The sequence below is a fragment of the Labeo rohita genome, chromosome 5 (assembly GCF_022985175.1).
Source record: "Labeo rohita strain BAU-BD-2019 chromosome 5, IGBB_LRoh.1.0, whole genome shotgun sequence".
Classification (NCBI taxonomy): Eukaryota; Metazoa; Chordata; class Actinopteri; order Cypriniformes; family Cyprinidae; genus Labeo; species Labeo rohita.
The window spans coordinates 11808348-12096705 of NC_066873.1; the positions used below are offsets into that span (position 1 = coordinate 11808348).

Below are 288358 nucleotides of genomic sequence, written 5' to 3' on the forward strand. Positions count from 1 at the left end.
TCAGTTGCTCTGTCAGTTGATTTATCTGAAGCGTTCTCAATGCCTTTTTAATTTTTAGCATTTATTTCTATAATTATGTGTAGCCTAACATGCATGCAGTTTAAGCGTTTGTTCTATTATTCACACCACAACAGTAAATATGTGCTATATTTATTATATAAGACCAGGCAGATAGATAAAAACAACATTAATAATTAATATTTAATAAAGCTTCATTTTAAATTTTTACAATTTCTTTATAACACTACTAAGGTTCTATAGCACTTCCAAACATTCTAAAATGGTTCTATTTAGCACCAAAAATAGTTCTGCTATTGTTATAAGCTGAAGAACCATAATTTGGTACCATTTAGAGCTATTTTTCTTAAGAGGGTTTTTTTAACATCTGTTTTTTCAGTGAAAACAAAATTGAATGCTAAATATTAGGGTTGTGGAACAATCAAAGTTTTAAATGAATAATTTACCTATTTTGGTCACATATATTGTATTTGCAATGGAGAAAACCTCACCCACAGACATGACCGGATCTCTTTTTCCAACTTGCTGTCATGACCTTTTGAATTTTTGAATTGTTTTTACATATTGTTTTTAATTTTAACATATGATTCACACATTTTTCAATTTGTTTCCCCATGGTGAGGATGAGTAAAATATAAACTGTGATTTGGCAATTCGGAAAGTGTCCTCTGAGGAAATGAGATAATGGACATTCTGCTTGGAATTTTGTCATTAAAGCACAACAGTCCTCCTAGAGGTTATTAGTCATTCTTTACAGTAATCAACATTGTTTTTTTTGTAGATCATTAAACTGTTGTGCTGCCTCAGAAGCATGTCCGAAATCAGTTTCATGTGGTGCCTTCGCTGCCTGCAAAGTCATTGCCTGCAGTGTTGCCAACTAATTTTCAGAAGAAGTTGCTAAAGGAAGGTCGATTTGTTGCTAAAAGTTGCTAAATGATGTTGTGACATCACAACGCAAAGTTGTCACAACATCAAATCTCAACAACAACAAGAACAAAAAAAGTAAAATAATATGCGTAATATAATGTCAACATATAAATAACTGTATTTTTAAATACACTGAATTATTGAACACACATTTTTGAATGATTACAATTTAAGTTTTTTCTTCTAATAGTAAACTAATAATACTACAAGTTCTCAATAATTCTGCTTTAAGCAGTGTATTAGTAGTTAGTTAGTTTGCTACACTCTAAGAAAAATCTGTAAAATAGGGCACAATCTACTATGTTAATATGAAATAATTTTTTTGTATTGTTTTTTTTTTTTTTTTAATTATGCATGGTGGTTATAGGGTTCCAATGGATAATGGATAATGTCCTGGAAAATTACCAGTATATTTTCCATTTTTCTTACAGTGTATTAACTGATCAACAATCGCAGGTACAAGAATACTAACAAAGTGTATCATAAATGAACAATTATTATTATTATTATTAAATTGAACAATTGCAAAGAGCAGCAAAGTCGCGTGATGTGTGTACTGCTAGGCATCTTTAGTTTCCTCTTTCTGTGTAATTTTAATGGAAAATATGTGCCTTTTTATTGTCTAAGTCACTTACCAAAAGTTGCTAAAAGTTGCCAAATAAATTTAAAAAATTGCTAAATTTATTGCTAGGTGCTGTTGGAAGGAAAAGTTGCTAGGGTAGTCTGAAAAGTTGCTAAATTTAGCAACAAAATTGCTAGGTTGGCAACACTGATTGCCTGATAAGGCAGCGAGGCAGCAAGTCAGCTGTCGAGCCTTTAGGGTGCAGCCAATGCCACTGAACCGAAAGGAACTCACAGACTTTGCTGATTATTGTTGCTGAAATTGTCAAATTATTGTCATGTTTTAGGGTTGTACTAATTGGTCAGACCAGGAAAACATTTGGAGTACTATAGACTGCCAAATGTTATAACAAATCAAGGAGAAGAGTGCAAAAAAACTGTCTATGAAATCTTTACCACCTATTAGCTTTAGTCTGTCAAAATATTGCCCCTTTCCTGCTTGCTAAGTCCTTCTCTATATAATTTAGCAGCTTCCACACTTTCCCCCTTTGATTTAAACAGCATAAATTAGCAGAACAACGTATTCAGTGGTACATTAACCATGCAATCAGTGCTGTTGTTCTTCAATATAGCTTCGCATCCGGGTAACTGACCAAACCGTGACATAAGTGCAAACCCTCCATAAAGAACCCTAAACTGGAACACAAAGAACAATTTCAGCATTTTCAGTTGTTACATCGTGTAAAGAACCTTTAAAAAAAAAACATATTTTTAAAACTGTAGAACGTACAAAGAAATGTAAAATATATACATAATTAGAGCTTTTAAAACATTACTATGCTAATTCAGCATCTTATAATAACATTGTAATTTGGTGAGAAATAAGTCAAAATTAGGTTTATTTTTCTACCATTTCGACTTAATAATTAAGAAAAGTAGATGTACACGTGCGACACCTTTGTGTCAGTGTGTTGAAAACTATAAAATGTAGAATATATTTAGCATAAGCATTTTTCACAAGTAATTCATCTACAGCCCATCGCTGTCCTCTACCGATCTTCACACAACACTGCACTTTAAAAATGACAATTTCACGTCGTGTAGTGCGCATGCGTAGTACAGTGTGCGTCCATTAGCATCAGCGCTGCTGGGTTTCAAACAGGATGAACGCGCCACCGGCATTTGAGTCGTTTTTACTATTCGAGGGAGAAAAGAAGTAAGTGCAGTACAACACAGATTTAACTATTAAGTGATAATAACTGAACTAACTAAAACCTGTAATGAAACAAAGTCAGTCAGCTGGAATACAGCAGTTAGCTTGCAAAGTGTTTAGCTTGTTGGCTAACAACAGTAGTAAGTCCATCTGTAAAATAGAATGTGTTTAATTATAAATCTGACTAGTTTTTGTACTCATTACATGACCAAATGGATAACTCACTGTTTTTTTTTTCTTTTCATGTTTGAAAGGTTATACACTAGACACAAATGTATATCATATTTTTCTTATGTTCTCTCTCCCTCTGTGTCTATCTCTCTACATACACACCAACACACAAACGTTTTTGATACCGTGAGATTTTTAGTATACCATGTAAATAACTATAGTGTATATCTTAAAGGCACCATATTATTAATATGATTGTACTATGGTGTTCTCACAGTACTGTTTGTAAAGGGAAGCAATCACCTAATATTCCTGTTCAACTTCTTTTTACAGGATCACAATAGTAAAAGACACTAAGGTGCCAAATGCATGTCTGTTTACGCTGAATAAAGAGGATCACACACTGGGGAACATCATCCGGTCGTAAGTGCACAAGCATCTGATGAACAAACATTTCTGAGTCATTGTTATCACTTTTTGGGTGTATGTGTATTTAGCCTATGATGTTTCCACAAGGCAACTGCTGAAGGACCCACAGGTGCTGTTTGCTGGATATAAGGTTCCTCATCCTTTGGAGCACAAGATCGTGATCCGTGTGCAGACGACACCAGACTACAGTCCCCAGGAAGCCTTCACTAATGCCATTACTGATCTGATCAGTGAACTGTCCCTGCTGGAGGAGCGATTCAGGGTATGTGACATGTACATAGCAATCTGCTTCAGTTTCGTGAGGGATGATGTGATTTGATTAGTTAGTGGTGTTTGCTAAAGCAAGTATCACTGTTACTAATGCTCAAACAAATATAGTTGAAGTCAAAAATTTACATACACTTTGCAGAATCTGCAAGATGTTAATTATTGAGTCCCTTGTTTGTCCTGAACAGTTAAACTGCCTGCTGTTCTTTAGAAAAATCCTTCAGGTCCCACAAATTCTTTGGGCTTTCAGCATTTTTGTGTATTTGAACCCTTTCTAACAGTGACTGTATGCTTTTAAGATCCATCTTTTCACACTGAGGACAACTGAGGGACTCATATGCAACTATTACAGAAGGTTCAAACACTCACTGATGCTCCAGAAGGAAATATGATGCCTTACTTGGGGGTGTAAACTTTTGAATGGAATGAGGATGTGTACATTTTTCTTATTTTGTCTAAAAAAATCATTCTGCCCTTCAGAAGCTACAGAAGATACTTGCATGTTTCACAGAAGACAAAATAAGTTAAATTTACCCTGATCTTCAAATTCAGAAAGTCCCCCCCGGCTCTTAATGCATAGTTTTTACTTCTGGAGCGTCAGTGAGCGTTTGAACCTTCTGTAGTAGTTGCATATGAGTCCCTCAGTTGTCCTCAGTGTAAAAAGATGAATCTCAAAATTATACAGTCATTTGTTGGAAAGGGTTTGAATACATGCAAATGCTGGAAAACCAAACAATTTGTGGGACCAGAAGGATTTTTCTAAAGAACAGCAGGCAGTTTAACTGTTCAGGACAAACAAGGGACTCATGAGCAACTACCACTAAACAAAAAAACAGCTGTGGCTCATTCAGGTAACAACACAGTATTAAGAATCAAGCTTATGCAAACTTTTGAACAGGGTCAGTTATTATTTTCTCTTGTGGACTATATGTAAACATCTTTTTTTGTGAAATATCTCATTCAGTTCAGTACTGAATAAAAATAACTTTCATTTTGTTTGATCCCTCTAATTTTGGTAAAATAATTAACATTTTGGAGATTCTGCAAGGTGTATTAAAGCAATAAACCCCAAGAAGCCATGGTTTACAGTGAATTTATAACAGCTAAGGGGCATTGTTAGGCACAACATTATAAATTCACTGTAAACCATGACTTCACAGGGCTTATTGCTTTTATAAAATGGTTATTCCAAGTAAGGTTTCACCTTAAAATTCACCTTAAAAAAACAGAGCAAACAAAGTGTAAAGATATTAATAAAAACATTATTCTTCTGCCAAACAATATAGTTCCTCAGAAACGGTTGTGGTTGCAACAAACTGGTTGCCAAGTAACACACAGTTGTAAGCAAAGGTGTATGTTTGTAGCATAATTTACAACAGCTTTGAGTGCGGCTCAACCAATCAGAATCAAGGCTTGGAACTATCCGTTTTATAAGTAAACTTTTGACTTCAACTGTAGTAAGGGATTTGAACAACCTATAACTACAAGTATAAAACTTTGTTTTAATTGTATTTTTCTTTTATTGTAGGTTGCCATCAAAGACAAGCAAGAGGGAATAGAATGAAGACTATCACACTCCACTGGAAAACAACAGCTAATTCACAATGGACTGATTTGTCACTCTTAAACTGGGTTTCTAAAATGGGCTACAGTACTCCCATTTATTTATTTTCATGAAATATTATGAGATCAGTTGACAAGCTCTCATAATAAAAAATAATAGATCTTTAACAGCCTCTAAAAACAATGAGGTCAAGATCTTTGGAGTTTCTCCTATAATACTGATTTCCCAACAAAGCATGTTGATATACTAAAATGCTCAAATCTTGAACGTTCTTTGAAAATATTTCATCATGCATCAAATGTATGTACAAGGAAATCATTTCCTCTTCAGTGTCCCACTCATTTGTGATGTAGATTATTTTTTGTTATTAATAAATGGACTTTTGTAATGAAATGCATTAACTTGTGTTTATTTGAATCTTAACATTGTGGCTTTAGTGTTTCATGGATTTGTCAAACTCGTGGCTTTCAATATGGGAACTGGTTGGGACCTTCAGTTGTTTCGAAGGGGACGCATTAAAATGATGCACAAATGTGACTTGATGGCTGCTGGAGAGATGCAAAGTGTTAACTGTGGTTGTAAAGGAATAAGGACATGTCTGAGATGCGAGGCTGAGAAGTCTAAACGACATTTACTACAGAAGAATGAGCTGGTGAGTCGTAAACATTACGTTGAAAAGCGTCTTAACGCCATTTTTGCGCTTAAATGAGCCGACGTTGCATTATTGTTATCAGCAATAGAATAGAGAGTTCAACACGGTTCTCCATTCAATTAAATTCTCTCAAAATTGTGCTATAAGCTTAAACACTACCTTTTAAGAATTTGCTGAGTCATATTGTTTTTGAAATAATAATTTAATGCTCACCAAGGCTGCGTATTTGATCAGAAATACAGTAAATATTACAATTACTTTTCTATTTTAATTTAATATTTATTAAAATGTAATTTATTCCTGTGATGCAAAGCCAAATTTTCAGCATCATTACTCCAGTCTTCAGTGTCACATGATCCTTCAGAAATCATTCTAATGTGCTGATTTGCTGCTCAAGAAACACATTTCTTATGTTGAAAACATTTCTGCTGCTTAATGTTTGTGACTAGACTATACTTAGTATTTTCTGTATTCTGTTGCAGATACATTATGATTTCACTTATGATCCATTGTCGAAGTCTGCGGTCCAGGAGGACAAATGTGGCACTAAACAGTCTTTTGCATTTCCTGGAATATTTTTGTGGGAGAATTTTGTGTCAGAAGATGAAGAGAGGGAACTGATTGCCAGAATGGATCAAGATGTCTGGAGAGAATCTCAATCAGGCCGTCGAAAACAGGTGAATGAGGGAAAAAAAACTGTGAGCGAATGAACTACTGAATACATTTCTTTAACCTTTTATTCTTCAGCAGCAGTTATGGAAGCTTGTTTCCACCACGGGATAAAAGTAAATGATTAAAAAGGTGACTTTTTATTGCACTTCTGAGTTTATACATTACTATTCTGACTTTTTGTATCACAATTCTGAGTTCATAACTCACAGTTTTTTATTATTATTTTAAATGAATTCTGCATTACTCTCTTTCACAATTTAGACTTTTTTTTTTTTTTCAAAATTGTGAGTCGATATAATTCTATGGAAGCTTGTTTCCGCCACTGAATTTAAAAAAAAAAATGCAACTTTATATCTCACAATTCTGACTTTTTTTCTCAAAATAAACTCACAATTCTGAAAAATGAAGTCATTTAAACTTGTAATTGCAAGTTAGAAATTCAGAATTGTGAGACATAAAGTTGCATTTTTGAGAAATAAAGTCAGAATTGCAACAAACTTACATCTTTATATGAAGTTATATCTCGCAATTCTGACTTTATAACATGCAACTGTAAATTAAGTCAGAATTGTGACATACTGTGAGTTTATATCCCCTTTCTGACTTTATTTCTCGCAATTGTGAGTTTATATCATGCAATTCTGAATATAACTCACAATTGTAAGTTTATATTATGAACTTCTGAGCAAACATTTTATATCTCACAATTCTGAATTTATAACATGCAATTGCAAATTATTAAGTCAGAATCATGCGAGATAAACAAATTCTGAGAACATATCTTGTCGACATGTCTCCTTCCCCCTTAAATTTTATAACTTGCGCTTGTGAGTTTTTATCATGCAATTCTGAATATAACAGTATGAATTACAAGTTTTTATCTCACAATTCTGACTTTATAACTCATATATCATGCAATTCTGAATATAACTCACAATTGTGAGTTTATATCTCACGATTTTGACTTTATTTCTCGCAATTGTGAGTTTATATCACAAAAATCTGAGTAAAAAGTTTATATTTCGCAATTTTGAATTTCTAACATGCAGTTGCAAATTAAGTCAGAATCGTGTAAGATAAACAATTCTGAGAACATATCTTGTCGACATGTCTCCTTCCCCCTTAAAATTGGGTTTTATAATTTGCAATTGCGAGTTTTTATAATGCAATTCTGGAAAAAAAAGTATGAATTACAAGTTTTTATCTCACAATTCTGACTTTATAACTCATATATCATGCAATTCTGAATATAACTCACAATTGTGAGTTTATATCTCACAATTCTGACTTTATTTCTCACAATTGTGAGTTTATATCACAAAAATCAGAGTAAAAAGTTTATATCTCGCAATTTTGAATTTCTAACATGCAATTGCAAATTAAGTCAGAATCGTGCGAGATAAACAATTCTGAGAACATATCTTGTCGACATGTCTCTTTCCCCCTTTAAAATTGGGTTTTATAACTTGCAATTGCGCATTTATATCACGCAATTCTGAAAAAAGTACGAATTGCAAGTTTTTATCTCACAATTCTGACTTTATAACTCACAAACGTGCGTTTATGTCATGCAATTCTAAATATAACTCACAACTGCGAGTTTATATCACACAATTCTGACTTTATTTCTCGCAAATGCAAGTTAATGTCACACAGTTCTGACTTTATAACTCATAGTTGCGAGTTTATATCTCGCAATTCTGAGGAAAAAGTCAAAATTGTGACAAAAGGTTGCAATTACCTTTGTAATTGTTTTATCTAGTGGCAGAAATAAGCTATCATAGGTAGAAGACATTTTGGGAAAGGTTTTAGTTGTTGTTGTTTTTTATTACTTTTAAATCACATTTTAGGATGTTAAATAATACAAAAATTAATTTAGTTTAAACTAGTACTATTGCAGTAACATCCAAATAACAATATATATATCCACAGGACTTTGGGCCAAAGGTGAACTTCAAGAAGCGCCGTGTCCGTGTGGGAAACTTCACTGGCCTGCCTGCTATCAGTCGTCACCTGGTGGACAGGATGTCAGAGGCACCTCAGTTAGCCTCCTTCAAACCAGTAGAACAGTGCAACCTAGACTATGATCCCCTCAGAGGCTCTGCGATTGACCCTCACTTAGATGATAGTTGGCTGTGGGGAGAGCACCTGGTCACTATTAACCTGCTCTCAGACACAGTTCTTACGATGAGTTTGGATCAAGGCTGGGGAGACATGGATGATGGGGAGGTGCGAGTAGCTGTGCATGTACCACGCAGATCACTGATTGTAGTTTATGGAGAGGCACGTCACAGGTGGAAACATGCCATCCACAGGAAAGACATTCACAGGCGCAGAGTGTGCAGCACCTTCAGGGAGCTGTCTGAGGAGTTTCTACAGGGAGGAGAGCAGGAGAAACTGGGCTCAGAGTTGCTAGATATAGCACTGAGCTTTAACGGTGTACCTTTATAAGTCTCCTTTATTTAGATATGTGAATATTTGTACTGATTTCTGTACACACAAATGTAAAGTGATTATTTTTAACTCTTAATTTAAATAAATGCATATTCTTTTTATTCTGTGTTGTTATTTTGTGAATGAAAAATGAATTTGATAGGCCTATGACAACAACATTAAAATAGTGTAGATTAGTGTACAATGTTTTATATTTATTTTATAGTTATATTAAAATTAGATTTTTTACTTTGCCTGGTAATTAGTTACTTTTATAATGATGTAACTCAGTTACTATTTGTGAGAAGTAACTAGTAACAATAACTAATTACTTTTTTAAAGGTACGTGCCCAACACTGCCTATGAACTGCAATGATGTCAGAACTACACTACCAGTCAAAAGTTTTTGAACATAAGATTTTCTTTTTGCTTTTTAAAGAAGTCTCTTTTGCTCACCAAACCTGCATTTATTTGATACAAAGTACAGCAAAAACAGTAAAATTTTGTAACATTTTTACTATTTAAAATAACTGCTTTCTATTTAAATATATTTTAAAATGTAATTTATTCCTGTGTGATTTCAAAGCTGAATTTTTAGCATCATTACTCCAGTCTTCAGTGTCACATGATCCTTCAGAAATCATTCTAATATGCTGATTTGCTGTTCAAGAAACATTTTTATTATTATTATCAATATTTAAAACAGTTGAGTACATTTTTTAGGATTCTTTGATGAATAGAAAGATCCAAAGATCAGCATTTATCTGAAATAAAAAAGCTTTTGTAACATTATACACTACGTCATTCAAAAACTTGGAGTCAGTATAATTTATTTAATTAAAAATAATAATAATTAGTATTTTTATTTAGCAAGGATGCTTTTTAAATTGATCAAAAGTGATGGAAAAGACATTTATAATGTTAAAAAAGATTTCTATTTCAGATAAATGCCGTTCTTCTGAACTTTCTATTCATTAAAGAAACCTGAAAAAATTCTACTCAGCTGTTTTCAACATTATCGTAATAATAATAATAATAAATGTTTTTTGAGCAGCAAATCAGAATATTAGAATGATTTTTTGAAGGATCATGTGACTGGAATAATAATATTAAAAATTCAGCTTTGAAATCACTGGAATAAATAAGATTTTAAAATATATTCAAATAGAAAACAGGTATTTTAAATAGTAAAACTATTTCAAAATAGTACTGTTTTTGCTGTATTTTGGATCAAATAAATGCAGGCTTGGTGAACAGAAGAGACTGCATTAAAAATCTTACTGTTCAAAAACGTTTGACTGGTAGTGTATCTTTTATCATTAAATATATATCCATGATTTAATGATTGCCTAATATATTTAGAGCAAACTGCAATTGTTTTATGCTTTATTATTGTAGGGAGTTGGTAAAAACATGATTATGAAACCATGTCCTTCATAATGTAATCCAAGAGGTCTTATGACTATAATTGATTTAAAACTTACGATTTGATTTGGTATCAGTGCTTCTCAACCTTTTTGACTCCAGTATTTGAAGGCCTGTCCTGTCAAAGCTGATATGTACCTCTGCTTTTTCTATAGTAACAAAAACAAAACCTCAAAATATGCCATGTGGTGCATCTTACTTTTGTCAGCATTTTTATTTTAGATTAGATTTTTTTAATAAAACTACATTGAAATAACTTAAGATTTATCCGGGCCCCTCGGAAATGTGCCCACTGGTTGAAAATCACTGGTTAATGCTTGAAATATATCCTTTTTTTCCCAGTCATAACTGCACCCTCAGATTTTCTGACTACAGTGCCACACTCAAGATGGCGGGATGGTGACGCCAAAACCAAACTACACGTCAAAACTGGTCAAAGTTCATTTGTATTTTCCCGGGAAAACGATCTGCCGTGCTAACCCACGTGATTCTGAGTATTGTATATTTAAACAGATCTGGTCCCGCGTTGCATTAAAGGTAAGCTGTGTAATACAATTGTCTGTAAAACCTACATTGATAATAAAAAAAAGCAACCGCACAATGAACATGCTATAAAACATGCAGTCACAAATGTAGCCGTGGATTGTCTTAAGCATTTAATAAACACGTTATTAAGAAAATATACACAGCGTGTAAACACCTTCCTCATTGTACTAAGTTTTTATTAATTTATAATTTGTAAAAAATGATTTCGAAACTATAACGCCACATTTTCTTTGTTTAAGTTACTTAGTCTTTTCAGTATTTAAGTACAGGATGCAAATGATGTTTCTTTCTAGTCTCTTAAGTTTCACGGCAATCTCCTGTGTTCAGAGCCCCCATAGGGCGTGAATAGGCCACTTGTCTTGTATCATTACATAACAATACCAGATGTATTGTGGTTCTGACACCTAAACATCCAATAGCAAGAGTTTTACTTCGTCTCTGAAACCTGTTATCATTACAGCCCACCTTTATAAGGTTTGATTAGACACAATACTCACAGTTTCACTGTGCAGCCATGGAGAAGATAACAGAGAAGATACTGCTGGAGAAAAGCTCTCCAAAAACAAACAAACTGGAACAGATCAAGAGCCTCAAGTAAGAAAGTTATTGTTGTGTTTCCTAGGCAAACTGTGATGTGTTATGGTTTATTAAAGAATAAAAAGTCTACTTAAATTCGTGTTAAAAACTGAATTGTTTACAATATTTGATCTTCTCCCTTCTGTACAGTTTCTCACGCATGGGTCTGAAGAGCAAGGATCTGTCTGTGCCTCTGCTATCTAAACTGTGTAGTCTGGAGCAGTTGGATTTGTCTGGGAACATGCTGCAGGAGATTCCTAAAGGCCTCTGTCTGCCCTGCCTGAAGATCCTTAACTGCTCAAACAATGAAATGGAGGACGTAGAGTCGCTGGAAGCCCTGGGAAACATAGAGGAACTTAGACTGGAGGACAACTTTTACCTCACAGTAAGAATCATGCTTTGAAATTCAACCCTCACATTTAAACACGTCAAAAGTCTTTTTTTTATCCACAGCATAATTAGTGCTGTATTAGACACTATAGATCTTGTTCTGACTATGAATTGTTTAATGTGTTTTTTTAGGTCAATGATGAACACAAAGTGATCTTTCTGTTACCAAAGCTGAGGATGTTTAATGGGAAGGATATCAGCTCTACGGCCCATCATATTCGCCATGGCAGCAGTGAGATTCTCAGGAAAAGGGTGAGAACTGACTCCATATATCACTTTCAACCTTTTTAAATGATCATAATGAAAACAGTTTATCTATGCGATATTTCCTAAATATGCTTTTTTGTAACCTTTAGGTGATTGGCGTATGGGAACGAAGCTTCGGTCTTCCTGATCCCATTACAGCACAAAGTCTGGCTGCTGTGGAGAAGCGCTTTGTTAATGCTGCCTGCACCCAAATCAAATATGGCCCGAATTCCCTGAGCGAATACACAAAGTGGAGGGTGGGTACTCTAGCACGAATATTGTATTTACTGGTCCTAACACAGATTTTGAATTCATAAATCATCAAAATTGTGACCATATATCTTGGTTTTTCCCCAGACATATCCTGGCCCAGATTTATAAACTGCCCAAAATGTCAGGGTTTTGGCTTTTTTTCCCTATTTACATGTTCTCTACAGCCATTTTCTTTAGATCATTCTCTGTTTTGGATGCCACGATTGCTTGCTTATGTACAATGCCTGCGCACTTTTGGTTAAACTGTTTCTAGACCTACAGCAAAATTGTAAACACAGCCAAAACCTGAATTTTCTTAGGCAATTTTGAAATCCTGTCCAGGATATGTGGTCATTCTAATTCACTGTGGTTGCATTTCACCTCATCCCATTTATGCTTGTTTTAGGTTGAAATGATTGCAAAGGAATATTTGAAGTCACTGACGTGCAGTGAAGAAGAAGGCAAAGTCACAGACACAACTCCAACAAAAGAGAATGAGGTAAACCATCAGCATCATTTTGTTGAGTGTCATATTTATTACATCAGGCTTGTATGGCTCATGTAGTATGATATAAGACTTAATAACTTGGAGGTCATACTCTATAGGGGAAAAATACTATAATTTTGTTCAGTGGACCAAACTGAGCAAAAATTTGTAATTTGGTGCAGTCTCTTCAGCACAAACAAGGGTCTCATGAATAACTATCTCACAAAAAAAAAACACAACTGTTTATCATTCAGGAAACAAAACAGTATTAAGAATCAAGCCTATATATAAATTAAACTATTATTTTCTCTTATGGACTATATGCAAACGCCTTTTATGTAAAATATCTTATTCAGGTCAGTACTAAATAAAAAATACCATGCATTTTGTTTGATCCCTCTTATTTTGGTCAAATATTTAACATTTTGCAGATTCTGCAAGGTGTATGTAAACTTTTGACTTCAACTGTGTATGTCTGAAAAGCATGATAAAGTAATGAAAAACAATGTGACCTTTATAAGAACACAGCAGATAACTTGCATAAAATGCATATAAATATTAGTTGTCACTCTAAATTTCCCAGAGATGTCCTAGTAAGAATATTTAAATGCTTAGTTTTATGATCTAAGCTTATTGTGGGGGCAAAATATAAAATGCACTGTAATACAGTATTGATTGAGAGATGCATGATTAAACATTCTTCAAAACATTCTTGATTTATCATATTGAATGCTCACATTTTAACTTGGTTGTTCAAAAATATTGTGTTAAACCTAAATTGCTTCAGTCCAGTAAGTGTTCATCTTAAAATATTACTCATAGCTTACTTTATAACAATCAGTAACGATTTTACAGCAAATAGACACATGAATAACAACTTGAAGGAAGATTTTTTTAGAATTAAAGTAAAAGCTCTAAAAAAGTATAAAATTTTAATCAGAAGGCATGTAGAAGATTGTGTTTTAGTGTAGAATTTTGCGTGAGTTATGATACATACGATTCATACGATTAAAATGCGTTCTCCCATCCAAGCTTAATGCTGTGTCGAGAGAACCTTTTGAAAACATTTGTGACTCTAATTGCTCTAATAAGTCATTATTAAATTTTTTTTATACAACACAGACTCCTGCAGAGAGAAGATCTTGTGATCTTGGTGGTAACAGTATCACAAGTCCTCAGAAAAGAACCAGAAACAATTCTGAGGCGGCCGCAGAGGCCAGTCCACGAAAGTCGAGTCGCTTAGCGAGTGCAGTTCCGGTTGAGGCTAGCCCGCGAAAATCCACACGAGTGACGAGCACTCCACAGAAAACTGACCCTACACTGTCCAGCCCCAGAAAGCACACCCGAATGACCAATGTAGACACCTCAGAGGGTAGTCCGAGGAAATCAAGCCGCCTGGAAAATATTTCTCAGAAAGATGCTAGCAAAACTGAAAGCCCCAGAAAGGCAGCAAAGCCAATCATCTCTACGCCAACATCAAGACCAGCTAAATGTGATACCCCAAAGAAAACAGCTAAGGATCAGACTACAGCTCAACAGAGCAAACAGAAGACCGCCAAAACAGAAAACAACACACCTCGGAAAACTGCCGGTGTCAAACGCAAAATTCCTCAGGTGAGTCAAAGACATGAGGATTTGTTGAATCAGAAATGTATTGACAATACACACAGTGACTTGAATATACATCTGTGCTAAGGAACTAAAAACGCAAGTTCATGTTCATTTTGATATTTTTTTTGGAGGCATAAAATTAAGAAAGTCATAATGCAGAAAAAAAGTCGTAAAAGGATAGTTGTGTGTCTAAACAGTTTCCTTATTTTGCCTGATCATTGTATTTGCATGTGAATTGTCACAGACTCACTATTAAATTGTGTATTCCTGCATTTGTATTCAGATTAGAGTTGATTGCTCGTTACACAGTCAATAGCACATTGTTAATGGGCGTCTCTCTCCCCTGCTGTTACAGGAGCCGGTGAGTCTGCAGCCGTTCCATGTCTTGCAGTGTCACAGTCGACAGGACAGTCCCGACGACTTCAGCACTCAGCTTTGGGCCTGTGCCTTTGAGCCCCCACAGGAAGGCAGCAATGCTGGTGAGCACTATCAAGTGATTCAGTTAAATTAAATCATTTGTATGCTTGAACATGTTTTTGATCTTATATGTCTGGCATTGTTGTTAATCTGTTAGGTGTCAGTGGTGGGTCTCGGACGGTCGCCACATGTGGAGGGGAAACTTTGTGTGTGATTGACTGTGAGACAGGACACGTGCTGAAGAAATACAAGGTTCCTGGTGAGGTGAGTGCAAAAAAGTTCTGTCCAATACCATCTCTGGCCACTAGGTGGCTTAGTTATATAGGCCAATCAGTTTTTTGTCTCACCTAAATGATACATGGAATACACTGTTTATTCAGAAAATCATACTTCTATAGTTCTACTATTCATAGTTATACTACTTTCATAGTTCTACTATTTCTGCAGGTCCTCCAAAAGTTTGGAAAAAGTGGGGTTTTGGACAATATTGGCATAAATCCTTTTTAATTTGTGATAATTTTGCACTGCTAAGGGACAACACAAAATATGAAAACATATTTTATTACATAGACAGTTTATACATAGAAAAAACTTATTTTCTATTCATCAAAATATCCACCATTAGCAGCTATTACAGCTCTGCATAATCTGGGCCTAAATTCATTGTATTCTAAACTTAATTGGGAATCAGTTGTTGAAGCTAATAAGGTGTGCTGACCCAAAAATCTTTTAAAAACCTGGGCCAAGTTTAGACCAGTAACCAGGCATCACAGCTGGCAAAGGGGCATGTCTGACTTTGACATGTATATATTGCCATTATTATGTAATCAAAATGAAAATTATTAATGCTGGTCTTCAATGATAATGTCAAGTTACTTTTATGTATTTGCACCAAAAAATGATAAGGATTTATGCTGATATTGTCCAAAACCACACTTTGCCAGGGGTGTTTCCAAACTTTTGGAGGGCAGTGTATGTAGCTATGCATAGTATGCAAATATTCATATGGATTGAATACCCAAATTACCCAACATTTGCCAAAAAGTGCAGAAAAATAAAATTAACAACAATAAAATTAACAGCACGCAGAGAGACAAATAACAAGTCTATCAACTTTGCATAAACGTAATCATTCATTTTAAAGTACAGTTTAAAATAAAGGTTAAAGTGTTGTTTATTAGGCAACAGAGGCAACAGGTTCACTGGAATAGTTATAAATTGTCAGAAAAATAACAAACAAAACAGTAAATACATTGCTTTAGAGTCTATTAAGAATGGCATATTAGCAGAATTATTAATATTATGATGGTGGGAAGCTCCACAAGTGACATGTGGGTAAAAATGATATATTTTGGCCACATTTTAAGAATTTGTTCCCTTGTCTAGTAAATTATGGCCATGTTTTACTAAAAAAAAATGAAAAGAAACGGTTTGTCATGGAAGCAAATTTATCATTTGTGGTCTCAATTTAATTAAAATGAGGGGGGAAATTCTCAATTTGTGCAATTTCTGAAACAGTGGTTTTGACATACTGTAAAAACATACACGGTGTATTCTGAACAACTACTGATGCCACAGAATCCAACATAGCCTGTTTTGCAAAAGTTAGTAGTTCACTTCCAGAACAAAAAATTACAGATAATTTATTCACCCCTGTGCCATCCAAGATGTTCATGTCTTTCTTTCTTCAGTCGTAAAGAAATCGTTTTTTGAGGAAAAATTTTCACGAATGTTCTCTACACTCTTAAAAATAAAGGTGCTTCACAATGCCATAGAAGAACCTTTTTTGTCTAAATGGTTCAAAAAAAGAACCTTTAACATCTGAAGAACCGTTCTGTTTCACAAAAGGTTCTTTGTGGCAAAAGAAGGTTCTTCAAATTATAAAAAGGTAAGAAAGAGATGATTCTTCAAAGAACGTTTGAGTGAAAGGTTCTAGAAATGGTTCTTCTGTGGCATCACTGTGAAGAACCTTTTAAACCGTCTTTATTTTTAAGAGTGTGTGTAGTGGACTTCTGTGGTGTCTGCGAGTTTGAACCTCCAAAATGCAGTTTAAATGCAGCTTCAATGGGCTCCCAAACGACCCCAGCCGAGGAAGAAGGGTCTTAACCAGCAAAACAATCTGTTAATTTCTAAAAAACAAATGTTCAATTTATACACTTTTTAACCTCAAATGCTCGTCTTGTCTAGCTCTGTGTGAACTCTTTGTATTCAGTTTATGACAGTTAGGGTATGTTGAAAAACTCCTCCAACTTCAAAATCATCTTACATCGCTGTTTTTTTGTAAAGGGTGTTTGACCCTCCTTGCGCGTTCACTTTGTAAACACTGAGTCTGTGCTTCTGCAGTGATGTAGGATGGTTTTGAAGTTGGAGGAGAAAATGAGATGGGAGTTTTTCGACATACATGAGCCGGATTACACAGAGTTCGCATGCAAATGGCAGAGCTATACAAGATGAGCATTGGAGGTTAAAAAGTATATAAATTGTATTTATTTATTTATTCCTGAAATCTATTATTCTTGAAATGTTTGCCTCAAAAATTTAAATTTCTTTATGACTGAAGAAAGAAAGACATAAATATCTTGGATGACAAGGGGGTGAGTAAATTATCTGTAAATTTTTGTTCTGGAAGTGGACTTCTCCTTTAAAACCAAACAGGCTGCGTTTTACAGTGCTTGTAAATTTAATGTTGCCTCCACTGTTGTCTTGTAGGAGTTCTTCTCACTAGCATGGTCCACGGTGCTGATGTCCAGGACAGGTGGCTCCACCCGTCCCTGCAGTATCCTGGCTGCTGGGGGTAAGAGGGGTCTGGTGAAGCTTATCCATCCCCGAGTCAACCTGGCATTTGGGGAGTTTCGTGTCAGTCGACGTGCCATTTCCATTATGCGCTTCAGTCCACGGAACGCTACCTTTCTCTTCAGTGAGTTAAACAAAGACTAAATGACTAAATAATAACTTCAGCTATATAGCTGTAACTAAAAAACACTTTATTTCTATTTACAGCTGGGACGTATGAAAATAAGATCTTTTTGTGGGATATTGGAGGACTGGATCGTGATTACAACTTCAAAATAAGGTTATTTATTATTTATTGCGCAGTCATTTTTTATCACTTAATTTAGAAATGTTGTTGTAAACATTTACATTTATACAAACTTTTCCATAACTGTTTTATTTCTTATTTTTCTCACAGTAAGCTGCTAGTCCTGGAAACGGGCTCCACTCCTCTGCATCTCTCTCTGCTCCCCACATCTCCAGACACGCACCTCCTCTCGGGCTGTGATGATGGGCTGCGTATCTTTGACATCCAGCTCAGTAAAAACATACAGAAAAGGTTTGAATTCTACATCAGTTCAGAAATGATCATCATCCCTATGCTGATTAATCTATGTGTGTGTTGTTAAAGAAAATGTTTCTTTATTGTACTTTACATGGTTTTTCAGAAATGAAGAGATGGAGATTGTGTTTCCAGTTTACAAGAAAAAGGACAAGAAGAACACCTACCGGACTATTGACGGACTGAGCTTCCTCACAGATGATATAGTGGGTGAGTAAGCAGTAAGAAAAATTTAGGTCTAGTTGACCAAATAACATATTTAATATATGTTTTCTGTATTGGCCAAGGATCAGCAATCTCCATGCAAAACTGATTGTGCAGACCAAACTGTAAGTCGTAGCATCTTGAAACTTTGAGGGATGGTAGAACTCGCACCGACTACAACCTCACTTGCAAGACTTGCAATCAGAGCTACGAAATTACTCATAACTCCTAAGTCGTCAGTCGCAGGCTCAAGTGGCTTATGTCGTTGGAATCCTTGGCTCACGATGGACAAAACACACGCCTCTGATGCAATCATGAGCCTGGCAAAATGTTTGGTATTTTTGCAAACTAATCCTTTCGCGAACTAAAATAGGTTTTTCGCCCAATTAAAACCAAACCAATGCAGATTCTCTGGAGAGCGAATATCAATAATTATCAAAAAAAATGTTTGACTCACTGTCGCAAAGGGACGCCAAAACGTTCAAAAGGGGTAGGGCCACTTCTAGTAGGGCCCCAAAGGTCTGTGAGAAATTTGAAAGAAATCGTTACTGGAGGGGGATGGGATGATGTCGCATTTTTCAAGGGTGTAAATGATACAAAAAAATCATAAATAGTATGTCGTGCAATATTCATATCACATGATAGAACTCCTCATTCCGACAACTTTGCCTTTAGAACCACTGCTGTCAATCAAATTGTTTGTTAAGTTATTGAGAAGATGTGAAAAACCTACTTTTGCAAACTAGTCCTAGGTTTTTTGCTCAATCTGGAAAAAAACACTGCAGTGCAATTCTCTGGACTCTTTAGGTCAATAATTATCAAAAAATGTTGAAATGTACCCTTTGGAAAGCTATAACGGGGTAGGGCTGGTTATCAAGTTTGATACTTTTTAGGCACAGACCAAAATGCCTCAATACCATCGAGGATCAAAAAAACCTCTTGTCATTCGGTACCAAACTTCGATACCTAAGGGGTTAATCTCGTGAACGTCAGTGTGCCAGTAAGCCTGCAGCACTAGGTGTGTTAAACTAGAAGCGGTGCCACGCAGATCAGCAGCTTTCACACTAAATGCAAAATGCGCAGCCTTTCAGAGCAAGTTTGAGCGAGGCTTGTGCGCCAGTGGCAACAAACCGTCCTCGCACGTCGCATCCGTAACAGCAATCCGAAAGCATACGAAGCAGTCTGCTCTCTATAGCTCTCTTGATCCTGTGCAGAGCCGCGACAAAGTCGAACACACCTGCTAGTTTACACCAGTTACACTGTGGCACACACGGGAGGCTGTAGCGTTAAAGCATTAACGTACAACCCCCTTAGATATAAGGCTACGTTTACACTGGTGCGTTTTTGTTTAAAAAATCCATACTGGCATACTCATCCATACTGGCATTTCAGAAAATATATCTCTCCATACTACACGACACGAAAGTGAGCGTTACGTGATCATTCACGGACACTGTAGCATGATGCTACAAGGTATAGGTATCAGCATCGATATCGAAGATATTTGAACGATACCCAGCCCTATAACAGGGTCATCTAGAAAAGGGGCCTGTCCAAATTTACCCAAAATCCTATAAAGCCTAAATGAAAACTCAAAACTTCATGAAACCTGCTGAGCACATGCGACAGGTGATTCTAAACAAGCATGCAAAGTTTTAAGGGGATCGGACCACAGCTGGCGCTATAACAGTCATAACTGTTTAAAACATCATTAAATTACCTGGATTTGCCAAAAATGCTTTTTAAATCATTAGGTCATTAATGGCTTGCTAAATAATTTATTTTTTTCATATGTGCTTGCATGCCTTTAAGCACTTGAACCCTGGTAATAGCTGCTTGCAGCTATGTATATTATTATATTTACTTGTAAAAAAAGTTTGTACTAATCATTTCTTCACTGTTGTCTTGTTTTGTTTGTTTTTTTGCTAGTTTTGCACCTTAATTTTCCATTTAAACTCGTTCCTAGCATAAATTTAAGCTTACTCTCTATTAAATTTATTTTTAGCACACAGTATGGCCAGTTCTGTCTGATATTGAAGGCAATAATGATGATTGCAATTTTTCCTCCCAGCATCCAAGAGCCACATGCAGGGCTCTATCTACCTGTGGAGCTGGAGTGCCACACGGGCATCTTGGAATGGCAGAAAGAACGAGGTCCCAGCTGTTGTGTTGGCAGAGCTGCAATGGTCCAGTACTGACATCCCATACCTGTCTCTAGGCACCTGTCCAGGTATTCATGATATGTGTATGAAATGTCATATATGGTAGGGGTGCACACTAAATGTTATTTTTTTATTTTTGGCTTTTTTATGCCTTTATTTAGATAGGATAGTATAGGTAAGACAGGAAGCAAAGCGGGAGAGAGAGAAGGGGGTGGGATCAGGAAAGATCCACGAGCCTGGATTCGAACTCGGGACGCCCACAGCGCCACAAGACTATTTGCACAGACAATAAATGTTATTTTAATTGTGATCATAACTTCTGCTTTTCCCAGTTAATTAAGCATTGTCATCTGCAATATGTGCCTGCTGAAAATGTTCATACAACATATGCTGGATGTGTGAGTAAACCTGATCTGAAAAGTCTAAATGCACAATGGATGTGTGATTGTCTTTCTTGTAGGCTATGGTTATGTGGTGTGTGGGGATGAGCAAGGCAGGCTATGGATGTACCATATCACAGACACCATGATGGAAAACTTCAAGAGTGGAAAACCAATCTCAGCCACTGAGGTAAGTTAATCATTGCTGGGTGAGAGATGCGGTTAGGGTTAATGTAAGATCTCGGATTGGGAATTAATGATCTTACATGTGCCAAATAAAAGATGGCATGTTTCACAGTTTTGTTTTGTTTATTTAGAAATGCAGAACAGATGATAATCCACTCCAAATAATCCGGCATTATCTTATACTACAACAATCCTATTAGCTACAGTATAGACGCATTAAATCCTTTAAGAAGGTATCCTATTGTTTCAACATGATTAACTCTTGAGGAGTGGTTGCTGTTGATGTTTAAATACAGAGCTCCTGGATCTCATTTTCTTTTTTTGCCCATATTATTTCAGGTGCTGGAGTGGCCTTCACCGGTTAGAGCTGGAAAGGGTGCATTAGAGGGGCCGTCTATTAACAGCATTGCCATGGATCCTGATCTACATTACTTGGTTGCCCTTACTGACAAGAACATGGCTGTGGTTTGGAAGAGAGAGAGTCGATGAGCACAAAGAAATGTTCAGTTGCTGGCAGTATTTTTCCTTATTGTTTTGCATTTCTGGACTCGATTTGAATTGAGTTCATGATTCTGTGAGAAAAGAGGTTAAAAAGGAATTCAAACACCTTACTTCATCTATGTTAAAGACTTATTGTCTCAAAGAGACAGAGAAAACCAATGTACCCATCATGTCAATTTGTTCCGATTTGACTGTGACTACTTTTAGTAGGTGTAAGGCAATTGTTATTTTAACCTCTTTCATAATTTTAAGTTTTTTTCTTGTTTGTTTTAGTTTTTTAAACATTGTTTTTAAAATATATTTCAGAGATTGTCAAAAAAAGAATTGTTCAAAACATGACTTCTTATGTTTTTGTTTTAATAAAATGGTGTCATACACCATTTTCTTATTTAAATGATTCTCATAAACGCCTCACTTTTGGTTGTAAATGTAAAGTGTCAAAAAAACAAAACAAAAAAAACAAACAAATATTGTATATCCTGTGTGCCTGTGCCTCATTTCATTTGTTATCCCGTTTTTGTAAATGTACTGCAGTTTTTAGTAGTTAGTAGTACATTAAAACTTGTTTGCTACAAATGTGTGTTTAACATATAGATAAGACTGCAACCCGCTGTTGTTGATTACTTGGTAACGCTTTATTTTACTGTGTCCTTTTTAGACGTTACATGTACTTACTATTATAATAACAATAAATTATGCATAATTACATGCAAGTAAATCTAAGCCATATCCTAACCCTAACTATATAGTAAGTACATGCAGTTAATTAATATTGCTCAGTACTTAAATGTATAATTACACTGTAACAAGGACACTTAAAATAAAGTGTAACCAATTACTTCTTTAGGGTTACATTTTCCTGGATTTAAAGGGGTCATTGGATGCCCATTTTCCACAAGTTGATATGATTCTTTAGGGTCTTAATGAAAAGTCTATAATATACTTTGGTTAAAAATTTGTCAATGGTAGTGTAAAACAACACGCTTTTTACCTTGCAAAAATCATCCTGTTCTGGTCAAGGTTGCTTTAAATGTTAATGAGCTCTGCTCGTCCCGCCCCTCTCTTCTCTCTTTGGAGTGACAAGCCTGTTTACTTTAGCCACTAAACTTGCTAACTAGCAGGTTATTAGGAAAGGCGATCACAAAGATTCATTAAAAAACTCTTATACTCACTTCTACTGTAAGTGAAGCTGGATCACGAATGATTCAAGTGAACATAGATGGATATATGTAGATCGGGAGGTGCATTCTATTCACAAACAAACGCAATCCACTGCATCTTCAGCAGCTCAGATGTCGGGAGTAAATGATGACCATTATGTTCATTATTACATCCAGCAACACAACACCTCAATCACTCAATCAGAGATGTTGTCTAACTTACATCCCTGCTCCGGCATCGAAACAATGGAGGTCGGACTGTTACAGCTGATTTAAGGTGGGTCTGAGGTAAGACGCTCATGTCAATCAACTATCATGGGAGCGGTGTCACACCGACAGGCATCTGAGAATCCCTCTTACATTTGAGCCATCAGTGCATTATACTTGAGTGTTCGCATCATCTCCTCATGGTTAGTGGGTCCAGATGCAGCCAAAAGCCCAGAAGTCCATGTTGTATCTAAGGGGATGACAGACCAAGGTGGAGCTGTAGAGACGGGGGACCCCAGCAGAGCCTGAGGTCCATGTTGGAACCAGGGGGGCGACAGACCAAGGCGAAGCCAAATGACAAGCCATCTTTTGTTTTTGAGTCATCTGCGCTTCATACTTGCGTGTACGCTACATCTCCTTCCATTTCTTGTGTTCGTCTCATGTGCATTTTCTTATGTTGAATTTTCCTGCATCATCTTATGCTCACATCGCTCCAAGATTTTTCTCGCTCTCATGCTTGAGTCATCAGTGCTTTATACTTGCACATTCATGAATGAGCCTTCATGTGGAGTTCATGTGGAGTGGAGCCAAAGGAATCAACGAGCATTTTGTTATTTTGCATCATCTTTGGCTCAATGTGCTTGGCTTACATCAGCGCAACAGAGTTCTCCCTCTCGTGTTTGAGTTACTAGTGCTTTTAACTTTTGCGTCAGTTCCTCATGTTATGGAGGGACTCCAGTGGAGCCAAAAGGTTGGAGGGTCCAGATGTAGCCAAAAGACCAGAAGTCCATGATGGAACCAGGAGGACGACAGACCAAGGCAAAGCCGTAGAGACAAAGGACCCCAGCAAAGCCAGAGGAATCGACAAGCCATCTTTTGTCTCTCATCTTTGAGTCATGTGAGCTTCATACTTGCGTTTTCGCTTCGTCTTCCATTTCTTGTCTTCGACTAGTTCACGTTTTCCTTTTTTGAGTGTTCTGGCTGTGAGGTTGTTCTCCTTTTCACGTTTGAGTCATCATTGCTTTATACTTGCATGTTCGCATCATCTCCTCATGGTTAGTGGGTCCAGATGCAGCCAAAAACCCAGAAGTCCATGTTGGATCCAAAAGGAAGACAGAGCAAGGCAAAACTGTAGAGACGAGGGACCCAGGGATCGACGAGCGATCTGCGTTTGTATTTGGCTCACATAGGAGCAAGATGTTAAGTTAGCAGTGCCTTATACTTGCGCATTGGCTTATTTGCAATTTTATTTTACATTTTTAAATGTGCCGGCCAGAGGAGGATGGGAACCCCCTGCTGAGTCTTGGTTCCTCTCAAGGTTTCTTCCTATGTATACTACTCGTTGTACCAAAGGGAGTTTTTCCTTGCCACTGTCGCCTTTAGCTTGCTCGCAGGGGGTGCGAAGGCACTGTAAAGCTGTTCTGTAATATTTTGATACAAATGCGAACCTTTGGCTTGGTTGAAAAGATAATCAAGCATAAACAAGCGTCATCTTTGGCTCACATCAGGGCGTGATAGTTCTTCCTCTCATGTTTGAGTATTCTCTGTTTTTTTTTACTGGCGTGTTCATGTTGTCATCTCATATTATGAAGGACCCCAGTAGGACCAAAATGTTGGAGGGTCCATGTGTGGCCAAAGGCCCAGAAGTCCATGTTGGAGCCAGAGGGGTGACAGACCAAAGCAGAGCCAGAGAAATCGACAAGCCATTTTTTTTAAATCTTTGAGTCATTCTTCATACTTGCATTGTCTTGTTGTCATGTTACAGTTATTGATCAGTACTTTATACTTGCGCGTTTGCACTCATCTCCTCATATTATGGAGGACCCCAGTGGAGCCAAAGGGTTGAAGGATCCAGATGCAGCCAAAGGCCCAGTGGGGAGCTACAGACCAAGGTGGTGGAGCCATAGAGACAATGGACCCCAACAGAAATTACAGAAATTCTTATAACTGCTGTCTTTCTGGATTCTTGGTATTTACAAAAATCTCATGAGTCTATTGTGAGCAGTTATGGTCATATTTCATTAAAACTCACTCATCTTATTCTGCCTCATCTGAAAATACAACATAATCACAGGAGAGCCAAGTTCCACACACATGAATATTTTGTAGTTTAAGAGCAAATGGAAAGGATGGCAACTGCAGTTATGATCAGTACAGCAGTAAAGTTTGAATCCATTGTTCTGCTGTGCTTGCTGCTATGATACATCCTATAACATTTATGTGGTGTGTGGGCAACGATAATTTAAAAATAAAAGAATTAAATGAATTATTTTGACAAAATAAAAATGATTAATTATTAATTACATTATACCATATCCAGTATTTTTTTTTTTTTTTTTTTTTTTTTTCAGAAGAGCTCCTAAAAGCATAAAATGATAAAAATACATATGCAACTTGAGAGATACTTGGACCACATCAAATAATGGCACACAGAACTTTTAAAATTCAAAACACAAGCACTTTGAATTTTGACTGAGAATTTTACGAGCTGTGGAGGAATTCAGGACAAGAATAATTCCATGACAATTCCAAGAATTCCCTGTCACATAAAACAAAACCTTAATCTAGCTTAATTTTTGTCATGTGACCATCAGAAAACAAAAACTCATTATATGCAGCTGTCTAATTGAAAGATGTTAAAATATATATATATATATATATATATATATATATATATATATGAAAAATGTTGATTTTTCTTTACTCTCTTTAAATATTCTGGGCATTATATCTTTCCTTAAAGGGATACTCCACACAAAAATAAAAATTCTCTTATTTACTCACCCCCTGACCCAGATCTGACTTTCTTAAGATGAACACAAATTAAGATTTTTTAGGAAAATTATGTCTGTGAGTCCATAATGTAAATGAATGGAAATGTAAACAATGTACACCAAAAATAGACTTAATCCCTAATGATTCAACTTTAGCCCTTTATGTGAGGGAAATGTCACTGGACTACATTTTGGACTACAGAAGTGCTAAGTGTCCTATGATATAAATGCTTCTTTTAATTTTAATTAGGAGTGTTGGTTTTACTTGTGAACAATTTGTAAAATTGTGTTACACTTACACTTAACACGTAATGACAATGACTGACAGCCTCAGTCACCATTCACTTTCATTGCATATTTTTCATACAATGGAAGTAAATGGTGACTGTTATGTTTCATTGGCATTCGACGAAAGAAAGTAAAAGAAGAAATTAATTAAATTTTTGAATGAACTATTGCTTTAAGCAAAGCGTGGCACTGTTTAACCCACTCTCCACTGCTTGCTAATGGGTGTTGATCATTTGAACAGAAACTTGAATTTATAACAACATACAAAGCACAATATATAAGACAGTCTTGCTTTTTAATGTTGGTTTATTTTTAACACGGCACATTTTATAACGTAATCTTTGAATGTATGTGGTGTTATTCAAAGAAAGTACACGCTGTTCCCAATGCCGGCCGCACTGTCTGTCTGTCTCTCATTGTCCTTGCTGCGCCGTGACTCATTGGCTTTCCGTTGCTGCTGAGGTCGTGATGACCGAAAAGCCCCGCCTCCTCTGATCGCTGATTGGCTGACCGCTAGACTCTTCAGATAAACACCAGAAGAAACGGCAGTTTTCACATCTAGCGATGTGATGGTGCTAGAGACGTGCCTTTGTGCACGAATGAACTCGCTCTGTTGGATGGCGAGGTAGACGGATTTTAAATCTAAAGAAGAAGGATTGATTTTTTCGTTGTTTGCGTAGTTAAAGTGTAAAAATGCGCGGACGTGTGACAGGCCAGGCCATGGAGCTGCTGGGCAGCGGCGCCTCCAGGATCAGCGTGGCCAGGCTCTTTCTATCCACATCAGCCAAAGCGACCGCTCCGCAATCGACCGACAAAAGATTTCGGTCTACATCGTCCGTGTCCAGTTACACTGAGCTGGCTCGGGAACGGTCCAAAACCGTTACGTCTTTTTACAATCAGTCTGCCATCGACGCATCTGCCGAGAAGGTCAGTCATCATTTCCCGACAAGTTTTCACTAATGTTAACCGTTGTCTCTTTACCCCCACGATGGAGGTCGATACTCTTGGTCTCCATCCATTTGGATGGCCTAATTAGCCCACTTTTGTGGGATACTCGTGTTGTCATGACACTGACCACGAGCCTCAACTAACTTAGGCTTCAAGTTTTTTTTTTTTTTTTTACGTTAATCAGTCTCGGATGTTTCATTTTAGTGGTCCAAAGGGTAAGTTAATATTCACAGTCACATGTAAGATGCTGTATTTAGCTCTTTAGCTGCTAATAATCTCTGACAAAAACCCCTGTAACAAAACCTAAAAGCCAGTAACCATAAAAACAGAATACAGTGGCCTCAAAAATAATTTAACTTTTAGATTTTCATTGCGTTTAATAAAGTATCAAACTTCACTTTCTGAGTCATTTTTCCAATTACCAGCTAGATGACTTAAGTGCTCACTAAATAGAAAATGAGTTACTTTTTTGTCTTTTTTAGCAAAATGACACTTAATACTAAGATTATTTGTAATTTATTTATTATATTATTTTTGGTTATTTTGTAGTGAATGCTTAAGCTGTGTGTTGATTGCTGTATCTTACATAAAGGCAGATAAACATCTACTATTAGGTGTCAGTAGTTAAAGAGCCAAGAGTCACGGGTCACACCAAGGGCAGCAGGCTTCATAAATGTACCATTCATTTAACAAATGCATTTCATTATTTCAAACTGTTGGTGTTATATTAAACATGCATCATGGTGTCATAAGTCATGCTGGTGTGCACTGTATCCTTATGTAACCTGGCCTACTTTGAGCATCTCACTTGGGACTGTTTGTGACTCAACAAAACCCAATGTGATTACCACTCTGCCACTGCTCCTTTTGTACTAATAGGTCATTACGAACGTTTCTATAATTTAATCAATACATGAAACATTAACTCTGTAAAAGCTTTAATGGCCTATATAGTGAGAATATGAGGTTCATAGTAAGATTATATTTAAATGCTTTGTTTTATGATCAAAGCTCTGTAGTTTTAGAATTATACTGAATGCTTTTTCTTTGTTAAAAACTATGAACTACAACGTCAAGCAGAGGTTAAAAAGCATGTAGCAGATTGTGTACAACAGGTCCATAAGCCTTCTGAAGCCCTATCATAGTTTAATGTGAGGAAAAGAATGTAATCTAAATGGTTATTCATTTAAATCTACTTCATTTTTCCATGTGATTAAAAAGCACACAAGAACCAATGGTGTTATGCATGGTTAACCTTGTGAATTGAAAATATTAAATTTAGATTTGTCCTTTGCTGCCGAACTTTCATGCACTCTGTTCACTTACACAGAGGCCTATTAATAAGTGTAACTGTACCCATGAATCACTCCACGAATAATCACGTTTATGAGACACAGACATAGACATATCCTATACAACTAAATGGAAAAGTTAACATTTCTTTAACTTTTTCAAAACGGGCTGAAACTTTGATTCATAGGCTATTCAAGTGAGTGAACACTGTTATTTTTATATGCTATTTTTAACAGCAATGTTCTCTTCACAGCCTTCTGTCAGACTGACACCAGCCACTATGCTGTATGCAGGGAAGTCTCCTGATGGACAACATATCTTGGTAATTACACACTCCTGTCTGGTGCCCTACATTTATCCCAACCCACAATGGTGCCTGTCTTTTAAATAGTAGTCGTTTCAAGCCATTTGTCAGCGCACACACTGTGCTTTGTGTCTGTTTAGCATAATTATGCAAATTCATTGGATTCATCTTATTTATATTACAAGTAGTGGTGGTACCATGATACAGTTATGGTGTAATACTTTGATATGTGCAGCACTGCACATAATTAACATTTTCATCTACCATGCATGGGATAAACATGGCACCCATCCCGCTCCATAAAGTCCTTTAAACTTGCGGCTGGAGAAATGTTTAATCTGTTTCATTATGAGAATTAATATTGAGTTCTAATGAAGCTGTGTGTGATTTGATTCAATGCAGAGCAGTGCCAAGTATCTACACAAAGAGCTGCCTGTCCGTATCGCCCATCGCATAAAGGGCTTCCGTAGCCTGCCCTTCATTATTGGCTGCAACCCAACCATTCTCCAAGTGGTGAGTTCCCTTACGTCTCGGCAGGATTTCTCTGTTATCATACATTGTTGTGACGGATAGTGTTACCGTCTCCCTTACAAGTTGTTTTGTTGGAAAAGCTCCCCCCTGATACTCTCACAGGGGATATTAGGTGATGAGGAGCTGGGGCTGGTTTAGTTCTGGCACAGTGTTCAGACAGAGAACTGAATTGACCATGTTCGATCAAACCACTAGTGTTCTGCAGTGACGTCTTGCTGAATGTGACTTAGCTTAGATCTCTCAAGCAGAGCCTGGTATTGATTTTGATGGACAGAAAAAGTGCTTTATCAATATGGGTTTTATTTGGTGCAGAAAAATCAGCTTTACTTCTCTATTTTTATTTCATAAAAGCACACTACCATTCAGGTTTGGTGTTTTTTTTTGGTAAGAAATCAAAACTTTTATATTTTTATTCAGCAAGGACACATTAAATTAATCAAAAATGACAGTGAATACATGTTACATAATATTTATATTTCACATAAATCCTGTTGTTTTGAACTCTCTATTGATAAAAATATTAAGCAGCAACATAGAGTAGAATGTACTTTTTTGTCCCATTTCTGAAAAAATTCATCTTGGACAACCATGACATGACCAGTACATAACATTAACTCACATATCACATTACAACACAATAAATTACACATACCAAATATATTACAAGGCTACAAAATGCCAAACAAACCTCTCGTTTTAAATAGTTTTAACAGCAGTTGGCACAAAATAATTGTTGTAGGGATTTGATTTGAACATCAAGTCCTCAATTGTTTCCCTGAGGGTAACATTAAAATTCTCATGTAAAACGTGTGTATCATCAGCAACAGTTTTCTTAGCTTGTATTAATACAGCTACCTCATACATCTCTTGAATAGGTCATTTCACTTCCCAACCTACAATTTTTAAAGCAGTCTGTACAAGTCGAGCAAGTTTCGATTTTGACTGGACAGTCAGATTTCCATACCATGCTGTAATGCAATATCTGATTAAACTCTCGAAAACACACTTCGCAAAAAAATAGCCTCTGCTGTAGTCTAAATATTTAGAAATCACTATAATAGTATGATTTCTGAAGGATTATGTAACACTGAAATTTGAGTACTTGCTTTGTCATTACAGGAATAAATTACATTAAAAAAATGTATGAAATAGCAGTTATTTAAAATTGTAATGCATTTGTTCAGCTGTGTTCAGCTGGAGCGGCAATGAGTAAACAGAGCCGTAAATCATTGACAAGCTATGCAAAATTGCGCTCATAATCGAATGCGATTCATCTGCGATTATGAACGCGATATTGCGTAGCTTGTCAGTGATTTATTGCTCTGTGCATTAATTGCTGCTCCAGCTGAACGCACGTGATGGAGATTTACTACTAATCACAGAACTGGCTTCACTGAGGAGATGCGCATGACAGTCGCATGCGATTTATCGTGCAGCCCCTACTTGTACGGTAGTTTTAACTGTATTATTGATCTAATAAATGCAGCCTATGTAATTCAGTAAAATAAAATAAAAAATCTTACAGATGCTAATTTTTGAATGGTAGTGTATTGCAGTCTGGTCCATGACATGTTCTGAAACAATATCATTTTTAATTCATGTTGCCATGCTTAACCGTATTGTTACTACTTTGGTGCTGTTCTTCAAGTTGACTGTAAACTTGCTTTGCTGAACAAGCAGTTGGAGTCCTTCTGTGTAGTCTTGTTTATAGTACAAACAGCAAATAAAGTCTTGTTTTATTTGTACTATTCCAAAGTTGGGGTCCAAAAATCAGATAGCACTAGTTAAAAGGCTTCTATTATTCGCATATTAAATAAGTTTATGTTTGCCTAATATATGTATGTGTGCTGTGTGTAATTTTTTGTATATACATACACACAAATTAATCTATACATTTAAGAGAAATATGTCATTTGTGTACAAAATATTTTTATATATATCTAATATAAATTATATAAAAATTATAATAAATACATATACTTGTAAATATTTCTTAAATGTATACATGAATGTTTATATTTATATATGAAGAGTTCAGATGCAAAAACAGCTAAAAGACATTTTGGTCAAAAATGAGATAATGATACTGAGTGAATGCTCCTGACACATAGTATGCGTCCATCAAATACTCACTAAATACCAGCCTCAGCCCAATCAGAAGTACCAGTACTTACATAGAAACCTATACAAAGTAGACAGAAAGAAATGCTCGTTTTAAAGAAACACGTCAGATGGATTTAGAGGCTTTTGCATCTGTGCTCTTTATATACATAATAATTACACACAGTACACACACACATATTAGGCAAACTCAAACTTGCACTGTGTGTGATTAATTGTTTGACAGCCCTTAATTGTATTATTTTTGTTTTGAAAATTTTTGTTCTCCAGCATCCATGATGTCCTAGCCTTCTTGAACTGTTCAAAAACACGGCACGCTAACCGACAAAACAAACAGACAATTGCTAAGTAATATGCAGAAAGCGAAAACAGGTCCCCTCCCTGTGCTCCTCCTTGTTTACTTCCTTTAGCAAGTCCTCCTCCTCCTGTGAACTTTTACCCACATCTGCCACAGAAAAGTGTGTCGTCTATAGCTTGTTTTGTTTTCTTTGAGGAAGATGAACTGGACAGTTGAGCTCAGAGGTGTTTAGAACAATTCAGTCTGCAGTCTTAAACGAAATACTGCACTGCAAAAATCAGTTTCTTAATTTAGTTTTGTTTGTTGGTTTTTTTCCTCAACACCTTTAGGTCATATGTCTTCTTAACCTACACTACCATTCAAATGTTTGGGGTCAGCAATACCCTTATTCAGCATGGATGCATAAAAATGACCAAAAGTAACAGTAAAGATATTTAGAATGTTACAAAAGATTTTAAACAAGTGATATAGTTTTTGTAGAAAACATAAAAAACATATTGAAAAAGAAATTGTTTTGCAGTGTTTATCATCAAAACCTTTGAACTGTTGAAAGTGAAAATTGGCTACAAGTCAGCTGCCCTCTCTAACATCATCCAAAACATTCAGCATATCTGTGTGTTTCCCAATCACTGCTTCTTCCTAATTTCTCCTTGAATCCATAAAAGAATGTAAGCCATGTGCTTTTGGAGTGTTGGTGAGAGGCCAGGAATGGGTTTCGTGGAAGGCTGGGAACACCAGCTCCGGGAACTGCACTAGCACATTTGTTACCCATATATTGTACTCATTCATTCTCTCTCCCTCTCTTTCTCTCTTTCTCTCTTTTTCTCTCTCCACAGCACGAGCTTTATATCAGGGCCTACCACATGCTGAGCGACTTCCCGGCTGTAAGTGCAAGTTGACCAAACCTGACCATATGAATTCATACACAGCCTAGACCAGCTTACAAATTTCCATGATTAATTCTGTAACCTAAGAGGCCTGTGAGCTTAGTGTACTGATTCAGCCGCTGTGGATGATCGTGTGGAGGTATCACCTCTCACCAGTGAAACATAAGTCTTTGTTGACTGACTGACTGACTGACTATGTAAAATGCTGGCTCATAAATATGGTAAATGTGAGTTCATATGAAAAATCCCTATGTTGCACAATATCCGTAAAACCAGAAATATGACACAACTGAAGGGATTGCTTTAGTTATTGTAGTGGCTTACACATTGTGAGTCAAAATGTTGGCCCACAACTTCTCATTCTTTGTTACCTTTGCCTTTTCCCACATTTTAGAGTAAAAGTAAAGTCATCCAACACAAATGTACACTACAAAAGTGGGGTCTATAAGATTTTTTTTTTTTTTTAATGTTTTTGAAAGATGACTTCTTACTCACTAAGAGTACATTTTTTTTGATCGAAAAACATTGTAATATTGTAAAATTGTAATTGTATGATGGTACAATTTAAAGTAACTCTTTTCCATTTAATGTGTTTTAATGCAATTTATTCATTTTATTCATACTGAATTTTTGAGTATTATATTATATAAATATATATTGAAGGAGGTTCATCTCCACTGTCCAAATGGTATTATCCTGACCATCCATTTCTGAAACTTTTTTTGTGAAGAAATTCATAGTCGAGCTTTTAAGTGCAACATTTAGATCAAAAGATTGTAAAAAAAAAAAAAAAAAAAAAAAACACACACAAAAAACATTTAAGTGTATTCAACCAATTGTTTGGTAATCCTAGAGAAAAATAAACTCACTAAAATCTATTTGAAATACATTTATTTTATGCTAAGTATACTACAAATACATTGATATATTTATGTGCTTAATAAAAAATACACTGCAATTGTACTTTTAGTATACTACACTGGTATACTTAAAGTCTGCTAAATTGGACTAATTTTGTACTTAATGCACTTTAATTGCACAGAAGTAGTGCTGAAATCCAACTGAATATATACTTAAGTATATGTGACCCTTATCCACAAAACCAGTCATAAGTGTCAATTTTTTAAAATGTATGCATCATAAATAAGCTTTCCATTGATGTATGGTTTGATAGGATATGACAATATTTGGCTGAGGTACAGCTCTTTGAAAATCTGGAATCTGAGGGTGCAAAAAATCAAAGTACTGAGAAAATCACCTTTGAAGTTGTCCAAATGAAGTTCTAAGCAATGCACATTTCTAATCAAAAATTAAGTTTTGATATATTTATGGTAGGAAATTTACAAAATATCTTCATGAAACATGATCTTTACTTAATATCCTAATGATTTTTGGCATAAAAGAAAAATCAATCATTTTGACCCATAAAATGTATTGTTGGCTATTGTTACAAATATACCTGTGCTACTTAAGGCTGGTTTTGTTGTCCAAGGTCACATATTTGATTGTGCTAAAGTGGAATTATTATATATTTTAGGTACACTTTAACTAACTTGTATTTCAAGGCTGATATTATTCAAAGATCATAAAATCCCTATCAATAGTGACATTAAAACACATTTTAGGCTTAATATTAAGAAATGTGTATTGTGCACAAGTAGTATTTAAAAAAAAAAAAGTTTAATAATAGTTTTTATATCAGTAAGTCTCGAGCCATATATCAGTAAACTTGTTAATAGATTTGAACTTTACTTAGTATAAAATAAACGTATTTTAAATATATTACTTTTTACTAGGGAAGAAGCCACATAATGAGAGAAAACAACAGTTAAGACATGATTACCCCACCTGGGTTTATTCATTATTTTAACCATGAAAGAACATTGTCTAGCACATATGAAAGATTAACATTTGATATTATTTTGCTAACTTTCCATTATTGTTTTTATCTTCAGATTAAAGACCAGGAGACTGAAGCTCGCTATAGTAAGCTTGTAAAACAACTTCTTGATGACCACAAAGATGTTGTCACCATGTTAGCTGAAGGTTTCAGGGAATGTCGTAAGCACATACTGGTAAGATTTCAAAAACTCTAGTGTTTCGTTCACCATCAGCAGAATAATCTTACTGTAGTGTCCATATTGTACTTGTTAATAATCAGTGAATCTGACCTATTTGGTTATTTAATTATTTTACATTATTTTTGTTCAGGATGAGACTCTGGTTCGCAATTTCTTGGACACAACACTGACATCTCGTCTGGGCATCCGCATGCTGGCCACACACCACATTGCCCTGCATGAGGATAATGTACGTCTCTAAAATTTTTGCACCACCACTATTTCTTACTCTATTAGGGATATTTCCAATAATTAGCGATGGATTTTAAACTTATTTGAATTAGACCAATTCAGATGTGCTGTGAACAGTATATGCGTCAATTAGTGCTGTCAAAATTAGCGCGTTAATGCAGGCGATTAATTTTTCCAGTTTAACAGCGTTAAAAATATTTAAAATTGATTGAAACTGTTGGCGGTGGAAATGCAAGCTGGATCAAATCAATGTGTTAGGTCCCAAATCGTACCATACTGTACTGTACTGACCCATACCGCTCGGTGGAAATTAGCCATAATTTAGTGTTTAGTGTGTGATAACTTTATTCAGTTTCTGTGTATTTCTAATTTGGACGCAGGTAAATATGACATTTATTGTAATGGGTCACTTAAATTAGAAGTTGTTCATTTTTAAAGTCTAATAAATGTTGAAATTTATAGCTCTCAAATATACTGTATTGTTGAATAGCTACAGTCAATGCTTAAATATGAAGAAAAAAACAATTTCCTAGAGACATGAGTAGTATTGGTATCAGTGATGCTCGCCTTCAGTCATAAAAAAAAAGCTGCCATTAAACAAATATTAAAAATATACTGTCTGTATGTTGTTTTTACATTAGATTGAAGATTGAATGTGAAATGATTTTCATATAAAAGTATATTTAAAACGTTACTGGTAGGTTTGATTAATCGTGATTAATCAAGATTAATTTCAGAAAAATGTGCTATTTATTTATTTTTAATCGATTGACAGCACTAGAATCAATATTGGAGAACTTTCCAGTTCCTCTTTAAAATACTCACGAGCAGTACGAACAATGTAGTCCGTCATTTGCCCAGTGACGTAAGTGTCTCATACAGGCAGCCAAGTGGACCACCAATATTTTCGCATGACTCGCATGCATTGACTAAATATACAAGTGGAGACCCTCACCCACATCTGCTGTCAAATTACAAAAAGACCTGCTGCATGAGAGCCGTTATGGTTTTGGACAGGAAGGTTGCTATAACTTAATGCCTGCTGTTTTACAGATATACGCAGGTTGAAGACTAAATTACTGAAATAAATAGAGTACAAATTGTCTTGTTAAATCTTACCAAATTGTATATTCGCTTTGTGGTAGTATTGATGTTTATTATTTATTATTATATAATAAATAAAATTATAAAGTGGTTTATCAGGAATCAAGCTAGTGCAAACTGACTGGGTTTTGAAGATCTGAATGATGCAGTCTTCTGTAGATTAATTTTCAACTCAAACTTAACAGTTCATGTGAAAATTTCTGAGCTGAACTATTAAAGACTAAAAACAGTTTTAGGTTATAAGTGATATATAAAAGTATACACAATATCTCTTCTAGTTGGCATGTTTGTGCTGCACTGGAATTACAGTCACATTACCCAGTATTAGTACAGATGCTTACTGTGTGATTTTTGTTTCTTGACAGCCTGACTTCGTAGGCATTATATGTCGCCGCCTGTCCCCCAAAAAGATAATCGAGAAGTGGGTTGATTTTGCTCGGTGAGTATGCTGTCCTTTTAACTTCCTTCTGTTTGCCATCTGCCTTGCATCCTGTTGTCTTTTTGCATATGTGAGTGGTAAGACTCGAGGACTATTTTAAGAGGTTATTGAAAAGCCTTTTGTTCTGTTATCAGCAGAGTCAGCTCCATTTACAGCAGCTTGTGTGTGCGTCCACTGTTTGCCCAAGAAAAGGGTCAAAGCCCAGCTTTCATTTGTGATTTACCAAGATGAGTGTTAAAGGTCACTGTTGAACTACTGTCGAACATTTGCTGGCGCAGCAAAACATGTATTTACTACTTCTACATGAGTTTAATGTGTCAACAGTCCAGGAATGATTTGCAGTGAATGAAGTACATGTAAACATTTTTTTAATTGTTTGCTACTCTTATGAATTTTTAGCGCCATAAAATAGAAATTTTCAGAAAATCTTTTAGAAATTGTCTTATTGTAAAGAAAACGTAAGGTTTATTACATTATTAATATATCTTCTAGTAGATAAGCCAACAGAAAAAGAAAAAAATCATTATTTTGACATTGACATTCATCAGGGATTAAAGTTTTTTGCATTTTGATAACACCACCCATGCGCACTTCCTAAAGATGATCATATGCAGCAACTCAAACACTCTATCAGGTTGTCTTCCTTGTTGTAAACTCTCCCTCATAAATCATCTTATATAAAATGATCTGAATGACCTTAGAAAACAGAGGAACAAGAGGAAGTCACCACGCCTTTCCTTAGTTTTGCTTCTGTTGTAAGAGTAACAGTGATCTGAAAATATTAAGCAACTGCATAGCAACTGCATTATCCAATCAGAACACAGTGTTTTAAATTCTTGTTTTCCACCGTTGTCTTAGTTCTTTACTTTCAGTTTGTTGTTTCAGTTTATAGGCTTTTGCTGTAATGCCAGAGACATTCGTCCTGTTTTTATTACTATTTATTTTTTTTTTCTCGGTTGAAAAGAATCAGGTCACAATGGAAGTTGTGTTCGGTATGTAGTTATGGGTTTTAAACTCGGGCCCTTGAGGAATGTGCAGCCTCATCCGCCTGTGCCACCACTCATATTTTACTTTTTTCAATCAATCACTCATTCTTCCATCCTACAAATGGACAGAGTATCTCTGTACTTTCAGATCTAAGATCTGTACCTCCTGATCTATACTAAGCTGACTTTCTACTTAAAGTCTGGTCCAGTTTGCAGCATATTCTGCCCAGTAATAGTATGTTTATTTTGGTTTTATGTAGGGCTGTCACGATTCCTCAGTTCAATTCGAGTACTCGATTTTAAAAAATATCCTCAATTGCATTTAGCTTGTCTTCACACAGAGACACACAGAACATGCAGGATTCATCTATTAAATATGTCCCTGGACCACAAAACCAGTCATAAGGGTCAATTTTTTGAAATTCTGAAAGTCGATTTTTCTTTTATGTATTTTTGGCTATTGCTACAAATTTATCTGTGCTGCTTACGACTGGTTTTCTGGTCCAGGGTCACAAATAATATTTTTGCGGCTTAATATTCACAGACACTAGTCCATATCATGTTTAAGTGTACTGAACTATTTTTGATGTATTCATTCAAAATTTTGTCAATTTCACAAATTATGACTGGATTCCACAATTCCGTCTGCGTTTTCTGCATTGCAGAAATCAGGGCCCTATATTTGATTAATCGATTACCTAATTAGTCATTAGTGACAGCCTTAGTTTTATGTGGCTTTTATATGGATTGATCAGAAATAATTATCTAGTTTAATTATTAATTAGTTGTTACAGTCCTAAAAAACATTCTCTGTGGCTTTATGTAACAGTGGAGGTCAGGCTGCTCTGCTCGTGCTCGTGTCATGAGAGTCTGACAATTAATATGCTGCATCAGCAGAGCTGCCCTGTTCCTCTTCACAGGGGCATGATCAAAGCATTCCCTCAAAGAACAGACAGAGGCCACATTTTTCTGTCTATGAATGAGACGCTCTCATTAATTAGTGTCAAATTAATTAAAACTGTCTTTGAATTAAATGAAATGCTTAAGGCAGCATTTCATTTACCAGTACTTGCATAACCTGGTGAGGCAGAACCAGTGGCATGTGACTTATTTTCTCTGTATGAAATTGTGGTTTAGCCATTGTTTGAATACAAAGGCTCGACTAAAGAGGAATTTTTCTGGTCGAATATTAGTCGCATGTTTATTAATAAACTATATAAATCATAATAAGCCTTTAATTGCCTACATACCTAGGCAAGTGCTCAAGTGCATGCAAAAAAAAAAAAATTGCCACCTTGCATGGGCAAATATAATAATTATGAATGTGTCAGAGAAAAACAGCAAGGAGACTGCATTAACATTTTAATAATTTATTGGTTTCTTTGTTTTCAGTTTAATAGATAAAGTCGGCGACACTGACTCTTCATCTTCACAGTAGTGATGCGCCTGTATGCATGTTTCATACAGATGACATAATCTGAGAATATTTGTTTTCCATTTAAATTGGTTCATTTGAAAGTAGACATTTCACTCTCTATAGATATATTTTTCATGTCTGTACGGCAAGTATACACAAAGTTTTGAAGTTTCCTGCTCAAGTTCACAGAAACCGAGACGGCAGAAAGCACGTCCTATTTGCTTTATTTTACTAAAGCGCAACCTTTGTTTTTTATTGTTAGTGCACATAAATAAAAAAAATAAAGAGTCTTTACAGATTTGAAAGATGTATTACTTTTATCAGTATGACCAAAAATGACAGCATATTTTAAGAGCAAGTGACAGCACCAGCGCCTCTATTTGTCATGCATTAAGCGTGCTACTATTCAGTGTCCAGACACTTGAGTAGTGCACATTTTTCTAGGTTAACTTTAGATTGAGTGGCCTACTTTACATACATCTTTCAGATGAAAAGCCATATTTGAGGTCGATGAATGATAAGTGAGCGTATGGATGTCTTGTCCGATGTACTGTATTAACACATAGACCAGCTGTTAACAATCTGTCCGTCACGGACTGTATGCATTTGTCACTTCCTGTGGACTTCTGTGCAACTAAGTGACTAAAGATTAAATAGGCAGTCCCATTGAATACAATTAATTTTATTTTGGCATGATTCTAAAAACATTTTAACCTAAAGGCTTATGCTTAAATATGTAACATTTGTAAATAAATTGTGCCGGATTTAGTTAAAAGACTGATATTTTTCTTTTTTTTATTTGTTTGAATGATAGTAAATAATTAAAAGGGGTAGTTCGCCCAAAAATGAAAGTTCTGTCATTAATTACTCATCTACATGTCGTTCCAAACCCATAAGACCTTCGTTCATCTTTAGAACACAAATTAATATGTTTGATGAAATCCGAGAGCTCTTTGACCCCAACGTAACTGAAACGTTCAAGGCCCAGAAAGGGAAGTAAGGACATTGTTAAAATAGTCCATGTGACATCATTGGTTCAACTTTAATTTTACGAAGCTACGAGAATACTTTTTGTGTGCAAAGAAAACAAAAATAATGACTTTATTTAACAATTACTGACATGAAAGAGAAGAAATTCTTGAATAAAGTTGTTTTTTTTCTTTGCATGCAAAGAGTATTTTCGTAGCTTCGTAAAACTACGGTTAAACCACTGATGTCACATGGACTATGTTAATAATGTCCTTCTCAATGTGTCAGTTGCACTGTTGACTATGCAGGGTCATAAAACTCAGATTTCATCAAAAATCTCTTAATTTGTGTTCCAAAAATGAACAAAGGTCTTACAGGTTTGGAACAACACGAGAGTAAGTAATTAACGACAGAATTTTCATTTTTGGGTCAACTGTCCCTTTAATAAGTCTGCCCAAACTTGAATGGTAGTGTAAATGTCGATCGATCCTCTCTGTTCCTTTCAGACGGCTTTGTGAGCATCAGTACGGGAACTCTCCACGGGTTCGCATTAACGGCCATGTGGCGGCCCGCTTTCCCTTTATTCCACTGCCGCTGGACTACATCCTGCCTGAGCTGCTGAAGAACGCCATGAGGTAACATTCCTGTCACATATAGTTCAATGAGATACACATGGCACACCTCCTTGTGCTACTATGACATCTTAACCATCTAATTTTGCTGTGACAGTCAAATTCGCTGTTGAAGCAGTTGCTTTATTTGCTCTGTAGTGAGTGTTGTCTTAGCAGCCGCTCATGTGCACAATATTGAACCATTACTATAATACAGCAAGTATAATTCTGTTGCTGCGTGAAGTGTGACCCAAATATATGTGCAAGCAATTTAGCCTGTCGGTCATTGTATGAGGGGGTAATTGTAGTGTGACCTTTTGTTAACACTCATATAGCCTTTGGTGAAATGCCAGGAAAAATAAGTCATTTACATTTCGGACACGTTATGCAAGAAGCCTGGAATGGAATTTGAGTTTGGAATGTTTCCTGGTTGTACAGGATGATTGGCCATTCAATCTGGGGCAGTTATGACAGGCCTGGGTCATTGTGACCCAACCGTCAGATGCACCAAAGTTATAAAATGCCATAAGCGTTTCAGCTAAAAATTTATTATAGTGAGATGAACAGCAATAAGGAGTGCAGCTCTGTCTCTGTTTAGAGGCTTTTGTTGAAATCCTTGTTGTAAAGGTCAAAATGCTCATAAAGAAGGTTAAGGCTATTTGAAAGGTTTTGCATAACACTTATCTTGATTTTTATCATGATTTATGGTCTCCTACTCATTTTGAGGCAAAGAATTTTAAAGTGGCTTGCTTGACTAATTTTTAATTTAGCTGGATATTTTTCTGTTACTGTGTTAACAGACCTCTTGAACATCTTTTAGCTTGCTTAGACGTGCATAACAATCGCCGTTGCTGATATATTTTTACCTGCTGCATGATAAAATCAGTGCAAGTATCTCATGGACTTGAAACTGGGCCCCTTTTGACCAATAAGCAACTAACAGTGCCTTAACAACCACTCCGAATTTGTTAGAATCCATAAATCAGCAAACTTACCCATATAACAACATTTTATCTTTGTATCATTGATCTTTGCATGTGCAGGAAACCTTCAGGCTTTTTTCGAAAACCTACACACCTAATACGTCTTTATAATTATATCCATAAGAAAGCAGAAATTCTTGTTATGGGACCTGACCTAGTATAGCTCTTCCCCTCTCTCTCTCTCTCTCTCTCTCTCTCTCTCTCTCTCTCTCTCTCTCTCTCTCTCTGATATTTGCAGTCTTAGCAATGTTCATATAAGGTCACCCACAATGGCTGCCTGCCAAGTTCAGTTGAAGTTCAGTGGCACGTTAGGTTTTCTATACCGGTCTCAAACTATTCAAAACAATCTACAGATAAGCTTCTCAGAATAATGCATTGCACTGAAAACCAAACCATGTGGAGGAGTCTGAAGGTCTACAGGTATTCCACCAATGATGTTGAAACCTAAAATTAGAAACCACCATGGTTGTTTGTTCTTATTTCTTCTTTTTCAATACGTGCAAGGGTGAAATAGTTATGTTTACATGAGATTATTTACAGTTAGACACTCTCTGCTTTTCATAGTACGACCACCATGAACATCAGGATTTTTTTTTATGTATGGAAGAGTAAAGTTCTTTTATAATAAAAATGAGTAACTTAGGCCTTGTATTAAGCTGATTGTGCTTGTCTTGCAAATTGAGAGACATGTGTTTGATCTCGTTCTCGTAGTTTTTTTACATTTGGATTGGACTCATTTACAACCAGTCACTAGAGAACAGCGTGTTCTTGGCAGAAGAGCAAGTCACAGTTGGTTTACCACACCGTAGTTCCCGCTGCTGAGAGTGACCCGTGACACAGACAGTGATACTCATCACATCCCTCATTCTTTTGGTTTCTGGGCATGGGTATGATTTTTGTATTAAAATGGGTAGGGAAAGAGTAACTTGGTGGAAGTTTATGACTTCACAACGTTTTTGTTATGAATATTATTTTGGTTAGGTTCAGATATATTAAAGGGATAGTGGGAAACTTAAATGTAGTTGAGAAAAAAAATCTTGCAGTATAATCTTGGTTAAAACAACCAGATTTAGGTTATAAGTAATTTAATTTATTTTATTTGAATTTCTACCCTGTACATTGCTCAATCACATGCACACAGCACACTGCTTACTGCAGGGCTAATGAGGCCACACCCTACATGCGCTGTGCATTCCTCCATAACATGCACGTATCATTTCTTTAATCCTGCACACAAAATATCAAAATGTCCATCATGAGTATTCATGTAAATTAAATACATTTTTCAAAAATGTATGTTTAAAACTTCCTTGTGCTGTGTGTAAGCTACTGTGCAACTTATACCATTGTAAAAACAAATACACTGAGCAAACATTTAGGTGAAAAATAATAATAATAATAATAATAATAATAATAATAATAATAGAATAAAAAAATGACCCTTCCCACACACAAATGAATACTTTTATTCAACAGTAGTTTTAACCTAACTATTAAAGTAATAGTTAAGACTTATATTGTTAGAAAATATGTTCTTTTCTGAACAAATGCTGTTCTATTTAAGTTTTTATTCATCAGTGAATCCTGAGAAGATTACAATTCCATCACAGATTCCAAAAAAATCCAAAAATGTCATTTTTAAAATTTGTATTAGTTTGCATGCATGTCAGCGTATGATCAAAGAAAATGTTTATATTTATGTTTGTATATGATACAGTTTCTATTAAGTTCCCAAAATTTACAATTTTCAACTTGGAATATTTCCAAAATTCCCAAGATGAAGTTTCCATGCAAAGTTTATGAAAAATTTCAGAAAATTTGACCCCTTTGCAATCCTAGTTGCTGTCTATGCAGGGTTGGAAAACTTTCGGATTTCATCAAAAATATCTTAATTTGTGTTAAGATCATCAACAAAGGTCTTACGGGTTTGAAAAGACATGAGGGTGACTAATTAATTACAGAATTTTTATTTTTGGGTAAACTAACCCTTTAAATACTCTCCTCCCCCATAAGTCCTCCCCCTAACAGTAGGTTTTTTAACACACCAAAAGAGAGCATACGCTGGCGCAAGCTGTTTATAAAACTGTCCCTAAATGTTAAAATAAGAATATTTGCCCTATCTAAGTGGCAGTAGATGTATATCAGCACTAGATATATGTGACCCTGGACCACAAAACCAGTCATAACGGTATTTTTTTTTTTTTTTTTTTTTTTTTTGGATTTATACATCATCATATTTGGTCGAGAGACAACTGTTTAAAAATCTGGAATCTAAAGGTTGGAAAAAATCTAAATATTGAGAAAATCACCTTTCAAGTTGTCCAAATAATTCTTAGCAATGCATATTACTAATCAAAAATTAAGTTTTTATATTTTTACAGTAGGAACTTTACAAGATCTCTTCATGGATCGTTACTTAATGTCCTAATGATTTATGGCATAAAAAAAAAATATTTTTACCCATACAATGTATTGTTGGCTATTGCTACAAGTATGCCCGTGCTACTTACAACTGGTTTTCTGGTCCAGGGTCACATATATCATAATACCCACTAAGGAAATGAAATGCTCAAGAACTGAAGATGCCTCCAGTGTCTTAGGTAAATCCCTGTCACGTGTGGTTTCATGCCCACAAAACTTTTTTGTGTTTTATGTTTCTCAGTCAGAGAAGAAAGAAGAGCTTTCACAGTTATTTCAGGCCTCTGCTGCGTTTTCTTGTCATGAGCTCATGTTATGATCAGATGTTTATAGATAGATTATAGATAAATAGATTATTCATGAAAGGTTTCTTTTTGTTCTTCAGGGCCACAATGGAGAGCCACTTGGACACCCCTTACAATGTGCCTGATGTTGTGGTCACAATTGCCAACAATGACACAGACTTTGTCATAAGGTAAGTCTGTAAGCCAATGCTAAAATTGAACCATGTCACACTTACATAATACATTAATATGATAATACATACACATGAGTTCAAAATAAAACATCCAAGCTGCCAACTGACCACAACATATTATAAATCAGATTTGAATTGGATTTCAAACCATACACAAATGCAGTACAGTACAAAAAAGTGCAAAGAGTCCGATCTCTTGTTGAAACTGTTTGATTATTGCCTGTCTGAACAAATACATGGACGGTTTTTAGGGTTTTTAGGTGTGGTTGGTCTGCTGTAAACTCAGCAGAGTGGAATTAATGCTTTTTCCTAGAAGTAGTGAAGCATTTAGTTAGCAGATATGTGAGCTTTTCTTTGCACAGAGACCTCATCATCCGGAGTGCTGTCTTTATAACCAGGTCCATTAGCCCACTGTGCACACTCAGCAGTACAGTTAAAACCTCTTTCCACACTTAGCATATTTACTCATGGACAATGTTTATTTTACCATAAGCTTATGGAAAGCATGAACCTCCATGTCTGTAGTGACTGTCTTTCAGTGGTGTTTAGCGGATGTTTGAAATGGGGATGTAAAGTCCTCTCTGTATCTGGGTTTTTGGTCCAATGTAAATTTATGCACCACTGGATGTTTACCCAGGTTTTATGAGGTTAAAGGCTTATGCAACATGATCATTTACCTAACAATTTCAACAGGAAAAAAAAATGTTGTGTGTGTGTGTGTGTGTGTGTGTATGTATGCTACCATTCAAGCTTCAAGGAAGATTTTATTTTTATTTAACAAGGACACATTAAATTGATCAAGCATGACTTTATATTTTATAAACGTCTTTACTGTTTCAAATAAATGCTGTTCTTTTGACATTTGTAGAAAATACTGCAAAAATGGATCATGTTTCTTGAGTATAAATGAGTATTAACTGAGTATTAATATTATTGACTAAATAATATTACTTGTATCATTTTGCAGGATCTCAGACCGTGGCGGTGGCATTCCTCACAGCATTCTGGATCAGGTGATGGATTACCACTTCAGCACGGCTGAACAGAGTACACAGGATCCCCGCATGAGCAACCTTTTCAACACCATTACCAACAGCGGCCCCCAGTCCGGACCCATGCATGGGTAAGAGGAGCTATGCCTATAGAAAAAAAAAGCACAAGCTTAAATTAAAATCTGCTTTAAAAGTTTTGTGGTAAGGTTGGGTTTTTATGTAATTTATTGTTGGAATGTTTGGGATCATGTCTTCCTTTTTCAATGGTAACATGCTTTTTATCTTTTTATATGTAAATATTTCTGTCTTGTTCACATGCAACAGCTGACTTTGCAAGATTCTATACATTCTTGCTAGATCAGTATAGTAGCTGGAGTGGTCTGCTCTACATCATCCAGATTCAGCCAGTTCAATCTGGATCTGTGAGTCTAAAGTGTCATGCTGCACTCCTCGCTATGAGCAGTCGCCAGTCACAATTACAGAAGACCAGATGGCAACTGGCAGTCCTTTTTTAATTAAAAGCATTTGTTTTCCTGCTTAGAGTTGTTTATTAAGTTACTTTGCACATTTTAAGATAGAGTTGTTGATTAATCTTGATTAATTGCGTCCAGAATAAAAGTGTGTTTGCATTTTTTTTTTTTTTTTTTTTTTTTTTTTTTTTTTTTTTTGGTAAGTGTGTATATGTGTAGACACCCATGTATTTTGTGAAAACAAACTTTATTTTGGATAAAAATAATCAAGATTAAACTATTTGAATCGTGTTTAATTAATGTGAATAAATATGTGTAAACACACATATACCATTTTAAATGCAATTAGTCACAATTAAACGATTTGACAGCCCTAACTTTGCCAAATAACAAATTAAATTTTTAAATTGATTGATTAATCACAATTTATTGCATCCCAGAATATAAGTTTATGTTTACATAATGTGTGTGTGAATGTGTACTTGTTTATGCTACATTGTGGGGACCAAATTTCCCCACAAGGATAGTAAAACCTGAAATTTATGACATTGTGGGGACCGGCCCACAAGGATAGTAAATGGTGTTTATCTGAAAATGTAATGATGCAAACATGTTTCCTGTAAGGGGTAGGGGTAGGGTTAGGGTTAGGGTTGGGTTAGGGGATAGACAATATCGTTTGGTCAGTATGAAAACTATAGAAGTCTATGGAAAGTCCCCACAATTCACAAAAACAAACGTGTGTGTGTGTGTGTGTGTGTGTAAACACACATATAGCATGTAAACACAAACTTTTATTTTGGATGCAATTACTCACGATTCGATTTGACAAACTGTGCCAAATAACTTAACAAACACCTCAATTATTAACAACTCGTTCGATTAATTGCAAATAATTGCATCCAAAATAGAAGTTTGTGTTTGCATAATATGTGTGTACAAACACGTAAATATATTGTGTAAACAAACTTTTGTTTTGGACGCAGTTAATTGTGATTAATCGATTTGACATCCCTAACTGTGCCAAATAACTTAAACAACTCAATTAAGTGTTAACAATTCAATTGTGTAATCACGATTAATTGCATCCAAAATAAAAGTTTGTGTTTACATAATGTGTGTGTGTGTACATGTAAACACACACATACCATGTAAAGACAAACTTTTATTTTGGATGCATTTACTTCTGATTAATTGATTTGACAGCCCTACCTTAAACTGTGGCAAATAACTTAACAAACAACTCAATTATTAACAACTTGATCAATTAATTGCAATTAATTGCATCCAAAATAAGTTTGTGCTTGCATAATATGCATGAGTGTATATATGTGTACAAACACACACACACACACACAAACACACACACATATATATATTTGTGTAAACAAACTTGTTTTGAACGCAGTTCATCGTGATTAATCGATTTTTACATCCCTAGCTGTGACAAATAACTCAGTTCAATAAATTATTAACAACTCGATCGATTAATCGTGATTAATTGCATCCAAAATAAACGTTTGTGTTTACATAGTGTGTGTGTGTGTGTGTGTGTGTGTGTGTATGTGTGTATGTGTGTGCGTGCTTGTTTTTGCTACATTGTGGGGACCAAATGTCCCCACAAGGATAGTAAAACCTGAAATTTATGACATTGTGGGGACCGGCCCAGAAGGATAGTAAATGGTGTTTATCTGAAAATGTAATGATGCAAACATGTTTCCTGTAAGGGGTAGGGTTAGGGTTAGGGTTGGGTTAGGGAATAGACAATATCGTTTGGTCAGTATAAAAACTATAGAAGTCTATGGAAAGTCCCCACAATTCACAAAAACAAACATGTGTGTACATGTAAACACACATATACCATGTAAAGACAAACTTTTATTTTGGATGCAATTACTCACGATTAATCGATTTGACAGCCCTACCTTAAACTGTGCCAAATAACTAAAACAACTAATCGTGATTATTTGCATCCAAATAAGTTTACACACATACATACAGTGTGTATATATATACTATGTAAACAGACTTTTATTTTGGATGTGATTAATTACGATTAATCATGATTAATTGATTTAACAGCCCGAGTTTAATGTTTGGACTGAGGACTTTAATAAATTAGGACGCACTGTGGTGATGTGTAATGGGACTGAAGAATATCTCAGTCAATGGCAGTTGTTTTTTCCTCCAGGTTTGGCTTTGGTCTGCCTACATCCCGGGCGTACGCTGAATACTTAGGAGGTTCCTTGGCCATCCAGTCGATGCAGGGCATCGGCACAGACGTCTACCTGCGTCTTCGGCACATTGATGGCAAAGGAGAGAGCTTCAGGGTTTGATGTCATGGTCTATTCATAGAGCTTGTGGTCAGTCACCATGTAAGGCTCAAAGCTGAACTAAAACCAGGATGTTCAACAGTTGTCTTTTCACTTACGTTACCTGTCACTGCATCAGTATCATATTTTGAATCATGTTTTCTGCAGATTGTGGGTGTCATGCTTCCGCACTGCGTTGTGTTTGTGTAGCGCACTGTGATTTCTGTAAAACATTCAGCCTTAAGATTGCAAGTGATTTCATGATTAAAATCCAGCATGTTACTGTCCAGAAATCACCAGTGGGACGAGTCCTTACACTCCAGACGCCTGCAGAAGATACTCTCCAGACAGCCATATCCTGCTTTTCTTCAAAAATAGGAGTGAATTGTTTGAACTCTTTGGAGCTGTAGGGTTCACTCCAATGGTGAATGCAGAAATCTTCTATGAACTCTGAATAGAGGTTGACTGCCTTACAAGAAAAGACTCATTGAAACAATGTTGTTAGTCTTGCTTCACACCTGTCTGAATTGACATTTCACATTAACCATATGAGCTGGAGAGTTTATTGTAGATTTCATGCTTGAAATGGTTTGCTAAAAAAGGCTTTTGGGGTTCTAGCACAACGCAAAATGTAACTTATTGTTTTTTTTTTCCCTCCAGCAAACAGTGTATTATAAAGATGTTCATATTTGAAGTATGTTTTTACACTTTACTCACCTGCACATGTGGTCTCTTTATCGGTTTTCAGTTCAGTTCATTTAAGACCGTGAGAAACCTTGAGATTCGTTTTCCTGAATTAATTAGAAATTTTCCCCAGATGACAAAAGCTCACTAATTAAACTGCCGAAGAAGTTCCCAATACACACAGTACAAATAATCCATAGCATTTTGTCTTGTAATGTTGTGCCTGTGGTTTCTTTTCTCTCCTTTTGAAATAATTGTCAGAAAAAGGAGCATTAGTGTGTTTTCTGCTCATTATCTGTGCTCAAGAGCTGCATATTTGTGGCCCCAGTTTGCCCTCTACTGGTGAAATATGAGTATTAACTTTGACTTTAAAGAATATGGACATACTGATTTAGTGTAATGAATGATGTACAGTAGGTTCTGGATGATTTAGAATGACTAACATGCACATATTAACATATTCCTATGTTTATATAAAAGGCCAAATTGTGGCATGAAGCACCCAGAATGATATCATGGATGGGATCATTTTATTGTATTTTTTTTTCTTTTTGATGTTGAGTTTGCATTATATAGATGCCAAACGCGAATAGTTCTTCGGGCATTATAAAATTCTGGATGAGAACATTTGTGTCTTTTTCTTGGTTTCCTTCTTTTCTCTGTTGTTTGTTGGTTTAAAATTAATATACTGTTCATATTGTGACAATTTCTGGTAAATGTTGGTGGACTGTCTTTAAAGTTACTACTACACATCAGTGGCGGCTACTGGTCTGTCAAATAGGGGAAGCTCATTTTCGGCTATTACGCTAGGAAATTCTGTAAAAGTGAAACAAGGAATGTGGTGTATAATTGTGTGAAATGTATGATGAAAATCAAGCAATTTCGCCAAGCAAATATAAAGAAATAGGTTGCAGCAGTTTTTATTTCGACTGAACTTGAGAAATCCGCGATGGGACTGAGCGCGAATAGCTCCAGCGATTCCTTATAGTACAAAATCGCTGTCAGTCAAAAGGAGATGCAATCTTTCGACAGACCCTCCAATCATCACGCAGAAGCTCGGAGTCCAGGCCAGCCCACTCCTCATTTGCTCCTCATTCACCCCCAGAGACGCTGAGCGTCCGTGGGCGGGACATAATCGCAGCGTTTATCCAATGACCGTCTAGTTTCAAAGCACTGAAAAAAAAACGTTCAAAGCAGCCGCATTGAAGTCAATGGACGCTGGGCTTCAACGGGGAAATGCGCTGTGACGCTACGGGAATGTATGAGAAGAAAATCAAGTCAGCCGACCTGCTATATCTAACTGATTCTGAACGAACTCGTCTTTGAGATGAACGTTTTCTAACGCATTTTTAGTCAATAAAATGTTAATACAATAGTACATAATTTGACCATTAATTTTGTGACATTATAGGGGAAGCTGAGCTTCCCTTGCAGTCTTAAAGAAATCGCCACTGCTACACATGTATGAGCAGGACAGAAACTGATTTTTTAACTTATAATGGTGGCTTAATAATACTTTTTAAGCCACTGAAGCCTGTTTTTAAAATTACTTTTAATAACTAACGTTAAAACACACGTACCTAGCGCTTGACTCTGTAAATGCCAACAGGAGAAGTAAGGGGACTGGCCCACGGTTTAAATTGGCTAATCGGAGGACGCTTTTTGCCTGTCACTCATTTTGTGCGTTTTGGACGTCAGGTTTGTTGACAAGTCTTTGGGGGAAAGAATCCCGCCTTTATAAAATCAGGGTTGGAATAGAGGGCATAAAATTGCAGGGGAAAAAGTCAGCAAAAAGTGCTTAAGTTAAAAAAAAAAAACGTGAATTTAATATCATATATTGCGACACAGACACACCCTCATCACGTGATGCATACAGAGAACGTAGGGGAGAGATCACGTGACAGGTACAAACGTCTGACGATTTTACGCGAATCGGTTCTTTCGAATGATTCTATTCAAAGAACCGGTTCAAACAACTGATTCAGTGATTGTTTCACTTTATCCCGTAATTACGTCATCAAGTGGTCACTGACGTCCTCGTGTGAAATATTTAAAACATTTCTACTATTTAAAAAATAATTAAATAACTGTTTTCTATTTGAATATAATTTAAAATGTAATTTAAAAAAGGGATTTCAAAGCTAAATTTTTAAACATTATTACTCCAGTCACATGGTCCTTCGGAAATCATTCTAATATTCTCATTTGCTGCTCAAAAAACGTTTATTATTATTACGCTGAAAACAGCTGAGTAGAATTTTTTCAGGTTTCTTTGAAGAATAGAAAGTTCAGAAGAACAGCATTCATCTGAAATAGAAATCTTTGTAACATTATAAATGTCTTTATCGTCACCTTTGATCAATAAAGCATCCGTGCAAAATAAAAGTATTAATTTCTATAATTTATTTCCAAATATATATATATATATATATATATATATATATATATATATGTATATTATACTGACTCCAAGCTTGATACAGAATGTATAATGTGTAAAAATATGTTAAAAAAAAAAAAAAAATGTATAATGTTACAAAAGCTTTTTATTTCAGATAAATGCTGATCTTTCGATCTTTCTATTCATCAAAGAATTTTGGGGGGAAAAATGCAATTAACTCTTTTAAATATTGATAATAATAATTATAACAGAAATATTTCTTAAACAGCAAATCAGCATATTACAATGATTTCTAAAGGATCATGTGACACTAAAGAGTAATGATGCTGAAAATGTAGCTTTGATCACAGGAATAAATTACATTTTAAAATATATTAAAATAGAAAGCAGTTACTTTAAATAGTAAAACTATTTCACAGTATTACTGCTTTTGCTGTATTTTGGATCAAATAAAAGCAGGCTTGGTGAGTATAAGAGAATTCTTAAAAAAAAAAACATGAAAAATCTGACTGGCAGTGTATTGCTGTGTATTATGTTTGTTGTTGTTGTCGTTGTTTTAAGTTAAAAAATAATGGCATTCATTGGTCCCTTTTAGTTCTTCCAACCAAGCTTCAACTCATCCAGGCCTTACATGTAATTTGTATTTACATTAAGTAAAATTCATTTATACATTAATTTGTTATCTTTATTAAAACTGTTTTCTATGGGTTTTCTTTGTAACATTTAGCTAGGTATGAGTTATAAATAAACAGGTGACTCGAGATCCGCACAGACTGATTCAGTCTAAATCGTGAACGAACGATTCAGGGGATTAAATTCGTGAACCGAACATTGTGAAGATCCGACTCAAACGAACGATTCGCTGAGGATTCGGACATCTCGAGAGCGGAAAAGCGAGTCCGGCCAGAGCTGTCAACGTCCATTTCTCTCCCACATCCACTTTCTATCGGCTCTCATGTGGAAGTGAAAGCAGAAAGTGACTGGCAGCGAAGGTGAGTCGGGTGCGAGCGCAAAGACGACCTGTGTACAGCTGTGCATGTGTGGTCGGTGATGCTTTCTTATTGTGTGCTTCAGTAGCTGCTGCTGGTTAGGAAGGGAAGTTGTGTGTGCTGAGAAACACATCTGTGGCCTGGCGTTCATTGTGCTCCCATTTGCAAGTTAATTAGTCGAGCTCACAGAAACACACACTGCGTAGACGCATATGTATAAACAGCGGCTGTTCACTAACAAGCCTTTAACATGCAGTTTTATTTTGATCCAATATGTGTTTCGCGTCTGACGTGGCGCTCATTTGCTGCCTATTTAAATAACCAACACACCGCAGCTACATTCATCTTTAAAAATAACCACACGCTGTTGTGGGAATCTGGAAAGCATACTAGAAGCAGGTACTATCTAAAATGTTATGGGAACACGATTGGTACAGTGATGTTGTGAGATGTTCTTTGATATACTGTGGTGCTGAATCATTACCATAGTTATGTACCATGATATTTACATGCTCTGTAAAAGACTGTAGTTGTATCTAAAATGTCAGTAGCTTAATTTTGTTATTCAAGGATGGTACTTTTATACGTGCTGTTTTATTTTTGATAATACAACTCATTGTGTGTGTCACTTAGGTAGTTAGAAAGGTTAGATTAGCATTCATTCCGCCTCATAAAGGAATCAGGAACCAGTAGGTAACAAATAACCAAAGTAAATGAACCATGTTCCTCTGTGTTTATATTGTGTTAACACATTTACAGCAGAGGATGAATTTTCTGTGTAGACTCTGGGCCATAGATGGAAATACTGGGCCCAGCCCCTTGCTTTGTGCCTGTTGTCATTTTTTTTTAAATAACATGTTAAATATGTTATGGGCCCATTGAATTGTTTCCACTTTAAACACTATTAGTTACAGCCACAGATTTGCATGGGTGGATCAAGAAGGATATTTTTATTTTACAAGGCTGTAGTAGAAAACAATGCGATACAGATTAACTACGTTAGCTTTCAGTGCAATTTCAGTCTGGTACAGATGTCTGTGAGGATTATGGGGTTAAGGTAATACTAGAGTTATTGCGTGAGCAGTCAGGGTGGAAATAGATATAATATCTATGATATGTGCATTCTGGTAGTACGGGTTACAGATAAAATTGTTTTAAGGTGCATATGAATTGAAATACTAAATAAAAGTGAATAGGGTTTTTCCCCACCAGAGATAATACCTGTTGGCTTTTAGTGTAGGTATTTGATAAGTTTGTGTAATATATGTATATGTATATGTGTAATATATGTATATATATGTGTGTGTGTGTGTGTGTGTGTATTCTTGTTTATAAAATGATTTTGAAGAGTGACCGTGTATTGTGAATGCTTACAGCACCATAGAGCAGAAAAACAAGCAGAATACAATTATTTTAATTTCAGTTATGCTATTTTAACATATTATTTATCTTTGTTAATTCTTTGCATTTATTAATTCTTAATGTTGATTGCAATTTGCAATTATTTAACATTCATTTTCTATTTAACCAGAGATGTTTGATTGAAAACCGGTCCTAAAGCAGGGCAAGGCCAATCAGGTGTGTTTCAAATTTATAAAGTAATTTCTGCCATTTTTATCACATATAGATCTTCTGTAATAGTGGTAACAGATAATAATATCATGCCGCTGAATTATTAACATATTCATCTATCATGGTATGTACAAGGTTCTTCCAAAAATACAACCAGATTAATACAGTTGAGGTCAACGGTTTATATACACCTTGCAGAATCTGTGAAATGTTAATTGGATCATGCAAAATAAATGTTATTTTTTATTTAGTACTGACACAATGCATTAAGAGCCGGGGGTGAAAAAGTTTTTGAATTTGAAGATTAGGGTAAATTTAACTTACTTTGTCTTGGGGAAACATGTTAAGTATCTTCTGTAGCTTCTGAAGGGCAGTACTAAATGAAAAAAAAAAGTGATATTTAGGCAAAATAAGAAAAATGTACACATCTTCATTCTGTTCAAAAGTTTTCACCCCCTGCTTTTCAAACAAATTCAACAAACAAATTCTGCTTTTCAAACAAATTCAAACCCTGCTTTTAATGCATCTGAAGCATCAGTGAGCGTTTGAACCTTCTGTAGTAGTTGCATATGAGTCCCTCAGTTGTCCTCAGTGTGAAAAGATGGATCTCAAAATCATACAGTCATTGTTAGAAAGGGTTCAAATACACAAAAATGCTGAAAAAACAAAGAATTTGTGGGACCTGAAGGAGTTTCTGAGGAACAGCAGGCAGTTTAACTGTTCAGGACAAAAAGGGACTCATAAACAAATACACTAAACGTATCTGGTCCCTATTTTTGGTACTTATTGTGAATGTAAGATTACTTTTATTTTTTTTATGTCCTAATTTTTACATCCTTATATTTCAAAGTAGACATAAACTATTTTCTGTCAATATGCAAGACTTACAATTCATTAGCCGCTCTAGGCAAATAACAAAGTACTGTAAACTGTAAAACTATTTGGAGTACAATGCATTGTGTTTATGATTATGATTAGGATAACAAATACCATTTTGCCATATCAAGCAGCATAACTCTGTTCTTGTACAGCTAAAAAACTAGTGAAGAATCCTCGCACATGTCGCAAATGGCTGCACCACTTTCAAAAGAGTGAATATTATGTTGTATGACGTTATGTTTGCAAAATATCATTCACAGTTACTATGAGCAGTGAGCTCAATGTGCCAATGGGCTCCCCCGCACCTGGTGGCTCAGAAAGGCTCCAGGATGGCGGTGGGATGGACTACAGGGACTGGGTTCGTCGCAGCTATCTGGAGCTGGTCACCTCCAACCACCACTCGGTCCAGGCTCTTTCATGGAGGAAACTCTACCTCAGCAGGGCCAAGCTCAAAGCCTCCAGCCGAACCTCAGCCCTGCTGTCTGGTTTTGCCATGGTGAGTATTACACTCTATGATAAGTGTGAGCTGTCAGATGTACAGTATGCAGACTCCTGGCCACACTCTTTTGTACATTTGTATTTGAGTGAATGTATCAGGAAATCATTGCCAAATGTCAAACACAGGGTGTGGGTTGCTGAAATTTTAGAAACATCATGGTTTGGAGATAAGATTGTTTTGAATCATTGTCCGGTGGAAGTTTATGTTACTAACCTCCTTTATCCAAAATGGAGCATAACAGTGACCTCCCACTTGACCGGAAGTATTTTCGCATTCATTTTCTCCATAGGGACTTCAAACATTCTTCAGTAGAGACTTATGAAAGCAACCAGCAACATTAAACACTTTGATTTGAAGCAAACAAAATACTGTAACAAGTCAAATTCTAATAATTCTATCACTTTTATTATAGGACACAACAGAAAAAGTGATTCATTTTTTTTTTTTTTTTTTTTAAATATTCAGACATAAACAAGAGCATGTAGGCTGAATGCATCATTTGAAGTGATTCATGGGAGTGGGTAGTAGTTGTTAAACTCAGTTTCCATAGTAACAGCAAAATTTCTAATTGGTGGATTTTTATTCAGGATTATGGGTAGTGTAGTATTTTTTTATTGGGGAATTCTGCAAATAAACACTTTACTTATAAAAGTTGATTTAAAAATGTTTTTAAAGTCTCTTATGCTCAACAAAGCTGCATTTACTTGATATATTTGATTAAAAAATAGTGTAAGTATTATTGTAAAATATTACAATTCAAAATATTTTTTTTATTTTAATACATTTTAAAATGTAATTTATTCCTGTGATGCAAAGCTGAATTTTCAACAGCCATTACTCCAGTCTTTAGTGCCATATGATGATTCTAATATGCTGATTTGCTGCTCAGAAACATTTCTTATTTTTATCAATGTTAAAAACAGTTGTGCTTTTATTTATTTACTTATTTATTTATTTATGGAACCCATGTTATTTTTTTAGGATACTTCAGTGATACTTTAGATACTTCTAGTCTTCATTTTAATGGTTAATTTTATTCATTAAAAAACATGTCTAATTAACTGAAATCATGAAACTTACAATATTAAACAGCAGTTAATTAAAACTTTAACAAAAATTGCATTTTTAAGGTCCTATGAAATGTTTTTATTTTTACCAGTTTTTATTTATTTATATTAGGGCTGTCAAACAATTAATCGTGTTAATCGCATATAAAATAAAAGTTTGTCTAATGTATGTGTGTGTACTGTGTGTAATTATTATGTGTATATATAAATGCATACAAATTAATGTATATATTTAAGAGAAATGTTATTTACATACAAAATATTTGTATTTATATGTAATATAATTATATAAAAAAAAATTATAATAAATACATATACCTGAATGTGAATGTGTTTGTATTTACATATACATAATAATCACACACAGTACACAGACATATATTAGGCAAACTCAATCTTTTATTTTGTATGTGATTAATCGCAATTAATCATTTGACAACCCTAATTTTAACATTATTTTTTTATAGTGTGTTGTGTATTTACATTTTTCTGCTAAATAAATTCTGCTAAATATTTTTTCTCTGGTACATATTCCTTTAAAAATAATGCTTTAATAATAATTCTAGCAGTAGTACTATAATTACATTAAGTAATAGTTCTGTCACCATTTCTTCAAGTTAACCCAAACTTTTATTTTGACAGATTGCTGTGAAGACCTTTAGTTTTCTGTTTGTATATGATATAACGATAGCTGTACTCAAAAGAAACAGTAAAATGCTCATGAAGTGACTCTCAGTGCAGTTCGAGAGATTATGTATTCATATATTGAGGCGGCAGATGCTGAAAACACAGCGAGAATCATGCGCATTTCAGCATGTAGTATACAAAAACCACATGTTTGAGCCATTCATTCACACAGAGACACGTGGAACATGCAAGATTCATATTTAAATGGCATTTTTGCAGCGTAATATTTACAGACACTAGTCCATATCGCATTTTGATGTAAGTGTACTGACCTATTTTTATAGAGTGTTATACAGTACATTATATTTTTAAAAATCATAGGGCTCTTTTACTTCAGGAACCCCACTGTTATTTGACCACATTTGGTTCACATCAGATATTACCCGTTTGATTTGATTGTTTATAATGTGCTTGCATCCAGGTGGCCATGGTGGAGGTGCAGCTGGAGATGCAGTACAACTACCCACGGTTCTTGCTCATTGCCTTCAGCGTGTGTACCACAGTGCTGGTGGCCGTCCACCTGTTCGCCCTCCTCATCAGCACCTGCATCCTTCCCAACGTGGAAGCCGTCAGCAACATCCACAATCTCAACTCCGTCTCCGAGTCTCCCCACGAGAGGATGCACCACTACATTGAGCTGGCCTGGGGCTTCTCCACCGCTCTAGGAATCCTTTTGTTCCTGGCAGAGGTGGTGCTCCTCTGCTGGATAAAGTTCTTGCCGGTTGACTCTGGGGCGCAACCGGCGTCAGTCCTGGCTGCCCTCAAGCAGAACTGCAGCACGCCTGCGGTTCAGCCCGGCCACAGCGGCTGGCAGGCGGCCTTGGCCTCCACCATCATCATGGTGCCGGTCGGATTGATCTTTGTGGTGTTCACCATTCACTTCTACCGCTCGCTAGTGCGACACAAAACTGAGCGGCACCATCAGGAGATCGAGGAACTGCACAAAATCAAAGTGCAGCTGGACGGCCATGAGCGAGGCCTGCAGGCCGTGTGAGATCCAGGGATGCTCTTCGTTTCGCGCAATGTTCCATCGCTTGACTTTTCAAGCTTCCGAGCACATTAAAACTCCTTCTTGAGTCTTTTAGGCTTATTTTCTGAGAGGAAATGCCTTGTTACCTGGTGGAAGGATTACATGGAGGCTTCACAGCAAAAAAGGCGCACGTTTACGAGATTTTAACCGCAAGGGCTATTTATTTGGTATTTCTTTAGGCTGTAGGTCATTTGGATGCATTTATGTGCCATTTTCTGATTCCAGAAGTGGATGCCACAGAGTGGCTTGCTTTAATATCATTTGCCTGTTTCGCTTCCTTTTGCGGTGCCATCCCGGATCGATAGTGTGCCACAGATAATGAGACCAAATGAGTTGGTCTTGGATCCACTCTGGATCAGAGCTGCCAGAGTCACTGCCAGAGTATCTTTAACTGCAATATCCAGCTTTTATAATGTACAGGCCTGTTTGAGCTTCAGTTTAAAGTGATAGTTCACCCAAAAATGAACCATCAGTCTTCATGTTGTTTCAAACCTGTATGACTTTTCTTCAGCACAAATGAAGATATTTTCAACTACTTTTGTCTTATAGGAAAGGTCAGTAGTTTAAAACAACACTGGACTTTGCTGACTTTCACTGTGTGGACAAAAGAAGTGATAACGCTTCATTTCCCTTTAAGAAAACAAAAAAGTGATGTCTGTGTTTAATAGTGGAACTATAATACTGTAATCTTTCAGCCTGCAGAATAGTCGTCCCAAAAGGATTCATTTTAAAGCTGTTACAGAAGTATCGTTCATACTAGGCCTATATGTAGTGCAGTATTTTTAGCTTGGGTGTGAAATCTAGACGCTTTAGACAGGCTCACTGTGCGCTTGTATATCATTGAAGGTTTTGCATGTGTAATATATTGCACCGTCACTTGTCAAGCACAAAGGTGGAGTTTTTATCCATTTTTTTTCACACAAGGCCTATTGAATGTTATTCCTGTGGGCTACTAGAAGTTTACACTGTCGATGTCAATAACAAATTAATGGGCACAGTTAGTTGTAAAAAATACTTGAGAAAGACAAAAAAGCTGAAACCGTTTAATGTGAACCGAGTTGGCAGTCCTATCGCCCCGCTCAAAATAACATCTGATATTTATGTAACGTCAATTTGAGGAAACATTCCAGGGGGAAAGAAGTCGGACCAATTTCTGCCTGCCTTAACTAAACTGACAAAAGTGCACTTGTAGGATAGTCCATGGAAACAGTGTCTCCGGTTTGACTGATTTAGTCTGTTGTAGGTCTTTCAGAATGCAGAGTTAAAGTTTGTTGCTTCATTTCATGCCTTAAGCATTAATTTAATTTAATAGTATGTTCGTGAGTGGATTCTGTAATAAGGCATAGTAAAGCACTACTCTTTTCAAGGAAACTTGACCAAAATTCTGTGTATTTTGCTTGTGGGGGCTTTAAAAAGCACTTTTCTTTTTGTGCGTATGTGTGGTAAAATACGTCTATGATCATTTTTGATACTTCTGTTGCATTGTGCCACAATATCAGTAGATAAACGCATATCTAGTGTGAAATGTTTTTCGTGTCCAGATCATGTAGCCGACTATTATCGCAACGTTTTGTTGAGCATGTCCTTTCACACTGTCTGTACTTGTATGTTAATTTATGTTAAATAAACACAACCTATTTTGTTTACTGCAAAACTGTATTTATCGTTTCTGTGTCCAGTGATAATTCAATATGCCTTTATGGTCTGTTCAAGACAAGACTGCTGTTTTCCTTGTGACATATTATCGTGTTACAGTGATGAATGACTAAATCAGCAGACAACCTTAAAAGGATAGTACACCCAAAAATGAAAATTACTCCATGATTTATACACCATCAAGCCTTTCTAGTTGTATATGACTTTCTTCTTTCAGACGAATACAGTCAGAGCCATATTAAAAAATGTCCTGGCTCTTTTCCACACTTTATAATGGTAGTGAATGGGTGTTGAGATTTTGAAGCCCAAAAAAGTGCATCCACCCATCATAAAAAGTACTCCACATGGCTCTGGCGGGGTTAATAAACTCCTTCTGAAGTGAAGCAATGCATTTGTGTATGAAAAATAGCCATATTTACAATTTTTCTTTCACTAGCTGTCGTACACTTGAGAGAGTGGCGTTCCTGCGGGTGACGTAGGATGTAGAAAAACGCAGTGACGGACGTGGAAGTGCAGAGGCAAGAGGGGAAAAAAAAACACCGGTCATGAACTGGAAGTACAAAACAAAGATTTGAAAAGTACAATGTCAGAGGATTTCGATATCTTTCTTTCTTCAGTTGTAAAGAAATTGTTTTTTGAAGAAGACATTTTTCTCCATATAATGGACTGATGTGGTGCCCCGATTTTGAACTTCCAAAATGTAGTTTAAATGCAGCTTCAAACAATCCCAAATGCGGTTGTAAACGATTATTTTCATAAAAAAAATACAATTTATATACTTTTTAATGTCAAAGGTTCACCTTGTCTCACTTTGTCTGAACAGTTTTTTCTGGTTCGTGGCAGTTAGGGTATGTCGAAAAACTCACATCTCATGTTCTCCCTCAACTTCAAAATTGTCCTATATCGCTGTTTTATCTTTTTTTGTTGAGGGTGTTTGCATGTTCACTTTGCAAAGACTGGGTCGGTACTGGAAATGATTTTTGAAGTTGAGGGAGAAAATACGATTGGAGTTTTTCGACATACCCTAACTGTCTTGAGTCAGAATACACAGAGTTCAGGGAGAGCAAGACAAGACGAGTGTTTGAGATATTTTTAATGAAAATAACCGATTGTTTCACTAGATAAGACCCTTCTTCCTCGGTTGGGATTGTTTACAACCGCATTTGGGATCGTTTGAAGCCGCATTTAAACTGCATTTTGGAAGTTCAAAATCGGGGCACCATAACAATCCATTAAATGGAGAAAAATCCTGAAATGTTTCCCTTTTAGAAAACTATTTCTTTACGGCTGAAGAAAGAAAGGCATGAACATCTTGGATGACATGGGGTGAGTACATTATCTGTAAATTTTTGTTCTGGAAGTGGACTTTTCCTTTAACCCCCTGGAGCCATGTGGAGTACTTTTCATGATGAATGGATGAACTTTATTGTACTTTAAAATCTCAACAGCCATTTACTGCCATTATAAATCTTGGAAGAGGCAGGACATTTTTTAATAAAACTGATTGTATTCATCTGAAAGAAGAAAGTCACAGGATGGCTTGAGGGTGAGTAAATCATGGGGTAATTTTCATTTTTGGGTGAACTATCCCTTTAAGTGGGTGAATCATGAAAATGCCTGAGTCATACTGCTCAAATGTCATTTTCATTATGATATCTTATCAAAACTGCTTGGTATTTATACATCATTGTAGAATTTTGTTGTACTGCCGTTAATGTTTAACTAAGAAAAATGGTCAAAATTAATTGGTTGAAAAATGTGCTTTAATTCCCCTAATACTGTTACAATGCAAAATGGTACAGAAATAATTTTCTTTTCATGCAAAATATAATGCCTCTTTTTTATTTCAGTTTTGTGGTGAAATATGGCTGGACGAGTTTGTGTGAGATTAACATATTAGCACATAAGACTGATCCTAGTGAGTATCTGTTGCTCCGGGGAGCATGTGAATGGTCAGATTTCACAGCTGTGACTGGCAGGCGCACATGAACTGAGGCTGCAGTCAATGACAAGGCGACACGCTGTCTGAAAAAGGCATTGTAAATGAGATTAAAGCAAGTATGCGTCTAGTTATAATGTTTAAAATACTAAATGTCAAATATACCTAAAAAAGAACATCAGCAGCTTTAATGACGAAAGGTGTTATTCTATGAATCTATATTGGAATAGCATATTTCTGTAATACATACACTGTGCACACAGCCAACAGATTAAAGTTCACATTCAGTCCTAGAAGCTACAAAAATTGACATTTGATTAATTTAACATGGGTTGAACATTCTAGTGTTTTTGATGAGTCACAAATGTCTAAACCAAATTAATTAGCAGCCAAAAGTTTGAAAACAATCTGTTATAATCTCTTCTGACCACAGTGACATGAATTAACTCTCTAAATTACTGCTGATCCCTTGGGCTTGATTATTGATTTAGGTGAAGCTGTTACACCACAGGCTAATGATGATGAAGTGTGAACAGGTGTGCAGAACAGGCCTCTAGTGATTAGACAAACTATAAAGGTTGAAAGGCAAACGTGGTTTCCTTGTTACCTAATCAATCAATGACTTGACAAACAGTGGTTTTGCATGAAGCTGCTGTTGAGAAACAGTTTCAGACAGGTTTTCAAGATGTCTGAAGTGTTAGAACAAATGCACACGTGCATTATACATAACCAAGCATTTTGTTCAGTCATTCAGGCTATTTTGTTGTTAAGAAACAAGCTTATGTTTAAGGAAAAAGTTAGGATTTATAAGTTAACCAAGTGAAGGCTACTTCAGCATTTGGAAACTGACCTGACATTGGACACCATCTGGATTTAGTCAAAATTTTGACTTGAGACGTTGAGAAATGATGCCAGATCTTACCATATTCAGGTTTAAAGTGTTTTTCAGTTTTTCAAACTTTGGTAGATGTTTAATGGTAAGTGATTCTGCTTAATTGTCGAAAATGACCATGCGAAGATCTCTGCAGCGATGATGAGTGAAAGAACATGACTGACTTGGTATTGCTGCCTTTTGGCATCATTGACCAAGATCTGATTGACCAAGTTTAATCTTCTCTCTGAGCTGCGAACCTCTCCTATTTGATGAGTTTGAGCAAAGACCCAGTTTGCATTACGGTGCCTTTCCACTACAGCGTCAAATTCGCGCTCCGTGCCCCTGGCAACGCTACAGCGTGGCTGCTTTGGGGCGTGTAAAATTTAAGGGAGAGCATGCTTTCAAAAACAATGTTTACACCATGTTTGCTTTTCATCTCTTTATTTTAATGGTGGTTCGCAATGGCTTTATTGGTGCCATCTAAGGCGCCATAGCATATAATGAAAGCATGCAAAATGCATTTACTTTTTCATGACTTTTTCAATAACATGTTTTCAGTTCAGGCCAGTTCCACAAACACTCGGAAACCCTGGTGAAAAAACCAGCATATGCTGGTAGGTATGTTTTGGTCCTTTGCTGGTTTTTGCTGGTCAAGGGCCAGCATAAACCAGCTAAGGACCAGCTTAAACCAGCATCAAAACCTATCTAACCAGCATTCCAGCATCAAAACATACCTACCAGCATATGCTGGTTTTTTCACCAGGGAACATGCATCAAAACCTACTTCTCACAGCGACTAGTTGTCGCCTGGCGTTTTTTGCTCGTGATTTGCATAAAGTTGAGGAATACCCAACCTTTTTGACGCTAAATCATGGAGTAACGTGCCACCGTTACTGCCGTTTCTGAACATGAATGTCCTGATTTATCTTAATTACTCTCTTAACTTGTGGTACATCTTCTGTAAAAAAAAAAAAAAAAAAAATGTGGGTAATGCAGCAGTATTTCAAGAAGTTTTCAGGGAGTTGTAAACATAGGGTCTCATGGGTCTGGGAAAATTCCTGTGCCCTATATTTAGATGGGGAATATCAATCTACCAGTTTGGTGAACAATCTGCTTTAAACACTCTGGTGCACTCAACATGGACAGCTTAATGTCTTGGACCCCTGAGCACAACAATGTTGCCACCTTACAACTGAAAACACTGTGTATATGATGATTGACTTTAAATTCACAAAATTCTATTGAGACAAAGCTGTAAAGTCTACAGATAAGAAATAGTCAAATACAAAAAGTGCAATAACTCCAAAGCAAAAGAGCCCAAAAGTTCTAGTAGTCTTTTAAAAATCTCCTTGGAGAAAACAAAACTGACCCCTCATGATTTCTAAAGCTAGACTTGATTTTAAGATTTTGCTTGAGAACAACTTATGCGATTTATTGTGGAGCTGACTGGATTTAGTTCAGCACACTGATCACTATTGTGCTCTGAGTATGCTTTTGATTGTTGAATGACCTTCCTGCATGGGATGTTTAAACCGGATTATCTACTTTATTCAAATACACCTAAACCAGCTAATCAAGATTTTGGGGTTAACTTGAAAATTATAAGCAGGTGTATCAAGCACTGGAATGATTTCGTACACCAACCCAGAAGTTAGCATTATTCTGATTTCCTTTGACCTATGGATTATTGTAGACAAGATGCTAACATGTTCATCACAATCTTCACAAATGAACACAACTTCTTTTTTGAAGCCTAAACAATCTCCAGAGGTAAAATGATTAACATATAAACTATACCATGGTCACATGATGTCAACATCACCGTAACTAAGCTTCCAACAACTCTTTCAGTCTTGATATAGATTTTCCTTGGAAGTTTCAGTTAGAATGGTTTGCAAGAGTGTTATTATGAACACAATGAGACTGTGACCTGTTCAGTGTGATGAGTGTAATATTCCCAACAACCTCTGCAGTCCTATTTAACCACTAGTCAGCAACAGCCTTTTTCAAGACAATAAAAGTAAAATTACTACAGGGTATTACTGATGTTTATATCACAGAAGAAAACGTGAAAATATCCTGAGCTTGTGTTAACCTCTGACCTCATTTCAGACAATTAAGCACAAACCTATTCAAAAACCCCATTGACCTCAGGACACAAGGTGTAAAATGCAAACTCATTTCTTGGTTTTGGCCTACAATAATATGTAATCAAAAAAGTGGTACGAATAGTTTTACCACTTGGCTATCCTGTTGGAAACAGATCTAGTCACAGATCGCCTTTTTCAATCTGTTTCTTTCACAATTAATCTGCCAGTTACGACTCAATGTAAAACATCTCTTACAGTTCGAAGCGGTCAGAGGCCCCTTGGCATGCATGTTGGTCAATCTGTGTTTTAGCCAGCTGTAAATTACTGTGTTGGGAGGTGTTACACATTTGCTGTCACTAAGCTGCAACAGATGGCAGACACTGTAAATTTGAGAATAAGCTCTGACTTGTTGCTATATATAAAATGTTCTGCTTAGATGAATGAAAAGGCTCTATTCGAATGGAACTGTAAAACAATACCAGCATATAAACTTAATTAGTTGAATCAGCTGTCATCAGTATCATAGATAGTCCTGTGCTCTTCAACTGTCTGGTTTCAATAAATGGTTTGAATTATGATACTAAAACTTAATATAATCTTATGATTAAAAGAACATTTAAAAATGGGCAAAACACACTTGAATTAGAGTTAACATGACATGAAAATACACTATTTTGTAAATGCATATAATCTAAATGCCATAACTAGACCTTCTGACAGGGTTTTCTGAAGGTAAATGTAAAACTTTATGACTTTTTTAAGACCAAAGAAAATGTAAAGACCAAACTAAAGGGAATATACACAACCAGTCGAATGTTTTGAACATTTAAGATATATATATTTTTTTTTCACCAAGCCTGCATTATTTGGTCTAAATTACAGCAAAAACCGTAACATTTGAAAATATTTTTACTATTTAAAATAAATGTTTACAATTTAAATATATTTCAAAATGTAATTTATTCCTGTGATTTCAAAGCTGATTTTTTTAGCATCATTACTTCAGTCACATGATCCTTCAGAAATCATTCTAATATTCTGATTTGCTGCTTAAAAACATTTATTGTTTTTTTATTATTATTATTATGTTGAAAACAACTGAGTAATTTTTTTTTAGGTTTCTCTGATGACCATAAAGTTCAGAAGAACAGCATTTATCTGAAATAGAAATCTTTTGTAACATTATAAATGTCTTTATCATAACTTTTGATCAATTTAAAGCATCCTTGCTAAATAAAAGTATTATTTTCTATAATTAAATTAAATGAAATTAAGTTAAATTAAATTTAATTAGACTGACTCCAAGCTTGGTACAAAATGGTACAGTGTGTAATGTTACAAACGTTTTTTAAATTTTAGATAAATGCTGATCTTTGGATCTTTCTATTCATCCAAGAATCCTGGAAAATGTACTGAACTGTTTTAAATATTGATTATAATAATAGTAAAAATATTTCTTGCACAGCAAATCAACATATTAGAATGATTTCTAAAGGATCATGTGACACTGAAGACTGGAGTAAAATGTAGCATTGATCACAGGAATAAATTACATTTTAAAATACATTCAAATAGAAAGCAGTTATTTTAAATAGTAAAACTATTTCACAATATTGAATCAAATAAATGCAGGCTTAGTGAGCAAAACAGAATTCTTTAAAAAACATTAAAAATCTTACTGTTCAAAAACTTTTGACTGGTAGTGTAATACATCAGTTAGTTCTCTAAATGTAAGAGAATATGTATTAGCAACACGGTAAAGTTTGAAAATCAACAGATCTCTATTAATATTTTTTATTATTTTTACAAAAAAAGTAGTTACTACTCAGTATTATTGTCTTGTTGTCAAGTGAAACTATCTCCAAATTTTTTAATTAATACAAAATGGCAAAAGTCTTGTTTTCTGAGAAACAGATCAAAATTAAATAAGTATATCATTAAAACAAGAATAATTATATGCCAGTTAGCTCAGAAAAATAAACATTCATTCAAAAGGGGGTATTTTCATATACCATTGACAGATATTTGTTCTTAGTTTAAGCATTAACTCACCTGTAAAATTTAATTTCTTCAATGTATTCTTTTTGCATCTTAAGCAAATGTATCTTGATTTAAGGTTCTTACACTGGAGAACAAGACAAAATTGGAAGATATTCTTTTTTTCCTTTATTTCAGTGCATGTAGCATTTGAAATTATAGATTTAAGACTCTTATGGATTTCCTAAGACTTTAAGGTCCACAGAAATGTGTTCAAGTTCACATTCATCTGCCTCCACTTTCTTTGTTTTTAAAAATCTGTTATATTTGGCTGTACGTCAAAATATGAAAGAAAACATCTGTCACGGCTTCCGTTGCGTTGCAACTTTAAATAAGAGTCGGCAATGATGATATCAGTACAAATTTAATATTTACACATTTCATAAATTAACAGTCTATTATAACCATTTTAAGCATTTTAGCTTTCCTTAGTACAACATTTAATATTAAACCTGTTCTTCACCTGAACAATGTGCAATAATTATGTAAAATCAAATCCACATTAATAAGCATCTTGGAAACAAAACTAACACATTTGGCCAGTCTATCCATCAGGTGTGTATATTTTAATGAGGTGCTGCAGTCCTGACGGGTAGCCGGTGAGAGGACACCTGTGATTGGCTTTGACATACACATATATACACTTATAACAAAACACATAGCCTGAAGTGGCCAGCGCGGTGTCATTGTTGCGCACTTTCCTACAGAGCGGACAGACTTTGATGTGTGTGTGTGACGTCTCCTGGCTGTGAAGATGGAGAGGCGGTGGAGGGGTTGGAAGGGAGGTCAAGGATTTAACCGTGCTCTGGTTCTCAGATGAATACCACCACTCCAGAAACTGGAGGAAAAACACTCCAATCGAGAGGCTGGTTGAAAGAGATACAGCCACACCACCAACCGCTGTAGAGACCAAGCGCTGAAATTTCTCTCCAAAGCTGAAAACACAGATTAACCATGTTTATATTTTGGTAAACCTCAAGAAAATAATGTAGTGTAGACTCTAAATAACTCACCTTTGATTGGGGCTCAGTGCCGGGCCCGATGGTTTGAGATCCAGGCCGTGTATGTCATTAGCCGTGAGATATGAGAGTTTAACCCCTGCCAGCCACAGAAGCGGAGAATGCGTCCGTGTTTTGCCGAAAACATACAAAAGCTGTTGGCAAAAGACCCAGCCATCCCATGCCATGCACACGAAGGGATACGCAGCCAAAAAAGCCCTGTACAACTTCTGCATGAAGGACTGCGGCAAGCGGATGGAGAAATCGTCCTCGTCTCTCTGTCGAGCCAGGACTTTTTCCAGTTTGGTGTGGAGGTAAGGAAGGAGCGCCAGAAGGAACAAAGAGCGCCAGTGCTGTCTGCGCCGAAGTCCCAGATGAGCTGCCCGTGTGCCGTCATCTCCTACACGCTTCAGACCGTAGAAGTTCTCTGAGAAAGAGGCGCTGGTACGGGAAAGGAAATGATGCTGCAATAACACGTCCAGCACAGCATAAATCTCATCAAACCTCCTCCAAAGAATTCCATAGCGAGCGGGGTTAGACGTAGCAAGGATCTGTGGACACAGGCAGGGTTTGCACATCAAATACAGTCCAGGTCAGCCTGGTTCATATTTCACATTGGAGATGAAAGTTCAAGTTACACTCACTGCAGTGTGGGACACAACAGGTTTTAAGCACAGGTTGTATTGTCAAATATAATAACCCAAACATGACCTTACATAGCTGTATTGTATAAAGTGCTAAATAAATAAAGGTGATTCGTAGGAATACGTGCATAAAATACCATCTATGTTTGTCCACCAAACATTTACTTGGGTAACAGAGTTGACTGGTAACTTAGTTGACATTTTTAGTGTTTTGGGCCTATACTCAACATAGAAGCCTAGAGCTACTGAGCATATGGTATGTTTAGAAATATATTTTTTTATAATCAAAACATAAGCTTTAGTTAAATGTTAACAGTCAATCAATCCACTCCTGACACAAGTTTGCTAGTTTAACCAATATTAGGGGAAAGAGAGAGAACATAACGTCTAGTGTTTCATCCATGTGCTTCTAGAGGAAATATCATCATACTGTGCAAATTATGCGAGAATGGGACAAACCATTCCTTTCTGAGAGGGTTTCTAGTGGGTAACTTAATTGACACTGGTTTTAAGACACAAATATTTCACAATAAACACTTATTATTTTTAAAGCGCACACCCAATCTTGATAAAACTATGGAATTAATTTATATTTGAGATCATTTTCACGCTTAAACGCAGAGTACAATGAGCAACTTTACAAAAATTGGACAGCTGAGTACCAGGGTTGTATGTGATATGAACATTTTTTGAACAAAACATACGGTTTTTTTAACATATAGTAGTGTTTTGGGGAAAATATAATTGTGTACTAGAAAATTAAGCATTGGGGATTTATATTTTTGAAAATATATTAAAAATATACTTCATGGACATGAGATGTACCCAGAATTGTTGAATGGCCCACCTGCTTTCAGCGCATAGTGTACAAATACTGTGAGTACTGTATTTCACACGCAGCCCAAGTTGTTGGGGAACACATGAAAATCAGTGAGGTGTATTATTTACAGTGGTGGCTAATGAGGTACAAGATGGTTTAAATACCTTCACAGCATGCAGTAATGCAGGTTTAACAGCGCTCATCAAAGAGTCCTGAGCTAAAACCTCAAATATGGACGGTCTGTCTTCAGCTGGAGCTGCTGTTGTTAAATGTGCACCTCGCTCTGCCATTATACTGGGCTCAATACAGATGTGAGCAAGAACGGCGAACTTCACAGTTCAGACAACAACAAAGCTATCTAAAAAAAAAAATGCATAAATAGTGCTAAAAGTCTTTTAAATATAACATTTTTTATCATTTTACTAAAACCGTCAATTTAGACACCAAAATTACACTTCGCGAATCGATACACGGTTTAACTGTCATATATAACCGTCAATGTTTTTTCCTGTTAGTGGCGTTGTTCCTCTGTGTTTTCACTAGCGGCTTTTGGGACAACAAAATAGGTTCATACTGCCACCTACTGTGCTGGGGTGGTCAGTAAAATATTCTCTTCTGTTCTATCGACCACTGTTTCTAATGACTGAACTCTAAAACTATCAAACTACTTTTCACAATAAAAAATTAATAGCAAAAACGTCAGAGACTAATGCCAAACTTCAAAATAAATCTACACTACCAATCAAAGGTTTTTGGACAGTACGATTTTTAATGTTATTTTAAAGAATTCTATTCTGCTCACCAAGCCTGCATTTATTTGATCCAAAATACAGCAGAAGCATGGTGAAATATTTTTACTATTTACAGTAACTGCTTTGTTTTTCAATATATTTTAAAACGTATTTTATTCCTTTGATCAAAGCTGAAGTCATTACTCCAGTCTTCAGTGTCACACGATCCATCAGAAATCATTCTAATATGTGACCCTGGACCACAAAACCAGTCATAAGTGTAAATTTCACGAAATGGAGATTTATACATCACCTGAAAGCTGAATAAATAAGATTTCCATTGATGTATGGTTTGTTAGGAGAGGACAATATTTGGCCGAGATACAGCAATATAAAAAAATCTGCAATCTGAGGGTGCAAAAAAATAAAAATACTGAGAAAATTACCTTTAAAGTTGTCCAAATGAAGTTCATAGCAATGCATATTACTAATCAAAAATTAAGTTTTGATATATTTACGGTGGAAAATTTACAAAATATCTTTATGGAACATGATTATTCCTTTATATCCTAATGATGTTTGGTATAAAAGGAAAATCTATAAATTTGACCCGTCTGATGTATTTTTGGCTATTGCTACAAATATACCCGTGCAACGTAAGACTGGTTTTGTGGTCCAGGGTCACGTATATGCTGATTTGCAACATTACTATTATTAATATTTAAAACAGTTAAGTAAATTTTTTCAGGATTCTTCAATGAATAGAAAGATCCAAAGATCAGTATTTATCTGAAATAACATTATAAACTATACCATTCAAAAGCTTGGAGTCAGTTTAATTTTTGTAACATTATAACATTTATAATGTTACAAAAGATTTCTATTTCAGATAAATGCTGTTCGTCTGAACTTTAAATTCAAAGAAATATTAATAATACATGTTTTTTGAGCAGCACATCAGAATATTAGAATAATTTCTGAAGGCTCATGTGACTGGAGTAATGATGCTAAAAATGCAGCTTTGAAATCACAGGAATAACTTTTGAAACATATTAAAATAGAAAACAGTTATTTAAAATAGTAAACATCTCAACATTTTACTGTTTTTGCTGTACTTTGGATCAAATAAATTGCATACAGCATATTTTCTCTCAAAATGTACAAAACATTTGTAATAGTGAATGGAATTATCTTGAAAGCATATAAATGAAATGATTAAATCCACATACTATTTTAGAAATGTATAAATATATGTCTATGATGTAAGAAGTCCTTTCTTCAATGTCTGGTTTTGTGTGTGACAAAAATATTCCTTGGATTAAAGTATATAAAGGAAGTTGGTGGGCATCTGCTGCACATTGGATGAAACCGGACGAAACCCAATCCAAATTTGCTCCTGACTAAAATTATGAAATTGGTTGTTTCTTGATGCAAGCAGAATTAGAAAGGCACAAAAATGGACAATAAACATTATATTAAAAAAATTCAAGTTTAATCATTGAGTACAAAATACAAAAATAAAGTAAAAAGATAACCAAACCATCTCAAGAAAAGAAGAGAAGCAGTTACCAGTTGCAAAGTTACTTGATCGCAGCCATATCTTGCATAGAAATATAGTAACTATATCATAAGTGGCAGAATAGCTACATGTTCCAGATACAATGACAAACAAGTTAAGATATATATGTAAGATGTCTCTAAAACCTTCATGAACTACATTTTGTAAACAACTACTTTCTTTCATAAAAGAGAATAAATGAACTAAGCTACATAAGCATGAGAAAATTATGTGTGAAACTTTTTGGGAGGAACTCCTGAAGCTCACACTTGAAACAGGTGGACGTGAAAATGAACTTTGTTCACTGTGACAAAATGCTCATCCTCACACAAACTGTGGTTGGTTAGAACAGATTTATGCACAAGAAAGCTGTGATTTCATAATTTGTTTTGTATGACTGCATAGAGAAGCTTATTTTCTAAAACTCTTCTCCACTGGCAGTGTTTATGGCTTCTCTCCAGTATGGATCCTCTCATGTTTTTTCTTGTTTCCCAACAGAGTGAATGTCTTGTCACAGCGCGAACACTTGTAAGGTTTCTCTTCAGTGTGACTCGTCTGGTGCTGTTTCAGTTCAGTGCTTGTAAAAAAGGACTTCCCACACTCAAAGCACATAAAAGACTTCACAGAGCTGTGTCTCTTCTGGTGGAGTTTAAAAACACTCAACAGAGTAAAACTCATTCCACACACAGAACACGCATAATTTCGGACTTTCGCATGAACTTTAAGGTGGTTCTTCAGGCTTGATTCCGTAATAAAACCCTTGCCGCATTTTTCACAGTAGAAAGGTCTGTTTTTAGAATGGGTATGTAGATGATATTTAAGACTGCATCTATGTGTGAATTTCATACCGCATTCGTCACACTTGTGTGACTTTTCTCCAGTGTGGATTTTCATGTGTACACGAAGGTGTGATCTTTGTGTGAATCTCTTCCCACATTGATCACATTTATGTGGCTTCTCCCCAGTGTGAATTTTCATGTGTTCAGTTAGGCCTCGGTGCTGCGCAAAACCCCTCCCGCACTGCTCACACGTGTACGGCTTTTCTCCAGTGTGGATAGTTATGTGTGCCGTAAGGCTTACTTTGCTTGTAAAACCCTTCCCACACTGATCACACGTGTGGGGCTTTTCTCCAGTGTGAACCAACATGTGGCCCTTAAGTGATTGCTTTAGATTGAAGCTCCTCCCGCACTGATCACACGGGTACGGCTTCTCTCCGGTGTGGATGATCATGTGTCTTCGAAGGTGTTCATTCCGCGTGAAACCCTTCCCGCATTGATCACATTTGTGGGGTCTGTCTCCAATGTGGATTTTTTTAATGTGTTGATTAAGTTCTCGTTTGCCTCTGAAACTTTCGTCACACTGATCGCATGGGTGCAGCATCGCTCCATGGTGGATTTTCATGTGTGACGCAAGGCCTCCTTTGATGTAAAAACTCTTCCCACATTGATCACACGTGTACGCCATCTCTCCAGTGTGGATTACCTTGTGTCTCATAACACCGTCTTTTCGCGGGAATCTCTTCCCACACTGATCACATTTGTACGGCTTCACGCCGGTGTGGATTTTCATGTGCGCCATAAGGTGCGCTTTTTGTGAAAAACTCTTTCCACACTGGTCACACGTGTGCGGCCTCTCTCCAGTGTGGATTACCTTGTGCATCCCAAGCCGTGATTTGAGTTTGAAACCCTTGCCACACAGATCACATGTGTGCAGCTTCTCTCCAGTGTGGGTTTTCATGTGTTTCTCAAGGTCTTCTTTGCAGGTGAAACTCTCATCACACCGATCACATGTATGCGGATTCTCTCTGTTGTGGATTATCATGTGTTCCTTAAGGTGTCTTTTGTTTGCAAAGCTCTTGCCACATTGATCACATGCGTGCAGTTTCTCTTCAGCATGTTTCTGCTTCTTTCTCTTGTTTTTGTTCACTTCCATCGGGTCTAAAATAAACATAAACCATTACAAATTAACATTGACAAATGTCAAATTAAAAGAGAACATTTTAAAAGAAAAGTTCACTTCCAGAACAAAAATTTACAGATAATGTACTCACCCCCTTGTCATCCAAGATGTTCTTGCCTTTCTTTTTCAGTCATAAAGAAAGCCAGGCCTTTCTCAAGAAATTGTGTTTCTTGGGGAAAACATTACAGAATTTTTCTCCATATAGTGGACGTCTATGGTGCCTGCGATTTTGAACTTTCAAAATGTAGTTTCAATGCAGCTTCAAAGGACTCTAAATGATCCCAGCTGAAGAAGAAGAGTCTTATCTAGGAAAACGATTGGCTATTTTATAACAAAATATTGACATTTTATGACAATTTTAACCTCAAACGCTCATCTTGTCTAGCTAGCTCTGTAATGTGCATGCGAACTCTGTGTAATCCGGGTCAATACAGTTAGAATATGTTAAAAAATTCCCATCTCACTTTCTCTACCAACTTCAAAATCGTCCTACATTGCTGCAGATGTACCAACCCAGTGTATACAAAGTGAACGTGCAAAGATGATCAAACACCCTTTACACAAAAAGGTAAAATGGCAATGTAGGACGATTTTGACATTGGAAAAGAAAATGAGATGGGAGTTTTTCGACATACCCTAACTGTATTTTGTCAATTTTTTTTTTTTTTTAGAAAATAACCGACCATTTTGCTAGACAGACCCTTCTTCCTTGGCTGGATTTGTTTAGAGCCCTTTGAAATTGCATTTATACTGCATTTTGGAAGTTCAAAATCGCAGGCACCATAGAAATCCACTATATGGACAAAAATTCTGGAATGTTTTCCTCAAGAAACATAATTTCTTTACGACTGAAGAAAGAAAGACACAAATATCTTGGATGACAAGGGTCTGAGTAAATTATCTGTAAATTTTTGTTTTGGAAGTGAACTTCTCCTTTAACACAAAGATCTTATGTTAAAGGAGTCATGAACTGAGAAGCCAAAATTCCATTGATATTTTGATATATAAGAGGTCACTCTCCTATAAAACATCCTGTACGTTTCTGGGACGGATTACAGCTGCCTTGTAATATCTCTAATTCCTTTTTACATTACTTTTAGCATAAGAATGAGGAAATGTTAAATTAAACAATATTTTGAAGGCACAAAAAAGCATGTTTAAAAAACTGAGAGAAATTGCAGATTTAAAAAAAAAAAAAACACAACAACTAACTTTTTTTTATTAGAAATCAGGAGTATCAATATTTTATAATAATTTTAAAAAATAAGTATAATAATTATAGGAAAATTCGAATATATTTTTCAGACTTTTCAGGTTTTATAGGTTACGGTTTTAAATAAATAATTGTTTTTAACTTACAAATACGACAATTTCTAAAGTTTCTACCTAATGACAGTTGCTGAGAAAACAAAAAAGAAAGAAGAAAGAAAATTAATTTTTATGTCAGTTATTAGTCAGTAAGCCTCTTTAGAAGTCTGCTGAGGCCCCCTAGTGGGCCCCTGGTTGAGAACCACTGCCCTGGAGCAATTCACACACAAGCCAAGGATTGAAAACACATACACACACACACAAAGAGTAACATGGTTCACCAGGAGGGAGACAAGGGCAAATTTTTAATGGATGTTAATGGAAGAAAGACCATTCAGGATACTGAATGGCCTGCTTTTATGAGAAAACTTCTTTTTGCTTAATGAACTGACATCCTGTTCTGTAATTTTCAGTGCCTTTACTAAACATTTATTTTGCATTTATTGGAGTCTACAACAACAACAAATGCTGTTTTAATAGCCACTAAGTAATTAACTTTGAAACAGGTAGTATCAAAGACTGCAAACACCAAGATGGTTCATTAGTATTACCATAAGCTCTGCTTTCTATATAAAAGAGCTATACCAGTTAGTAAAGTCATCACATCGCTGCGGCTTCCATTGGAAGCTCTGGTTTTTATAGAAAAGGTTAGCGCCCTGAAATTCATGCATACACATATTGTCTGAACCGTTCTGAAATATATATATATATTTTTTCCATTATATGACCATAAGAAACACCATTTATGAGACAGATCATGACTTATTTTATTGCTGATTTGGCAAGACATATTTTTAATTGTTTGCTCATTCAAACAGATACAAGTTGGTCTTACGTGACTGAAATACACTCTTCAAAATAAAGGTGCTTCACAATGCCATAGAAGAACCTTTATAGTTTAAATGGTTCTAAAAAGAACCTTTAACATCTGAAGAACCTTTGTTTCACAGAAGGTTCTCTGTGGGAAAGAAGGTTCTTTGAATTAAAAAAGGTAAGAAAGAGATGGTTCTTTAAAGAACCTTTGACTGAATGGTTCTTTGTGGAACCAAAAATCGTTCTATGGCATCGCTGTGATAAAGCGCCTTTGTTTTTAAGAGTGTAGCTTTAGGCAAATGACTCATACTTGATGTACTTCAAAGCATTCATGAAATGCAAATGTTTTATTTAAAGTCGTTTCTGCTCATACGTGTTAAGTACAAAGAAGAAACTTCAACTTCAAGTCCACTTCCTAACACCAACTGTGCTGGACATATGACACAGAAGTGACAAGAACTTACTCACACTTTCTGAATAAAAACAGGGTTGCTTCAAGTAATTACTTATGCCATGAATGGCTTCATAGGAATACACCGGTTCAGTTCATGTTCAGTTCACAAGGGCCTTTAGAATTTACAGTTGCCTAATGAAGAATCAAGAACAGACACCAACCTCTTTGTTCTTCAGTCTCACACTGTTTAATTCTGCAGGGTGCTGGATTTCTTGTGTTCTCACTGTCTTCTCCCTTCAAGTGTGAATTGTGATTGTTCTGTGGTTGCTCTGATAATAACAAACAAAAAAGTTACATTTCCAACAGGAAATAATAGTGTGGTCTTGAGTTAGTTCAGTCTACTAAGAGTTTATGCTTTTCTACGGACACATGTATGTGAACACATCCATTTTCAACAGAACGCAGAATTCCGAGAGTTAAAACACTGTATTGTATTGCTTGTTTAATTCTACGTAAATTAAAAAGAAAGTCTGGTACAACTAAAAAAGGGAGGAAATTAAGACTATTAAGACTTTAACATGCATTACGCAGGATTTCGTTTAACAAAAATTTAAATTAAGCGACTTACATTTTAGACACAATATAGTCCGATTTTGCTCTACAGTCGATGAAAATTGTTTTAAACAAATTCACAGCAGAGCCATTGCACGCCTTCGAGCAACACACGGTAGTGAGTGAGTAACCCCCAAACGAGTCCTTTGATCCCTTCTTAGGTTACTTCTCAAACTGAAAAATGCATCCTGTTTGCTTCCTAGACCAGTCACTTTGAGGCTTCTAGGCTGGCCGACACCCACCTCCCACCCCCCTAAATCCCAAACCACTGAAAATACCTGTACCCCCTGTTAAAATGATTAATAAAACCCCCTGTTTAGGGGACGCGGCAGGAACGCGGCTTGGTTCCAACCGGACCGCGAGACATAAATGACAACGGTAGCGTCATTTTATCAGGGTTGCCAACTCTCACGCATTTGACTCTCACTCTGCCCATGTAAATCTCACGCCAAATTGGCAACCCTGCTTGCGATTTTAAACAAAGTTTTAGCTTTCAAATGGTGTAAGTTTTAATGCTAAATTCAAACGATAAATACCGTTTTGGCGCATGTGGCGTAAATCGTAAAATGTAGCGCTTCTGTTAATGCAAGAGCCATTGAAAAACTGAGCTGCGACAAGCTTTGATCTCGCCGGCGTCGCCGCCACACGGTCACGTGATTCACGAAGTTCTCAAAACAAACCAGCGTGGACCAGGGGCGTTTCTAGGATTTTAAAACATCCGGGGCTTGTGCCAAAACATCAGGGGCTAGTGGTAGTGGGAGGGAGCTCACATAAGATTTTGTTAGACACAAGTGGTTGAACCTGGATCCTTCTAGGTGGGTCCGGGGGCATTGAACTGGGTGTTAAAGACCTTGTCACACTATTAACAATAGTAAATACTAATCACTGCAAATAGCAAACATATCAAAGTATTATAACAAAATTGTAACATTACAAAAATATGTTAGACAAATAAAATAATACATTTGAAAATGTATTTAGAACTGTAACAAATATATAGTCGGATGCAAAAATAGGGCCCTATTTTTTTCCCAAATTCCATTTTATTTTATTTTTTTCAAGTTCTGTTTTCTGTTTTCATTTTTCTGGTCTTCTTTTTAATGGTTAAATTTAATTTTATTAATCAAAATGTATTTAATCATGCGTAATTAATTAAAACCATGAATCTTATACAATTTACTGTCAATTGATCAAATCTCACTTTACGTTTTATTGTTACCAAATATGTTTTAGCATGTCTGTTTATTTGAATGCATAAAAACAACTTTTATTTATTTTTACAATAGCCTTATGGAATTCTGTGTTGTGTATTTTTCTGGTTATCAAATGAAGGTATAAAATATTGATTTAATTGATCTTTTCATGAAAATTATTAAACTATTTCCTATAAAAATATAAAACATGGAAGAAATATTGTGTTAAAAAATATACATTTTTATTAATTAATAGTAGTAGTAGTAGGCACGTACATCCCAGCAAACACAAAACGTTTTTACAACTTTTCACAACGTTGTATTTTGGTTGCAATTAGGTAATGTTGTAGTACAACGTTTTAAAAACGTTTTAAAAACTTTTTTTTTTTAATAAAAAAAAATGTAACCAAAATAAAACGTTTTATAAACGTTGTAAAAATACCAACCTGGAACGTTTTCTTTAAGTAGTCAAAAAACGTAAATATCACGTTCGTCTACTACGAAAATGAAACCAGACCAAACTACAACTTTCGGGGACGTTTTATTCAGGTGTTAAAATAACGTAATATTCACGTTGGAATAAAACGTTTTAAAAACGTCATAAAAGTACCCAAAATACAACCTTGCAAAAACTATACGTTCTTAAAAGTACTTAAAAGTAATAGGTGAATCCTTACTTTCAGCTGTATTCGCTCATCTAATAATATCACGTTCGTCTACTACGAAAATGAAACCAGACCAAACTACAACTTTCGGGGGACGTTTTATTCAGGTGTTAAAATAACGTAATATGCACGTTGAAATAAAACGTTTTAAAAACGTCATGAAAGTACCCAAATATAACCTTGCAAAACTCTTCTGTTTGTGTAAAAATATCAGTAAAATAACAGTGATATTTTAACATTAACGCAATTCAGTGACTGAGTAACAGATAGTCTGAGCAATATAAGGACTTAAAAGTAATAAATTTGTCTTTGCTCATTTAATAATACCGTATATTCATGTATCACGAGCTAACAGCTCAGTGTGTAAACCAGTCTGTGGTATAAACAAAAGAAAGGTGGGAGAGAGGTATTAACACATGACAGTATGCAACGGTGCCAAAACTCCCTTTGTACGTGATGTTTGTTTTTAATGTGTTTTGCTATAGATAGACTACTTTTATTCTACACTGTTTACAATTTCTTGTATGTTTTTCGTTAGGTAGCTAAATAAGTAAATAAATACAATTTCTAAAGCTATTATTATATTATATTATATTATAATCTGTTATAAACTTAATTCAAAAAATTTTATATTCTCTGCTAATATGCTTTTATATTCTCATTTCACTTACAGTTTGATTACTTACATTAGGCCTACACTATCCACTTACACAATACGTTATCAAGTTTCAGGACATTTTATCTGTCATTCTGACATCTGTACATTGTACTTCATGTATGTATTTATGTAAACGCTACATTTTAAACGGGCACGCGCTTTGAACGTTCGAGTTGTATTTAAACTGCAGCGGAGAGAGAGTTACTATGGAAACGGGGAAGCAGCTTAACTGACAAGCGGCGAGTCTCCGTCTGTCACACCGCTTTACGGTAAGTTTTGTCCCTAATAAGACAAAAATAATACATACAACTGTTCCTAACACTTTCTTATATGTAATAGACACGTTTCTGTTGAATATTTACTTTATAGAAATGGTTTAGTGTCTTCGGAAAAAGTCCGTTAGCATCTCAACCGTTAGGCTAACTATAAGATGTAGGCTAACTGTAGAGTTTAGCTCTTAATTCATAAAGTTTTCGCTTTTAGTCACATACTATGTGTAGATGACAGTTTTTTGTATATATATAGTTTTGTAAATATTGCTGGCAATTTGTCAGTGGATGAACGGAAGTAAACCATTTAACCCAAATGTATGGGCTGTACTGTTAATCGGTGACGTCACTTACATGGAGCGTGAAAATTAACTCAAATCTTTTTAAACACGTTTTGATCCCACTAAAAAGATATTGATAAAAATTGTACTGTGATTTCAGCAGCATCAGTAAGTTATTTGACTTCCAAACAAACTGTGATGTGATACTGTATGAGTTTGTTTATTTCTAATAATGCTGACCTTGCATATTACATATTGCTGGCTCTGTGACAAATTGTTTATGTTTCTAACATTAGATTCTTCATGCTGATGGCAGTACTGCAGTAGAGTTGGAGCGGACCTCCTGTTGAAGAGCATCTCCAAGGTGCTATGAACCATCTGACTAGAAAGTAAAACCTCAAACATACATTACCATTTATTACGTTTTTTTAAGTATATATCAATTAAATATACTTTTCTATCTTGTATGTCCTACAAGGCCGTCTCGTTTAACTCATTGAGGACACTTGGTATACAGCAACCTACAGAGGGGCCCAATGTAATGAGAAAACAAGACACAGATAATAATAATAAATAAATAAATAAATAAATAAATAAAAATTAAAAAAAAGTACTGAGCACTGTGAATGTAAGAGACTCATTTTATACTTCTAACAATCATTGTTGATGTTAAAATTGTATTTCAGGGCAGTTTGTGAAGACAGACAAACAAGAGATGCTGTGTCAACCTGGACAGAAGTCCGTTTCAGATCCACCTTCCACACCAGACTTCTCATATGGATTGCTGTCTACTAGCATATTATTTGTTCCCCTCAGAATTTAGTGCATGCAGACATTACTCAGGAACATGAACACGAATATTGCAAGAATAGAGAATGTGCCGTATTTCGGATATGAATGTTAATTGCTCTTAAGCATTAAAAAAAATTATTTTTACATTTTTTTTTCCCCAAAGCACCTATAAGCCAATTCACACTGAATCTCACGAGTCAGAGTTAAAAAAAAAAAAACTCTGGTTTAGATAATTCACTTCTTTACAACCTTGTTTCTTTTTGGGGTTGTACTGAATTCTGTGACCCACCAAATTTTGTGAACCTAGGCACTGCAGTGAGCTAATCTGACCTACTACTAAACCCAACCCTCTAGTCCTACCATTTTTTGCCATACTGATTACCATTTGTATAACCATAATTAAAACTGTTTTTGTAGCAAAACCATTTTTAATTTTTGGTTACCATAAAATATTTTAAATGTTTCTAAACTACCCTCGGCAGTAGAGTCATATAATTTGGTGGGTCACAGAATTCAGCAACTGAATGAATCAGCACTAAAAGAATGGTTTTCTAACTAAGTCATTAAGACGGTCTCTTGCTGCCACCTAGTGGCATAATAATGTAACTTACAATTAAAGCACTGAATAACCCCTACCTAAATACATTTTTCCATTATTCCAGTATTATAAAATATTAATTAAACAACAATAGCCATTATAAACTGTATGTATTATATATTATTTGAACAAGTTCTAAATTGGATGTCATATACCTGTAATTTGTGCTAATAAATCACTAACAATATAATCATTAGTTTTAGTGCAAATGAGTAATAAGATTGCAGTGTGATTATTATTATAACTGCAATAAAATAATTTGTAACTAGCTGAAATTGAATACATTTTACAAATGAAATGTTGCTTTTTTTCTGTTAAAACATGCATTGAAGTTTCTTGGACTTTGTACTCATATTTAACTTTGCCAGTCATTGCATAATTTTCATATGTTGTACTTTATTTGAACCATTATGCTTTATTGGTGTATATTCATGCATTTGTCTTGTTTATTGGCTTATTTATTTATTTTTGTGAACTACCCATATCACATTACTTGTTATATTTTGTGAATAAATACGACGAGTGATGATTTTTGTTTAGTATAAAGTATTAGGCCTATATATGTTAACCTAGCCTTATAAAACCAGCAATGCTACAAGGTAAGGTGAAATGTAAATAAGTGCTTTTAAGATCAATAGTCAGATTTAACACTGTAAAGAAAACATTTTGATGGCAGCATGTAAAGTACCAGTTTGGACGTGGTAAGTACGTTATAAATACGTTTTTTTCACAACGTTGCAAAAACATTTTTACAACGTCTCCTTCCAACGTTTTAAAAACGTTATAAAAACGTTTTTTTCACGTTGTGAAAAAAACGTATTTATAACGTTTAAAAAACCCGACATTTGTCGTATTAAATACGTCGGAAAAAACGTTATTACAACCTTTTTACAACGTGAAAAAAACGTTTTTATAACGTTGTGTTTGCTGGGATTATACTGAATGATTAATAAAGTTAAACCGAACTTTTATTTTGACGGGTTGTCGACTTGCCGTGAATACTTTTAAATTTCTTTATGTGAGCATTTAATGTCTTTATGTCCTCATTTAGTGAAACGGCAGACGTTGAAATCACTGCACGTGTCAGTGTTACATGTGTAGAAAACGAAACCGCGCATCCGCGCCGTTCATTCATAAAAAGACACGCAGAACATGCAGGATTCATATTTAAATAGTCTTTTGCGGCATAATATTTACAGATACTAGTCCATATCGCGACTTGATTTAAGTTTAATGACCAACTTTTGATTAAATCATTCAAATTTTGTCAAATTCCGTGGAAATCATAGGGCCATACAAAAAAACATTCGGGGCTGGAGTAAAAACTTTCGGGGCTCGAGCCCCAAATGATTAGCCCTAGCGACGCCCCTGGCGTGGACAATATATCTGAATGCGTTTCAGTAAGACAGAGACGACAGCTTCACTATACAGGTATTTGCAGCAATTTTTGGCAAACATTACAGCTTATTATGCCTTGATTTTTACGTCGATGACATTTACAGTGTAATTTTATTCTGGAGAGTGATGGAGAGGCAACCCTTTACTACAAATAAAACCAAAAAAACACGGTTACTATAGTTAAACCATGGTAACCACAAATTAACCATGGTCTTACTACACTAGCCATAGTTTAACCATAGTATTTGTAGAAAAACTATGGTTATACAAATGGTAAACAATGCGCCAAAAACATGGTTACTACACTTTTACTATAGTAAAACCATGGTTAATTGACACACGCACAAACAGAAGCACACTCAAACAGAGGCACACTCAGGCTGCTGTGATAACAGAGTTATAGTTTTTAAAGTTTTTTATGTTTTTGCAAACCTCTCAACAACTATCCACCACAAGGAGGAAAATGTAAGGGTAAACATTTTATTTATTTATTTACACAGTAAAAATAGATGGGTTATTTCTTTAACCCAATAGATGGGTTACACATATTGGGTCACTGTGTTGGGTTATTTTCTAAACCGTTGGGTTATTTTTTGAACATCGTTGGGTTGTTTTTAATAATAACCCAGCGTTGGGTTTAATTGGTTCCCGCGGCGACAGTTCAAATTTTAACGGTCGACAGTGACTGACGACAGAAGAAGCTGCTGCTGCATCAGTATGAGGTGAGTAACAGGGTTTTAATAACTCTTATAATATTATACTTATACGAAGAACGTGAAATGCACTTCAAAATTGAACTTTTGTTGTTGTATGTTTGTTTTTTTTAACGAAGTTGTAGTTTCCTTTAGTCAGTGTATTGTAACGTTACTGCGGAGAATGAGCTCCATTGTAAACGAATAACTTCACGTTAACTTAACTGTCCCAGTTAGGTCGCTAGCAGTAATAAATTAAATAAATATTAGCAGAAAGTTGTAAAACTGTTTAGAGATGTATTACAGTAACCTAAAGTTAATAATTTATGGTGGAATGTATATAGGACTACTTATGTTACTGAAATCACCGTCTACCTTTACTACAGTTTTAGTATTATTTTACAGCTGATGAAGGGTTCTAGACATACAGTTTCTGACTACAGTTTGTTTGGTCGCATTAATGGTTATCACATTTAACTTTATATGGGAAATGGCTAATGTTAAATGAGACATTGTTGATTTAAACCGTGCCGCACGAACCTTTCAACTTCGGTCCAGTATGTAAGGTTAGGCTCAGCGGCCGCTCAGAGAGATGCGCTCAAATTCAGTTAATTCTCTGTTTAGAAAAGTCTAAAAATAATCACATTTCCCAAAAGAAAGACGTGATGGGAGAAACGAAGCTTTTCAAAGTTTCGAATCAATTAAACGAATCGCTTAATTCGCAAAATGATTCACTGCTTCCAATCGTTCGTGACACAACGGCGACGCCTGCTGGTCAAAACAGGGCAAGCGTCAGTTGTTTGGAAAGCGAGCACTAATTGGAATAACACTAAATGTGTTTTTATGGTTTATTTATATTGAATATTGTTATGCATATATTAGAATCGCCTCTAATTACAGCCATTTCTCTTATAAAGCTATGACAGATTTGCATGGTTTTTTTAAATGTGTACTAAATGTGTTTATACTTATTTTTAGACATTGGGTTCTTCAGTGAAGGAAAAACTACAACAGTGGAATCTCATACATTAAACATCCACATGCCAATTAACTGAAATATTTCAAGGTAAGTAAACTATTTATATTAGTGATCCATATACATTACCAGTCAAAAGTTTGTGGACAGCAAGATTTTTAATGTTTTTAACGAATTCCCTTCTGTCTAAGCCTGCATTTATTTCATCCAAAATACAGCATTTAAAATAACCGCTTTCTATTTGAATATATTTAAAATGTAAATGTCCAGTCTTTTCAAAGCTTTTAAAATAGAAAGCAGTTATTTAAAATAGTAAAAATATTTCACAATATTACTGCTTTTACTGTATTTTGGATCAAATAAATACAGGCTTAGTGAGTAGAAAAGAATTCTTTAAAAAACTTTAAAAATCTTACTGTTCAAAAACTTCTGATTAGTAATGTAGGTTTTGTTTGTTAGTAATGTAGTAATGTTTGTTTTATTTGTGCACATTTGTGTATGTGTTGATATAAATAAATATGAATTGATACACATTTATGACCCTGGACAACAAAACCGGTCATAAGTATCATGGGTACATTTGTAGAAATAGCCAAAATTGCATTGTATGGGTCAAGATTATCAAATTTTCTTTCATGCCAAAAATCATTAGAATATTAAGTAAAGATCATGTTCCATGGAGATATTTTGTAAATCTCCTACCATAAGTATATTGAAACTGAATTTCTTATTAGTAATATGTATTGCTAATAACTTCATCTGGACAACTTTAAAGGCAATTTTCTCAATATTTAGATTTTTTTTGTACCCTCAAATTCCAGATTTTCAAATAGTTGTTCTATCCTATCAAACCACTTATTAATAGAAAGCTTATTTATTGAGCTTTCAGATGATGTTTATATTTAAATACAAAAAACTTGACCCTTATGACGGGTTTTGTGGACCAGAATCACATTTGTTGGTTTTGAATTCAGTGTACATCTTGAAAATATGTCAGTTGTGTGTGCATATTTGTGTTTTGAATGTATTATATTTTCACATTCTTGTACACTTATTTTGTACACATTTGCAGTATGACTGTTTTACATTTAAAAATATATTTGTAAAAAAAAAAATATTTGCATATTTAAATAAAATATTTATTTGAAAACAAAGTAGTGTTATAGTGTATTTTTATAAAAAATAAATAAATAAATAAAAACTGATATAAATGAATCTAGATAATTAACTCAACTGTTGGGTTACTTTTAACCCAACTGGATTTTAACCCAATTCATTGGGTTAAAATAACCCATAGATGGGAAGGTGCTATACCAACCCATAGTTGGGTTACTAGTTGGGTTATTTTTAACCCAACATTTTTTTAGTGAGTATGTATTCTGTTCATGCAGTCAGTGTGGAGGAGGTGACCCCGTGAGAGCGAGAGCAAGGGGACATAGAGCAGTGTTTCCCAACCCTGTTCCTGGAGGCACACCAACACTACACATTTTCCAACTTTTCCTGATCAAACACACCTGAATCAACTCATCATCTCGTTAGTAGAGACTCGAGGAACAGAAATATATTGGTCAGATAAGGGAGACATCCAAAATGTGCACTGCTGGTGTGCCTCCAGGAACAGGGTTGGGAAACACTGACACAGAGAGTGACAGAGGATTAGAGGTGAGATCATAAGATTGACGAATCACCTGTCGATTGCCTGGGAAAGTGCCAAATGGTCACGTTGTGTGGAAATCCGCAGATTTCTTAAGACAAGCGTATCCTGTAACAGAAGAACGAATTTGGGGACCCACGAAAATGACAAGAGTGGTGGGGGGGCTGTGAGACACACACACTCAAACAGAAGCACACTCAGGCGGTTGTGAAAGCTTTGGGTTAATAGAGATAGTTTTTAAAAGTTTTTAGGTTTTTGCGAACCTCTCAACAACTATCTGGCACAAAGAGGAAAATGTAAAAGATAATTTTATTCATTTTCCATATTGATTGTCTTATTTTTAATTTCAGTTATTATTATTCTTTATTATTATTATATTATTAAAAAGCATTTTATATACATCCATCAAATTATATGTACGGGTACTTTCACATATATTGTTCACTCAGAACTTGTTAAAATTCTTTATTTATTGTTGATGTTCATCTTTCTTCTTTTCCTAGCATTGTCCATACAGATACGCATACACGAAAGTTTAAATCTCTCATTTGAAGTATGGGTCCTTTCTCACTGAAAAAGACAAAAGATGAATTTTATCCATTTTTTATTTCATTATTATTATTATTTATTTAAAGTCTTTATTATTATTTAAAAAACTATTTAATTATTATATGTTTATTAATTTTCAATTTCAATTTTTAAATTTTCAGTTTATTTATATAGGACAATTAATTTCAACTTCAGTCGACCAATGTGCTTTCCAATAAAACAGTAAAAACATAAAAACATAAACAAACAACATACAAGCAAAACAATACAACGATAAATTCTACAAGTATCCCATCAGCCAAATGCTTTCGAAAATAGGAATGTCTTTAACCTTGTTTTAAAAACATTAACAGAAGAAACTTGTCTAATAGAAAGTGGCAAGGCGTTCCAAATCCTGGGGCCAGCCATGCAAAATGCACGATCTCCCCCACACTTAAGCCTCGACTTAGAAATGACCAAGAGATCCTGGTTGGAAGACCAAAGAGATCTAGTGGGTTGATACTCAGTCAGTAATTCACATAAATATGTTGGAGCCAAACCAATTCGAGATTTAAAAACGAGGAGCAAAATTTTAAACTTCACTCTAAAATGAACAGGCAACCAATGAAGTGAGCGTAAGATAGGAGTAATATGCTCCCTCTTTTTAACCCCGGTCAAGAGTCGAGCCGCAGCATTTTGAACAAGCTGTAGATGGGATAAAGCTGTCTGGCTTATCCCAAAATAAAGAGAGTTACAATAGTCCAGCCTGGACAACACAAAAGCATGAATCACTTTTTTAAAATCCTTGACAGAAAGGAAGAGTTTGCTTTAGATAGCAAACGCAGGTGAAAAAAGCAGGTTTTCACAACTGAGTTTATTTGACGGTCAAATTTTAGGCCATCATCAAAAATAAAACCTAGGTTTTTTACCCATGGTTTCAAATACAATGACATCTCAACCAAATCCAATTTTGGGGAGACTGAAAATTCAGAAGGGTTAAGAAAACTGAAATTATTGTTTTTATCATTAAAAATTAAACAATTTGATGAAAGCCAATCTTTCACATCCATCAAACAAGCCTTAAGTGATTCGCAACTCATAGAATTTTCGTGTAACAGGCAGATAAACTTGTGTGTCATCCGCATAACAGTGAAATGACAACCCGTGCTTTCTGAAAATCGAACCGAGAGGGAGCATATACAGAGAAAAAAGCAACAGAGCCAGAATAGATCCTTGAGGAACCCGCAAGTCAGAAAAGCATTACTCAAATTCAATGTTCACCCAACTTGACTGAAAAACCTATTTTCCAAATATGATTTAAACCAATCTAAAGCTACACCTCTTAAGCCAACGCAGTGTTCTAATCGATCAGTAAGAACAGCATGGTCAACTGTATCGAATGCGGCCGTCAGATCTAAGAGCACAAGGACTACAGAATCCCCTGAATCACATGATATTAAAATATCATTAAAAACCTTCAAAAGATCCGTCTCTGTGGAATGGCATTTGCGAAAGCCTGACTGAAATGTTTCAAGCATTGAGTTATCGGCTAAATAACTTTGTAGCTGGGAAAACACAATTTTTCCAGAATCTTGGAAATAAAAGGCAGATTAGAAATAGGCCTAAAGTTTGTTAACACTGAAGAGTCCAGATTCTGTTTTTTTGAGCAATGGGGAAACCACAGCATGCTTTAAACATTCAGGCACAATGCCAGATTCTAGGCTACGATTTATAATAATCAATAGATATGGAGCCACATCAGTAAAAACTCGCTTAAGTAAAGAAGGAGGAATAATATCCAGAGGCGACCCTGATGGTTTAAGTTGCTCAGCTATTTCAAGCAAATCTGAAAGTGAAACCAGTTTAAACTGACTAAAAAAGGTTTGGGGTGAACTTGAGGAGCTTAACGTCTTAAAAAATGATATTATTATATTATTAATATTATTATATGTGCTGGAACTATTGTTAAAATTGTTTATTTATTCTGTCATGGTTCATTTTTAAGATTTGTAAACATACTGGTCCCGATACACTTCCTGTTTTTTTTTTTTTTTTTTTACTCAAAAAAATACAACCAACATAACATTTGACTGGATGAAAATGTTACATTGGCACCTTTAAGATGTATTTGTATATGTGGAAAAAAAAAAAAAAAAAAAAAAAAAACAGGAAGCGCTTCTGGACCAGTGTTGTTTACATCTAGCGAAATGGTCTATAGAGAATGAGATTGACCAAAAATGCAGGATGCGGGGGCCAGACTGTAAAATCTCCTAAACATTCCTCAGAGCTTCATTCGTCTCCTGTCGCCGGACGGTCACGCACATATGCCATATTTCACTGCCTCGGAGGGCCTCCTGTCTCCGGACTACCGGCACATGCAACTAGGGCCAGTGTTGCCAACTAATTTTCAGATAAAGTTGCTAAAGGAAGGTCGATTTGTTGCTAAAAGTTGCTAAATGCAAATCTCAACAACAACAACAACAACAACAAAAGTAAAATAATATGCGTAATATAATGTCAACATATAAATAACTGTATTTTTAACTTGTAGTTATTAAACTAATAATACTACAAGTTCTCAATAATTCTGCTTTAAACAGTGTATTAGTAGTTAGTTAGTTTGCTACACTAAGAAAAATCTGTAAAATAGGGCACAATCTACTATGTTAATATGAAATAATTTTTGTATTGTTTTTTTTTTTTTTTTAATTATGCATGGTGAGGGTTCCAATGGATAATGGATAATGTCCTGGAAAATTACCAGTATATTTTCCATTTTTCTTACAGTGTATTAACTGATCAACAATCGCAGGTACAAGAATACTAACAAAGTGTATCATAAATGAACAATTATTATTATTATTAAATTGAACAATTGCAAAGAGCAGCAAAGTCGCGTGATGTGTGTACTGCCAGGCATCTTTAGTTTCCTCTTTCTGTGTAATTTTAATGGAAAATATGTGCCTTTTTATTGTCTAAGTCACTTACCAAAAGTTGCTAAAAGTTGCCAAATAAATTTTAAAAATTGCTAAATTTATTGCTAGGTGCTGTTGGAAGGAAAAGTTGCTAGGGTAGTCTGAAAAGTTGCTAAATTTAGCAACAAAATTGCTAGGTTGGCAACACTGACTAGGGCTGTGACGGTGGCAGTTTTTTCCACCGCAGTGGTAATGGACCAACTACCGTCGGTGGCGCGGTGTTGATATATAATTTTGAAATATAACAAACGTGCGGTTTATTTCAGCCTACAAAACACTAAAGTAAATATCAAAGAAATTATACAGTTAAATAAGAAAGTAGCCAAAATAAGAACAGTAAATATTAAACAAACATTTGTTGCATAAATTCGTAACAACCTCGCCCAACCCTTGTCCGACGGTTCATTAAAATTTCCCGACTGGAGCCCGAGTCTTCTCTCTCTCTTTCCCATTACACTGTTGCATCCATTAAAATAGCTCAGTTTTGTTTTCAGTAGGAATGTGGTTATATTTCTTTTCGTTTCTTTATAAAGTTAATTTAGAAATATGTTTGGAACATTTTTGTTTGTTGAATTAAAGATTTTTGCACCACGAGGCAGGCAGTGAGTTGATCACAGCCTATGTTGATAAACTTTGCCTTCTCAAATCGTCACAACTTGCCTAGAATAAAATCTTAAAGCATATCACAATGTTATTTTACGCGCATACAATCGTTTGTTGGAGAGGGGAAGCTAAATGCGCTTTGCAGGACATGGAGGCGCCAGCGCAATCACTTGCAAAAAAATTAAAATACGCTGTAATCTTTGCTCGTAAAGGTAAGCGTAATATATCATCCGAAACTATAAAGAGTGCAATTTTATTCGCGTGCAGTCACAATATTAACAAAATGTTCTGCTTTTATAAAAATAAAGAAAACAAACAAGATGCGCTTTCTGATGTCTCGGTGTTGAACAGGAGCGCTGCACAAAAATAAAACGAAACTCAACGAATACCTGCCTTACAGATATATGTATCTAGAAAGCTTTAAATTATTACTTTACTACTTTAAAATTAAAAAAACAATTCAAATTGAAAACAAAAACTCTTTCATTATAAAATCCGTAGAGATGCAAAGGTCAAAAGGCCATAAAGTTGACAGAATCTAATTTAGCTCAACTGATGAAATATTTTATTTAATTTATTATTTAAACAGAATTCTCAGACGCCACAGTTTTTTTTTTTTTTTTTTTTTTTTTTTTTTTTTTTTGGCTCTCTCTCTACGTTGTCACTTTCTTTTTTCATATATTGTCCAGACATCTGCTGGGTGGGGAGACACTTGTGTAGCAAACAACAATGTATTTGAACATTAGTGGTATCTTTTGACATTAATTGTTAAATCAAATTTTGACATCAAGACACTTGGAGCTGTTTTTTCCCAGGTTTCCAAATTTATTCAAGTAATAAAATTCGTTTTTTTTTTTTTTTTGTTTTTTTCCAGAAAACTTACCTGAGGACAAGAATAAGCAATTACTTTTTATGTGCACCACATTTAAAACCATTATTTTTTTCATTTTAAAATAATTTATTTAATAAATAAATAATAAAATATAAATTAATTAAAAAATTACTAACATGACACAAAATCTAATATTAAAACACACACACACACTTTTACAGCCTTCAAAAACTTTTTTTTTTTTTGAGTCCATACATACACAGATATGTAGATGGCCAATCATTCAGACAGCAATCAGTATCCCAAACATTCTTTTGTCTCCATACATACACAAATTGCTGCACTGATGTCCGACCATTTAGACAGCAATTAGCCTACAAAAATCTATACATACATTACTTTGATATGGCTGACCATACAGAGAAAAGAAGCAATTAAATAAAACTATTACAATATATATCATTACAAATAAGCTGATTATACATTTGTAGAGATGACGCATTTAAACATTCTAAAATATTATTAGGGGTCATTCCAGCTGGAATCATCAAATTTTGGAAAAGTTCCCCACCTGACCTCCTCAGATCTGTCTGAAAAAAATCCATGTGATGGGTAATATGCCCAGTAGATCATATACAACATTTCAGATCTCTTCTCTGCGTACTTTTTTTTACAAAAAATCTGTAAAAAAGTTTGTTTTTTACCCCGTTTTGGCATCACTGTCTGAGTGACCATGTTCAGACTGAAATATCTCCAGAACTATTTGTGCCAGGTCCATGAAATTTTCTGGGCTAAGAGTCCTAGTCCAGAACTGCATGAATTACAACTCACAGCATTGTTACTGAATTTACACCTGAATGCTGGCCCTCTACTTTTTTTGAAACTATTACTTTAAGGGTTTTCAGATGTCCATAGAAACCTCAATTTTCAATGTATAAGCATCAAACTTGGTAAATGGTCTGATATGTACCATGTCTTTCACATCCTTTGATATCAGACAATAGAGTCTGATGGATGTTCAGATATTAAGGTCCAAAAATGGAAAAAAAACTCATTTACACCAATGTTCAGAGCAATATTTCCCATGAATGACACTAGGTGTGAACATAAAACTTGTTTTTTTGAAAGAGCATATTGTTATTGATAAAATATAAAAAAATTAGGATGGGGTTTTGCCTCATTTTTCTGTAATGATTTTTTTAAAACTCAGAGTTTCGTCACTGATCCTGTTGTTCACTTTTGCTATTCAACTTGGTATGGGCATTTCAACAGAATTTATTAATGTTCCACTTATACAAAAAATACAAAATACAAATGAAAATGGATGTATTATTCACTGGATTGGGTGGAACATCAAGATTAGGTACTTATGTTGCATTCCATTGAATGTTGGTAGTCAGTGAATCCGAGTTAGTTCTCCCGATGTTCGTCGTAAATGCGTTCCATTGTAACAGTTGGCAAAAATATGGATGTCTATGGATAATTCCAACCGACTCAGTCTGCACTGAACTGGCCCGAGTGTGTGTTTCGGAACCCCAACTTAAGTGGCCGTTCCTTTGCACTTTCCCGAGGTGGAGGTCGGATTTCCCCGAGTCCCGAGCACAATGGAATGCTGCATTATAGCATTAATTTAGGCATATGAGTTCAAAATAGTTGGTACTACAGTAGTTGTGAATGTCACACAACGATTTTTTTTAAAAATCATTACAGAAAAATGAGGCAAAACCTCATCCCAAATTTTTTATATTTTATCAATAAGAACATGCTCTTTCAAAAAAAAAAAAGTTTCATGTTCACACCTGGTGTCATTCATGGGAAATATTAATCTGAACATTGGTGTAAATGAGTTTTTTTCCATTTCTGGACCTTAATATCTCAACATCCATCAGACTCTATTGTCTGATGTCAAAGGATGTGAAAGACATGGTACATATCAGACCATTTACCAAGTTTGATGCTTATACATCGAAAATTGAGGTTTCTGTGGACATCTGAAAACCCTTAAAGTAATAGTTTCAAAGAAAAGTAGAGGGCCAGCATTCAGGTGTAAATTCAGTAACAATGCTGTGAGTTGTAATTCATGCAGTTCTGGACTAGGACTCTTAGCCCAGAAAATTTCATGGACCTGGCACAACTAGTTCTGGAGATATTTCGGTCTGAACATGGTCACTCAGACTGTGATGCCAAAACGGGGTGAAAAACAAACTTTTTTTTACAGATTTTTTGTAAAAAAAAAAAGTATGCACAGTAGAGATCTGAAATTTTGTATATGATCAATTGGGCATATTACCCATCACATAGATTTTTTTCAGACAAATCTGAGGGGGTCAGGTGGGGACCATTTGATGATTCCAGCTGGAATGACCCTTAGATCTATTATATATATATATAATATAGAACTAATTAGAATATCTATGAGTCAAATATGACTTGTCTAGGCTGGCCAGTTTTTTTAGAAATTGTATGCCTTTTATGGTTTACATCATTATTATTTTACATTATTTTACAGTTATGCATAAAGCCATAATATAAAGAAGCAAAATACATCAGTATAAGTTTTTACAAAGCCAGAGTTTTTCCCCACTATATGAGGACATCATTTTTTCTGGAAACCTGTTAACTTAAGGACATGTTAACAGACAAAAATTGTACTGTGAAATTTCACAAATCTGAATATTCAATTAAAGCATAGTATGACCCTTCAGTTTTTACAATTATTAAATGAAACAAACAAAGTGACAATGCGATTGTGTTGTTATTCCACACATCTACAATACAATCAAACATATGTGGTGTTTGCAAAGGATGAAGGTTCTTGGGGAAAATGTAGCCTAGTGACAAATATTTTGTAATCTAGTCTTAATTTATTTCTTAATTTTTGTAGCTCATTAGTTCCCACGCAAATAACATTCTCCGTGACATTTTCTCCTGCAGCATTTTATCTAATACGGCCTTGTGAAACTATGTATCTGAGTTGTATAAAGTCCATTTACTTAAGAATGGTGCATGACTGCAACCACATACCCTATGAAAGGCCTCTGCATCCGGTGTAACATCTGTGTAGCTCCGATCTCCCACGTTCCTCTCGTCTTTTGGTTCCGCGCTTCATCTTGTTTTTCCGGGTGCGCTCCATCTTCCAGCGCCGACCGAGCAGAGGCAGCAACCGCATCTTCCATCTCGCCGGGAAGTGCTCCAGTAACGGAATATTTTTGTACATCGCATCGATTCTCACATCCCTTGTGCGTATCTGTGCTTTCATCAATTGTTTGCATTATAATTTAGATAGGACAGATGTCCGTATTTCAGTCGATAAAGCTCCTGCTTCCAAGGTTTTCACTAGCCTAGCATAGCTGGATCATTTTTGGGTCACGCCCAATTAATAAACTTAACAGTGATTAAATTAGTGAAGTACAGCTACAGATAGTAAATTTGACATATATTTTTAGTGTATGTAATCTTTTGTAGTGTAAGGCCGTGTTATTGCGTTGCTGTGTGTCCATGTAGGAAATGGTCTACATAACTGTCCCTGCTGATTTCCTGTGGAAATTGGGAATTACACACGTTTAAAATTTGTATCTGTATTTTAATGTAATCAGTATTTCCAGATGGCAACCAAGGACATTTTAAGATTCTATTGTTGCTTATGCGTTGTTAAAATGTTGAAATGTAAATAAGCTTCATGTTTTCTTTAAATGACTTCCTCCTTTTCAGAAGCTGTCAGAATGACTGACTCCAAGTATTTTACCACCAACAAAAAAGGCAAGTAAAGAGCTTAAATGTGTTAATTTAGGCTATAGGATGGTAATAGAATTTTAGAAGAAAACCCCTGAACAATTTACTCACAGTTTTATGTGATTTATTTATTTATTGTATGTTGTTTTAAATCACACGTGTTCAGTTTTAGTATTTCGTTCTAATATTAGGAGATAGTTTAGTGGTGTAAATATGGGTCCAGATATAATAAAACAATTTTATAATGAACCAAAAATTACAACAGAATTTAAATGCCAACTCCTATAAAAAATATTATTTACAATAAAACATTACTTAACGTTTAACTGTAATAATTACTACAGTATATTCAGATCCAATTATATCCTTTTGCATTATGAACCAAAGCATGCATCATTATTAATATATTGTCTGTATTCCAGAATATGTTCTGCATTGATTTAATCTTCCACTTATTTTGTAGTTTACAGAAGCTAATGAATTTAAACCGTCAGCTTTGGACAACAAAGGTTGTTTGGCAGCATATTTTGTGATTCAGAGGCTGGTTACTGTAGTCCTTCGGGAAAATGCATCTCACCTGCGAAATGTGCATAATTTTCACAGATTTTAAAAACTTAAAGGACAAGCAAATATTTAAAGAATTAGTGAGATAGTACTAAAATAGTAAACAGATATTTCTTTATAGTAAAAAGGATAATATTTTATTTGACTAAACATTGACTAAACATAAACTTTTATTCTGTTCCATAAAACTCATATCAGCATCAGTCTCTGAAATCAATCCGAGCTCAGATGAACATTAATTATATTACTCTCTGTTTCAGGTGAAATCTTTGAGCTGAAGGCTGAGCTGAACAATGAGAAGAAGGAGAAGAGGAAAGAGGCAGTGAAGAAGGTCATTGCAGCCATGACAGTGGGGAAGGATGTCAGGTGCTTAGACTGATTTGTTTATTAACATTACAGAATCAGACATGCTCTCTTATTTCCCACATTTCATAAAAATTATTATTTTGAATATAAGTGTTAGGCTAATATCTTTTTATCTGCTTCTTTAGTTCCTTGTTTCCAGATGTGGTAAACTGCATGCAGACCGATAACCTGGAGCTGAAGAAACTGGTTTACCTGTACCTTATGAACTATGCCAAGAGTCAACCTGACATGGCCATCATGGCCGTTAACAGCTTTGTCAAGGTAAGAATTGCTGTTAAAGGTTCAGTTCACTTCCAGAATCAATATTTTCTGATAGTTTACTCACCCCCATGTAATCCAAGATGTTCATGTCTTTCTGTATTTAGTCACAAAGAAATTCAAGTTTTTGAGGAAAACATTCCAGGATTTTTCTCCATATAGTGGACTTCAGTGGGGATCAACGGGTTGAAGGTCCAAATTGCAGTTTCAGTGCAGCTTCAAAGGGCTCTTCGTGATCCCACCCGAGGAAGAAGGGTCTTATCTAGCAAAACGATCGCTCATCTTCTTAGAACAATTAAAATGTAAATACTTTTTAACCACAAATGCTCGTCTTGCACCAGTCCGACCTCAAGCATTACGTAATCATGTTAAAAAGGTCATCTGTGATGGAGGTGGAAGTACTGACTCAGTGTTAAAGGAGAAGTTCTCTTCCAGACCAAAAATGTACAGATAATGTACTCACCCCCTTGTCATCCAAGATGTTTATGTCTTTCTTCAGGCGTAAAGAAATTATGTTTTTTGAGGAAAACGTTTCAGGAATTATCTCCACATAGTGGACTTCTATGGTGCCCGCGAATATGAATTTCCAAAATACAGTGCAGCTTCAAAGTTTCAGTGCAGCTTCAAAAAGATCTAAACAATCCCAGCTGAGGAATAAGGGTCTTATCTAGCAAAACAATTGGTCATTTGTTAAAAAAGTATATACTTTTTAACCCCATGTCTAGCTCTGCCGAGTTCTGTCAAAAAACTCCCATCTCATTTTCTCCTCCAACTTCAAAATCATCCTACATCGCTGTTTTACCTTTTTCTATAAAGGGTGTTTGATCGTCTTTGCACGTTCACTTTGTGAACACTTGATTTTGATGATTTTAAAGTTGGAGGAGAAAATGAGTTAGGAGTTTTTCGACATACCCTAACTGAATTGAACTGAAGTTCACGCAGAGCTAGACAAAACGAGCATTTGAGGTAAAAAAGTATATCAGTTTTTATTTTTTGTTTTTTAGAAAATGACCAAATGACCTTTATTCCTTGGCTGGGATCATTTAGAGCCCCTTGAAGCTGCATTTAAACTGCATTTTGGAAGTGCAAACTCGTGGGCACAATTTAAGTCCACTATATATAATTCCTGAAATGATTTCCTTAAAAAACATAATTTCTTTACAACTGAAAAAAGAAAGACATGAACATTTTGGGTGACAATGGGGTGAGTACATTATCTGTAAATTTTTGTTATGGAAGTGAGATTTTTTGCCCTACCCTACCTTTTTGAACCGCAGTACACAGAAATAGAGCTAACTGCGTGTGACCTTTCCACTGTGATATACATAATACATAATGCGTGAAGTTGTGGACATGGAGCTAGTGTAAGATTAACATTAGTGGTTAAAAAGTATATGCATTTTAATTTTATTTGAGAAAATTACCGATCGTTTTGCTAGATAAGACTCTTATTCCTCGACTGGGATCATGTAGAGCTCTTAGAGGCTGCAATGAAACTGCACTTCGGACCTTTAACCTGTTGATCCCCTTTGAAGTCCACTATATAGAGAAAAATCCTGAAATTTTTTTCCTCAAAAACCTTAATTTCTTGTCAACTGAAGATAAAAAGAGATGAACATCTTGGATCACATGGGGGTGATTAATTATTAGGAATTTATTATTCTGGAAGTGAACCTATCATATTCAGGCATCAGTGTCCTTTACTTGGAATTTTCACTTTTGTAAAATTCTGCCAGGAGGTCTGAAGTTGTTCTTTCTTTTTATTTAGGACTGTGAGGATCCCAACCCTTTGATCCGAGCTCTGGCTGTGCGTACAATGGGCTGTATCCGCGTGGACAAGATCACTGAGTACTTGTGCGAGCCTCTGCGAAAGTGTCTGAAGGATGAAGACCCCTATGTGAGGAAGACCGCAGCAGTGTGTGTGGCTAAACTGCATGACATCAACGCCCAGATGGTGGAGGACCAGGGCTTCCTGGATTCTCTCAGGGACCTCATCGCTGACTCCAACCCCATGGTTAGATACTTTTGATCTTATTGTTCTGAAAGCATACTCCTCCGTTCACAACACTTTACTAATATCTGATTTTCACGTAGGTTGTGGCAAATGCAGTTGCTGCTCTGTCTGAGATCAGCGAGTCTCACCCCAACAGCAACCTTCTGGACCTGAACCCTCAGAACATCAATAAGCTCCTGACGGCCCTCAATGAATGCACTGAGTGGGGCCAGATCTTCATCCTGGACTGTCTTTCTAACTACAACCCCAAAGATGAGCGTGAGGCCCAGAGGTGAGAGGATAATAAATAAGTTTTGAATCTTTTAGCCAAGGCTGTTTTATTTATATAGCACAATTTTCATACCTAGTTGAAATTTTACATAGGCACGATATAGATAAAAAAAGTAAATGCAGTTTTTTTTTTTTTTTTTTTTTTTTTTGATAATTTTTTTTCTGGTTTGTAGGGCTTCACAATTTGGCCAAAATTGTGATTATAGCCAATCAGTATGACTATTAAATGATGGTATTTGGTATTATTAATACTGATATAATTATATTATTTATTTATTATTATTTATTATTTTTACTATCAAATAAAACATTAAAATTACTAAATACAAACAGAAATACTAAATGATTCTTGTAAAATTTGACTATAAAATAAAATAGTGTTAAAATATTTAAATCATTTATTTCACAGTACAAATGTAAACCTGCAGTACTAATATTTATTAGTAAAAATGCATGTAAAAAATGCAATGCATAGTGCTTAGTTAGAGGCTGTAAAGGCATATATCTTTAGACCATTTAGATGTAAATGTGGTAATCAGCATCTAAAATCTTATGAAACCTGGTCTTTTTAATAGAAAAATTGCAGGTTTTCCAACCTGAAGTGGATTAGCAACAGTAAGAAGCCAGTGTTGTCTGCTTTGACAGGTTGAGCTCAGACATGTCAGGGCAATTTTCTAGCTGGTAAATGTCAACAAGCTGATTCTTGTAGTTGTGATTTTCAAAGAAGATTATTTCATATACCAGGCATATAATAACATTACTGTTTATTTTTAGATTGAAAATAGAACAGGATTGAAAATAATTAGTGCTACATTAGAGTGAGCTGTATGTTATCATTAATTTAATTGCCTCACAGGCTTATTTCAAGGTGTTTCATTAGAGCAGAGATTTGATTTACATGGTAGTTGCTTCCCTTTTCAGACTGTTAGAGATAAACAGATTTTTTTGGGAGATAAGCTCCTCCGTGAAAATGGAAACTTGCTTTAGCTGTTGCGCTTCTTTGAGTCTATTCATAGAATTCATACAGTTTATATGGCAGCATGAAGAATTGTTCAGTGCAGGACATACGAAGTGCTTATGAATTGCTGCATAGATTATAACAAGAAAATTCATAGAAAGTTCAGACATGAGAAAATCAAATCAAGGATTTGGTTTTTAATGCAGGGATTGATTTAATCAGATGTCTTAATGTTTGCCGATTGTTTCTTGTGATACTCATATGTCAATTTTATTAGTATGGCTGAAATCACATGGTGTAATGTGGTATGTAAATGTGCTCAAAATGTCAAAAGAAAGTAACATAAAGACTAAAAAAAATAGGATCCAGGACAGAACTTTGAGGTACCCCGCATTTCCATTCTGCCCCTATGATTTTCGCAATGTGGAAAACGCACATGGAATTGCAGAAACCAGTCATAATGTAATTTACTGCACTTACATGATAAAGTGATATGGACTAGTGTCTGTGAATATTAAGCCAAAAAATACTAATCAAACTTATGTGTGAATGAATTGCACAGATGTGCGGTTTCGTTTACTACACACATACTGACGCGCACGTGACACTTGTGTTTTCAGCCTCTGCCATGAGCGCATAAACACATTAACATAATACTTTGTGAGCATTTTGCCATTTCTTTTGAGAAAAACTATCATCATATCATATGCGAACAGAAAGTTAAAGGTCTTGACAGCAGCCCCTCAAAATAAAAATCTGGTTTAACTTGAAGAAACTGTGGCAGAAATATATAACTTAATGTAATGATAGTACTACTACTACCAATAAAATTATTTAAAAAAATATTTAAGGAATATTTACTAGAAAATATATTTACCGGATTTTATTTACCAGAAAAAATGTAAATAAGTACATTTAAGTAATTATATATATATATTATTATATATATATATATATTTTTTATAATATCAATTAATTTGAGATGCTTTTGATTATTAAAATGGAATCCAGAAATGAATGGAAAACACAGAATTTGGTAAAAATATTTTTTGAATTTCATAGGGCCTTAAAATGTCATTTTTGTTAAACTTTTAATAAATTGTTGTATTTTGTGTAGGTTTCATGATTTTGGTTAATTGGACATACTTTTTGATTAATAATTTTTTATTTAACCATCAAAACAGAAAAAAACTGAATCAAGACATTTAAATGGAATTTGGAAAAAAAAAGAATTTGTAGACAAAGTAGGGCCCTAATTATGCTCCATTCTATGCCAACTTTAGTGAAATATTTTGAAATCAGCAAAATCCAAAGATGAAAAACTTTAATCTATTTGTAGCAGGGTTAATAGGAGGTTTGTTCTCCATGTTCATTTTAATGATGAACAGTTTTGGCAGGAGGTACTTCAGTATTGTGAAAATATATCAAAATATATTTTTTTCCCCTGAAAGTAAATCTTTCTGAACTCCCTCTTTCTGTCTCTTTCAGTATCTGCGAGCGTGTGACCCCACGTCTCTCTCACGCTAATTCGGCTGTGGTGCTGTCAGCAGTGAAGGTACTGATGAAGTTTCTGGAGCTCCTGCCTAAAGACTCCGATTACTACAACACTCTTCTGAAGAAGCTCTCTCCTCCCCTCGTCACGCTGCTCTCTGGGGAACCCGAGGTCCAATATGTGGCCTTGAGGAACATCAACCTTATTGTGCAGAAACGGTTAGACTGCAGTCCCTATTACCACTAGTTGTGTTAATCACTCAGTGTCAGTACACGTGCACATTCTGTATTGCCACTAGATGGCATTATTGTCCAGTTGTCTGTTCGCTCAGCAATTCTAAATGCTTTGACCGAGTCTCAAACAGTGATCTCTCTCTACCTGCAGGCCTGAGATTTTGAAGCAAGAGATCAAAGTGTTCTTTGTCAAGTACAATGACCCCATCTACGTCAAACTGGAGAAACTGGACATCATGATTCGCCTGGCTTCTCATGCCAACATTGCTCAGGTATTTCAAACGATGTTTGACTGTTAGATTTAAAGAATGTTTACAGGATATTCAACAAGAACACAGTGCATCACATGATTATCGTCATGATCTAAAGTAAACAATGCAAGTTTGGGCATTTAATAATCTGTAGTTTTGTAGTTGCAAAAGAAATCATACACATTATTTATCTTGTTGTTATTGCTTTCCGTTTGTATGCACTAGGCAGAGGCAACTGGCTAATCCAGGGCTTTAAATGTTTTAAATATTAGAGGTATTCTCTAATTATAACTCTAATTAAAGCTGCATTAATAACATCATTATCTTCAATGAATTTTTGCTGTCATTTATGTAAATAGAGAGATCACAGTCTCTCTCTGATAGATCCACGCAGTCCCAAATTCCTGTGATGTTAGCAAAAAATAAATAAATCAACAGTTATTTTAAATAAAAAATTAATTTTACAAATGAACATTACATAACACTGCAAAATTAATGAATGTATGAATAGGCTGTTATTTGATTGTCATTTTTGTATAAGTATGCATACAAAATACTTAAATGTGTGCACTTTCTATACTTTCCAATTGTGCAGTTTGAACTGCAAAGATAAAAAAATTCAGCTTCAGTAGAGCTGCATTGTCGATTTGTCCTTCTAATGACACATTACTCCAAAATGTGCCTAAAAGGAATATGGTCCCCCTTCAGTGACGGTTTGTCATTGTTTTTAGCCCGTCAAGCTCTAAGCTGCCTGTAAAATGACAGCTGTGCTTACACTGCGTCTGACAACAAATAGCTTTATTACATTTTATTCTAATGTGTCTTTTTTCTGTTTTTCATTTACTTATAAATAAGTCATTTAGCTATTTATCCCATACATGTCCATTTGTTAGATGCAAACATCAGACTCTTTCCAAACTTTTCCACCCAAGCTTATAACCTTGTGAGAGACAGTTATCCATTCCCTGTTTTTTCTTTTGTGGAGGTTATTCAGCCTTTCATTTCAGTTTCTTTAGAAATCCATTAAAAATTATGTTGTTTTCTGTAGGTACTGGCTGAACTGAAAGAGTATGCCACTGAAGTGGATGTAGACTTTGTTCGGAAAGCCGTTCGAGCCATCGGCCGATGTGCCATCAAAGTGGAGGTATGTCTTGCCTCATTATTCAGTCCTATATATCTGTTTGTATGTCACCTCGTTCCATAGAGAAATGTCCTTATTGCTTTTTCATGATTCAAGCGCTGTAGTGCTGTGATGAGTTTCATCATTGTGACTTGTGACATGTTTTCTTTTGTATTTGTGTGTACAGCAATCAGCTGAGCGCTGTGTTAGTACCCTGCTGGACCTCATCCAAACTAAAGTCAATTACGTCGTGCAAGAGGCCATTGTGGTCATCAGGGACATCTTCCGCAAATACCCCAACAAGTCAGTTTACAGCACTCATCTCAACTATTTTTATTGAAACTTTTTATTACTGAATGAAATCGCGCTTGTCTCTTCCACCACTTGGGATTTATTTTTTTCATTGAGCTTGTATTCTATGGAAGCCCATTTCCGCCACTAAATAAAAAATAAAAAAAGGTAATTGCGACCTTTTATCTCTCAATTCTGACTTTTTTCTTGCAGCTGCGAGTTTACATCTAGCAATTCTGACTTTTTTTCTCAGAATTGTGAGATGCAACCTCGCAATTGCGAGTTATGAAGTCAGAATTGCGAGATATAAACTCACAAATCAGACTTTTTTTTCTCAGAATTGCGTGATATAAACTTGCAACTGAGACAGACTCAGTTCTGAGAAATATAATCACAGTTCTGTCATATTCTGACTTTTTTTCTCAGAATTGCGGGTTTATATCTTGCTATTCTGACTTTATAACACGCAGTTGCGAGTCAAGTCAGAACTGGGAGATATGAATTGACAATTTTGAACATATCAATATTTTTTTTCCCTCAAAATTGGACTTTATAACAATTGCGTGTTTATATCTCACAAAAAAAGTCATAATTGCGAGATATAAACTTGCAAATCTGACCTTTTTTCTCAGAATTGCGTGATATAAACTTGCAATTGCGAGTTATAAAATCAGAATTGCGAGACAAAACTTTGAGAAAATCATATTCTGACTTTTCTTAGAATTGTGTATATATCAGAATTGTGACTTTTTCAGAGCGTTTTGAGTTTATATCTTGGAATTCTGAATATAAACCCCATTATTCTGAGAACATATCAATCTTTCTTTCCCCTCAAAATTGAATTTTATAACTCGCAATTTTGAGTTTATATCTCACAAAAAAAGTCAGAATTTCGAGATATAAACTTGCAATTGAAAAAAAAATGTCAGAATTGTGAGATACAAATATGCAAATCTGACTTTTTTTCTCAGAATTGTGCAGTATAAATTAGCAATTGTGTAAAAAAAGTCAGAATTGCAAGAAATAAACCTGCAAATCTGACTTTTTTCAGAATTATGTGATATAAACATGCAGTTGTGAGTTATAAAGTCAGAATTGTGAGAGGAAAAAAAAGTTGCAATTCTGAGAAAATCATGTTCTGACTTTTTTTCTCAGAATTGTTTATATCTCGTTATTGTGACTTTTTTCTCAGAATTGCGATTTTATATCTTGCAATTCTGATTTTATGACACACAATTGTGAGTCAAGTCAGAATTGGAAGATATAAACCCACAATTCTGAGAACATATCAGTCTTTTTCCGCCTCACAATTGGACTTTATAACATGCAATTGCGAGTTTATATCTCACAAAAAAAGTCAGAATTGTGAAATATAAACTTGCTATTCTGACTTTTTTCTCAGAATTGTGTGATATAAACTCGTAACTGTGAGAATAAGACAGAATTGCGAGATATAAACTTGCAAATTTGAGAAATTAAGTCGCAATTCTGAGAAATAATTCTGACTTTTTTTCAGAATTGTTTATATCTCGCGATTGTGAGTTTTTTTCTCAGAATTGTGAGTTTATATCTTGCAATTCTGACTTCATAACACGCAATTGCGAATCAAGTCAGAATTGTGAGATATGCACTCAATTTAAGAACATATGAGTCTTTTTTCCCATTCAAAATTGGACTTCATAACTTACAATTGCGAGTTTATATCTAAAATAAAAAATTTGTGAAATATGTGAAATGTGAAATAAAAAGTCTCATTTTTTTTTATGCAGTATTTTTTATTCCGTGACAGTATTTTTTTCATGTTCGGTAACGAATGCATTCTGTGCTCCCTTCGAAATTAGCATTATTAAGCAACCTCCTATTTGGAGCAGCCTTTATTTGTGAAGCCCTCCTGTGATACTTAAAATGCAATGTATGCATCTCAGTAGGTTTTGAAAAGGAGTATATATTAGATTGTTTATCTAAAAAAATATGTCCGTAGGATGAAAGAACACATAACTAAAGGGCAGCTGAAACACCTCTCTGTTTTCTGCGCAGGTATGAGAGCATAATTGCCACTCTGTGTGAAAACCTGGACTCTCTGGATGAACCAGACGCTCGAGCTGCCATGATATGGATTGTGGGCGAGTATGCAGAGCGTATCGACAATGCGGATGAGCTCTTGGAGAGTTTCCTTGAGGGCTTCCATGATGAAAGCACTCAGGTTTGATATTGTTTATTGTTTTTTGTTTTAGCTTGATTTGGTTTGGTGTATTTTGTTTGGTTTAGTGTTCTTTTTTTCCATTGTGGTGTTTATTCTTTTGTATAAAGTACGTAGTTTGTTTAAAAGCAGGGATCTGATTTGGTATCCACTGCATTGTTGCTTTCAGGTCCAGTTGACTCTGCTGACAGCAATAGTGAAGCTGTTCCTGAAGAAGCCCTCAGAGACTCAGGAGTTAGTTCAGCAAGTGCTCAGTCTGGCCACTCAGGTGAGATGATGAAGATGTGTTTTTAATGTGGGCATTAAAAACCATATTGTGACTTGATATTAACAAATGGCACAAAAATACAGTTAGCAAATGCTTGCACGCTGTATCTGCATCTATTTGTAATGAAAGACAATTGCAAACTTATGCTCATTGCATGCAGCGTTGTTTTTCCATCAGCATCAGTACACATTCATATCATAAATATTACATTCACATGCAGATGATGGATAATAGTGTCGCATCTCAGAAGGAGCTCAGTGTCTGGCTGTCAGTGTCAAGTTTTAATTTCCATTCACACGGTTCTTTTTTTCATCTCCTCAGGACTCTGATAACCCTGACCTGCGTGATCGCGGCTACATCTACTGGCGTCTTCTGTCCACTGATCCTGTGACCGCTAAAGAGGTTGTGCTGTCTGAGAAGCCTTTGATTTCAGAGGAAACAGACCTGATCGAGCCCACCCTGTTGGATGAGCTCATCTGCCACATTGGCTCGCTGGCCTCCGTCTACCACAAACCCCCCAATGCCTTTGTGGAAGGAAGCCACGGCATTCACCGCAAACATCTGCCCATCCAGCACGGCAGGTACTAAGGCGGCTAAACCTGAATATTTCATTAGTTAAAAATCTGTTTGTGAGTGTGTTTAAAAAGTCGAATAATCGCAAAGAAATCAAGTCACGTTAAAGATCTGGCATCCCTGTTATTTGTTTGATTACTATGTGTGATTCTATGTTTTTCAAAAAGGATGTCTGAATCAGTCTCAGTCAAATAATACAATGGGGGACTCATCGAAAGTAGTGCCACACAGAACCTACTTTATCCTCTTTCCACTAGAACAATGAAGAATTCTTTGTTCACTTGGTGTTACCCATCAGTGTGTATCATCATTCTTTTGTAGTATCGACACCGGGGAGAGTCCAGTCAGTGCCGGCCCGGCTGCTTCTATCGATCAGCCCCAAGTTATTCCATCTCAGGGTGACCTTCTGGGAGACCTTCTTAATCTGGACCTCGGTCCCCCTGTCAACGTGCCACAGGGGTCTTCCATGCAGATTGGCGCAGTGGATCTTCTCGGAGGTGGTCTTGACAGTTTGGTGCGTGTTCTTATCTTATCTGTTTCTGTTGGTGGTTTTTAGAATTGTGTATATTTTCTAACACCCTTATTTGAACTATTCACGGTGATAACCATACTTTCCACCAAAGTACCAAAGTTACTTCAGTTACTATAGTAAAACAATGAACTCCATTATTTTTTATATATATAAATATATATATATATATATATATATATATATATATATATATTTTTTTTTTTAGTGTTTTTGTCTTGTTTTCACTACTAATATATATATATATATATATATATATATATATATGTATGTATGTACATAATTTTATATATTTTAATGTAATTTATGTGATTTATTTTAAGAATGTTTAGTTTTTGGAAGGGAGCAACAAGACAAAAGTAATTTGTCAAGGTTTTACAGCAATAACATGCACTATAGTAGCTATGGTATTTTGGCAGAAACCATGTTTGCTTAATTTTTCTTAAAACAGTAGAAATTTTAGTCAATTTTCTTTACATTTTTGGTCATGATGTGTGCAGATCTCAGTGTTTATGCTTTCTAAAAGGACAGTAAATTGAGCATGCTGATAAATCTAAACATTCACAAAATATTCCATACAATTTTTTAAATATTTCCATTTAATTTTAACATTTATTAATACTTCATTTTAAGGTGTAGTTACATGTTACAAGTACTTTCTATAGTAATATAAATAGTCAATTATGTATAATTACATGTAAATAAGCCTAAACATAACCCGGTAGCACTTTGTTTTACAGTTCTGTTTTACATGTACATATTATGTACTTATTATATTGATTACAATACCTGGGTAATAACTAGGTACTAACCCTAAACTTAACCCTAACTAAAGTTAACCCTAACAATTGTAGTTACCTTACATTACCTACACTGTAAAAAAAAATCCATAAAATGTACGGTAAAAAGATTTACTGTAAAAATTATGGGAGCAATATTTTAGTTTTTATAGATTTAACTTTAAATTTACATTTAAAAAAACGGACATAATATTAATATTAACCAAGTGAAGTTCTGAAATCTGTTTAGTATCTTTGTAATACTCTGATAACTACCAAAAGCAGGTGGTGATGAGAAAGTCACTTGATGAATCGAAGTTCATCACAAGCCACTTGCTGAAAAAGAAAATGCTAATATATATAGATAATATACATGTCATTTGCACAAATACTAAACATTATCATGGTAACACATTTGATACTGTAATAATGCAATAAACATTCATTTAACAACATACAACCCCAATAAGGGCATACAACCCTGTTACAACATGTAACATACAACTCTAATGGCTACAACTGGTAAGAAAAAAACTACAAGGAAACATTATTTCAATGGAAAAACATCAAATGTGGAATGTAACACATGGAGTTCCGTGAATGTCAATATATGTTTTTTTTCACTGTAAATTATGTTTTTTTTTTCCTTTCTAAAAAACTGTATTTTACCTACTCTTAACCAATTAATAGGTTTTTACTGTAGCATTTTTACTGTCTTTTACCTTTAAAATCACAATCATTTTTTACGGTGGTTACTTTCTTAGTACTCTCTTTGTACTATAGTAACTGTGGTGTTTTGGCAAAAACTGTTTACTTAATTTCAAAATATAAAGGGAGTGCTTTTTTTGACAAAACAGTGGAACTATTTGTGACCCTGGACCACAAAACCAGTCTTAAGTAGCACAGGTATGTTTGTAGCAGTAGCCAAAAATACATTGTATTGATCAAAATGATAAATTTTTCTTTTATGCCAGAAATCATTAGGATATTAAGTAAAAATCATGTCCCATGAAGATATTTTGTAAATTTGCTACCGTAAATATAACAAAACTTAATGATTAGAAATATGCATTGCTAGAAATTTCATTTGGACAGCTTTAAAGAAGATTTTCTCAGGATTTTTTTCTCTGTATTTTTTTTTTGCGCCCTCAGGTTCCAGATTTTCAAATAGTTGCTAATCTCAGCCAATTATTGTCCTATCCTAACAAACCATACATCGATAAAAAGCTTATTTATTCAGCTTTCAGATGGTGTATAAATCTCAATTTCAAAAAACTGACCCTTATAATTGGTTTTGTGGACCAGAGTCACATTTTAACATTTTAGTCAATCATTTTTCAGTGATTTTATTTTTTCAATAATTATACATTTAATAGGTTTTGTAATTATATTGCATTTAGAGTGAGCTGAAATTTGAAATTCAGCAGGATTTACCACAATCATGTCCTCAGATGTACCCATGTAGCTGTTTTTAGAGTGACCAGTGTTTTCTTTCAAGTTCCCTACTTTCTCTGGAGCTTGTGCTCAGCCTGGATGTTCACTGGTGCAGGTGTGGTTTAGAGGTTTTAGGGCACTCCACTCAGCATGAGATGATTGCAGCAGTATATTTCACATTTGAGCGATAACCGCACTTGTTACCATGGCCACCATGTCTTACAAGCTTCTGCCTGATGACAATGAGCAGCAAAGTGAAGACTCGCAGGGTGAGACAGCAGCGAGGTCAGCGCTTCTTAACTGGAATGTGAATGCATAAGCGCTCTGACTTCCAATCAAGTGCTCATCATTTATTGACACAGTGTTGAATGCTGCACAGTACTGCAAATCCAAACTTGAATCATAATGTTGGAAACTGAAGGATGATCGTGACTATTTATAATGCAAAGGATTTCCTTGCTCTTTTGATATTAGAGTTGTACTATGGAGACATACAGTGGGTCCAGAAGTCTCAGTCTAGCATGCCTGTCCTTTTAAAATGACATGCTGCAGAATAATGGAATGTGGCCCCTTTAATATTGTTTGAGCATTGGTTGTGGCGTAGCTGCAGGACCAGCATGTGTTGAAGTGGAGAGGCTGTGGTATATGAAGTGTTCTGACTCTGTTTGAGAGCTCAGAAGTGTTATGTCATACCAGCCACAGGCCCTGCCCTCCTAAACCCAGTGCAACCACAGCACCAGAACCCCAGGGCTGAATGTCTTTCCGCCTTTTGCACAGTCACCAACCCACACAAAATCTTCAGCTCAAAACACACGTACACAGTTCTTGAGGGGAGTAAAGAGAAGATTTACATTTTTGGTCAGGATGTGTGTAAATCTCAACGTTCATTCTCTCTGAAAGGACAGAGTAAATTGAACACGCTGAGAAATATTTATGATAACACTTCAGTTTACGGAGTAGTTACAGTTGAGGTCAAAAGTTTATATACATCTTGCAGAATCTGCAAGAAATGTTTTGTTTTTTTTTTACCAAAATAAGAGGGATTATACAAAATATATGGTATCTTTTATTTAGTACTGATCTGAATAAGATATTTCACATAAAAGGCATTGACATATAGTCCACTAGAGAAAATAATACTTGAATTTATAAAAATGACCCTCTTCAAAAGTTTACATACACTTGATTCTTAATACTGTGTTGTTACTTGAATGATCCACAGCTGTTTTTTTTTTTTGTGTAGTTATAGTTGTTCATAAGTTCCTTGTTTGCCCTGAACAGTTAAACTGCCTGCTGTTCTCAAAAAAATACTTCAGGTCTCACAAATTCTTTGGTTTTTCAGCATTTTTGTGCATTTGAACCTTTTCCAACAATAACTGTGTGATTTTGAGATCCATCTTTTCACACTGAGGTCAACTGAGGGACTATTATTTTCTCTTGTGGACTAAATATATTTTATGTTAAATGTTTTATTTAGGTCAGTACTAAAAAAAAATAACATGCATTGTGTATGATCTCTCTTATTTTGGTAAAATAATTTTTCAGGTTCTGCAAAGTGTATGTAAACTTTTGACCTTAGTTGTACATGTTGCATGTATTTACAATAGTAATAACAGTAAATTATGTATAATTACAAGTACATAACCCTAAACTTCACAAGGTACCACTTTAATTTACAGTCTTGTTCCACATGTACAGTTTATGTAGTGGTTACAATAACTGGTTAATAACTAGGTACTAACCCTGAGCGTACCCCTAAACTTAAACTTTACCCTAACCCATGTAGTTACCTTATGCTACCCAAGTACATTGGAAGTACATGTACTTTAAAATAAAGTGCAACCTTTAACCCCTATAGTAAGTATTATGTACTTATTTGTGTACTAGGTCAACCCAGTATCATAATTTATGTCATGTGGAACAAGTGAAGATATTGTACTGAATGTTTAAGCTGCTCTATATACTGAAACACAATTAATTTGCAGACTAAAAATTGCTAGTAAACTTCACAAAATATGGCAACTAATTTTTAAAAAAATAATGAATTCAATATGAAATTTTAAATTAAAAAGACTAAAATAGTATTTTCTTGTAACACATACTCCAGTAATCTTTGAAAAATCATTTTTACAGTGAATGATGGCTTTTTAGCTTTAAACATTAAATATTAAAAGACCAGCACGCTGTAATTTTTGCTTCCAAAGAATTATATTTTAATGAATTGCAATGTTTCGGCCACAAGCAATCTTCATCAGGCTTTGAATTGAGAGTCTTAAAAATGAACCATTTTACATTTGTTCAGCAAAATACCTTCTTTTGTGCTCCACTAAAGAAAATTGTACTGTCTGGAATGACACGAGGGTGAATAAATGATGACAGAAATTTCATTTTTGGGTAATCTGTCCCTTTAATGAATATTCTGGGAAATATTGTGTGGAAATGCCAGGATCTTCACATCCAGAAACAATTTGTTCATTTCTATTTTTTTCCTGGAGCCACAAAAGGCCTATTTCCTCCTCCATGTGAATAATTGGATTTGTCAAGCAGGCTTCTTGCAGGCATCTCCAGCAGGGCACATGTGAAGCATTTATATCTGGGCAGCGCAGGTGCTGCCCCTCAGTGCAATCTTCTCCCAAATTGGAGGAGTTACTGTGTCACAGCTTTGCACGGGTGCTCTGAACAAACCAGGATAGATTCACATGCCACTTACTGTGTGAAGATGCTGTTCTAGCTCAGGCTGTGCTGAACAGCGTAGTAAGGAAAGCTGTTGTGATCATGTCTCTAGACTAGTGATACTATACTCATAATTGAGTTTCACTGCTCAATGATACTCCTGATAAACCATTCCTCTGTCAAATGACAAAACGCAGGTTGTAAGACTGGAGATGTGCTACAGCCAGCAGTTAAATCAGTATTTGGAGTTGAGAAAAGTTGAGATGCTGGTTCTTGTGGCCCAGGCAAGATATGAAATGGGATAAGAACCTGGATTAAAGGAGACATATCATAAAAAAAGACTTTTTCCGTGTTTAAGTACTATAAACGGGTCCCCGGTGTATCTACCAACTCAGAAAATGTGCCTCAGAGCAAAACAGCCTCAGAGGAGACAAGCCTAATATAAACATGCAATTTCTTTCCCCGCTGTTTACCTTCACAGACGTAACTGACTGTTTTTGTAACTCATTTGTGTTTGTAACATGAACAGTGTTTATTTGACAGATTGAGCGCAATAAGACATGAAAGAGTTCATTTTTTACGCTTTCTGTGTGTGTGCTTCAGATATGTGCGCTCATAAAACCCTATATCAGAAGTTTAAACTAATATGTCTTTAAAACCGATGATACGGACATCAGCCCGTTCAATTACGCTATTGCAGATGGAATGAGAATAGAAGGTGTTATTATTGTAATATTATGCACTTTGTACTGCAATGTTTTCTAATGCTGAAAAGGCGTGGACACACTTATTTTTGTGCCTGACATTATTGAATATGCATTTGTAGGAGTTTATTTTTCAGACGTGAGATTTATGGGAGGAGAGTATTAAAATACATCACACAATGCGCTTTACTAATGTTTGCACTCATCAAATTACTGGCATTTGCGCCATTATTTAACGCCCAAATGCACTTGAAATGGCTGAAATTGTTGCTAGGAGGAGAAACCACAGAGAACAGAGAGCATGTGGTAGAAGGGAGAGGATTTTTCCACATGTATTCATTTATTTGAAATGCCAGAAGGACACATTATCCGAAGATATCATTTACCAAGCCATGTTATATTTAATTTGCTTCAGGAAATAAAAGACCACTTGGGAACCCTCAATTAGGAGTCAAGCAATTACAGGTCTATCAAAACTTCTAGCAAGCCTTCATTTTTTTTAGCCTCCAGTACTTTTCAACGTACTGTAGCTTCTTTATTTCTTTATTCCTTATTTGCGACTATGCTAATTTTTTCAAGAAAAAAATCTTTATATTATTAATGTTGAGTACAGTTCTGCTGCTTAATAATTCTGTGCAAACCATGACGCTTTTTTTTTTTAGGATTCTTTAATGAATAGAAAGTTCAAATGAACTGCATTTATTTGAAGTAGAAATCATCATGGTTGCTTTTGCTGTCACTGTTGATCAGTTTAATTTAAATGTAACTATGTTTCTGTTACATAAAAGCATTAATTTCTTAAAAGCAAATCTCACTGACCCCAAACTTTGAAATGGTAGTGTTTTATAATAATATTATATAAGTTCTGTTTAGCAGTTGTGCTTTAGTTGGCATGCTGTGTTTTAGCTGTTCGGCAGTTTGCACAGTACAGTAAAACTGCTCTATACAGGAGAGGTCTTTAAATTCATCCCCCATAAAGCAATGCCACTACAGCCATTCAGACAGACGTCCTTGGCCATTGCCTTATATTAATGAGTTTCCTGCTACAGTTTGAAGTTGGCAAAACTTGTAAAACCTGTCAATAGATGCATTCTGCTCTTATCCGTTCTATTCCTTCTATCTCTTTTTTAAGCACAAGAATATGTTTTATGCAAACAGTAGGGATGTAACGGTATCATCAATATCATGGTATCGCGATGGCAAAACTTTCTCTATATCATTGTGATTACATGACGATATGAAACGATAGGTCTTCCGGACTAAAAGTATCATTTTTTTTAAATGTATTTCAACTTCTCTAACATAAAAGGTCTTTAGAGTTGTGTTTTGGGCCATTATGCTTTACCACAGCATCTGTCAAACAAACTAAAACTGAAAGCACAATATGACATTATCCCTTCATCAAATCTGTTTTCACTGCATGTTTCAAAGCAAAGCACGCACGTCATTCAGGCAATCAGCTTGTGATCCGGTGTTTTCTGCGCCTCTGAACGGCTCTGTTCACAGTGAATGCAGTGAAATCGTTTAATGCGCATGTTTGGGAAAGCAACCGCCACCAGTTATGCTTGATTTTCATGGCGGATGAAAACAGCATTTCACTAGATTTGTAGGAAGATGCATTTTTGTAAGCCCGTTTTCACTGAAGCTGGAGTTTCCTTCAAAATAAAAGCTCTACTGTTGTTTCTGTCAAAATAAAAGCTTAAAAGTGCAGTATGAATTGCTGACAGTTTGAGGTTTAAATGGGTAACGTTACTACAGTCCAAATTCAAAATGTCTCTTTCAAATGTAGAAATTAGGAAAATAGTATTGTAATTTCCCTACTGTATTGTGAAGCAAAATAATATACCTATTAAATTTTCATTTTCATTTATCTTACAGTGCAATTGTTTTACAATATTACAATATGTTTACAATATTCTGATTTCTTTGGTTTCCTAAAACATCAGTGTGAATATAATTTTGACTGAGGCAGTATATCACAAATAAAAAGAGGGCTGAGTCCCCTTTAAAGTTCAGGTACAACTCAGTTCACTGACTTTATCACTGACTGAAGTTTTCTTTGTTAAGAGTATGGTTTGAAGCTCTTAATTTTAAACTCTCAAAGTGCATTACATGAATTTAACTTTAAAATGCACAAATTTTCATTTTTTTCCAAGTCTTTGTTTGTCTTTTTTTGTTTAAATATTGTATCATGAGATTTTGCTATTGTTACACCCCTGGTAAACAGCCCTTAACAAACATGATAGATAAACTTGAGACCTAATATTCAGAACTGCTTTGAGGCCGATGGCCCAGCTAGTCACTCAGGCAACTCATGATTAATTGATTTAGAAAAAAAATATATAGTTTTGCATATCCTTAGTTGAGACTATTGTGTACTATATCCATGTTTTCACTAGAACACACACACAAAGAAAGTATTTGTCAAAAATGAAATATGGCGTAATTAGAGGTTGACCAATGTATCGGTTTTGCCGATTAATCGGCACCGATAGTTGATTGGCGGAACTATCGATTATCGGCAAAAATCCATGCCGATAGTTTTTTTCCGGGTTGGGTCTGTTGCTGGAGCGGCTGAGAAGGTTGTCACTATACAGCAAAGTCCCTATAGTCTTTGTTATACAGCACAAGAGCGGCCTGTAGTGGCCGAAATCTCTGACAGCACATGCTGTTTGTTTAGACACGTGACACTGCGCGCTGCACAGAGCGGGACACTTCAGACATCGACAGCGAAATGGTGTGTACACTCTTAAAAATAAAGGTGCTTTAAAAGGTTCTTCAAGCAATGCCATAGAAGAACCATTTTTGGTTCCGCAAAGTACCATTCAGTCAAAGGTTCTTTAAAGAACCATCTCTTTCTTACCTTTTTATAATCTGAAGATCATTTTTCGCCACAAAGAACCTTTTGTGAAACGGAAAGGTTCTTCAGATGTTAAAGGTTCTTTATGGAACCATTCAGACAAAAAATGTTCCTCTATGACATGGTGAAGCACCTTTTTTTTTTTTTTTTTTTTTTTTTTTTTTTTTTTTTTTTACAGTACAGTATACTTTAGTGCATGTTTTTTATGTCATTACTAAGCGATGAATTTGTTGACTAGAGAAAGGACAGCAGTATACGTTTGCCAGTGTGTGTGATAGCGGATAGCTGTGAGTTCTTCTAGACGCAGTGCTGCACTTTTGCCCGGTGTGTGACTAACATATTTTTATATTTTGATTAGATAACCACAAATGTTCTAAAATAGAAGCAATTAAATTGTGAAAGTACACAATATCCATATGTATGCAATTTTCAATATTGTGGCCTTTGTGTAGGTATTTAGCTTGATTGTTGATGTAATGGTAGCAGTTTACAATGAGTCCATTTGTAACATTAAGATTGATTAGGATTGAGCTGTAGAATAGAAGTATTGTTCCTTGTTAGAGTGTGTTAATTTCAGCATTTACTGATATATTTAAAAAAAATAGTTGCTTTTGTTAACATTAATGAACAATGAACTAACTGTAATGATCAATATGTAATTAATATTCATATTTTTATTCATTTACAAAGTATGGTTCAATAGGCTTTTTTTTTTTTTTTTACACTATTTATTTTCCGTTCAGTATCCATTTGAAAATCAATCGGTCGATTAATCAGTATCGGCCAGTGTGGTCCAACCTAGTTATCTGTTTCGGTAATATCCAATATCGGTCGACCTCTAGGCGTAATAATTCTTATTGAGTCTGCTAAATGTACGTATTTAAAATGGACTGGAATATACAAGATTTACAAAGAATTGTCAAACAGATTGGCAATCTTTTTTTTTTTTTCCCATTCCACCCAATTATTAAACCTGTTCACAACTTGCAGCTAGCACAAAGCTTTGTATTCAAATGAATACAATCCTGCTGACTAAATGAGTCATTCCAATAAAATACCATCGTGTTCGTCATCCTTGTCAAGGAGACAGTGTTCAGAGCTGAAGAATGTTAAACACTGAACAGTCTGCAGAACCATCTGACTGCTCAAGGTCGTGAGTGTTTCAAAGAGACGAACAGTGCAGACTCAACACCCGAAGGGATGCATTTTGGCACTCACAGTCTCACCGGCCTTTTTAGCTCGTACCAGATTTAAATTGACATTTAGCTGGTCTGGGACACTAAGTGCTGTGTCTAATCTGAATCACATTATGAATCAGAAAACATCAAGTGGTTTTTTTGTCCAGTGAGATTTGGTGCAGAATATTTGCATTTGACACAACTATCCATTTCTCTCAAACCTTAAGTGTTGCCTGTTACACTTTACAGCTCAGCTTGTGATTTGTGTCCTGCTGAGTGTAAAGCTGTAAGGTTGTTTAATCGTGCTCATTTTCTCACTGAGAAATCAAGGTGGCTGTACGGCTGAAGGTCAGTAATAGGAATGTAGTCTGAGAGAAAGAATTTACTTGTTTTAGACATAATAAAATCAAACCCTGTTTGCTTTCTGATTGCACATTTATAGTATTTTGTTCCAAACAAAAAAAATATTTGTCTTTCATCAAAATGTAATGCTTTGGCCCACTGAAACATGTTTTCTTCATTGCCGATGTCACCAAAACTCTCCGCCTGTTATAAAAAACATTTCCACAGTCCAATTAATGTCAATGGATAAAATAGTTTTGACCTGCTTTTATAATTTTTTTGTTAATTTTTTAAAATAGCTCTTGTGGCAATATTTCTTCCAGGTTGTGGACATAGTGACATTTTTCTTTCATATTGTTCAGAAAGTTTTGTGGATTTAGTGAATGTTTTTTTTAACTTAGTAACTTCACTCACAAATCATTTTTTTCTTAAGTCCCACAACTTCTGCTAACACACAAGCTGAAATGTTGCTTTCAGCCTATGAAATGTCACTGCTCAGCTTCAGTTCTATTTACCGTGATGGGGGGTCGGCAGCAATAACCGCCTGTAATGTAGTAGCACCGCTCAACTCTTCCTTCCCGCAGGGACGCCTCTGTCATCAGCTACACTCATCTCAGTCTTGGTCCACAGCTGAATTAATGACAGCGGGTGTCTCGGAGATTACATTTTCAAGTTGATTTTAGCCATGGCAAAAACAAAGTAGAAAATAGCAGGCTTTAAAAGTTGTTTGTGACATCATTTCCTTTGTAAACAGGAAAACTGTGTTATTAATGGATCCTTGACGTGTGTCTCTGTCTCTCTCATGTTGTTTGTTGGCCTGGAAATGGGTCTTCTGTTCTCTGTTGTAGCTCGGGGGAGATCTGGGAGGAGGTGTTGGGGGCAGTCCTGCAGTAAGTGAGCTCCTCTCTCTCCGCTCGTATCCGTCTGTCCGCACTCAGCATGTCGTGTGCTATTTATGATTCTTAATAGCTTGTATAGAGTAGACACCTAGCTGTGTGTTCTGCTTTGTTTCTTTTTTTTTGCATGCACAAATCCATCCTGCTTTGAGGTGATATAATGTTCAACTCTAAGGACTTTTGTTAACATAGCCTGATGTTATTTGTCTTTTAAATAGTGGTGTTTTTTTTTTCCTTGCACTGCTCCTATTTAGACTGCTGGTCAAATGTTTGAAATAAGATTTAAAAAATGTTTTTAATAATTGAGATTTTTAAAAATGTTTTTGAAAGAAGTATCTTATGCTCATCAAGCCTGCATTTATTTGATTTAAAAATAAAATATTATTATTGTGAACTTAAAATGTAATATATTTTAAAATATAAAATGTATTCCTGTGATGGCAGAGCTGAAATTTTAGTAGCATTACTCTAGTCTTCAGCGTACGATGGCATTTTAGTGCCACGTAAAAAAAAAAAAAAACCCTACAATTACAAGATTAAAGTTGTAATATTTTGAGAATAAAGTCAAAATAATACCGCAATCTTTCACGCCACATTACAAATAAATTATTATAGTTTTGACTTTATTCTCGAAATATTTTGACTTTATTCTCTAAACATTTCAACTTTATTCTCGTAATATTTAGACTTTATTCTCATAATATTTCATATTTTCAACTTTATTTTCGAAATATTACGACTTTGATCTCGTAATCTTAGATTTTATTTTTTTTAATGTGGCACTAATACGCCGTTGTATCAGTGGCTCATGATCCTTTAGAATGAAACATTTCTCATCATTATCGATGAAAACCATTTTTGCTGCTTAATATTTTTGTTTTTCAACACTGATTAATAATCATTTATTTCATTTAATAATAACTGAGCACCAATAATAATTGATAATTACTGAGCACCAAATCAGAAAAAAATCTGCTTTGACATCAAAGCAAATTACTTTAAAAAAAAAAAAAAAAAAAAAAAAGACACTGCCGTTTAGAAGTTTGGGATCAGTTATATATATAATATTTTTTAAAGAAGTCTTTTCTGCTCATCAAGGCTACATTTTAATCAAAAATACAAAAAAAAATCTAAAATTGTGAAATATTATTACGATGTAAAATAACATTTTTCTATTTTAATGTACATTTAAAATCGAATTTTATTCCTGTGATCAAAGCTGAATTATCAGCATCATTACTCCAGTCTTCAGTGTCACATGATCCTTCAGAAATCATACTAATATGCTGATTTATTATCGATGTTGGAACCAATGATACTTTTTTCAGGATTCTTTGATGAATAAAAAGTAAAAAAGAACAGCATTTATTTAATCTTTTGTACTATTATACACTACCATTCAAAAGTTTTACTCCTTTTACTTCTGAAGGATCATGTTACACTTAAAACTGGAGTAATGGCTGATGACAATTCAGCTTTGCATCACAGAAATAAATTATATTTTAAAGTATATTAAAATAGAAACCATTATTTTATATTGTAATAACTTTACAATAATATTACATAACTTCATAACTTCATAATATTACAGTTTTTCCTGTATTTTTGATCAAATAAATGCAGCCTTGATTAGCATAAGAGACTTCTTTAAAAAACATTAAATGTCAACTTTTGAATGGAAGTGTATTACGATTATTATTATAGAAAACAGATCCTTTATATTAAAATATTACTTATTATTTCACAATATCATAATATTCTGACTGTTTTTTAATCAAATAAATGCAGCCATGGTGAGCATAAGAGACTTTACATTGCAAAATCTTAATTATTCCGATCTTTTGACCAGTAGTGTGGTTTGCCTCTAATATCACAATACAATTCATTTTCTTCATATCCTGCACAACTGGTATCACCTACATGAAGAACGCCTGTTGCTGCTGTTTAAAAGGCTACGCTAATGCTTGCTGCACGTCCCGATTTTGCTGAGTTAAATGTGTTCCTGGGTCAGCATATTTTGTTGACCCTAGAACAACATTTTAATCCAAAATTTTAATCTTGACCACATCCCTACACCTAAACCTAGCCTTACCCATGAGTAATCCCTAAAATCAGAGGAATTGATAGATGAATGACACTGATGTGCAAGCACCAAACACTGATTGTAAGCCTAAACTTCATAAAAACTATAAACTGTTTTTTCAAATCTGATTGGTTAATCACAGTGTTGTTCCAGGGTCAACAAAGATGTTAATCCAGGAACATGTCGCACTTGGTAAAATCAGGTTCTGCGTCACTCGAGTAGTTTCAGCTCTTTTGACACATAGAAGTCTTATGATCTCTATGTTTGTGTCACGCAGGTGGGCCAAAACTTCATCCCATCATCGGTGCCCAACACCTTTGCGCCGTCTCCTACACCTGCCGCTCTCAGCAGCGGCCTCAATGACCTGTTTGAGTTGTCCTCAGGAATGTCCATTGCTACAGGAGGATATGTGGCACCTAAAACTGTGAGTACTACTCACCACTTAACTTTAAACCAAAACCCCTCATCCGTTCCTGATCTTTTACATCACCCCTCAATCAACCAACCAGTAAAAACCTGTCTAAAATCCACCAGAAGCCTGTGTAGTCAAGATCAAGGTTAAGCCAGAGGAGATGTTGTTTGATTAGTGTTTCACTGATTTTGAACCACAGAAAGCAAGAATTTGAATTTGAAGACTGTATTAAACTGTTGTTAGCTTAAACATTTCAGTTCAGCCACTTATGAGGATCAGTTTCAGTATCTGCTTGCTGTATGTAGACGGTAAACAGCAGGGCAACTCGCATCCCAGAATTCGCTAGGGCATATCTTACCCACAGCCATTTCATTTATAATGAAGAGCCTTTTTAAGAAGGCAAGTCCGGTCTGTTCTCATTCTTCAGCATGAGCATTAACTTCATGTGCTACATAAATACAGGCGTGCAGAATATCTCCCGGGGGAACAAGTCTCGGGCATCATCATTAATAAGAGCTCCATTAGAGCCAGAGTGGGTCAGTAGAGTAGGACACAGCACAATTAGTTCTTATTAGGATACTTCATGATCTACCTTGTGGAGTTATTCAATTCCCCATGTGCTCTAGGTGCCACATGCTACTTGTGTATGTCTTAATTTGTCTCTTTTTTATCTGATTTTGTTCCTTTTTGGATGCCAGCTCAGTTCTTGTAAGCAAGTGTTTGGGTGAGTGTATGAGTGTAGGTGGATGTCAGACTCCTCTATTAAAGTGCCCTTCAGTTTAGTATGACTGTAGTTATCCTCTTAGAGATGATCGTAGTCTTAATTTATGAAGTAGATAAACTGTAAAATAAAATTTCTTTGCTTTGTGAAGGTATGGCTGCCAGCAGTGAAGGCAAAAGGGCTGGAGATATCTGGAACCTTCTCTCGGCGTCAAGGGCACATGTACATGGACATGAGCTTCACCAATAAAGCCCTGCAACACATGACTGACTTTGCCATTCAGTTCAACAAGAACAGGTCTGTGTTTGTGTTTCTGTTTACAGTCATCGTGATAGTAGTTGGTGATAGTCATTGTGCCATATTTTTCTTATCCAGTGTCTAACATGAAGGTTTTTAGATCTGAGTAATTGTTAATTTATATTACATAATACAAACATATTTGGCTATTTAACTGAATTTAATATTATAGTGTATTTTATAAATTATAATATTTATTTTTAAAAAGATTTATTTTTTAATAGATGTTTAAATGAATATTGTTAAATATACACTACCAGTCAAAAGTATTTGAACAGTAATTTTTTTTTTTTGTTTGTTTGTTTTAAAAATAAGGCTTTTCTGCTCTCCAAGCCTGCATTTATTGCAGCAATATTGTGAAATATTTGTACTGTTTAAAATAAATGCTTTCTATTTGAATATATTTTAAAATGTAATTTATTCCTGTGATAAATTTTCAGCATCATTGCTCCAGTCTTCAGTGTCACATGATCCTTCAAAAATCAGTCTAATATACTGATTTGCATTTTTTTATTATCATTATTATTATTATTAGCTATTTTTAAAACAGTTGAGTCCATTTTTTTGATGATTCTTTTGTGAATAGAAAGATCCAAAGATCAGCATTTATCTGAAATAAAAAGCTTTTGTAACATTATACGCTATACCATTTAAAAGCTTGGAGTCAGTATATATATATATTTTTTGGAAAGAAATTAAAGAAATTAATAGTTTTATTTAGCCGGGATGCTGTAAATTGATCAGAAGTGCTGATAAGGACATTTATAATGTTACAAAAGGTTTCTATTTTTTTTTTTTTTTTACTTTATATGAACTTATATAATTTATACTTAAAAAATGAGAATAAAAGTAGAATAAAAGTAGAATAAAAAATTCTACTCAGCTGTTTTCGACATAATAATAATAATAATAATAATAATAATAATAATAATAATGTTTTTTTAAACAGGAAATCACAATATTAGAATGATTTCTGAAGGATCATTTGATTGGAGTAATGATGCTAAAAATTCAGCTTTGAAATCATAAAAATAAATTACATTTTAAAATATATTTACGTAGAAAACAGTTATTTTAAATAGTAAAAATATTTAAGAATTTCACTGTTTTTGCTGAACTTTGGATCAAATAAATGCAGGCTTGGTGAGCAGAAGAGACTTCTCTAAAAAAAAAAAACATTAAAAATCCTACTACATTTTAATGACAGTAATAAACTACAATTAAAAAAAACATTGGGTTCAGTATGATTTAAAAAAATATAAAAATTTTATTAATCAAAAATGGATTAAATTGAACAAGAGTGACATTAATAATATTACAAAAGAAAAAAAATCATTAAAATAATCCTGAATATATCAGTTTTCACAAAAGTGTTAGGCAGCTGTTTTCAAAATTGATAATAAGAAGATATTTCTTGAGCTCCAAATAAGCTTTTTCAGATGTTTTCAGAGGGATCGTTTGCCATATCAAGAATTAAAGTAGAAAACAGTTTTAAATTGTGATATTTAACAATATTACTGTATTTTGTATAGTTTGTGTATTTAATGCTTTAATATATTCTTTTCCATTTATTTATTTAGCCTTTATAACAACAATAAAAATATTTACATTTCCTAACTAAACTTCTGAAGGTAATTTTTTTTCACAAAGATAAAAGTAGATCTGCAGCATTTAGATCTAGATAATCTAGATATCTAATTAGAGTTAGGTGAGTATTTTTACATAGCTGCTTAAACCATTTATTGTTTTTTGAATACTAAAAGTTATAGGCCACATAGCTAGTAAGACTATGTACATCAGGGCTGTGTATCAGCCAACAAAGTCATGATACGATATGTATCCCGATGCAGAGGCCACGATACGATATCATATCACGATACGGGACTGCAATAAATTTCACCTCAGCAGTCTCTCTCTCTCTTATTTGATGAATTACACTTTTCTGAGAAGAGAATATCAAAGTGGAGATAAACCAGCACTTTTATCCACAGTGGAGACAAAGCACTTACACATGGTTGCCAGGCTGACAAAAATAAGTAACACCCTTAGCAGATATTTCTATGTTGCACAAGAGTGAAGCTTTGTTTGGGAGGATTACGTCTCTTTATATATCGGTCAGATAAAACCTTGTTGTAGCCTATATAATGTACTCTATTCATTATTCTTTATAAACCTTGCACTTTTCCACTTATACGTTTTCATATAGACGTATTGAACACAGCCCTAATGTACATATGTTTTGTCTTTTATGTTGTGGTCTTTAGTTTTGGAGTGATCCCCACCACACCTCTCCCCGTTCACACTCCACTGATGCCCAGCCAGAGCATCGACATCTCCCTCCCTCTTAACACCATCGGCCCTGTGATGAAAATGGACCCACTTAACAACCTACAGGTATAGTGCATTATTGCCTTTTGCTGTGTGTTTTAATGCCCTCATACACACCCACACACGCCCATATGTCCGCCTGAGGTCCCTTCTTTGCATTATTAATCCCACAGGAAAAAACACATTACAAATATGCCGTTAATGTTTAAATTACATCTCTGTTTATCAAAACCTCTGAGCTCTCAACAGCACAGCACACGTTTGTCTCTGATTATTTGAATCAGTTGTCCCCACGTGCTTCATTAGTTACTGAGATCATTTGCGTGAACAGCAGCTGCAAAACATTCAATTTTATGCCTTTAAAACACTCTAGATAATGAGTACTTGCCTACAGCATCTAGTCTACTAATGCAGATAATCAATCAGATACAAATGTCATTATGAATCATCATCGTTTCATGTGATTTATATCGACGTGTTTCTGCCTCATTAGTTTTGCACCAGCGTGTCAGTTTATCTTTAGATGGACGTCCAACAGTGTTTGCTTCGACTGTTCCTTTCTTTGGTATTCATTTTCACCACAATGTCCCAACACATTTCCTCCTCCACTTCTATTTTCTGCCTGTGACATCCTGCTGGGTTGCTCTCTTTGCTTCATGCACCCCCTGTTTAAGCATCCCCTTCTGTGACTTTTCTCCTCTTCACTGTTGTCAGCGTCAAGCATCTGGCTATTCAGTATTGAGCAGAGCTGCCTGCAGAGTGTTTATGACTTGTGTTAATGAGTTCAGGTTTCTTATGAGCTCAAGAGTCATCACAGTAAACAGCAACTGAATGCCCTTTGAGTGGCTGGGAGATGCTATGACCTGACCATGTCCAAGTTAATTAAACAGGTTTATTTAATATTGTCCTGTCATCTCAAACCTGTACCAGCTTCTTCTTTCTTTCTGAAACACAAAAACAAATTTTGAAGTGTGTACCAGTTGCCCTTTTCCATAAAATTTAAAGTCAGCATGAAATGAAAATTGGATCTGTCTGTTTTGTATATGCATGTTACAGATCATTTTGAATTGTTCATCCATGTATATAGGGGTGAGTGATAAGACCAAAATCTTATATCACAATATGAGTAATTTTATTTCACAGTAACGATATACAGTTGAAAGTTTACATGCTCTTTGCAGAATCTGCAAAATGTTAATTATTTTATCAAAATAAGAAGGTTCATATGAAATGCATGTTATTTTTAATTTAGTACTGACCTGAATAAGATATTTCACAAAAAAGACATTAACATATAGTCCACAAGAGAAAATAATAGTTGAATTTATAAAAATGACCCCGTTCAAAAGTTTACATACTCTTGATTCTTAATACTGTGTTGTTACAGTTGTGTTGTGAGTGATCCACAGTTGTGTTTTTTGTTTAGTGATAGTTGTTTGTGAGTCCCTTGTTTGTCCTGAACAGTTAAACTGCCTGCTGTTCTTCAGAAAAATCCTTCAGGACCCACAAATTCTTTGGTTTTCAGCATTTTTGTGTATTTGAACCCTTTAAAACAATGGCTGTATGATTTTGAGATCCATCTTTTTACACTGAGGACAACTGAGGGACTCATATGCAACTTTTACAGAAGGTTCAAACGATGCATTAAGAGCCGGGGGTGTAAACTTTTGAACAGAAAGCAGATGTGTACATTTTTCTTATTTTGCCTAAATATATTTTTTTAGTTAGTACTGCCCTTCAGAAGCTACAGATGATACTTGTATGTTTTCCAGAAGACAAAATAAGTAACATTTACCCTAATCTTTAAATTTCCAAAAGTTTTCACCCCCCAGCTCTTAATCCATTGTTTTTCCTTCTGGAGCATCAGTGACAATTTGAACCTTCTGTAACAGTTGCATATGAGTCCCTCAGTTGTCCTCAGTGTGAAAAGATGGATCTCTAAATCATACAGTCATTGTTAAAAAAAGGGTTCAAATACACAGAAATACTGAAAAACCAAAGAATTTGTGGGCCCTGAAGGACTTTTCTGAAGAACAGCAGGCAGTTTAACTGTTCAGGACAAACAAGGGACTCATGAACAACTATCACTAAACAAAAAAACACAGCTGTGGATCATTCAGGTAACAACACAGTATTAAGAATCAAGTGTATGTAAACTTTTAAATAGGGTGATTTTTATAAATTCATCTATTTTTTTCTCTTGTGCACTATATGCAAATATTTTTTATGTGAAATATCTTATTCAGGTCAGTACTAAATAAATTTTTTTTGAATGACCCCTCTTATTTTAGTAAAATTATTAACATTTCGCAGATTCTGCAAGGAGTATGTAAACTTCTGGTTTCAACTATATGTTCTTTTTTAAATCTGCATTTTTCAAAGGAGTAGTTTGGGTAAAAATTAAGTTTTGCTGAAAATTTACTCACCAGTAAGGATTTCATCACTGAAACAGATTTGGAGAAGTTTAGGTTTACATCACTTGCTCACCAATGGATCCTCTGTGAATGGGTGCCGTCAGAACAAGAGTCCAAACAGCTGATAAAAACATTACAACAGTCCACAAGTAGTTTACAAGACTCCAGTAGATGAATTACTGTCTTGTGAAGTGAAACACATCCATCATCAATATGTTTTAACTTTAAAACCATCACTTCAAGACAAAATATAAGTCCATAATCCATAATTGTGTTTTCTGCAGTAAAATAGTTCTTCCCCTGTTGTCCTCTCACATCAAAATCCAGCAAAATATTTATTAAGATTATAGGTTATGGACTTGTTTTTGAAAAACAAGTTAAAATGGTTTAAAAATGGACTTGTTTTTCTTACAAACACGCATATATTTCCTTTGCAAGATGTTAATAGACTGGAGTAAATTACTTGTGTATTATTATGATGTTTTGTGATATTTCTCACTGCACCCATTCACTGCATAGGATCCATTGGTGAGCAAGTGATGTAAAGCTAAATTTCTCCAAATCAGTTCTAATGAAGAAACAAACTCATCTACATCTTGAATGACCTGAGGGTAAGTACATCTTCAGCAACTTTTCATTTTTGGATGAACTATTTTTAAAACCACTCCATATTTTCTCCTAAATTAGTCAGAAGTACAAAAAGTCTGCAAATTGTGCTTCTACATCTAACCAAGAATCAAAATGATCTTTCTTTCCAACAAAAAAACACACTGTGTGTTTAAAAATAGAGGTCAGTTTTGCCATAATTTATTCATTGGATTTCTATGGCTCGGTTTGCAGTCTAATATTATTTACATGGTGTAAAATATAAAAGAACTCATCAGCAGGGTGCGAACATTGATTTCTACAAACCCTCTCTTCTGTTCTTGTGCCTTTCTTCTTGTTTCCCTTTTTTCCCTTTTCTCTTTCTGAGCTGAAAGCTCTTTTTCCATTTGGTGAATAAGGACAGCATCAAAATGCGGTCGGGCTGCAGAGGCGTTTTAGACCCTTATACAGTGAAGTGTATTAAAAAGTCTGACCACTCAACCTTTCTCACCTCAGGTGGCTGTGAAAAACAATATTGATGTCTTCTACTTCAGCACGCTGATCCCTCTCAACGTCTTCTTCGTGGAAGACGGCAAAATGGGTACGAGCACTTTGTGCACACATGCTCGATCTAAAGACAGCACACTGTTTCACACTGAGGTTTTGATTGAGTTTAGGTTTAATAAAACAGTGGGTTGATGGGATGTAGCTAGGACTGAACACTCTTTTAGACACTGATTGGCCAATCCCACTTGTTAATCTCTAAACTTTTCTCCAACAGAGCGTCAGGTGTTCTTGGCCACATGGAAGGACATTCCTAATGAGAACGAGCTGCAGTACCAGATCAAAGACTGCCACTTAAACGCAGGTGAGATCATCTAGTCCTTAACATGGATGACTCATGAGTTAGCGTAGAGGGGTTTTTTGCGACGTATGAATCAGTAGTCGTTGAAACAAAGGCAGATAGCATAAAGGAAAATTGACAAATAGCAGAGGAACTGGAAAGGCCTTTTGATCTATTTGGCAGAGTGCTCTGATCTCTTTGTAGTTTGGGCTCTATCCATATCCAAACTGGCACCTAATGTGGCACCCTGCTACAGTGTGTTTGGTTGAAAGTAAGGCTGGGCGATTAATCAAAGTAATTGAAACCGAAATTCGGAACCTCTAACCAACGTCATTTTCCAATGTCAGTTATTTTAGGTTTTTAATCCTGTTGTTACTTTCCAGTCAGCGCTATAGGGACACGTATGACCGTTTCGCTAGCGTCTTTTGCAGTGTCTCACACGTGAGTGTAGTTAACAGAATTTAAACTCTTACAGCACCGTGCAGCACCGCTCATCAGTGTCAGTTTCAAAACAGTGGACCAATCAGAAGACAATGGAGGCGGGGCAAACGTTGCAAGGTTTTATTAACAGTAGCTGGTTGGCGTGGCAGCTTTTGTATTTGACAGTAACATGGCAGAGTAGGCATTCAGCACTGTGCTTCAAAAAAAAAAAAAAAAAAAAAAAAAAAAAAATACCTTCCCGAGTGCTGCTTCTCTTTTAGACGCAAAGATGTGTTTAGTGTGAATGGCCAGGAATAAATGAATACTTGCGAATATAGAGTGACAGGACAAGATCGCTTAGAGGAAGATTATATAAGCGATCATGACTCCACATCTATGAGGGCAAAATAATAATAATAATAGTAATAATAATAATAAATTAAAAACATAATTCATTAATCACAATTAAGGTAAAATGTTCAGTTAATCGCGACACTAAAAGTTTCTCCTCCATCACTGCAGCCTCCGGACTTTTTAAGCAACGGTAAAACTTTCGTCACCACAACAGAAAGCCCGCCTCTCCATTCATTTGATTGGACAATGGAAAAAAACGCGATGGCGTTGGGCGCTTTTCTGCTCAGAGTTGCTTTCTTTTTTTTCACCTTCCGGCGCTCAGAGCGCTCCAGCAAAAACGGGAGGCGGAGCAGGCGGTTAAAACACGAGGCGCCCGGGGCACATTAACAGCGTGCATAACGCTCACTGCCCATAGAAAACAATTCAAAAAAGGCGCCTCTCACTGCAAAAACGCGTTCTGTCTGATCAGGGCCTTATTCCATAAGTTCTACCTGCTGACAAAGACTGAGTTTGCGTTCTTTCAGTGTGTGCGTTTTTTTCCTAAAGCATCTTTATATTTGTAATAAAATTGTAATAATTACACATTTTTTGAACAAACAAATAATTTTTGACCTTTAGTTAGGCTAGTAGGTTTAGGTGTGGTATCAAAATTGGAACCGTGAATGATACAATTTTATTTGGTATGTAAATTTTTGGTGTCATATAAGCTTATTTATTAAAATAAAAGATAACATGAGTTAAAAACAATGATAACAGAAACTTTTTAATTTTTTTGTGGTAGGGCCAGTGAAAATTTTGTCAGGGCAAGTAAAAATTTAAACCACTGGCCCGACCGGGCCAGTTGAAAAAAATCCTTAGCGTTGAGCCCTGAGATTGAAACAGGGTTGTAAACAAGGAAGTTTGTTTTGTATTTTCAAGAACGCCTTGTAAGACACAGCCAATAAATGCACTGAGCAGCGCTGTCTTTGGAAATCACCCTTAACAGATGAAAGGATAGTGCTACAAAGGTATCGCTTTCCTCAGCGGACATTCAAACTAATGTTTTGTTCATCACTGTGACTGATGCTTTGATATTAAGCGAGCAATTGAATTGTTTGCTTGAAGCTTTAACAAACAACATCCTGCACAGTTTGAGATTTCAAATTTTAAAAAAGCAATAAGAGCAATAAGAGGAAGAAAAAAAGTTCACATCACTCTGTTATTATTCGTAGTTAATTATTTAATCTGGTGGCAATGTAAAAATGTTGTGGAACGTGGCGGGCTGTGTACAGACTCCGACAGAGCTGGTTTATTTCAAGGCTTATCAGCTTGCTATTTGTATTCATCAACCTGGAGCCAATTTGAGCATACAGCAGCAGACGTGGGGGGTGGAGGAGCACCGAACACAGGGACCAGCACAGAGAGCCTGTTTCACTCTCTGGAATTACTGATCAGACGCCCAGAGGTGCCTTAATCACCAGACGTCAGACAATCTCACTTCTCCTGCTTTCATCTGCTCTCGTTTTAGCAAGCACACACACGGCACACAGATGCACGATTTCATCCAGTCATATAAAGCGGTTGTGGTCTGATCGTCACATATCTTTCACACAAAAACAGCAGCAGTTTAACAAATTCAGGCTTTGCTTTTTTTTTCCTCTCTCTCTCATACTCAGATGCCTTATTTTGGGAGGAGAAACCAGTCGTGTTTATTAGCATGTAGAGAATAATCGACTGCTGTTGTGCGATGCCGATTGGCTCTAGCTTGCCATGACTTGAATAACAATGTGAAAGTAATGGAGCGCACAAACGAGGGCAAGCTTTAGCCGAATGCTTTTCCCACACCGTGTCCGTTGCTGTTATTTGTAAATGACTGAATGTTTTCATTGAATGTTTGATTAGAGGAAAGGTGTTTCGTATTTTGTTGTTGTTGAGAACGACTGGTTTGTTTTTTATCAGGATGCAAGAGATGCGCTTGTGTCCGTAGATCAACAGATCCCTAATTATGAATAATTTCAGCACTTAATGCAGCATAAAATAAACATAACCAATTAGTTGGAGAGTGTTAATGTTTTACAACCGTTTACAAACCTCATTGATATGCTGCAGAATTGCTGCCTGTACACAAAGAATTACACCCCTACAAAGATGTGTAGGACTTAGAGGGATAGTTGACCCAAAAATTCTGTCATTAATTACTCATCCTCATGTCATTCCAAACCCGTTTTTGTTTATCTTCGGAACAGAATTTAAGATATTTTTGATGAAATCTGTGAGCTTTCCGACCCTGCATAGACAGCAACACAACTGACATGTTCAAGGGCCAGAAAGGAATTAAGGACATTGTAACATGGGTCATCGGATTCAAAGTTCACTTTTACATGTTGTTTCAACATATATGTGTGTTGGCAGTGTGTGTACACATATACTCTATAATGACAAAAATCCATCATGTGGTTTTTAATTAATCTGTAAAAATAAATTCCCCTTTTTCAAATCAACCCATTTAGCTTCTTGTTTGTGGGATGTCACACCGACAGAGGCCACTCCCAGATAGTTTGATTGACACTGGCGTCTTACCTTAGACCCTGAATGTGCTGTTACAGTCCGATCGCCATTGTTTCGATGCCGGAGCAGGGACGTAGACAATAATGGCTCCTAAGCGATTGAGATGTTGTGTTGTTTGATGTAATAATGAACATAGTGGTCGTCATTTACTCCCGACATCTGAGCCGCTGAAGATGCAGTGGATTACGTTTGTTTGTGAAGGGAATGCACCTCCCGATCTACATATATCTGTCTATGTTTGTGCGAATCATTCATGATCCAGCTTCACTTACAGCAGAAGTGAGTATAAGGGTTTTTTTTAATGAATATTTGCATTTGCCTTTCCTTATAACGTGGTAGTTAGGAAGTTTAGCGGCTAAACGTGGCTAAATGCGGCTAAAGTAAACCGAGCACGGCTGGTCACTCCACAAAAGAGGGGGCGGGGTGAGCAGAGCTCATTTGCATTTAAAGGAACATGCAACTGAATGGGCTGATTTCTGCAGAGCTGATTTTGACAAGGTAAAAAGGGTGTTTTTTACGCTACCATTGAGGAGTTTTAACCACAGTTTGTTATAGACTTTTTATTAAGACCCTAAAGAATCATATCAACTTGTGGAAAATGGGCATCCGATGACCCCTTTAAAACAGTCCATCAGTGGTTCAACCACAATTTTATGAAGCTACGAGAATACTTTTTGTGTGCAAAGATAACAAAAATAGCAGCTTTATTCAACAATTTCTTTTCTTCTATGTAAGTCTTCATGACTTGCATTCACAAAGGTACCATGATGCATCTGTGTGCATTTCCTGCATTTGTACAAGGCGCAGCGCATCCGGACTGTACGTCTGAACACCGGTTCTTGTGAAAGCAACACCACACTTATGCGTCGTGGTACTCTTGTGAACTTTAACCCTTTAAACTGTCCAGACATTTGATGTCAATAAGATTTTTTTGACATTTTGGAAAGAAGCTTCTTATCTTCATCAACACTGCATTTATTTGATCACAAATACAGTAAAAACAGTAATATTGTGAAATATTATTACAATTTAAAATAACTGTTTTTTTTTTTTTTTTAATATGTTTAAAATGTAATTTATTCCTGTGATGACAAAGCTATTTTCAGCAGTCACTACAGTCTGCAGTGTCACATGATGCATGAGAAAATCATTCTAATATGCTGATTTGGTGCTCAATAAACATTAATTATTATTATATTATTATATTATTATTATCAATGTTGAAAACAGTTTTGCTGCTTAATATTATATAATATTTGATGAATAAAAAGCACAACATTTATTGAAATCAATAATAACTGTCTTCTGAAGTGAATTGATGCGTTTATGTAAGAAAAATACCCATATTTAAAACTTGATGAACGATAATGTCTAGCTTCCCTTAACTATTGTACAAACATTCACAAGAGAGTGGCGTTCCAGAGGATGTTGTAGGACGTAGGCATAGCATAAGCTCCAGTACGAATATGCTAGTCTCGTGAGAACCAAGTTCTGCTTACAACAAAGGAAAACCAGTCTGCTTATGGCTTATCAAAATCCTCTGACATTTTTCTTTACAAATCTTCATTTTGCACTTCATTTATGACAGGTATTTTTTTGCTCTTTCCATTGAGCTTCCACTTTTGTCACTTCTGCATTCGTCAGTTAAATATGGATATTTTTCGTACTCAAATGCATCGATTTACTTCAGAAGGCCTTTAAAAATCCCCTTTTTATGATGGATAAATGCACATTATTGGATTTCAAAAACTCAACACCCATTCACTGCCATTATAAAGCTTGGAAGAGCCTAGACATTTTTGAATATAACTCTGATTGTATTTGCCTGGAAGAAGAAAGTCATATACACCAAGGATGACTTGAGGATGAGTAAATCATGGAGTAATTTAAATTTTTGGGTAAACTATCTCTTCCACTTCCCGAACAAAAATTGACAGATAATGTACTCACCCCTTGTCATCCAAGATGTTTATGTCTTTCTTTCTTCAGTCGTAAAGAAATTATGTTTTTTGAGGAAAACATTTCAGCATTTTTCTCCATATGATGGACTGATGTGGTGCCCCGAGTTTGAACTTCCAAAATGCAGTTTAAATGCGGCTTCAGATGATCCCAAATGCGGTTGTAAATGATCCCAGCTGAGGAAGAAGGGTCTTATCTAGCGAAACTATTGGTTATTTTCATGAAAATTATACCATTTCTATACTTTTTAATGTCAAATGCTCAACCTGTCTTACTCTGCCTGGACTGTTTTTTTCCAGTTCATGACAGTTAGTTCTCCCTCAACTTCAAAATCGTCCTATATCTCTGTTAAGGGTTTTGATCTTTTTTGTTCACTTTGCAAAGACTGGGTCGGTCTTAAACCAGAATACAGGGAAAGCAAGACAAGACGAGCGTTTGAGATTAAAAAGTATTTAAATAGTATTTTTTTTATGAAAATAACAGATCGTTTTGCGAGATAAGACCCTTCTTCCTCTATTATATGGAGAAAAATCCTGAAATGTTTTCCTCAAAAAACATAATTTCTTTACGGTTGAAGAAAGACAGACATGAACATCTTGGATGACAAGGGGGTGAATTCATTATCTGTACATTTTTGTTCTGGAAGTGGACTTCTCCTTTAACAGGCCTACATTACATTCACAAATTGTTAGCAAAAACTGAGAGGATTGTTCTTGCTGCAATATGTGACAGCGAATGATCTTTTATGCATAGAGTACACTCATATTTAGTGGTGCTTACTAAGTATCACTATAACTCTTCTTCATATTTTGGTTAAGGATTTGTTGAAATCCCTAACCCAGAGTAATAAACATTAGTGTATAACTCACTACAGACGTGAATGATACCTCAAATCATGCGGGTGTTGAGGAGAAATGTGCCATTACTTTTTATTTCTAAGTGGTTAGATCTGCAATGGTCACCTGGGAGGTGATAAAACAAGTGAAAACATCCTATAATTGACCAAAATGTCATAGAGATTCAGGTGGACTCTTCAGCAGCCGTTTACCAACTGCATAGCAATGCCTTGGCAGCCACCCACAAAACCCTTGCATTGTGGTGGTATGTTTCGCATTTTCTTTAGGAAATTACTATTAATATTGCACTGTGTCCCTCCTCATCTGCCTCTCTCTCCTGTCATGAGCAGCTCAGTGCTGTGTGCTATGTATTGTGAAGGCAGACTCGCAGGATTGACAGCAGTAGTGTGAACTGGAGTGAGTCACAGCACGCTCCACATGTTTCTAACACCAGCTGTCATCACCTGATTCTGTGGCTTATATAACGCAGACTGACTGCCACCGTCCTTGGACCTCCCTCTCTCTGTATATAAATGTTTTCCATCTTCTTTGTCCATCACCCTTATGGCTTTTTATTTCCCCAGTCCCTCTTTCTCTCTCTTCGAACACTTGATTGTGTTTTATTGTGCCCCTTTACTCGTTTGCGCCCGTGCTTGTGTCTTTCAGCGCATGTCTATCTCTTGCCAGGGGTTTCATCATTCCCTCTTTCTCGTTCCATCCTGTCCAGTGCTCCCAGAATGCAATGATACGGCTCAGGAGTGATTTATTCCAGAACAGCATCTCTCAGGAGTTTCATAGTATGATGTATCTTCGGTTGTGCTAATGCTAATACTGTATTTCTTTGCCAACCATCTGAAGAAACTGGCAGAAATGCATCCATTCCACGTGTCTTCAAACAGGTTTTTAACCATGTGTTATAGACCCTTCATGTTACAATAGGAAATACTTACCGTAACAAGTGCTTATTAGATCATTGGGTTTTAAAAAGGATGAACTGTAGATTTTCATCTGATAACTGTAGTCTAGTGAGACTTCTGTGAATATCTTGTTGGGTAACCATGTGTCTGTTGTATTGGCAGATACGGTGTCAGGCAAACTGCAGAACAACAACGTCTACACCATCGCCAAGAGGAACGTCGAAGGCCAGGACATGCTGTATCAGTCGCTCAAACTTACCAATGGGATCTGGATCCTCGCCGAACTCCGCATACAACCTGGCAATCCCAATTACACGGTAATCACTCACAGCGCAAACATTCACCAATTGTGTATTCGAACAAAGTCCTCGTCGAGGAACGCATGCCAATTTGACGCGAAAGAGCAAAACAAATCGTGTCCCTTGACAAGCAAAATGCTTTTGGCATAGAGCGTATTCAAGGACATCCTTCATCCCTGCGGTTGACAGAATACTATATTAACATAAAACCTGGTATATTTTTATCTCTGCTTTTTGGTGCACCAATCCACTCCAAGGTTTCAGCACGTCATTATATAATTCAGTGCTCTGGAGTTCAGGCTTTTAAAACAAGATAAATTTATGACCCTGAAAGCCGTGTTTTCTGCTTGACTTGCTTGCCTAACGTATTAAATGAACAGGAAGGTCAAGAGCAGTGTGAAGCATTCAGAAAAGGCTTGTCGCGCTACAGGTGGAGTATTGATCCCCTGATTTGTAGCTCATGGAGCCCCGGTGCCCTTTGATTCTGTCGTATCAAATAATTATTTGTGTCAGTGCTATTTGACGTTCCTGAATTATTTTTACAAACAGCGATGTGCATGACATGCACATGTGATGTTACATAAGCAAATCTCAATAAGTGGCAGCACTCTCCTCTGTGGTTTTGTATTGAGGTTTAATGAACTACACAACCAGTGTAAGGTTTTTAAGGTTTTTTAACGAATTTTCTTCTGCTCACCAAGACTTTATTTGATCCAAAATACTGAAAAAGCAGTAATATTGTGAAGTATTTTTACTATTTAAAACAACTGCTTTCTTTTTGAATATATTTTAAAATATAATTTATTCATGTGATCAAAGCTACATTTTCAGCATCATTACTCCAGTCTTTAGTGTCACATGGTCCTTCAGAAATCATTCTGCTGATGCTGGTTTGCTGTTCAAGAAACATTTTTTATTGTTATTATTATCAATATTTAAAACAGTTGAGTACATTTTTTTTCAGGATTCTTTGATGAATAGAAAGATCCAAATATCCGCATTTATCGGAAATAAAAAGCTTTTGTAACATTTATACACAAAAGCTTAAAATCAGTTCATAATAAATTATTACTTTTATTTAGCATGGATGTTTTAAACTGATCAAAAGACAATTTTATAATGTTACAAAAGATTTCTATTTCAGATCAATTCTTTCTATTCATCAACGAAACCTGAAAAAAAAATTCTACTCAGCTGTTTTCAACATAATAAATGTTTTTTGAGCAGCAATTCAGAATATTAGAACGATTTCTGAAGGAGCATGTGATGCTAAAAAATCAGCTTTGAAATCAGGAATAATTTTAAAATATATTCAAACAGAAAACATTATTTTAAATAGTAAAAATATTTCAAAATTGTACTGTTTTTGCTGTACTTTGGATCAAATAAATGCAGACTTGGTGAGCAGAAGAGACTTCTTTTAAAAACATTAAAAATCTCACTGGTCAAAAACTTTTGACTGGTAGTGCCCATCAATTCTATTTTTTTTTTTGTTTATTTCAGAGTGTGGCAAAGTGATTCAGCAGTTTATTCACTAACTAGTAATTTGTTTAACTGATTCAAAGACCTTTGAGTGAATCTGTGAAAGAACCACTTGTGATTCAGACAACACTAGTTTTGTGCAGCCAATAAGAACAACCCATTAGAAATCATTTATTGTCTTTATTAATACAGAGATATACTGATAATACTGTGGTATCCCAGTCTTTTCTCTTACATTCAGCTAATAGTGACCACAGACTTGTAGCTTGGATATAATGTAATTTTATTTTTGTGACAAGTACAGGGGATGATGATGATGATATTAAAAATAAGAGGTTTTATTTGTTAACATTAGTTAAAGGGATAGGTCACCCAAAAATGAAAATTACCTCATGATTTACTCACCCTCTAGACATTCTAGATGTATATAACTTTCTTCTTTTGGACGTATACAGCAGGAGTTTATATTAAAATGTCCTTGTTCTTCCAAGCTTTATAATGTCAGTAAATGGCTGTTGAGATTTTGAAGCAAAATAAAGTGCATCCATCCATCATAAAAAGTTCTCCACACCACACGGCTCTGGAAGGTTAATAAAGGCCTTCAGAAGTGAATCGATGCATTTATGTAAGAAAAATATGCATATTTGAAATTTTATAAACCGTAATCTCTAGCTTACGCTAACTGTCGCATGCACGTTCACGAGAGAGTGGCGTTCCAGCAGATGCCATAGGATGTAGGCGTAGCGTAAGCTCCGGTGAAAATACGCTTGTCTCGCAAGAACTAGGTTTTGTTTACAGCAAAGGAAAACCAGTGTTCTCTTGGCTTATATCAAACCCATTCACTGTCATTATAAAGCTTGGAAGAGCCAGGACATTTTAATATAACTCTTGATTGTATTTGTCAGAAAGAAAAAAGTCATATACACCTAGGATGGCTTGGAGTAAATAAAAAAATTACATTATGTTGAAACCGTTTTTTGTTTTTAGTCCCTTTAAGTGCAGGAACATATAAACATGTCATATTATATAATTCACATCAGCCTATGAGCAGCAGCGACTCTCAGTGTGAATAAACCTCTCATCAGGTATCAAATCTGGTTGCATTTTTTAAATTGAGATGCCGAGTATGGAAATAAGTGCTTATCATCCGTTCGAGGTCTGTACTTACGTGTTTTATAATTCATGTGGAGCCAAACAGCAGCGCTCGGCTCAACGCTCTGCCTGCTGAATTGAAATCTCTTTTGCTCGGTGAGGCACAGAACACAGGTTGAACACCTGCAGTGAACCTTTCCTTGGCAACAGCATGACACTGGAGATTGATAAGCTCCAGCTGCACATTTGACAGTGGTTTATAATCATATGAGTGAGGGCGAGACAAATTACAGCATCATATTCAACAGTTTTAATGCTTGTTCATCTAACACAAAGCACTTGGATAAAATTGGCTTTATGACAAGCCAGACAGAAAATCCCTCTTCAGATCTTCGCTGCTAAGCATGTAGTGATGTGTAAATGGGTGTTTGTGTAAGAGAGAGTGTGTACACAGCAGATGGCTAGTGTCTGAATCCTGAAAAATGCTGCCTTTGCAGGTAGTGAAGGCAAGGTTTGTTTCTTCTAGAACTTTTTAAGGAGTAAATATTTTATTATATTATATATATATATATATATATATAAAAATATATGCAGTTTAGTAATTGTTACAGTTAACAGTTATTATATATATAATTACTATTATTGTTATTGTTATTATTATTAAAATATAGAATTACATGTAAAATATATAAGTATATACAAATTTATATATAAAATACTACTGACAAAATGAGTCTACATCAAATTAAATTTACAAGTGTGATTTTGTATTTACATTACTTGCATTTTAGCTTTTTAAGTTTGAAATAACGTCTGTGAAAATAAAATGTCAAAATAATGAAATGTTTAATGAAACATAAAATAGCTTACTTTATTCTGACCTTTTTAAATATATAAAAGTGTTTATTATACTTTAAATGATTAAACAACTTTGGTTTGAAGGATAGTGCAAAGATTGGTAAAGATTAAATATTACAGTGAATTCATTTTTGGGGCTGCACAGTAATCCTTAAATAGAGTCTTTAAATGTCATTTAATAATTCTTGTTCTGAATATGCCTGACAGTTTGATCAGATTTTTTGGTGTGTAAACTGTTGTTACACTAAATGAGATTTATTTCTTCTGAAAGTTGAAGTGTAAGGCCTGGAAAACTGTTAAAAAAGCAATATTCCTGATGAGGTACTTGAAAAGTGCTTGAATTATTGAAAGACAGTGTATCTATCAGAATCAGAATCTATGAAATAAGTGTTTAATTTTCTCAGTAAGCACATTTTTCACGGAAAATTCACACAATTCAAAAAATGTCATACCCTTTTTACTTATTTCAGTTAATTCAGAAAACAATCAAGCTATGCAAGAAGTACTGATGCTGTCATGTAAACATGACTGAAGACGCAAAAAGAGGAACAGATGATCCAAGTCAATTGAGTCATTTACACTAGAATCACTCCGATTGATTCAAACTCATGACTTTGATCATTCATTTCAAGCGATTCACTAACAAAAAACCAGATCATTTTTTGCTTTAGATCAGAACTTCAGAACGTGGATCGCGAATCACTTGATTTAGATCGAAACTTCGGAATGGGTTTGTGAATCTTTTGCTTTAGATCAGAACTTTAAAGTGTGGAACGCGAATCATTTGATTTAGATCTGAACTTCAGAGCGGGTACACAAATCTTTTGCATTAGCAGGTTTGTGAATTTTTTTGCTTTAAATCGTAACTTCAGAGCATGGATTGTGAATCACTTGATTTAGATTGGAACTTTGGAGTGAGTTTGCAAATCTGTTGCTTTAGATCAGAACTTTAACGTGTGGAATGCGAATTGTTTGATTTAGATCAGAACTTTGTAGTGGGTTTGAGAATCATTTGTTTCAGATCATTTTGGAGTGATTTTGAGAATCTTTTTCTTTGTTTTTTCTTAAACAGTAGAAAACATCAAACCATTAAGGCAGTACAGTTATAAAAACAAAACAAAGAAAAAGGTATACATACAAATTCCAATCTCAAAAACCAATCTCAACTGACTGGCCAACAAGGCATCTGCCTTCAGTTTCAGCAGCCATTTCTGTTGGGAAGTTGGTGGTCAAATTAAGAGGCCTCTAAATAGATTAATCTGTTGATTAGCAATAGACCTTTCTTGATTATTCAGAAGGCATCTGTTCAGCCACCTCTGCCGAGCTTGATTGCCTGTGGCCCCCTGAGGCCAGGTCGGCTCAGTGCGATCAGAAACCCTACCTGATCCCAGACAATTGATTTTTAATGAGACTTCGGCTCTCAGTATTCCGACAGCAGCTGGCTCCGATCTGAACAGATGATAACTGGACTCCATCGAGCCAGCGCGGTTTAACCTAACAGCCGGTGATGGAGTGCTGTTGTCTGCCAAGAGCCGAGACCTCTGGAAACACATTCCTCAAGTAGAGGCATCCAATACAGGGCCTGCTGTATGTGGGATTATGTTCTTGGTGATCCGAGCAATCAGTTGGAGAAAAAGTCACTTAGATTTATCTTTGGTCGGTCTCAATATAGTGACATTTAAAGGGAGGCGCTCACTGACAGAAAGAGCCTAACTGACATATATGTATATAGGTAGACCCCCTCTTAGAGGATGTTTTTGTTTCGTTAGCTAAAAACAGAGAAATAAAGAAATACAATTTAGAGTCCAAAAGTCTGTGACTCACTTTCAGAATCTAATTTAAACCTGGAAATAACGTTTTAGGGTTTTGAAAAATTTAAACCAAGAAATGCTGGAAAATAAAATAAATAAGAAATATTCTGCACTGTTTCTGGACCACAAATCAAATAAGTGCATTACTGACATTCATCATGTGACTCTTTGTACAGACAGGCAGAGATTTTGGCTTCCACTGAAGCTCAAGATGTTCTTTGAATCATCTTAAAGAGATAGTTCACCCAAAAATGAATATTCTGTCATGAATTACTCACCCTCATGTCGTTCCAAACCCGTAAGACCTTCGTTCATCTTGAGAACACAAATTAAGACATTTTTGATGAAGTCCAAGAGCTTTCTGACCCTGCATAGACAGCAACACAACTACAACGTTCAAGGTAGTAAAAACATCAGTGTAACATGGTTCAGCCTTGATTTTATAAAGCTACAAGAATTATTTTTGTGCACGAACAAAAAAACAAAAATAACTTTATTTAACAATTACTTCTCTTCTTATTTTCATTTCTTTGCACACAAAAATATTTTAACGATGCGTTTACTACTTTTCTGGGCCATGAACGTGGTAGTTGCATTGCTGTCTATGCAGGGTCAGAAAGCTTTCGGATTTCATCAAAAATATCTTAATTTTCATTTTTAAGTGAACTACTGCTTTAAATAATTTTTAGCTTTGAGACAAACTTGTGGAGTTCATGCTACTGTCATTAAGATAAAAGGAGCAAATTCTGTAATTCAGACTACTCTGGTCCACTTCAGACTCAAATTAAGCTGATAATTAGTGATGAAAAATGACATATAATTTTTTACTATTCTTTTTTACTATTCTTGCCATTATAGATTATACATTCTCATGTTGTTAGTATTTCAGTCCTTGCAGTTCTGAACATCAGTGAATGTTCAGATTAACTCCACTTGACCTTAAAGGAGAAGTCCACTTACAGAACAAAGATTCACATATAATGTACTCACCCCCATTGTCATCCAAGATGTTCATGCATTTCTTTCTTCAGTCGTAACGAAATTGTGTTTTTTGAGGATAACATTTCAGGATTTTTCTCCATATAGTGGACTTCAATGGTGCCCCAAATTTGAACTTCCAAAATGTAGTTTAAATGCAGCTTTCCCAAACAATCCCAATTGCGGTTGTAAATGATCCCAGCCGAGAAAGAAGGTTTTTATCTAGCGATACGATCTGTTATTTTCATTAAAATAATACAATTGATATACTTTTTAATGCCAAACGCTCGTCTTGTCTTACTCTGCCTGAACTCTGTTTTTTTCCGGTTCATGACAGTTAGGGTATGTCGAAAAACTCCCATCTCATGTTCTCACTCAACTTCAAAATTGTCCTATATCACTGTTTTTGTTAAGGGTGTTTGATCTTCTTTGCATGTTCACTTTGCATAGACTGGGTCGGTACTTCTGCAGCGATGTAGGGTGCTTTTGAAATCATTTTTGAAGTTCAGGGAGAAAATACTGAGTTTTTTGACATATTGAGTTTTTTGAGTTTCTGAGTTTCTTCTTCCTCGGCTGGGATTGTTTACAACCACATTTGGGATCGTTTGAAGCCGCATTTAAACTAATTTTGGAAGTTCAAAATCAGGGCACCATATCAGTCCATTATATGGAGAAAAATCCTGAAATGTTTTCCTCAAAAAACATACTTTCTTTACGATTGAAAAAACAGACGTGAGCATCTTGAATGATAAGGGGGTGAATTAAATTATCTATACATTTTTGTTCTAGAAGTGGACTTCTTTAAGAATCACTAGTTTTGTATCACATATTTTTGACTCTGTGCACATTGTCTTTTAGTCTTAAAGGGAACATTGATTCTAACACTTCAGTTTTTAAATGGCTAGCATTTTACTTGTCTGTCTTCACTCAAGGCTGCTTGAAAAGGTAAAATACAGCTAAAACTCCAGTACAAGAAAAACCTCTTACAGCGTTCATAGCACGTATTATTGTGTTATTGCATATATGTAGCCCACCAATAGTGTTCATTTTGTTAGCCATTTTTAATTTACCTTTTAGTTATCATATTTAGTCAACCTGTTTAGTATCATATTGGGTGTTTTTGTTTAATCAAGTTTTAGTCGACTAAATGTCTGAGCATTTTAGTCTAGTTGTAGTCAATGAAAACTTTTCATCACATTTTTGTCATGCTGTATAATGGTTAAGTTGATTAAAAAATAGGTTTGCTCAATTATAATTGTAATAATTGTTGTCATTTGAGAAATTAGTTTTTACATTTCAGGTATTGCACTTTTACCAATAAACACAAATCATGTGGACTCAAACACTTGATCTATTTTACGTCATCTAGTGTATTGATTTATTATAGGCTATTTATTATATGAATTAAAAAATCAAAGACTTAGACATGCACTCTCTCTGTCTACTTTATAAAAAATATATGTATTTTAACAGTGACATCCCTAATATTAATTCTAACTACTCCAAATTGTAATGTTTCTCTATTGAAACAATAGTGGTTAAGTGCATTTATTCAGCAACCACAATCGCAAAACAAAATAGTCGATTGCAAAAATTAAGCAAAACCAGGCAAAAAATGTATCCTTTTAAAATAGATGCTCTGATTTGGGGATTTGAACTCTTGATATCTGGCAACCACACAAACGAAAGCTCGCATGTTAGAGCCATGTACAGCAATCCGCAATATTTTGTCTCTTTTTTGTAGTTTTTATTTTAAAATACATTTTAGTCTCGTCTTTTATCATCAACGATATTGCATGTTGATAATAATCAGTTATCGTTTATTGATCTTATTGTTGTCTCATCATCGTCTCGTTTTCAGTCACTGGGAAAAAAGCTCAACTAACATATTTCGTCATAGTTTTTGTTAGCGAAATCAGCACTACCCACCAGAGTGGTGGGTCATGACCCAAAAAGCTGCTCAGCTCAGTTCTGGTCAGAAACATGGACAACAGGGTAAAAAAAAGTGATAAATGCAAATAATAAAAAGTAAACAACCATACAATCACATATAGTTATGGTAGCAAAAAAGAAAAGAAAATGCTTCCAATATCTGTTGTTGTTGTTGGCATTACAGGCTGTATTTCCAATCAAACTCTACAATATTATGGTGCAGCGTTATGTCATTTGGTACAAAATATGTCCCAGGCATATTTTATTTGTAATATTACTAAATGTCAATGTTTGATTATGAGGACATTTTTATAAAATGAAACTTTCTCATTTGTATGACTTTGCACCCGAACATTTTTATTACAGCACTCCGCGTTTAATTTCAAGTTACTTATTGCTTTTTTCTTTCTGTTTCAGCTCTCTCTGAAATGCAGGGCTCCAGAGGTGTCTCAGTATGTGTACCAGATGTACGACGCCATTCTGAAGAATTGAACGTCTCTATCTCTGTCCTTTCCCCCCCTCCACATATATGTCTCCAGAATCCAGCTCTTCATGTTTTCTGCCATTGTTTTAAATCCATCTATAGGTACCAGTTTACTGTAAGAATCATGTTCTGTTCTGGCCAAATGTCTTGATGTTGTTGTTAAAGTGTTGAAGGGAATTTTGGAACACAGCTGCAGTGTGATTATATATTTTTTTAATTGTTTAAATGCTTTGTCAGTACTTCACCTTCACATGCCCTGTATTTGGCCATATGCAAAGAAGGAAAAAAAGTGTACGAGTTGAATCTATAAACAGCATTGAGGGAATGTAACGAAGCAAGTGTCTGGCATACAGAAACTCTTTTTTTTTTTTTTTTAATGGTAACCACTATAGTTATCTAAAATGAGACCATTTTTGGCATTACTGCGTTTGTTTCATTCTCCAATATGCTGCAATGTTGCTTCATGCAATTGTACAACGTGCCAGCTATCTCATATTAGCCTTGCATGCTTTGACCAACATGAAAACGCCACATTCCTTTTAATGTTTTGTGTAACTTGTTCATCTTAATCGCCGTATGAACGTGCAGACACTCCATCAATGTCTTACATTGTTTGATTTGCTATGAATCAACTTAATGTGATAAGACTCAAACATGTTTTCTATCGATCTTGTATAAGTGGGTCATCTGATATTCATTCCCAGACTGAATCCATCCATATGTGATATATTGTGCTTGTGAAAGTAGGTTTTGTGAGGTCTCTTTGGAGTGTTAGAAATATCTGTTCAGCATTAGTGTACCTCGCTCAGCTTTGGTTTAAAACTAATACACTAACATAGAGATGCAATAAAAAATTCATCAACTTCGACTCAGCGATACAAGGATGGATCACTTTCGGACTTTTGAGTAGAGTATGTTTCTTTCCCTGAAACCTAACTAGTCTTCATGGTGGTGCTGGTGACTAAATGTGAACTTTTTTCGTTGCCATAGTTGCTAATGTGCCTGTGAACCTGCATGTAAGCAGCGTCCAATAAACATCTGCCAGTAGAATGCTTGTGTAAGAAGGTGAAATATTAATAAGTAACCCTTAAATGTGCAAATGTGAGTTTAAATCATTTATATTGCCAGTGTGATCACAGTACATCTCAATACTGAAATGTGACATAAATTCAACAAAATGTCTGACCAAATTTCTCCAGATTTATTTTACGGATTCAAAATAAAGTCAGCATTGTTGACATCCCAAACATTCACTCTCATTATGTTTGTCACTATGTAATTCATGTGGATTTTTCAGGTTATAATAACAATAGTTATATATATAAATAGTTGAATGAGTCTTCTGAGTATACGATGTCATGTTCAGTGAGATCAGCTCTGCGCTGGAGGTGACGCAGGCGTGTCGTAATCACTCGGGTCTGCAAGAGAGCCCGAACTGAATACTGAACAGCTCTTATGGCACATGCACAGTGATGAGACTGAGGAGGGCATTCAAGGTTCATTCTTGAGATGCGCTTGAAACATTTTAAAATGGTTCGTCTACATACTTGCGCGTCATGCAGGCGTCTTTGCACTTTACACATCAAGTCTCTGTATTTTTTTTCCCAGCTACTCAAAAGGGTGAAGTGTGTAAACATGTCTTAAGACTCCTCCATTACGTTACATTTCATTGTGCTTGCTTCTAAGTGATTCTCAAGTGAAGTCCTCAGCAAACTTTCAAGGGTGCTGCAAAATGACTTAAATGGCTATTATTTTTAAAAACTCATACTGTTCATTTTATAAACTGGTTCCTATGGTCAAGGACAACCTGGAATTAAAAAACTGATTTCTGGACCTAAAATATGAAACATCAAAATAAACCTGAAGAAGTAATGAAAATTTCTTTAATATTGACTTCGATACGATACCTGATGAAAATATCACGATACTACTACTGTGAAAAAAACAGAACAACAGGAAAAGTAAAAAAAGCAGGGTATCGCAATACTTTTAAAATACTGGTATATCGTGCAACGCTAATATGTATGAATGTGATTATTGTATGCAAAAACCTTAATGGAGCCTTTGAATATTGTTTTGAACAATTGAGAGCCTCCTTATTATTTTTATGTATTTATTTTAGGGCTGTCACTAACAATTATTTTGTTAATAGTGTCGATTATTCTGACGATTAATTGAGTAATCTGATAATTACTAAAGCAAGTAATCATAGAGTTTTATTGAACAATTGTTAACATACATAATGTATTATAGATCTAATGTACATTACGCATTATATCAAATGACTGCAGAGGGCGCCAATGGCCTAAGGGGCCATTCACACAGAATGCGTTTTTCAATTCCAATGCGCTACTTTTCCATTGCTTTCCTATGTAAACGCGCTTGACGGACGTGCATGATCGTTACGCCTGCCTCTTGCGTCTTTTGCAGCGCCTCTTACATGAACGCTGTGTTAAGACGACGTATCAAGTTAAAAGAATTACACTTTGTACACGCAGCGATGCTCATCAATGTCAGTTCCAAAGCAGTGGACCAATCAGAAAAATTCGGAGGCGGGGCTAGCATTGCGAGCTTTGTTTACAGTAGCAAGTTGGCATGACAACGTTTTATTTGACGCCAACATGGCGGAGGAGGTGCTCATAGTGGCTGTGTTCAGACACCCTGAATTATATATCTTTTCTTCAAACGATTATCACATAATGTTATTGTTCCTTATAAAAATATCCCAGAAATATCTCTGTCACTGAATATTGTTGTTATTGCATCACGTCTCAAAAGCGCATCTCGACACCCTCACGTTTTACGCTGTGCTTTTTTTTTTTTAAAGCCATTACTGAGTGCTGTGTCTTGCATTTTTAGACTGTGAATGGCCCCTAGCGATTGTTTTTACACTTTACTGCTACAATCTAATCCATGTTTAATATTGACTCAACAACATTTAATTCAAATGTCCACTTAATCTTTAATATGTGGCCATTTCTTTATGATAGAAAAGCTACAGCCACTGTAATTTCTAGATTATGTGGACATCAAAACATGTAAACTCAGAGCGAAGGTTTAAACTGTTATTTTGATATCGCGATTAATGCGCCATCAATCGGCCATATTGGCGGCACTGAACATGAACAAAGCCACTGAACCGGAAAGACACTCATATATTTTGCTAGTTATTGCTGCTGAAAATGGTCTATTATTGTCGCGTTTTGGGCTGTACCAATCGGTCGGACTGGAAAAAACATTTGGAGTGCTATAGACTGTCAAAAGTTATAACAAATCAAGAAGTGCAAAAAACTGAGGAACTAAAGGCATTTGTGGTTGGCCAATCTGAACCAGGATTTCCAGGATGGCAAGAATCTTGACAACATTCATGTTTGTTCTTATAATTTTCAGGCAGGTAGGTGAAATATTAGGCTAATATCTTCTAATATACTGTTCATAGAGGTTCTCAGAGACTTTTCTTGAGTAAAAAATCTTAAAAAATGAAATACATGTATTACATGTATGTCTTTTCTTCTCCATCGTTTTTTCTCACCATGCTGACCCAACGAGCATTTCTCTGTCCTATGGTCATGCCTTAACTTTGCAAATTCTAGTATTGCATTAGTATTGCATCCTTCTCTTGGGCATTTAATAATTTTTGACTTTTCAGTCTGGGTTAAATCTCTTTTTTTATTTATAAGTAAAAGGCAATGTGCCTAATAATTATGCACACCTGAATATAAGGAGTTTTTCACCTCCAGCCTTCATGGACAATTATATATCATGTATAAATGATTAAAATTAATAGTAGTTATTAAGATTGATGTGGTTTGGAATTGGTAAAATGTGCTTGGAAAAAAAAAATATGACCGGAATTTCAACGTGCCTAATAATTATGCATGCAGTGTAGTTTGTCAAAATATTGCATTTCCATGGTTTAAACAGCTTAAATTAGCAGAACAGTGTATTCAGTAGTATGTTAACCGTGCTATCCATGCTATTGTTCACATCCGAGTATCACTGATATGGCCGCACATCCGGGTAACTAACCAAATCGTGACACAAGTATATTATTACGCTTGTAGATGGTGGCAAATTTAACCTAATTTGTATTATAGGTGAATCACTGCATTATTCACTCAAATGATTCTTTAAAAAATACTGATTCATAAAGGAGCAAAACAAAGCAACTAGCTGTTTCCAAATGATTGTTCAGTTAGAGTAGGCACTGTCAGGGTTCATATTTAACATAAATGATCCAGAGAGCATTATTTTCAGCTTTATATTTGTTATATAGTAGTCATCTTTAAGTATTTTTATTTTCTCAGGTTTTTTTCATTGAAGTGACAACATACAGAGTCCCTAAAAACAACAACAACAACAAAAAAAAGACTTTCACATGCACACAAGAAACTTTTTGGTGCCCTCGTGAAACTATTCAACATGCGCATGGGAATTTTTTGCATCATTATGCAATTTCTAGTTTTATATAACCTATTTCCATTATGCATTATTATGAATAAAAGAAACATGGACGTACATGAATGAACAGAGATCTACATGCTTAAAATTTGGCTTTTCTTATTGTATGACCTCTAATATCAAGGCATAATGTCCAATTTAACACATCTGTGGCAGCGCAGAAACCATGACAAAAAATGGGCTGATGGCATAAAATTTGCCAAGCTCGAGGGTCTATAAATAGACTGGTACTGTAAAAAGTGTTTAAAATTTGGCTTTCATTAGGGCAGTATGCAATATTTCAAGGCCTTAGGTCTCTTCAACGCATACTTTGTGAAGGCCAAGAAACCACACCACGAAATGGGCTGATGGCACAATAGGTTTGTTCTATATGCTAAATTTAATGGTTTCTCGTGTGCACATAAAAGTCTGTGTATTTTTTATTTTTGCAAAGATCCTTTGTGATGTGGTGCTAAGAATACTGTGAGAACAAACCTAAAATGCTTATAACCTGCATAATCAGAAAGTGCATATTTGACAATCACTAAAGAATCACTAAACAGCTGCTATGAAACCTCACTTCTTGTACAATAAATTTATTTTCATTAAATTCTTACTTTTCTATTATAAAAAACTAAATGGGGCAAAAGTCTGGAAACTCAAATATTTTTCCATACTCTGCTTTCTTTTTTCCATACTTTTCCAGACCTGGAAAATACTTAAATCAAATTCCATACTTTTCCATATTTTTCCAAACCCCGTTGGAACCCTGTGTATTTGACAATGAAGTCAAAATCTTGGTGGAAATAGTAGCTTATCCCAGTATTTTTCACCTACTGAATACTGTGAACTTTGGACATACTTATCATTTTAAAGGAGAAGTTCACTTTCCAAATAAAAAAATCCTGATATTTATTCACCCCCTTTCTTTCTTTCTTCAGTCGAGAAAAAAATATTATTTTTTTAAGGAAAACATTCCAGGATTTTTCTCCATAGTGGACTTCAATGGTGGCCAATAGGTTGAAGATCCAAATTTCAGTTTCAATGCAGCTTCAAAGGGCTCTATACAATCCAAGCTGAGCAGCAGGGTCATTTTCTTATAAAAAAAAAAAGTATATATTTTTTAACCTCAAATGCTCGTCTTGCACCAGCCCAACCTTGTGCGTTACATAATAATGTTGGAAAGGTTACACGTGACGTAGGCTGAAGTACCGACCTAGTGTTTACCAAGCAAATGTGCAAAGAAAGTCAAATGCCATTTACAAAAAAAGGTAAAACAATGTCAGATGATTTTCAAGTTGGAGAAGAAAATGAGATCTAAGTACACAGACGAAGAACAAACCACATGTGACCTTTGCAACGTGATTACGTAATTTGTGAAGTCGTGGACGCGCATCGCAGAGCTATTGTAAGATGAGAATTTGTGGTTTAAATGAATGTAAATGTAACATTTTTTAAAGGAAATTACAAATCATTTTGCTAGATAAGACACTTATTCCTCGGCTGGGATCGTGTAGAGCCTTTTGAAGCTGCATTGAAACTGCAGTTTGGACCTTCAACCCCTTGGCCACCATTAAAATGGAAAATTCCTGGAATGTTTTCCTTAAAAGACCTTAATTTCTTTGCAACTGAAGAAAGAAACACATGAACTTCTCCTTTAAGTACTGCTTTTTGCATATTATGTAGAGAAACAGGGCATATTCAGATACTCCCTGCTAAAAAAAAAACAATAGAAACCATCACAGAATTTGTAATGGTTTTACTAGTTACAATGTGAATTGTACTGATGTTAATGGAAACTGCAATGGCCCCTCTGGGTCTCTGCTGGTAATTTGTCGCTTTATATTGGTAGCTTGTTAAAACCACTAAATCCTAATGGAGTATGTCCCAAAACACACTGCAGGAAATCATTTTTGAATGGTTCTAATGGTTAGCAGATGATGGTTTGTTTGTAGTGGATTAGATTAGATTTTATGTGATGGTTTTTACTGTGTTTTTTTTCACCAGGACATAGAAATCATCACAGAAATTCTAATGGTTCCACTACAGAAAAGCATTACTAACCATCAACTATTAACCATTAACACCATTCAAAAATGAGTAAGTCATAGAAACAATCACACAACCAAGTAATTCAAAACACTGATTCATCTGTGTCTACATAACTTACTCAGTATTAACCTTTTGTTTATTGAGTTGTTGTGGATTCAGTCCACAGAAGTTCTGTTTAAACTTAACTAAATATAATCGCCACCTGTATTTATAGTTTTTTCATGCTTTGTACAAATTCAGGAGCCCCTACAGACCTTTTAACAGTTCATCATTCTTTCCTTTGAGGTATTTAAAAAGTATTTATTCTAAAAAGAAGAAATGACATCAGATAATGGAAGTCATTAACTGAGTAAATGGGATTAATTATTAGCCATAACCCTGCTCTCTTTAGGCTACTGAGCTGGAGTCCTGTCACACCTGAATACATACAGCCACTGACTGTATGAGTGACGTGAAGCGAACAGGTAACAACCACGTGGTTACTTAGCAACAGAAGGAAAGATTAGGTTGCTAAGAGACAGTCGCGGTACTCACAGACGGTTGATTCAGAGTGTATTCATTTTGAGATATTAATGACAATAGGCAATCACGACAGAGTCACTTAGATAAACAGAAGCTGTTGTGAGGGGTGATGATTCTGTGAAACAGGTATCCATAGATTTTAAGGTAATAAGTGGTATGTTCACGTGCAGCACGTCAGTGGTGAGTTTTCTTACACATGCTCTTCATTCGCGTGCTGGTATTTACTCCCCGGTATTTACCGCTCATGACGCGCAGCGTGTTTACGCAAGGAGACAGATCATGCTGTTGACAACTATGGCAAGCCGTTTGAACATTAAATCCTTAAAACTAACTAGTACGGTAAGACGAAAAAGAAAACAGAGAGAGAGAGATATTACATTTCTGGCTTGATCATATATTTCACTACATGTCGTCTTAACAAAATATAAACCGTTTAATCGAACGCAAGCGCCTGGCCTGAAGTTAACTTCCGGTCTGTGTCCGAACCGGATATATTTCCCGGGGAAGTGCTGGCATTGTGGGAAAGACGAGGGGAGACGGCAAGCATGGATCACCGCTGTGCAAAGAGAGGCAAGACATAGGTTTAACTTGCTAACTAATGTAACTTAATTGTTACTTGGTATATATTTTGCTTGTTATTAGAAAGAATCTACTCTAGATGGACTCCGCTATTTGAGTTTGGGCCACATTAGCGCGTATGTGCAGTAAGGTTTGTTTATGTTGTTGCCTATAGGCCTATACTGTATATATTAAACATTTTAATAGTGGATTTGTTTTGCATGTTGATGCTAAAATGTAATTATTGTATTATTTTATAATGCATATATAAATTATTACACTCATTAGATGTATATTTCAAACATGTTCTTTACTCATCATAACCTTGACTTTAACTTATATTCATTCTCTTTATTCATAATTTACACTGTGTCTACACCGGACGCAAGCGGCGCAGCGTGATGCAACAAAATACAACAGAACCTATTATAATCAGTGATGGTGTCTACACTGCTATATGGCGTGGCACGACAATTCTCCAACAGTAAATCTGTCACATCTGGTGTAGGCACGGTTAGTTAAGAGGAGTCATTCAGTCCGAATTTATAGTCTACTACTATCATATCATGCTTTAATACTAGAATCACAGAATCACACTGAGATCATCTATAATTTTTTGCACAAAAACATATGTGGAAAAATTTTTTTCAATCCTAATTCTAACCTTCTGTCTAAAACGACCTGTTTTAAGGGGCGTGTCCTTTAAGGTTTCTCAGTCGTAAGCCACTGTTATGATTGGCTAACGTCATTGAATAGGAAACAGTATGATCGTTTCCTCGCTATTGCATGTGAGTGTTTTAACAACATGATAAAAAAAAAGTATTTTTCAGGCTAAGCATTATGAAATAATTTACTTACCGTTTGTGATGCAGCTGCAGTCAGATCTAGTACCGCTTCATCTTTCAACAAATGTTTCTTTGTGAACTCTCCATGACACTGTGACTGAGGAAGAAAGCAAACACACATCTGTTTACTGTAGACAAGATAGCGGCAGTGATACTAATTTTTATTTGCTTTTGACACGACGCGGCACTTGTATTCAGCGTAAACAAGTTTCAAGCCGTTAAAGGGATAGTTCACCCAAAAATGAAAATGTAATGTTTCTCTGCTTACCCCCAGGGCATCCAAGATGTAGGTGACTTTGTTTCTTTAGTAGAACACAAATGAAGATTTTTAACTCAAAGCGTTGCAGTCTGTCAGTCATATAATGACAGTCAATGGCTACCAAATCTTTGAGAGTAAAAAAAACATACACAAACAAACCCAAATTAAACCCTGTGACTCGTGATGATACACTGATGTCCTAAGACACAAAATGATTGGTTTGTGTGAGAAACTGAACAGTATTTATATCATTTTTTACCTCTGATTCACCGCTATGTCCTACTGTCCTGAGCGTTTGCTCAGTATCTGGCGCGTGACGTGTACACGCTCTGGCATAGTAGTATATGCAAACACCGGAAGCGAATTCAGCGCTTATACGCCATTCATTGTTTACACTTTGCACAGAGATTGCTTCTGCTGTTTGCGTATACTATGCCAAAGCGCGTACATGTCACTCGCCAGATGCAGTAGGACAGTAGGACATAGCGGTGAATCAGAAAATTATATAAATTATATAAAAAAATTATCTAAATACTGTTTAGTTTCTCGCACAAACTGATCGTTTCGTGTCTTAGGACATCAGTGTATCGTCACGAGTCACAGGGTTTAATTTGGTTTTGTTTGTGTATGTTTTTTTTTTCACTCTCAAAAATTTGGTAGCCATTGACTGCCATTATATGACTGACGGACTGCAACGGTTTGAGTTAAAAATCTTCGTTTGTGTTCTACTGAAGAAACAAAGTCACCTACATCTTGGATGCCCTGGGGGTCAGCAGATAAACATCAAATTTTCATTTCTGGGTGAACTATCCCTTTAAGTGACTGAACACCAGTGGGCAGGGTCTGTGGTGAGAAGATCTGGAGGCAGCATTTATGCAAATGTTTGTGCCTGGGTGACTATACCTTGCAGCTCAGATCCAAATAAGCCATTTTTGGAGCTTGATTAAATAAATGCTTTGTTTATAATGAGGAGGACGTCTTAAGCTATGAAAATTGCAGGATGTTTTAATGATACCAAAACCTCTTATATACCAAAAAATCAAGCAAATTTTATTTCTTATGTCATGACCCCTTTAACCAGCAACTAGGCAGTATGTGAGGGTATACATCCTTTATACTGTCAATGACACAGAAGGATTGTATTTAATTCCTTTAATCTATATATGTTTTCTACTCTTTTCTAATTTAGGATCAATAAATAACTGTATCTTATGCCTATAATCTAAACTTTTCTCATAAAAATATTCACAAATAAAAAATAACCAACATAAAAGATACACAGAATCTATTTTAAGGAATAAATATCAACGGGGCTTGCCATAGACAAAGCGGAGCTCTCAGCCTTTTTTTCAAATTCAATTAACCTGTGACGCTGACCCGCCTCTGTGCGAGGGTTCGGCGCGGTCCAGCGCTCTGATTTCACGCGCAAGCGTTGATTTATCTGTCTGTTAACACGGTCGAACATGCGCGCGCCGTGCTGTGCGCGAGGTCTACATGACGTGAAAGAGCAGGATATTCCTCCAGGACACTTTGAGGGTTACTTCTGCACCTGAATGCGACCAGAGAGTGAGAACTCGACGAGAAAGATCGCGCAGGTGTTCAGCAGCCCGAACCTCACGAAGAATGCAACTTCTCACCTGCGCATAAGGTAAGTCACCGGAGCCTTTGCTGGTGTGCCCGCGATTCGCCTGAACCGACAGTAGCGCGCTTCAAATGTAAAAAGCTTTATGGGAATGACAGCTAAACTGTCATGCGTTTTGGATATGTATGTATATAATAAGGGTGGGGCGTTTAGAAAGGTATTCAGCGCTTATATATAGAAGTAAATGAAGAAGTACATGACAAGTGCGTCTTTATTCTATTGGATGCAGAGAGTACGTTACATAAGTACTGTGTCTGTTATTACTGAATCACGCTATAGATTGAAACTGAGAAGATTCATAGTAAACTATAGAATTAGCATCATTCTTCCTGCCCACTGCCTGCAGTAGTTCTATAAGAATAGCTCACACACATAGAGGTGCGATTGCCTATGTGTGGCAATTTCTATTAATACCTTGCTCCATTTAAATCATCCTAACCCACTTTAAGTGCTATATATCATGAGAACATTGTGATATACCATCAAATTAACAGACTATGATATATAAACGCAATAGATGCTCAGATTACTATAAAAATGTAGACATATTGTCAAATATTTGTGCTCAGGTGAAACTGATTTACCAGATCTTGTGAATTTTTATTTTAATGTAGCAATTTTTTTTTAATTATTTGACTTTTTCTTATTTATAATTATTAATATAGTGGCAATTAAATGTTTCTTTTTGTATTTTATCTCTATATTATATTATGTTTCTATTTTATTATTTACTTTCTGATACAGTACTCAGATGAGTTATTTTCTTCTGCTTATATCTAAAATTTAACTTGTTTATAATTATTAAAACTCTATACAGTTATTGAACTGAACTGAACCAACACTGCACTGACTTCAGTTGAATAATGACACTATTGACACTATTGTAGAGCTGCTTTACAGCAGAACTTGGATTTGTCTTGTATTTGATGAATTTCCTACAATTTCCTTTTAATTCACTGCATGTGACCCTGGACCACAAAACCAGTCATTGAAAATGAGATGTATACGTCATCTGAAAGCTGAATAAATAAGCTTTTAGCTGTTAGAAAAGGACAATATTTGGCTGAGATATTGAAAATCTGAAATCTGAGGGCAAAATATTGAGAAAATCACATTTAAAGTTGTCCAGATGCAGTTCTTAGCAATGCATATTACTAATCGAATATTAGGTTTGAATATATTTACAGCAGGAAATGTACAAAATATCTTCATGGAACTTTCATGGCTCTTTACATAATATCCTAATGATTTTTGGCATAAAAGAAAAGTCGATAAATTTGCCCCTTACAGTGTATTTTTGGCTATTGCTGCAAATATTCCTATGCTACTTATGACTGGTTTTGTGGTTCAGGGTCACATAAGTAAAGGTGATTTGACTTAATATGAAGTGACTTTTTAATTTATCCTCATCTCTCTCCTGTTTCACTTTTCTCTTTCTTAGAGGCTGCTGGCCTATGAATGGGACTGTGTTGTGGCCAACACTGCTTTCTGTGCTTCAGTCAGGACTATGTGCTGCCCATGTGCCACTCTGAATGCACTGGCCAGCTGTTTGCGAGAGCAGGGAGGGTGGGGCGGCCCACCGGGGGCGAGGCGGAAACAGGGCGATGCCCTCTCCGTTCCGGATCGCGGTGCTGGGAGCTCAGGGGGTGGGCAAGACGGCCATTGTGCAGCGCTTTCTTCACGATGACTACAGTGAGGTGGCGGTGTCCAGTAAGACCCGGCGGGTGCATCTTTCTGCCGCAGTGCTCAATGGTCATGTGCATGACCTTCAGATCACAGATTATCCAGCCATCAGCAGCTTTCCTGTCAGCTCTTTGCAGGTACAGTAAGCAACATATCACAACACTGGACGGAGTCACATAATATGACTTTGACCTGACCCTGTTTGGGGGCAAGGTTTTTCATATTTAAGGTTTCCAAATGAACCCACCCATAGGGAAAGGAAATCGCTAATGAGATCTCTACGGAGAAAAGACCCTGAACAAATGACCCTGTGTGTCTCTAGACTTGTGGAAATCTGTAAATGGTAACGTAATTGTTACTGGTGGGATCTGTTTCTGATCTGGGCTAATTCATGACTAATTCATTCTTTTGTTTAGTTAATTTAAATCATTGCCATGGATTTTTTCCTCTACATGTCATATGGGGCTCTGTGCATTTTGAGAACAGTGTGTGCAAAGATCTAAATTTCACATGAGATTCTTCGAAAATCAAACCATCTGTCTTATATGTATACACACTGCTGTTCAAAAGTTTGGAATCAGTAAGATATTTAATGTTTTTTAAAGAAGACTTTTCTGCTCATCAAGGCTGCATTCATTTAATTAAAAATACAGTAATATTATGAAATATTAATACAATTTAAAATAGTGTTTTTTTATTGAAAGCTGACTTTTCATTATCATTACTCCAGTCTTCAGTGTCACATGATCCTTCAGAAATCATTCTAATATGCTGATTTATTATCAGTACTGGAGATGTGCTGCTTAATATTTTTTTTGGAACCTGTGATACTTTTTTCAGGATTCTTTCATGAATAAAACATTAAAAAAGAACAGGATTTATTTGAAATGGAAATCTTTTTTAACATAATGCACTACCGTTCAAGGTTTGGGTCAGTACATTTTTTCTTACTTTCATTCTTTGAAAGAAATTAATACTTTTATTCAGCAAGGATGTGTTATATTGATAAAAAGTGACAGTATAGACTTATATTGTTAGAAAAGATTTCTATTTTGAATAAATGTTTTTTTGTAACTTTTTATTCATCAAAGAATCCTGAAAAAAGAATCACAGGTTCCAAAAAAAAAAAAAAAACATGAAGCAGCACAACTGTTTCCAACATTGATAATAAATCAGCATGTTAGAATGATTTCTGAGGGATCGTTTGACAATGAAAACTGGAATAATGATGCTAAAAATTAAACTTTGCATCACAGAAATAAATTATATTTTAAAGTATATTAAAATAGAAAATTAATAAATTGCAATAGTATATAATAGCATAATATTACTTTCTGTATTTTTGATCAAATAAATTGAACTTTGATGAGTAGAAGACATTTCTTTTAAAAGATTAAAAATCTTACTGATTCCAAAAGTTTGAATGGCAGTTTGTATGCCCTCCAAAAAGTTTGGAAACGCCCTAGAAAAGTGGGGTTTTGGACAATATTGGCATGAATCCTTCTTAATTTGTGATAATTTTGCACTGATGAGGGACAACACAAACTACAAAAACATGTTTTATTATATAAACAGTATATACATAGAAAAAACTGAAATGTTCGATTCATCAAAATATCCACCATTAGCAGCTATTACAGCTCTGCATAATCTGGGCCTAAATTCATTGTATTCTATGAATATAATTGGCGATTAATTGTTGAAGCTATTAAGTTGTGCTGACCAGTTTAAACCAGTAACCAGGCATCACAGCTGGCAAAGGGGCATGTCTGACTTTGACATTATTATGTAATCAAAATGAAAATTATTAATGCTGGTCTTCAATGATAATGTCAAGTTACTTTAATGTATTTGCACCAAAAAATGATAAGGATTTATGCTGATATCGTCCAAAACCACACTTTGCCAGGGGTGTTTCCAAACTTTTGGAGGGCAGTGTATAGTGCGAGTGTGTATGTCTCAGTAGTTGTATCATTTATGTCTATTTTTAATGTGAAGAGACAAATTTGATAGATACGTTTGTTTTATTTTTGATTTAAAACAACTCTCCAGTCTCTCTAAATATAAAATGTAAAAATTTCCTCTAAGCATAGAAACTATAGAGGCAGATACAGCATACATTTTTATTTAGATAACAGATACATTTTTATTTTTTGAAATCTCAGTAAGAACAATTTAATTTAAATGTGACATTCTATAGAATTCCGTAATGTTTGTAACTAGTCCTACCTTGGTAACTGTTGCTGACATACTTATTCAGCAAGCTTCGTAATGTGAGTGTGTGAAAGTCGCTTGTGTTTGTATTCATTTACAGTAGGTATTGATTCAGATAACAATAGAGGGAATAACATTCACCGTTCAAAAAAGCATGTTGTAGAAACAGTTCTGCTCACACATTTTTTTATGGATGTGTATCTCTATCAAATAGATGACTGTAATATGCGTGCCTTGATTCTGATATCAAAGCATGCATTTCTTGAACATTTTTATCATGTAAACTCTGTTTGATTTTTTTTTTAAACAGATAAACAAATGTTAATTTTATAAAAATTGCGTAGTTCATGCAAAAAGTCCTATGAGATATTCAGACCTAGCAACAGTGTTAGAGGATGGAAGAGCTTTGTAAGGGCCAATTAAGCAGAATATTTGCAGTGTTTTGATACGGGCTCGTTAAGTTTATGCTTACTGAGAGCTTTAGTATTGTAGAATGGTTTATAATGAACCAGTAGCTTGAGAGCACATGGCTCTGTGCTACAGCTGTGATTTCAGACAGCTTGAAAGAATAAAAGAGCCACTTGAGCAGCGAGGCCTTTTGTCTCACTTCACTTTTCTTTCTCAGTGGTGTCATAATGATTCAGTGCTTTAATTAGTGACAATGGGAAGAGAGGATTCTTTCCTAACTTTACATTTATAATTTTATTCTCAACTGGAGTTTCCTGTCAGAGAGCTAGCGGTTAGCTTGGCCTATCATTATCCAAATGATTTAGACAACTGTTTTTCGTGCTTCAATTCATGTATTTCTCCTCAGATCATGTCCATTATATATCCACAATAGCAGATTTGATCTGAAAACGCTATGTTTCTACTAAAACATATCATTTGTTTGGAAAATTGCTGAATGTGCCATCAGCGTGCCCTCTATCTGTCTCCGCATGGCCGATATACATAAATAGATGGGGAAAATAAGCGTGCTCATCTTTCCTGATTTTGCATGTGTTACTTGTTTTACACTTCTCTCTCTGCGAGTTATAACTTATTCTCCAAAGCAAATCAGTTGTAAACTAGCACATAATAATCGGTTCGGGTTTCAAGGTTCTGAATGAATCATCTGAACATGAGTAATATGAACCTCATAATGTCATGAATGCTTAGTGTTATTAGCTGAACACCTGTATTAACCCTGCAAAAGCGTATTCTATTTTTTTAATGGAGCAGTTTATTTAAGCTCTAGAGACCATGTTTTTAGCAAAATTATATGAATATGTTGTTAATTATCATATCTGATACATCAGGCTTTTTTATTTGATATAGTTTGATATAGGAGCTAGTGATGGGAAGTTCGGATCATTTTACCGACTCTGATCTTTGAGTCTCGTTCAGCAAAATGAATGAATCTTTTTTCGAGTCATTTCGTTCATTTTAGCAAAATATAATAAAAAAAGTTATGTGTTACTTCCCTAACACATCTACTGCTTACACAAACCAAAAGTGTTGATCACACTACAAACAAGACAAAACTATAATGCTGTAAGAAACAGAAAAGATTAATTCATTGTTTACCTGGGTCTTAACCAATGCAGTGTGAGCCGTAAAAAGAATTGATTAGTTCATCTCTCGAGTCTTCTGGTTCGAGTCGTTCGTTCATCACGTGACAGCCCCATAAGATGAACGAACGACTGCAAAAACCCGAAGGCTCGAAACAGGTGAACTAGTTCCAGTACAGAACCTAATAGAATGTTGCGCATACGCGACTGAACGAGTCACTCCTCGAGACGACTTGTTCTTCGCGAGTCACATTAAAGATTTGTTCAAAATGAACGATTCGTTCAAGAACGGAGCATGCAGAGCTCATACTTGAGAAGGAAAAAAGTTTTATTTAGAGGCCCAAACTGAGCAGAAATACACAATTCGGTGCAGATGCTAACATTTACATGAAATTGTAATGTAATTTCATTGTAATGTAAAATAATTAATCATTTAGTAAATTTAGTAAATATCAGAACATCATAGCAAACCACTTACATAAAATGGATCTAAATTTTAGTAAAATGTCTTAGTAAGATTATATTGAGAGATTAAACATTCCTTACACAAGCCAGGTGTATCATATTTGATACTCAAATTTCAACATTAAACTTATTCTTACATTTACTTTATAAAAATCCAATTTCACAGCATAAAGACACGTTAACAACAACCTGTTTTTTTACAGTTATGCCAAATGTTCTCTTACTTGTTAAAAAGTAAAAACTATCGATAAGACGAAGACATAGTAGATTGTGTTTAACAGGGTTTTCAGCAAAGTTTTGATCATGTTGTTTAGGGGTGGGCAATATGACCAAAATCTTATATCACAAGCGATAGAGTAATTTTATTTCAAGGTAACAATATATATCAAAGTATAGTTATTTTGCAATAAATAAGGTCTTAAAATCAAAATTTTTGATACCATAGAAATTTCATAGTTGTTGTCACCAGTGTCAATATCACAAAAAACTAAGACTAGCCTAAATTAAAATAAAAGAAAACTCAAGCTCACTGGAGACAAGTAAATAGTCAGTGATTAAATAAGAAAAACTAATTGCAAACTAATTACAAGCAATAAGACAAAGCAGAACAGCAGAACAAATAAATAAGAAATGCTACATATGTTGTATAAAGTAATCAAATGTATAAAAACACTGCATATTCTTCACTGTGTAAACTAAATATGTAATGTACACCCTAAAAAAATGTGCTTTTCACTGCGCCCAAAGTGTATGATTGCAGAAAAATGTACGTGTTTGTACTAAACAATTATGGAGCAACAGATTTTGTATGAAAATAAATCATACAAGTCGTTCATTTTGTTTAAAAATCTTATAAATGTGTGAGGTGGGAAGGGGGCCTTTTACCCATGGGGTAAAAGGCTCACCGGAGTGGGGTAAAAGGCACACAGTATTGATACAAATACTTTAGTACAGCAATGTCACGTGAGCTTGTAACTGCAATAGAGACAGTAGTCCAAAATCTCTACTGGTTGACAAATTTCTATCGGGTAATCTTCTCTACCGGTATATCGCCCACCCCTAAGATATTTAGAGAACTTAGAAATTTGTGTATGAAATATGATACAGTAGGCTGAGATTAACTGAACTGATCAGGATCTTGTGTTGCTCTGTATCTGTGCAGGAATGGTCAGATGTTTGCTGTCGAGGCATTCGGAGCGCTCATGTCTACATTCTGGTTTATGACATCTGCTGTTTCGACAGCTTTGAGTATGTCAAGACCATGCGGCAGCAGATCTTAGAGACCAGGTACGTGATTGGAATATAAGCCTCTTTTTATTAGCCTACTTCACACCTTTACACCTTTCTCTCTTCCTATTGTGCATTATCTCTCTGTTTGTGTCTATTCCCTGTTTTTTCTGTGCTGCTTTATCATGTTTCCCAAATCTTCTTTTCTTCTTCTACAATGTTTGATGGTTGCTGTAATTACACTTAAAAGACGAGACCCTTCTGTAATCATGGGCTGCCATCACAGTGGGTCATTTCTTTATCATTTGGATCTAAATCAACAGAAATGCCTTCCCTTCTCCTCTGCTGATTGCAAAGGGCATGTAATGTCATCATCAAAAGCCAATTCAAAAGCCTCAGAGATTTTTTGCTTTGTACCCGAGCAGATTTGATGATGATGATGCCTAATTGTGACTGTTTTGGCTGCGTACTAATGCATGTTTGAAATCTCTTTGATATCATTCACTGTTTGACTTGATATCCATATGTCAACACTTTTGGCAAGGTGCCGCTTGAATTCATTATCACATTATTGTGTGAACAAACACCTTTTTTTCTTGCTCTGATTAAATGAGTTGGCGTTTTATAATCAATACCATACATATCTGAGCATCTCTTGCACTTGACATGTGAGACTAATTTTTTTAAAGTGTCTTCTACCATACAAGACCAAATAGTGTGTCTGTAAAACTAATAAATTAGCTTTTAATGCAATAAATCATCTTTATTTAGTTAAAATATATAAAACATCATTAAAACAAGATAAATGTACTTTGAATTATAATAAATTGTTTATATTGGCACTAATTGTAAACTATTATTGCACAGCTCTTTTTGTAAAATGAGATATAGAGTTGAGGTCAAAAGTTTACATACACCTTGCAGAATCTGCAAAATGTTAATTATTGTACCAAAATAAGAGGGATCATACAGAATGCATGTTATTTTTTATTTAGTACTGACCTTAAGAAGATATTTCACATAAAAGACATTTACACATAGTCCACAAGAGAAAATAATAGTTACATTTATAAAAATGACCCTGTTCAAAAGTTTATAAACACTTGATTCTTAAAGGAGAAGTCCACTTCCAGAACAACAATTTACAAATAATTTACTCACCCCCTTGTCATCCAAGATGTTCATGTCTTTCTTTCTTCAGTCGTAAAGAAATTATGTTTTTTTGAGGAAAACATTTCAGCATTTTTCTACATATAGTGGACTGCTGTGATGCCCCGAGTTTGCACTTCCAAAATGCAGTTTAAATGCAGCTTCAAACGATCCCAAATGCAGTTGTAAACTAATCCCAGCCGAGTCTTATTTAGCATAACGATCAGTTATTTTAATAAAAACAATACAATTTATATACTTTTTAATGTCAAACGCTCGTCTTGTCTTACTCTGCCTGGACTGTTTTTGTTCCGGTTCATGACAGGTATGTCAAAAAACTCCCATCTCATGTTCTCCCTCAACATCAAAATCGCCCTGTATCGCTGTTTTACCTTTTTTTTAAGAGTGTTTGATCTTCTTTGCATGTTCACTTTGCAAACACTGTGTCGGTACTTCTGCAGCGATGTAGGGTGATTATGAAATGATTTTTGAAGTTGAAGGAGAAAATACGATTGGAGTTTTTCGACATACCCTAACTGTCTTGAGCCAGAATACACAAAATTCATGGAAAAAAAGGCAAGACAAGCATTTGAGATTAAAAAGTATTTAAATTGTATTTTTTTAAATGAAAATAATTGATCGTTTTGCTAGATAAGACCCTTCTTCCTCTGCTGGGATTGTTTACAAACGCATTTGGGATCGTGTGAAGCCACATTTAAACTGCATTTTGGAAGTTCAAACTCGGGGCACCATACCAGTCCATTATATGGAAAAAATGCTGAAATGTTTTCCTCAAAAAACATCATTTCTTTACAACTGAAAAAAAGAAAGACATGAATATCTTGGATAACAAGGGGATGAGTACATTATGTGTAAATCTTTGTTTTGGAAGTGGACTTCTCCTTTAATACTGTTTTGTTACCTGAATGATCCACAGCTGTGTTTTTTTGTTTAGTGGTAGTTGTTCATGAGTCCCTTGTTTGTCCTGAACAGTTAAACTGCCCACTGTTCTTCAGAAAAATCCTTCAGGTCCCATAAATTCTTTGGTTTTTCAGCATTTTTGTGTATTTGAACCCTGACTGTATGATTTTGAGGGTGAAAACTTTTGGAATTTGAAGATCAGGGCAAATTTCACTTATTTTGTCTTCTGGGAAACATGTAAGTATCTTCTGTAGCTTCTGAAGGGCAGTACTAAATTAAAATATATGATATTTAGGCAAATAAAGAAAAATGTACACATCTTCATTCTGGTCAAAAGTTTAAGAATCAAGCATATGTAAACTTTTAAACGTAGTCATTTTTATAAATGTAACTATTATGTTCTTTACTGGACTATATGTAAATGTCTTTTATGTGAAATACCTTATTCGGGTCAGTACTAAATGAAAAATACCATGCATTTTGTATGATTCCTTTCAATTTGGTAAAATAATTGACATTTTGAGGATTCTGCAAGGTGTATGTAAACTTTTGACTTCAGCTGTATATTATATTGAATTTTATCTGCATTTCAGAGAATATATCTTTAATATGTACACAATTAGGGTTTGTGAGATTTATGCTTAAAATTAGAAATAATTTTTAAATAACAGGCCAGATAACCAAAAATATTTTTGAGATGTGTACATTTGTTTGAATTGCTAAAGAGAAAACAAATCAGTTTGCAGAAAGAGGACAGGATCCAAAATGCTCTATGTATCAGAGTAATACACACAGCGACAGTGATGCTTCATCGTTATTTAAATTCAGCTCAGTCACCGATTGGCTTAAACGGTCAGTGTGGGCGTCCGTGGTGAGCCTGTCATTCAGATGCAGATTTATCGTAATCAATGGCGTCAGCTGTCATGGTTTGCTTGCGTCAAGGCCTGAGCAGTGAGGCAGGCAATTCTGCTGACAAACATTCATGTTTTATTGATCCAGGCAGAACACAATTAAGTCACCTTGGCCCGACATTGCCTCACAGTCTCTGCCATACAATAGAAAGAGGACGGCGGACGGGCTGGTTCGATTCATTGAACCGATCTGCTAATACCCAACAGAAGTGAGAGTGCTGGCTGTCAATCGTTCCTGTGATAAGACAGACCCTGTTAGTGTGAGGAATTAAAAGACAGTTAACTAATCTTTGGTGAAACAACAGCCATTGTCCTTACCTCAGATGGAGTTTCTGTTTGAGGTGTGTTAACTTTCTTAATATGTTTAGTGTACAATAGCTGTCCAAAATGTACTGTAACTGACAGCATTTTAAGGCATCATAGACACAAAAATTTACATACACCTTGCAGAATCTGCAAAATGTAAATTATTTTACCAAAATAAAAGGGATCATACAAAATGCATGTTATTTTTTATTTAATACTGTGTTGTTACCTGAATGATCCACAGCTGTTTTTTTTTTTGTTTGTTTGTTTGTTTGTTTGTTTAGTGATAGTTGTTCTTGAGTTCCTTGTTTGTCCTGAACAGTTAAACTGCCTGCTGTTCTTCAGAAAAATCCTTTAGGTCCCATAAATTCTGTGGTTTCTTAGCCTTTTTGTGTATTTGAACCCTTTCCAACAATGACTGTATGATTTTGAGATTGTCTTTTCACACTGAAGACAACTGAGGGACTCATATGCAACTATTACAGACTGATGCTCCAGAAGGAAAAACAATGCCAGAGCTGGCAAGTAAACTTTCTGAGTTAAGGTTTGAGAGTTTGAAAATAAGTTAAATGTTACTTATTTTGTCTTCTGGGAATCATTTAAGTATCTTCTGTAGCTTCTGAAGGGCAGTACTAAATGAACAAAATATAGGCAAAATAAGAAAAATGTACATATCTTCAAAAGTTTACACCCCCAGCTCTTAATGCATAATTTCTTTCTTCTGAAGCATCAGTGAGTGTTTGAACCTTCTGTAATAGTTGCAAAGGAGTCTTTTAGTTGTCTTCAGTGTAAAAAAGATGGATCTTAAAATCATACAGTCATTGTTGGAAAGGGTTCAAATACACAAAAATGCTGAAAAAAGCAAAGAATTTGCGGGACCTGAATGATTTTTCTGAAGAACACCGGGATGTTTAACTGTTCAGGACAAACAAAGGACTCACAACAACTATTACTAAACAAAAAAACACAGCTGTGGATCATTCAGGTAACAACAAAGTATTAAGAATCAACTGTATGTAAACATTTGAACATTCATCTATTATTTTCTCTTATGGATTATATGTAAACGTCTTTTATGTGAAATATCTTATTCAGGTCAGTACTAAAAAAATAACCTGTATTTTGTATGATCCCTATAATAGTAATTAGAAACAGCCTGTTTTACCCATATTTACCTGAATAGCGCACATATAACAAGTGGTTATTTGAGTTACTGTTCTTTTCATATCAGCTTGAACCAGTCTGGCTAATTTCTTCTGGCCTCTGGCATCAGCAAGGCATTTTCACCCACAGAACTGCCACTTACTGGACATTTTTCCATTTTCTGACCATTTTCTAGGGGTGTGCAATAATGACAAAAATTGTTTCTCAATATTTTCTGGAATTTTGTCAGTAACTTTAATTAGATAACATTCTGCTAAGCGTGTTATTGTGCTGGCATTTTGGCAGGTTTAGGACTGCCAAGGACAGCTGACTCCCAAAGCCTCTGATATTCGTCATATTCAGTGTGGTGATTAGTTTGCAGGTGTAACAGAAATGAACTTTTCCAATAGTTTTTAAATAGATTTTTACCTTTATTGGCATTTTTACATTTATAAGGCCTAACCTAATTAAGTGTATGCGTCATCCTTTGTGTCAGATTCTTAACTTTTATCAATAAATTTAAATAGTAAGACCCTATAGGGCTGTTACAAATCAAATTAAATTAATATCAACAAAATTTTTGTTTGCAATGCAGAGGTGGCACAGAATCTGCATATGAAGTGACATTTAGATGCATTTCCACAGACTGTTTAATGCAGGACACGAATGCATTTAACCTGCAGTTACAAATGCATAAATAATGTTTTAATGTTTTTATTTTTGGAAAATATTTAATAGTGATATCTAAATTGATTTAGGGGAAAAGGGGACAATATACTTTAAATATAAACCTAAAATCACCAGTAGATGGCAGCAAGTCACCGTATAAGTGAGTGAGTCATTGGCTGCGGTCACACTGCAGGCAAATGTAGCCCAAATTTTTTTTTTTTTTTTTTTTTGCTCACATGTGACCTTTTTCTGGTTTTCTCATGACAGTGTGAACAGCACAAACCACGTGGAATCTGATCTTTTCAATTCCGTTTTGTGCCACTTCCATATGTGGTACTAAATCCAATACAGGTTTAGTTAGATGTTTTGCAATGAGACTGCAGTGTGAACAGTCATATTGGAATTCATGTGACTTTTCCATCATTCGTAATCAACATTTATCAAAATTCTGTGCTCATGGGAGTCACTTCAAAGATTTTACATACATTTACATGCAATTTTACAGTTGCGAAAGGTAGTCAGTGGAAGTACAGTGATGTGTCAGAACTCATAAGTATTACACTTTCTATTACCCTTCAAATTGCGCAAATTGAAGTTGTGAATTGAAAATACACCTAATAAAACACGCAAAAAAAAAAAAAAAAGTCCCATATATGACAAAAAAATGTTATGCTTGCATGAGGTGGTTTTTCAGGCAATTGCTCTGCATAATCTGGGCCTAAATTCATTGTATTCTAAACTTAATTGGCAATCAATTGTTGAAGCTATTAAGGTGTGCTGACCCAAAAATCTTTTAAAAACCTGGGCCAAGTTTAAAGCAGTAACCAGGCATCACAGCTGGCAAAAGGGCATGACTTCGACATGTATATTTTGCCATTATTATGTAATCAAAATGAAAATTATTATTGCTGGTCTTCAATGATAATGTCAAGTTACTTTAATGTATTTTCACACTATACACTATAAATAAACGCATAATTGCTTACTTGTCCTCCGTGTTTACTTCCATATGACAGCATGCTGCACAAGTGTTACCAAGTCAACAGTTTTTTGGGTTGTTTTGACCCCACTAACTTGATATTTACCCAGAATGCGATTGGACTAGTTTTGGACTATAGTTTTGAGAAGCAATTGGTCTAATTTTGTTCTGAAAACCTGGCAACCCTGTTCGTATTGTTCTTTTGCACATACGGGTCAGTTCAGAACCATGATCTGTTCACACTAAAAATTTGATATTGGCCACATATAAAACAAAAATCTGAATAGCTATATGAAATCGATCTGAGCACCAAGGCTTGCAGTGTAAACATTGCCATTACGTCATTCATTCAACCGATTTGTTCAAATGGCTGACTGATTTAGTTACGACACACCTTTGTGTGTTGCTCAGAGATGCAAAACAGTTCTGTTGTGGCTTTGTTTGGAACAATTTTCATTGACGAAATAGAGCAAAAACAGGAACTTGTGTCTAAAATGTAAGTCAATTAATATTAAATTCTTGTTTATTGGACTGTTTGTAAAAATCAATATTACATTTGCAGTCGTACTGATATTTGGAGAAAGAACTGTACTCTTTGTGTAATATTAACTATATCAGATGATTTAAATGTAAAAGACATATAAAACTCATACAGGGACATTTTTGCCCCTTTATCTTGAATTTTGTGGGAATTCTAAATGTATTTTAATAGACCAAATCATGCAGTGAAAGCTTGAACTCTAAATGCGCACGCGCAGTAGTCTGACCTACATCTCCGTTATGCGTGCACTCTCTGGGTGTTTTTTTGTTTGGTTTTTGCGATATACTCAATAATGTTATATATTGCACACCCCGATGGTCGTGCGTGAAAATTCCAGCCGATCAGCTGTTTCTGAAATACTCTGAAGCCTTTCTGGCAACAACCAATGCCACAAGTCACTTAAATGACCTTCCTTCTGCATTCTGATGCTCAGTTTAAATTTCAGATTGTCTTGATCATGTCTACATGCCTAAATGCATTTAGCTGCTGCCATGTGATTGGCTGATTAGACATGGCTGATTAATGAACAGTGCATAATAAAGTGGCCGGTACATGTATATAGAGAGAGAGATGGTAAGAAGTTAACAGCAGTTTCTCTAATTGGTGAATTTTTCTTTAGGAGTGTAGTTATTCCCCAGGAATTTGGCAATAATTTATTTCCTGTTTATTATATAGCTGAAAAAAAGTTGACTTGTGGCTTTTACAGAAGCACATGTCATCACTTAATAATCACAATAAATCTTGAAAGGTTTATTGCTACTAAGCTATTGCTATTATGAATGTGATTTTTATGTTGAGAATCATTGTTGTGCTGCTGTGATTAATCAGTTGTGACTGTAGAGCTGGAGAAGTGTTATTCTGCGGTCGGAGTTTCTGCAGAGCATCTCTAATTAGATGCCTATGGGGTTCTGTTAAGATTAGGATGTAGACAGGCGGTTTTTGGAACAGACCCTTTGAGTTTGTAAGTCCCCAATGGCAGCCAATGTTATAGTCCTTGTCAGAGAAGCACAGCACATGTTGGATTTAGAGGATGAATTGATGTACGCTGCACAGCACTACAGACTGTCAGTCAAACCGGAGAGATATTAATGACTAAATGAATCAGAGAATAGATTGAGTCAGTGAATGAATGAAGAATGAATGCAGTAATGAATTCTGCTGCAGAGGGACTCTGCTGTGTTTGAGGATGAAATAAGCATGTCAGAGATCAGAGAGCAGAGCTGTCTGTCACTGACAATGACTGACGGACAATGCTGGTGGTTCCTGTCAATTCAAGACCAAGAGTCGCCCGCTGACTGACAGCATGAGGTCTAGAGAGGTTTGGGGCTAATTGTGTTTACGACACAATCTTCTTATCAGTACACAGACACACATCAGACACGTTTTCTGAGGTCAGCGTTGAATGGCTAAATAGTGCTATGAATTCACCCAGAACTGTAGCTGTTGATTCGCAGTATTTTCCATAAAAGAGGTCTATTTTTAGCCTTCCTGCCCAGTTTATATCAGTCCGGTGCAGCTCTGTGGAAAGCCTCTGTGAAGTGAAACAATTGGAAATCTATTTGTCTTTTTTTCAGAGCTGTCAGAGGCACAGGTCATCTTAAACAGAGATAAGCCAGGAGACATAAGCTGCTCTTCGGGATCTTTGCTCTCTGTTGGAGACAGGACGAGACGCTGATAGAGCAGCCCGGCTCCCTGTACATATGACGGCTTCACTTCCTGACAGCTTGTCACTGAAGCACACAATACGTGTGTGAGGCTGCTTATAGTCACAGACAGGCTAAAGATCCTGTCTCAGACCAATTTCACTGTATTGGCAAGCCGTCTACTGTACTGTATTTCAACACTGACCCAAGTGTTTGAATGGTTTTGATATGAATGCAAAATTGTGGTTATTTTTTAATTAATTTATGTAATTTAAGCAATACCACACAAGCAAGAATGCTGATGTTCAGTTAATAATAAGTTTCAGACAAAATTTATCCAGTAAAATAACCCAATAAAGCCTACTTTTAAAATATTTGATGTGAGCATTTAACATTACTGATCAACATAATCAAAACTTTGCTAAAATCCTGTTGTACGCAATACATTACATGCCTTCTTTTGTCTAATTAATAATTCATACTTTTACATTCTTTTTTTTTTTTTGCTGTGAAATTTTCATAAAGTAAATGTAAGAATAACGTTCATACTGTTTACAGTATTTTAAGATAAACTTTTAGTTGACTGAAGCAACTTTTCTTTAGTTTACTTGATTGTCCAAACATGACGTTTTTTTAGAAGAATTCAGGAATATTTATTTGTACATCTCTCAATAATTGCAAGCTATCAGAATTTTTACATTAAATATCCGCTATCTAATAATATATTTGCTATTGCACCAACTAGCATACTGTTGCTTAGTTTGGTGCTTTAAATGAAATGTAATGATATGTATTTTTTTCCCTATAATATATCACAGTATATCAAGTATGATACCCAACAAAAACCCATATGAAAAAATTGTAAAGATTTTGAAAAATATTTTGTCTAAAGTTTCAAACACTCACTGATGCTGTTTTTGAATTAAAAGATCAGGGTATTATGTTTTGTTCGAAATAAAAATTAAAAACGAAATGAAAACCAAAGTATGTACAACTTATTATATATACAAATAATGCCTGTACATTTAGGACATAATGTAGATGCATTTGGACGTATTTTATTAAGACATAATAAAATCAGTAAAATTCTGTATTTAAAACTTTGTTCATCCATAAATTCTGTCATTGCTTACTTCCTTTCATGTCATTTCAAACTTGTGTGACTTTCTTTTTTCTGTCCATACAATGAAAAATAATGGGGTCCAGTGTTGTTTGGACTCTAGTGTTAGTCAAAATGTCTTCTTTTATGTTTCAAAAAAAAAAGAAGGAAAGAAAGGTTTTGAATGACAGGAGTATTCTGTGCATTCAGTGCATTTCCTTTTTCATTAACACTGAACCCAAGATGAAATTTTTCTATGTATTACACACAGAAAGATGCATAGATGCATACTATACACAGAAAACTGCATAGATATCTGAAATTGAGCCCAAAGGGCTCTGGTTGTGATGAAATGATTTCTGCAGCATCAGTCATCTGAAGATTAATGTAGATTTCCACTGAGAGGTTGTGATTAGGAAATGCTAAAATTATGTCTAATCTAATTCCATCAAAAGGCTTAGTTGTGTCCTTGTCATTTACACCTTTGAAAGACCATTAACGAAGCCTAATGTTTCAGTCCTGTGATCTGCATCTCTGAAGTTTACCTAATTTACCTAATTTCTCTCCAAACAAGCAATTTGTAATATAAAACATTCACAAAATGAAGAAGGAATTAGAAAAATGACATGCATGATCTGAAACAGTCAGTTTAGGCATATTATTAATATTTCCTGCAGAAGATGAAGTGTGATATACAAGCTTTATAGGTTTAGTTTCATCTTCAAGGTAACAGCAATACAATCTGATTTGAAAACGTCTTTCAGTGTGGTAAAGGTACCAAGGCTTTTCCTAGAAAGTTGGAAAAAATTGATTTAGTCTAGGCTATGTAAATGCTGTTGTTCAGTATGTTGCCATGGATTTACACGAATATGTATCTTGATGCATGATACGCCACTTTATTCTGAAAGCATCTAGAACAGATGGATGCAAAGAGAGATTCAGACAACACTGAACCTTTCAGAAAAAATGTTTGAAGAGGTTGTTGGATTTGGCCCAGACTACATTAATTGTATCAGTCTGATGAAATTGCAGGCCAAATTGATCCTTTTGATGAAGACATTTCACTTCATCAAATGCTTTATAGACACATAAGCGATCACAGCAGGAACTTTTTAAAATATGCTGTTAAAATACCCATTTGAGGTTATTAGAAAGACACTTTATGAGCTGGAAAAACAGATATTATAGTAAAATCCTGGGTGAAATGACAAACACTTCAGTGGTTGCCTTTTTCAAGCCGAACTTATGTTTTACTGAATACTGCAAGAGTCATGAGGCACCATGTCATGTTTTTATGTGTGTGTAGTAGTAAATTCAAAAAGAATTTAGATTAATGAATTTGTTATTAATGGCTGATTCATAGCTAGATATAAAATGTAATACTATTTTGTTTAAATAAAATTTTAACTAACAAAAACTAAAGTAAAATCAATGATTTTCAGTGCTACACCTAATTTTAAAAAACACATTATAAAGTACATGAATGTTAATTTTGATATTTGCTAATGATTAAAAGGATAGTTCACCCAAAAATGAAAATTCTGCCATTAATTACTCACCCTTATGTTGTTCCAAACCTGTAAGACCTTCGTTCATCTTCAGAACACAAATTAAGATATTTTGGATGAAATCCAACAGGTTTCTGACCCTGTATAGACAGCAACGCAACTGACACTCAAGGTTCAGAAAGACTGACAGAGAAGAGAAGAAACTGTTGAATAAAAACATTATTTTTGTTTTAAAAAAAACATATTTTTGTTTTCTTCGCACACAAAATATTCTCATAGCTTTATAAAATTAGGACTATCACATGGACTATTTTAACGATGTTCATATTACCTTTCTGGGCCTTCAACATGTCAGTTGTATTGCTGTCTATGCAGGGTCAGAAAGAATATTTCAGTGTTTTCTGTCCATAGAAAGTCAGTGGTCAACGAAACTGTTTGATTGCCATCATTTTTCAAAATATCTTCTTTTATGTTCCACAGGAGAAAGAAATACAGATTTGAAATGACATGACAATGAGGAAACTTCCATTTTTGGGTGAACTATGAAGTCTTTTTTATTGACATTTTCGTTCCATAAATAACCTTTAACATCCATGGAAGTTACTGAAAGTTGTTTTCTTCTGTGGTGTCTGTGGAATATAATTAGATTTGAGCCATCTTTTTATGTAGAGTTGTTTTTGTTTTATGTATTTACAGTCTGTGTGTATCTTTCCACAGAGTCATGGGCTCTGGAGAGACGCCCATTCTGATTGTCGGCAACAAGCGTGATCTGCAGCGAGGTCGCGTCATCCCCAGACACAGCGTATCTGACTTAGTCCGAAAAAACTGGAAGTGTGGATATGTGGAGTGCTCTGCCAAGTTCAACTGGCACATTTTACTATTGTTCGGAGAGGCTCTCCGCAGCGTGGGTTGTGCCCGCTGCAAGCACGTCCATGCCACCATCCGTTTTCAGCGGGCACTCAGGAGAGAGCGATGCGTCCTTATGTGAGGTTGCCGTTTCTCTTCTATAGAGCCCATTCTAAAGCGGTTTATGGCTATGGACACTCCGTTATTGCTCGGGCAGCTGGAAGAGCCGTGATAACCCTCATGCCAAGGAACTTAACATTTGGGATTCTAACTACGGACAGACAGATGTGGTTTTGAAACAGGAGCTCCCTGTTGCTTCATTACTTAAGCCTTCAAACTGATGTCTCCGCTTTTGGCCTGGAAGAACACAACCAACATCTCTGCCTCTTATCTTAGAAATCCAAACTGCCAAAAGGCTGGTGGAAGGCAACAAAAATCAGCTTTAATATTACACTCTGTCATTGCTTATGTTCAGGCCAGGACAGCACATAGACACTCCTCTATGCTTATGAGCTTAAGGATCTTCCAGTACCTGCAAGCAGAAGTGTTTCCCAGCTCAGGTGCCATATGCAGGCACTGATTTTGCAATACGCCACACAACACAAATTATACAAAGAATCTATGTTCTATGGATACGTCTGTGTTTTTAAAGGTATAGTTCATCGAAACATGGCATTATTTACTCACCTCTGTGTTGTTCCAAAGCCGTCTGACTGTGTTTAATTTGTGGAACACAAAAAGAGAAATTTTAATAATGTGCTTGTCACTCTTTTCCATGAAGTTGCATACAATAAGGTGCTTTCAAGCTTCAAAGGGGATGCAAAAACACTTTATCCATGTGGCTCTAACACCATACAATAGCTTGTGAAAAGAATATATGGAATTCACCAATAATCTTTCCCTCCAGTGAGCTGGAGGAGCTGTGATAACTCTCTGCTGCAACTGGGAGTTGAGCTGAGTTGAATTCGAACCAGGAGCCTCATTTATAAAATGCTGCATAGAAACTGTCCTACATTTGATCCTAAGATCATCTCTCAAACATGCATACATGTGATTCAGAGAACAAATATGCGCACAAAAAACTTGCATATGCCTCTCTTTCAGATGTGAAATGTATCCACTTTTTTCTTCAATGCAGAAGTAAGCCTATGGCTGCTATAGGAAAATAACGAGAAGAATAACAATGTGCAGTAAACGGTAAAACTGTATGCATTACAAACCAGTGTGTTTATAATTAAGATAATACATTAAAACAATATGGTAAAATACACTAATATCAAGCAGCAAAACAAGCTGTTTTGTACAGCTAAAAAATAGCTGGATGCAGATGAGACCGGAAGCCAGGCCCATAAAGTTTACAAATGACAGTACCTGCTCTTACGAGAAGAAAAAGGTGGATAAATTGCAAATGATCTTGAAATTGTGCACAGCTGAATGGTTCAGATCTCCACTTGTAAACGCTGTCAAATTAATAACATTAACATATAATAGAGCAGCAGTCAACATCCAGATCCTTTAAAGGGAACCCTGTGTATTAAGACTTGTATGGCTTAATATAACCTAAATTATGTCTCTTACTAAAATATGTAGTAGAAAACCTATGAAAGATTTACGTTATTTAAAATATCCACATCGTTGTGTACATATTTTGGACTATGGGGCGCCATTATTATCTGTTGCTGTTTTTACCTCAACACAATTCGAAATTACCAATTTCGAAACTAAAATACTGATATGATGCCACATTGTGCAGCTTTTGGTTGTAATTTTTAGTCGATGGGCAACAAGAGAAACAATGTAAGTCTTTACTGCTTTCCTAGCGATAAGAAGATAAAAAGAATAAGAATTGAAAGTGAAAAGAATTGGAAAATGCCTGTGAACAAATAAAACTTCCTATACACCTTTGTTCTCTCCACTTCAGCCCTGATGCTTTTGAGGCTTTTAGTAGAACGCAGCTATTGAAAGAGCTTACAAACAGTGTAAACATGCCGACGCTTGTCATGACACCATAGCCACTGAAGGACTTTTTCAAAGTCGATTCACACGATATCCAGGGGCGTTTAGACTCTTTGTAGGGAAAATCGACGGTACAGCATTTGGTTTAAGCCTATGCTTATATCCATTGCCACTTGTAAGCTCTTTCTGTAGCTGTGGTCATCGTATCAGTATTTTATTTTCCAGTTGTGTTGTGGTAAAAATAGCAACAGATAGTGCTAGTAGCTCATCGAGTGAAACCGTTTTACGTAATCAAAATAATGGCGCCCCCCCCTCCATAATCCAAAATATGTATATAACGATGTCAATTTTTTAAAAGGGTCATATGATAAGGTTTCTTGTTTCCCTTTGTCTTTGGGGTGTTACAAGCTGTTTGTGCATATATAAGATCTGTAAAGTTGCAAAGCTTAAAGTCCCAAACCCAGAGAGATATTTATTATAAAAGTTATGACTCAGCCACCCCCCCACATGTTTACATCACGGTGTGGGTAGATTTGCACCGCCCATATGTATATGCAAAGAAAAAGCTGTAACTTTTTATACCAGCTGTAGTATTGTTGCGGCCGCCGCCATGTTGTGGAGACGCTGTGTGTTTCATTGCGAAAGCGAAAGTATTTTGTTTAGCCTTCCAAATGAGTACACAACTAGAAATCAGTGGTTAAGTTATATTTACAACACTGTTCTGAAACAGTACAACACAAATATTCAAGTGGGTGCTGTGCATTTTACAGAGGATTGTTTCCTGAACCTGAGAGAGTAGCCTACAATGCCAGCTGTGCACAAAGGGTTAAGGCTATAAAGTGGGGCAATTCCAACATTGCAAGGACATTCTGGTGCTTCGGACTCACAGCCTGTAATAAATTTTCGTATTTAAAGAATTTGCTACTGACTATTCAAACGCGAATTTTGAGCAGCGTAGAGTAGTGCTTGTTGTTTGTCGTTTCAGTGATCACAAATGCAGACATGGTGTTATGTTTATGCTGCGTGACGCAACACGTAAAAAGACAGTATGAGTCATTATAATCAGTAATTATGTCCCGACTGGATGCAACAAATGCCTCGTTTATAATGGGTTTTATTGTTTTTGTCTCGTTGCGCCGGGAAACAGCATCACAACATGGTAAGGGGCATAACATTTCCATCACACGCTTGAGGTATTTGGAAACGCCAATCGGAAAACACCTCACTTTTCAGAACGATGAGCTTTGTAAAAATTGAAGCGTTTCAGAAAGGCAGGGCAGAGAGGAGCAACAATAATGTACAGTATGTGGAAAATTATGTGTTTTTCTTTTTAGTAACATCATATGACCCCTTCAAAATAACATAAATATTTAATGGGTTTTCTACTACATATTTAGTACTTCAAATTAAATTTTAAATATAGTTTTAGTTAACACTAGTGCACAAGTCATGGATCTTTTGGTTATTGGTTATGGTTGGGTTGGTTATGGTTATTTGCATCACTTTTGATGCATGAAAGCTTCAGTCTTCATTCATTGCAACTGCATGGAATAGTGACTAGAAAATAATAGTACATTCTTCTTTTGCAAGTCATGAGGATGAGTAAATAATGACAGATTTTGAACTATCCATTTAGAGCAGGGATGCTCAAATCTGGCCCACGAGATCCACTTACCTGCAGAGTTTAGCTCTAACCTTAATGAAACACACCTGAGCATGCTAATTAATGCCTTCAGGATCGTTAGAAAATCACAGGTAGGTGGTTAAGGCTAGATGTGCACATCAATATAGAGGGTTTGCACTTATGTCACGGTTTGGTCAATTACCCGGATGCGCGGCCATGTTGGAGATACTTGGATGTAAACAACAGCATGGATTGCATGGTTAATGTACTACTGAATGCGTTGTTCTGCTAATTTATGCTGTCCAAACCACATAAAAAATGTGTGGAAGCTGCTAAATCATATAGAGAAGGACTTAGTAAGCAGGAAATGGTGCAATGTTTTGACAAACTAAAATTAATAGGTGGTAAATATACATACAAGCAATATTAATTAAGATATTAGCCCAAATTTTCACCTACCTACCTGGAAATTATAAGAACAAACATGAATGTTATCAAGATTCTTGCCCTGGAAATTCTGGTTCAGTTTGGCCAACCACAAACGCCTTTTGATTCTCAGACAGTTTTTTGCACTCAGCTTCTCACTCTTTTTGGCAGTCTATAGTACTCCATTAGTACAGCCCAAAACATGACAGTGATTTAGATCTGCAAAATATGAAAGTTTCGTTTAGTTCAGTGGCATTGTTTACGTTCAGTGCCACCAATATGGCCAACTGTTTATGCGTCGTGAAAATACACTATTGTGTTATTTTTTGTCATGCTGAACAACAATAATTATGGGGTATAAGGGGTAGGTTCAGGGTTGGGTTAGGTGTGGACATTAATAAAACACAATCTAATAGGTAGCAAATTTAATTCATTGTTACTTTCCGCCCGCAGCTGTATGCCTTATAGCCACAACTTCACATGGTAGGTGAGTTTGATCAGGGTTGGAGCTAAACTCTGCAGCACATTGGCCCTCCAGGGCAAGATTTGATAAACCCTGCTTTAGGGTATGACTTGATACTGTGTCTTATCCCAGTCTAATTTATGCCAAGGTATGAGAATTTGTCCCACTTTGAAATGGTGTAGACATATTAAATCGTATGAGAAAGAGGGAAATATCATTTGAATGTAAATGTGTTATAAATGTATGCGCTTACATTGTGGATCCCACTTTGTCATGCAGAGATCTGGATGACGTTTGTGTGCGGCAAGGAACAAACTAAAAATATGCCCTTCTTTAATAATTTAACCCACCGCATCTCTGGTGCACAAACAGACCAGCTTCTGCTACACACCCCTAGTCAGATCAAATACATGTTCAATACAAATTACATGTAAAGAGCACATTAGTCTAATAAACAGACACCGGACACAGAAAATGCATCCTCGTCTGTGTGATGTATGAGTACAAAATCAATACCTACATCAGTATCTGCTTCAGAGGTAATGTATCTGCCCTGCTGTTTATACAATGCACTACACGTGCACAGTAATAACAAAGTGTGATTCACACCATGTACTATTTAAATCAGCGAGGCAGCATGCAATATTGTGACTGCGCTGGTGAAGCTTACTAATGTTCATTAATCCTTAACTAATCAAAGGATAATTTCAGGTAACATGACAAATGGAAGCATGTTTTCATATGTTTATTTCACGTTCTAAATAATTGGATGAGATTCGGTGTAAGCCAAATTTAATCCTTTTATCCCGAGTCCACAAAATTGAGGTCCTCACAGTATCATGCTCTCACAGTCCTCTGAGGATATCTTCAAAGTGCTCCTCTCCACTGACAAGAGTCTGGGGATGTTAAGGAAGGGGGAGCGGAGGATGAAAGGGGACTGGGGTTGGAGGGAGGGAACAAGGAGAAGAAAGTTGCAAGGGAGCACAGCTGCTGTAGTGTGACAGACTGCAGTTCTGACGATGCTATTATTAGCTGCCGACTTATGCCAAGAGTTATTTATAAAACTAGCAGCCAAAACACTGAAGCACAAGGTGACTGGAAAACGCCAAGGAAGAAACGCTAGCGGGATGCTTGATGTAGCTGTCCACTCTTGAAACATTTACAGCATGTTACAAAATGTAAAAACCTAAAAATTTAAATCTGCACATAGACATGCATTTTGATGCAGCGAACACTCAAATGGCTCAGATGTCAGTGCAACAGTTTTTATTAAATTAAGCAATTTTCTCTTTCTCATCATCTTCAAGCATGATTACATGGAAGAATAACATCTGATCCATCACGTCTGCAGGCTCTTCTACTGCCAGAGTGTGACAATGAGAAGAAATGCTCATAGCAATAAAAAACGATATCAATTCAGACGACTCTCTTTACAAACCTTAATCTAGAGTCTAAAAAGCTGAAACCAAATTATATGTTAAACAGCTCTGGATATTGCATAGTCTAACCAAAAATGAAAATTATGTCATAATTTATTCACCCTCATGTCGTTCCTAACCTGTAAGACTTTTTTTGTTCTGTAGAACACAAAAGAGCTCATTTGAAGAGTTATTTTATGCATACAATGAAAGCAAGTGAGCTCTAGTGTTGTTTTGGACCCCAATGACTTTCACAGTGGACGAAAACAGTTGAAACATTCCTCCAAACAGCTCATACAGAGTGAAACTTGTAGTAAACATCTTGACACAGAGTTAAAGGTGACTTATCATGAAAATCGGAATTTTTCCATGTTAAAGTGCTATAATCGGGTCCCTACTGCATCTACCAACTGAGAAAATGTTGTGGAAAGCATGTGGAAAAAACGAAACACTACCCAATAGTACACTACTATTGCGCTACCCCGGTCATGTGGTAAGGGGATCTTATTATAATATTACTGCCTCTTTATTCGCACGTTTTTACCCACGCCGCTGTTATTTTGTTTTTTGCAAGCAATAATGGTGTACCAGTTTTAACCCCATGGAAAAAGTTCTGTGTTTGGCTGCACAGATGAGCACAGAACACTATTTAGAGTCCCAGCCTCGGAGGAGGCAAGAGAGCTTATTGATTTATTTACTGTATATTACGCTGCCGCACAGATCTAATAGAAACATGCGATTTATTTCACAGCTGTTTACCTTCACAGACATAACCGTCTGTTTTTGTAACTTTTGTGTGTTTTTAACATAAATTTGACAGTTTAAGCGCAATAAGACATGAAAGACAATGTAGTTTAGTACTTACATGCTGTGTGACAGCCGCTTTCTGTGCGCGTGCTTCGGATGTGTGCGCTCAGAAAACCGTATATCAGAAGTTTAAACTGGCTTTAAAATGCATGATTTCAGCGTGATAGACATGATAATCAAATCCAAACAGATGTTTTTTTAGCAGAGTATCTGAGCTATGAACTGTAAAGGCACAGCTCTATTCTGGAAAAGGGGGCGGGAAGCAGCAGCTCATTTGCATTTAAAGAGACATGCACGAAAACACAGTGTTTCTGCTTGCACTTTAAATAGGCATTTTCAAAATGATATAATAAATGATCTGTGGGGTATTTTGAGCTGAAACCTCACAGACACATTCTGGGGACACCTGAGACTTATACTACATATTGTAAAAGGGGCATAATAGTTCTCCCTTAACAATGACATATTAATCAATTAGACCCTAAAGAGTGATGGAAAACAACAAAAATACCTGGCTACATGGCTATGACATTAAAACAAATGTCAAGGAGGGTTTTATATATTCATGTACTGTACTTTTTCCATGTACAGTATGTATAAACAATATATGTATAAACAATCAACAAAACTCCAACATACATCTAATTTTAGGTAAGACGACTTTAATCTCTAATGAAAGTGCTGTGATTTTTCTAACTGATCTTGAAGGCCTACGGAAAAGTGCATTTTCTATCAACTAAAACAGTATTTGACCAACATATGGCTTGTCTGAACTGGCAGTCAAATTTTCAGTAAACTCTAAAATGACAAAACTGTGAATTGTCAATGAGCTGTTGGTTAAACCCAGGTTTCCAGATGTTGATCTGCAGCATGTGGCTCCTTGTTTGATCTTTGGCACTTTGTTGTACTTGGTATTGGGACCTGGGAGTTTCCTCTAGACTTGTCTGTGCCAAAAGGCCCATGTTGGGAATCGTTTCCTCTCTGGTTGTGAGAGTTTCCTTCTTTACAGCTTGTTCTTTTGTAGAAAACTGGTTTTGGGATCTTTGAAGGCTTTCGGTCTGACCTGTGGTCGCGTCTGGGTCGCACACAGGGTCTTAGTTTTAGCTTGAAGATGGATGGCACTCTCTCTGGCTTCCTTAAGGATCTCCTTTGTGTGATTGAAGAACTCCTCTGCTTTTTTACATGTTCAGTTCCTACACTTGATCCTTTTCCATGAGGAATTTTAGTCTCAACGTTGGAGTTGTCAAATGGCACCTTCACAAGTTCAGCAGTCTCTTTTGAATCCATACTGGATCCCAGTGAGGACCAAGAACTGGTCATACACGGTTTAAGGTGATGAGCGGCAACGTGGTCTTCCTCCACCTTCCCTCTGAGGCCCTGAAGTGTGTTCACCCACTTCTCAACTGACACCTTCTCCAGCTTCCTTTGTTCACCTGAGAGTTCAGCAATGACTGCATCAAAAGCCCTGTTGGGTGTTGCCCGATGAAGACTTGCTGATCTGTTAGAGCTTTTACACCTGTCAGATGGGAGCTTTCTACAATTCTTGGGATTCTCGTGGTTCCTCTCATCAGAGCTTGTACTGGTTTCTGAGTCAACGCTTAGCTGCTGTAGATTGGACAAGATTTCCTCTTCTAGGCTCTTATAGAGGATGGCTTCCTGAGCAGGGCTAAGAGGAGTAGGAGTGAAAAGATAACTTCTCTCAGTTCCTCCCTCTTCACTTCCTAAATCTCCTTGAGACTTCTGAGAATCAACGACGCTTTTGGAAGATTTACTTGAGCTGTTAATGTGAGGAGACTGCATAATGTTCAGCACCGGTAGGGACAAGTGCTGTATCTTCTTGCTGACTGATCTATCTGCTCGTTGTTCACTTACATCCAGAATGTGTTTAATTTTATCTGGTGATTCTTCTTGAGAGATCTTAGCTGGTGTTCTAGGTCTGGAGTGTTGTGCTTCTGAAATTAGGGCCCCCATTAGCCCTTTAAAAGGAGAAGAGGTACGGACGAAATGTGGGGTTTTTTTGGGACCCCCATTGTCCTCTGGCTCACGAATGGTGATGTTCGGAGGTTTGGAACATGAATGTGTATTTCTAGGAGGACTCTGGAAGGTCCTTCCTGGACATTCTTGTGAGTCCAAGACAAGGTGCACTTTGTCCTGGTTCTCTCGTCCTTTAAATCCAAGTGTGGAATTTTGTCTCAATTTGGAAACAAACTGTGATTTCGTCCATGTTTGTCCCAGGTTCTTCTCAGGCACCTGCTGGGGTTGGATCTGATTGGCATTCCTCTGAAGGACTAGAGGAGTTTGAGGACGCTGTATCTCAGGTTGTGGTGTGGTAGGATGATGGGTGGCCCGTGGAAGACTGCTCGTGAGACGAGGTGCCTGTGACGTTCTTGTTACATCTCTGCCTTTCCTTCTGGAGGAGTTTGTTTTCAAGCTGTCTTTACTGTCAGCACAAGTGTACACACAAGATGGAGTACTCGGTCGCTCTTTTAATCTGGAAAAACACCCACACAGAGCCTTGTCAGTGTCAGTGAGTCTGTGCTTCCTCAACAGCTGTTAATAGTATCATGTACTTAGTGACAAAAAAAATTCTTTATTAAGCATATGGTAGTTTCCAAACTCCATTTTATCAAATCAGCAGAGATTAGATGAAATGAACATTTCATGGACATATATTAAAGCAACCTATTCGCAGGTCAACTCCTAGTAGTATTTCCTGGCCTGGCATTAGCATGAGTTTTCTGCTTTTTCACATTTTAAGGTGGCCTGATTTTGACAACATTTAAGGTAAATGCAAATGCATTTTTGTCATTGCCATTTAGATGTTATTAGCTTTAGCTTTATATTCTACTCTCGCTATTCAAAAGAGACCAGACGCTACACGCTACATTCAATTATTTTCCAATTTTACCTATTGAAACCTCTCATATTGCTCATTTCTACAACCAAAGAGAGTACTTTTCTGCTATTTTCTTTACTTATAAATTCTATTAAGACTGTTTGCCTACTGGGTTTATAAAGAAATGACATGCAAGTAATTACAAAAAGCATTTGTGACCCTGGAGCACAAAACCAACTGAGTGAAACTGTACATCAGCTGAATAAATAAGCTTTCCATTGATGTATGGTTTGTTAGGACAATATTTGGCCGAGATACATCTATTTCAAAATCTGGAATCTGAGGGTGCAAAAAAATCAATCACCTTTAAAGTTGTCGAAATTAAGTTCTTAGCAATGCATATTACTAATCAAACATTAAGTTTTGATATATTTACTGTAGGAAATTTACAAAATATCTTCATGGAACATGATCATTACTTAATATCCTAATGATTTTTGGCATAAAAGATCATTTTGACCCATACAGTGTATTGGTGGCTTTTGCTACAAATATACCCATGCTACTTATGACTGGTTTTGTGGTCCAGGGTCACATTTCACATTTCAAGTCTATTAATGTTTTAAAATGCAGTAAATGACAGCAATTAATGCAAACTCTTATATAATATTGTGCGTAGGTAAGTGAAATTGCATATTTATTCAATCACACTGTAAGTTCTTCTGTATAATGTATGATTTCAGTGATAACCATCATTTATGATCATGGTTACAAAATGCCGATTAAAATAGCAGTCTAAAACCCCTTATGTTAAGAGTTACTAAACATTACCACACAAATCAATGCACAACATTAACATGAATGGATCATGAATGTTAATTTCTTCCTTTTGTTAGTCCACTAATTTTAATACAGTTTAATAGCCAACATTAAATGTGGTGGTAATTAAATGTGTGTATGATAGAGACTATGGTAATAATAATATGAATTAATAGTCCCTGTAATTACATGCTCGAAAAGGTCTTTGCTGAAAAGCGTGACATTGCTAATGAGATGTCATGATGAAGTGGAACAAGTTTGCTTCTTGGTGACTGTTTAATTGCTGAAGGGGCACGCTCAGTTGTAAATTAGATTTAAAAAAATCTCAGCCCCTGTCTCTGCCTTTGTCATGCACACAAACTCCGTCTTGCTATGTTAATGCCTTAGACTTTGGGTGTTGTTATTGTCGGGGTTTTCAAACCTCAGATGACAAGTAATATGTCTGTGAGAATCCAAGGGATTCAAGTGGATTTAAGTGGATTTCTCTCATCCTGTTAGCCAGCTCTATGTCTGGGGAAGATTTTTTATAAGACCAATCACAAATAGCTCTTACTGTATATATGGGGCGTTCAACAGAATTGTTTCAAAGTCAGGGTTAGAAACATCTTGAAAAAATGTGTCTTTTTCCACAAATTTTGTATGTATGCAAATGTTTTATAATATTCAAAGTACACATTTCTAGTAAGTGCACAGTTCATTTTCATATAGTTTTGGAAATTGGTCCCTATACCGAAACACAGTAATATATAATTTAATAAGAAAGGTTATACTGACCTAGTAAGATTTTGCTCACAGTACATCTTCCTTGTAAATATCTATTTTTTCTATTTTATTAAAAAGTTTTAAGAGGTAAATCAATAACAATTACAGTTTTAACAATATTTCCAGATTTACGAGATTTGTTGTATTTTGAATTAAATTGTAAAAGGCAAAAGGTTGATCATACTTATTTTGAACTTAATGATTCATTAGTTTGAATATACATTCAACCAAACACTATCAAAACATCTTAGATGACAATTCAGTATACTTTATAGTTGACAAAACATCCCATGTTTCGGTTGTGACAGCACATTTTCGATAGTGATGGTAATGTTTTGAGGTGCCAAAACACATTACAGAATTTTAACTCACATATTAAAACATTACTAAAACATATGTGTTGGATTATGTGTTCTTTTTGTCACTACCGAAACAATGATGACATTGTTTTGTGACATTGTAGTGACAATTTTAGAAACATTTGAACCTAGGTCAAAGATGCTAATCAGCACATGGTTAGCTAGCACAGTTCTGAACAGTTGTACACACATAATAACTAAATGTTATAGAATAACTCTCAAAAAAACTGTTTAATTATAGAAAAATGGTGTTCGGTAGTGACATTCTTTAAAGTTACACACAGATTTTTAATAGTTTTGAACACATTTACATTAAAATGATGGGGCCTACACTGTAAAAAACAAAAAATACAATTTGTTGAGTCAGCTTAAAATAATTTGTTACCCTGCTGCCTTCAAATTTTAAGTTCAGTCAACTCAAATAAGTTTAGTCAACTTGAAATGTTAACTTAGATATTTGTGTTTGTTAAACTTAAAAGCTGGGTAAGTAACCCAGCTGCCTTAAATTTTTAAGTTGAATCAACTCAAATATCTAAGTTGTCACTTAGTCTAACTTAACATTTCAAGTTGAATAAACTGTTCTTGAGTTGACTGAACTTAAAATTTTAAGGCAGCCGGGTAACAAATTATTTTAAGTTGACTCAACAAATTTTTTTTACAGTGTATGTACTCACCACGTAGCTATGAGAGAGAGGGACAATACGTTTCAGTAGTGACATGAAAATGCGGAACACATTTTTTTTTTACTTAAAGTTTCATAATTTACAAAAAAATATATAAAATAAATAATTTTTCAACTTCACTTTAAGAAAAAAACAAAAAATCATTTAAACTGAAAATTAGGGGTTAAGGTTATTGCACACTGAGTCATAAATTTTCGTATGCGTTTTTCCATTTTTTTCGTATTCGTCATCCTTTCCTATCAAAAATTTCTGACAAACATTTTGGACCTTAATGACCTTTAGGGTTCAGGGCAGCCACGTCCCAATTGCAAATACCCACTAAATGATGATTTTATTTATATTAAGCTTGCTGATATTTTAAATATTATTGTGGGTTTCAGTAGTGATAAAAGAATATTAGTAAACATCTATGATTTGAATACTTAAATGCTTTTTAAATGTGTTTTTTTGGTTGTGGGACAGCACTTTGCACCAATTCTGTAGAATGGCCCATATACAAGAAAATGTTCATTTAAAGCCACAATGTAACTGAAGCAGAAACAGAAGTCTAATGGCAGTTTTCACCCGTACTGCGTTCTTATGAGATTAAATGGATTACTGGAAAAAAAATTAGAGCAGGGCCTTGGTTGTATGCATCGTCTGTTGATTGGAGGGTGGCAGATCTAAATGCGAGTTTACAGGATTTAATTGGAATATGTCACGAGAGAAGTCGTTTTCCGGAAGATCCAGTTATGACGTTCTGATTAAAAATTACAAGGTCAAAATTTGCATATGCATGAATGAATCATTCACAGTCAAAAGATGATATTTGTGAATTTTCATTTCATGCCAACTTTAAAATTGTCAACATGAAATCAAAATGGACTATATTTAGTCTCATAATACTAAAAGTTAAACAGCTATTTTGGTAATTCAGGTATGAGTGTGTTGTGGTCTGAAACGCCAACAATTCATGATCCAAACAATAAAACACAGCCTCTGAGTCAAATGACAACCTTTGACCTTACTCCCATTGGGAGCTTACTTGTTAGGAGAGGGGCTGTTTCTCCGGCGGCCAGGCTGATGTTCAGGGTCAGGGGAACAGGAGGAGTGTGGGGGAAAGGGTCTTCCTCTCTGGGCTCTGTAGGTGGCTGAAGGAGTCCAGACAACTGGCTGTAGGGGGGACTGAGTTCGGCTCAGCATAAGAGTGGTTTGAGACACACACTGGCCATCAGGTTGTGTTGTAGTAAACCGCTCTTTGATCTCATGCAGCGGAGTAGCTGGACGTGTGGTCAGCTTATGTACTGATGTACATATGTATATGTGAAATAGGAAAAAAAAGAGAGGAAAAACTCATTCAATTCCTTGAAGAAGCGCTTTTTTATATGCTCCAAGTGTTGTGATGTAATGAAATATTAATGAAGATTATACAAACACTACGCCACTAGGCATCCCACTACAGTGTCTCATAATGTATTTCATAAGCCATCTTAAAAGGATAGTTTACCCAAAAAACCTTTCACTATATCATTTCTGATGCTAATAGTTGTGGTAGGTGTGTGTTTGTGTGCATATCCACGTACTGAGAGAAGTGCAGCGGCAGGGATCATGTTTGTCGAGATAGTGCTCCAGGGTGTCCCATCCTCCGCCCACTCGCACCATAACATGATTCCTCAAAATCTACACACACACACACACACACATCTTTATGAGCAAATGTCATCTGCAGTTGAATGTGCTTTTGTTTAGAAGCCATTTATCTCTTGTTATCACATCCACAAAACAAATACTCTTTCATTTCTTTTCAACAAAGCTGAGACACTAAAATATATTTTTACTGACCATGATGGATCAACACATATTTCTGCTTGTCTATGCTGGAACCATAGTTGCACTGAGAAAGATGATAAATTGACAGAAAGAAGTATTATATACACTACCCGCACAAATATGAGAGTGTTGGAGTCTCCCACTCTGTATTTGCCCTCTGATACCTTCACCATGGGGAACTGGGAAGGGCAAGTGCATCTGCTTATCAGAAGCTGGACCTGCACACACACACACATTCAGAAATGTTATTGGCATGACCCACACACCTCTGACAGAGTATTCTGAGCAGATGCAACCTGCCACTTTGAAAGCCTCCATTAATCAGTCAAGAGAGCCACAAATCAAAATGGCAGTCTAATTCAAAGTTCCTCTCCTTTTTCCTATCCCTGCAAATCATTTTAAATGGTAAAAGGAGACATGAATCTTATAGGTATAGATGGATGTTCAGCTTTGACCCTTTAGGTGTCCTTGTTTCCAAGGCATCCTCTTGCATGCCATATCTGTTGAATAACAGTGGGGTTTGTGTTATAGGCGGTAGTGGTTCAGTCGCTGGAAGGCAAGCGATGAGCTGCCATCATTGTGCCCTTGAGCAAAGCACTTAATTACAGATGGCTTGTGTCTGTAATAAGTGTACTTACCAGGAAGTCGCTTTGGTTTAAAATATCTGCTAAATGACTAATTACTAACAACAAACACTGGCTGTGACAGAGAAACTGTTCATTAGACTTCAGGAGTGAAAAAAATAAATTATACTTTGAATGCCAAACATTATTTTTTCTTTACTTCTTTTTTCGCATAGCACTGAAACCCTATTGTAATTGTTAGAATGACTGAATGTGCAAACCGTAAGTCGTAGAGACTTGAAACTTGGGAGGGATGGTAGTACTCTTACCGCTGACAGCGTAACCAAGGCTCTCCCCAAATGGCCTGACAGGGACGCTACAGCAGGCAAAAGTACGTAATCGCTAATAACTATTATAAACCATCAGTCGCAGGCTTGAGTGTTGGCTCATGTCGTTGGAATCCTTGGCTCACGATGGACAAAACGCATGTGCGATAAAATGCATCAGATTCGATTGTGAGTGAAATTTTTGGGTATTTTGGATTTTTTGAAAAACCTACTTTTGTGAAGTAGTCCTAGGTTTTTCACCTGATTGACCAAACCAGTTCAGGAAGATTCTCTGGAGACTGAATATCAAAAATTACCAAAAAAGTTGAACTTTCGACTTACTGTCGCAAAGGGACAGCATAACGTTTGTTAGGGGCAAGGCCACTTTTAGTAAAATGCCTATAACTCCTGAACAGAATGAGATATCTTCACCAAACTCACAACACCTATGTAAGAGCTCAATCTGACCTTACAGGACAAAAAATTGTGGAGCTCGGCCACTTGGTGGCGCTATAAGAGGGAAAATAAAAATGGCTATACCTACGCAACCATTTGTCCTATCAACATGAAAATTGCTGATGACGGTCTTGGTCGAAAGTACCACAAGTGTCTATAAGGACATTTGGGTATTTCAAAAAACATGGCCGCCATTGGCCGATGAAGTTTGACCATCCATTAGACAAGGTTAACGGAGGCCGATCAGCACAAAACTTGGTGGGCCTGTTTGACTCATGGCCCCAAAGGTCTGAGAGAAATTTGAAAGAAATCACCAACTGGGATGCGATATTACTTTTTTCAATGTTGATTGTACATGGTTTTTTGCACATAAACAGGATATTCATATCATATGATAAAACTCCTTATTCTGGACAACTTTGCCTCTAGAACCACTGCTGTCAACCAAATTGTTTGTTAAATGATTGAGAAGATGTAAAAAACTTATGTTTGCAAACTAGTCCTATTGGGGTTTTTTTGCTCAATCGGGTAAAAAAAACACTGCAGTACAATTCTCTGGACTTTCTGGGTCAGGGGTGCCCAAATTCGGTCCTGGAGGTCCGGTGTCCTCCAGAGTTTAACTCCAACTTGCCTCAACACATCTGCCAGGAAGTTTCTAGTATGCTTAGTAATCGCTTCATTAGCTGGTTCAGGTGCATTTAATTGGGGTTGGAGCTAAACTCTGCAGGATGCCGGTCTTCCAGGATTGAGTTTGGGCACCCCTGCTCTAGGTCAATAATTATCAAAAAAATGTTGAAATTTACCCTTTGGGAAGCTATTACAGGGTAATTTAGAAAAGGGCCTGTCCAGATATACCCCAAATCCTATAAAGCCTAAAAGAAAACTTAAAACTTCACGAAACCTGGTGAGCACATGCGATAGGTGATTCTAAACAAGCATGCAAAGGTTCAAGGTGATCGGACCACAACTGGCGCTATAAGTCATAAATGTTTTAAAAACCTAATATTTCTATGGTAAATTATCTGGATTTGCCAAAAAAAAAAAAGAAAAAAAGAAAAGCTTTTTAAATTTATTTATTTAAGTGGTTACAGGCTTGCTAAGTAATGTCTTTTTTCATATGTGCTTAAATGCCTTAAAGTGCATGAAAATCATCCTGTCTGGTCAAATCATCTGTTTTTTTTTCTTTTAATTTAAGGAAAAGAAATTAAATAAAATGATATATCAAACTACCATGGATAAATTAATAGTTTATAATAAAAACAATTGTGTATTATATATTATTATTATTATATTATATTATATTATAAAATTTAAATATTATATACATTCTAAATTATATTTCTGAAGATATGACGGTGGATGTTCTCAGCTGTTGCCCAGCATGTTACAATGCAAAATCTTTGATACTCAAGTAGGTTTTATGCAGTTTTTGTTCTATTAAATTCGGGCTGGGATGTGAAATGTGTTTTAAAAAGGTTTTGTGAGATTCACCTAAAGTGATCATGTCATCCAAATGTATAAATTTCTTAGACTAGTTTCACAAGCAGGTGTTATATATTTTTTCTATAAGACTGGTCATAACTTTTTAAAAATCATTTATGTAACACAGACTAATTTGAATCTAAAAAAGTTTAACATAGTTGATTGATTACTCCTTGGCTAACATAATTGCTATGTTTGTGCAACTGGCCCCTGCATTGAACCCTGTTTTAATCTATAATTTTAATAGAATCTAATTATTTAATGCAAAAAATGCTTAATTTAGATTAAATTCTTAATTAAAATGCAGTGCCTTCAGCAGATCAGTAAACATTAAGTAAATTTAATCTTTGATGCAGCACCATCTCATCTAGATTCTGGATGTTTATCAAGCTCCTCTGTGGCTTGGACTGAGCAGGGAAGTCCTCCATCTCTTCTCGAATCTCCTCCTCTATCTCCTGCTCCAGCTGAATGAGGACTGGTGAAGCCATGCCGAAACGAGAGGCCCGTCTGGCCACCTCAAGAAGGCACAGCACAAAATTCTTCTCATTCTTACGCAGGACAAGGTCATCTGTCTCAAACATCAGTACATCTGCAATGAGGGCAGAGTTTAAGATGCTTACAGAAAACAGAATAGAAACTATAAGAACAAAACAATGAAATTAAAGGTGCACTCATACATTCTCTATTCAATATTAATTTATTCCACAAGGAAAATGTCTGTTAAGATATAGCATATAATAGAAGAACTATATTCAACTGGTCATGTGATTTCAATATGGAGGTCCCCATGAGGCTCTATGTAAAACTTTTATTAGGCTACTGTGACTGAAGTCTTCTCATGTGAGTGAACATGACATATTTATCACATTTAATATTCACCCTTTGATGTATAAAACTTTTTTAATGAGGAAAACCTCGTTTAAATGTGTACCAACCGCTCAACCACTGAAAAGCTTCTCTGGTATTGTGAGCTCACAGCACTATCTAGTGGTAACTCTGGTGAAAAAACCAGCATATGCTGGTAGGTATGTTTTGATGCTGGAATGCTTGTTAGGTAGGTTTTGATGGTGGTTTAAGCTGGTCCTTTGCTGGTTTATGCTGGCCCTTAGCTGGTTTAAGCTGGTCCTTTGCTGGTTTTTGCTGGTCATGTTTTGATGCTGATTTAAGCTGGTCCTTTGCTGGTTTATGTTGGTCCTTAGCTGGTTTAAGCTGGTCCTTTGCTGGTTTTTGCTGGTCATGTTTTGATGCTGGTTTAAGCTGGTCCTTTGCTGGTTTATGTTGGTCCTTAGCTGGTTTAAGCTGGTCCTTTGCTGGTTTTTGCTGGTCATGTTTTGATGCTGGTTTAAGCTGGTCCTTTGCTGGTTTTTGCTGGTCATGTTTTGATGCTGGTTTAAGCTGGTCCTTTGCTGGTTTTTGCTGGTCATGTTTTGATGCTGGTTTAAGCTGGTCCTTTGCTGGTTTATGCTGGCCCTTAGCTGGTTTAAGATGGTCCTTTGCTGGTTTTTGCTGGTCATGTTTTGATGCTGGTTTAAGCTGGTCCTTTGCTGGTTTATGTTGGTCCTTAGCTGGTTTAAGCTGGTCCTTTGCTGGTTTTTGCTGGTCATGTTTTAATGCTGGTTTATGCTGGCCCTTAGCTGGTTTAAGCTGGTCCTTTGCTGGTTTTTGCTGGTCATGTTTTGATGCTGGTTTAAGCTGGTCCTTTGCTGGTTTATGCTGGCCCTTATCTGGTTTAAGATGGTCCTTTGCTGGTTTTTGCTGGTCATGTTTTGATGATGGTTTAAGATGGTCCTTTGCTGGTTTTTGCTGGTCATGTTTTGATGCTGGTTTATGCTGGTCCTTTGCTGGTTTTTGCTGGTCATGTTTTGATGCTGGTTTAAGCTGGTCCTTTGCTGGTTCATGCTGGTCCTTGACCAGCAAAATGACCAGCAAAAACCAGCAAAGGACCAGCTTAAACCAGCTAAGGACCAGCATAAACTAGCAAAGGACCAGCTTAAACCAGCTAAGGACCAGCATAAACTAGCAAAGGACCAGCTTAAACCAGCTAAGGACCAGCATAAACCAGCAAAAACCAGCTAAGGACCAGCTTAAACCAGCATCAAAACATGACCAGCAAAAACCAGCAAAGGACCAGCTTAAACCAGCATCAAAACATGACCAGCAAAAACCAGCAAAGGACCAGCTTAAACCAGCATCAAAACCTACCTAACCAGCATATGCTGTTTTTTTCACCAGGGAAGTGTCAGAATTGCAAACATAAACTGATTTATGTTCTTTTAAGTAACAATTCAATATTAAACTAATATAAACAGTCTCATTTATATTTAAAATAATAAAATATACCTGGAATGCTCATCTCTTTCCGACACCAGTTGATGAAATTCGTCACATTATCCCGAGCCAGGAATGTTGTTGGATGGGCAGAGGTGAAAAAAGTGACTCCAGAAGCGGGCAGCGGGATCTCCGTGGGTCCGGTTCTCTTCAGAAAGTCGTCCGCCACTCGTGTCACGTTATTCGCATGAGCACACAGCAGCGCACCTGTCTCCAACACCTCCAAAATATTATTTACGTCAATGTCAATGTTGTATAAATCTCCCAGCCATTCTGCCAGGTCTTCTTTCATGGCATAGAGATACTCCTCACTCGATTTAAAAGGCTTGATGCTTTGATTGGATGCATGCTGAATTCCAGACATATCTTGGATTGTATCAAATCAATTTAATCGACTCAAAAAAACACATCTAGGATGATCCAGTATTGCAAGGGGGAAAAAAAACAAACCAGTATCGCTTAGTCAAACATTAAGTTTAAAGTCTCCAAAGAAAAAATATTTGCCGTCCTAAAATTGAGTGTAAATATAATTTCATGAAATGCATCGGTTGTGCAGTGTTGTGTTGCAAAGTTTAATCGCTTTTTAATATGTTGTCAGGGTGTGTGAGCGCGGAATCGTCCTTGGTTACCAGAGAGCGGCTTAATCCAAACACTCCAGTTAACCATTTACTGCCCATAAGTTCAACTCTTTACGGTAAACATAACAATAAATACCAAAATATTGAGGAGTATTATAACAATATTTATCTTTATAAAGATAAATACTTACATAAACTCTACCTAAGTGTTACATCTTATCATTCTCAGTTTAAGTTTAAATTTCATCAAAGCTAGATAAAACCACAAAGGGGTAGTTAATATAGGCATGAACCTTAACATAAACATTAAGACTACAGGTTAACATTTATATGGGCCATTCTACTGAACTGGTGCAAAGTCATCTTTAAAAAAAAAATGTCTTTTTCCACAAATTTTGTATGTATGCAAATTGGATAATAAGGTACATATTTCTAGTAATTGTGCAGTTAATTCTCATATTGTCACTACCTAAACACAGTAATATCTCATTCAGTAAATTAAGATTTTGCTTACATCTTCATTTTAAAAATATATTTTTTTCTATTTTATTTAAAAAAAATTCAGAGGTAAATCAAAAACAATTACAATTTTTATAAATGTCACGTGTGATTTAGGTTTGTTGTATCCAGTTTTCTTTGTAAAAGGCAAAAAGTTGATCATACTGATTTCGAACTAAAGGATTCATTAGTTTAAAAATACACTGAACCAAACACTATCATAACATCTTAGTTGATAATTCAGTATATTTTATTCAGCACATGGTTAGCTAGCACAGTTCTTATAACAGTTGTACACACATAATAACTTAAAATATAAATATTAACTTAAATAATAAAATGGGTGCTGTAAAATAAAATATTAACTAAAAATAAAATATTAACTTAAAGTAAACTAAAAGTGTGCTTAATTATAGAAAAATGGTGTTTGGTAGTGACATTCTTTAAAGTTACACACAGATTTTTCATACTTTCGAACACATTTACTTCAAAATAATATGGCCTATCTACTCGCACCTTGTAGCTATAAGAGAGAGGGACACAAATATTTCCTGATCATAAATGTAGGGGTGTAGATAAAAGCAAGTCTCAACCAATGGACTAAAACATACACTGTTTTGGTAGTGAGGTGAAAATGTGGGAAACATTTTTTTTACATAAAGTCTCATAACTTACAAAGAAAAAATAAATTAAATATATATTTTAAACTTCACTTTATTTAAAAAACACAAAAGGATCATTTTAAAAACAGCAATGGAACAAAATACAAAAAATATTTTAATATCATTTTCATAAGGGACAGCCACCTCCCATTTAAAAGTACCCACTAGCTTACTGATATTTTAAATATTATTGTGGGTTTCAATAGATAATAAAAGGATCTTAGTAAACATCTAAGAGTTAAATAGTTAGTTAGTAGGAAACTTTATCAATTCCTGTAAGGGGAACTCATCTGCCATCGTTATACAATACAAACAACACAAATTATTAAACAACAGTTTGAATACTTAAATGCTTTTTAAATGTGTTTTTTGGTTGTGGGGCAGCAGTTTGCACCAATTCTATAGAATGGCACAAATATAAATATATAAACTGTATGAATGTGTGTGTGTGTTTAAAAACATTCTACAATTTTCTATTCCACAACTCAGAATAACACACTTTTTATTGTAATTTAAAACGCAAATGAGTATTTTCTAAGATCTAGACTCATTTTAAAATAGTTTTAATAAAATATAGCATGTTACGATTAAAGATATTGCTGCCACTGCATGAAATATCATGTCAACTACTTAAAATGAAAGGCATTGTAAAAATGCAAATTATTAAGGGAAATTAAATAAGTGAAGAGAGATAAAAGAGAAAATGTTGTTTCAAAGGAACATAATTGACTTTAATAATATCGTCATAGATCTTGGATGTTTAAAGTAAATACAGCTTTTAGCCATTCATATTTATACATTTCATTGAAATGAATGTATCACAATTTTGTTCATCAAATGAAATAGTGCATTAAGTAATGTAAATAAGAATTCTTTTTTTTTTTTTTACATAGTTCATGATCATTGAGGTCTTATTTTATCATTTTAATGGTATATATTGCCTCCTTTTAACATAAAGCTCTTTCGCTCTGTTGTGTTAGTTACAAAACTAGCACTAAAAAAAAAATCTACTTCTGTTTGTTTTTCTTCTTCTTTCCTGAAAATTCTCGTCTTCTCTTTCTATGATGTTGACTGCCTCCTCCCTCACTGCGACTGGTGAAGCTGGGCATCGGTGGCTCGATCTCTCCAGGACGTCCCCCTCTGTCTGGCACACTGCCCATCAGTACCTGCAGACAGAAACAAATGCTGTGTTTAAACCGTTTTTAAATCTTTTCTTATGCAAAAAAGCATTTAACCCTGGGGGAAAAAACTGAATTGTAGTTACAAAACTTTAGTGAAGGGCACCTTGTGAACAGCTGTTGAAGGCCCTGCTTTAACTGGCCTAATGCGAGACTCGTCTTCTCTGGCCGCCAACAGCATAGCAATGGAGACGGAGGACTCGACAGAAGGTGTGAAGGGTTTCACAGAAGACAGTAAATCACTGCGTTCCTTGAAAAAAAAAAAAAAATAGGGAGAATTTGCTCAGTGAGAGATTACAATACATGCTTTATAATTTGCAAAAGAGACAATCTTAGTACCTTTCCCCTCTCTCCCCAAGTAAAGGATTGTAGAGTGACAAGGAAACGCTTGATCATCATTTGGCGCCGACATTCATAATCCTTACAGAGAGCTTTGTTGATGTCATGAATCTTTTCCTAAGAATGGAAAAAAAATAAATGGAATAGAGCTCTGAAAATGTCAGTGTGACTCTCTAATACACAAAAGGACAGCACTGCCACAATGCTTTCAAACACTATTTAAATATTTATGTTTTGGCACTTTTGGTGTTTGTTAGGCAGTCAGACAAAATTACAACTTGAACATCATCAGAAGAATCCAAAATGTAGGTGAGTTTTCAATAGAAAAGTTTTGGAGAAATTTAGTATTACTTTGCTTGCTCACCAGTTGATTCTCTGCAGTGAATGGGTGCTGTCAGATCGAGAGCCCAAATAGCTGATAAAAACATCACAATAATTTACAACTAATTCTCATGACTCAGTCACACACAACACAGTCCATCAATTAATGTCTTCAGTAGTGAAAGGCTGTGTTTTTGTAATAACCAAATTGTTGCTTATGGCTAAAATCTCACCTGAATCGGAAGAAAAATACGAACAGATCAATCACTATGAGTGAAAACCATTTTAAACATATATATTGGTGTATTTTGATGTAAAACGACAACAGCGGGTGGACTTTTTCACTGGAGGGTGTTATGAACTATGGACTGGAAACAATGGTTGAAAGTCAAAACACCTTAATGAGAGACTTTTTCTTCCAAACATGTAGTTTTTCACTTCACAAGAAGTTAACTGATGGACTGGAATTGTGTGGATTAGTTGTGGATTATTGTGATGTTTTTATCAGCTGTCTGAAATCTCATTCTGACGGCACCCATTCACTGCAGAGGATCCACAAAATTTCTCCAAACCTGTTTTGATGAAAAAAAAAATGCAAACTCATCTACATCTTGAATGGCCTGAGTAAATTTTTAGCAAACTGTCACTTTTGGCTGAACTATTCCTGTACATACATACACCTGAGTAGGCATAAACAACAAACAACACAACTCATTTTAAATAAAAATAATGAATCCGTGTCATTTGGTCATGCTCCTGCTCTAAAGTTTTTTTTTTCTTTTTCCCTGGATGTGCACATACCATTTCACTGTAATACATACCCATTGCTCTGAGTTCAGACTGAACTTTAATAACGCTTCTGGAGCTTCACCATCTGGAAGTGATGACAGCCGTGACTCCACCTGAATAAATGACGCATATGTTAGACATCACCAAAACAATTAAAAACCTCTAGTACTAACATACTACAACTTCACGGCCGATGTTTCTTACCTCTGCGCAGGCATCACTTATTTGAGAGGATGTTTCTAAGCCAAGATTCTGAAACAGTTCTGCAAGATCTTTATTTGCTTCCTTCCAATTAGTTTTATCCTCTTGTGCTGGGCTGATTTCTTCATGCTCATCTTTATTAAGACTTTCCCATTTTCTTTGCTCTTTACCCTTTGACTCACAACTCTGTTCTGTATCTTCCGGATGACTCTCTTTGTACGTCAACATACGTGCTGCCGCCAACTCGGTCACCAAATACTCTGTAAATTGAGTGAAGAAATTTACAGCAGCTCTTATAAAATACTAAAAATGCACTGATTGAGATCATCCATCACCTCCCTACCTTACCGGTCACTCTGAACAGCAGAAGTGGGCTAAGGTGCTCTGATATAAGTGCATTTTGTGGACAGGACATCTCGTTTAGTACTTCCCTCAGCTCCCCAACCAGAACTGCACCACCACGCCGTGCTGAAGCACAGACGTATTATATCCATAATGCGAGCACAAAAATAGATAGTCAAACCAAAGCTGTGCAAAATGTTGTCTTACAGGCAGGAAATTTAAAAGTTTTAATTTTTTGCATCCTAGGCCTAGAATTAAGGCTAAATATAAATGATTATTATTATATTTAAAAGTCTTATCATTTAAGTAATTTATTATTAATATGATACATTGAAAAGTATATAAATAAAAATTTAAAAATAAACATTGAAATCCTTTATTCACTCATCACAAACGACTAAAAATAGATGGTCTCAGCTGGGTTACCTGGAATATCGGGACAACTTGCTCTTAGCTCTGACACCAACCAGGTGAGCAGAGGGCAAGGTAATTCGTCACACTTACATTTCTTCAAGCACTCTTTGCTTTTATACCTATTAAAACATAAATATTAAAACAGCTGTGAGTGTAATTATCTTGACATAAACAAAACAAAGTTTTTAAATCGCTGCTTATTTCAGCATTACTCACCCAAGAGCTTTAATTAACGTGATTGCACCAGTATCTCTCTCCATTGTAAAAATGTACACGACCTATGTCGTCAGTTCTATACTTCCTCGTTCACCATCCATGGCCACCGCTGTTGTAAACAAGCCAGTAGTAGTCAAGCTCTGACGAAAACCGAGTGCAAGACAAGATTAGTCGATCGCAATTGATCGAAACAATCCAGTCGCCGAACCGATTCCTTTGGTTCTAAACCAAACACAAATATTGCACAAACAACATTAAGACAGGCACTGATTTTGATGCATTGATCTATCAGTGTCTTTTTTTAATTATAAATTCTAAAGTAAATAAATTATAAATTCTAAAGTAAATAAAATATACAGTAGATACAAGTAATAAGTAATTAAAAATAAATTAAAACATAAATGTGACAAATATATATATATATATATATATATGGAAAAATTCTTGTGCATTAATACTGGCATTTATATTCCAGTTTATAAATGAGAATACGATTGCATTACCGAGAGTGGATATATGGAGTAATATTAATTATTAATAGTTTTGTTTATATGAGAAGAATGTTGCATAGTAATTTAAACTATTACAAAAACAAAATGTATTTAATTCAACGTTTTATTTTGGTTAAACAAAATTTACAATTTTTTATTTTTTTCTAGTAATGCTTAGCTTCAAAATACATTTTCTTGTAAATGCTTTTACATTTATAAAAGTATTTTTATATATGTACTAACTAACTGTACTAACAATAGTAAATTATGCATAATTACAGGTAATTAACACTAACTCTAATCTTACATTACATATAAAATACATGTCGTTAGTTATTTTTTAAACAAAACAAAATTAAACAAAATTTAAAAAATGATATCAAGAAATTATAGAAATAGAAATTACTACTTTTATTTAGCAAGGATGCTTTAAATTAATCCAAAAGATCAAAAATGATAAAGACATTTGAAATGTTATGAAAGATTTCAGGAGTGGATTTCAGATTTTCAGTTTCAGATAAGTGCTGTTCTTCTGAACTGTCTACTGATGAAAGAGTCCTTTTACTCAGCTGTTTTCAACATAATAATAATAATAATAATAATAATAATAATAATAATAATAATAATAATAATAAATGTTTTTGAGCAGGAAATCAGAATATCAGAATGATTTCTGAAGGATCATGTGACACTGAGGACTGGAATAATTATGTTACAAATTCAGCTTTGAAATCACATGAAAAAAATACATTTTAAAATATATTCAAATAGAATCCAGTTATTTTAAATAGTAAAAATATTTCAAAACTGTACTGTTTTGCTGTGCTTTGGATCAAATAAATGCAGGCTTTGTGAGCAGAAAAGACTTTTTTAAAAAAAAAATAAAAAAAAAAAAAAAAAAAAAAAAATCGTACTGTTCAAAAATTTTTGACTCTGTACCTTTTCCAACCAGAAACACATTCTCTACCCTGGTTTTCTGAATTACAGCAGCACTTTAAACTATAGATTTTTTTTAAATAACGATTTGTTGTTGTGTTCGACACGTTTACACTGTTTTTATATGAACAGTGCGTATGAGGGATAGGATTGGCTACAACATGTTTGACAGACAGCAGCATTAGCCAATCAGCTGCAGGTACCGAGAGCGCTCAGATCGTCGTGAGGCGGAGGAAGTGAGAAACCACGGTCACCCTCCATCTTCGAAATCATCGTAACGACAATTTGGTTGAGGGGGAAACTGACAGATAAAGGTAAATATTTTGCATTCTGTGCGCACTAGGTCGTATGTACGTTCAGTAAGTGACTTAAACTGATATTTGGTTATTTTAGAGTGTGCATGTGAGGCGGTTGGATTTTGCGCGCAATTTACTTGACTCCATAGTTCGCTCGAATGCTAAGTGTGCAGACAGTGGGTACAATGAAACATGCTAATACATTGTTTTGGTACTTTAACGAATGGTTTTTACTCTATGCATGTTGTTGTATTTAATGTGCTAAAGCCCAAAAGCCCTTCCAAATGAAGTCAAGTGGTGTTTTAGCTGCAAAGCCCTCTGCCTCAGTCAGCCAGTTAGCTTGCAGGCTAATATTTTAGCGACTCTGAAGATGATCCGCCGAGCGCGTACAGTAACCAATCAATGACTCGCGTGTGTTTACTTTGACTGTACAGGCGCACAGTTTGGAATAAACTGCTGTAGGGGTGCATGAATCATGAGCGGGCTTAATGTCAAAAAGCTCAAAGTCAATGAGCTGAAAGAAGAGCTCCAGCGGCGAGGCCTGGACACTCGGGGGCTGAAGGCGGATCTGGCGGACAGATTGCAGGCGGCACTGGAGGCCGAGGCGGCTGGGTCTGCGCCATCGGACGAGCAGGAACAAGAATTCGAGGCTGGCGGAGAAACGGGAGAGGGCGATGATTATCAGGAGGAGGGTAATACGTGTTTTAATGTTTATGTTTTGAGTTGGTTATGTTGTGGAGCTGCAACCCAGGCTGTGTTGTTGTGAATAGAGATGTGCTTCAGAGAGATTAGGAGAGATTATTTATTAGGGTCACCTGGCAACGTGTCAGACCACCATAGGGGGGCCCCTTTTGATGCAAGACATCCATAAAACACAAGAAGCACTTTTATTATTATTATTATTTTAAATTTAGGGGCATCTTATAACATTAGTGCGTCTACTGTAATTTTACCTTTGTGTGAATTCTATTAAAATGATTTAATATTTATTACAGTCATTTTTCAGCACTTTCAAATGACTGAAAAAGACAGTAATGTGTGTGTGTAATTTTTTTTCTAGTAATGCTTAGCTTCAAAATACATTTTCTTGTAAATGCTTTTACATTTATAAAAGTATTTTTATATATGTACTAACTGTACTAACAATACTAAATTATGCATAATCACAGGTAATTAACACTAACTCTAATCTTACATTACATATAAAATACATGTCGTTAGTTATTTTTTTAGTGACTAATAGTGTAATTACACTGTAATAAGCTGCTTTGTGAGCAGAAGAGACTTCTTTAGAAAACATGAAAAATCCTACTGTCCAAAAACTTTTGACTGGTAGTGTATCTTTAGGTAAAAAAAAAGAAAGAAAATAAATTGCTTGTGAATAAGAAAATTAATAAAATCTTTAATTAATAAAAGAAAATGCATGTCTTTTCTAGTTATGTTCAGCTTCAAACTCTTTGTTGTTATAAAATATACATTTATATTTGAGTAATCACAAATGAGTCAAGTAAATTTTTTTATAGACAGTAATGCAACAATATATTTTAATTTTGCCTAATTTCTATGCAGAATTTGCAGCCAGAGAGCAAGATTTTGGAGAAGAGGCCAAGGCACAGTTTGATGATGGAAACAGCACAGACCTCTACCAGGGTGGATCTGATGATCAGGGAACCGAGAGTAACGAAGGCAATGAGGACAGCACTGAGACCCCCATACCTGGTTTTGGAACAAGCGATTATTCATCAGACGCACCAGGACAGATGACAGAGCAGTACTCCTTTGACCAGGAAGAATACCAGGAGCCTGAGGCCAAGCAGGCTGAGGTGAAGCAGGAGTATGAGGAGACGCCTTCACATGCAGAGCCACAGCGGGAGCAGAAGTTTGACGAGCCAGCGTCACGGCAGACCCCGGAGGGAGACTCAAGTGAACGCAGCCAGCAGGGAGAATCTGGTAAGAGTGAACAAATGTTTAAACCACAAGGAGTGAATTCTCTAATAGTTCTAAAAAAGTTCTCTAATAGTTCTCTAGTAAAGACCCACAGTCACATGAAGCATTGCATATGACATAATCAAATAAAAAAACAATATAAAACTCTGTTTATTGTGTCTACAGAAACAATATATTTTAATGCTTTAATGTTAGAGTTAATTTTAACATATAAGGAGGCTTTGCTTGATGCAGCTCTGTGATTGGTGGAATTTTCTGTACACTGTCATGGGTAATGTAGTTTTTCTCAGAGAATTTCGCTGTTAAACAAAATTAATGTGAATAGATGGATTTAACAAAAGCATATACAGTATATTAACAACCTCAGTGCTCACAACAGGTTTATCAGTATTTTTTTTTTTTAATTACAGAGAAAATTAAGGTTTACTTACAGAACTTCTGACTGTTGTGCTTTATAAATATATTTGATGTGGCTTAAGATATGTGTCCAAATCTTTTCAGAGAGTTTTGAGGTGAAGACTGAGTATAAGGCCGACGAGGATGTTCCACAGCAGGCTGAGCAGGCCAGTGACTGGGACGCACAGGCCAAATCAGAGGATGATAGATACTCGTCATACAGTCGCAAGAGGTCATATGATGAGAGTCGAGGATACGGTTACTATGAACATCGTGAGGAAAGAAGGTAGGTTCTCCATGGATTTACTTAAACTAATTAAAAGTTTTTGTTTAAATGGATTAGCTTAATTTTTTTTTTTTATTTGTATTGCTGAGTCTCATAGTTCTTATTGATTTTTATAGGGGAAGGTCACCACAGCCTCCAGCTGAAGAAGAAGAGGAAGACATTGATGATAAACTTGTGGTCATTGACACCTGTGAGTATAATCAAGGAGTGATGTTTTTGTGATGAAGCTGTTTAGGGGGTGTAATAGTACACCAAAATGTACCTATGGTTTGGTACATACTTCGGCTTCGAAGTCACGATTAGGTACGGTTTTCGGGACAGCAGTGAAAAAAAAAAACCCCAAATAATTCGCTCTGTCTATCTTGTGCAAATGTGTGTACCTGCACTCGTTCATGAAAGTCTGCAAAGTAAACAGACTTGTTTGCTTTCAGGAAAATTCTTTATGCAAATTAGAAATACTTTAGTGAATTTGTAACATTTCTAAGTAAAAATACAGCCATCAGATGTAAATTGTGCGCTGAGGAAAATGCAACTCTAATGCATTAAATAGCAAATCATGTCAAGACATCTTGGATTGTGCACATATTTGGCATCAGCCCACTCTGTCTACCATTATTTTTTAGATGTGTTCACAACATCAAAGTATATCAATATAAACAACATTTTTCCATCCTAGGCATGAAGCATGAGTTTGATATTGCATTCTTCCACAAGAGCAGAGGTTACGCATATGCCGAACCAAAAGTCCCAAAACTATTTCCATTGCACCCCAATTTGGAGTGCTGTATTTTCATTTCATTGTCACCAATACCGATGCTGTGCTTATGTTCTCATTCATTCTCATGAAATGCTCTGATACCACACAGCATGTTTACAATGTTTGTGTCCACACAAAGAAACATTGAATAGAACAGAGAGAAAAATGAAGATTTATAAGATTAAGGATGTCTGTGATGTAAATGTATGTAATTCTTCACATTACGGAATGGGTTCTTGTTTGTTTGTTTCTAGATAACTGTGACCTGCACTTCAAGGTAGCTCGTGACAGATACAGTGGTTATCCTCTGACCATTGAGGGTTTTGCCTACCTGTGGGCAGGTGCTCGAGCCACTTATGGTGTTAACAAAGGACGTGTGTGCTTTGAAATGAAGGTAACAAAGATGCTGTTTATTGTTTGAAGCCGTACTTGATTGTTTGAGGACACAGTGATCTGATTCTCCTTTTTCTTTTTCAGATAAATGAAGAAATTTCAGTAAAGCACCTTCCTTCCTCTGAGCCTGACCCTCATGTGGTGAGAATCGGATGGTCCCTGGATACTTGCAACACTCAACTTGGTAAATGACCGGACTTAAAATAACCTTGCTTCAAGGCATTTCTGCCACCTTGTGTGTTTTCCTTTAGTAAGATTAATCAAAGAGCTTGGTTTGCTGGGAAGTGTGAGGTTTGTGTTCTCTGCTGCATTAGCATTGTAGTTTAACAGATCCTTCCTTCATATTACAGGTGAAGAACCCTTCTCTTTCGGCTATGGAGGAACTGGCAAGAAATCTTCCAACTGTAAATTTGAGGACTACGGGGAAAAGTTCAGTGAAAACGATATCATCGGCTGCTATATTGTAATTATGTTTTTCTCTTATACTTCTAGATTACACACAATGCATCTTAAAGAAGTAAACTTCCGGAACAAAAATTTACAGATAATTTACTCACCCTCTTGTCATCAAAGATGTTCATGTCTTTCCTTCTTCAGTCGATAAGAAATTATGTTTCTTGAGGAAAACGTTGAAAAACCTGAATTTTTCTCCATATAGTGGAGATTAAATTCAGCTTCAAATGGTTCTAAATAATCCCAGCTGAGGAAGAAGGGTCTTATCTAGGAATTGTCTACTTTTTAACATCAAAGATGATTTTGACGTTGAAGAAGAAAATGAGACAGGAGTTTTTCGACATACCTTAACTGTATTGACCCGGATTACACAGACTGTGCACGTGCATTGCAGAGACGAGCGTGTGAGGTTAAAAAGTGACCGATCATTTCACTAGATAAGACCTTTCTTTCTTGGCTGGGATCGTTTAGAGCCATTTGAAGCTGCATTTAAACTACATTTTGGAAGTTTAAACTTGGGCACCATTGAAGTCCACTATATGGAGAAAAATTCAAGAATGTTTTCCTCAAAAAATATAATTTCTTATCAACTGAAGAAAGAAAGACAAGAACATCTTTGATGACAAGGCGGTGAGGAAATGATCACAATTTTTGTTCTGGAAGTGGACTCCTTCTTTAATATGAGCTCAGAGACTACTATTAACCATATCTCTTTTATTTTTTTTTTCCACTCTGATTGTTTTTTCCATAGGACTTTGAAAGCAGTGAGCAAGTAGAAATGGGATTCTCCAAAAATGGCAAGTCGCTGGGCCCATGTTTCCATGTCTCTCGAGAGGAACTGGCCGGGCGTGCTCTTTTCCCACATGTGTTGGTGAAGAACTGTGCTGTGGAATTCAACTTCGGACAGAGAGAGGAGCCCTTTTTCCCTCAGCCGGAGGGCTTCACCTTCCTTCAGGATATTCACCTAGATGAGAGAGTCAGAGGGACACTGGGACCCGCCAATAAATCTGAATGCGAGGTTTGATGTGGAAATTAACTTTTAAGAATAATAATCATAATGTATTGAAGTCTCATCAACAAGGATTCCATACTGAAAAAGAATTGTGCTTTCAAATTTTCTGCTGTGGCTGAAATGTATGCTTCTATAATGTAATTCAATGGAGATTAATAATTTATAAACACATGTTGAAAAGTGATGCCATTATTTGATGATTTTTAAACTTGTCTACCTATTGTAATGTGCCAAAAGACTTTACGCAGACTGGACAATTAATTCTTGTTAACAAGACCTCATTTATATTAATCAGCCCTGTAATTATAGCATTATAAGGTTTAATACATAACAGCAAACCAGAGGTTTACATTTAAAAGACATGTATGTGATCAGTGGACAGAAGATATCGCTGATACCTACCATTTAAAATGTTGACTCCATGTTTTCTTTTTAGATCCTGATGATGGTTGGTCTGCCTGGTAGTGGAAAAACCACCTGGGCCATAAAACATGCTCAAGAGAACCCTGACAAGAAGTACAACATCCTGGGCACAAATGCTATCATGGATAAGATGAAGGTATGGCTTCCGGGTATAATCCCAATTATTATGGCAGATGTGCATGGTAAAGTCTTCTAGGAAAGTTAGGTTGTTTTTGAAGAACCACCACAGCCATACACATTCAGACTAGGGATGGCGAAAACTAAAAAATTTCTTGACCGACCACCGAGCCTCATTAGCCGGTTGAAACCGGTTAACCGATTAGTTTAAAATATGGTACGCTATTTGAAATAACAGCCATTTCGAGCCGCGCCTGCAATTTCGCAACTCTGTCGCATCTCCCTGCCGCTCTGCCTCCCGCACACACACACACACACTGCCACTCACGTCACTTTTTTAAAATCCCCTACAGCGCGAAACATGAGTCCCGCAAACGCGGCACCGAAGAGCTTGTTGTATGTAATCGTAGGACAAATGGCTCCTTAGTTTCAAATGGTTTGGGTACAAGGTGATCGCTTTGAGAATAAAGGCGTTTGTCTAGGTTAGAAGCTCATTTGAAACATTGCCACGGCTCATTTAAGAAAATGACAGCTCCGAAGAGACGCCGCTCTAACCTCGAGTGTTTTAGCCTGTTGCCTTTACTTTTCGCAAACCTTGTGAGCGCGCGAACCCAAACGCTGTGACCTCGCGCCAAATGTTTTTATTGGTTTATTAAGTACAAACAGGCGAGTTATGAAAAATTGAGTGTGAGGGATAATTTGTTCACTTAACACAAAAAGATGAGGAATGAGATGGCTAACTGTAGTAGCGTATAGTCCACTGTCTATAATAGCCTAATTTAGAGACTTTTTTTTTTTAACCGACTACCGACAACTTTGACCGGTTAACGTTGATACGGTCAACCACCGGTCAAACGGTCATCGGTTAACATCCCTAATTCAGACAGACATTTTTGGCAAGGGATGGGCAACTCTGGCCCTTGATGTCCAGCGTCCTTTAACATTTAACTTCTACTAAACCAAACACACCTGCCTGTAATTTTCTAATAATCCTCAAGGCCTTGATTTTGGTTTGGTTTTTATCATGATTGGAGCTAAACTGCAGTAGGGGTGTGCAATAATGACAATCTCAAAATTGTCTGGAATTTTTAAGCAGTGCTTAGACAATATTTTGCTGAGCGCATTATTGTACTGATATTTTGGCAGGTTTAGGAATGGTGTGGACAGCTGACTCCCAAAGCTTTTGATATTCTTCATATTCTCTTCAGTAATTCGTTTGCAGAAGTAACAGAATATAACTTTTACTTTTTTTACTTAATTTTTACTTTTTATGGGCATTTTTACTTTTATAAGGCCAATATTCTTATAACCTACTTAAATGTGTGCAGCATTTTTTGTGTGAAATTCTTAGATTTAATCAGTAAATTTAAATGGTAAGACACTATAAGGCTGCTACCAATCAAATGAAATAAACACAAATGTGTTTGCAATGCAGAGGTGGCACAGAATCTGCATCTGATGCATTTACACAGATTGTTCAGTGCAGGACATGAATGCATTTACAGTTACAAATGCATAAGTAATGATTTGATGTTTTAAAAACCAAATGTTGAATATTTGAAATGATTTTGGGAGTAGTATAAATAAAAAGTATAAGTAGTGGCGGCAAATCACTGCATGAGTGAGTCATTAAGTCATTCATTCAACTAATTTGTTTAAACGGCTGATTGATTCAGTAATGAAACACCGTTGTGTGTTACTCAGATATGCAAAACAGTTGTGCTGTGGCTTTGTTTGGACCTTTTTTCGCTGGCGAAATAGAGCAAAATAGGAACTTGTGTCAAAAATGTGAGTTAATTAATATTAACTTACTGTTTATTGGACTGTTTTATAAAATTGACATCACATTTACAATCGTACTGATATTTGGAGAAAATCCTGTACTCTTTTGTGTGATTTTTTTTTTTTTTTTTTTTTTTTTTTTTAAGCTATCAGATGATATAAATCTAAAAGTCATATGGGGACATATTTTTTCCCTTATCTCCAGTTTTGGGAGAATTTTACATTTATTTTAATAGACTAAATCAGGCAGTGAACTCCAAATGTAAATGTGCACACACAGTAGTCTAACCTACATCTTATAGTGTATGCGTGCACTCTTTGAGTGTGTTTTTGTTTGGTTTTTGCACATATCGCTTAAAGTGCCCCTATTATGGATTATAAAAGGTTCATATTTTGGTTTTGGGAGTCCCCAACAACAAGGTCACATGCATGCAAGGTCAAAAAACACTTTTATTCTCTTATAATATGCATTTATTTTTACCTTATTTGCTCAACGACTCCCAAATGATTCGTTAAAACAAATCATTTGTCCAAACCACTCCTTTGCGTGACAGTAATCTGCTGTGATTGGTCCAATGACCCAGTCTTTTGTGATTGGTTTAGCGTTACTGCATGCAGCAAATTTCAAACACAGAACGCCCATCACTGTTACACCAGCCCGCAACTCGGTGGTAAACAACAACACCCAAACAGCCACAATATATGCATCAACCCAATACAGAAACGTATTGATAAAGCACTGCAGCTTGTACACCAACGTATTGTTTTATTCTTTGTCAGAACTTCAAATAATAACAACGACAAACATTCACTATTCATCGACACATTTCAGATAAAGCTGTCAGCTGGTTAGCAAGAGACCTACGAGCTGCGTGGAGCGAACACAACACACACAACTAAATACGTATTTTGTATGATGCAGAATAACGTTACGTAAGAGCAACAAGTTTTAAAGGATTACTCCACTTTCAGAATAAAAATGCCCTGATAATTTACTCACCCCCATGTCATCCAAGATGTTACATGACATAATGTTACACAACATAACACACAACTAGGTATTTTGAAGGATCACTAGAAAATACAACCCTCAATTATTAATCACACTTACAAGTAGAGGTTCAGAGGAGCAAGCCGGTTCAAATAAACTGGGCACTGATCCATCTTTTAAGAGCAAGCTTTTGGTGAATCCCGCATTGTACTTAGGATACAGCAGCTTCTCGACATGACGTAAACACATGGAAATTTTACTGTGTTTGTGGGCTTGTTCGCGACGTAGAACGTGGGTGGACATTATGCAAATGTGTTACAGCCGTAACAGAAAAAGATTCAAATTCCTGACGATTCGTTCAGGCGATTGTGAACCAACTCTTTTTTTTTTTTTTTTTTGATAGACAATAACTTTATTTATCGTGCATTGTCGGCTTCACAACTTTGCAGATTTATGTTCACATACAAGGCATAATAGGAGCACTTTAATCAACAATTATGATAATATCATAGACAAAATATATATATATATATATATATATCACACATCCCTTGGGGGACAGATTTGCCCATCCCAGGTTAAGACCAATAACTTAACTAGTTGTTCAGGCCGCCCACCAGTGAGTTGATTTGTAAAAGCACATTTTATTCTAATCAGAGTCTATGTACTGATGTTCATCGTTCTGTTTCGATCAGGTCATGGGACTTCGTCGTCAACGCAACTATGCCGGACGCTGGGACATCCTTATTCAGCAGGCCACGCAGTGTCTCAACAGGCTCATCCAGATTGCTGCCCGCAAGAAGCGCAACTACATCCTGGATCAGGTACTGCCATACTTGCCTTCCTCTGTGCTGTCCTCACAGCTAAAACCCCTTCCCCTTCCTTCTCAACCCTGCCCCCAAAAAAACACATCCACTGCTGCTCACTGATGCACATGTTCATTAATGCACTTCTGCTCTCTCTGTAGCCTAGTCCAAAGCATTGGTTAGCCTATTGTGCTCCTGAAGACTTGTTTTTTTTTCCTTTGTCCTGAACATGTTGCTGAATTATGATTTGTTTTGTTTTGCTTAAACGTTAAAAAAACGAGCAGAGAAAGAATGCAGTATAGTATGTTGCAATGAATATTTTTGACTTCATGCATTGCCTTGTTGTAAAGAGATCTTTGCCACACTGTACAAGTAGTCCATTAGTAAGATGTTGAAAAACAAGTAATCACTGCCTGGTGAGTAAGAAAACGCCTTCTGTTGCTATGGTAACCGTAAAGAAAACAAGAGAACTTTTCATTAGATAAACTTGGAACTTTACTTGAATGTTGTGTTTAAAAATGAATGGCAGGTAAGTGGAAAAACTAACCTGCTTGAAGTTTATAGGTGGACAGTTCCAGAGGTTGTAAGGTAGGTAAGGTCAAAGGACATGCTATTGGGTCACTAAGGAGTTTGTGAGTATGAACGGGTAGGTACTAAATGTTTGTCCGTGTCGGGCACGCTGGCCTTTTGAACAACGGGTAAGTGAAGGTAAGGAAGGGGACCCAGGCAGTGCATGACATTAAAACAGAAGTGAGGGTTATTTACACACTTCAGACGTTGAGTTCCTTCCAGTTAATATGTTAAAATCACAGTCATTGATGTTTGGAAGCGACTGATGTAATTACATTTTAAGCATGACCAACAGTTTGATTAGTTTAAGAGAAAACACTAGAATTTAATTTCACGTAATTTCTTGTAACTCAGATCTTTTATAGTAGTGAGACACTATAACACATCAGTTCTCTGTAACGTACGTCTCACAAGAGAACGACTTCTGTTAAAAACGCTAGTTTGAGGGAAGCAGAAAGGGTCCCCTGTACAATATCAGTCACTCACAAACTCCCACGTGTTGGCCTCGTCCCAATTCACGGTAAGGCAGTTGGGGTTGTGAGAGACAACCGCTAGTCATTCCAGAGCAGTAACTATAGACATGAAAAAAAAACTCTCTCACTTTCATCGTTGCAGGAATCCAATTCCCCTCCTACGGAACGCAAAGCCGTAACAAAAGCAAATAATGAACAGCTTCTACTTCTTTCTTGTCACCATTGCTAGACAAATGTATATGGATCAGCCCAGAGACGAAAAATGCGTCCTTTTGAAGGTTTTCAACGCAAGGCTATTGTAATTTGTCCCACGGATGAGGATTTAAAAGAGCGAACGTTAAAGCGAACTGATGAGGAAGGGAAGGATGTTCCCGATCATGCTGTGTTAGAAATGAAAGGTAGGAATGCCACGGATAACCAAAACAAATGTTCAAAACTACACACCAGATCTGCTTTTGCTGTTTTTTTTTTTTTTGTTTGTTTCTTTATTTTAAGACTTGGAAGAACCCACCCGTCCCTCCTTCTTTTTTTGCCAGATAAAAGAGCTCCTCTCACCTTTTTATTCATCTCTCCCTGCCCTGTTAACCACTTTTTCTTGCATTGTCTCTCATGCCATTCCTCACCACTGCAAACCAGCTCAGATAATCAGGATTGAGGATAAGGATTGCTGCAATTGGCACTGGCTCTCCAATTCACTTCAGCAAGCGAGCAGTTTGTATTGGCTGTATAATTAAATGTTGAACAAATTTTTGGACGGCTGTCCTCAGCTAGGTACTTCTTAATTTGCAGGGACACCTTTTTATCATAACACTCTTTTACTGGCAACTGTTTTTAGTTTAATTTTCATTACCTACGACCCCAGCCCCCCTACATTGTCGTCATATTCCTACTCTGGGACAAGTGTTTTCTTACACCGCTAAGGCAACGTTTGTCCTAGAGCGTGTTAACTATATCACCACATGCTCTAGTTCTCTCTCTTTTACTCTCTCTGTCTTCCCTTGTTCTGTCCCCTCCCCTGTATTTTTGCTGTCACCATTGTATGGTGCTGATGATGATTCTCTTTGTCTTTTCGCCGGCGCGGCTGTTCTGTCCCTCATTGCGTGCCTCTGCTCCCGCAGCAAACTTTGTGCTGCCCGAAGTCGGCGAGTTCCTGGACGGCGTGACGTTTGTAGAGCTTCAGCGGGAAGAAGCCGACGCTCTCATCAAGCAGTACAACGAAGAAGGCCGTAAAGCTGGCCCTCCCCCAGAGAAGCGTTTCGATAACCGCCAGGGAGGTTTCCGTGGCCGTAGTAACTTCCAGCGCTATGACAATCGTGGTGGACCTCAGGGCGGTAGAGGCGGCTACCAGAACCGTGGCGGCTCTGGAGGTGGAGGCTACCGAGGAGGTAAGTGTCATGAATTTGCTAGTTTTGTGCTGGGCAAGTTTGTGGATGGTAAATTATTTATGTGTTCATTCATATATTTGGCTAGAGCACATTAAAAAGTGAGAGTAAAGATATTTATAATCAGGGCTTGACATTAAAGGAGATGTCCACTTCAAGAACAAAAAATTACAGATAATTTACTCACCCCCTTGTCATCCAATATGTTCATGTTTTTTTTTCTTCAGCCTTAAAGAAATTGTTTTATGAGGGGAAACATTTCAGGATTTTTCTCCATATAATGGACTGATATGGTGCCCTGATTTTGAACTTCCAAAATGCAGTTTAAATGTGGTTGTAAAAGATCCCAGCCGAGGAAGAAGGGTCTTATCTAGCGAAACAATTGTTTATTTTCATTAAAAAAAAATACAATTTAATCTCTTAACTTTTTAATCTCAAACGCTCGTTTTGTCTTGCTCTCCTTATTCTGGCTCAAGACAGTTAAACTGGAAAAAAACGTTTAGGCAGAGCGAGACAAGACGATCGTTTGACATTAAAAAATATAGAAATTGTATTATTTTTTTATGAAAATAACCAATCGTTTCACTAGATAAGACCCTTCTTCCTCGACTGGGATTGTTTACAACCACATTTGGGATCGTTTGAAGCCACAATTAAACTGCATTTTGGAAGTTCAAACTCTGGGCACCATATCAGTCCATTAAATGGAGAAAAAATGCTGAAATGTTTTTCTCAAAAAACATAATTTCTTTACGGCTGAAGAAAGAAGACATGAACATCTTGGATGACAAGAGGGTGAGCACATTATCTGTCAATTTTTGTTTTGGAAGTGGACTTCTCCTTTAACACCCGCCAAATCAGCACAAATGAACACTACTGCACACAGAAGATACATACTGCAGTAAAAATGTAGTTTTTAATATTTATAAAATATAGCCTAGTTAAGCAACATGACATGACCAAGAGAGTTTTCCCTGAAAACCACAATTGTAAATTTGACACTGATTTTATACAAAAGTTCATATACATAGGGTTTGTCTAATATACATTTTAGTACAATGTTGTCAGTGTTAACTGTTTTTGCTCGATTTGGTTAACAAAAATAGTTAACCAAAGATTACTGCAGATCAGTCACGCATCTCTGAGCAACACACAGCATGCAGTTTTGCAATGTAAATGCTTTCATGCTACATTTTAGCTTTATTAAACATGTAAATGCATCTTAATGCCTCTTCAGGTGCTTCTGTTTCTTCTTCAGTGGAAGGATCAGTTTTGTTAATACCGATTTCATTTGATTGGTAACAGCCCTATAGTGTGTTTGTTTTTTTGTTTTTTAATGAAGTGAAATTCTTAATAAAATATAAGAATTTGAAATGAAAGATGATGCATGCATTTAATACGGTTAGGGGAAAATGCCCTTTAAATAGACAAAAAAGGCCTGGAAACCAATTTTAAAAATTGTACGCAGTAGTTTTAGTCGTATAAAACGTAATTTCCCAACAACAAAATTGTGGCCAGTGAATTTTGGAAAACCACTAGCCACAGTACCTAGTAAGCAAAAAAGTTAATGTCAAGCCCTGTTTATGTTTTAAAATGTATAGATTTCAAATAAATGCTGTTCTTTTGAACTTTTTAGTAATGAAGAAATCGCAAAAAAAAAAAAAAAACGAATAAAGAACAAAAATGGCACTACTTTCACGTCACATAATCACAGCTGCTGCCCTTTTGCATATCAGTTATGGATCTTACTGATAATGACCTCAAAGGACTTTAGTATTAAAGGGGTAGTTCAACCAAAAATGCATGTTAGGTGTAAGTGACAAATCCAATCAGTGTTACTTTAAAAAATGTCCTGGCTCTTCCAAGCTTTATAATGGCAGTAAATGGGTGTTATTTTTCAGTAGTCCAATGAAACACATCCAACAATCATATAAAGTGTCCCACCCGGCTCTGGGGGGGTGAATAAAGGCCTCATGAAGCGAATTGATGCATTTTTACAAGAAAAATATCCATATTTAAAACTTTATAAACAGAGATCTCTAGCTTGCGCTAACTGTTGTACACATATTCAGAAAACACAGTTCCAGCGTATGATGTAAGTGTAGCATAAGCTCTGGCGAGAACTGACAAAAACGGAAGCACAGAGGAGAGAGCAAAACAAAACACCGGTCACAAATTAGAAGTACAAAACGAGGATTTGTAAAGAAAAATGTCATAAGCTTTTTATACAAGCCAAAAGGAGACAAAGGAATCTTTGCTCCTCTTTTAAATATGGGTATTTGTCTTATAAAAACGCATCGATTCACTTCAAGAGGCCTTTATTAATACCCTGGAGCCTTCTGGAACACATTTTATATGGGATGGATGCACTTTTTTTGGACTACTGAAAAATGACACCCATTCACTGCCATTATAAAGCTTGGAAGAGCTGGGACATTTTGTAATATAACTCCAATTGGATTTGTCCGAAAGAAGAAAGTCATATACACTTAGGATGCCTTAAGTGTGAGGGTTTTTATTTCTGAGTGAACTATCCCTTTAATGTTTGTGTAAGCTGATTTATTATAATAGTTTGTTTTATATACACAGGTAAAATTATAAAGTAATTCCGACTTATCAATATTTCATGTCCACATATTTATGTTTATGGTAAGTAGCCGTGTAATAATCAGAATAATGTGTAGTCCACCAGCATCATCACAAAGAATCCCCTTCAGGGTGTTGAGTTATTCTGATCACCCTGTCTGGGTTATTTAGCAATTAATGATCAGCTTACCATACATTTATTCCTTATTGCTCTATGTTGCTGGTTAGATTCTGCCTACAAGTTATTGATAATCACTCAACTAATTCATTAGGATACAACCGTGGAGGCTACAACCAGAATCGCTGGGGAAATAACTACAGGGATGGAGGCTCAGGAGGTCGTGGTGGATACAACCGCAACCAGCAGTCTGGGGGCAATTACAACCACAGTCGCCAGGGCTCCTACAACAAGAGTGGCTCTGGATCATCTGGAGGCTACAGCCAATCACAGGTATTAATACAGGGCTGGCTTTCGTTATTCATCAGTCAGCTTTTGAATCCAAAAGGACATGTAGTCATTGCCTGCATCTTATTTTCTCATTTTTGTAGCCTCAGTCTTACAATCAAGGCTACAACCAGGGCTACAGCCAGAGCAACTACAACCAAGGGTACAACTATGGCAACTACAGTCAGTACCCAGGATATAGCCAGAGCTACAGTCAAACCCCAGCGCCCACGGGACAGACCTACAACCAGCAGCAGCAGAGCTACAATCAACAATACCAGCAGGTGAGATAGTCTGTGGAAGAAACTGCATAAATGTTTGCACTTTGGCTTGTACTGGAGAGAGATGATGCAGGGGCATTTTTGCCCCCTTTATCTTAAATGCATGTGCATGTATTTTTATACATTGTACCTTATTTTCCCCAGTATGCTCAGCAATGGCAGCAGTACTACCAGAACCAGAGCCAGTGGAACCAGTACTATAACCAATATGGCAATTACGGCAACTACAACCAGCAGGGCACCCAAGGCAGCCAGGGCGCTCAAGGAACACAGTAGCAGCATCGCAGCCGTTTCAGACGGCCTATTCCCTAAGCAGCATTCCTCATGCCTTTTTTGTGCTCCTTCTTTTACCCAGTCTTACCCTTTTTTGCCTGCTCTCTGTAAACGTTTATTCTCTCCCTATTTATGCCAACCTTAAAGGTAACCACGTTTGTGTGGCCCTCCATTGCTCTGTTTGAGTTTAGGTGACAAGTATCCCTTTTTTGCTCTTCTGCTAAATATTTGTTTACATACAGCTTGATCTTTTTCCCTCTGTGTATTTTGTAGATGAGAGGTTCAGCATTTGAATTTAGTAATGTGTGGTTTAGTCTGCTGCAAACAGCTCACATGATGTGCTTGAATGTTTCAAAATAAAGCAGGAGATCAGGAGAAATTTATTGAGGAAGCTTTGCACGCTTAGATTTACAACTGATGTATAGAACGAGAGAGAGAGGCAAGTTGTTTCTGTGTTCCAATAGTTTTACCACTGATTTTATTTTATTTTTTATCTTGTAAGATTAAAGAACCACATTTTGCGGTAGATGGTTATGGGTATTGTTCTGTATATGATCATATGCCTGTATGTACACATCGATGTAAGACCATGTAACACTTTTGTCTAGGTACATCATATTGGAAATTTTAATAACCTAATTCTTGAATAACACTTTTCTGATGTCTCAAGCCTGTGAAGGTTATCATTTTTTCCTTTTTATATAGCATTTTTAAAATGATTCTGATTGGTCTGATGTACATCTATTCCCATGTTGCAGATTAGTAATGATCCAAACTAGTTCCTTGTGTGGATATGTTTTTACCTTGTGTTTTGTCTGTAAAGCAGTATCTGCATTTGGTTTTGTGTCAAATCAAAACATTATTTTGTATTTGAGAATATAATCAGAAGAACCATTCCGTGTTCTGTGTTCTTGTCTAAATGAGGAATATGTGAAAACTGAAAAACCCTCATTCTGCATTACACCTTACTTAAAAATTGTGAAATTAAGTTCTGCAAGAAAGGCTCAATGTTAAACGGCAGTAAACTATTAGCATTAAGCACATGTGGGAACTGTGCAACAGTGATAGCCTACCAGTATTCAGAACAGAATAAGGCAAAAATCAGAAAATATAAGATGCATATAAAATTACTATGCAAAATTATATATATATAACATGAATTTTGCCATTAACTGTAATAATCCATTCCATTGAGATTTTTTTGGTTTGTTTTTTTTTGGTTTGCACAAGGAGTCTGACAACAGTCAGTGCTCAAGAGATCTGATCTCATCATCATCCGACGTGGAGATGCTTCAAGAAACCTACCTGCAAAGCTACCTGAAAGACTATGCTCAAGTGCACCTAGGGCAAAAGGTGCTTTAAACGCAAAGGATGGTTACATCAAATGTTGATTTAATTTAGTTAATAGAAGTACTAGTTAAAAGTTCTTTAGTTAAAAGAAATTCTATGGCATTATTTTTGACAGCATCCTCATTTTACAACGTTTTTACACAAGTGCCTAAAACTTTTAACAATACTGTAGCTTTGCAGGTGAATTTCTTGAAGCATCTTGGAATCATCAAACAAATATCTCACCGGATTATTAAAATGAATGGCAAAAAGAATGTATGGAAATGTAAACTGATATGTCCTACTGACTGTAGCAAAAGAGAAATAACTGATTTAAAACCATTTTTAGCTGGTGAAAATACTAGTGCTAATACTAAATCCGTCTGACGTTGTTCTTTAAAATTAGCATTTTTTTCTAGCTACTTTGTATAGGTTTCTGTGTAAGTACTGGTACTTCTGATTGGGCTGAGACTCAGTATCTCAGTATCATTATCTCATTTTTGACCGAGATGACTTTTAGCTGGTTTTATATCTTAACTCTTCATATATACATATATATATATATATATACATACATATATATATATATATATATATATATATATATATATATATATTCGTGGGTACGGTTGGTTAAACCGAGGAAACAGTTTAAGTATCTGTGAATTCGGCTTATAAACTGAGGGGACAAATTGCAAAACGGTAGCCACGGACTGTTTTTTTTCTCCTGACTTCCCGGGCTCCGTACTATTGTGTAAGTGTGAGTGTGACTTTGTCCGTGTGTCTTCAGCCACGTATTCATTCAGATAAAGACTGTCTTTTCTTTTTAATGAAAATGTAGATGTTCTTAAGAACATATATTTGAGAACTTCTTAAGAATTTCCCAATGGATTGCACTTAAGAACATTCTTACAAACTCCTTTTTTTTCGTGAATTCCTCCGCCCCTCCGCTGGTATTTTCATGATTTGGTGCTTACTGAAGATAGACACAAAATGAGGTGGGTTTGTTTGTTGTTAATGCTGAATTAAATGTTTTAGGAATTATACTTAGCCTATGCACCATGGAAACAAACCCGGACACAAAGCCCATGCGAAAATTGCGTTAAACCTGTTTTTCAGACCTCTTTGACATTTACACACTGAAATTATTGCCCATGGTGTAATTCTGAATGTTTTGATATATATATATATATGTATATTAATCTTGCAAATGATTACTCAAGCTACTACTTGTCTGCAGTCTTTATTTCCGCGCAGGCATTTTACTTTCGAATTTGAATCTCTGTGTGGATTCATTTCAAATTGAATGACAACATTATGTTGTTAAAGCATATAGTATATTGTGATATACATACTGATTTATTTTACTTTATTTACTTTTTTTTTTGTTTGTTTTCGGGTGCTAGAAAACTCAGTAAAAACAGCATTCTAATAAATGCCCTGTGTACACTGACATATTGCAACATTACATGACTACAATACAATAGTATGTCTTTAAATCATTATTTGTCTCAGTTTTTCCTTCTGTTTTCAGTCTTGAAGGTGCCTTAAAAACTAAACTGCTTCTGCAGGAGTGCCATTTTACTTGGTCTTTGAGAGAAGACAAAGACTTTGTTCTCTCTGATGTACTGAATCGTCTTGAGGAACAGATTCAGCTGGAATGTAAAGAGGCGAGAGTAACACGAGCTTACAGCAGCCTTGGATTCATTCAGTATCTCTATGGAAACCAGCAGGACGCACTCGCAAATCTGCAGAAATCAGTGGAAATTGCAAAAGAACGCTACAAAGACAGTGATGAAGTTCTTATTGTTACCTATGGAGACCTTGCCTGGTTGCACTATCATATGAGTGAGTTCTCTAAATGTGAAGACTACTTGAGAGAATTAGAGAGGATAAATAGAAATTTTTCTGAAGGATTCATTTACACCGTCGAGGTGCTCAGAGAAAAGGCTTGGACTTTTCTTAAATTCTCTTCCAAATACTACAATGCTGCAAAGGAGTGCTTTAGACGGGCCCTTGAAATGAACCCAGATGACAGTGATTTAAATGCAGGATATGCTATTGCACTGTACCGAACAACAAATGAGTCCACTGACTCTTCAGACTCACCAACAATAAAACAGCTTGAACGAGCTGTAGAGCTTAATCCAGATGATGCTGTTCTTTTGCTGTTACTGGCCTTGAGAATGCTGCAGAACAAAGATAAGAAGACATGTGAAGCTGCATTGAAGGAGGTGGTTGTGGCAGTGAGGATGTCCCCTGAAAATCCACACGTCATAAGATATGCAGCAAAAATTTGCCGCCAGTTAGGAAACATGGACATTGCCATTAGTCTACTGGAAAAAGCCCTTCAGGATACCCCAAAATCGGCTTTTATGCACCATCAGTTGGCTCTGTGTTACAAAAGAGAGAAAAAAAATATTTATGGAAAAGAAACACAGGACACATGGCAAAGCAAAGTTTAATGTTAAAGAACGTAAAGAAATACAGCAATACCTGCTTAAGTGCATCGATCATCTGGAAAAAGCCATTTCCCTAAAGCCTTCTTTCATTTTTGCCATGGCAGATTTAGCACTGCACTACGGACAACTTGGTAGCTTCAAAGCTGAGGCATTTTTTGATAAAGCATTTAAAATGGCTTATAATGAAAAGCGAGATCTGCAGGCAGTTCATTGTTTATATGGCCAATACCAGCTCTACACCAGAAGATCTGAACAACTGGCCATCTATCATTTCATGCAAGGTCTGAGGTTGAAGCCAGAATCTGAGCAAGGCAAGTTGTGTGAGGACAAACTGAAAATGATGATTGAGCATCGTATTTGGCTGAAAAACCCAAATGACAGCAAGGTGTGTGGTATACAGGGATTCATTCATGAAGTGAAGGGTGAAAAACTCAAGGCTGAAGAGTTTTATGAGAGAGCCCTAACAAACGGACTTGATTTCGGTAAATATAATTTTACATTTTAAATGGACATTTTTTTCTATTTAGATTAGAATGTTTTTGTTTTTATTATTTTATGTTTTATATTCACAAATTGAAATACACTTGTCCCCAAAATTAAATATTTACATGAAAAAAAAATCTACAAAAGTTCTAGAGTGTACCCATACAGGTTAATCTTTTAAAAAAAATTAAAGCATATGACTTTAAATATCTGCTTGTCCATATTTCTAGATTTTAGATTTTGTTTGAGCTAACAGAGTTAGTAAACATTATATTAAATGTCTTGAGCAATCTTATGATCCCCTACCTATGGATTAAGATTGTTATCAGGTGACATTTCTTAAAGGGGTCATCGGATGCAAAGTTCACTTTGACATGTTGTTTGAACATAAATGTGTGTTGGCAGTGTGTGTACACAACCACACCCTATAATGATAAAAATCCAACCAGCGATTTTTATTTATTTATTTTTTATTTGATTTATTTTTCAAAACAAGCCAATCTCAGCATCTTGTCTGTGTGACGACACACCCCAATAGAGGCCGCTCCCACGATAGTTGATTTACTCGGCCGTCTTACATCAGACCCGCCTTGAATGAGCAGTAACAGTCCGTTCATCATTGTTTTGATGCCGGAACAGGGACGTAGACAAGAATGACTTCTAAGCGACTGAGGTGTTCTGTTGCTGGATGTAATAATGAACATAGTAGTCGTCATATACTACCGACATCTGAGCTGCTGAAGACGCAGTGGATTACATTTGCTTGTGAAGGGAATGCGCCTCCTGAATCTATATCCATCTATGTTCGCGCAAATCATTCGTGATCCAGATTCGCTTACAGCAGATGTGAGTATAAGGTTTTTTTTTTAATAAATCTTTGCACTCGCCTTTCCTAATAACTATTTAGCTATTTAGCAAGTTTAGCTAAATGCGGCTAAAGTAAACAGGCTCGTCACTCCACAGAGAGAAGAGAGGGGCGGGGCGACCGCAGCTCATTAACATTTAGAGCAACCTCGACCAGAACAGGATGATTTTTGTAGAGCTGATTTTGGCAAGGTAAAAAATGTTTTTTTTTACACTACCACTGAGAAATTTTAACCAAAGCATGTTATAGACTTTTCATTAAGACCCTAAAGAATCATATCAACTTGTGAAAAATGGGCATCCGATGACCCCTTTAAACAAATGAGCAGATGTTTTACTGATTTTGGTCACCAGTAGATGTATGATCACATAGAGACAGTGGCAGTGTTTGATGGTTAAACCGGTTTTTGATAGTTAATAGGTTTAAACATATTGCATTGTGGTGTTTATGTTAGTTTTTTGACCTGGTGACTCTAAAATGGGAACACATTTTTACATCGATTTTTAATCCATAAGTTGAATAAGATCTTTTCTAACACTGACTGTATTTAACTATTTATGCAGTTCAGCTGTGATCACTGGAGAGTGTTTGGCCACTCAAATATCCTCATGCCTTGTTTTAAGACAAAATATACACACGTCCTGTTCCAATTATTGCCCTAATGGAAGAAATGGTAATTTACAATGACATGATGTAAATATATAAATAGGTAGGCCTATATACTTCAGAGACTATTTATTTTTATTTATTTATATATTTATATTTTAAATGAAAGATCAAATGGATAAACAAATGTAATTCAGGCATTGACAATAACATTGTTAGGTTGTATGACTTCATCTGTAGTCATTTGTCAATGGTCATATCTTCTAGATGAACTATGTGGAATTAGGAGATATGATATTTTATTGAAAAAGGAAAGTTAAACAAGCCTTTGTTTTTTAAATAGGTGAAAGCCTTCTTCTCACAGATATGAGGATTTGGCTCATGAGTTTCAGTGAACCGGAAAAATACCATCTAAACCTTATTTTTGATGGAGGAAGTTATGATCAGGTCGACAGTGGGAGGCTTAAGATTTTCAAAGGTGCAATGAACAAGAAGACTGTGCACTTGGTTAATATTAATATCTGCAATGCCAAGAGGATTCTTAGATGGGAAAAACTGGCTCCTGGGCCTCATGTCATTCTACTTGCATTTACTCTACATGATGGTGAATTCACAGACCAAACCAAAGAGATTCTGGAAAACTTGGAGTTTCTTGGAGAGAAATTCTGGAATCATGTCTTTGTAGTATTTACAGAGGGAAACTGTAGTATAAACGAATATACTGGAGCTCAGAGAAGTGTGTTGGAGTGGCTTCTTGAAAAATGTGGGGACAAATACTACATCTGCGGCTCCAAACCAGAAACTACAAAGAGGAGGGAACTTTCAGACAGAATAGATAAGATGATCTGCACAAATAATTCAATGCATCTGGTCTTACCAGACATTTCAGATGGAGATTCTCAATCCCCATCAGACATTTTAAGGGTAAGTCATTGATGAATTTCTTTTAAGATGATCTCTTTTTTCAAATGCAAATGTGTTTAATTTGACAATACAATTAAAATTAACTTTTTATTTTTTACAGAAGCAAGACATAAAAGAACATTTTGTTACTCCCAAGGTCATCATTCAGGAGGGGAAAAGTAAATACAGGTATTGTGCAAACAGACAAATGAAGTAAGCTTATTAAGTGTATTTGTTTGCGTTCATATTTGATATTTCTTTCAAATCAAATAGGTTACAGTGCAGCCATGCAGGCTGGTTCCATTGTGACTTTACACAGCTTGGTTTTAACATGGAGGGGGAAGGAGAGGTGCTGTACAGCACTGATCTTCAGGACAGCGACTGTCCAGTCCCTGCCAACTATTACCAAGCAGGACCAGTGTATGATATCAAATGTGTTCAGGGTGAACTGTCTCAACTCAGACTACCTCACTGTGAGACCTCCATCGGTGAGTTTGCAATCTTATGAACAATTACTGACCGTTACTGAATTTTGTCTGTGAATAATATGAAGTGCAAACTTTAAAATATAAAAATGCATTATATATTTTCCAAATGTACGGGATATAGCAAAAATGTGTTTGTTTGTTTGTTTTATCTTAGAGGATGCCTGCCACTTCATGTCAGTTATACATTACTCTAATCAGATTGTTGATATTCTGAAACCTCAAGTTATCACAAGCTCACATGTTACAGTGAGCATCACAGGAACATCAAAATTTTTTCTTTCCAAAAAATCAAACTGGTTTAAAGATCGCTGGTCTAAGATACTTGGCCAGGTGATGGTATTCTACATACAGCGGACACACAGGCTGCATGTGTTTCTAGAGGCATGCAATGTGGACCCCAGAGAAGTACATTTGAAATATTTTTTGTGTATATGCAGTTTCACCATATTTTGGCTGACCTTTATAATTAACCTTACCTTTTTTCTTTTCTTCCAGGTGAAAAAAGATAGGGAAGAGTATACATTGATCCAAATCCCTTGTCAATGCGTACTTAAAAATAAATGTCAGTACAGCATGTCCTGTGATTCTGTTGTGAAGCATGAATGTTCAGAGAGGCTACTATCAGAGATAGAACCACCGGTCAGTATGGATAAAAATAAGAAAAAAGACATGGAGAGCATGACCAAGATTTTACTTTTGTTTATCTACCTTTATGCCTTTTTGGTTGCTTTGGATTATTTACTTTTCATAAAGGTCTCCATAGATCATAAATCTCCATAGCTATCTTAAACTTTTTTTCTTTTTTTTTGTACTCATGATTTTAGAACTAATTGGTAAGTGTGTCTGACGTGTTAACAGACGGGGGGTCTGGATCCAAATGCAAACAAAACTTTTTTTTTAAATCAAGTTGTCAAAACAAATAAGACACTAGAAGTACAAGACACAGAGTAAAAACATTAAGCAAACAAGAACACCAACTAAACACTAGGGAAGACAACCAAGACCTAACAAACTACAGTGGGACTCAAGGGCTACAAGGGGTAAATGAGTGAAACAAGGAACACCTAGAGACAATGAAGGAACTAATGAAGAAACTACAGTCTTGTCACACGTATTGACTTACTTTATTGAAAACATAGTTTTGCCAACATGTACTTGTATACATTTGTTACAGTAATGCATTTTAATCAGACTTATTGTCCCTCTCTTTCCTTTGTAAGGACACAACATTACAATTGAGTGATCAGTGGAAATATCCCTTCCCAACATTTGATATAAAGTTGCCAGATGGTGTGATGAAGGTGAATTTACAGCTCAAAAAGAAAAATCCCAAGAAAGGAGCATTTGAAGCTATATGGAGCCGTAAAATAACACTCACAGGTAAGACTTACTGTTTGTGCTACTCGGAAAGGTTTAGGAAGTAAATACGTTAACTGACATGACAACAATTCACATTTTATGTGTTCATTACTGCAACAACTGAGGCCTTTGTGCTGATATACCTGAGCATATGAGCTCTGCACATTGTAAAATATGTATGAATTAAGGATTTTACTTATCATTTAAATCAAGTGATTTATATGGTTAATCTCAAAGGAGTTGAAAATGAAGAAGACATTAATAAACTTTACATCTTACAGACTATACAGCAGAAAACAGAAGACAAAGCCTATCAACCAATGAACAGTGTAAGCACATAACCTTAACCTAATCTTAGCCTAGCCATTTTATTTACACTTGAATCTGTTAGTAGCCTGTAGATGCTGTAGTGCATCAAATTATTAGCTGCTTGCAAACATTTGAATATACTGTACAAATGAATTCAATTGTGTTGATGTCTACATTCTAGGTTTATCCTTTCTGAAAAACAACAGAGCTGAACTTATCCAAAGGGTGAGAAATGTTCATGCCATTTTAGACCACTATAATGGCATCATTGCAAAGGAACTGATCAGCAAAATCACAGAAATGAAAACATCTCAGGAAAAAATGAGGAACATCTTTGATTTAATAGAATCACAAGGTCATTCATCAGAATTGACATTTTTCAAATGTCTTTGCAAGGAAGAAACAGTTCTTATGAGAGATATGGTAAAAGGGGTCATTGAAAATATCGACAGTTTTTTTGTTGATGAATAGTCGTTTGATCTAATATGACCTAATGTAGGGGCCTGCAATGACCAGTGTGGTGCTGTAGCACAAGGCTGCAATTCAGCAACAGAGGAACTGAACAACAAAGAAACAGAGCTATTAACTCCTGCTATTAAATTTTGGCTATACTGCTTTATAGTGAAATTACTGACAATGTTTAGATTGTGATGATTATGAATTCTTGGGTTTGTCCAATTTATAATCACCTCTAAATTACCTGTAAATACATTTTCAAAGGTTAAAAATGAAATTTAACATGTAATATCTTCACAGTATGGACCAATGAAGTGTAAAGTGCTGAGAATTTGTTTTTTTATAGCAATGTGGTTCAGTTGTTATGCGTTAATATATTTTTTGCTGATGTTGATATAAATGATAATTAATAAATCCAAGTGTTTGATGACTCATAACTCTGATTATGCTTTTTAAAAATGGGTTTAACCCTTTAACCTTTTTGCCCTGGTAAGTAATATCTGTATGCCAGGGGTGTTTCCTCTGAGGAGGCAAGGGAGGCAGTTTCTCCTCAGTATTAGATGAGAAAAAAAATTTTGTAGTACAAAAATAAAACAACACCAATGTTACATAATATAACCTTCAAAAGTGTATAAATCACTTGTTTTTCTAAAGAAACTTTGTCCAACAACAACATCAGCAGGTAAAGTTACAGCAAAAATCTGCGTCTCTCTCGCCTCCCCTGAGCCCATTGAGATTTAACAGACACCCTAAAGCATGCGGTGGGTTTGCTAGGGGTAAATGAGAATGAATGGTGTAAAGTCATGTGAGAGGAGGCAGTACTTCTATTGCAGTCTGATTGGATATGACTGGTTATGGTCGACTGTGATTGGTTAATGCGATTAAATTCCGCCTCTTATTGTTTGTGCGCGTTTCCCATTCATGAATGTACAATATAATGGCCTTAATTGGACTAATTTAAAAAAAAGTAAGTAAACAACTCACAAATTTAGATATAACCACTTTATTACAGCAAAATAAAATTTTAAATGACATGAAAACATGATCTGTGGGAGTTTTTAGTAAGTAATCAGCTAGGTGAAATATAAAAGAAATCTCTGTGTCTGTGAACAATATTTACTGAGTTTTGCTATTTAAAAATAGGCCTTAAGATTAACTAAAAAAATAACTGAACAAAAGTTCACTAATAAAATATATTTTTATATAAAATAAATCGTTACTGCCTTGAGTTATTTTAATAAATGTAAAATGCTTAAAAACACAAACTTGATGAGGTTCATACAGGGCTTTAATTAAAAGAATATTAATGCACTGTTAATGTAAAAATATAAAATATATATAAAAAAAATATTTTTCTGATAGTGTAAGTAATGTTTATTTTTTATCTTAAAAAAATGTGACTATGACATGAATTTACATTTGATTAAAAAAATGTTGAGGAATTTGCCTCCTCGTTTCAGAACACCACTGCACATGCCTATGTGCATGTTGCAACAAGCACAACCACAACTCAGTTTCCAGTAAATCATTACCTAACTCAATTATTAACAAAACTCAATTCCTCATAAACCTCACGTTCACGCTCAACCCCGCAAATAGACCGTTCCCCTCTAGCATGGCTCAAATTAATACTGCACTATGAATAATGAATGTAATAATGCTAGAATTGGTGAATTTGTAACTAATTATAGAAACAGAAATTAAATATTTGGGTATTACAATCTCCTAAAATAAAGAAATAAAAGGGAAAAGAAAATATTCTTAGAAACATTGCTAAACGTAAAAAGATAATAAACTTAAGGCTACAAAGGGATGTAACAATATTTGTCAGGGTTTTACAGTCCAGGATGCCTGTTATAAATTTGGAATTTCATAGATTATGATTATGTAATATTTAAACATAATTTTACTCCACATAATACATTGCTGTGGAAAAATAGATGCATTCTTATTGATTGCAACATCACATTTGATGCCTTTTTAGTGCACCGTCTCTTACCCTTTTTTGCCTGCTCTCTGTAAACGTTTATTGGTTTACGCCGACGTTATAGGTAACCACATTTGTCATATTAAAAAACTGCATTAAGACTGTAAGGTGAGGATTCAAAAACAACATAAAGACCTTCATCAAGAATCAATAATTTTATAACAATTGTTTCTCCTTTACAAAATATATTTCTACAGCTATATGTTTGCAATTAATGTAGCTGTTACATACAGTATTTAAATTATTATTTTCCAGGGGAGACTTGCATTTCTCATGCCATATGAGGCCAGTATTGCACACATACTAAGACATGTATTAGTGTCCTCCAAATGAGCAATGTTTTTCCCTCCCTAATACAGAGGACATTGAAATATGCATGTGATGATCAATATAATGCATACTTATTCTACTTTATCACTGTCGTGCTTAAATCCACCTGGTGCCACCAAATTTTTAGAACAAATGCTGCTGTGGCAATGGATCCTAACCATTTGTGGCCCATTTTACACTATGGCACATTTTAGCTGACATTATTGGATATATTTAGGGGTTTGGGAGGGAAAATGGCACTTGTTAAAAAATTGCCCAGCCCCACTATAGATGTTGTCAGCTCCACCCAAGCAGTGGAGGGTAAGTTACCCAATCCCTCCTACTTTTGTAGTGTGTACAGGTTGTGTCTTACCTTGACTGAGCTAAAGACGCTTCAAACTAGATTGATAACACTACTCCAAAACGTCCTGCTACGTATTTTCCAGATAGTGTCTGCCTTTTGAAGATAAGCACAAAATGAGGTGAGTTTGCTTGTTGAATTAAAGGTAGGATAGTGGCTATAGAACTTTTAGTATTAATCATTATAATAGTTAATAATGTAATAATAATGTATATAATTGTATGATAGTAATTAATGATAATTTAATAATTATTGTTTCAATAAATCTGTATTAGAAATATAGACTTTATTACCAATTTTAATGCCTAGTTACTATTATAATTGTATTATTTTATTTTATTACTTTTATTATTTTACTATATATATATATGAAGAGTTCAGATGCAAAACCAGCTAAAAGCCATCTCGGTCAAAAATAAGATGATGATACTGAGTGAATGCTCCTGACACATAGTATACGTCCATCAAATACTTTTACTTCAAAGATGCTAAATTCCAGCCTCAGCCCAATCAGAAGTATCAGTACTTACATAGAAACATATACAAAGTAGCCAGAAAGAAATGATCATTTTAAAGAAATACGTCAGATGGATTTAGAGGCTTTTGCATCTGAACTCTTCATATATATATATTACATTTTAAACAGGAATGTGGATGTGAAGGACAAATGTTAGTGACTAGGCAATGTCGGTCCTGGAGTGCCACTGTCACTGATTTTAGCTCTAACCCTAATCAAACACACCTGAACAAGCTAATAAAGGTCTTCAGGATTAAAGCTGCATTACTAAAGCTGCAGGCAGGTGAGCCTTTTTTTTCAGGGTTGGAGCTAAACTCTGTAGGACATCGCCACTCCAGGACCAACATAGCCCTGTGTTAGTGCTTTCAATGGATTGTTCAGCCAATGAAGTGTATTTAAAACAAAAAAACAAAAAAAAAAAACGAAAGTAGATCTGCAACCTTTCTACAATGCATGCAAAGACTTGTAAAAACTGTATCCACCTTTTTTTTTTTTTTTTGCCACAAGAGTGGGCATGGCCTTATGTAAATTTTATGGGTGTGGCTTCCAGTCTCATCTGCATTCAGCTGCTGTACAAAACAGCTAGTTTTGCTGCTTGATATTGGAAATTGATGTGTCTTACCATATTATTTTAATGTATTATCTTAATTATGAACACACTGGTTTGTAGTGCAAAAATTTTTACCATTTGCTGCATGTTGTTATTATTCTTGTTAGTTATCTATACTGGCTAATGAACCAGAAGTGTCGCCCATAGGCTTACTTCCACATTGAAGAATAAGTTGTTTATCACATTCTCATTTTCATCCATGTTAAAATCAATATGTCATCCAAACTGTCTATACTGGTTGAAAGTCTTTTCAGATCCTGTCTGCAATCAATAATTAAAGTGTTATATGTTCATCCAATCATTGCATGCGGTCCGTATGCATATATAGGGTGGCCTACCTGCTTGCCTATGTATTTACATACTACAAAACAGGCAACAGTGTTGCAGACGTAGCAACATTTTTCCACCAAAAAAAGGCACTGAGAAAAGAAGCTCACCAGTGCATTCACTTAAAACAGATTGCTTCTAACCTGAGTGACCATTTTACATGCAAATATAGGCTAAATCACAGCACAACCACTGTATTTATCTTAGGTGTATTCTATTATGTATAACAGTGTATCAAATATAAAGGATTTTAATGCAGATTAACAGCTTGGAAGCTAGAGCTAGTTATGGGATCCATTTTAGTCACTGTTTTATATTCATCCCATTTTCTGACAACAGAAATAGAAAAATATTTAAGGCTGACCCTAGGCTGAATGCAAATACGACACAATGGCGTCATGAATATGCAAAATAGTGTATAACATTATCCAGTGACATTTAGCAAGTTTTTGAGCCACTTTCCATTGAATATAGTTCAACAGTGTGAAACATCTTACATTCCTCTTTGATTACTGTATTTGCTGTGCTCTTTGTGCTTGCAGTGCCTTCAGCATTTGACCTTGCATTGCACTTACTTCGTTATATATATATTCGTTATATGTCGTATTTGCATTCAGCCTAGTGTCAGCCTTCTACATTTGTTTGTAATGTTCTCTCCTACTCTGTTCTCAATAAAACTGATTTAATTTAAATATTTTTCTATTTCTGTTGTCAGAAAATGGGATGAATATAAAACAGTGAGTAAAATGCATCCCATAACTAGCTCCAGCTTCCAAGTTGTATATATATCCCCACTGAATTACTTAATAATAATGTTTGCTGATTGGCTGCTGTTTGTGATAAGACACCTATTTCAATGTTTAAATTGTATTTGTTTAAAAGTTGTATATAATTTTTGTTCACGTGGCTTCACCCATAATAAAATTCCTCAGGACCTCTGGATGCAGCTGCGATGAAGCATATTTAAAAAATAAAAATAAAAAAATAGTAGACAAAAACACTCTGAAACAAAAGTGAAAGTTGTGAGAGGTACGTGATCTGCAACATTTCTACAGTGCAAGCAAAGACTTGTAACAACTGTATGCGCCATATTTTTTTGCTGTAAGAATGGGTGCGGCCATTTATATATTTTATAGGTGTGGTTTCCGGTCTCATCCACGTCCAGCTATTTTTAGCTGTACAAAACAGCTGGTTTGTAGCCATTTGTAGTGCATCTTACACACAAAATGTTTCAAAAAACACAAACTTTCCTATGGGTGTTTTGATCCTGTGGGGAATGAAAATAGTTTTAAGTATAGATGCAAGCAGCAATTAAGTGGCCAGGCACAACAGAAGTAAAATGAAGAAAATGAAGGGCATTAAAATTCATTCAAGTATTTAACTTTTTTTTTTCTCTCTAACTTTTGTTTTTTGGGTCCATGGCATGCCGTTAATAAGATATTGTTAGATTCATGCTTGCCATTCCAAATCTAACAAAACCAATCTTAGTGGAAATGTCAATATTTTATATCTATTATAATGCATACCAAGTTTGGTTAGAACCCACTAAAGCATTGCAGAGATATAGCCTCAAAGTTTTTGATAACTTTTTGCTTCTAGACCTTACGTTTAACAAATAATTAGCAGAAACATGAGTGCAAATTTGGCCTGTTGGTGGCGCTAGAGAGTTTGAGTTAGAGACTCCAAATTTGCTGTGGTTAATAATTAGGCTGTGCTCTATCCATGTGCCAAATTTCATAACGTTCTTGCAAGCAATTCTATAAGATTTGTAAGATTTCTATAAGATTCATAACAATACGTTAAGACATTTGAAAAATACATTATATTACAACAAAATCCAAAAACGGTCTATGCTTAAAATGGCTGACATAGGAAAATTTGCTATTGTTTGATTCGGTATGCTATGATTTTGGTCAAACTGTTCAGAAAATAAAAACAAAAATATACAATTTTTATATCTGTTGACCAGTAGGTGGCGCTGTGCAGAAACTACGTGCAGAAACTACTCATGTGCCCTCAGGTCATGCTTGGCTTACCAAGTTTGGTCTGAATTCGCTAAAGCGTTGCAAAGATATAGCCTCATGTCCATTTTTGCATAAATTTTGTCAAATTCACACACACTTTACGAAAACGGTTTGGTATATCAAAAGGCTTTTGATAACTTTTGCCAGCATTGTCTAACGATGATCGAAGATAAGCCCATTTTGGTCAAAATGAGACAAACCATTTGGGACGAGTTCGAAAAAGTATTTTTTTCACAAAATTCACGAAAAATTGTGAAAAACTGTAAAAAATTGCGAAAAAATCTTGCCAATAGAAATTTAAATTCAGGTATGCATTTAACTCAACATAAACCAAGGAATCAGAGGGGGAAAAAACTTCACAGTTTAAAAGTTATTCGCAGAAATATAAGTGCAAACTTGGCCTATTGGTGGCGCTAGAGAGTTTGAGTTAGAGACTCCAGATTTGCTATGGTTAATATTGAGACTGTTCTCTATCTGTGTGCCAAATTTTACAACTTTCCTGCAAGCAGTTCTATGGGCTGCCATAGACTCCCAAAGCGGAAGAAGAACCAACTGTGCTTGGCCCCTAAAAATTATCCCCTAAAAATTATCTCAGAAAAACTAAACTGCTTCTGCAGGAGTGCCATTTACTTGGTCTTTGAGAGAAGACAAAGACTTTGTTCTCTCTGATGTACTGAATCGTCTTGAGGAACAGATTCAGCTGGAATGTAAAGAGGCGAGAGTAACACGAGCTTACAGCAGCCTTGGATTCATTCAGTATCTCTATGGAAACCAGCAGGACGCACTCGCAAATCTGCAGAAATCAGTGGAGATTGCAAAAGAACACTACAAAGACAGTGATGAAGTTCTTATTGTTACCTATGGAGACCTTGCCTGGTTGCACTATCATATGAATGAGTTTTCCAAATGTGAAGACTACTTGAAAGAGTTAGAGAAGATACATGAAAAACTTTCTGAAGGATTCAGTTATACTGTTGAGGTGCTCAGAGAAAAGGGTTGGACTTTTCTTAAATTCTCTCACAAATACTCACATGCTGCAAAAGAATGCTTTAGACGGGCCCTTGAAATGAATCCGGATGATGGTGATTTAAATGCAGGCTATGCTATTTCACTGTACCGCACAACGAAATTCACCCCTGACTCTTTAGAATCACCAACAATAAAACAGCTTGAAAAAGCTATAGAACTTAATCCAGATGATGCTGTTTTACTAGTGTTGTTAGCCTTGAGAATGCTGCATAACGAAGATAAGAAGACATTCAAAACTGCATGGAAGAAGATGATTATGGCACTGAAGATGTCCCCTGAAAACCCACACGTCATAAGATACACAGCAAAATTTTGCCGCAAATTAGGAAACACGGACATTGCTATTAGTCTACTGGATGAAGCCCTGCAGGCTACCCCAAACTCTGCCTTTATACACCATCAGTTGGCTGTTTGTTACAAAAGCAAAAAAACAACCCTGGAAAAGAAACATCGGATATATGGCAAAGCAGAGTCTTCTGTTAAAGAGTCTGAAGAAATACAGCAATACCTGGATCAGTGTGTCCATCATCTAGAAATGGCAATTTCCCTGAAGCCATGTTTTGTTTTTGCCACAGCAGATTTAGCACTGCATTATGGACAACTTCGCAGATTCAAAGCCGAGGAACTTTTTGAAGAAGCATTTAAAATGGCTTATAATGAAAAGCAGCATCTGCAAGCAGTTCATTGTTTGTGTGGGAAATACCAGCTCTACTACAAAAAATCTGAACGACAGGCATTCCATCATTTCATGCAAGGTCTGAGGCAGCAACCAGAATCAGAGGACGGCAAGGTGTGTGAAAACAAACTTAAAACCATAATGGAACATCGAACAAAATGGCTGAAAACCCCGGATGACGGTGTGGTGTGTGGCATACGAGGATTCATTCATGAAGTGAAGGGTGAAAAACGCAAGGCTGAGGAGTTTTATGAGAGAGCCCTAAAAAATGGACTGAGTTTTGGTAAGCAATTTGAAGAGTTTAGTTAATTTGTTTTTAAGTTTTTAAAGGTGTATATATATATTGGCAAACGTATTGGGACACCCCTTCTAATGAACAGGTTTGACTACTTCCATAAGTAGTATTTTTTTTTTCTTAATGTCTTAATGTTTAAGCATATAATGATATTTTAGGGAATTGTGTGCTTCTAATTTTACAGCAACAGGGCCCGTTTCTATTCTAACATGACAATGCCTCTGTGTATAAGTCAAGGTTTAAATAGAAATAATTGATTCAGTCAGTGTGGAAGAAATTGACTGGTCTGAATAAAGTCAAGTCCTATTCCCAGCTGAACACCTCTGGTGTGACTTTAAATGCAGACCTTGAGCCAAAAACTCAACACTAAACACCAATGACTTGTTCATATGGTCCAGTCATTTTAGACACTTCCAAAACTGTTGCAACAGAGACTGAAATACAGTTTTTAAATACATTAATTATGCTTCCATCTTTGTTGCCACAGTTTCGGAAGTGCCATTTTCTGTTCTAAAGAAGGGGGTGTCCCAATACTTTTGTCTATATAGTGTGTGTACAGTTTTGTCTGATGTATAATATGATTATATGTTTAAACATATAATATAAGATTTGTGCTCATGAAAATGACTGAAGTAGCATATAATGTAAAGTAGCATATATTACAAAGGGTTTGGATTGCTTGTCCCAAAATAAACTGGTCCCCAACATTTTAAGTTTAATCAAAGGTTATATGGTCTTCCTTAAAAAAAAAAAAAAAAAAAAAAAACGCTGCATATGTTAACATAATACTGTATCTATTTTCTCATTCTTCCATTACAAATGTTACACACAAAACTGTGACTTTTTTTAGGCTATTGAATTCTTTCTCCCCCATGTGCATGATCGCTAAATCCATTTATTCAATATATATTTTACAGTGTCAATACATTCTAATAAATGTTTAATATAAGTAACTTAATATAATATGTATTCATTAATGAAGATTACACTTAGAAGTTAAAAATCAAAAGAAGAAATGTTTTCAGTGTAACAGCTTTGTCAAAGCATGCAACATTGTATGTAAAGTAAATGTAATTTAGGCATTGACATTAACATTGTCCCATTTTATGACACCACCTGTAGTCATTTGTCAATTAGCCATGTTGAATTAAGAGATATTTATTTTTCATATTAAAAAGCTGTCTCTTTATTGGTTTTGTTTTACTTACAGGTGACTTTTTCACAGAGATGAGGATTTGGCTCATGAGTTTTAGCGAAACTGAAAAATCTGTTGTAAACCTGATTTTTGATGGAGGAACTTATGAAGTTGACAGTGGGAGGCTTAACACTTTCAAAGGTGCAATGAACAAGGAGACTGTGCACTTGGTTGATATTAATATCTGCAATGCCAAGAGGATTCTTAGATGGGAAAAACTGGCTCCTGGGCCTCATGTCATTCTACTTGCGTTTACTCTACATGATGGCGAATTCACAGACCAAACCAAAGAGATTCTGGAAAACTTGGAGTTTCTTGGAGAGAAATTCTGGAATCATGTCTTTGTAGTATTTACAGAGGGAAACTGTAGTATAAATGAATATACTGGAGCTCAGAGAAGTGTGTTGGAGTGGCTCCTTGAAAAATGTGGGGACAAATACTACATCTGCGGCTCCAAACCAGAAACTACAAAGAGGAGGGAACTTTCAGAAAGGATAGATAAGATGATCTGCACAAATAATTCAATGCATCTGGTCTTACCAGACATTTCAGATGGAGATTCTCAATCCCCTTCAGACATTTTAAGGGTAAGTCAAAATGATCTCTTTGCAAATGCAAATCTGTCTAATTTGACTGTTCACTTAAGCACTTGTTATTTTTCACAGAGGCTAGATCTGAAAGATTTTTGTTCACTCCTGAGGTCGTCCTTCAAGAGGGGCAAAGAAAATACAGGTTTGTGTCAACAAACAGATGAACTAAGCTAATTGAGTATATCAGTTTGCATTCATATTTGATATTTCTTTAAAAATCAAATAGGTTACAGTGCAGCCAAGCAGGCTGGTTCCACTGTGAGTTTACACAGATTGGATTTAACATGGAGGGGGAAGGAGAGGTGCTGTACAGCACTGATCTTCAGGACAGCGACTGTCTGGTCCCTGCCAACTATTACCAAGCAGGACCAGTGTATGATATTAAATGTGTTCAGGGTGAACTGTCTCAACTCAGACTACCTCACTGTGAGACCTCCATTGGTGAGTTTGCAATCTTGCTCTGAATAATATAAGAGATACTGAAAATACAAAGTGCAAACTTACAAAGTTCATGTCTTTCTTTCTTCAGTTGATAAGAAATAATGAGGAAAAAAATTATAATAAATAAACAGATTAAATGCAGCTTCCATTTTGGAAGTTCAAATTCCAAATGTCCACTAAAATTTCTTTATGACTGAAGAAAGGCCATGGTAACAATTTGAAATGCATGTTTAAGAAAAATCTTTAAAAGTACAAAAATATAGCACTATATTATATATTTTGTATTTACTAACTTTTTTTCCCCCTCAGAGGACGCCTGCCACTTCATGTCAGTTATACATTACTCTGATCAGATGATCGATATTCTGAAACCACAGCATATCACAAGCACAAATGTTACAGTGAACATCTCAGGAACATCAAAATTTTTTATTTCCAAAAAAGAAAACTGGTTTATGGATCATTGGTCCAAAATACTTGGTCAGGTGATGCTGTTCTACCTACAGCAAACACAAAGACTGCATGTGTTTCTACAACCACGTAGTTTGGATCCCAGAGAAGTACATTTAAAATATTTTTTGTTAATGTAGTTTCACTTCATTTTGGCTGACCTTTATAAACAATCTTTTCTTTTTTCTATTTTTCAGGTGGAAAAATGTAATAAAGATTATACATTAATCCAAAAACAGCTTGTGAATGCATGCTCAAATATGAATGTGTGTACAGCATGTCCTGTGATCCTGTTGAGGAACATGGACTTTCAGAGAAGCTAGTATCAAAGATACAACCAACGGTCAGTATTTGCATTCAAAACATTATTTTTTCTTTTTTTCTTTTTTTTTCTATTTTAGAATTTCTCATTGAAATCAGAGGGATGATATCATGTATCAAATAGTTAACATATTTGTCTATAATGTCCCTTATAGCTTTTTTCTTATCATAAAGGTCTTGAAATTCTCCATAGCCATCAAAAAACATTTTTCTTCCAGTTTTAAAAGGGTAGTTCATCCAAAATGTTTAATTCTGTTATCATTTACTCACCCTAAAATTGTTCCAAATATTGCCTCTAAGTGCTTACAAGCTTCTGACTGCCACTGTTTTCTATAAATTCCCCCAAATATTTTTTATTGACATTTTAATCTGACATTTACATCTGGACATTTAACGCAGACCCCTCAAGAACGTTCAGCGACCAATCTCTGAACCAAGCTTTAGTTGATTTGAATCTTTAAAAGTCCAGTGATCATCAGCTTCAGTCTATTCACTGAAAACACTACATTCTTTGCCAAAATCACTTGAAAAAATCCATGACGTCCTTTATACAGTCACTATTTCTTCTTCCTGCAACCGCAAAACACCCCTAAAATAGGACTGGCCCACCTCTCTGTTTGACCATGGAGATGGTGTACTCATAAGCCTTTTTTTGGGACCAGGTTTATTCGAATTAATTTTAGCATATTTAAGTCAGCCTTTTATGTTGTTCTTGGTCAAGTGTGGTGTTTAGCAAGGTGCTCCAACATGAAGGTTATGATTGCTTAGTTATCTTCTCGTAGTCTTCATTGAAATGTTTTTCCACTTTTCATCAGCTCATCTTGCAGCTTATCAGCTCATCTCAGTCTAATTATCAGCTCATCTCAGTCGTAAGTTAAGGGTTTTTTTCAGTTGCTCTGATTAAACATCCTATTATTTTTAATGATATTGTATCTGTTTTTCAACACCTTCAACGAATACGGTTGTCAGCTGTCTCTAGCATCTTTTAGTGCCTTGGGAAACTTCTTGTAGCCGCAGGGGCAGTTGTAGCATAATGGTTAGAGAGTGAGACTTACGTGTTCGCGTTTCAGTACCAGCAGGAATTGTTGGCAGAAGGAATGAACGAACAGTGCTCTCTTAGCACAAGCATAGGCTAAATATATGTCTTAATTAAGTCTTGTTATAGAGACTTCCTACAGTTAAAGGCTTAACTGTATTTTATCCTTGTCATACAAATAAATGGCTTAAAAACCGCAATGCTGAATTAGCATTGAGTAATTATGACATAGCTGTATTACAAAAATAATCATATAACCTTAAAATATTAAATTATATATTGATTGAATATATATTATTAGATATGATACACAGAATTGCAATCGTGATTTCTGACTGACAGTGTATATCCTAGACATGATCACCTTTAAAACCTAATTTTTAATCTGAAAGTTTTTGTTAGAACAGCCATGAAGAGTCACAATTGTATGTCAATCAAAAACTAAAAACAAAAACAAACAAACAAAAAACAAAACAAAACAACCTGACATTTAGTCTTTAAGATATGTTGCAGTGCTGCCTTTGAATCAAATTTATCATTCCTCTCTTTCCTTCGTAAGGACACAAAACTTCGTTGCACAAAGCAGTGGAAACATTACTATCCAACATTTGATATAAAGTTGCCAGATGGTTTGATGAATGTTGGTTTACACCTCAAAAAGGAAAACCCCAAGAACGGAAAGGTTAAAGTTGTATGGAGCCGTGAGATAACACTGACAGGTAAGTAAAATAATTTTCTGTTTGTGATGCTGGAGTTGTAGAAATGTTTAGGAAATAAATAACAGGTATGACAACAATTAACATAAAGTCATCACCATCACAGACATCAGATACATTTGTATGTCCAGTCTACATGTCAGGCTGCAACAACTGGAGCCCTTGTGGTGGATATGAGCATGGCACAATGTTAAATATGCATAAAGAGTTTAAAGATTTTACTGTTTAGTTAATTTAATTAATTTATACAATTACTCTCAAAAGTTTAAAATGACGAGGACATTAACCAAGTTTTTATCTTACAGACTACACGGCAGAAAACAGAAGACCAAGTTTATCAACCAATGAGCAGCGTAAGCATGTGATCTTAACATAATCTTAGCCTAGCCATTTTATTTGCATTTGAATCAGCCGTTACCATTTTAGAAGTGTAGGGGAACAAATTATTAGCTTCTTCAAACATTTCAAATGTACTGTATAAATTAAACGTGTTGACCTCATTTTACAGGTGTACTTTTTCTGAAAACCAAAAAGACTGAACTTATCCAAAGAGTGAGAAATGTGAATGTAATTTTAGATCACCTTGGTGACATTGTTGCAAATGAACAGATAAATGAAATCAGAGAAATGACAACATCTCAGATAAAAATGAGGAGGATCTTTGATATCATTGAATCACAAGGGTTTTCGTCAGAACAGAAAATTTTTTGAAGTGCTTTATGAGGCAGAACCAGCTCTTATGAAAGATATGACAACAGACAACAACTAATGCATTTGAGGTGAATAACAGATAAATGGAACAGAACATGTCAAAGCATGTGATATAATCACTGACCATTAAAATTTTGGGGCTGTACTACTACTGCGTTATATTGGAAATGTGACCATCTTTAGATTGTGATGTTTATGAGTAAATGGGTTTGTACAATTTATGCTCAAATAAGTTACCTGTAAATAATACATTTTGAGAAGCAGAAGTCAAATTTAGAATGCCATATCTTCCATTTTCTATTCCTCTTCAGTGCAAAGAGGTGCTGTTGATTTTCTTCACATGTTGTTTCCAAATATATGTCAAGTTTGTAGTAATGATGTGTAAACTGCTGAGATTTTGTTTAAATAGCAATTTGGTTCAGTTCTGTTGCATTAATATTTGTAAATTAAACAAACGCAACTGTTATTTGTGTTGGGATACTGTGAAATGTGGTTTATTAATGAAAAAATAAAAAAAAAAAAATAAATGCTGATGCTTATAACACAATGGTCATTTCATAAAATGCAGTTTGATTACTGCCCTATTGTAGTAGGTTTCCTCAAACCAATAATATGTTTACTCCTTATGTTTTTTCTATTCAAATTTGTTGTTGTTATACTTGTTATGCCAGTGTGCAAGTCGATTAAATTTGCTCTCAGTCTGTAATATTGTTACATTTGATTTGATTAAAACGACCACAACAACAACAACAACTTATTTCCAGTCAAATTATTACCGGTATGTTCATGAAGAAAAAAAAACAAAACAAAAAAAACTCGATATCCCATGAACCTCGCGTTTACGCTTAACACCGGAAGTAGATTGTGCTCCTCTTAGCATGGCGCAAATGAGTACTTTGCAAAAGTAACTGCTAGTACTGGTGAATTTGTATCAAAATGAATTATATGGATATTTAATTCCCACGTGAGAAGTTATCACCAGAAAGGCTGAGTAAGGTAAAATACGTTTTGTGCTTTCTAACTGTTTTGATCTTTAAATGCTCGCTTATTAGCGTCAATGCTAACTGACAGGTTTGTATTAATATTAATCTTTATTTCCCCACATTTTATAGAATGTAAAAGGATTTTTTTTAATTGAGTTAAGTGTGATACTTATAATTTACTAAAGTTGCTATTTTAGGATAGCCAGAAAACCTGTTTTATAATACTAACTAATCTAGCTACTGTTAGCCCAATTATGTGAGAAATTAACGAGCTACTATTTCAGTATGTAGTCCTAAAAATTATTTTAGCACTTTTATCTGCATTATGGACAGTGTTGCTCACTTTTACAGTATTTACCGGAGTAAATTTTCGTTTTTGAAACTCGGGTCTACTCATTCATTCATTCATTCAATCAGAAACTGAAATTTTGTTTTCATATTGATTGAACATGTTTCTTGACACAAACACACATTTCAAAACATACATCCGTTGTGAATTTTAGCTAATGTCAAAATTTAAATTGACTTTTAATTGAGTAATTTTTATCAGCAAGTTATGCATGAGAAAACGCCACAGTTTGCCTTTGGAGATGCTGAATAATGTAGAGCAAGTGTACTGTCTAATGTGTACGTGTCTGATTACAATACTTTACCTCATTAAATCGGACAAGAATCCATAAGGCTGTAATATCTGTTTAATCTGTAATCAGATGTGATCAAAAAAGTCTCAGCAATAATATATTTTCTGTCAGTTTGCAACAGAACATAATGGTCCTAATGTTTAAGTCATATTTAAGATATTAAGTACATGCTGTATTATAATATTATAATATGCTGTAATAATCCTAGTTGTTGTTTATTTCTGTAATGTAGTGAGCATCTTGCAGAATTATTATATTTGCCTAAATAACCATATGGCTGAACTGACAGTTGACCTTTGTAAATTAGGGTAAACTTATTGGCATTCTCATTCTCTAAACATTTTATTGAATAGATATCACTATACCACCGGTTTATTAATAAACAATATTGCTGTAGTACTTTGAGACAATTGTTTTGTATTCCAAGTTTTCGGTAATGTTTATGCAAGTGAGGCATTATTTAATTAATTCTACACTATTTTGCATATTTCCAAAACTTTAATCTGAACTTTAGAGTTAAAGGTTTTTAAAGAGGGGTTTTAGATATCTCTTTTTTATCACTCTAAAAATCCTGTAATAAAATGTTATGTGAATTAGGCAAATTGTGTTATGTATGAACAAACCCCTCTGTTAAAACCTGCAGAATAAAATAGGAAGGTTTGATGTATGGAAGTGCTACTGAAATGGAGATGTCTGGCTCATTTTGAATGTAATTGAAATCTACAGACACAAGTAGATAAGGTGTAGTAAAATAACACTTAAAATATATTTTGGATGTTTTGTTTCCACTAGTCTGAAATAAGACATGTTATGGGAGCATAATCTCAAAAATGATCAGTGCTGGGAAAAAAACAATGGTTGCCTTTAATGTATTGCCTTTAATGTATTGCCTTCGGGTTTAAGAAAATCATGGACAGAGGTAAAGGTAAGTACATGAAAAGTGCATTGAGCTGTGAGAAGATATTACTTTAAATGACTGGTATACTGGTATTCTGTAAAGTGAAATCACTATCAAGAAAAAACCCACATGTTAATATGGAAATGTGCTTACCTTGAAATTGTGCTCAATTTTCAATCTTTGTGAACCGTCTATGAAGACCTGTGATGCTCTTTTCTTTAGAATTTATCGTGATGGCGTCAGGCATGGGAGAACAAGCACATGGCAGCGTGGCCTACAGCAATGAGAGCGACACAACCTTTGACATGACCACCAGCGAGAAGGTAATACACCGGGACATCATTACTAATAAGTAACTGCGCTAGTTATTGCTGTGACATTTGCCAGTTTGACGTTGATTGCATTTCTCCATCAGGTGGTGGAATTGCTAAATCAGGCAGCCCTCATTTCTACAGAGGAAAAGCTTATTGTTCTCAAACAGGTTTGAAATGCTTTTCATATTGTCTTAAAGATGAAAAAAAAATGCTTAGTTTTCATGATTATGTTGTTCTGTTCTCTATCTTTTTATTATTAGGTGCAGGAGTTGATTATCAACAAGGACCCTTCATTGCTCGATAATTTTCTGGATGTGAGTGCAATCTGTACTTCAGATTCTGTATCTTCACCAGCTTGTGTATGCAGGTAGATTAGCCAACACAGACATTAAATTTACACTTTCATCTATTCTCAACAGGAAATCATCGCATTTCAGACTGATAAGTCAATTGAGGTGCGAAAGTTTGTCATCGGATTCATTGAGGAGGCATGGTGAGTACTGGTTAACCTTAGATACAAGTCAGTTCATCTCAATTGCTCCAAAACTTGTAAAATTGGTTAGAATCACAAACTCAAAATTGTTACATCAGAATGCTATCATAGTTGACTTACACTGCTGTTCAAAAGCTTGGAATCAGTAAGATTTTTAATGTTTTTAGAGAAGTTTCTTATGCTCATCAAGGCTGCATTTATTTGATAAAAAATACAGAAAAAATGTAATATTGTGAAATATCATTACAATGTAAAATAAAGTTTTTTCTATTTTAATATACATTAAAATCTAATTTATTCCTGTGATCAAAGATGAATTTTCTGCATCATTACTCCAGTCTTCAGTGTCACATGATCCGTCCGAATCATTTTTAATATGCTGATTTATTATCAGTGTTGAAACAGTTTCAATATATTTTTTGGAGCCGGTGATATTTTTTTCAGGATTCTTTGATAAATAAAAAGCTAAAAAGAACAGCATTTATTAAAAAAAATGTCTTGAACAGTATTGTATATTGTATGTTTGTGGTCAGTAAATTTTTATTCTTTCTTTTTTCTTTTTTTTCTTAAAGAAATTAATACTTTTATTCGGCAAGGATGTGTTAAATATCAAAAAGTGATAGTGAAGACTTATATTGTTAGAAAAGATTTCTATTTTGAATAAATGCTGTTCAAACTTTTTATTCATCAAATAATCCTGAAAAAAGAATCACAGGTTCCAAATAAATATTTGCCATCACAACTGTTTCCAGCATTGATAATAAATCAGCATATGGGAATGATTTCTGAAGGATCATGTGACACTTAAGACTGGAATAACAGCTGATGAAAATTCAGCTTTGCATTACAGGAATAAATTATATTTTTATAAAGTATATTAAAATAGAAACCATTATTTTATATTGTAATAACATTTCACAATATTACTTTTTTTTTTTTTTTTTCTCCTGTATTTTTGATTAAATAAATGCAGCCTTGATGAGCATAAGAGACGTCTTTAAAAACATTACAAGTCTTACTGGTTCCAAACATTTGAACTGCAATTTCAGCTTCCTGTCTGGTACTCCCATCAGAGAAAAAATGAAATGAAATTAGTTTTAAGCCAAGACACAAAGACAGTTGCTGTGTTTGAACAAAGTAAAACAAAAAGAAAAAAATGCTGGTTTTGCAATACAAAGCATAGAGATAATTATTCAAAACCAGACTAGGAAAATTAAAAATGGTCAAGTAATCTTCATCGGACCACTTGAGAGAGATTGACTCATACAGCACTTAATACAAATTTCTTTAAGTTCAATACTTCATATAGCTATCATGACCAGTCCCTAAAGAGTCTCTTCTTGTTCATTCAGTAAAAGAGACAATGAGCTTCTGCTGAGGCTGATTGCGAACCTGAACATGCTGATGAAAGATGAGAGTGTGAATGTGGTGAAGAAGGCCATTCTGACGCTCACACAGCTTTACAAAGTGGCTTTACAGGTATCATTTATTTTCACATATATATACAGTCTTAACTGTTTGCCTGGGATGATATTTTTAAGTGTTTGACTGTCATGTTCTGTATTTGTCCTGTTAGTGGCTGGTGCGCACTAAGAGTGTCTCAGACATACAGGAGGCATGCTGGGATATGATGACCCAGATGAAAGAGGATGTTCTTGCATTATTGGACTCAGATAACGATGGAGTTCGCACTCACGCCATCAAATTCACAGAGTCCCTCATCATCACTCTGTCACCACGAACGCCTGACTCTGACACACCCAAGAAACAAGAGGGAGATATCAGTCTGGACAAAATCCCCAGAGACCACACATATATTCGATATGGTAAGAGCAGAATCACGTTTTTGAACACATTTTCAATATGATTGTCAATTTAATTAAATAAATCAAAAGTTTTGACTAAATAAGTCAAAAGTTTACATACACCTTGCACAGTCTGCAAAATGTTAATTATTTGACCAAAATAAGAGGGATCATACAAAATGTTATTTTATTTACACCTGAATAAGATATTTCTGAATTAGATCTGTTCAGGACAAACAAAGGACTTATCAACAACTATCACTAAACAAAAAACACAGTTGTGGATCATTCAGAAAACAGCACAGTATTAAGAATCAAGTGTATGTAAAATTTTGAATGTGGCCATTTTTATAAATTAAACTATTATTTTATCTTGACTCTGGATATATGTAAACGCCTTTTATGTGAAATATCTTACTCAGGTCAGTGCTAAATAAAAAATAACATGCATTTTGTATGATCCCTCCTATTTTGGTAAAAAAAAATTAACATTTTGCAGATTCTGCAAGGTGTATGTAAACTTTTGACCTCAACTGTGTAATCACAAAAAATTTTGGCCAAATTGTGCATCCAAGCACATCAAACTTGCAGTCTTTTTTTCCCTGCAATCATTATTTTTATGAGAAAAATCACCCCAAAGTGTACTGCCCTAATGTCAAAACCTTTAAATGTTTTACAAAAACATGTTCATTCTTTATTTTTGCTTCCTTTTCTTCTCTCCCCATCTTCCTTCCTTCCTCCTGTCCTGCTTTAAGACACCTTATGTGAGGAGGGTAAGTCGGCTCTGGAGCAGCTATTAAAGTTCATGGTGCATCCTGCCATCTCCAGCATTAATCTCACCACTGCACTGGGATCACTGGCCACGCTGGCCAGACAGCGCCCCATGTTCATGTCTGAGGTGGTTCAGGCCTATGAGACGCTACATGGTGAGTTCCGTCCCCTCACATTATTCAAAGTTGATCACAAATCTACTGATTGCTTTTGTTCTTAATCTTTTTGCTGTGCTCCGCAGCTAACCTGCCCCCTACTTTGGCTAAGTCTCAAGTGAGCAGCGTGCGCAAGAACCTGAAGCTCCACCTGGTCTCGGTACTGAAGCACCCCAGTAGTGTGGACTTCCAGGGCCAGATTTCCACTCTGCTGCTGGACCTCGGCATGTCTCAGAGCGAGATCACCCGCTGCACGCCAGCCACCGTACAGCCCCGTAAGAGACTCCACCATGAGCCTTATGTTGAGGGCAAGAGGATCAAAATGGGTGAGTTGCTGTCTTAATGAGCTTGGTGGGTCAGTTGTTGGCACTGATTGATTAATTGAAAGAAACAGGAATAATGTCTTGTTTGTGCTTGCAGAGGCCCCCCTAGTGGAGGATGATGAGGATAAGGAGGAACCAGCTCCAGTCGTCACGCCAAAACCATCCTCCTCCGTTGGCACCCAATCAGCCATCGATCTCACAGCTGAGTTCCTTTTACCTCTGCTGAGCCCAGATAATGTGGCCAACCTGGTGCGTACTATGGCTAATTTAAGTAATAAATTGTTTTTATTATTATATTTAAAAAACCTAAATAAATTAATTTTGAACTCATTATAAAACATGAAGATGACAGTATTAATACAAATTAGGAGTACTGTAAATTTCAAAAATGAATATTTAATAATTATAGTATTGTATTTTACACTACAACTTACAAAAAGCATGTCTCGCATAGGGCTGTAGCGATACACTAATCTCACGATACGATACAATACACGATATTCAGCTCACGATACGATATATATCACAATATTTAGCCAACGATATGATTCGATATAATTCGATACGATTCTATATAATTCGATACGCTTACATCATTTTCTGATAGATTTAAAAGAGACAGAGTGATTTTGGTGACATCTTGTGAGTGTTTCGTTTACTTGGATTGAATTAATTGAAATAAACTCAAAAAACATCAGACAGCTTGCAAAATAAATGCTGGACAAAATTAATCAAAGATGTGTTGAGAAAATTAGTTCCATTTATTGAAACCGTGCAAACTGTAGCTTACAAGCTTACAAGCCGCTGCTGCTTTGGGTCCTCCGTAAGCATAAACTTGTCCAGGTGGTGACGTTTTAGGTGCGCTCGTAAATTTGTGGTATTGCCGGAATATTTAACGTTAGTGCCACATAGCTTACAAACCGCGATGCTTTTATCCAAGTCGTTGCTTTCCTTCTTTTTTTTAAAACCAAAGTGCTCCCACACATCTGCTTTTAAGCAGGCGGGTGGTGGATTTATATTCGCCGCCATTCTCTGAATATCCTTGCTCTGACTTGGTAAACAGGAAGAGGTAGACATCTGCGTCTGTGTAAAGTTAGTACGGGTAACTTGCTCTACAGCAACACTAGCGGCTGGCTGACCAAATCGCTCTTCCTGCAACGCGAACGGGGGTAAACAACACGGGGGTTTTGAATGGGACGTATGTATCGATACTCGCGGCTAAAAAATCGATACTTTCTTTGGAAAAAAAATATCGATTTATATCGCAGAATCGATAAAATCGTCCAGCCCTAGTCTCGCATTCATCACTTACAAACATTAAAAAGCCGCAAGCTTTATTTTGGTGGAAAACTGCAGGGAGATCTTTAAAGGGAGCCCCTGGTATAAAGACTTGTATGGCTTAATGTAACATAAATCATGTCTCTTACTGAAATATGTAGTAGAAAACCCATGAAAAATTTGTATTTAAACATTTTATGTGTTTGGACTATGGGGGCGCCATTATTTCAATGTTGTGAAATGGATGCACTCAGTGTGCTACTGCCACTGCCTGTTGCTATTTTTATGGCAGCACAATTCGTAAAATAAAATACTGATATGATGCCACATTGTGCGGCTTTTGGTTGGAATTTTCAGTTGAAGGGCAACAAGAGAAGCGGTGTACTTCACTGCTTTCCAAGAGATAAGAAGAGAAAAAAAGAATGGGAAGATACCTGTGGAAGAAAAAAACTTTCTAAAGACCCGCGTCTTTGTTCTCTCCACTTTGCCTTTGCCTTTAAGGCTTTTAGTCGACCACAGCTGAAACTCTAAAACAATGCTAAATACCATCCTGGCAGGATGTAAATTTGCCGATGCTTGATTTCACTTGATGTCTGGGGGTGTGTAGACACTCTGTGGGGAAAGATTGATGGTACGGCATTTGGTTGAAGCCTATGCTTATATCCATCTCCACCTGTAAGCTCTTTCAGTAGCTGTGGTCATATCAGTATTTTATTTTCCGAGTTGTGTTGCGGTAAAAATAACAACAGGTCACGTCAGTAGCTCACCTGGTGCCCATTCACCATTTCACGTCATTGAGGAAATGGTGCCACCCACAGTCCAAAATATGTATAAAACAATTTGGATTTTTTAAAATTGATTCTTAACACTGTGTTACCTGAATGATCCACAGCTATATTTTTTTTTAGTGATAGTTGTTGAGTCCCTTGTTTCGATGCATTAAGAGTCGGGGGTGAAAACTTTTTGAATTTAAAGATCAGGGTAAATTTAACTTACTTTGTCTTCTGGGGAACATATAAGTATCTTATGTAGCCTCTGAAGGGCAGTACTAAATTAAAAAAATATATTTAGGCAAAATAAGAAAAATGTGCACATCTCCATTCCACATTGTTATTCATTTTGGAGCATCAGTGAGTGTTTGAACCTTCTGTAATAGTTGCATATGAGTCCCTCAGTTGTCCTCAGTGTGAAAAGATGGATCTCAAAATCATACAGTCATAAGAGGGTTTAAATACACAAAAATGCTGAAAAAGCAGAATTTGTGGGACCTGAAGAATTTTTCTGAAGAACAGCAGGCAGTTTAACTGTTCAGGACAAACAAGGGACTCATTAACAACTATCACTAAACAAAAAAACACAGCTGTGGATCATTCAGGTAACAACAACAACAACAACAACATTGTTTTGTCTTGTGGACTATATGTAAACGTCTTTTATGTAAAATAACTTATTTAGGTCAGTACTAAATAAAAAATAACATGCGTTATGTATGATCCCTTTTATTTTTGTAAAATAAGTAATATTTTGCAGATTCTGCAAGGTGTATGTAAACTTTTGATTTCAGCTGTATCTGTGTTAACTTCATTTTCTGTTTTGTTTCAATGCAGGTTCTCATCAGTATGGTTTACCTGCCTGAAGTGATGCCGGCCTCTTTCCAAGCCACATACACACCTGTAGAATCGGCCGGCACTGATGCCCAGATCAAACATTTAGCCAGGCTGATGGCCACACAGATGACTGCAGCTGGACTGGGACCAGGTGAGGTGATCGTTCTTTAAAAGCAAGGAGAGATAACCTCCTTTAGTCAGCTGAAAAGACGGTGAGAGGGTTTGTGTGTAGCACAGCTTTACATGTTGGACGTTATATCCTCTTTCTCCTCTTTGACAGGGCTGGAGCTGTGTAAGGCTCGAGATGAAGAGGTGAAGGAGGAAGATGGCGGAGCGGGTGAATCCAGCTCCAAAGACCCTCTCATCATCCGCAAACTGTCTGCAGTGTCCCTGGGTCAAGCCATCTCAGTGGTAGGGGCACCAGCGGCCTACAAGAGCCCTGTCACTGAAGACGCACCTCAGATCAAGAAGCTTCCAGAGCCTATACTGCCCACTACACAGCCCAAGTAAGAGTACAACATACACACAAAGAGTTATAAATACAGAAATAAATATTAGCAACCCCTAATGGGTATTTGTGTTGTTTCTAGTTTTAATCATCTAGTTTGATTGATCTTTTTTTCTTTCTTTTTTTCCCCACCCATTAACCCTTTTTTAGAGCTCCTGGCACCAGTGGCAGAAAAAAAGTGTTCAAATTGGCTGACGTGGTGCAGCCGTTTTCAGAGGATCAGATTGCTAAACTCACCAACATGGCTATCAGGCGGATTCTCCAATCAGAAAAGGCCATTGCACAGAGTGGGATGTCCCACGTAAGTCTGCTTTTCGGTGCTTGCCACCTCAGGTACCATATCCGTTCTACTAAGTCCACATCTCTGTCTTTTTATCTTTTCCTAGGTCCGTGTGAAGCTGCTTGCACGGTTGGTGACCCAGTTTGAGGGCGGGAAGAAAAATGACTTGCTGCATTTTATTTTGGAGGATATGCGGGGCAGAAGTGAGCTGGCCTTTTCTCTGCTGTACCACGAGTACAATGAATACCTGAGTCAGGAGCCCTCCGGCTCTCTGGACAGTTATGAGCACTGTCTGTTCACACTGTTGTCCGGCCTGCAGGAGAAACCTGAGCAGAGAGATGGGTGAGAATCATCTCATAACACTACAGATGGCACATTCATGATGCATGATACAATCTCTGAACCTTTTTGTCACCTGAATCCTTTAATCGCTGATTATATATGACCCTGGACCACAAAAACCAGTCATAAGGGTCAGTTTTTTTAAATTTAGAATTATTCATCATCTGAATAAATAAGCTTTCAATTGATGTACGGTTTGTTAGGATAGGACAATATTTGGCTGAGATACAACTGTTTGAAAATCTGGAATCTGAGGGTGCAAAAAAATCTAAATATTGAGAAAATCATCTTTAAAGTTGTCTTAGCAATGGATATTACTAATCAAAAATTAAGTTTTGATATTTATGGTACTTTACAAAATATCTTCATGGAACATGATCTTTTACTTAATATCCTAATGATTTTGGAAATGAAAAATCAATCATTTTGACCCATACAATGTATTTTTGGCTATTGCTACAAATATACCTGTGCTACTTATGAATGGTTTTGTGGTTCAGGCTCACGTATTTCATATTTAATTTATCACAGGCTTTTTACAAAGCTTGTGTTGGAGGCTCCGGTCATTACAGATTCTGCGCTGGAGGTGATTCAACGCTACTGTGAGGACGAGGTCAGCCACACTACCATACTTAACCCCATTATAAGTTTCTGATGCCATCGTTCATAGTTTTTTTTTCTTATCAACAAATGGCGTGTCATCATCTGAATGTACATTTACATATTTAATCATCTTGTAAGAAACTCTAATGTTCCTTATTTGTCTTTCAGTCACGTGTTTACCTGGGGATGTCCACATTAAAGGAGCTCATTCTCAAACGCCCCTCCAGACAGTACCAGTACCTCAATGTCCTTCTCAACCTCAGCTCTCATGAAAAAGAAAAGGTTAACCTCTAATCATCTGTCATTCATTGTTTCATGAATTCATTTTATAGTAGTATAATAACAATCCCCACTGATGTTCAGGTGCGGTCCACTGCTCTCAGCTTCATCAAGCGCATGTATGAGAAGGAACATTTGAAAGACTGTATTGAGAAGTTCGCTCTCACCTACATGCAGTTTCTGGTCCATCCAAACCCACCTTCTCTTCTGTTTGGAGCAGGAGAGGATACAGGTTCAAAGACTTTTCCTAGTCTTCAGATCTATCCCAGTTTTTTTTATATAATTAAGTAGGTTCATGGCCTAGGTGCTCATACTTGTGTATTAAAGGAGAAGTTCACTTCCAGAACAAAACTTTACAGGTAATTTACTCACCCCCTTGTCATCCAAGATGGTCATGTCTTTCTTTCTTCAGTCAGAAATTGTTTTTTTGAGGAAAACATTTCAGGACTTCTCTCCATATAGTGGACATCAATAGTGCCTGTGAGTTTGAACTTGCAAAATGCAGCTTCAAAGGGATCTAAACGATCCCAGCTGAGGAAGAAGGGTCTTATTTAGCAAAACAAACTTGCGGGCACCATAGAAGTCTACTATATGGAGAAAAATCCTGAAATGTTTTCCTCAAAAAACATAATTTTTTTGTGATTGAAGAAAGAAAGACTTGGATGACATAATTTACGTTATCTGTAAATTTGTGTTCTGAAAGTGAACTACTTCTTTAAATTACCTTCATATAGAAAGAAATTTAATTGTTACTATGATAAAGTAGTGTCAATAACTTGTGTCAGTAATGTTGACTTGTGTTGTGTCTTCAGAGGTGGCGGCTCCCTGGACAGAGGAGACGGTGCGCCAGTGCCTTTACCTCTATCTCTCCCTCCTGCCCCTCAACCATCGTCTGGTGCACGAGCTGGCTGCTGTCTACACCGAGGCCATCGCCGACATCAAACGCAGTGTGCTCAGGGTCATCGAACAGCCTGTAAGACCTTCTCATCCAAAATTTGATGAGAGGATTTTATATATATATATATATATTTTTTTTATATTTTATTTTTTAACTTTTCAGCTTTTCATCATGCTGACTTGAGGGGGGGGTTTTGTTTAAGAGTTTTATTTGTTGGTGCTTCATGTGCATTAAAATAGCATGTAAACTGAAATGAACTAAATCACATCATTTGCCTTGTTGCAAGTGGTTTTTAGGAAAGGTATCATTCTCATTTCTTGAGGGCATTGTGTTGGTTAAAATTTGTGGACACCCCTGGACAAAATTGGTCATTGTTTTTATTTAATTTTGAATGCATATGTGACCCAGGACAACAAAACCAGTCGTAAGTAGCACGGGTGTATTCGAAACAGTAGCCAACAATATGGGTCACAATTACAGATTTTTCTTTTATGCCAAAAATCATTTGGATATTAAATAAAGTTCATATTCCATGAAGATATTTTGTAAATTTCCTACCGTAAATATATCAAAACTTAATTTTTGATTAGTAATATGCATTACTAAGAACTTCATTTGGGCAACTTTAATGGCGATTTTCTCAATATTTACTTTTTTTTTTTTTTTTTTTTTTTTTTTTTTTTTTGCACCCTCAGGATCCAGATTTTCAAATAGTTTTATCTCGGCCAAACATTGTTCTGTCCTAACGAAGCATACATCAGTGGAAAGCTTAGTTATTCAGATGATGTATAAATCTCATTTTAAAAAAAAAAATGAGCTTATGACTGGTTTTGTGGTCCAGGGTCATATATATGTTAAAAGTTTTTAGCAGCATTTTAGGAGTGCACTACATTGTTATTTTAGTAGTATTTTTTATACTATTGTATTAGTTATTAATATTTTGATTTTTATTTATTTTTAACTAAATGCTATATTTATTATTGCATTTAGAATTTTCATTTTAGTTTTATATGCTTCCTTCATTATTAAGCTATATTTATTTCATTTGTTTTTTTTTCTCTATTTGAATTTGAATTCAATTTCAGCTTTTTTCCATTAAATAAAATCATTTTTTAAAGTTTTAATTTTAGTTAATAACATCACTGTACACTAGCATAAAACTGGTTTTACAGCTTACAGATGTGGACTAAAATAGAAGAGACTCTAATTAGGATTGCATTTAAAAGTTTAAATTTTTTATCATTTTAATTAATTAATTATTTTTTTATATATAGATAAGAGGAATGGGAATGAGCTCTCCTGACCTGCTACTCTTGGTGGAGAACTGTCCTAAAGGAGCAGAGACGCTGGTCACTCGCTGTTTGCACATACTCACTGATAAAGGTGTGTGTGTGTGTGTGTGTGTATAAATGAGAGTAAGAGTGAATGTTTCTGTATTTGCACCTCTGTATAGTAAATGTTGCTCTTTGTGGATTGTTTTATGTTCACAGTGCCACCATCTCCTGAGCTGGTGGAGAGGGTGAGGGATCTTTATCATAAGCGAGTACCAGATGTTCGTTTCCTCATCCCAGTCATCAATGGCCTGGAGAAGGTTAGTCTCATCTCATCTGTCCTTCTTCAAGGTTTTCTTGCCTGTTTTCATTCTCAGTTTGCCCTAATTAAGAGCTGTTGTTAAACAAGTGAAGTGCCTTGCACATAATAAAAACAATAACACATGGCCTTAAATGGAGTTTTCAACAGTTCTGAACTAGGCTTGAAATTTGTAATGATTAACATATCTCACATTGGATCTCCAAATTAATATGGAAACAACATAAAAACAATATTTAATTTGCTTAATTACTTAATACTTAATTTTTCATTAAGTCCTGTAAGTAAGGGCCCGTTTCGCTGATGTCCCTCTATGAATTTTTTTTTTCACTTACTTGTTATAGAAGGTGTAATAATAACCAGTTAACATTACAGTAAAATTGAAAGCGAGGCATAAACTGCAAATTACTTGTTTTTTATATTTTGACTTGAATGAATTGCTGTGTTAATTATATGAATTATTTTTAACACACCCTAGATTTTTCCACATTATTTTTCCCAGCCCATGATTTAAAAATTGCACTGGCTTGATTAAGTGCAGTTAAAAGGCAAGTTTAAAATAGGAAGGGCTCTGGAGACTGCTTTTATAATGCTGTCTTGATTGTGTTGAACAGAATGAGGTGATCCAGGCTCTACCCAAACTCATCAAACTCAATCCCATCGTGGTGAAGGAGGTGTTCAACAGACTCCTGGGCACTCAACACAGTAATACCTCTTCATTTTCTTTTGCATGTGTGGTGCTAGTGCTAAGAAAAGTGGTTTTCATCTTATATTATGTATTATAGGTTTGGCAAAGGTTCTTTCCTTTCAATATTATCATGTATCATTTAAATGTTATGCTTTGCTCTAGATTAGTAGAATTCTAGTGAACTTAAGGGTTTGTCTGTTCTGTAGGTGAGGGCAGTTCCTCCATGTCTCCACTCACTCCTGGAGAGCTCCTCATCGCCCTACACAACATTGACTCCTCCAAGTGTGACATGAAGTCAATCATTAAAGGTATCATCTCACATTCATTTGAATCCATGCACATAAATCCATCCTTTTGCATCTTTTTCTTTCAGGAAAATTAGTTGAAGGGTTAGTTCACTTCTAGATAATGTACTTACCCCCATGTCATCCAAGATGTTCATGTTTTTATTTCTTCAGTCGAAAAGAAATTAAGGTTTTTGAGGAAAACATTCAAGGATTTTTCTCCATATAGTGGACTTAAATGGTGGCCAACAGGTTGAAAGTCCAAATTGCACTTTCATTGCAGCGGCAAAGGGCTCTACACGATTCCAGCTGAGGTTTGCTTTTCTAACAAAACAATTAGTCATTTTCTAAAAAAAAAACAAACAAACAAAATGTAAAATTATATACTTTTTAACCTTAAATTATATTACTTTTTAATTAGCGTGTAGCAAATCAACTCGCTGTCGTGAATAATTAGCAGAAGCGTCTTCTCATAGGATAAAAACATGCAGCCTCATGAATAATTATGAGACACCAACGTGTCATCGAAGTACTATAGTCTGTTGCCACGTCACAAACTGTGACGTCAACACAATGTAGATTTTAAACCCGGAAGATGAAAATAGCGCAAAAAAGCTCAAAATTCCTACAACGATTCTGAAGTTGTATGAGAAAATAAGATTTTTCGCCATTTTCTACTGGAGCCTGAGTACACAGACGATGAACTTAGACGTGAAAATGAACGAAATTTTTCGAGTCATTTCATTCATTTTAGCAAAATATAATACAAATTTTACGTGTTACCTCCCTAACACATCTACTTCTTATACAAATGTTGATCACATTACAAACAAGACAAAACTGTAATCCTATAAGAAACAGAAAAGATTAATTCATTGTTTACCTGGGTCTTTAGTCTTTTAGCTCACCTTACCTCTTATCTGACAAGATTTCGGGTTTGAGTCGTTCGTTCATCACGGGACAGCCCCATAAGATGAATGAACGACTCGAAAAACCGAAGACTCGAAACAGGTGAACTAATTCCAGTACAGAACCTAATAGGATGTTGTGCATGTGCGACTGAACGAATCACTCCCTGAGACGCCTCGTTCTTCCCGAGTCACATTAAAGATCCATTCAAAATGAACAAATCAATCAAGAACGCACATCCCAGAGCCTGTGCTACATGAGCTTTTGTGCTTTAAAAAGTATAAAAAATTTATTTTTCAAAAAAAAATGACCGATCGCTTCGCTAGATAAGACCCTTCTTCCTCGGCTGGGATCGTTTAGAGCCTTTTGAAGCTGCATTTAAACTACATTTTGGAAATTCAAAATCGGAGGCACAACTGAAGTCCATTATATGAAGAAAAATGCTGAAATGTTTTCCTAAAAAAACAATTTTTTTTATGACTGAAGACGGAAAGACATGAACATCTTGGATGACAAGGGGGTGAGTATATTATTTGTAAATTGTTGTTCTGGAAGTGGAGTTCTCTTTTAATGTTTTTCCCACTTTCCATGTTGTTCTCTTTGTAGCCACTAACCTGTGTTTTGGGGAGAAGAATGTGTACACGTCTGAGGTGCTGGCTGTGGTGATGCAGCAGTTGATGGAGCAGACCCCTCTTCCCATATTGCTGATGCGTACGGTCATCCAGTCTCTCACTATGTATCCTCGCCTTGCTGGTTTCGTCATGAACATCTTAGCCCGGCTCATTCTCAAACAGGTCAATGCACTGAACCCTTTATGGTCATTATTGCCGCAGTTCTCGTACATAATCTCATCGTACTCATCTCGCATTTATAATCATTTGCTAATTTACTGATGGGCTGTTGATTGATTGTACAGGTGTGGAAGTATCCTAAAGTGTGGGAGGGCTTTGTAAAGTGCTGTCAGCGCACCAAACCCCAGTCCTACAATGTTCTCCTCCAGCTGCCTCCACCACAACTGGCTAGTGTGTTTGAGCGCTGCCCGGAGATGAGGGAGCCCCTTCTACAGCACGTTCACTCCTTCACCCCTCACCAGGTGCGTATCACAAGGAGTCTTTAGTTTTATCAGATCTACCCCATTTATGATGTCATTTATGGCCATACTCAGAAAAAAAAAAAAAACGTTTTTTGAGACTTGAGAGTCCAACTCTTTAGCAGTGTAAATAAATCAGAAAGCATGAAATAGTATTAGACAGCCAAATTAATTAAACTATTAAAAACAGCTTGAATTCATTAAAATGAAGCTGAAATAAAATCTAAATATTAAAGAAAATGAGAAATGTTAATAAAATAATTAGAAATATTAAAATTACAAACAATTAACTGAAATAAAGTTAAATAAAAATCTATAAAAAAATAATAAAAATGCCAAAAGCACATGACTAAAAAGTCAACTAAAATTAAATTAAAAACTGAAAAAAGCTGATTCAAACGATTGATATGTATTAATATAATAACATGTAATATCCATTTAGAAATGTTAATGTTAACAAAAACATAAAGTGACTAAAACTTTAACTAAAATTAAGTTGAAAAAAAATATTAATGTTTATTTATAAATTATATTTTTCCCAGAATTGCGTGATAAACTCACAATTCTGAGAACATCAGACGACTTTCTCCTCAAAGTTGGACTTTATAATTCAGTTGTGAGTTTATATCTCACAATTCTGACTTAATTTCTCACAATTGTGAGTTTATATCATGCAATTGAAAGTAAAAAATTTTGAATTGTGAGTTTTTCTCACAATTCTTTTTCTCACAATTGTGAATTTATCAGCAGTTCTAAAAAAATTTAACTATGTTTGTTTTCTCACAATTCTTATTTTATTTCTCACAATTGTAAATTGATATCATGCAATTGTAAACAAAACATTTTGAATTATGAGTTTTGCACACAATTCTTACTTTATTTCTGTGAATTCTGAATTTATATCACGCAATTCTTTAAAAAAAAAAGTAATGTTTTTATCTCAATTATTGCCGTGCAACTCTTTAAAAAAAAAAAAATTTGGATTGTGAGTTTACATCTTGCAATTCTGACTTTATAACTCACACTTGCATGTTTATATCTCTCAATTCTGAGAAAAAAAATCTGAATTGTGAGAATTAGCAATTGCCTTTTTTAAATTTTATTCAGTGGTGGAAATGAGTTTCCATATCAAACCATGCATATGAATAGTAGGAAAGTTTGTGTGTGAAGTGCTTTAGAGGAGAACATTTATTGAACCTGTGACCTGAGAACTTGTTATACATTTTCACAAATTATTTTGATTTAAGCGTGTTGTTTTATTGTTTCTGTAGCAAGCCCACATTCCAGCATCTATAATGGCCGTTCTGGAGGCCAACACCAGGAAGCCAGAACCAGAACCACAACCTGAACCTCATCATCCAGAAATAATAGAAGAGAGAGAGGTATGTTGCAATGGCACAGAAGTAGTGACAGATCTTTAACACATGGGGATTAAGAACACATGGAGCCCTGAGGCTACAGCAAACCCAAGGGCCCCCTTCATAGTTTTTATTTTTCACCTTAAACCTCCAACACACAGAGATACAAGGAGTATGCATGGTAAATATTCTAGGCAAAACATATTAATAGCATAAATTCATTTACACCAGATACATGAGGTCAAAGCAAACAGGTTTGCTTAAACTAAAACTCAGCCCAGATGTTTCCGCATAATTGTTTTGTTAATGAAGAACAGAAACACAGTTTAATGTTCATAACTTTGGAAAATCCATCAATAAAACGCTTCCTTGCCAACTTATGTTTATTAAGGTGCCAGTACCAAAGCATATATCAATGCCTGCACCAGTATCGCAACCAGAACCTCCAGCCCCGACACCCGTAGTGTTTGCTGAACCACTACCACAACAACAACAACAGATCCCAGCCAGGAGGGAAGAAGTAGAAGAACCCATGGAGCAGGAAGAGACAGACCATGCTGCTCTGGAGATCACGTCTGAAGCTGCAGCGCAGGTAAAACATTTTTATCATCATCATTCATGGCACCTAAGCAGACAAATACAGGAGTGAATAGCACTGGCTGACCAATGACTTTAACCTTCAGCAGATGGAGGTGTCCGAGGAACCATCACAGTCCAACTCAGAAACCAATTCAGAAAAGACAGACGAACCCATGGAAGAGTCAGCTGCGATGCCTGTGGATGTTGCTGACCAGCCCAAAGATGAGTCTGAGGATGTGGTTCAGGAAGCAGAAGAAAGCAGTGTGGACTGATACCGTGTGAAATAAGACTGAATGGATGCACTGACTTTAAAATGCCGTCTTTTTCTGTACTGCTTTGTTCAGTGTACTGTGTATCTGTAAGTTAGAAGTAAAAATGAAATGGAATATTTTGTTAATTTCTTTAGCGGTTATGAGTAGAGCTTAAAAAAATTGTTTTTGTATGTGCCACAAGGTTTTCATTTCTAGAATAAAATGCAATCTCCAACCAGTAAAAATGATTGGTTTCTGTAAGTCAGTGTCTTATGATTATGATAATTTGACCATGTGTTGGGAAAAGTAACTTTTAAAAGTAATGTATTATAATATTGTGTTACTCCATAAAAAAGTAACTAATTACGCTACTTGGTTACTTTTTATGGAAAGTCATATGTTACGTTACTTTTGAGTTACTTTTTAAATCTGGGCAGGGCTTGCTTATTTGTTTTTAATATAAAAAGTTCTATTTTCGTCAAATGCAAAAGCCCTTTCACACCAAAAGCCTAAGGCTGAAAAAGTCAATTGACGTCTGTACAGTAGAACAAAGAAGAGGACAGTTAAAAAAAAAAAAAAGAAGAATATAGTTTATCTGGAGTAAATTTAGCTTATTAGTATGGTTGGATAATTGGATCATCGAAGGTCAGCAGCAAAGACTCTGGTTAATAAAATGGGATTAAATACATTATATTATTTAAAATTTTATTATTGAATTTTATTTTTGTGAGTGAGATTAATTAATGCATGTTCACATTTATTCTAGAAACAAAGTGACATATTACACCCGAGGAGAGCTTTCAATCAGTAAATGGGGAAAAAACAGTAACTGGTGTTACTTATTTGAAAACGTATCTCAGATATGTGACCCTGGACAACAAAACCAGACTTAAGTAGCACGGATATATTTGTAAGAATAGCCAAAAATACATTGTATGGGTCAAAATGATAATTTTTTCTTTTATTATGCCAAAAATCATTAGGATATTAAGTAAAGATCATGTTCCAGGAAGATATTTAGTCAATTTCTTACTGTAAATATATCAAAATGTAATTTTGATTAGTAATATGCATTGCTAAGAACTTCTTTTAGACAACTTTAAAGGTGGTCTTCTCAAAATGTTGATTTTTTTTTTTTTTTTCCCAGATTTTCAAATAGTTGTATCTCGGTCAAATATTCTCCTATCCTAACAATAAAAACAAACAAACAAACAAAAACAAAACATTATGACTGGTTTTGTGGTCCAGGGACATACATTTTTTTGTAAATTTAAAAAGTAATGCATTACTCCGCTAAAAAAGGTAATCTGATTACGTAACTCGCGTTACTTGTAATGCGTTACCCAAAACATTTTAACAGCGTCAGAATAAAGACGCTGCCAGGCAACAAGTTTGTTGTAGTTACACCGCTGAGTCCATAGCAACGGAAGTGAGCTGCGGGAAATGCGCTGATGTCTGTGCTAAGCCGGTTTGATGTTAATTGAGATTTGGCATTGGTATAAAGGCTGAAAAATATAGAGTTTTCATTAGTCAGCGACAGTTCGTAAGTTTTTCCAATATGGAGATGACTGAGGAAGCGTTGAACAATGAGAGACTGCAGGCTGCAGCGAACTTGAAAGCTTTCATGATGAAGAACAGCACAAAAACAAACCTCAACCTGTAAGTACATCATAACATTAGCATCACCTAGTCACTAGTTTACAAAAGCTTTTACAAAAATATGAGGATATTGCTTAATTTTGAAGGAAGAATGTACTAAACGTGTCCTAAATTTGTTACAAACATTGTGACAACTATCCCAGCCTCCCCTACACACTTACACAAACACAAATGCCTAAATTTTAAGTGATACATTCGAGTCCATCCATTAAAAGCAGTGCTTAGCAAAATGGTCATGGCTGACATGTGTTGATACTGATGCTCTTGAACCTCTTCATCCAGCTACGACCACCTCGTACGACTGTTAACCAAAGTTATGGATGAGCGTCCAGAGAACGCAGTCGATGTGATAGAGGACATGAGTCGTGATCTGAAAGGAAGTATTCTTCAGGAGAAGCAGGACACCATGCGGGACAGTCCGTCCTCATCCGCGGCTCTGTTACTGGCCGAGCAGCAGAAGGCGCTATTTACGCGGACGGCAGGTGATGAAGGTGATCATGAGGAAGATTTGGTAAGATTTGGTATTTTCAGCAGTGAAAACAGTGTGAAATTTTTTCTTTTTCTAATGCTAACACATATAGGCCCAGTTTCATAGACGGGGCTTAGCCTAAGCCAGGATTAGGCCATAGTTCAATTAGGACATTTAAGTCATTTTTATACACCTGCCTTAGAAAAAAACATCACTGGTGTGCATCTTGAGACAATACAAAGGCACTGATATATTTTAAGATCAGTCAGTGCAAGTTTCTTTCAGCTGAAACAGCTCAGACTTACATTTTAGTTTAGGACTAAGCTTAAGCCTTGTCTGTGAAACCAGGGGTTAGAGATTTAGGACTGATTTACAGGGGTGGTTCGTCCAAAAATGAAAATTCTGTCATCATTTACTCACCCTCATGTCCTTCCAAACCCTTAAGACTTTGGTCACTCTTTGAAGCACAAATTAAAATATTCTAATGAAACCTGTGAGGTTTCTGTCCCTCCATTTTGAAAGTCCAGGTAACCAAAACTAAAAAATGCTAGGTTAAAAACAACCCAACTTGGGTTATTTGGCAAAACCAGCACTGGGTACATATTGGACAGAACACATGCTGGGTTATTTTGTTAAATGGGTTATTATGTTAAATGTTTTTACCAAACACGCTGGGTTATTTTACTTAAGTCAGCTATTGTTTAACAATTATAATATTGCTGGTTTAAAATGGACTGGAACTAATAAAAACACACACAAAATAGTAGAGGCAACAGCAATAAATAAAAGATGAATATTTATTATTAAGCAAGAACACATGGACAAAATATAAGACAAATTAAATTTATTTGGTTGAGTACAGAATAGTTTACAATATTACATACATTTAAGCTTGTTTAACAAATATTTTAGACATAAAAAAGTAACATTCAAATATAGAATTTTAATTTTAGAGTATTCAACTGTTCTCTGTAATCGCTTTTTACCAAAATAACGCTTAATAAATATACTAAATATAGCGCAATCATATCTCTTCATAAGACTTGGATTAAACCATTCAATTCATATGGGTAGAGGAAGGGATAGAGACTGCTCAAGTTTCATAAAAAATAATCGAAATTTATGTTTTGAAGAGCGACAAATGTCATGTGGGTTTGGAAGGACATTTCTTTGGGTGGATCGTCTCTTCAAGGTTCAAATACTTCTACTTCAGGACCACTGTAGATGTGTTGTGGTGACTCTCATGGGCAGTTCAATACAACAGTTTCTGTAATACATTCTGTGTCATTTCCAGGTGGAGTCTCCTCTACCGAATGTTGCAGAACTTGGGTTCTTCTTTGAGCAAGCTGGTGTGGGTCTGGGGAGAGAAGAGATGCAGAGAATCTTTCTGGCTTTGAAACAGCTGGTGGACTCACAGTGTCTCCTACGCTGTCGATTCTGGGGCAAGATCCTCGGCACGCAGAGCAACTACCTGGTGGCTGAGGGGGAATTCAGAGAGGGTGAAGGAGAGGAGGAGGAGGGGACAGAACAGACACATGAGGATGAGGAGAGGGAGGAAGAGCCACAGGAGGACAAGGATGACACAGAGCTTGTGGAAGCTGTAAGTCACAAAATGCCAACTGAAGTAAATAAATCTACTTTCTGGAGTAAAGATAGTTACTCAGTGAAATTCTGCGGTTGTCATTTCAGTAGGAATCTGGGGTTTTACGTGAGGGTTAAAGATTTTGCTCACTTTCAAGTTCACAGTAATTCACTGAGTTAAAGGGATAGTTCACCCAAAAAATTAAAATTCTGTCACTACTCACCCTCATGTCGTTCCAAATCCAAATCTGTAATTTTATAAAGTTACATGAATACTTTTTGTGCGCAAAAAAGAACCAAAATAACGACTTAACGATTCAGCAGTTCCAAAATGCCGCCTAGGGTGACACAGAGGAGAATTGTTAAATAAAGTCTTTATTTTTGTTTTTTCACACAAAAAGTATTCTCGTAGCTTCATACAATTATGGTCAAACCACTGATGCCACGTGAAGTATTGTGTCGATGTTCTTGGTTCCTTTCAGGACCTTGAACATGGAAGGAACCTTGCTGTTTATGGAGGGTCAGAAAGCTCTCAGATTTCATAAAAAGTATCTTAATTTGCGTTCTGAAGATGAACAAAGGTCTTACGGGTTTGGAATGACATGAGGGTGAGTAATTAATGACAGAATTTTCATTTTTGGGTGAACTATCCCTTTAAACAAAAGAAAGCTGCTTGCTTCGAAAATGAAGTCTTTTTGCCTGCAAAATTCACATTGCCAACTTAAACATGAGCGAAATCTGCATGGGTAACTTTTTCGCCCTTATGTGAAACTCCCTAACGCATTAATTCCTATTGAAATGACAGTATTTCGCCCCTAAAAGTTTGTCAAAATGTGACCGCACCCTAAAGAGAAAAAATATGAATACAAATGTGCATTCAAAATTATTGAACTTTTCTTGCAGGCTGATCCTCCCCCCAAATCGACATACAAGCCACCTCCGCCAGTGCCAAAGGAAGAAAATCACACCGGTGTCAACAAATACACTTATTTTGTGTGTCAAGAGCCCGGTATGCCGTGGGTCAGATTGCCGATGGTCACCCCCGCTCAGATCACAGTGGCGCGGCAGGTCCGCAGGTTCTTCACAGGCAGGCTTGATGCTCCTGTTGTAAGCTATCCTCCCTTTCCTGGAAATGAAGCCAACTACCTGCGTGCCCAGATCGCACGGATCTCAGCAGGCACGCACGTCAGCCCTCTGGGATTCTACCAGTTTGGGGAGGATGAAGGTGAGGATGATGGACTGCGAGACAGCTTTGAGGAGAATCCTAACTTTGAGGGCATCCATGTTAATGAGATGGCTGAGTCTTTGAATCTGTGGGTCCATCATGTACAGCATATTCTTACACAGGTAAGAAACAGGTGGCTTACTGGGATTCATCCATCCTAAAATGTCTCTGTGGATCATACTGTGTGTTGTGCATACAAAAATTAACTGAATGTTTACATTTAAAATGATAATCTATCATTATTTACTCACCCTCATGTCATTCCAAACCTGTATGACTTACGTTCCTCTGTAGAACACAAAAAAAAGATATTTTGAAAAATGCTGGTAACCAAACAGTTTTGGTTCCCATTGACTTCCATTGCATTTTTTGTCATATAATAAAAGTCAATGGTAACCAAAACTGTTTGGTTACCAACATTCCTAAATATATCAACAAAGAAAAGTCATACAGGTTTGCAATAGCATAAGAGTTAGTAAATAATAACAGAATATTCATTTTTGAGTGGACTATCACACACTAAAGCAAACAATATAAATCATTTTTGGTGGAAAATGAAACATGGTTTAGACATTTGCACAGTACTGAATATGTGTGAATTTTAGGGCCGCTGTGTGTGGGTAAACGTGACTAAGAAGTCTACAGATGACGTGGATGAAGATGCAGAGGAGGAAGAGAGGGAGGAGGAACCTGATGAGCCAGAGCCTGAAGTCGGGCCTCCTCTTTTGACGCCTCTGTCTGAGGATGCAAGTCAGTCACACTGCATCGCATTTACATTAAATATCTCCAGCACAGTTTAAATGTTGAGCTCTAATGTGTTCTGTCCACAGAGATTAATGACACCCCACCTTGGAGCTCCATGATCTCCTCTAACCTCATTCCTCAGTTTTCCATCGCTGTGCTGCGCTCCAACCTCTGGCCTGGAGCTTATGCTTATGCTAGTGGCAGGTAAGAACCTTGCTTTTCAAAATGTACCATACTTTTTTAGCTGAAGTAAAACCATTCCTGTGCTCCCTCTCAGGAAGTTTGGAAACATATACATTGGTTGGGGGATGAAATATATTGGTGAGGCCTTCACCCCAACCATTCTCCCACCACCCCAAAATGAGTACCCCAGCGGGCCTGAGATCACAGAGGCCCTGGACCCCAGTGTGGAGGAAGAGCAAGCTTTGAAAGCTGCTCTGGAGGAGCAGACGGCAGCCCTGGAAGAAACAGAGGATCTAGAAGATGAGGAGGAAGAGGATGATTAAAACAAAAATAAACCTGCTTCAGAAGGTGTGTTGATGGTTGATGCTTAAAGTTTTATATGTACAGTTCCTTAAAGAATCCACATCTAAACAAGTGTGTTTACATCGCTGAAATATTAATACTCAACAACAATTGGGGGAATCAAATAATTTATTAGCTTTGTAAATCAGTTTAACATAACAGTTTTGATGAGTTAATGCATGCTTCCACTGCTAGCCTCCAAACATACTTAATTTTTTATTACATTAAGCTTATTCTGCCATGCTATTTTCCATGCTGAAGTTCCTCTATTGGTTCATGATTAGTCATAATCATCAAAACGTGTATGCAGATGAAACTGTCAACACGAAAAGCACTGAATTGCAATAAATAATAACTTAATAAATAAGAAGCCTATTAATTATAATTCCTGTTAGATAACAATCACTATGACTTTCAATTATGAACCTGTTTTCTGAGTATTGTAATATGTCAATAAAATAAACACAGTTTGAGATTAGCTTAAGAAAATGTAAAGCAGTTTCATTTCATGCTTGTTCCTCAAGTAAAACCTATTTAATTTACTCTACATAATAAACAAATTGCACATTTAACCAGTCCATCTTCAGACTGAGTGGACAGAGGACTGATGCATCTTCACATCCCAGAGTCCAGCAAAATACCTTACCATCATGCAGACTCACACTTCTATGTGTTGGTACAAAAAGGATTAGTTCACCCAAAAATTATTTATTTACTCACCCTCATGTCGTTCCAAAGCTGCTAGATCTTCTTTGTGTTCTTTGAAACACAAAATATATTTTTGATGAAATCTGAGAGCTTTCTGACCCTGGATAGACAGCAACGCAACTACCATATTCAAGGCCCAGAAAACTAGTAAAGACATTGATAAAATAGTCTATGTGACATCAGTGGTTCAACCGCAATTTTATCAAGCAATGAGAATACTTCTTGTAGAAAACAAACATGACTACTTTATTCAGTGATTTCTTTTCTACTGGGACAGTCCGTCGCCATTATTGAATGTACTCTGACGCATATGTGTTCATACCTCTGCTCATAAACAAAAAGTATTCTTGTAGCTTCATAAAATTACGACTTACTATGTTTCTGTGCCTTGACAATGGTAGGACCTTTCTGTCTATGGAGGGTCATCAAAAATATCTTAATTTGTGTTCTGAAGATGAACAAAGGTCTTACAAGTTTGGAATGACATGAGGCTGGGTAATTAATGACAAAAGTTTCATTTTGGGTGAACTATGCCTTTAAGCTAAATTTATTATCAGTTTTTAAATAAGCTTATTTCATTCAAGAGCTTACAGAATTAAATTAGTTCTTCATTATTTCCTCCAAAGAGGAAAACAAGAATATAGCAATTAGGCCTGTTTCAGCTGATTCTAGCTGATCATCACAGTTATAGAATTTTGCATTCTAGAATTATCATTACTAATAAATACAACTAATAAATATTGACACATAAGCCTTGTCACTTGGTGAGTAACAAATGAAAATCAAATTATCATTTACAACCATTAATAGAAGAATAAATAAAACAATTATGGAAGCTGCACAAGCATGAACGTAAATAGTAACACATAAAATAATCAGAGTTACATTTACAACAAAGGAATGTTGTGGTTAAAGCTTGTAACATAGATTCTGCCCAGTGTCATTCTAGAAGACTTCACAGTGTTCTTTGGGATAAAAGTTACAATTCTTTGAAGACATTAGGATTTGGGGGAAAAAGCCCTAAGACCATAATGAGCATAATGTGCATGTGACCTTCATTTTCACATATATGAATAAATAATCAACATGGTAAGAAAGGAATCACTGTTAGTTGAGAGGAATGAGCTTGGAATCATGACTTAGCGACATTAGCGAAGGTCATTCTCTTCATCCTGAATGGTCTTCTTGATTCTTAGTAACATGGTGGTCTGCCACTGATCAAGCCTGGTGATGGAGTCAAATTCCCTTACCTAATGAAATAAAAGAATCCAGAATTTTGCATGGAGTAATCCATCAATGAACTACTACAGTTAAAATGTGTGCGTTGCATTATGTAAAACTTGAAACAAAATACTAAGAGAACTTACTGCATCAGCGTATGCATCAATATTCTGCTCTTCATGTGCATTAAGAAGTTTCTGTTTAGTGTGAAAAGCAGAAACTTAAATTGTAATTGACTGCTTTGTATAAAGTCAAACAAAGTGTTCAAGGACTCTATGTACACCACTGTTCAAAAGTTTGGGGTTTGTCAGATGTATATATAACATAATTAACACTTTTATTCAGCAAGGAACCATTAAATTGATCAAAAGTAACAGTAAACACTCACATTGTGTTACAAAAAATCTATTTCATTTTGTTCTTTACAACTTTCTATAAAATAATACTGGAAAAAGTATCATGGTTTCCACAAAAATATTATGTAACACCGATAATAACACTGATAATAATATGAAATGTTTCTTGAGCAGCAAATCAGCATATTAGAATGATTTTTAATGGATTATGTGACACTGAAAACTGGAGTAACATCACATATTATAATAATATTTCACAATAGTACTGTTTTTAACAGCATTTCTGATTTAACAAAATCTTGCCAACTGCACCTCATTTAGAAAGGCAATGTATAACATACAAAACAATAAGACAATAAATAGAGACAACTGAAACCTAACAGATAAGGATTTGGGCTATACATCCACCTTCAATCTCAATGGATGTTGACCCAGAATCTGAGATCACAATTCCATTCTATATAAGAAACTTTAAGTAACTAAATGTATTGGAAAGAAAGTCTCCAACCTTAAGAAGTTTGCACTCTCTAGCATCTGAGAAGGCTGGATACATCTCTTCATACTTCTGTACAGCCAGCTATTGAATACAACAAAGGTTAAATAGTGAGAAAGCTGAAAGCTACATATTATTCACTGTAAATGTTTTCACATTGTGAAGAGTGTAAATCAGTCACCTTGCAGTTGAGCATATCCACACAGAAGTGACACAGTGCTGCTTTGAAGAAATGGTCCTTAGCACCATACCTCAACAAGGTAGTGTCCATAGAGTAAGTCCCAATCTGAGCAAAGACAACATGCCAATCAACATAAGGATGAATGAGACAAATGAACACAGAAGATCAAGTCACACAGACCTGCTCAAATATTTCAATGGCTTTCTGGTACTGCTCCATCTGAGCCGCATAGGTTGCCACTTTGAGAAGACACTTGTTAGCTGCACTGAAGAGAGAAACAGAGAGAGTGAGTTTAATAATACTAAATGAAATTGTTTAATTACAACACAGCATTTGTGCTTAAACCTACATTGTTCCACAACACATTTGATATAAAGACTACTGTAGAGTACCTGGTAGACTCCTCCCCTTTGAAATAATCTGCTGCCTGTTCATAATGAGTAACGGCCTGTAAACAAATAAATGAAAAAGTAAAAAATAAAATAAATAAATAAAAGTATTTTGGGCACAAATAATAGCAACTTCTTATAACAAGGGGTTCTTATTTTGGTCATTGTGGTATCATCTGGATGCATTAAAAAATTAAATACTTTTCAAAAGTCTGGAGGCTGTAATGTTTAAAAAATTATTACTACTAAACGTTATTACAATATAAAATAACTTTACTATAGAAGCCCATTTCTGCCACAAATTCATGCCTTAAAAAGTTGAAATTCTGACATACTTAAGTCATAATTTTGAGATAAAAAGTCTATAAAGTCAAAATTATTAGATAAAAAGTTGAAATTATGACTAAAAGTTGATATTATTACTTTAAAAGTCGTAATTACAAGATAAAAAGAATTTATGAAATTATGACTTATAAAGTTGAAATTGACTTAAGTCATAATTACAAGATAAAAAGTCAAAATTAAGACTTAAAGAGTTGAAATTATGAGATAAAAATCACAATGACTTCTAGCCAAAATTATGAGATAAAAAGTTAAAATTATGACTAAAAGAAGTCAAAATTATGACTTCAAAAGTCATAATTATGAGATAAAAAGTCAAAATTATGACTTAAATCATAATTACAAGATAAAAAGTATGACCAAAATTTAGACCTAAAAAGTTGAAATTATGAGATAAAAAGTAGAAATTATGACTTTAAAAGTTGTAATTACAAGACAAAAAGTCGAAATTACGACTTTTAAAGTCTAAATTATGATTTAAGTAATAATTATGAGATAGAAGGTCAAAATTATGACTAAGTTGAAATTATGACATCGTTAAGTCAAAATTATGAGGTAAAAAGTTGAAATTATGAGATAAAATGTACAAATTACGAGATAAAAAGTCGAACTTATAACTTAAAAATCTAATAATCTAATAATAATAAGAAACATTTCTTATTATCAGTGCTGAAAACGGTTGTGCTTCTTTCTGGAAACCCAAATTCTGTAAGCACTCTGTGATGGACAGAAGATTAAAAAGAAGAACATTTATTTGAAATAGAAATCTTTTGTAACATTACAAACATCTTTACTTTCAGTTTTGATCAATTTAATGCATCCTTTAATAAATGTATTCATTTCATATCTCACTAACCCCAAATGTTTGAAAAATAGTATATTTTAATACTCCTACTTTTGATATTGTCACTTATTGATAAATGTGCACCTTTACATAAATAAATGACTTCCCACTTACTTTATCTATGTCCAGTAACTCAGATTCATAGATTTCAGCAATAGATATGTGGTGTTTCGCGGCAATGTTGAAACGTCCCTGTGCAAACAGATTTGTAAGACAAAATCCCTAATCAGAAAAGTGTATTGCCAAAACTCAGAGTAGCATATTTATGTTAAATTGTATTCGAATTCTTAAATAAGACTTTTCACAGACCATGTCTGTGTAGATGTCAATGGCCTGACAGAAACAGCTTATCGCCTCTGTGTAGAAAAGTTGCAGAAGAGCCACAACAGAATTACAGACACTACATACTTTGAGATTTATTGTTGCTCATAAAATTAACAATGTGAGCTGTACCTTGAGGATCAGCCTTTTTGAACGCATTGCCAGCATCAAGAAAGTTTACGGCTGCGTTGTGCTTGCTTTGCACCTGTAAATGCAGTTGTGCAGCTTTGCAGAAAGCATCTCCTGCAGCTTAAAGAGGAACAAAGCAGTGATACAAATATAACATACTTATTGAACACACTCATATTGTGGTGCAAAAGTTGCTATGTGTCGTACCACTCCAATTCTTGGCCATCTTGAACATGTTGGCAGCTCTCACGTACAAGTCACAGGCCTCCTCGACCTTGGAGGAGCTCCTACAATGAACAAAAGCAAAGGGGAGGTTCATTCAGTTCGTTGAAACCGATAGGAGGCGCTATTAGCAGCGTTAGCCCTCAATCACACAACGTGTTTCCAGACCTGATATGGCCAACATGAAGCAAGAGGAGACAGAAATCAGTGTGAAAACACAGGCCCGATATTGCTCTGTAGCCTGGAAGTACTACATCAAAAATGAGAACAATGCCACTGTTTACTGCAGGTTGTGTAAGACGACCTTTAAGTTCTCTTCAAATACAGCCAACATGATAAAACACCTCAGAGTGAAACATCGACTCAACATCCCCGCTGTAGCCAACGGTGGCGAGAGACTATGCACGGAAGAGCCGAGCGAAGGCAGCATGGGTGAGTTTCAAAAGTGTTAAATCAAAGCAAAAACACATATATGTCTCAGTGTGCTTTGGTTTTAAGTTACGTATGAATGAAAGCAAACGGTAAGGGATACATTCAGCGCACAAAACTGTGTTTATAATGACGCTTAATACGTGCAATGTGATGCTACTTGGCTAACTGGCTGGTTTTACTTTTGTGCAAAGTCTGCGGAGTGTAAAAAGAAACTCTGGTAGGTTTATGACAGGTAAATGCGAACAACGCCGTATTACAAATAATGCCATTTCAAAAGTATTGCTTATCAATATTCGTCAATTCAAAATATATATGTCAACATTGCTTGTTGCAAACTTGTGTTGGATACTTATTATTTTAGATGTTATATTTTAATGTGCAAGATTTGCACATTCAATATCGCGGAGGTGCAAAAAACATCATTAGTGGATTTACCCAAAAAACGATCCGAACAACGAATGCGACGTTTTCATTTTCTTGTCTGCCTCAGCCATGATGGCCATAGCTTCCTTTTCTTTTCCAGAATTATCCATTTTGTTGGATTAAATTTGAGCCAGACTGTAGGGAATGATATCCAAGCAATATCCCATTCACATCGCCTGAATTGAAGTTATTTGTTTTATTGACACATCATGCGGAAATCGGAAGTAAATTCGCTAAGACTTTAGGGGTTGTCGTAAAATGGATGTTTTCAAAATAAACGAACTGTAGTATTTACATTATTACTTGTCAGAAGTAATCAGTTAATGATTACATATTTACAGTTATGTAGCAATTTATATATCTCATCTACACGAGCAATGTCAAGCAGTTATAATATATAGACGCGACTGATGTGCATTATTCGCTTTTCTCGATTGTGGACAACTTACCCTGGTACCCTAGTGGCCACCCAGCCAAGCACATCCAGTGTGTAGGTCGCAAACGCGCGGAGGATGTGCAGGAATTCTGAGATTTTTTTATATGTTATTAGTAGGGTATTATTTATTTTGTCGACACGGAAATAAATACGTTATATAAGTCAGCATTGCGGAAGCCTGTAATATTTAGTGGTGTTAACACACGAGCTGGAAAAGGATGAAACCTCAATGGCCCTTGTGCTCGCCCGGAAGAACATCCAGTGACGTTTGATGTAAATAATAGCGGAATTGTTTCATTAGTATCATATTGCATGGTTATTGTTCTCTGGCTAAACGCTCTTGTAACGAGCAAGAGAGGGATTTGCCTGACATGGAGTCAAAATCTTAATACAAATATTATTTATTCTAAATGTTTCCGCAAAAAACAAAGATGTTTTTGATTGTCTTGCTGTGTGACATGCTGTACTGGTTTCGTTCGTTACAACAGTGTTCTGGTATAATTATTATATAAACGGTTTTATTAACTAATGATAATAATAAAAACAACATAAAATACTACATAGATGGATATATTTATAGTTTTAAAAATAATTTCACACACTCCAGTACCCTTTAAAAGGTGATAACCTTGTGAATTAGTGTCAAGTCACCGAATAAAAAAAAAATACATGCCTAAATTTACCTTTCACTTGCCTTACAACTACTATTTTATAGCATTTAACGGTGTTGCATTTTTTTGGCTACCAGTCAAAATTTGTAAACAGTAAGCTTTTTAATGTTTTTTTTTCTTTAAAGAAGTCTCTTCTGCTCACCAAGCCTGCATTTATTTGATCCAAAGTACAGCAGAAACAGTAAAATTGTAAAATATTTCTACTATTTAAAATGTTTTCTATTTGATTATATTTTCAAATGTAATTTATTCATGTGATTTCAAAGCTGAATTTTTAGCATTATTACTCCAGTCACATAATCCTTCAGAAATCATTCTGATATTCTGATTTGCTGCTTAAAAAACATTTACTACTATTATTATTGAAAACAGCGGAGTAGAATTTTTTCAGGTTTCTTTGAATAGAAAGTTCAGAAGAACAGCATTTATCTGAATTAGAAATCTTTTGTAACATTATAAATGTCTTTATCATTTTTTTAATTTCAGATAAATGCTGATCTTTGGATCTTTCTCTTCATCAACGAATCCTGAAAAATGTGCTTAACTGTTTTATATATTGGTGGTAATAATAATAATAATAGTAGTGTTTCTTGAGCAGCAAATCAGCATATTAGAATGATTTCTGAAGGATCATGTGACACTAAAGATTGGAGTAATAATGCTGAAAACGTAGCTTTGATTGCAGGAATAAATTACGTTTTAAAATATATTCAAATAGAAAGTAGTTCTAGAAACAGTAAAAATATTTCACAATATTACTGCTTTTACTGTGTTTTTGATCAAATAAATACAGGCTTGGTGAGCAGAAGAGAATTCTTTAAACATTAATAATCTTTCTGTTCAAAAACTTTTGACTGGTAGTGTATAATATCTTAGCTAACTAGAAGTTCTCTTTAATGGTTGCATAAGACAGTTTCCCTTTATTTCTCTCTTAACACACACTCACACACACCCAAATGCATACCAGAACTAATTTGTGCACAGTGACTTGGACAGGTGAGGCGAGACACTTAATGACAAAATTTTTTAAAAAGCTGTATGTATGTATGTCACAGCATCAAGAAAAATGTTAGTTAAGTCGAAATATAAACAAAAAGGCAGTGCTGATAATGCTATGTCTTTGTTTACCCAAATTGCATACAGCACTAGGATTTCTGTATATTTATGAAACTTTGTTGACTCCCAGAAAACATAAGGTTGCAAGGAACACATTCTAACCATGACATAATATTTCAGTGAAAAAGCAAACTTTCGTTTATCAAATTAAGGATGTAGGATTAAAGATTTTTAATGAATTTTTCATTACAAAGTAAATTTAACTGTAAGGGCTAGATTTACTAAACTGGGCAAATTAGTGTTGGAGCGCAATCCCATAAAAGCGCTGTTGGGAGGGGGAAATTCTGCGTGTGATTTGCTAACAATGTGCAAATTAAAGAACACAGCCGCAGCCAGATCATTTCCATAATGAGCAGCGCTATCTACCAAGAGCAGCGTAAATTACCGCCTGCTTTAAGACATGCTTTTTTGGGCATTAAATAATGGCGCAAATATAGTAATTTGACAAATGCAAATGTTAGTAAACCGCGTTGTGTGATTCCTTTTAATACTCTCCTCCCATAAATTTTGCATCTGAAAGGGAAACTCCTACAAATGCATATTCAACAAGTTCAGGCGCAAAAATAACTGTCCACGTCTTTTCAACACTAAGTTTTCACTGCATGTCTATGTCTAGAGTACTATTTTAATGCCAAAAGACGGTTGTACGCCAAAGGCTGTTAGTAAATCTGACCTTAAGTGTGCTAGTTGTATAATTATCTAAGTTCCTGTGACATACATTAAAAAAAATCATTTTTGTAAAATTTTTCTTTCACCACAGACATGGATCTCCCACCTCAAAGGCATCCAGGAAGTCTCAACGGTACAACTCTTCGTCGGAGAATGCAGCGTTTCTTGCCATTTTCTGATCGCCGCACATCAAAAGTGTGGAACCACTACACTCAGTTAAGTCTGCATCGTGTCGAGTGCAATCATTGTAAGAGACAGCTTTCCTTTCACAACAGCACTACGTCTATGAGAGAACACTTAGGACGCAAGCACAGCATTAGGGAAGGAGCAGTTCCCCCTCACAACACAGCAGGCATCCCCACTCCTACGGCGTTGCATTCTCACATTCAGACCTCTTTACTTGGTAACAGGTGTAACACCACAGGCAATGTTTCATTTCAAGCAGTGCTACCTGTTACTGTCAAAGAAGAGCAGGAAGAAGTACTGGCAGCTGAGCTGGCCGAGACCAAACCTGCTCGGACCACATACGCCCCCGACTGTGCAACGGTAAGCGGTACTTCTAGTTCAAATGCCATTGCGCACCAAGATACAGATATGGGCTGCCTAATGTATAATTTTCCTACTGGGGAAATGAGCAGCACTGCTGCAGCCAGCAGTGCCCGCAGTGGCACAAGAGCCTGCAGCAACAAGCGTGCAGAGGTGCTGACCGATCTTATCTTGGAAATGGTCTTCAGAGACCTTCAGCCATTGTCTGTGGTGGAAGAGAGGGGGTTCAAACTTTTACTGAGTTGCCTAGAACCTAACTACCCTGTCCCTTCTCCATCTCTGCTTGGAAGCCTACTTTGGCATCGCTACCACATCCTCAAGCAATGCCTTCAGCAGCATCTACAGACAAGTCTAGCTTCTCACTGTCTGACACTGTGCACCGAATACTGGCGATCAGTAGACGGATGCGGGGTTGACGGAGACGGTCAGTACTACCTCACAGTCAGCGCGCATTTTGTCGACTCTCATTGGCGCCTGGCACGGTGCGTGCTCGAGACCCGACCGATAGCAGAATTCAAAGGAAACCCCTCTGAGAGAGGGCAAGCAAGCTTTGCAGACACCTTGAGAGCAGTCCTCTCAGAGTTCCAGCTTCCAGAGAACTTCGTTTTTTGTGTCGTGCATGACACCCCAAGTGGATCGGAGTCCAGGGGGCAGGAGAATATGACCATCGATCAGGAATATCAGCAAGAATTTGCTGGACCCAGCCATCCTCCTCCTAGTAATCTCCCAGAGGGATGGGCACCACTGCTTTGTGCAGGACAAGCCCTGAAACTCTGTGTCCAGGAAGGACTTTGCGTGGAGACTGTCAGACAAGCTCTGGCAGATGCCCGTGCCATTGTCCTACATTTCCAGCACGATGTGAATGCTTCTACAGCACTGAGCCAGAAAGCAGAGGCTGTTAATAAAGAATCCGCATGCCTGGTCTTGAACGACCCAGGGCGTTGGACCACCGCCATCGAGATGTGTGAGAGTCTGCTAGAGCTCAAGTGGGTAGTAAGTTCTGTCCTCGAGGAGCAAAAAGTAGCAACAAATCTGGCAGATCACCAATGGCGTCTTATACACGAACTAGTTCCCGTGCTCAAAACGGTCCGCATTGCGGCATCATTTTTGAGCGAGGACATCAACGGACCCATTTCAGCCCTAATGCCGTGCCTACAAGGAGTGTCTCGGCTTCTGGGACAAAAAATTGCAGAGTGTACCTGTCCAGTGGTGAGGGGAGTCATGGAGAGAATTCGTGCTGGTATGGACAAACGCTGGAGTTTGAGTGATGAAGATGCTCTTCTGGACTCCCCAGCCGTATTGTCCTCGTTCCTGGACCCGCGTTTTAAGGAGTTGCGGTTTCTCAGCCCACATGCCCGGAGCAAGTTGCACGACAAGGTGAAAGAGCTTCTATCCGTTCAGGCTTTCAGAAGCAACGAAGGAATGAATGGAGATAGAACACGAAGCATGCAAGTGGAAGAGACTGTGGATGAACGTGGAGAACCTGCAGATTTCGGATTGGACGATTCCTTGCCAATTCCTGCAATGGCTTCTTTGGATTCTCCTGAATCATGCGGATCGGTGGAGGAAGGTGACAGCGTTGAGCTGCAGCCAAGCGAGCCCTCCGTCGCAGTATCATCTCCAGAACAGGTCAACGAAAATACGCTTGAGGTCGGATCGCCTTTCAAGAACGCAAACGACCGTAAAAGACGTTCTAGCGGGACTAGTATGACCTCGCCGCTGAGAGGAGATTTACAGCTCACACCTCGCATACGGATGAGTCCTCTCCCGCAGAGCATGTACGATATTCTTCTGGGTGAGGATCCTACTGAGCGCATGCCCGAGATTCACCAGCAGCTGGAGAATTACATAGCAGAGCCACTTTGCAGGCGTAGCCTCTCACCCCTGCAATGGTGGCGCAATAAGGAGCATCGTTTTCCTGCTGTGGCAAGACTGGCACGGAAATACTTGTCCATACCTGCAACAGCTGTTTCCGCCGATCGGGCCTTTGCTCCTAGGGAGTCCCCAGTGACCCAGAGAAGGGCCACATTGGGGTCTAAACACCTTGACCACATTTTGTTTCTCCATCAGAACACTGATTATGTGGATCAGCTGAAAGGTGGCAACTCTGCACGTGAAATTGAGTGGAACAGTGTCAGTGGAAACCAAAGCAGAGAAAGTCTTTACCAGACTCTAGTGTCCTATGAAAGTAAGGTTCGTGTGCCTGAGGAAGAGTCGTGATCACTGTTTGTGTACATATGCACAGTCACATTAAAGGAGAAGTCCACTTCCAGAACTAAAATTGACAGATAATGTACTCACCCCTTGTCATCCAAGATGTTCATGTCTTTCTTTCTTCAGCCACAAACAAATTATGTTTTTTGAGGGAAACATTTCAGGATTTTTCTTCATATAATGGACTGATATGGTGCCCCGATTTTGAACTTCCAAAATGCAGTTTAAATGCGACTTCAAACGACCCTCAAATGCAGTTGTAAACGATCCCAGAATACACAGAGTTCAGGGAGAGCAAGACAAAACGAGTGTTTGAGATTAAAAAGTATTTACTATTTTTTTTTTTTTTTTTTTTTTTTTTAAATGAAAATAACTAATCGATTTTTACCAGATAAGACCCTTCTTCCTCGGCTGGGATTGTTTACAACTCCATTTGGGATCATTTGAAGCTGCATTTAAACTGCATTTGGTTAGTTCAAACTCGGGGCACCATATCAGTCCATTATATGGAGAAAAATCCTGAAATGTTTTCCTCAAACACAATTTCTTTACGACTGAAGAAAGAAAGACATAAACATCTTGGATGACAAGGGAGTGAGTACATTATCTGTTAATTGTCGTTCTGGAAGTGGACTTGTCCTTTAAAGGGATAGCTCACCCAAAAATGTAAATTCTGTCACCATTTATGTTCGATTTACTCACCCTCTGGAAAAATACTATGGGGACCATCAACTGTTTGGTTATCCACATTCTTCAAAGTCTATGTTCAACAAAAATAAGACATTCAATCATGTTTGAACCAACTTGAGGGTGAGAAAATGGTGAGAGAATTTTCACTTTTGGGGGAACTATCGCTTTAAGTTTTTTACTAAAGGTTGCCTTTCAACCGTTGTCACATAAGCTCCTTTAATTACCTAGTTATCTGATGACTATCATAATCAATGGTTTTTAGATGCAAGGATTACAATACAAGATAAACACCGTTATACTGCTATGTAAATAGGTTTTGAAATAACACATTCCTTTTCCAAGGAATTTGTGACACTATCGTTTAATATAGTCTTTGGTCTCTAAGAGGTCTGAGGATTGTTTAGTCATTGTCTTGTGACTAATGTAGATACTGTTTTACTAAATCTGTTTTACTACGTTCTTAACTTGTCTCTAACGCATTACACATTTATGAGCACATGAGCAATCATGCTGCTGTTCTGAATATCAGCATCAGGCCAACTTTATCTCCACACAGTTTGCATACTCTGTTCTGGAACACTGAGAAATCAAATTTGGTCAATCAAATTTCAGGCCATAAAGTAACCGTTGTATTATTTGTTTAAATCTGCATATACTGTTACTGTTACGATAGTATTGTCACTTTACACAGTGTTGTAGGCATTACATGGAATGCATTGTCAACCTCATGCATGCATTTCAATGTTATAGCTTCCTCCTTTATATTTATGGAGGATATGTACATTCAGAAGAGATGTTGTCTTTTTCATACTTGCAACAGTAGAATTTACAATGTATTCTATTGGTAGCATGTTCAGATTAAAGTGTTCTATGGTATATGCTTGAGTCTGGGAATTACCAGTGGAAATGGTGTCTTTCAGTTATTTATTTTTTGTAACAAGTTTAACAATAGTAGTAAAACATTTATTCTATTGGAACAGCAAAGGAATGCTTAGACAACCAAACACCTTATGGTAATATAATAAACGGCAAACATGTTATGCATTGACATTGTGTTATACATGGACATCATCAGCTGTTTTAATGAGATAAGATTTAATAATCTTATTATAGGTAACATGGGTTATGGGAAATCAGCAGAACTGAAAACTATGTAGACTTGTAATGATTGGCAATGCCACAAATCTGAACTGAGAGAAAATTTTAAACCCTGTCATACTACGCTTACCAGTCTGATACATTTTAAAAACTTCAAATAGTGTTAACTTCAGTGCCTTGTGCACTTCTTAACATTTGAACAATGAATAAACAGTTGAAAAAATGTAAACAGTTAAAGTTGGCGATTCTTTTAATGAGAAGTTTTTGTTTTTTATTTATGCCTAATTTAAAGATCCATATTCTTCGCTGGACCACGAATTGAATATTTACTGTAGTCTAAAGCACACTTCAGCACTTTATGAAAGGTTCTTATGAAATACTGTAGTTCACTTTAGTCTTCTGCTTTGACCTGTGTCCTTACCCACCGCCATCTGGAGTGAGTTTCTGTCCTGACAGAGGGGGAACTGTGGCTCTTCACATCTCTGTTGGAATTAAAGGTAAAAGAAATTTTGATGTGCCATTTTTGAAATTTGCCAATTCATAGAATGAAAGTGGTTTATTGATTGTTTCATGTCACAGTTGGTTAGAACAAAAATCCCAATGTCCTAAAAATGCCTATTATTTAAATAAGAAAAGAGTACAAGTGAGAGCACAGTCTTAAATCTATTATTTTTAGCTTGAGTTCACAAAATGAAACATTTTTTGATTGTGTTACTCCATGTATTTGAAGGCATGTAAGTCACTCTGAACAGCTGTTTTCTTCTGTCCTGTGTTCCCATTTATCTGCTCTGGCTGGAGCTTTTGTGAGCATTTGAATGCCTTAAAGAAAACAGTAGTATAAACGGGTAAATTTCATCAATAATGTTTTTAGATGATGTACAGTTGACGTCAAATGTTTACAGATTGCAGAATTTTGCAGAATCTGCAAAATGTTAATCATTTAATCAAAATAAGACCGGGAATAGTAAAATAATAGTTGAATTTATTAAAATGACCCCATGCAAAAGTTTACATGCACTTGATTATTAATGCTGTATTGTTACCTGAATGATCCACAGCTGTTTTTTTGTTTTTGTTTAGTGATAGTTGTTCATGAGTCCCTTGCTTGTACTGAACAGGTAAACTGCCTACTGTTCTTCAGAAAAATCCTTCAGATCCCACAAATTTTGAAAAAAAAAAAAAAAAAAAAAAAAAAAAAAAAATCAGCATTTTTGTGTATTTGAACCCTTTCCAACAATGACTGTATGATCTTGAGATCCATCTTCTTACACTGAGAACAACTGAGGGACTCATATGCAACTATTACAGAAGGTTCAAATGCTCAATGATGCTTCAAGAAAGAAAAATGAATTAAGAGCCAGGGGTGTAAACTTTTGAAAAGAATAAAGATGTGTACATTTTTCTTTTTTGCCTAAATATCTTTTTTTTCTCATTAACTACTGCTCTTCAGAAGCACAGAAGATACTTGCATGTTTCCTAGAAGACAAATAAGTTAAATTTACCCTGGCTCTTAATGCATTGTGTTTCCTTCTGAAGCATCAGTGAGCATTTTAACCTTCTGTAATAAAAGATGGATCTCAAAATCATACAGTCATTGATGAAAAGGGTTCAAATACACACAAATGCTGAAAAACCAAAGAATTTGTGGGACCTGAAGGATTTTTCTGAAGAACAGTGGGCAGTTTGGGACAAACAAGGGACTTGTGAACAATCACTAAACAAACAAACAAAAAAAAACAGCTGTGGATGATTCAGTTAGCAACACAGTATTAAGAATCAAGTTTATGTAAACTTTTGAAAAGGGTAATTTTTATATATTCAAATATTTTTTTCTTGTGGACTTTCATGCAAAATATCTTATTCAGGTAAGTACTAAATAAAAAAAATCACATGCATTTTGTAAGATCCCTCTTATTTTGATTAAAATAATTAACATTTTACAGATTGTGCAAGGTGTATGTAAACATTTGACTTCAACTCTATACGCATATGTAATAATCGAACTTGTGTCCATGCACTAAAATGAAACTTACTGAGTTCTCTCCACATTCATCCTTTTTATTTGTGGCTCGGACACATTGCTTGAACTTTTTCAGCTTCTTCATGTTATAGTAATACTCCACACACTGGGCTACTGATTTTGTCTGCAACTACAAAACAAACATCAATTTAATGTATCACCCATTATGAATTATATAATGGATATGAACCAAATTTGTGCTATTGTCATTCTAACCTATTAAAGGAGTAGTTCTCCCAAAAATTTGAGCTTGTCTTTAATTACTCGCCCTCTTGTCGTTCCAAACCCGCAAGACCTTCATTCATCTTCAGAACACAAATAATATTTTTGATGAAATCTGAGAGCTTTCTGACCCTGCATACACAGCAATGCAACTACCATGTTCAAGGCCCAGAAAAGTACCAGACACATTAACAAAATAGTCCATGTGACATCAATGGTTCAAGAGTAATTTTATGAAGCTAAGAGAATACTTTTTGTGTGCAAAAAAACCCCCCCAAAATGAATGTGGTAGGATCCCGACTGTCTATGGATGGTCAGTAAGCTCTAGGATTTAATCAAATCTATATATATATTTTTTTTGTTCTGAAGATGATCAGTTCTTATGAGTTTGGAACGACAAGAGGGTAAGTAATTAATGACAGAATTTATTTTTTTTGGTGAACTATTCCTTTAAATTGATCATTTCTGCTAGTATATGGTGAAATGGGAAAAATCCCATAAATAGACATTGAGTGAGGGATACCACCTGCCACATATACAATACATAAATAATCTCATTTCCTTTTTTTCAGAACTTTCATACCACATTATGAATCTGTTGAAAGTCCTTGTCGTGGTCAATCAGAGCCTTCTTGAACACTTTCATTTCTTGCACGGTCCAGTGGTCTGACCCTGCCAATTACAATGAGCAACATCAAGTTTACGAAGGACTTATGAATGTTTTACATTACAATGTTTTTTACCTGTGTAGTGGTAATCATTCAGAGGATGCCAGGAGGTGCGAAAATCTCCTCTCATTAAGAGTAAATCCAGTGCTGCCTGACAGTTGAATACCTGAGCCGTATTAAACAAACTTCTATAAATAACACACTCAGTATGATGAATAAGCTCACCATTATGTTTCCCTGAACTTCATGAAGGCAGTGGAGACCAAATTCAATGTTGGTGCCTCCTCCTGGTAGCACACTGGAACAGCACATGTCTAACAGCTCTGTGACTGAAACACAAAAAGGACCAAGTGTGATCATTTTTAACCCTTTACACATGTTTAAAGTATAAAAGAAAGCTAGATTTAACCTTTAACCTTATGTCAAATTTAAACATAAGACAGTTCAATTTTGCAAAACCTGGGTAGATTCAATGGTCTAAACCAGATGTTCTTGACATTTTTGATTCCACAGGCTCCCATTTTCAAGAATATCAATACTACATGACTTTTTCAGTTGTTCAGATGTACTGAATAAGGATCGTAAAAAAAATGTTGTCCTCAAAATGTCTCCCCATAAAATATTTGCAAACATAGCATAACTAGAAAAATTTATATTCACTATAGAAGATGCTTATTGGGATTTTAATCTTTTACTTTAAATCACTTTATAACATAAGGCTTTCTTAAGTATTTAGATTTTTAAATAATTTTTTGTACCCTGTTTATTTATTCAAACTGTGATCATTCACTGCTGTGTAATTTTTTTTGATCCCTGGCAGGTGATCCTATTAGACATCTACTGTGAGTGTGTGTTGGTGTTTTTACCCCTCTGTTGTGTTTCTGTGTTGGTAGAGAGATCTTTCCAAGGAGTCCAGACGAGTTGAGCAGGGTGCTCTTCATACAGCAGGTACAGCGTGTCCCGCAATGGGGGAATCTCAGCTTGAAACTGTGAACCCACATTAATCCTCCTAAATGACACGAGAAACTGCCATTAACACAGAAGGAAATGGACTTGTAAATGAGAGAAATCTAAACAAAAGCATAATGATTTAAATTTAGGTAATTCTAATTATCTTTTTAAAAGATCTTACTTTATAAGCACTATAAGTATAATTTTCTATAAAGGACATAACAGTAATGATATAAAAAAGCATAATATTTTTGTTTTCATATATTTTAAGAGCCAAAGGAAACTTGAACTGTAATGTGGTTTATATGGACTTTTTAAATCCATGTTTAACTGTGCAAAACGCATTAACAAACAATATTGTATATAATTCCTGTAATGTTATATACAGTTAAGTTCAAACGTTTACATACACCTTTCAGAATCTGCAAAATGTTATTTTACCAAAATAAGAGGGATACAAAATGCATGTTATTTTTATTTAGTGCTGACCTGAATAAAATATTTTAAAAAACGTTAACATTTCTTCTACAAAAGTAAATAATAGTTGAATTTGTAAAAATGACCCCAATCAAAAGTTTACATACACTTGTTTCTTAATACTGTGTTGTTACCTGAATGACCCACAGCTGATTTTTGTTGTTGTTTGTTTAGTGATAGTTGTTCATGAGTCCCTTGTTTGTCCTGAACAGTTAAACTGCCTGCTGTTCTTCAGAAAAATCCTTCAGGTCCCACAAATTTTTTGGTTTTTCAGCATTTTTGTGTATTTGAACCCTTTCCAACAATGACTGTATGATTTTGAGATCCACCTTTTACACTGAGGACAACTGAGGGACTCATATGCAACTATTACAGAAGGTTCAAACACTCACTGATGCTTCAAAAGGAAAAGCAATGCATTAAGAGCTGGGGGTGTAAACTTTTGAACAAAGTTAAATATATATATTAAATACATTTTTTTTTTCATGTAGTACTGCCCTTCAGAAGCTACAGAAGATACCTGCATATTTCCCAGAGGACAAAATAAGTTAAATATACCCTAATCTTCAAACTCAAAAAGATTTCACCCTCTGGCTCTTAATGCATGGTCTTTCCTTCTGAAGCATCAGTGAGCTTTTGAACCTTCTGTAATAGTTGCATATGAGTCCCTCAGTTGTCCTCAGTGTGAAAAGATGGATCTCAAAATCATATAGTCATTGTTGGAAAGGTTTGAAATACACACAAATGCTGAAAACCCAAAGAATTTGTGGGATCTGAATGATTTTTCTGAAGAACAGCAGACAGTTTAACTGTTCAGGACAAACAAGGGACTAAAGAATAACTAAAACAAACAAACAAAAAAAACAAACAGCTGTGGATCATTGAGGTAACAACACAGTATTAAGAAACAAGTGTATGTAAACTTTTGAACAGGGTCATTTTTATAAATTCCATTATTATTCTCTCTTGTGGACTACATGTAAACATCTTTTATGTGAAATATCTTATTCAGGTCCGTACTAAATAAAAAATAACATGCATTTTGCATTATCCCTCTTATTTTGGTAAAATAAGTCCCATTTTCAAATTCTGCAAGGTGTATATAAACGTTTGACCCCAACTGTATAGGTGAATTTAGACAAGACTCTCTAGATCCAAAATGTTTTAGATCATTTAGTCAAGTGTACTCAAACCGTTGCCTTGTATTACATTATAAAAAGTAGTATTTTGCTATTATAAAAAGAAAATATAAAGAACTAAGATGCATAATACATAGATCATAACTGTAATAATCTGTCCAACTTGGTGGACTAATTAAAACCTGATTCTGAATGTATGTATTACAGACTCACGGCTGTATGTTGATGACTGTGTTGTCGATTGGGAAGGAGGCACCATCTGTGGGGTTTCAAAGTTAAAATGATTTGGCAAGAAGCTGAAGCTACAATGGAAAGCATTTACATGATTTTTGTCTATGCTGTACAAGAGTTAACTCTGCATCAGTTAAAACCGAAATCATGGTTTTAGTTGTTACCGCAGGTGCTGGGTAGAGATGGGCATGACTGCTGCTGTGGTACGCTTTTAGAGTACAGGCCTGTCCCAGGACGGAGAGGGCTCAGCATAGGCTGGGGAGTGTAGGGTGGGGGATGTGAACTAGGGCTCAGCGGGTTGTCTGCCAGATAGTTTGGCGAGCGCAACTGGCTGGGGAAACCACCCGTGCTACAGCTTCTCTGCAAACCCTGGGTTTCCTTATCGTTGGTGCATTGTGGGGAAGACAGACGAGGCAGAGGTGGACTGGGGATGATGAGGCAGTTTAAAGGAGCAAGATGACGAGACCGCTTAGATGCACCTTTATGAGCCTGTGACTTCTTAGCCTAGGGAAGATAAAAACTTTGAACTTCGAACAATGATAAGTCATCTTGGCACTGTACACTGGTATTATATTGTTATCTACTACAACATTACATGATGTGTGGATGCTTGGGGACCTAAAACGTTTGTCACAGAGACTGGGACAGACACAGGCATGATCAGTGGGGACAGGTTTGTCCCTTTGGACTTCTGTCCTGAAGCCCCCTTGTGTCCTTCATCCTGTGACAAAAAAACAGATAAGGTGCAGTGTCAGTGTAAGTAGTGTGCCTATTTTTATGATTATGTCACAATAATATTTGAGTTACCAGTGTTGAGGTGGATGCTTGTGAATCATGTTCCTCTTTTGTTCCACCAGAGGCAAGAGTTTCTTGAGAACTTGAGAACTTTCTTGAGGGCTGCGTTTGAGCTGTGCGTACAGATGTAATTCTTTTATATGTTCTACAGGGAAACAAACAAGAGTAAAATCAACTTTGAATCAGCAGGTCTGTGATAAAATCAGAATATTCTGTGAAGATCTTGTGTTAGGTCTGCTAGCTCTTTTAAGTAATTAAGTACCTTAAAAGTGGCTTCTAACAATTGTGAAAACCACAAAATAACAGCAAAACTGTGATTTCAAGGCTGAAAAATGTCATTAAAGGGTGAGTTCACCCAAAAACTAAATATCTGTCATTAATTACTCACCATGTCGTTCCAAACCCCTAAGACCTTTGTTATTCTTCAGAAAACAAATAAAGATATTTTTGATGAAATCTGAGAGCTTTCTTACCCTTCATAGACAGCAATGCAACTGACACATTCAAGGCCCAGAAAGGTAGTAAGGACATCATTAAAATAGTCCATGTGACATCAATTGTTCAACCGCAGTGTTATGAAACTATAAGAATACTTTTGGGCCTGTTTACACCTGGTCACTTCATGCGTTTTCTTTGATTGGACAGCTATTTTTAAATCCGCATTTACATTTAAATCCGATCGCTCAAACCACTTTAGGAGGTGGTCTGGGCCACATTCCAGACAAAAGTGGACAAGTGTAAATGCATCTGGTTGTTGATACCACATATGCAAATTTTACTCCTCCCAAAATATTAAGATAATAAACATGTGAGAGCATTTTGTAGGCTATATGGTTATGTTATAGTGAGATATGACAGTGATAATGCAACGCGCATCACCGCGAATAAGTATCTGAGTATCTCTTCAGCAAGCTGACACACAAACTGCCACAAATGAAACGCTCAACACACAATCATCTTTATTAAAATAGTGAGACTAACCTATATTTCCACTGCTAATGCCGCTCTCTCCTGTTGGGGTCATTGATCGTGAAATTAGCTGAAAATGAATAAAATGCAACGCTTATCTGTTACTTTCATTGATGTGAACTCCACGTTTAATTTGCATATAGCGCAGGATTTATATTAAAGAATGGATTTATATCCGTTTTGTGAAGACACATTTATGTGGCCAAGTGTAAATGGAAACGTTTTAACAAATCAGATAAATATCAGATCAGAGAAAATGCATTAAGTGAACAAGTGTAAACGGGCCCTTAGTGCGCAAAGAAAACAAAAATAACATTTAACAATTTCTTCTTTTACGGGAGTATCACAACACACGTGTGGAGCTGCTGACGCAGGAACCAGTGTTCTTATGTAGAACCTGGACGCATTGCATCTTGTTTACAAGCAGAAGACGACATCTTTGTAAACATGTCTGAAGATTTCAACAGAGAGGATGACCTGCCATTTTTTGCCCAGCCTTACTTATTTAAACCAGAATATACAGACAGTGAATTAAGAGAGATGGACGTTCTACGTCAGAACACTGGTTCCTGCGTCTGCAGCTCCACAAGCATGTGTCGCGGTACTCACGTGAACGCACGTCTCATACTGACACGGAAAAGAAGGAATTGTTGAATAAAGCTGTTGCTTTTGTTTTACGAACAAAAAGTATTCTCGTAGCTTCATAACATTATGGTTGAACCACTAATGTCAGATGGACTATTTTTAGTGTTGTGCAATGATTAATCGCATCCAAAATAAGTTTTTGTTTACATAATATATGTGTGTGTACTGTGTATATTTATTATGTATATATACTGTAAGTACACACACATAAAGTACATATTTTAAAAATATTTACATGTATATATTTTTATTGATGTAATTAATAATATATACATATATTTAATATATAAACAATATATTTTTCTTAAATATATCCATGCATGTGTGTGTCTTTATATATACATTAAAAATATACACAGTAACCACACATATATTATGTAAACAAAAACTTTTTTTTTGGATGCGATTAATCACAATTAATTGTTGCACAACACTATTTTAACAACATGGTAGTTGCATTGCTGTTTATGCAGGGTCAGAAAGCTCTCGGATTTCATCAAAAATATCTTAATTTGTGTTTCGAAGATGAACAAAGGTCTTACAGATTTGGAACAACATGAGGGTGAGTAATTAATGACATAATTTTCACTTTTGGTTAAACTATCCCTTTAAAATCCAAAAGTTAAACTTCTGATCTAAAGTTCTAAAATATAACATGTAACCATTACATAAAAAAAAAAATCTGCCCTCAAGTCAGCTGGTTAATTTTCTAACCTGCAGCCAGAGTTTGGCTCCTCTCCTGTTGATTTCAAAATGGGCTCCTGTGTAATAAAATGCAAAACAATTATTATCAAAACGTTGATTATGATGACACATGAAAAAGTGCAATGTTGTGTACCTTTTGTAAAAACTGGTTGCCGAGGTAAGTGCTGAAGGATGCAAGTGCCACCTGACTAGGTGAGACAATGTAGGAAGAGCGTGATCGTGAACGTTTATGACAAGTGGGCTGAGGAACAGGCAGTGGAGGAGTTGGAACATTAGACAGGGTGTCCTTAGAGCAGGACTTCCTCTTCCTGCTGTTGGGAAGTGTTGCAGGAGGAGAAGCAAGTCCAGGATCAGCAAGGTTAGAGTCAAAATCACTCTTTGGTTTAGGGTATAATACAGTGGAAAAGGTGCGCCGTCGCTTTAACTTGTTGGGATGTCTGGGCTCCTTTACACTGTGTTTCAGTAGTATGGGACAATGCTGCTTGGAGCAAATGGTGGTAGCTGCCTCTCTGTTAGGCTGAAATGACTGCATCTCTTTCAGTTTTTCAGGATAAGATTCAGGAAAATCAAGACTGGTTTCTAAACCATGTACATCAAATGGGTTCCGTGAAACCACTGGATTTTCATCAATAGCATCGATACCCAGCGTCCACTGGGTGGAGTTTAGCATCCTATTGCTTTCTTCAACCTTATAAGATTCACTGGCAGACGCTGAAGACCAGATTTCTTGACACGTTGAATGTCTTACCTGAGAGGGATGGGTATCTTCTGAGTAGCGCCCCATCCCAAGCTCTTCCCCGTCATAAGAACCAAAGAGTTTTCCAGAATAACCAGAATGCTTTAGCACAGAAGCTGAAACTGGCTTTGGTTGAGAGGTAAAGAAGTAGCTGGACGCAGCAAGATTAACCGTTGGCCCCCACGCTGAGGTTGGCAGACCATAGCTGGAAGCAAGGCCGTAGGAGGAAGGAGACGTTAGGTGGACTCCGTGTCGAGAGGCACAGTGATGCTTTAGTGAGTTTTTGTCATCGTAGGTTTTGTGGCAGCCAGACTGAGCGCAGTAATAGGTCTTCCTCTTGTTGTGGGTTATCATGTGGGATGTGCTACAGAGAAAAAAGGAAACAATATAAAAAAACAGGACATTCTGATGATATAATACCAAGATAATGTTGTTTACTATGTTACTAATGTTACTAATACACAAACCGTGTAGTCAAAACTTTTTCTGTCATAGTTGAAAACTTCAAACCAGTCAATAATGGTTTGCATCGCATGCCATCTTTTTCTACTTATATGTAGGTAATATAAAAACTCAGATGCCAGCATGTGTGATACTTACAGCTGATGATAGTGTTTAAATGCTCTCTGACAGATGTCACATATATGAGGCCCGTCCTGTCTGTGGAACAACAGGTGTGTTTTGAGAGCACTGGTTGTTTTAAACTCTTTCCTACAAACATGGCATTTATCCACAGAGGCTCTGGTTCTTTTTCTTGAGCCCACAGGTGTCAGACGCTCAGTATCCTCTGCTTTAGGACAGACAGAGGTTGATGGGCAGGGTGTGGAGGTCTTTCTGCGTTCTGTATCAAATGGGTAGATAAATTCTGGTTTGGACACAAAACAGGAACAGCACAGAGATTAAACTTGCTATTTTTCTTACTTGAATCAGACATGGTGTCTAGACACAGTTCTGACTTTATGATTGACGCTGGTAGGTCTGATGGTGGTGGTGTGTAGGTCGCAGACACACTGTAGGACGATGAGAGCAGAGACAGAGTGTCTGAGGGGTCTTTCATCTCCATTAATGGCTCAACTGGATCCCTGTTGCTCACAGAGAAATGCAATTCAGTAAAATGAATAAATAAGTCATACATCATTATATTAATGCTATTCAATTATAACCACTTTTTATTGATTATTTATATATATATATATATATATATATGTATATCTGTGTATATATATATATATATATATACAGTACTGTGCAAAAGTTTTAGGCCACTAGTATTTTCACCAGCTAAAAAATGGTTTAAAGTAAGTTATTTCTATCTTTTGCTGTAGTGTGTCAGTAAAAAATATTGGTTTACATTTCCAAACATTATGTTTGCCATTAATTGTAATAATCTAGTGAGATTTTTGTTTGCACAAGGAGTCTGACAACAGCCAGTGCTCCACACTGATCTAATCTCATCATCATCCAGTCTTCCTGGAATGACATGAAGAAACAGAACAAACTGAAACAGAGTAAATCCAGAAGAACTGTGGCAACGTCTTCAAGATGCTTCAAGAGACCTACCTGCAAAGCTACCTGAAAAATTTTGCGCAAGTGCACCTAGGGCAAAAGCTGCTGTAAACGCAAAGAATGGTCGCACCAAATGTTGATTTAATTTAGTTAATAGAAGGTAATTGATAAAGAAAACCTATTTATGACAGCATCCTCATTTTACAGCATTTTTACACAAGTGCCTAAAACTTTTAACAGTGCTGCAGCTTTGCAGGTAGGTTTCTTGAAGCATCCTGGAGACTTTGTCACAGTTCTTCTGGATTTAGTCTGTCTGAGTTTGTTCTGTTTCTTCATGTCATTCCAGAGACAGACTGGATGATGATGAGATCAGATCTCTGTGCAGAGCACTCGCTGTTGTCAGACTCCTTGTGCAAACAAAAATATCACTGGATTATTACGATTAATGGCAAAATGAATGTTTGGAAATGTAATCTGATATTTCCTACTGACACACTACAGCGAAAGACAAACTTTAACTGACTTTAAACCATTTTTAGCTGATGAAAATACTAGTGGCCTAAGACTTTTGCACAGTACTGTATATATATATATATATATATATATATATATATATATATAACAACGTCAATGAAGGTAAAAGTACCTAAGATAAACAGCTCGCTCATAAATTCTGTGTGGGAAGGTAACGTTAGCTAATAGTCTTATGTCACATTAACATGCAAACGTCGTGTTGCGAATCGTACACAGTGTAAATGTAAAGTAAATAAGCTTATTTAATGGTTCTAACATCAATATTTATGTCTTTACCAAGATTTGGAACAACTTCAGGGTGAGTAATGATGACAAATGGGAGGGAAGGTAGCTAATAGTTTCAAGTCACATTAAACACAAAAATGCATACAAACTTCGTAATGTATTACACAAATCACATAAAGTCCAAATGCAAAATGAATAAGCATAGTTAACGGTTTAAAATCAGTTAACGTTACGTCTTTACCAAGCTAGTTCCACGTCTCATCAAAAGTTCGCTAGTTACTTAAATGCTAATAGCGCAGAAGCCAGTGGAAAGCGCGGTTAGGAGTGATGTAGCAGTTTTTAAAGTGTTCGACTCAATTACTGGGGTTCGAAGAACCGATTCATTCAAAAAGCTTACCGATTCATTTTTTAAACACTGCGTTCGGGCTTTTTGATTATTCTTTCAGCTGTCGGTTGTGCTGTTTCATTTACAGGTGAATCTATAAACGAAATATGTAATGAAAATTACACTGAATAGATTTACTGTTTAAACAATAAGGGCACTGTTAAAAAAAGTGTACATATATAACATTTATTTATATAACATTTTTTAAAATGTTCTCCTTTTGATCTTGCGACAATGATTAAATAATTATTAATTATAAGTAATTAATTATCAATTAATGAACTAATTATTATAATTAATATGCACAGTTACCAGGATACTGGGGATAGTTGGGAAAAATAACACTAGAAATCACCCTTTGGCGTTTGTAAATGAACCCATTTTATTAACAGGTCTCATGTTTATTTGCATGTTCCTGGTATGTATAGATGTGTCTTAAGTTTGCAGTATTTTGTTGTAATATGGCTGAATATTTAAGATATTTAGGTTTTGTGATACCAGCATATAACTGCATTTACATAAACACTTTGTTAGAAGATTTTTAAGTTAAAATTTATTAATGAAATAAGTTTTTTTTTTTACCTGTTACACATGATCACCTTGAGCAAACCTGTTTTACATACACATCGGCTTTTTGCAAATCTAATTATTATGTATATAATGATGTGATCATTAAAATTTCTTTTTTCTTTACAATTTTCAGTGAAAAACCTAAAATGAAATGGGTGGAGTTGGCAGAAGGGAATAATGAGGGTTGGTATAAAATAATGTAGTGCTTTTGATTAAAAATAAATGCATTTGCAAAATGCAAACAGATTTCCATGGTGTCCGTTAATGTCACAAAGCATCTTAACTCAATCCGATGAAGTTATAACAAAAGCGCTTTTTACTTGATATTGATTTGCACAGTTTAAAGATATCCATAGATTGAATAACTATACACTGCCCTCCAAAAGTTTGGAAACGCCCTAGAAAAGTGAGGTTTTGGACAATATTGGCATAAATCCTTTTTAAATTGTGATAATTTTGCACTGATAAGGGACAACACAAACATATTTTATTACATAAACAGTTCATACATAGAAAAAAATTAAATTAAATTTTTGATTCATCAAAATATCCACCATTAGCAGCTATTACAGCTCTGCATAATCTGGGCCTGAATTCATTGTATTTTAAACTTAATTGGCAATCAATTGTTGAAGCTAATAAGGTGTGCTGACCCAAATTTTTTTTTAAAAAACCTGGGCCAAGTTTAAACCAATAACCAGGCGTCACAGCTGGTAAAGGGGCATGTCTGACTTTGACATGTATATATGGCCATTATTATGTAATCAAAAGGAAAATTATTATTGCTGGTCTTCAATGATAATGTCAAGTTACTTTAATGTATTTGCACCAAAAAATGATAAGGATTTATGCTGATATCGTCCAAAACCACACTTTGCCAGGGGTGTTTCCAAACTTTTGGAGGGCAGTGTATATTTAACCTATAATTTGTAGCAGATAAATGTGGGGAAATTATATCGAAGTCTGTTGAACTGTTGTGTGAACAGTTTGATAGTAAAGCATGTAAGAATGGACTGATCTTTTCACCAACATATGCATGTTGCCTGCATGTAATTAGTTGCATTCAGTGATCACATTCCCAAATAATAAGGATCTCAGAATACGCCTTGTAATTTGAAGGCTTACTCAGACCTCTCCCTTATAATGTCTCAGTAAATTATACATGTAATATAACAAAACAGAAACAGAGGGACACACTGCTGAACAGGCGTGGAAAATGGTTGAGGATGCCTTACACTTTCTGACTGGGGAGGAG

General features: G+C 35.8%; 18 protein-coding genes, 1 long non-coding RNA gene, 1 other non-coding gene and 1 pseudogene across 32 annotated transcripts; 15 read left to right on the plus strand and 6 right to left on the minus strand.

Moving 5' to 3' along the window:
* Nucleotides 1-2603: 2603 nt before the first annotated feature.
* On the plus strand, nucleotides 2604-5543 carry polr2j (RNA polymerase II subunit J). Its single transcript, XM_051109421.1, has 4 exons — nucleotides 2604-2722; nucleotides 3224-3313; nucleotides 3407-3581; nucleotides 5115-5543. The coding sequence occupies exons 1-4, from the start codon at nucleotides 2670-2672 to the stop codon at nucleotides 5148-5150; spliced, it is 354 nt and encodes a 117-aa protein (XP_050965378.1). The 5' UTR covers nucleotides 2604-2669; the 3' UTR covers nucleotides 5151-5543.
* Nucleotides 5544-5616: 73 nt separating this feature from the next.
* alkbh4 (alkB homolog 4, lysine demthylase) lies at nucleotides 5617-9027 on the plus strand. Its single transcript, XM_051109417.1, has 3 exons — nucleotides 5617-5802; nucleotides 6285-6479; nucleotides 8407-9027. Exons 1-3 carry the CDS (start codon nucleotides 5623-5625, stop codon nucleotides 8923-8925), a joined length of 894 nt encoding a protein of 297 aa, XP_050965374.1. The 5' UTR covers nucleotides 5617-5622; the 3' UTR covers nucleotides 8926-9027.
* A 1717-nt stretch (nucleotides 9028-10744) lies between these two features.
* Nucleotides 10745-22132, plus strand: lrwd1 (leucine-rich repeats and WD repeat domain containing 1). The gene is made up of 16 exons (XM_051109408.1): nucleotides 10745-10869; nucleotides 11339-11472; nucleotides 11605-11839; nucleotides 11977-12096; nucleotides 12201-12347; nucleotides 12749-12841; nucleotides 13952-14443; nucleotides 14796-14919; nucleotides 15015-15121; nucleotides 17567-17774; nucleotides 17858-17930; nucleotides 18048-18188; nucleotides 18298-18401; nucleotides 20467-20625; nucleotides 21018-21127; nucleotides 21463-22132. The coding sequence occupies exons 2-16, from the start codon at nucleotides 11393-11395 to the stop codon at nucleotides 21610-21612; spliced, it is 2343 nt and encodes a 780-aa protein (XP_050965365.1). The 5' UTR covers nucleotides 10745-10869; nucleotides 11339-11392; the 3' UTR covers nucleotides 21613-22132.
* Nucleotides 22133-26568: 4436 nt separating this feature from the next.
* bckdk (branched chain ketoacid dehydrogenase kinase) lies at nucleotides 26569-49232 on the plus strand. The gene is made up of 11 exons (XM_051109410.1): nucleotides 26569-26980; nucleotides 28548-28616; nucleotides 29001-29111; nucleotides 32385-32432; nucleotides 34391-34510; nucleotides 34647-34745; nucleotides 36217-36290; nucleotides 40169-40297; nucleotides 44060-44149; nucleotides 45120-45275; nucleotides 47803-49232. The coding sequence occupies exons 1-11, from the start codon at nucleotides 26747-26749 to the stop codon at nucleotides 47945-47947; spliced, it is 1275 nt and encodes a 424-aa protein (XP_050965367.1). The 5' UTR covers nucleotides 26569-26746; the 3' UTR covers nucleotides 47948-49232.
* Nucleotides 49233-51877: 2645 nt separating this feature from the next.
* Nucleotides 51878-59265, plus strand: orai2 (ORAI calcium release-activated calcium modulator 2). Of its 2 annotated transcripts, XM_051109418.1 has the most exons (4): nucleotides 51878-52000; nucleotides 53529-53575; nucleotides 54709-54944; nucleotides 57123-59265. In XM_051109418.1, the coding sequence occupies exons 3-4, from the start codon at nucleotides 54714-54716 to the stop codon at nucleotides 57693-57695; spliced, it is 804 nt and encodes a 267-aa protein (XP_050965375.1). In that variant the 5' UTR covers nucleotides 51878-52000; nucleotides 53529-53575; nucleotides 54709-54713; the 3' UTR covers nucleotides 57696-59265. The 2 variants fall into 2 exon arrangements, with proteins under 2 accessions (XP_050965375.1, XP_050965376.1); XM_051109419.1 differs by lacking the exon at nucleotides 53529-53575.
* Nucleotides 59266-62352: 3087 nt separating this feature from the next.
* Nucleotides 62353-62452, plus strand: LOC127166230 (Z30 small nucleolar RNA). Its single transcript, XR_007827877.1, has one exon. It is a non-coding gene; the product is annotated as a Z30 small nucleolar RNA (small nucleolar RNA).
* A 4226-nt stretch (nucleotides 62453-66678) lies between these two features.
* Nucleotides 66679-69329, minus strand: pex12 (peroxisomal biogenesis factor 12). The gene is made up of 3 exons (XM_051108945.1): nucleotides 68954-69329; nucleotides 67341-67876; nucleotides 66679-67262 (listed from the first exon to the last, which is right to left on the minus strand). Exons 1-3 carry the CDS (start codon nucleotides 69077-69079, stop codon nucleotides 66872-66874), a joined length of 1053 nt encoding a protein of 350 aa, XP_050964902.1. The 5' UTR covers nucleotides 69080-69329; the 3' UTR covers nucleotides 66679-66871.
* Nucleotides 69330-71023: 1694 nt separating this feature from the next.
* Nucleotides 71024-93391, minus strand: drll.3 (draculin-like, tandem duplicate 3). Of its 3 annotated transcripts, XM_051109479.1 has the most exons (4): nucleotides 93303-93347; nucleotides 85375-85448; nucleotides 75774-75881; nucleotides 71024-73015 (listed from the first exon to the last, which is right to left on the minus strand). In XM_051109479.1, the coding sequence occupies exon 4, from the start codon at nucleotides 73008-73010 to the stop codon at nucleotides 71523-71525; it is 1488 nt and encodes a 495-aa protein (XP_050965436.1). In that variant the 5' UTR covers nucleotides 73011-73015; nucleotides 75774-75881; nucleotides 85375-85448; nucleotides 93303-93347; the 3' UTR covers nucleotides 71024-71522. The 3 variants fall into 3 exon arrangements, with proteins under 3 accessions (XP_050965436.1, XP_050965435.1, XP_050965434.1); XM_051109478.1 differs by lacking the exon at nucleotides 85375-85448 and having other exon boundaries at nucleotides 93303-93391; XM_051109477.1 differs by lacking the exons at nucleotides 85375-85448; nucleotides 93303-93347 and adding an exon at nucleotides 76181-76529.
* On the plus strand, nucleotides 78676-81316 carry LOC127165154 (uncharacterized). Of its 4 annotated transcripts, none has more exons than XR_007827745.1 (4): nucleotides 78676-78949; nucleotides 79527-79619; nucleotides 79709-79768; nucleotides 79917-81316. It is a non-coding gene; the product is annotated as an uncharacterized LOC127165154 (long non-coding RNA). The 4 variants fall into 4 exon arrangements; XR_007827746.1 differs by having other exon boundaries at nucleotides 79527-79594; XR_007827744.1 differs by having other exon boundaries at nucleotides 78676-79619.
* Nucleotides 93381-143163, plus strand: ap2b1 (adaptor related protein complex 2 subunit beta 1). Of its 2 annotated transcripts, none has more exons than XM_051109475.1 (22): nucleotides 93381-93517; nucleotides 93990-94037; nucleotides 94835-94940; nucleotides 95066-95201; nucleotides 96967-97212; nucleotides 97293-97483; nucleotides 99929-100150; nucleotides 100317-100437; nucleotides 101465-101560; nucleotides 101724-101839; nucleotides 103865-104030; nucleotides 104197-104295; nucleotides 104617-104876; nucleotides 105190-105382; nucleotides 116216-116257; nucleotides 118624-118770; nucleotides 119631-119776; nucleotides 122041-122170; nucleotides 125620-125704; nucleotides 125885-125971; nucleotides 133143-133297; nucleotides 141850-143163. In XM_051109475.1, exons 2-22 carry the CDS (start codon nucleotides 94001-94003, stop codon nucleotides 141922-141924), a joined length of 2856 nt encoding a protein of 951 aa, XP_050965432.1. In that variant the 5' UTR covers nucleotides 93381-93517; nucleotides 93990-94000; the 3' UTR covers nucleotides 141925-143163. The 2 variants fall into 2 exon arrangements, with proteins under 2 accessions (XP_050965432.1, XP_050965433.1); XM_051109476.1 differs by having other exon boundaries at nucleotides 93402-93517; nucleotides 93993-94037.
* Nucleotides 143164-151938: 8775 nt separating this feature from the next.
* LOC127166222 (ras-like protein family member 10B) lies at nucleotides 151939-176104 on the plus strand. Its single transcript, XM_051111342.1, has 4 exons — nucleotides 151939-152240; nucleotides 153676-154054; nucleotides 159309-159433; nucleotides 170960-176104. Exons 2-4 carry the CDS (start codon nucleotides 153767-153769, stop codon nucleotides 171228-171230), a joined length of 684 nt encoding a protein of 227 aa, XP_050967299.1. The 5' UTR covers nucleotides 151939-152240; nucleotides 153676-153766; the 3' UTR covers nucleotides 171231-176104.
* A 136-nt stretch (nucleotides 176105-176240) lies between these two features.
* Nucleotides 176241-190824, minus strand: LOC127164838 (GAS2-like protein 2A). The gene is made up of 6 exons (XM_051108942.1): nucleotides 190218-190824; nucleotides 188237-188466; nucleotides 185161-185268; nucleotides 184804-184900; nucleotides 184266-184524; nucleotides 176241-180273 (listed from the first exon to the last, which is right to left on the minus strand). Exons 1-6 carry the CDS (start codon nucleotides 190567-190569, stop codon nucleotides 178620-178622), a joined length of 2700 nt encoding a protein of 899 aa, XP_050964899.1. The 5' UTR covers nucleotides 190570-190824; the 3' UTR covers nucleotides 176241-178619.
* A 1155-nt stretch (nucleotides 190825-191979) lies between these two features.
* im:7138535 (uncharacterized protein LOC797998 homolog) lies at nucleotides 191980-195867 on the minus strand. Its single transcript, XM_051108687.1, has 8 exons — nucleotides 195744-195867; nucleotides 195540-195646; nucleotides 195120-195239; nucleotides 194775-195031; nucleotides 194603-194683; nucleotides 193461-193577; nucleotides 193228-193371; nucleotides 191980-193109 (listed from the first exon to the last, which is right to left on the minus strand). Exons 1-8 carry the CDS (start codon nucleotides 195785-195787, stop codon nucleotides 192951-192953), a joined length of 1029 nt encoding a protein of 342 aa, XP_050964644.1. The 5' UTR covers nucleotides 195788-195867; the 3' UTR covers nucleotides 191980-192950.
* Nucleotides 195868-197355: 1488 nt separating this feature from the next.
* On the plus strand, nucleotides 197356-213733 carry hnrnpul1l (heterogeneous nuclear ribonucleoprotein U-like 1 like). Its single transcript, XM_051109699.1, has 16 exons — nucleotides 197356-197484; nucleotides 197901-198158; nucleotides 199036-199416; nucleotides 199915-200095; nucleotides 200212-200285; nucleotides 201107-201246; nucleotides 201330-201429; nucleotides 201596-201708; nucleotides 202450-202716; nucleotides 203147-203269; nucleotides 206719-206847; nucleotides 208102-208270; nucleotides 208991-209257; nucleotides 212113-212291; nucleotides 212390-212569; nucleotides 212711-213733. Exons 2-16 carry the CDS (start codon nucleotides 197942-197944, stop codon nucleotides 212840-212842), a joined length of 2652 nt encoding a protein of 883 aa, XP_050965656.1. The 5' UTR covers nucleotides 197356-197484; nucleotides 197901-197941; the 3' UTR covers nucleotides 212843-213733.
* A 1199-nt stretch (nucleotides 213734-214932) lies between these two features.
* Nucleotides 214933-222502, plus strand: LOC127165898 (uncharacterized). The gene is given in 11 exon segments (XM_051110853.1): nucleotides 214933-215166; nucleotides 215703-216573; nucleotides 216575-217112; nucleotides 218928-219508; nucleotides 219609-219676; nucleotides 219761-219975; nucleotides 220130-220380; nucleotides 220471-220614; nucleotides 221196-221355; nucleotides 221616-221663; nucleotides 221825-222502. Coding segments are annotated over 11 exon segments (3171 nt in total). The 5' UTR covers nucleotides 214933-215161; the 3' UTR covers nucleotides 222115-222502.
* Nucleotides 222503-224649: 2147 nt separating this feature from the next.
* On the plus strand, nucleotides 224650-236408 carry LOC127164832 (uncharacterized; annotated as a pseudogene).
* A 118-nt stretch (nucleotides 236409-236526) lies between these two features.
* On the plus strand, nucleotides 236527-254866 carry sympk (symplekin). 2 transcript variants are annotated; one of them, XM_051110798.1, is made up of 28 exons: nucleotides 236529-236690; nucleotides 238111-238243; nucleotides 238439-238539; nucleotides 238632-238697; nucleotides 238791-238844; nucleotides 238950-239023; nucleotides 240376-240502; nucleotides 240600-240849; nucleotides 241584-241754; nucleotides 241841-242080; nucleotides 242175-242326; nucleotides 244963-245113; nucleotides 245243-245468; nucleotides 245621-245771; nucleotides 245857-246092; nucleotides 246624-246705; nucleotides 246864-246977; nucleotides 247059-247206; nucleotides 247787-247947; nucleotides 249147-249255; nucleotides 249363-249463; nucleotides 250077-250167; nucleotides 250357-250458; nucleotides 251950-252137; nucleotides 252260-252436; nucleotides 253705-253815; nucleotides 254183-254383; nucleotides 254475-254866. In XM_051110798.1, exons 2-28 carry the CDS (start codon nucleotides 238228-238230, stop codon nucleotides 254640-254642), a joined length of 3768 nt encoding a protein of 1255 aa, XP_050966755.1. In that variant the 5' UTR covers nucleotides 236529-236690; nucleotides 238111-238227; the 3' UTR covers nucleotides 254643-254866. The 2 variants fall into 2 exon arrangements, with proteins under 2 accessions (XP_050966756.1, XP_050966755.1); XM_051110799.1 differs by lacking the exon at nucleotides 238111-238243 and having other exon boundaries at nucleotides 236527-236690.
* Nucleotides 254867-256016: 1150 nt separating this feature from the next.
* rsph4a (radial spoke head component 4A) lies at nucleotides 256017-261114 on the plus strand. The gene is made up of 7 exons (XM_051110072.1): nucleotides 256017-256280; nucleotides 256563-256791; nucleotides 258044-258349; nucleotides 259234-259677; nucleotides 260161-260305; nucleotides 260386-260503; nucleotides 260577-261114. Exons 1-7 carry the CDS (start codon nucleotides 256180-256182, stop codon nucleotides 260803-260805), a joined length of 1572 nt encoding a protein of 523 aa, XP_050966029.1. The 5' UTR covers nucleotides 256017-256179; the 3' UTR covers nucleotides 260806-261114.
* Nucleotides 261115-262602: 1488 nt separating this feature from the next.
* On the minus strand, nucleotides 262603-267114 carry napaa (N-ethylmaleimide-sensitive factor attachment protein, alpha a). Its single transcript, XM_051110073.1, has 11 exons — nucleotides 266898-267114; nucleotides 266016-266095; nucleotides 265812-265928; nucleotides 265668-265714; nucleotides 265473-265550; nucleotides 264176-264231; nucleotides 263964-264048; nucleotides 263784-263888; nucleotides 263618-263686; nucleotides 262900-262950; nucleotides 262603-262782 (listed from the first exon to the last, which is right to left on the minus strand). Exons 1-11 carry the CDS (start codon nucleotides 266993-266995, stop codon nucleotides 262681-262683), a joined length of 888 nt encoding a protein of 295 aa, XP_050966030.1. The 5' UTR covers nucleotides 266996-267114; the 3' UTR covers nucleotides 262603-262680.
* si:dkeyp-117b8.4 (uncharacterized) lies at nucleotides 266109-272897 on the plus strand. 2 transcript variants are annotated; one of them, XM_051110069.1, is made up of 2 exons: nucleotides 266109-266462; nucleotides 269869-272897. In XM_051110069.1, the coding sequence occupies exons 1-2, from the start codon at nucleotides 266204-266206 to the stop codon at nucleotides 272541-272543; spliced, it is 2934 nt and encodes a 977-aa protein (XP_050966026.1). In that variant the 5' UTR covers nucleotides 266109-266203; the 3' UTR covers nucleotides 272544-272897. The 2 variants fall into 2 exon arrangements, with proteins under 2 accessions (XP_050966026.1, XP_050966028.1); XM_051110071.1 differs by lacking the exon at nucleotides 266109-266462 and adding an exon at nucleotides 267358-267594.
* Nucleotides 272898-274472: 1575 nt separating this feature from the next.
* On the minus strand, nucleotides 274473-286497 carry znf541 (zinc finger protein 541). Of its 4 annotated transcripts, none has more exons than XM_051108829.1 (16): nucleotides 286390-286497; nucleotides 284805-284965; nucleotides 284484-284724; nucleotides 283281-284247; nucleotides 283157-283203; nucleotides 280841-280973; nucleotides 280629-280754; nucleotides 280198-280537; nucleotides 280016-280061; nucleotides 278102-278244; nucleotides 277461-277564; nucleotides 277311-277386; nucleotides 277151-277239; nucleotides 276359-276475; nucleotides 275041-275144; nucleotides 274473-274807 (listed from the first exon to the last, which is right to left on the minus strand). In XM_051108829.1, the coding sequence occupies exons 2-16, from the start codon at nucleotides 284944-284946 to the stop codon at nucleotides 274717-274719; spliced, it is 2766 nt and encodes a 921-aa protein (XP_050964786.1). In that variant the 5' UTR covers nucleotides 284947-284965; nucleotides 286390-286497; the 3' UTR covers nucleotides 274473-274716. The 4 variants fall into 4 exon arrangements, 3 of the variants coding, with proteins under 3 accessions (XP_050964786.1, XP_050964787.1, XP_050964784.1); XM_051108830.1 differs by having other exon boundaries at nucleotides 275069-275144; nucleotides 286200-286448; XM_051108827.1 differs by having other exon boundaries at nucleotides 286200-286448.
* Nucleotides 286498-288358: the final 1861 nt, after the last annotated feature.

Excerpts from the sequence above, each read along its gene's own strand:
- LOC127166222 (XM_051111342.1), top strand. The coding sequence starts at position 153,767 with ATGCACTGGCCAGCTGTTTGCGAGAGCAGGGAGGGTGGGGCGGCCCAC. Across the intron at positions 154,055-159,308 it reads TTCCTGTCAGCTCTTTGCAG|GAATGGTCAGATGTTTGCTG; the intron begins GTACAGTAAGCA and ends GTATCTGTGCAG. Across the intron at positions 159,434-170,959 it reads CAGCAGATCTTAGAGACCAG|AGTCATGGGCTCTGGAGAGA; the intron begins GTACGTGATTGG and ends ATCTTTCCACAG.
- ap2b1 (XM_051109475.1), top strand. The coding sequence starts at position 94,001 with ATGACTGACTCCAAGTATTTTACCACCAACAAAAAAG. Across the intron at positions 100,151-100,316 it reads AACCTTATTGTGCAGAAACG|GCCTGAGATTTTGAAGCAAG; the intron begins GTTAGACTGCAG and ends CTCTACCTGCAG. Across the intron at positions 104,296-104,616 it reads TGCTCAGTCTGGCCACTCAG|GACTCTGATAACCCTGACCT; the intron begins GTGAGATGATGA and ends TCATCTCCTCAG.
- si:dkeyp-117b8.4 (XM_051110069.1), top strand. The coding sequence starts at position 266,204 with ATGGCCAACATGAAGCAAGAGGAGACAGAAATCAGTGTGAAAACACAG. Across the intron at positions 266,463-269,868 it reads GCCGAGCGAAGGCAGCATGG|ACATGGATCTCCCACCTCAA; the intron begins GTGAGTTTCAAA and ends CTTTCACCACAG.
- drll.3 (XM_051109478.1), bottom strand. The coding sequence starts at position 73,010 with ATGGAAGTGAACAAAAACAAGAGAAAGAAGCAGAAACATGCTGAAGAG.
- lrwd1 (XM_051109408.1), top strand. The coding sequence starts at position 11,393 with ATGGAGAAGATAACAGAGAAGATACTGCTGGAGAAAAGCTCTCCAAAA. Across the intron at positions 11,473-11,604 it reads GAACAGATCAAGAGCCTCAA|TTTCTCACGCATGGGTCTGA; the intron begins GTAAGAAAGTTA and ends CCTTCTGTACAG. Across the intron at positions 18,189-18,297 it reads AGTAAAAACATACAGAAAAG|AAATGAAGAGATGGAGATTG; the intron begins GTTTGAATTCTA and ends ATGGTTTTTCAG.
- sympk (XM_051110798.1), top strand. Across the intron at positions 245,114-245,242 it reads TGCAGCTGGACTGGGACCAG|GGCTGGAGCTGTGTAAGGCT; the intron begins GTGAGGTGATCG and ends CCTCTTTGACAG. Across the intron at positions 252,437-253,704 it reads ACTCCTTCACCCCTCACCAG|CAAGCCCACATTCCAGCATC; the intron begins GTGCGTATCACA and ends TTGTTTCTGTAG.
- orai2 (XM_051109418.1), top strand. The coding sequence starts at position 54,714 with ATGAGCAGTGAGCTCAATGTGCCAATGGGCTCCCCCGCACCTGGTGGC. Across the intron at positions 54,945-57,122 it reads TGCTGTCTGGTTTTGCCATG|GTGGCCATGGTGGAGGTGCA; the intron begins GTGAGTATTACA and ends GCTTGCATCCAG.
- pex12 (XM_051108945.1), bottom strand. The coding sequence starts at position 69,079 with ATGGCAGAGCGAGGTGCACATTTAACAACAGCAGCTCCAGCTGAAGAC. Across the intron at positions 67,877-68,953 it reads CATTACTGCATGCTGTGAAG|ATCCTTGCTACGTCTAACCC; the intron begins GTATTTAAACCA and ends CTGTGTCCACAG. Across the intron at positions 67,263-67,340 it reads GCACTGAGCCCCAATCAAAG|CTTTGGAGAGAAATTTCAGC; the intron begins GTGAGTTATTTA and ends CTGTGTTTTCAG.
- znf541 (XM_051108829.1), bottom strand. The coding sequence starts at position 284,946 with ATGGAGATGAAAGACCCCTCAGACACTCTGTCTCTGCTCTCATCGTCC. Across the intron at positions 280,538-280,628 it reads CCCAAGCATCCACACATCAT|GCTAAGAAGTCACAGGCTCA; the intron begins GTAATGTTGTAG and ends TATCTTCCCTAG. Across the intron at positions 276,476-277,150 it reads TTCAACAGATTCATAATGTG|TTGCAGACAAAATCAGTAGC; the intron begins GTATGAAAGTTC and ends TTTGTTTTGTAG.
- rsph4a (XM_051110072.1), top strand. The coding sequence starts at position 256,180 with ATGGAGATGACTGAGGAAGCGTTGAACAATGAGAGACTGCAGGCTGCA. Across the intron at positions 256,792-258,043 it reads GTGATCATGAGGAAGATTTG|GTGGAGTCTCCTCTACCGAA; the intron begins GTAAGATTTGGT and ends TGTCATTTCCAG. Across the intron at positions 260,504-260,576 it reads TATGCTTATGCTAGTGGCAG|GAAGTTTGGAAACATATACA; the intron begins GTAAGAACCTTG and ends GCTCCCTCTCAG.
- polr2j (XM_051109421.1), top strand. The coding sequence starts at position 2,670 with ATGAACGCGCCACCGGCATTTGAGTCGTTTTTACTATTCGAGGGAGAA. Across the intron at positions 2,723-3,223 it reads CTATTCGAGGGAGAAAAGAA|GATCACAATAGTAAAAGACA; the intron begins GTAAGTGCAGTA and ends TTCTTTTTACAG. Across the intron at positions 3,582-5,114 it reads TGCTGGAGGAGCGATTCAGG|GTTGCCATCAAAGACAAGCA; the intron begins GTATGTGACATG and ends CTTTTATTGTAG.
- LOC127164838 (XM_051108942.1), bottom strand. The coding sequence starts at position 190,569 with ATGTCTGGAATTCAGCATGCATCCAATCAAAGCATCAAGCCTTTTAAA. Across the intron at positions 184,525-184,803 it reads CTGCCGCTGCACTTCTCTCA|TACATAAGCTGACCACACGT; the intron begins GTACGTGGATAT and ends TATGTACATCAG. Across the intron at positions 180,274-184,265 it reads AACAGCCCCTCTCCTAACAA|ATTAAAAGAGCGACCGAGTA; the intron begins GTAAGCTCCCAA and ends GTGTTTTTCCAG.
- napaa (XM_051110073.1), bottom strand. The coding sequence starts at position 266,995 with ATGGATAATTCTGGAAAAGAAAAGGAAGCTATGGCCATCATGGCTGAG. Across the intron at positions 265,551-265,667 it reads TTGACATCTACACAGACATG|GGACGTTTCAACATTGCCGC; the intron begins GTCTGTGAAAAG and ends CTGTTTGCACAG. Across the intron at positions 263,889-263,963 it reads CCATTGAAATATTTGAGCAG|ATTGGGACTTACTCTATGGA; the intron begins GTCTGTGTGACT and ends GTCTTTGCTCAG.
- bckdk (XM_051109410.1), top strand. The coding sequence starts at position 26,747 with ATGCGCGGACGTGTGACAGGCCAGGCCATGGAGCTGCTGGGCAGCGGC. Across the intron at positions 28,617-29,000 it reads CTGATGGACAACATATCTTG|AGCAGTGCCAAGTATCTACA; the intron begins GTAATTACACAC and ends GATTCAATGCAG. Across the intron at positions 34,746-36,216 it reads TTGCCCTGCATGAGGATAAT|CCTGACTTCGTAGGCATTAT; the intron begins GTACGTCTCTAA and ends GTTTCTTGACAG.
- alkbh4 (XM_051109417.1), top strand. The coding sequence starts at position 5,623 with ATGGGAACTGGTTGGGACCTTCAGTTGTTTCGAAGGGGACGCATTAAA. Across the intron at positions 5,803-6,284 it reads TACTACAGAAGAATGAGCTG|ATACATTATGATTTCACTTA; the intron begins GTGAGTCGTAAA and ends ATTCTGTTGCAG. Across the intron at positions 6,480-8,406 it reads AATCAGGCCGTCGAAAACAG|GACTTTGGGCCAAAGGTGAA; the intron begins GTGAATGAGGGA and ends ATATATCCACAG.
- im:7138535 (XM_051108687.1), bottom strand. The coding sequence starts at position 195,787 with ATGGAGAGAGATACTGGTGCAATCACGTTAATTAAAGCTCTTGG. Across the intron at positions 193,372-193,460 it reads CTTGGGGAGAGAGGGGAAAG|GAACGCAGTGATTTACTGTC; the intron begins GTACTAAGATTG and ends TTTTTTTTCAAG. Across the intron at positions 193,110-193,227 it reads CTTCAACAGCTGTTCACAAG|GTACTGATGGGCAGTGTGCC; the intron begins GTGCCCTTCACT and ends TTCTGTCTGCAG.
- hnrnpul1l (XM_051109699.1), top strand. The coding sequence starts at position 197,942 with ATGAGCGGGCTTAATGTCAAAAAGCTCAAAGTCAATGAGCTGAAAGAA. Across the intron at positions 212,292-212,389 it reads GAGGCTACAGCCAATCACAG|CCTCAGTCTTACAATCAAGG; the intron begins GTATTAATACAG and ends TCATTTTTGTAG. Across the intron at positions 212,570-212,710 it reads ACAATCAACAATACCAGCAG|TATGCTCAGCAATGGCAGCA; the intron begins GTGAGATAGTCT and ends TATTTTCCCCAG.